This window comes from Myodes glareolus, chromosome X (genome assembly GCF_982192425.1).
Source record: "Myodes glareolus chromosome X, mMyoGla1.1, whole genome shotgun sequence".
Taxonomy (NCBI): Eukaryota; Metazoa; Chordata; class Mammalia; order Rodentia; family Cricetidae; genus Myodes; species Myodes glareolus.
Window position 1 is genome coordinate 14320793 of NC_142053.1, and position 288358 is coordinate 14609150.

The following is a 288358-nucleotide window of genomic DNA, read 5'->3' on the forward strand; positions in this document are numbered from 1 at the left end:
TGTGACTTAGTTGAGCAGTGCACGAGATGTGACTTAGTTGAGCAGCAACCTGAGACTAGATAGTCCAGGGACTTAAGGAGAAATGAAATACTACTCCTCTGCTAAAGAAAAGTAGCAGTAAATGACTCCTAATGACATCCCACTATACTCATAGATCAGTGCCTCGCTCAGCCCTCATCAGAGAAGCTTCTTCCTGCAGTAGATGGGAACAAATACAGAGACCTATAGCTAGACATTATGCAGAGAGTGAGAGACCTTAGAACATCCAGTTCTAAATGGGATGTCTCCATCAAATTCCTCCTCTTGGGGATCTGGGAACTCTGAAGACTGAAAGAGTATAAGAGTCAGATAGGATGGAGAACACCAAGGAATCAAGGTCTTCTAGACACAACAGGGCTGGCATACATATGAAATCACAGAGACTGTGGCAGCAGGCATAGGGCCTGTACAGGTCTGCACCAGATGGGGTCATAAAAGACATGCCCCACCCATCCCAAACCCAAAAGCTGTCTCCAATGGATAGTCACTTGCAAATGAAAAATTAGTTTTCTTCAAGGGAGTCTCACAAAGGAAACAAACCACACACACACACACACACACACACACACACACACACACACACCCCTATTTTTTGCCCATACTGGAACTCACTCTGTAGACCAAGCCAGCTTTGAACTCACAGAGATCTGCCTGCCTCTGCCTCTCAAGCGCTGGGATTAAAGGTGTGCACCACAACTAACTGGCTGAAACAAACCACTCTTAAGGAAAGACCCCATGACCAGAAGTAGATCGCCAACACAAAACAAACTCAACAAAATCTTTGGAGGTTCTTTGTCTTATAATATTTAGTTGGGACAGTTTTTGAAAACTTTACATGTCTTTTGTGCATATTTATGACTTCCGTTTCAGGGACTTATGAGATTCCTGTGCGAACATGTGTGTCTCTGAATCTACATGTATTTTTTATGCTTTTTCTTTTGCTCTTTTTCTTTCTTTTTTTAAAAGATTTATTTATTATAGATACAGTGTTCTGTCTGTATGTATGTCTGCACATAAGACGAGGGCATTACAGACGGTGATGAGTCACCATGTGGTTGCTAGGACTTGAACTCAGGACCTCTGGAAGAACAGTCAGTGTTCTTAACCCCCAGGCATGTCCCCAGCCCTGCTCTTTTTCTTGTTTGGTCGTTTTGTTATAACCCAATTTGTTTCCATCTTATATTTTTCATTATTATTATTCTTTTGATATCTGTTCATTTTCTAATGAGAGAGTATGAATGCAGTTGAGAGGAGAGGTAGGTAGGAAAATGGGTAGGAAATAAAAGGAGTAGGAGGCAGAGAAACTGCAATCAGGGTATATTGTAAGAAAAACAATCTATTTTCAATAAAAGAAAAAAGAACAAACATAAAGCAATCATATATATATATATATACAGATAACATTATACAGACTGTGACGATTATATTTATACATTTAGAAGTGTGGGGGGCAATTAAAGAGAAGGAGCCATGAATTTGAGAGACAGCAAACGGGTACACAGGAGGAGTTAAGGGGGAAAGGAAGTGGGAAAATGGCATTAAAATATTTTAACTTCAAAACATAAGAAATTATCATTAAAAGGAAGAAATGTTGATGACAAGTATAAGAAAAAAAATTATATCAAATCCAAAGCAAGTAACACTCATCAAAAACTATGTTGGAAAAAAGAGATACATCTTCAAAATGTTTGTGAAAGGCAGAGACGAAGAATTCACAGACTGAGAAATTCCACTGCTGGCAGGCCTGTACGTGGACATTTAGCATGCAGATGGAATATGATAACAGGTGGAAATGTGGATCTACATAAAGAAATGAAGAGCAACAGAAATGATAAAATGAGAGTAAATTGAAAAGGCGTTTTATATTTATAAAAAGACAAGTGTAAAAATGAGTATCTAAAGCATGGATTGGCAAATTCCTGCCTGCAAGCAAAAATCCAGCCAGGGACATGTTTATGTATGCTTGTGAGCTAAGATATTTTTAAAGAATTGAAAAAATACAAGAGACACCATATGTACTGTAAAGCCTGAAATACTTACTCTGTGGTCTTTTATGGGAAGATCTTGAGTCTGCAGCAAAATTGCAAACAATGTACTAAGTAATTTATAGCATATGCAGAAGTAAAATACGTGTGACACTAATAGTTCAGAAAAGGAGGAGGAAGCAGCTTATTACTCTTGTGACAGTCTCACACTCTACCTAAAATGACATATTATTCAATATAGAATATGGCGCATAAGTGTTGATACCATAAAAATTAAACTGTCATTATAAATAGATAAGGTATATAATTGATAGTGTGACTAAGACAGAATCAGAATAATCACATTTTAAAATAAATATGCTGAAAAACACTTTAAAAGATGAAATGAACAGAAAACAACTAGAGCATGGTCTGTTTGAAGTCAAGCATATTAATAATTTCACTTAACATATGTAGTCTAGGGTTAAGAAGATGTTAGCCAAATATACTTTGTCTCTCTCAAAACCAAAAGGAATGATAAACCCGAAGAAGGAAGCATGGAGCAGCTGAGGATTCTGGAAATTAAATGTGGTATCCCACATCTGTATATTCTGATAACTTATCTGAGAGGTTCTAGAAGAAATGACATATCAGCCGCACTGATCATACCCAGTATGTCATTTTTCACTTAAAATGAAACAAGGAACCTTTGGCAAATTCTAGAAATAGATCAAGAAAAACATGAGGGAGCCAGAACAAGTTGCCCCAGAGACTACATTCTTAAAATCCAGCAAGGGGCTTGCATGTTCATTTGGAAGCTACCTCTGTAACTGTGGCAGTGGCCAATCAATGTTTGTTTTAAATTGGGGCCTATACCACAAGAGGGTGCCCATGCCCGACACTGCTTGGGTGACTGGGACCTTGCAAACTGGAAAGCTAAGAGACCTAGGGTAGAACCAAATGCAACTGGAAAAAAATCAATGAAATGATTCCTAATGATATTCTGCTATACTCATAGATTTGTGCCTTGTCCAGTCATTATCAAAGAGGTTTCGTCTGAACACAGACAGGAACAGGTAAAGAGACCCACAGCCAGACATTATACAGAGATAGGGTCTAAAGTGGAGGTTTCCATCCCTTCCCTCAGAGATCAGGGAATTTCCCCCAGAAGAGGATGAGGAAAGACCACACTGTAGGAGTTAGAGGGGATGGAGGACATCCAGAGAACACAGCCCACCAAATCAACTAAGCAGGGGTCACATGGACTCAGAGAGACTGAAGCAGCAAGCACAGGGCCTGTGTGGGTCTACACCAGGTCTTTTATGTAGATGCTATGACTGTTAGTTTGGTGTTTATGTGGGACTTCTAACAGTGGGAGTGGGATATTATCTCTGACTCTTTTGCCTGCTCTTAAGACTCTATTTTCCCTATTGGGTTGCATTGTCTAGCCTCGATGAGGACTTTCACCTTGTCTTATTGTATCCTGTTTTGTCCTGTTTGGCTGTTATCTTCTGGAGGCCTGCACTTTTCTGAAGAGGAAATAGAGGTGAGTAGATCTCATGGAGTGGGATGGAGGTGGGAGTGCTCGAAAGAGTGAAGGAGGGGAAACTTGCAAAGCACAATTAATAAAAATTCAGAGACAGAAATCGGGGTTCAACCCGAAGATCTGAGAAGCAAAACAGCCAGCAACTGGTTCTTTCCTCGACCTCTGTTCAAAAGTGGTGATCCTGCCTCCTGGAATCTCAGAATGAGACTGTTTTTGAGAGCTGTCGCCTCCTGTTTTATAATCCTCTCTAGTTCTGGGATTAAATGCATACCCACTACTGCCTGGTTTCTATAGCAAGCTAGTGTGGTTACTGGGATTAAAGGTGTATGTCATTGTGGCTACTGGGATTAAAGGTGTGCCATTGCTGCCTGGTCTGTAAGGCTAGCCAGTGTGGCTGTTTTATTTTCCCAATCCCCTGGCAAGCTTTATTTTTTAAAACACAATTACAATGCCACTACAACCATGGCTGGGATGTATTGTATGAGAGAAATATCTATTTTCAATAATAATAATATAGAAGCTATTTGTGTGAAACCTGGTAAAAGCAATATACCCTATTACTATAAGAGAAAGGGGTGAAGAAGTAAGAAATGCAGGGCAAGGGAGATAGCCCACTAGTTAAAAGCACTGGTTCTTGACCTGGTTTCACTTCCCAGAAACCACATGATGGATGGATCCAATGTCCTATTCTGGCCTTTACAGATACCAAACACACAAGTGGTGCACACACATACATGGAGACAAAACACTCTACACAGAATAAAACAAATCTGATATGGGGTGCATTAGTTGCTCAATGGTAGAAGTCTCCCTTTACACATAAGGCAGTTGAGTTTAATTCCTGACCAATGCAATATCTCTATTATCGACCACAGACAACAACAAATGCTGGAAAAGATGTGGGAGAAGGCAAACTAGTCCAACTACTTTGGAAATTAATGTGAAGAAGTGAAGAATGCTCAAAAACTTAAAAGTAAATCTACCACATGGCCCAGCTATAACACTCATCAGTATATGTCCAAAGGAATCAATATCCTACTTTACAGAGACTTGCTCAGACATGCTGTTACTCAATTCATAATAACTAGGAGATGGAAACAACCTAAATATCCTTCAATAAATGAAAGAAAAATGAAATCATGAACTTTACAGATAAATGGATGGAACTAGGACAGATCATATTGAGATAATCCAGCTCCAAAAAGACAAATGCCACGTGTGCACTCTCAGCTGAGGTTCTGAACGTCAAATCTTCAGATATGACTGTTTAAGCCAGGGTAACAGCAAAATCCATAAAAATAAAAGGAGAATGTGGCAGGGATGGGTAATAAAGAGGTGAATCACATGGTAGAAGTAATTTGGAGGGTGAAATGGAAAAGGGAGAATTTAATTAGGGAGGAGATAAATATAAACAAAGGGCAGAGAGTAAAATAACAAACAATAAGAACGTTTGTAAAAGTCATAAGTAATCATAATAGCTATCTACTTAAAATTCCCACATAATACATGTAATTCTGGGTATACATATACATACATAGTTCAAGTGGAAATTTCTCATTTCGGATGATAATGGTCTCCTTCCTAAAGACCATAGACTAATAAAAATTCAAACACCAGGCATGAGAAGCTCCATTTCGAGTTATTGGTCATGGTTGTCCAGGAATTCCCAAACCATTATAAAGACCATTGTTGTTGACTTTACTTGCCTCCCAGAAGTAGAAGGTAAGTTGTTATTGCTGAAAAAACATGCACTTGGGACACATAGTCCAGGGGACCTCAGTTGGATGCGATCTGCAATTCTCCTCCCTGAGGACCAGAAGGCACCATCCTAGCTTCCAAGGAAGGGAAGCAACAAATTTTCCTACACAATTATGAAGCCTATGGACTACAGTGATCACCAGCATGGCACAATATACCTAAGGGTGCAATTGTGTCACACATACCTTGGCAATAATCAACAGCTCTGTAATTTGACTTCAGATATGCACAACAAGAGGGAAATCTGTCCTGAAAACATACACATGCAAGTAACATTATAGAGACTGAGAAGATCATATATTTTATTAATACACATGCACACACACACATAGCACACACAACACACACATAACAACAATTAAAATATAGTCCATTAATATGAAAGAAAGCAAGGATACATGGGAGGGCTTAAAGGGAAGAAAAGGGAAATAATATAGTTGTATTATAATCTCAAAATAAACTACTAAATCATTTTTCTCCTATTTCTTATGCTGATAATTCATATATTTACCTGATCTTCCATATTTTATCCTATATTTTCCCTGTTCCTATTTCCTACTTTTTGCTTTATGTAAATTTATCCTTTGCTCTATAAAACTATAAACTGCATTTTTTGAAATCAGTTGCACAATCTCTGAACCTTATGGAATGCAGGTTAACACAAGGAATGATGCCAAATAATTCATTATATCTGTTACTGAAGTTGACTTCCTCCATATAGTAGTGGAGAATATAGACAAGACAAGGCACCTAGAAAACACATTAAAAAAAAACAGAAAAAAAGGCATAGGTAAAAATAAAAACCTGGGAGACAAAATATACTCCAACAAATGGACAAACTATAATAAAGTAATAAGCAAAAAAAAAAAAAAACGCCACTATTGTTACCCCTGGTCGCTGTCTAGATTAGATGTTTCCAGATTTTGGTACTTATCTGAAGAACTGAAGTGCAGACAAATAAAAAGAGCTTTTTATTCCAAATCAAAACAAAAGTACAGGCCACATATGCTGTGAGAGTGAAGAGACTACTCAAGCTACAATTCTGAAAAGTAGGAGTTTACTTTGTAGAACCTCCTTTTATAGAATTCAGGTGGAGGGGTTACTTGCTAAGATGTGAGGTGTGAGATTTCTCATTTTGATTGATAGGCTCAGATTATACAAGCTTTTGTTCACTCTGCACATCTTTCTTATGATACATCTATTCTTAATAATATGCACACATAATCCTGTTCCCTAATAGTTATTTCTGAGGGCACAAAATTGCCTTATTGCCAGTACAACTAAAACCAGTACAGGCTGGTTTGCCTTAATTTCAAAGATGACTCAGGATGTATTTGGTCACTGAAGGCAAGTTACCGAGGAGTTTCTAGGGAGGAGAGGCCTGATGAATTGTTTGAAGTGAAATATACATACAGCTGAATGCAGGCAAAGGCTCCAGCTGACTAAGTGCTTTTTTAAGGAAAGGAGTATGTATGTCATGTCAAGCAGGGTTCCAGGCCGCTAAGCAATACTGGCTACCTCACTCCATCATCTCTACAATCTCACAACATCTTTATCACATACCAGAGATAATGAAGAAAGCTGAAGTCCCAGTGAAAGAAGTCAGAGTCCTACATTTAGAAATAAGTGATCACATGAGGGATTAAAATAAATAGATCAATGAAATATGGAAGTGAATTAAGAGCATAAACAGTAAAGTTAACAAAGTGGACAAAAGAGAAATTCAAACACATGAAGAAAAAGGTCAGCAGGGAAAGTGAGAATCCAAAAATAGAAATTCTAGAAACAAGTAAATCAAACAAATGAAAAAACCACAGGGTGGGGCTAGGGGACTGGAGAGATGGGTCAGCAGTTAAGAGTCCTGCCTTCCATAGACCCAGGTTCAGTTCTCATCACCTTCACAGTGTTTCACAGCCATCTGTAACCCCAGTTCCAGGAGCTCTAATACCCTCTTCTAACCTCCATGGGCACCAGGCATATATACAGTACACATGTATACATGTAAGTAACATTCATACACATAAATGAAATAAATTTTTAAAAAGGCAGTAGCAGTCATTCATTAACAGACAAGACCAAGCAGAAGAACAGGGACAGAAGACGAGATTGAAAGAACACATTCAGACCTGCTTATCAAAATTAATATGAGTGACCAAAACTTACAAGATCACTGAGTTAGCAGAGTGTGCAATGGCCAAGTCCTGTCCAGAAAATAGCATTCCACATTCATGAACTCAGAGAAACTGTGGCTGCATACACAACATCTGAAGAATTCTTTATAACTTTATATGATCTTTTATAATTTATCACAATCAAAATACCAAAAATAGAAAGTAAAGCTGGGTGGTGGTACATACCCTTAATTCTAGCACTTAGAAGGCAGAGGCAGGTGGATCTCTGTGAGTTTGAGGTCAGCCTAGAAAGCGTTCCAGGACAGCCAGAGATGTTACACAGAGAAACCCTGTCTAGCAAAACAAAACAAACAACAAAAAGCAAAAACAAAAAAGCAAGGAAATAATATTAAAAGCCAACTCAGAGACAAAAGCAAACATATCACAATAAGTTCAGACAGTATGAGATTATATATTTCAAGGTCTGAATATAAATAATTGTCATATTATACCCAGCAAAAGGTTACCTCTGAAAATTGATGGAGACATGAGAATACTCCAAGACAAGCAAAAACAAAAGGAATGTGTGACAACTAAGACAGTGCAATAGAAAATACCTAATGTAGCCCTGCTGGAGACACAAGGAACTTTGGCTGGTAAGCCACAGCCACATGGCAATACACAGATTAATTGATGTGGGTTAAATTAAGATGTAAAAGCTAGCCAATAAGAAGCTAGAGCTAATGGGCCAAACAGTGATTTAATTAATGTAGTATCTGTATGGTTATTTCAGGGTTAAGTTGGCAGGAACCAATAAGCAGCCTCCTTACTACAAATTGGCTTGCCAACATGGTAAACTAAATCCACATAAAACCTGAGAGGGCTTGGAAAGGAATTCTAGACACTAAAAGACAAAGTTTAGCCACGTTTTTCCAAATGGACTTTGTCTGCTGGCAGCATGCCTCAATTCCTTTAAGAGAGTATTTCCTGATTCAGTGGTAACAGGAAAAATGCTGTGCTGCTTTGAAATGCCAGATCTCTGGGCCATGCCGACAGCATGAAATCTGGCTCTTTCAGGAGGCTGAGCATTTAAATGGGTTTTGTAAGAAGCGTGTTACAAACTGCTTAATGGCTCAACATAGACCTGCTACATACTTGAAACTGGAGCAATGAGCAGGGCTTGTGGAGGTGGGGAATGGACTTCTACCATGTTGAACTGGGCAGAGCAAGCTGAAAGTACTGTAAATACTCTAGCAATTTCACAGCTTAGATTCTTAAGCACTTAGCATTTAAGAAGTGCTTCTGCTCAGAAAACAGTTACAGATATGCAATAAAGACAAATCCAGATTTTAAAAAAAAGACCTCTAAATGGGTCACAGTGTTGGATAATTGTACATAAGTTTGGGAGAGAGAAGAAAAAGAAAAAGAGTATACAGAATTGGAAAAGAAGTAAATTCTTTTAAAAAATCTTTAAAGAGAGAGAGTACAGTCATAGATTAAAAGGAATAAAGAAAATAAGCCATGTAAAGATATAAAATTAACAGAGAGTCTGGATTATGTATATTATTGTGTTTTCTTTGAATTTTTTGACTATGAAGGAACTAAGTACAGAGAGACATTTCATTGTATGGGCTGCTAAGCTAAACCAGCATGTATATTATAAAGGAATCTTGACTTTAGAATTTGGGTTTAAGGATATGTTGTTTTGGCAAAGAGGTTCTTCTGTTGGTTACACAGAGGATGAGAACCTGTGAAATCTTCCCAGACTAATGTAGTTTGATGACCAAGAGCCCCTGAAAGATTGCCTTTAACATTCCTCAAAAATTATTTTGCCCAATAAACAGCAGGAAGCAGTTTGGACAGAATTACACCCATATTCCCAAATATTGTCTATAAATGTTTGTTTACATTTAAAGGGGGATATGCAATAGAGATTTGCATTGGTATGGATCTTAGTTTATTGATAAAAGTTAAGGTCAATTTTGTTATATGTATGTTTCTGTTCTTGACTAAGGTATTGGGTTTATGCAGCTCATTTAAATATAATGCACAATTAAGAAATATAGGTTAATAAATAGTCATCCATAATAGTCAAGCTTGTAGTCATGTTATTTAGGTTTTCTAGATATATAGAAATATATTTCAGTTACATAGGTATTCTTCAAATCTTTCAGAGACCTTCAGAATTTGACATTTAAAATGTTTTAATAACTTAAGACTTTTCATGACAATGACACACTTCTGCTCCTGGCAACACCAATTACTTCAAGAGGAATATGGGCATCAAAGAGGCTCCTTATGGAGTTGGTTAGCCATTTGGGCAAGAAACTGTTCTTGCCTGGACTGCTTGATGAACTGGACATGAAGGACCCATAGAGAAAAGACTGCTGAACTTGCATAAAGGTGAGATCATACTTCAGGGTTCCTGCTTCATGAAAGAGTCTACTAGACATTCTGCAGGACACAGAAGTGACTGATAAACTACCAATATAAGTGGAACTGTCTTTGAAATATCCTGCTTCATGAAACAGTCTGTTGGACACTATGGGCTTGTAGGCTGAAGAGGGATGCCTCAACGGTACAAAAGAACTCTGGATAACTGTCCAGGCAGCAAGATGTCTCTGTCATTTCTACAGTTTTGGAAGTTGCTTACAATGTACTTCCTGTTTACTTAGGTAATACCATATCCTTCTGGAGTCTTTGATGGAGTTAAAGAATAGATAGAAAGTAGATAAAGCTTTTGTTAATTATGATAAAAGATAAAGTAGATATAAATATCGTAATTGCAACTCTTGCAATACAAGATATCTGTTTTGTATTTTACTATGCAATTTTACTATGTTAAAATTAAAGCTTTCCCTTTTTTAAATATAAAAGGGGAGGTGATGTGGGATTTCCCTCTGTATGCTGTGATTACCATTAATGAATAAAGAAACTGCTTTGGACCTATAGCAGGGCAAAACTTAGTTATGTGGGGAAAAACTAAAGTGAATGCTGGGGGGGAAAAAGGGCATAGTCAGAGAGAAGTCATGTAGCCCTGCCAGAGACAGATGGAACTTTAGTCAGTAAGCCACAGCCACCTGGCGATACACAGATTAATAGAAATGGGTTAAATTAATACGCAAGAGTCAGCCAATAAGAAGCTAGACCTAATGGGTCAAGCAGTGATTTAATTAACACAGTTTCTGTGTTGTTATTTCTGTTCTGGGTGGCCGGGATGAATAAGCGGCCTCCATCAACAACTTAATACCATATATACATGGGGACAGAGAAAGTCAACGTCATTCATGGAAGCAGAAGAAAGAACATTTTTTTTTCATGAGAGGAATAGTGCAACAAAGGAGAGTCAGGAATTCTGCCAGTCTCTAGTAAGTGGTTCCACATCCATAGTCCTGTAACAGCTTCTGTTTACTTCAGGGGCTCACAAAAACAATCAAAGGAAGGGAACATGGAGATGAGACTTGCAGGGAGGTAAGAGATTGATACAGGTGAGAAGGAGATAAGAATGTTTGGGTAGCTGAAGTAGCATAGATGCAGTACAGATATGTGTGAAATTATCAAGAATACATTTTATTAATGAAAAATATGTCAGTACCCATGAAAAGCACAAAATTTGGCTTCTATTAATTAAAATAATCAACTGATTAAAACTGATCTAGAAATATTATCATTGATGGAATCAAGCAAAGACATTAAAGCAGCTATTCTAGCTCTATTCTTTGTTTTCTGGTTTTTGTTTTGTTTTGTTTTGTCTTTCAGGACGGGGTTTCTCTGTAGCTTTGGATCCTGTCTGAAACTAGTTCTTATAGACCAGGCTGGCCTAGAACTCACAAAGGTCCGACTGTTTCTGTCTTCCAAGTGCTGGTATTAAAGGCATGTAGCACTACTGCCAAGGTATTCTAACTCTATTCTATATACACCAAACCGTGGCTGTAGTGCAGTGGTGGGACACTTGGTCAGAGATCTGGCTTACAGCATTAGCAGCATAAAAGAGAACAGGTCAGTTTAAACATGCCAGATGTGGTCATGAAAGCAACTACACAGACTCCCAAGTCAACTCTCAGAGGACTATAATGTCTGAGTTTTAACAACCTACAGTTTTAATTAATAATTAATGAGTTTGAATATACAGCAATAGAATCTTTCAGTAATAAATCCTAGAGAGAAAAAAATGAAGCTACTAAATAGACTACAATAAGACTACAAAACATACATTTGGAGATCCCCAGAAGAAAAAGTAAAAGGAGTAATGGAGAAAATTACTTAAAGAGATGGGTATAGATTGCACTGGGCTAATTGCACATGCATGTGAATTCAGCTAAGGTAGAAGGATTTGTCATGAGTTTGAGTCCAGATCAAGGTGGGCTAATGAGTGTGATGCTATCTTAAAAGTAAAAGATGAAAGAAAAAAGCAGATGGGAAATTTGAGGATAAGTATACTTTCAGAGATTCAAGAAATTTGAAAACTCTTTAGGATTTTTTTTTTAAAGAAAACCATTATTTATTTATTTTAAATAAATTATTAATTAATTAAAAAAAGAAAACCATTACTGTAGGTGAAGGTATTTTCAAACTCCTGGCAATTCTGCCTCTGCCTCCTGAATGCTGATATTAGGAACATGTTATGCAACACCTAGCCTCAAGTTTTACTTTCTAATACCATTCTCACTAAAACAGAGCCCCTTAGGAAAATAACTGATTCCAAAGGGAGAGCTCTTTAGGATTCTTGACCATAAAATTGTATCAGGGTGCACAGGAATCATATCCCTTGAAATTACAGAAAAACGACAATCCTAAAATTAGACAGCACTCTCTTTTGCATACTGAAGGATGTATGGAGACAGCAAAGAAAGTCTGTTAAAATCAAGAACACAGAAACCAAATATATTGTGTGATTCAACTTCCATGTAAACTGCAAAATAGATCAATCTATGGAGGCTGGGATTTTAACTTGAAAAAGGAAGAACCACTGTTAAAGGGTGTGGTGCTTGTGTTAGGAGTCATGAAGAAGTTCTGGAACTAGATACTGAATACTACCTAACAATTTAAATACACTTATCTTCACTTTTATTGAAGAAGAAGAATATTGGCTACAAGGATTTCTATACTCAATGAAATTGTATTTCAAGACCAATGTTGAAATGAGGACTTGTGGGTCCTTTTGTTGGTGGTGGTTTTTACTTTTGCAAATAGCGAGCCCTTTCACCACCAACTGGTGATCACAAGAAATGGTAAAGCCTCCAGGCAAAGGAAAAAGTAATAAAAGGTAGAACTATAGATCTACAGAAAGAATGAAAAGCACCAGAAATTATACCTGCCCTGATAAATATAAAGGAAGCTCTCCTTGCTGGAGAAATGTCATCACAGATAATTGACAGGCTACAGTAAAAAGAAGTAAAAATGGACCCAAGATAACAGCATATGCAGAAGTAAAATTGTAACCCTATACTAGACAGAGGCTGAGAAAAAGAGATCTGAACGGGAAGCACCAGTTTTATGTTTCTCACTATCCTGAGCAGAACCTGCTTGTTGTCTTCTAAGACATGGGGCTCTGTTATATTGATCAGATGATCACACAGACACAAAAGGCACTAAGTGAAAAGACATTCATTAGGTAAAGGGTTTATAAGACAGACATTAGAGTTGCTGCCTAAAGCAGACTCACTAGATAAGCAGAGCAATTTTCTGAGTGTTGATGTGTTTGAGCTTCATCTTAGACATCATTGATGCCATGACTAGAGTCTTAAAAACAACCTGCATTGCAGATGTGAGATTGAAAATGTGTGTGTGTGTGTGTGTGTACATACACTCGTGCGTGCGCACACACATGCACCTGTATACAAAGTTAAGAATATAAAGGTAAATACCAATACACATACCTCAGGCAGGGGGTGAGAAGAAAACATGGGGAGAAGAGAGAGACAGATAATTTTAGTGATGTTTTACGAAATCATGGAAGAGTGCATAAACATTCCAGATTCTGAATTAAAGGGGGGAAAGAATTCATTCAAAAGGAGGCACTTTCCTTTCCCTGCTTCTTGGTCCACTAAGGCAAATTCCTGTCACCACAGCTGGAAACCTCACCCGCTGCCCAGCCTTCCCTGCCAGGATGGCCTCCACCCCCTAAATCTTAAGCCACCACAAACTGTCTCTCTCTTACATTGCTTTCTGTTTGGTATCTGGTCAAAGAAACAGAAAAATAACAATACACCAAGAAGTTCCATTTTTTAAATTTATTCTCTCAGATATTACATCCTGACTGCAGTTTCCCCTACCTCCTCTCCTTCTAGTCCCTTCCTCCAACCCCCACTCCCCAACTACTCCTCCTGTTTCTTTTCAGAAAAGGGCGGGCTTCCCAGAGACATTAACTAAACATGGCATATCAAGGTGCAGTAAAACTAGCACATCCTCTCCTATTAAGGCTGGACAAGGTAACCCAGTATGAGGAGTGGGGTTCTCAAAGGAGGCAAAAGCTTCAGAGACAGTTGGGCTCCCACTGTCAGGAGTCCCACAAGAAGACCAAACTCTACAATCATCACATATACAGAGGACCTATGTCAGACCCCTACAGGCTCCTTGGTTGGTGGTTCAGTCTCTGTAAGCTCCCAGAAGCCCAGGCTGATTGATTCTGTGGGTTTTCTTGTGCTGTCCTTGACACCTCCGGCTCCTCCAATCCTTCCTCCCCATCCTCCCCATCTTCAATAGATTCTCCCCAAGCTCCGTCTTATGTTTGGCTGTGGGTCTCTGCATCTGTTTCCATCAGTTGCTGGATGGAGCCTCTCTGATGATTATGCTAGGCTCCTGTCCACAAGTATAGCAGAATATCATAAGGAATCATTTCATTGACCTTTTTTTTTTTTTTTTTTTTTTTTTTTTTTTGCTGGGCGTGATTGGTTCTATCCTAGGTTTCTGCGCTATTGGGCTATCTAGCCACTGGTTCCTGGTCCTCCACGCAGTGTCAGGCATAGGTTCCCAGTCGTGGCAAGGGTCTCAAACTGGACGAGCCACTGAATGGCCACTCGCACAATTTCTGTGCCACCTTTGCCCCAGCACATCTTGCAAACAGGGCAAACTGTAGGTTGAAGGTTTTGCTGTTGGGTTTGTGTTCCAGTCCCATCACTGAAAGCCTTGCCAGGTTATAAGAAAGGACAAGTTCAACTTCCGTACAGCCCCCCCACCCCCATTCCAAGGAGTCACACTCATAGATTCCTGGGAGTTTCCATTGCACTAGGTTTCTATTTTGCCCCTGAAATGCCCTCATTTCCAGTCATCTTTCCCAGTCCTCTCTCCCTCCATCCTTCCTCGACCTCCCCAATCAGCATCTCTGCCTCTCTCACATACACAAACACACACTCACACACATATTAGAGTTCCCAATTTGACTTGAAAAGTACTAATTTTTTTTGTTTTTTTCTAGACAGGGTTTATCTGTGTAGCCCTGGCTGTCCTGGAACTCATTCTGTTGATCAGGCTGGCCTTAATCTCAGAGATTCACCTGTGCCTCTTCCTCACGAGTGCTAGGACTTAAGATGTGCACCACCACCTCCCAGCCTAAAACTTTATTCTTAAGCCTGAAAAAGAATGTCAACCAGCATGTGGGTAGTATTATTTAAAAAAAAAAAGCTTGACTTGACGTAACGAAGCACCTGTAACCCTGCTCAGGATGGAGAAGCAGAATGATGTTACAGACAAGCTAGCGCTACGCTAGGAAACTCTGACTTAAAAAGCCATACCCACACCCAATCAAATAAGCATATGCAATTACAAGCAAGCAAACAATTACAAGAAACATTTGGGGGAAAGACAAGAAGATAAAAACCCAAGTCATATTGAATATGACCTACAAGTTGTTATACAGTATGTTTTCCCAAGCCCTTTACTGTTTTAACACAACCTCATTGCCATCTGGGGACATTTGGGAATGGAGACTAAGGGTCCAGTGATGTAACTCGTAGAGGAGACTGCTTTCCTAGTGAGCACTAGGCCCCGCCTTCAATCCCTAGCAATGTGTAAGACAGCATGGTGGCTCACATCTGCAATGCCAATGCTTGAGAGTTGGAAGCACGGAGATCAGAAACTCAGTCGTCCTCAGCTACATCTGAATTTTGAGGACAGCCTGGCTACATAAGGCCTTATCTATAAAAAGAAAATAAATAGAATGCCAGCTAGGAAGCAAGATGACAATGTGGACCCAGGACGAACTCCTATCCAGCCTTGCCACTCACCAGCCATGTGATCACATGATCTTGAGGGTAACTCCCAAGCACTCCAAAGATGGCTCTCTATGGAGCTAACTTCAACACTAATATCATGTGGGACCATTGTAATATATAGGCTAAGAAACACCTGGCAATGTCTGCATATAATTGTGTATATAATGAATGTCATCTTTATTATTTTGACACAAATATTCAAATTGAGCTTGAATATTAATTTGACCCCACCCATACTCATTCAGAGGGAAAATATGCTCAACAGGAGAATCAATAAATACCAGCCCAAAATGCAGCTTTGAAAATAAGTCATGATACTTTCTCTCTAAAAACTAAACTATTTTGGATGTGAGTCATTCTTCCCAGGCTGAAGAAACTTGAAGAGCCTAGAATTCAAAAAAAAAAAAAAAAAATGGTCCTCCGCTCCCAGCTGCTCATCCTCTGGATATATTTTCTAAACTAATTTTATTGCCACCTTGCCACCAGATCCTAGATCTTGGTTAGATTTGGCCAAACAACAATCCCTTGGCTTTGGCTCTCCCAGGCAAAAAGAAAGAATGGCCGCCTGGTGGTCTCTAGGCAGCAATCAGAAGTATTCTTGCCCTGTTTACCAGGAGACCTCTATGTAAATCTGGTATAGTGGTGCACATCTGTAATCTCAGCACTTTGGAAGTGAAGGAAGAAAGATCAGTTCAAGGCCAGCCTGGTCTAGAGATCCTGTCTCAAAATCCAAGACAAATAAACAAAAATTACTTAATACAGACAATGGAGCAAGGCAGAACCTTCAGGATACCTTCCCACACAAGTGTCAGCCAGGGATTTCTCTCTGCTTCAGCTGGAACCCCCAGAGAACCATTTAATTTGATCCTGTGAATTTTCTCTCTCTCAAAGACTCATTAAGAGTCAGGTCTCTGGCATTGACTCAGGGCATTTGCACTTGAGCTATTTACAAATGAAACCTCACTGCCCAATTTATTTCTTCTTGCTTATGTCTTCCCAGTCATCTCCCCAGACTCTTTCCATCTCTAGGAAGGGAATATGATTATTTATCCCCATACTCCTCCCAATAACCATGTATGCTCAAAAATATCTAACTTGAGACTATAAGATGGCTCAAGTATTAAGAGCATTTGCTGTTTTTTCAAAGAACTAGGTTCAGTTATCAGCACCCACAAACTCCAGATCCAGGAAAGTTGAAGCTCTCTTCTTACCTCTGTGGGTACCAGGGACATGTGTAATAAACATGCATGCATTCAGGCAAAATATTCATACACATAAAAATAAAATAAATACAACTTTAAAAATATATCCAAGTGATGTCTGGCAAATAAATGAATCGATAAGTAGAGATCTTAAAATTTTATTACCATTTTTCCTGTTTGCTTAAATAAACCAATCTGAGTACACATTACAGAGCTGACTAAAAGTATTAAAGAAACTCAAAGATTAACCATTGAATAGTTTCCCTATACTTTCTGAAAATCTGGTACGACAGGAACAGATGTAAGTAATCAAAAACTTGCATTGCAAAGGAAATGTAACACACTTTCAATTACAAAAATGAGCACTGAAAAAAACACCTAAAGAGAAAATAGATGAAACAATTATCATCATCTAGAACCAGAACACAAAGTTGCGCTATACTGTGTTCTCTGCATGCCCAGACTAACCTTGACATTCTCCCCCTTACTTAAAATGTTGACTGTCCCTTTTAAAATCAGTAATTGGGTTGCCCCATGTTGCTACCAAAATGGTACTAATCCTCCAGGGGGGCCTTTCTGGAGCCCTCATCTCTCAATGCCTCATTATATAAAGATGAAAAATACATTGGTTCCCTCCTTGTAAATTTCGTCAAAAATTCAAGAACTTTCATCGTGGTGGTTTCAGAGTAGGCTCTTGGACCCCACAGGAACACATAACGTGGAGGATAACTGTCGGGCACCTGCCTATATTTCAGATAATTTTGCTGCACTAAATCTCTAGTGAGGAACTCCCTGGGCTCCCCATAAATGAAGTGCTCCTTCCCATCATATATTCCTATCATATTCAGGAATTCCCATATGCTTTCTTCAGAGGCACAGTTCCCCTCTATGAATATTACACCCAGAATAACTATCAGGAAGGCATTTCTAGGCAACCTCTTGTTGTAGTCATCATATGTGAGGTTCAGTGTGTTGGTAAAGACATAAGAGTTGCTTGCAGGATCATCTTCCTTTATATCAATGCCAAAAATCATCTCTAAGCACTTAGCAGCTTCCTCAAAGATGGCAGGGAATTGTTTCTTGTGGTCTTCGGTGACAACCCCAAGCATTTCCACTTCCTGGACAGGCTCTTTCATTCTATATTTCAGGAGCAGGAGATTCACCAGTTCAGTGACCTTTCGCTTTTTGAGATTTTGCCATGCGGAAACATCATCTGTCAACTTGGACGGGTTTAGACTCTCTTCTTCCGGGCTGCCATATTCTTTATCTAAGTTGATATATGAAGTGAAGGAGTAAGAGCTCTGGTAACTCTGTGAAATACTCTGCATCCAGGTAACAGACTCTTCTGCCTCATCTGGACTGCTTCCAAACAGAGAACATGATGAGGAAGCAGAAGGTGGGGAAGCACAGAAGGAGGGCAAAATGAATCTTAAAGAAGCAGTTAATGTGGACAAGATGCTGTCACTGTAAGTAGCCGCCCCTGCCTCCTCTTCCTTTTCATCCTCTTCCTCCTCCTCCTCTTCCATTTCTTCCTCCTCCTCCTCTTCCATTTCTTCCTCCTCCACTTCCTCTTCTTCCTCCTCCTTCTCTTCCATTTCTTCCTCCTCCACTTCTTCTTCCTCCTCCTCCTCTTCCATTTCTTCCTCCTCCACTTCCTCCTCTTCCTCCTCTTTCTCTTCCATTTCTTCCTCCTCCTCCTCAGCTAATCTATATATTTCAAAAGCATCCTGGAAAACTTTCCAGAGGCTGAAGTGTGGATAGTATGGCATAGTGAATCTGGCTGGAGATGGTAGGCTGGAGTATAAAGCAGGACACTGGGTGAGTGGGGGGAGGGAAAAGTAGTGTGAGTGGCCCCAGCTAAAAAATCTCACCCCCTCATGATTCTAACAAAAGCATACTTACAAAACTTCTTTGTAGGTGATTGTCTCAGAGCCCTGCTAGCCTGCTGCTTTCCTTGTTGTGTGTCCTACTTGAACCTGAAGAGGGATATGAGAAAGGTCCTCAGCATATAGGCAACTGGGAGATCCTGGGACCCCACAGTGAGGTATGTTTCTAGGTACTTTGGGTAGTGACGTTGGTGCCCACTCAGGGTGTTCTTCTCACCTTGACTATTTGACTCCGTGGGACTTTTCTATGTTGTCATTTGAGGGGAGATGACTCTCATCACGACCCTTAGTTCAATTTCTGATTGACAGCTCTGGAAGATGAGCTGAGAGGACCTCCCACACTGAAGACTGCATGAAACCTGAACTACTCAATGCAGCTGGAAATCCCTAATTCCAGAAGGAGGGCCCCCTTTGAGTTTCCTTTATTCTAGAAAGTTTTAGATCCTACTCAGCTGCTGGACTGAGACAACCCCTAAGGATAACACCTCACATTCCCGAGACAAAGAGGAAGAAATAAGGGAACCCCATCCTAAGTATTATCTGTCAAGGGCCTCTCCCACATGCTAGTCAAGAGCTGACCAAACTCTGTTTCCATCTCCTAAGTGAGAGATGTACTCATTTCTCAATCTGAACCCTCAGAGCCTGGGGTTATACCTCTGCTGGCTGTAACATCTGCTTCTGCGTTAATCTTGGTACAGTTCACACACCACTGTACCTACTGCATGAGGCAAGGACCTGGAGAATGAAAGAACACACAAGAGACCTGGGTCATTCGAAAGGAGATCAGCTGAATGCAGTTTATTCAAACTTAGGAAAACCCTTAAATCCCTAGCTGCTGCACAATGAAATGCCCCCTAGGCAGCTGGGAAATTACCACGCCCAAGGTGGAGTCAATAACGCCCTATAGCTAATCACCAGGCCGGGCAGAAGGAGCACAGGAACAAACAGGATGTTCTAGCTGACTGACTAGAAACTGTCCTCAAAATGAAACCTGGGAGCAGGGGTAGACCCATGGGCCCTACAGTTGGCCACGGTTTGCTCCTCTGAGCAATGCTTTGAGATCACCAAGATAGAGAAGACGATGTACCACATCCCTCAGGGAATCTACAAGCAGACAACATGGGAAAGGTAGCAGCAGTCCTAGGGAGGTTTACCCTCAGTTCTCACTCAGAATCCTTAACTCCTGATGGTCCCGGACTCCTTGCTATGCTAACCTGACCTATCTTCTCACCACACTATTGCCTCTTCAGAACAAGTTCCTCAATCCCCTGAGAATTCAAGGCAACACAGAAAAGGTACTAGACTCCCCTACTCTGCTAAAGTCACAGACTTACACAAATGCTTTCCTTCACCTCCCTGGAACACTTTATAGAAAACTAAAATGGCATCAAATTCAATGACACCTGTCCCAGGTCTGTTGAGGGAGGAGAGTCACCTTTACTGTTTAGCATAACCTGCCTCAGTCCCCTTTGACCTGAAGTGTGTCTCTTTAACCAAGACCTCACCATCCTGAAACACTTCTTGGCTCTTTGGAGAGCTTGTGGCAGAAGTCAGAGTCCATTCCATTAGAACACCATAAGCTATACCTTCCTTGGGCTGGAAAAAAGTTGAGAGTTAGATTCCACAGGATTACTTTCCTGAATCCCATTCTATTCAGAATGGGAGAAAGGAAAAGTAAGGTAGAGAAAAATGAGACTTCTTCTGTCCTCACCAGGGACCTTTAACTTGATACCCAGCAGAGTCAGGGACCCATCACTACACTGACTAGCCCTCACAGAATGTCACCCCCTCAGATCAAAGGCTCTCGCACATCATCCAGAAAGAAAATGAAGAGACACATCCAACAACCCTTGCCTGCAGGATCCTAAGGTTTACAACAGAAGCCTGTTGAGTGTGGGGCCACCTCACTCTGAGCAATATTCATATTGTCACCATGGTTCTTTCTCTTCCTATGCTGACAGCAAGAGAAGGTTTCTTTTTTCCCCTGATGCAACTAAATTGGCCTTGATAAAATCTGGGAACGCTTTTGCAAAGGTTCCCCGGTGATCTTTGACAAATGTCATCTTTACTCCCTGAGAACCTAGTCAAATTTGTGAAGCATGGCCAAGTCTTGTACTTTTGTCTAGGGTCTCCCAGCGTTGACAGCTGACAGACCCCTTGGTTTTAATGAGAGGAGGAGCTGCCCCCTCTGTTCTCCCTCAGGCTATGTATGTTGCTCCCTGATATCAAAGCCTCACTTCCAGGAGACAAATTTCTTCAATTTCCTGTAGAAATGACAAAGCACATCTAGCCACTATTTTCCCATATCTTGAATGCACAATAGGGTTTTTGTAGGGCCTCTTATAGTTCTACAATAGTAAGAACTGTAAGCCATCCTCAAAGGATTTAGGATTTATATTTACTCCTGGTAAAGCCATATACTGCCTCTATTCTGTTCATGTGAGAATGTCTTCCTTAGTCCAAAGTTCCCATCTCTTTCATATACCATTTTCAAAAAAAGAAGAGGTAAGAACTCTGTGCTTGAGCCTGGACCGTCTCCGGACCAACATTACAAGTTGGTTTCTGCAAGGCTCTCACTACCTGTTATGTGTAGTCTCCTCATTCTTGTCTCTGAGCACTCTCAAGCTTGAAGCCTACCCAGCTTCCTGAAATGAGCCTAGCCTCCTCAGGAAAACCCACTGATTCCTGCCAAGATCAAAGTCTAAATACCAAACCCCAAAAGCTTAAGGCTAACAGCAAAGGTCACAAGGCTTTCCGTATTGATATTCTGAAGTCCTGTCACTCCTCCAGATTCTTCATTTTAATGCCCGGGGACACCAGCCCACTTCCCTTTGCTGAGTGAAGCTAAGGACCCTGGGGCAGGAAGTCAAAGAGGCTCCTCTAAATCCGATAACACTCTAACCCCCCCCCCACCCCACACTTCTCAGAACTAACAGCGGCCTGTGGTGAGTTCTATCCCTCCTCCTGACAATGCATGACTCAGCACTGAACCCTCCTCTAGCAGAGCCCCTTCAGGAAAGCCACCCTTCCCTCAACCGTCCTTGGTGAAACCCAGGAAATGATAGGATCCACAAGCCCTGTCCCTCCCTAAAGCATCCTAGGGACAAAACATTTAGAGATGGTACCAGTTATCAGTAGGGAGAGGAAGGCTCTCGGCCTTCCCTCAGTGCTTTCCCATCAAGGCCTGGACATCTTCCCTACTTATCTGAGTCAAGGCATCTCCAAACGCCTCACCTTCCTCGCACTCTTTGTAATGGATTTGCTGTGGGTCCCGGCAGCTTGCTGCGGGATCGAGACCACGCGACAGGTCCACAAACCAAGGTGCCTGGTCCCCGGTTAGCAGTGTAGGCAGGTGGGAGGCACAGATGCTGCAAGTTTCCGGGACTGCTAGGGATCCGAAAGCAGCCAGTCCCAGATACCACGCGGCAGGGAAGGTGACTGGTCCCCAGTAGCGACAAACGGATAAGCAGTGGTTGAGAGGGATGGATAGGCACATCATGTAGAGTAAAGTTGGACTTTTATTAGGTGGGTTATGGAGGGGAATGGAAAGGGGGAGAAGGGGGAGGGAGAGACCGAGAGAGAGACAGAGAGGAGAGAGAGACAGAGAAGTGGGGGAAGCGGAGAAGTAGGGAGAGAGGCAGAAGCTGCCACTTCGAGAGAGGGACCGGAAGAGAGAGAGAGCTCAGGCCGAAAGCTGAAGAGCAGCCTGCCTCAGCGGATGGGGGAGGGAGTGGGCGTGGCTTGTCTCTTAAAGAGACAGAACAATCATTACACTGTTAACAAGGAATTTGGAAATGATTAATTATAAGTCATGAACCTGCCTGGAGACCCTAGTGATAGGCAGAGCTTCTGCATCCCCCACGTCCAGGAAGAAGATGAAAGCCTCAGAATGATACCACCTTACAGAACCTGGAACATCATATGGACATCTCAGCAATATTTCTGGGCAGATGTTTTTATATAAAACCAGGATCCTTCCTCTGCTAACCTATGGACAGCCTCCATCCGTGTTAGCCTCCATCCGAATGCCTCAGTTCGCTTAGGACTTCCAGACAAGGAACTTGGGGACAATTATGATGTGACCCTGCCTGGACCCTATTGGTAGATTGGATGAGGAATCATCAAGTTCTCTGGGGGTGGGGAGAAAAGGAATTCCAGCCATCCCTCAAAGTTCTCCTTCCACGCAACAGACAGCAGCCTTTCTCAAGGCTGGAACTCTCCCTCCCTGTCCAAGTCCAGTCCCCTTTCAAACGGCAGGCCCTCTCCAGAGCAGTCCAACCCTCGTGGAAATCTGGAAACAAACGGTACACACCCAACCAAGCTGGAGCCTCCCACCAACTGTCTGTGCAAATAGAATTAATGGTCCATTTCTCTCAGGAAGGGCAAATCTCCACCCTTGCCTCGGAGTCTTCTCAAGCAAGGTAGGAAACTCTCTCCCAGTTGATAGGAGTACAAAGCCCTCCCATAAAGCTTTGCCTTTCTGGGACTCCTGGCATAAGAATGGGATGGTACGGGGTGGGATCAAAGTAAGGAGTTTCTCCCAGAAGAAACATCCTGGGGAAAAACTGCTGGGACTGATAATACAGCACCCCCAACATGTGTGGGGGAGGAAAGGGTTCCAAGTCCACCCTCTGGAGCCTCCCTTTAATATGCCCAAAGGTAAGACTCCTTGCCTGGAGACCAGAGTTCAGTCCTCACACCAAAACCTCACCTCCCTCGGCAAAGAACAAATTCGACAGGAGCCTTAGGCAGTATGCCCTTGAAGTGGAAAAAGGGTAGTCAGACTATGCCCCCAGTGGGCAGGACTTCCAGGCCAATTTCCTGTCCTCCCTTAAATGATTGGCCAGGCCTAGGGCCCTGCCCTCTGTTGCTGTGAAACCGTGGGCCTCAGAATACACAGAGAAAATTCTAGAAACAGCTGGGCGTCAGGGACCAGAAACTGGGCACTTGTGGAAATTAGGACTGGGCAGTCTGGAAGCCATGGCCAGGCAGGACTACTATTCTGTCTATCTGAAGGGAAAGGGCCCCTTTATCCTTTCGATTCCTCACCTGATAACCCAGGAAACTCAAGACACTATCCTCTACTATACTAGCTAACCTATGCCTTATTCATTCAGACTTCCAACATGGAGATCACAGTTCGCCACACTCCAGTATGTTTACTGTGGGAGGGCATGGCTGCAGGGTTCGCAGTGTGTAGAGTGGAGAAAGCTCATTCTAGTTTGAATCCAGGCTTTTTGCTTTGCAGTTTCTCTCTCCAGGCCTAAATTCACTGGATTTTAAGCAACCTGTCCCATTGTGAAAAGCCAGCAGGGGGCAAGTGAGGAATCAATAAACTGTTAAACCCCAGGGCTTCCCGGAGTTTGCAAATAGATAGGGTGGGGCAGAGTCCAGTGTTCTGTCTGAGTTAGTAGAAATGCCTCTAGCCTTCCCCAGATTATTTATATTTAATCCGGTCAAGGCATAACTCCCATACCTTTTGTTGACTGATGAGTTCTACAGGCCAAGGCCCTCATTTCACTGAAGATTTCCAAATATGAAAATAAAAAAACCTGTACTCAGGGGATTGTTCTGCCTAGACCTCCTCTGGACAATAGGCCCTGGGCCCTCTCACAGGTCAAACCCAGAAAAGGGCAGATGTCAGCTGATTGCTAGTCAGTGAAAAGTCTCATAAGACTCCTCAATTGTAAAATTTAACAACCGTCAAAACCTGTACCTGCTTTCTCTGTTAAAGTAGGCTTGGTGTCTCTAAGCCTTGGCTTTCAGCTCCTTGGAATGTCCTTCCCCGCAAACTGGAAATAAAGAAGCCCACCCATTCTGAAAGCGCCTCCCAAGTCTCCCAGAGCTGACCTCTGCAGGCAGCAGCGTGGCTGAGATTCTGTGGGATGATTCTGTGGGTTGTCCTCTGCTCAGAGTGAACTGGTTCATCTCTTGGTCCTCACTCGTGGAGGTCGTCATTGTGCATCTCTCCCTGTCTGCCATCTCTGAGCATTTTCCTTACCAAAACTTGCAGAGGAGAGTTTTGAGTTCTGCGCCAGATCCTAGAAGTGGTAGAGGCTGCATGGGTGACAGCAATGGACCCCGCCCCCGCACACAGGGTATTTTCACCAGTGGTAGCCTCAGACTTCGGTAACGTTTTCATTTCAGACATTTTTATAAAAGTAATTGAGAATAATTTAGTTTTTAGAGAATCTTAGGTATTAATGATTAAATAATGAGAGGAAGGAATGAGAAAAATGGAAACAAAGGAAAAAAGTATAAATGAGATAGAAAGAGCATAGGTTAACATGTGAGAAATAATAGAGAAAATAAAGTAGGCACAGAAAAAGAAAATGAAGTTACATGAGCCTACTCAGGTGAGACAAGAACTAAAACAATGAAGCAATTAAAGTACAAGAGTGTCAACATAAAAAAATAAATATAATGAAATGGAAGACACAACATTAGTCAGCATTTCCCTAGTGGCTTGGAAAGCAGTTTTTCCTATCCCCTTGCTTGTCTTTTGTCTAAGGCTAGGCAGGTGTGGGAAAGGTTGTTACACTTCATGACTAACTGATCGGTTCTTCAGGCCAAGGCCCTGTAATTCGAGTAAATTACATCCATCAGCCAGGAGGTGGTGGCACACACATTTAATCCCAGAAGTCAGGAGGCAGAGGCAGGAGGATCTCTGTGAGTTCGAAGCCATCTTAGTCTACAGAGTTCTAGGACTGCCTAGGACAGCCAGAGAGCTACACAGGGAAACCCTGCCTCGAAAAACCAAAAAAAAACAAAAAAGTTCCATCCATCATTCCACTAAAAATGTTTCCTGTGGTGTCCTCTACTTTCTGCAGGAATTCCCCAGTTTGAGACTCCACCCATCACACCTCACCCCTGCTTGCCAATTACGACCCAATGTCTTCTCTGGTGTGCTACTGCAGAATCTTAGTTTTCACCAGGGATGTTTTGTGACCCACGCTCTGCGAGGATATAAAAGGCTTGCCCACACTTGTGCTCACCTTTGATTCTGAGTGCTTTTATTTCTAACCAAATTTTTCTTCTTCTCACTATTCCACAGTTTTGACCTGAGATTTCTCATCACTCATTGGTGTAAACTGTACCCATTACAGCCCACTTCTCATGTCCCTGTGTAGACATATGCCAAACCAGTGATAGGGGCAGGACCTTTCTCTCCAGCTTGCTCTTTATAGTATCTACATGTAGGACTGGGCCCTACTACCTTCATGGCAGCTACCATTGACCCAGTCCCGGGACAAGGGGCACAGGTAATTCAAAGAGAAACTTGAATTGTTTCCTTTACGTTCAACACTTTCTCTCCTAGGAGTAGAATCTTGCTTTTGTTTGGTTTGGTTTCTTTGCTTTTCCTCCTCTTCTCATTCACTGTCATACAGGTAGCTTCTAACCTTCCCTCTGACCTAGAACTACTTGGGATATTTGGATATTTGATCAAACATATATAAAAAAACATGTACTATCATTTCTCTTAAAACTATGCAGTTACCCTACAACGGGTTGGCAATGCCCTACTGTGTATCACAGTCTAACAAATAGAAATCCAGTGTAGGGGTTGTGTTATTTCTTTGGGAGTGGTTAGCCAATGAGGTCTCATAGACCCCCTAAACATTATATGCTATTGCTAATGCTGTAGGTTACCCTCTAAAACTTGATAGTAAGGACCTATAGCTGAAGACATCATATGCTGGAATGATAGAAAAGCTGGTGCTGATTTGGAAACTACATTTCTACTGGCCAACTTTCATAGTTTTGGAGATGTTGTGAATGCTAATGGAGAGGGAATGTAATCATCAATCGTGTCCAGCTGTGAACCATGTAAGCTACAATAATGGACCTAGAAAGACATGTCCACTGGTACAATAGTGCCACGATATTATGGGAGTAACCAAGCACTTTCTGGTTGGATATAAGTCCCATTGCACAAGTTGAAACTCATAGCTGATACCATTACTAAGCCAAGAAGCTGTTGCTAGAGAGACCACAAGCCCTGGAGGATTAACCTACTGCTACTGCTCTGCAAAAATGACATGGCATTAACGACTAATGATTTATTGTTGTGCCCAGGAATTAGTGCATCAGTAAACAGTCATCAAAACAGTTTCTTTTTGCAATAAATGGTAATTAACACAAAGACTAAATTAGTCAAGATTCAGAAAAAAGGAAATTAGGGGTTACTGAGCCCTAAATGGGGCATTTGTAAAACTACCCCTTCTTCAAAGCCTCAGGGATCATTGTAGAAGAGGAGGTAGAAAGAGCATAAGAGTCAGATACAGTAGATGACGCTAATGAAATGGTGTTTTCTGGGCGCCACAAGGCTGAACTCACAGCAGTTATGACAGCATGAACAAGAGCTGTAAAAGCTCAAGCCAGATCTATTCCCAGCATGCAAAATAGAGCTGAACACCAAATCCCACACCTACACTAAGAGCTACTGGCCATCATTAGCTGCTAGAAAAAGCCCAAAGGGAGATCGCGCATTTTAGACAAACACTTTGGTTCCATAAAAAGAGAACACAAAGTTCGGTGAGTAAGGAAGATGGGTGGATTTTGGAGAAGTTGGCAAGGGTGCATATGATCAAAGCACATTGTACAAAATTCTCAAAGGATAATAAGAAAGAAGATAAACAAGTTAGCATGTAAATCAAAAAAGTACTGGGAGTTCAAAGATTAAACCATGCACAAATATTTTTTAGTTTTTAAAAATGAAAATATTGTACATTTCCAAATTCATTCTACAAAACCAATATTGCCCTGACACCAAAACTGGACAGAAGCACAACCACTACCAGAAGCAAAACAAAAATAAAACTCTAAGTCAGTATTTCGAAAGAACATACATGCAAAAATCTATAAAATTCTATTAGGTTTAATCTGAGTGTATGAAAATAAGGATATTCACAGTGGTCAGGGATTCAGGAATTGTTCATACAAAGAAATCAATAAATATAATCACATAGATAGAGTGAGGACAAATATATAATCATGTCGATACATGCAGAAAAACATTCAGTAGAATTGAACACCTCTTTATCATAAAAAATTTGAATATTTTAATTATTGAAAGGCTACACTACAACATAATGAAGCACATATATGACAAATTTACATCCAACATACTGAGAAAAATCTGAAATCATTTTCTCTAAAATGATTTCAACTCATAATACTGTAAAGTACTAAAAGTTTGAGCCTCGGCAATTAGACTGGAGAGAGAAATAAAATGCAAAGAATGGGAGGAAAGGAAGTCAAAACATCCCTGTCTGTAGATGATATGACTCTTCACACATAGAAACCTAGATTCCACCAAAGGCAATTAGAAATGATAAGCAAATTCCGTGATGCTGTAGGACACAAGCAATGCTCAGTAATATATTTTGTGCAGGAATGGTGAGCTTACCAAAAATAAATCATGAGTTTTATTCTATCCACAAAAGCTATAAAAGATAAAAGCCTAGTAATAAGGTAGTCAAGGAAGTGAACCAATAAACAAATTTACATAACATTCATGAAAGAAGTTGAAAATATACACCTAATAATAATGGAACTATTTCCGAAATTTTGTATTTAAGCATGTTTAATATATTTTTAATGAATATTTTCTTCCAACATTAGTTTCAAATATTATTTTTCCTGTTGTATCCCCCTTTAAATAAATAGTATGCTGAACTATTAACCTCTTGTGTTTCAGAGTTTGACTCTAATTAGAGGCAAGGTCTTTAAATATCTATGCAAGATACAATGAGCTCACATGAATGGGTCCTAATCTAATATGACTGCTAGAAGAAAGGAATAGGATACAGAAACACATATAAGAGAGACTGTGTGAACACAAAGGAAGAAAACAGCTGTGTGAAGTCAGGGAAAGAGACCTCAGGAGAAAACCAACTCCCCTACAACTACAGGAAAATAAATGTATATTGTTTAATTTACTCAGTCTGAAGTATTTTTTATGAAACTCTAGTAAGATGATAGTCTAAATTATAGAGAAATGTATTTTCTAAAGTTAAATCACTCTTCAGACATGGTCTACTCATTGTTTTGGATTCATTTTGATTTTTATCTAAAATCTTCCTAGATAGTGTGGGCTGCTTGAACATGCTATGTAGTCAACTAGGCCTTACGTGCATGTTTTCCTGCTTCAGCACCAAATCTCCTTTTTCCCTAAAAATGAGTCACTTGGGGTTTGAAATGGCATGGCACTTACAAGCTTTCTTTTATTATTTTGAAAATTCAGAAGCATATACTTTATTAGGAATAGAATAGTCAAAACAGCTGATACTCAGCATTAATAATCATTAATATATGTGGCTAATCTGCCTTTTCACCAACCCCATTCCCTGCTGCTGGAATAATATATAGCAAACCGAAACACAATGTTACTTCATCTCTTAGTATTGCAATGTGCATTCTCAACAGCTAATCTCATAAAATATGAACTTAAAAACAATTACCAATGCTAAAAGGATAGGTTTCATCATTGACTGAAAATGTCACATTTTCATATTTACAAAATGGATTTATACTTTTAAAAATATTTTCTTTAAATTGCTATTCAAACATATTCTATACACTATAAGTTATAGAATAAACTTAAGCATATGTAACTGCTAGTAAAAAAATGATTATTTTCTGAACATGAGAGAATCTATCACTAGAAATGAGTCAATATGACTAGCTACATGGAAAGTCAACTATTTTCTAAACATACTTAAACTGTGGTAAATATCAGACATGATGAAATTTAGTGAAGGAAATTAGCCATGTAATGACTAATGGAGAAGCCAAATGGGGAGATTTGGGAGACTCAACACTTGTGAACATAAGGGACTCACTTCCACCTCTAAACTGGAAACATAAAGAAACTAAATTGTGTTACAGGAGCCTAGGTGCTCCATTGTGCAGGATGGGAAGCCAAACAATATGTCAGCAACTTTTCTCCTGTAACAACCAAATACCTGACACCATCAACTTAAGATGAGTTTGGCTTACAGGTCCATCAAGGCAGGGAAGATATGGCAGCAGAATCCCATAACAGTTGGTCACACTGTATCCAAAGTCACAAAAGAAGGTAATAAGTGCTTATGTGCCCTTTTCCTTGCTTCCACAAACCTGTGTTCTCCTTCTAGACAAACTGTTCATTTCTGCGCTGGGATTTAGACTTTACCTGCTCATCTACTCCATTTTAACTTTGAGCTCTGTGAATGCAAAGACCATGTTGTGTCTCCTACAGTAGACACAGTGTCTGCAAAGTACTTGTAGTGTAGTGCGCACGGTCAATATGTGGTTGTTAAATCACTTGAGTTTTGTTCCTTTTGAGTTGTTAAATAAATTACATAATTATTTTAACTATATTTTTCTGAAGTTGGTAATGACACAAAAGATATGGTTTCAGTGATGTAAACACAAAAATATTATAACAATTGCTTCTATATAATCAGACCATATTTCTACTAGAAGTATGAGCATCAAGCATTTATGACCTAGGAATCCCATTACTTGTCATATTTACATTGCAGTATTTGGGGGGGGCGCCTTGGAATTCTCTTAAGATTACAAAGTGAAGGAACTATGGGAGGAATACATTGGTAGTCTGAGGGAAAGAATCTTGAAAAGTTAATTTTGGTATTTCCCATAAATTATTTTAATACTAGAATTTTCTCCAAACTTGTGAGTAGAAAATAGAACTCTAAATCTCAAAGACTGACAGAATATATTTCTTCCAGGGTTCAATAGAAACATAGACATGAGCACCTAGCCTAGGTGCCCACATGACTTCAGTATTGTACAGCTGTCTAGTTAGAAACAAACTCTCTTGGTAGTCTAGCATTCCCAGCATCAGATTATATAGGCACGGGTCTGCAATACAGGAAAGAACTTGATGAAGCTCGCTCTCTCTCTCTCTCTCTCTCTCTCTCTCTCTCTCTCTCTCTCTCTCTCTTTCTCTCTCTCTCTGGATTTTCAAGACAGGGTTTCTCGGTAGCTTTGGAGCCTGTCCGGGAACTAGCTCTTGTAGACCAGGCTGCCTCGAACTCACAAAGATCCGCCTGCCTCTGCCTCCTGAGTGCTGGAATTAAAGGCGTGCGCCACCACAGCTCGGCAAAGAAGCATCTCTTGTCACCTACCCTACCTCAGACATGCTGCGTCTTAGAAAATTCTTCATATAAACTGAAAAATTGCTCCACGTAACTATTTATTCATTACTTCTATTTCTACTTTATGGAACCACAATGACTTTACTGAGACAACCATTTGACAGCCCTGGATGTCTGGAAATATTTGACACGTCATCCTCAACCCCTTTGCTCACCTCCATTAAAATTTACAACGAAGTTAACTCCAAATAGCAAAACATTAAGCTACTAAAGCCTATCACTTGAAAAGCCCACTTTGGGCTGGGTAGATGGTTCTGTGGGTAAGAGCCCTTGTTACACAAGCAAGAGAAACTAAGTTCAATAGCCCGCACCCATATAAAAAGTCAGACACAACCACACACATGTCTATAACTCCAGAACTAGGGGAGAAGGCAAGAGTCAATACAGAAGACTCTCTGTGGCCTACAAGTAGCTGTACAGCTTAGCTCCAGTTTCAGTGAGAGACTCTCTATCTCAAGTAATAACCCAGAGACTGATAGACCACAACACCAAATTTCTTTCACTGGCCACTATGTACCACACACACACACACACACACACACACACACACACACACACACGCACATACATGCACACATACACCACACACAAATATACAGTTTTTTCCAATAAGAAAACACTCAGAAAATCCACATATATTTTTGTTTGTGAGGTATTTCAGTAGATAATCAATGTTGGATTTGAAATAATGATCCCCCATCTTCCACATGCTAGAATTACAGACACATGTCAATATGCCCTACTTTCTAAATATATTACATTATATTTTCTGCATCTACAGAATCCAAGTAAATGAGAAAGCATATTTAAATATAATATATACTATATAATAATTTATATATCTGTTTTTGGTCTTGGAGGTATTTGCGTATCTGAGAGTCTTCTCTTCTAGATTATATGCTCCAGAATTAAATGCATAGCTTGACAAAGTCAGTACTCTAGGGTAGAAATGAATGAAGATGGGGGTGCCCAATGACTTTCAGTATCAGAGAACCATGTTTTTCTCCTTAGCACACAGATCACTGTGTGAGTGGACTGCATGACAGTGACTAGGAGGTGTTGGTTAGAATGGGAGGAGTTGGAACAAGGCCACTGGATTCCAGCCAACATTGGTTGTTGCATTTTTAAATACTTCCTTTCCATCTATACAAAAATGTGAAGTTCCATATTTCCCTCGTAGCATGCTAGATTTTTTTTTTCAAAAAATTTCTTTTCTCTCCCAAGTTCCACGTCTGCAATTCATTTAAATAATTATACTCAATACATTTTACTTGAATGTTCTTCCTTCTCTTCTTATTTATTTCTGATATTTTTTGGAAAATTGCTTAAGAGATGAAACACTATTGCATAACATATCTGCAGGCAAAAGTGGAAAGGGTGGATTTACAGTGTGTAAACACAGCATTATGAATATCTCCCTAGAACTGATGTTTATAACAAGCAGGCAATTTTTGCCATACTCAAAAGGAGTCATAAAATTCTCTATAATCTATAACATATCACATGGACAACAGAATGGAACTCCAGGCAGATATTTTCCCATAGCAAAAGGACAAAACAACAAACTCAAACCATGCAGGGCTATGAAAGTATTTATAGTGGGACGGGATACTAATTTCAGATATAGTTTCAATGTTCTAACTGTCAGAAGAATAGAAAAATTCTCGAGGTAAAGAATTGCTCTGTGGTCTAAACTACATTTCCTCTTTCATGTTATATCAAATGTTGTTAAATAATCTTTTAAAAATGTATTTGCTATAGAAAACCTGAAAAAGCATGCAAAGAAAATGGCAATAAAACCACTGACGGGAGATAGAGGAAAACGCAGAGCTAAAGTGCATTTTTCCTACACTCACATATGCCTTCGGCACATCAACCTTTTTGTCAGAGTGTGTGGTGCTTTCTCCCTAACAGTCCCACTTCTTCAGTGGACACTAGCCAAGTGTCCTCTACTGCGATTCAGTCCTAACACTATTAAAGTAGAGAGAACCTCAGATCCCACAGGTTGAGGGCTCCACCTCCTGCAAGACAGCTGGACACTTCAGAAGCCAATCACCAGCCCCTAGCTATGGCCTATGCTTCTAACCAACAAGTTATAAACTCAAGCTTAGTCAAATCTCATCTTGCTTTATTTTGATTTAGGTAGAGAATAGTACAAAGGATAAGGATAATGAAACCAAAGAACAAAAAGTTCACAGGAATGGACGAGAACGAGTCAGGAAAAGATGGCCAATGCCTCTTGAGTGCTTCACCCTGCAGGATCACCCAAGTATTCTGATATACACAGGCCAGTTCACGCCTAGGCCTTTTGTGGTTAAGAAAATCGTTATACAGGAGCAACTGATTATCTCTCCAGCCTGTTGGTGATTGGCTCAACCTTCAGCACCCTCTCTCCTAGGAAGCTGGAGAGTAAAGGTGAGAGCCCCAACCTTTTTATCATGCGTGGATATTTCTGATAACCGCCCCCATGGAAAGGTATCTAGAGCCTCATATACACCAGTAGTCATATTGGTACACGTAAGTTGCAAGACCAGCACAAAGTCAAGACAATGAACATTCTAGCATGGAAGATTGAAAGGCTAACAAGTCCCCATCCCTAACTGAGGAGCTGTTCACAGATAATTGATAACTTCTTGGGGAGGAAGTGCCAGTTTTCTTTTATAGTGTGGCCCATAATGGGTGGACCAAGCTCCTTTGAATGACCCTAAACCAAATATGTGTTTTACATATTGCCACAACACATGGATAAGATTCTTTAAAATATTGGTGTATTTCCTCTTTGATGCAAAACCCACAGCTCTCATCTTGAAGGGGAATAAGAGAGTGTTTATTCTGGAACCATTTAAGTGACCATGGCACAGGAACACAGAATTAAGGTACTCTAAACTCCATATCTCAACATGGAATCAGTTTTATAAAGTTTATAGTTCTACAGAAGAGCAAAAATCATAAATCAAGGCAAGTTGATAAATACATCAGAGAGATGGGCACAGTGAGATGGGGGGCTTGTCTATAGGCTTGAGATGCTATCTGATGACATTCTCAGCTTTTGAATTGGAAGTAGTTAGTTGTCTGCTGAATCAATAGATTCTAAAAGTTTTAATCTATTGCACAATATGTTAATGACATATGGGGGACAAGGAATAGTTACTCTGAGGGCCAGAACTTAGCCCAAAATAACTAGCCTCTGGCCTTGCAACATTCCAACCTCTCCACAGTACTGAAATTCTAACCAGCAAATCTGTCTCTGCAGACACAGCTTCCTTTCAGGAATTTTTGCGCACAGCCAGATGCAGCTTCTTTTTAGAGGTTCACATGATGCAAATATATAATATTGCTTACTTACTAGTCAGTGAAAGTCATGCATACTCAAATGCCTTTAATCTCAGCACTCAGAAGCAGAGGCAGGCAGCTCTCTATAAATTCAAGGTTAGTGTGGTCTACATAGTGAGTTTTAAGAAAGCAAGACAGGCAGGGGTACATAGAGAGACTCCATTGAAAAAAGTATAAAAATGGCAGCTAAAATGGAGATCAAATATATATAGCATAATGTATTCTTAGAACAAGATGAATGGACATTTCTCCATACCAGCAACCAGGTATGCAATGAACACCACTAGGTGTCTTGCAATCTAATTCGGCTCTAATAATATCAGTATGAAGATGGCCACATACTAGTTCTTCCACACCTAACTAGCTGCAGAGTTGAGGAGAACTACAAAACACAAAGCATCCAACCCAAAACAATGTGAGAAAGTGTTCAAAATCCTGACTTAAAACCGCTTTGAGGGACTATAGAAATGCTCAGTGGTTAAAACACTAGCTGTTCTTCCAGAGGACCTGGGTTCAATTCCCAGCACCTACACAGCAGTTCACAACTGTCTGTACTCCAGCTCCAAGGGATCTAACACACCACACATACATAAATGCAGACAAAACACCAATGCACATAAATAAGAATTTTGTAAAACTGCTTTGAGATTTCCTCTCACTCCAGTCAGAATAACAAAGAACACCAACAGTAAATTCTGGCAAGAATATGAAGGAAAGAGAAACCTTTTCAGGCTGCTGTGGTTACAAAAACTTGTCCTATCACTATGGAAGTCAGTGTGGAGCTTCATCAAAAAATAATATCCAAAGTAGAACTGTACTATAACCCAGAAATACCTCTCCTGTGTATATTCTTCTCTGTGGAAGTCAAGTCAACATACTACAGAATATTTTTGTTGCACTGTTCACAAGAGTTATGAAGTCTAGCCTAGATGCTGATCAACAGATGAATGGATTAACCGTGAAACATACCAAATTGAATTTTATTTAGTCATAAAGAAGAAAGCAATAATAAAATTTGAAGTTCCAAATGGATGGGTCTCAAAAGTATAATATTAAGAAAGATGACAAACTCAAAAAGTCAAATACAGCCTGTTTTCTCTATATGTAAACTCTACACTCAAATATCTACATGTTTAACTATATGGGTTATAAAATAGAATGGAACCATGTTATGGGAGGAAGCGGTATTAAGGAATGTGAACATGTAATGGAATCCATGTGAAAGGAAAACAGAAGGTGGGGCTATTTAGGGAGAACAGGAACTAGCAAGAGAAGGCAGAGGGAACAGGGGACATCAGGAAAAAAAGGTGGATGAATTAGAACAAAGAATATTAACAAATATGAATGAAAATGTGATAATGAAACTCATTGGTTTATACACAAGAATAAACAATTGAAAACAAATTTTTCAAAGAATCCTTACTGGACTGGGGAGATAACTCAGTTGTTAAAATACTTTGGCAGTTTGTCTGTAATTCCAAAGCTTGGGAGAGAGATGACTAGGACCCGAGACTCAAGCAAGCTCTATTCAAGTGTGAGATTCTGCCTCGGTATACAAATTGGAGTGTGACTGAGGAAGATATCCAGTGTCAATCTCTGTCCTCAACATATATGCATGCATATGCATCCATATACATGCAAACATACATACACATTGCATGAATAACACACACACACATGTACACACAAAACATGTTTATTTTTTGTTTAAAGAGTCCTTTCTATTTCCTTAAATTTAAAATTATTTCCTGTTACTTAAAATTTTTAAATGATGTGCCAGACTTTGTTGACTACCCATGGGAAGAATTACCCTTTCTGAGGAGTGGATGGAGTGGGAGGGAAGGGTGGGTCAGGAGTAGAAGAGGAAGTAGAAATTGGGATAGCTATGTAAAATGAGAAAATATTGTACTAAAAAATTCTTAATAAAAATAAGAAAGAGAAAAAGAAAAAAAGAGTCCTTTCCATACTTGCTATAAAAGAATTCATGAGGTATGCATTTTACAAGTATTTTCTCTTAACCTGTGACTTGTCTTTTTGATTCTTTTGATGGTTTCTCTCGTTAAGCAAAAGATCTTTCCATTTTAATGATGTTTAGCTAGCTTCTCTAGTTTTTTTAAGAATCAAGCTTTTGGTTTCAGCCAAAAGAACAGTCATCTAGATTTTCTTACCTTCTTGGGCTCTTATGGTTTTGAATTTTGCACACAAGTCTGTGGTCTCTTTCAAGTCATGCAGATGCCATTCTGCCCCACACTAGTTTTTAAACAGCAAACTATTTCCATCACATTGTCCTCACAAACAAAAGTTTACTGTAGCTATGTGAGCCTTGTACTGAACTTTGTTCTCTAATCTCCTGGTTTCTACTTGTCTACAATACCTTACTGCCTTAATGACAGTGGCTTCATAGCATTATATTGAACAGCATTATTCCTTCTAACGTAGTTTCCTTCAATATTGTACTAGATTTATCCTTTGCCTTCTAATATAACCTATAGAAGAAATTTGACAGTACCCCCAGAGTGACATATGAGGATTTTGATTAAGATTTCATTAAATCTAAAGATAATTTAAGAAGAGCTAAACTTTGACAGTATTGAGCCTACCTATCTTTCCATGCACATGGATATATCTATTCATTTAACTCTACTTTGATGTTTCATCAGACTTTTGAAATTCCTCTGTAGTTTTAACAAAATATATCAAAGGGTATATTCATTTACTCTTTGAGATAAATCTATAATCTTCTCTTCCAGACATGTTCAGTAATGAGAGTTCAGCTGATCTTTCTTATAAAATACAGTCATAGAAAATAAATATAATTTCAAGTAGCATCTTATCTGAATTAATAACAAAGTTAAAATTAAAAATCCTTTTAATTTTCATAATTTCTTTTACATCTCTCAATTTTCTGGCTCACATAAAATCAACAGTACTTTTTAGAGGTCCACCTTTATTGTGCCTTTTCAAGGTTTTTGATTTTTTATTAATTATATTTACATTTAGTTCATTCATGGAAACAAGAAACTGTCAGAGTACAGAGGTCAGAGTCCAATTTACAGGCTAAATCCTCCTCCTCCACCATGTGTGTCTTGTGTTTAAACTCAGACCCTCAGGTCAATAGCAAAGCACCTTTACATGTTGGATATCTTAGGTGCTCAGATTGCTTCTTTCTGTAGTTATATTTCTCTGATTGCATATTTAATTAAATAAATTTGTTATCAAATTTTAAATTTAAGTGAATTTTTAAAGGGTATGTGTTGATACCAATGATTCTCTGCTAACATTCAACTCAACTAGAGAGGAAATTTGCACAGGCTCACAGAGATACCTAACTGCTTTAGTTAAATATAGGTAGTGCCCTGCGAAACTCCACATGCCAGAGACCTGGTCCTTTGGTGCTACTCAGTCTTCTTAAAGGTCCATAACACCTTAATGAGTTGGATCTTTATGTGCTGTCCTGAGATCTTTGGTGACATGCCCTTGAAGTGATTTAGGGGAACTGGATTTCCTCTTGCTTTATGCTTCCTGGTTCATAATGTAAGTGTTGTTGCTGTTATGTTTTTTCCACTGCCATGAGTTTCCACCATGATGTGCCTCCACACCATCTGCCCGTCAATTTCTGGGCATGAGCTTCAAAAAAACTTTACATATCCTGCAGATATTGCATATTTCACAGAAGGTCAAAAGCCATTCCAATGTCAATTATCAGAATGGTTATTGAACATTGTAATTTTGAAATTAATTAAATTCAGTTTGTTTTAGTAAGCAATGTCATTAAATGACATTTTAAATAGAAAGAGTAAAAAACACACTCAATGTTACTCTTCTGTCAATTTGTTGCTGTGGTTGTGAGTCTCACTCTGTAGCTCAGGCAGGCTTAGAATTTACGGCAGTCTTCCTGCCTCAGCTTCTTCAGTGCTGAGAGTATAGGTGTGAATTAACACACCTGACTTGACTCCTCCTAAATACAGAACAATCACAATACTAAAAGGAACAAAAATCAATTTTAATCACCATACAACTGTCATTACAATAAGTTTTTTTAAGAAAATAAATGTAACTTTAAAGGTTTTGGGGAAGGGGAAGCTCAGGGTGGCTTTGCATTTAATCTCTACTTATAAAGTGTATTATACAAGCATGGAGATTTTTAAAATTGTTTTGTGGTCAAAACCCAGCACGTGAGCTAACTGTAAATGTAAATGAAAGCTGCTGTTTATTATTATTCATTGACCTCCCAACCAAAAAACAAACAAACAAACAAAAACAGTGGTGTACTTAGGACAGAGGTAACATACTTAGCACTTACTACAGGATCATTTCAGGAGAGTCTGTTAAAGGAAGGATTATTTGCAAAGACAACAGCATCAAAAACCACAGTGGAAAATGCAGACACTGCTAACAAATAACTAAGATGCTAACTGGTAGACAGACCCAAAAGCCTAGAAAAGAGAACTCCAAACAGGGTCTTTTACATTATGGTTCCTGGTGGTGTGTTTTATGGGATTCCTCTGTGTGAGAATGTGTGTGTGTGTGTGTGTGTGTGTGTGTGTGCGTGCTCACATCAATATGTGTTTTGCGATTGGGTTTTTCTTTTGTTTTTTCTTGTTCTGTTTTGTTTGTTTTTATTTTCTTTCATTATTTTTAGATGCCTGTTTAAGTTCTAATGAAAGAACAAAAAGGTGTGGGTTTGGGCAGGTGAGGAAATAGGAGGAAATCTGCTAAGAGTTGAAAGGATACAGTAATAAGAATATATTGCATGAAAAAATTTAATTTCAATAAAAAAGAGGCATCTGAAATCCAAAGAACCACTGAGAGTTTGTTTAAGAAAACTTCATAAAAGGAGCCAGGTGAATACTACTCCTTCTCTCACTCCTTCTCTCCATCTCTCTAACCCCATTCTTTCTCTACAGCATTCTGAGTGTTTCCCTGTTATCTGAGCCCTAACCTGTGCTGAAGAGTGTGGGAAGTCATGGATCGAATATAGACAATGCCAGCCTTCCAAACCATTGTACAGAGTGGGGCAAGGTAGGGAGTAAACTGAAGTAGGAGAGGAAGCGTCTCTTCAGCATCTCCATCTCGTTGACTTACTTCTGTACTCTCGCTCACTGCACAGAGACATATTTAATTCTTCATATCTATATACTCCAATACATATATATGCCATTTTATATATATAAAATATATAGTGTGTGTGTGTGTGTGTGTGTGTGGTTTTGCCATATCAAGTATTTAGTTTGTAAATTTTATTGAGTTAATTGTTACATATTTAGGATGTGCACTCTAATTACTCAGTAAAATTAAACTCCCCGGTCCTTTTTTATTTTTAATTCCTGTGTGTGTATATTTTGCCTGCATGCATGTCTATGTACAATGTGTGTGAATTCCCAGGGAGGTCACATAGAATTATCTGAAATTGAGTTACCGACAGTTGCAAACTACCATTTAGGTACCAGAAACTGAAACAATATGCCTGCAAGAATAATAGGTGTTCATAACCCCTGAGTCATTTCTCCAGGTGCTCCTTAGTCTCCTTCAAGTTTAAGTGTGACTGTATGGCCTACTTTGGACAATTAAATTATGAATTTATAAGGTAAAATGCAAGCTACTGTACTTGCTTCCTATTGGTGAAGGGGTCAATGAAACATAGAACAAGATAAAGAATTTTATCAGTTTGAGACACTGAGTAACTGAAAGAAGCTTCCAGATAATCTGTACTGTACCTATAATAGCACAAAGCCACTGAAATATAGGTTTTGCTAAGGTATTATAATTTAGTTTATCTGAATTGATACATTGTGCATGGTTTAAAGCTTCGAATAAATATTACTCTATTTGTTATTCAGCAATGCTTTGCTTGACAGAGATTTTTACAGTGCTTATCGATATACATGAAATTCATTTCATATATAAATATGCCTAATTTATTTATCTATTGTTTCATTGACAGAATACTTAGGATAATTTACAGCTTTTGCTATTTTTAATATGATGAAATGCACATTCTGGTACATGCCTTCTCTGGCAATGTACGAGAATTTCCCCAGGGAATACACTCAGGGGAGGAACAATGAATGAGATTCTTAGCTTTTTCAAAGAAAATAGCATATCAGGAGGAGGCTTTGATCATTGTGAACCATACTTTCCACCAGAAAGGTTTTCAGAACTCTTTGTCCCTCAGGAGTGTTAATCATCCTTCTCTCAGAACACTAAAACATGATATTAAGGAAAAATGTATTTTAAAATTGGTCTGACCTTGAGGAGACTAAAAACATTCTTTAAAATTAAAGAAATATAGACAGGATTGATAATACAGAAATAATACCAACTACCTCATTAAAATATCATTGACGGGGCCTTAGAGATAGCTCAGTGCTTAAAAGCACTTGTTGCTCTTGCAGAGGACCTGGGTTCAATTCCCAACACACACACACACACATACACACACACACACACACACACACACACACACACACAGTAGCACACTACCATCCATAATTCCAGTTCCAAGGGATCCATTGCTCTCTTCTGAACTCCAAGGGAACAGGACAAGCATGTGGTGCTTATACATACACCCATGCAGGCAAAATACTTATTGTGATGGCTATTCTTGGTTGTTAACTTGACTTATCTGAAATGAACTATAATCCAGACATGGAGGGCACACTTGTGATCCAGACCTTAAAGGTAGGAAAACAACATGACTTTGATCTGGTTCTTGAGGCTGGATGACACATGCCTTTGATCCTGATCTTGAGGCTGGAAGGCACACCTTAAATCTGGGTCACACTTTCTGCTGAAAGGACAATGGAGGAAGAAAGGGGGAGTTTGTTCTTTACCTGCTTGCCCTTGACTTGTCAGCACACACATTCCTTCAGTTGCCTTAGAGCCTACTTCTTCAGAATTCCAGCTGAGACACCCAGCCTTGTGGGATTGAGAGAGCAGCTGGATTCTTGTTGGACATTTTACTCACAGCTAGCCATTGTTGGACTACAGCCTATAAACTATAGACATGTGTATATTCATATATATATGAATGAGAGAGATTCATTCTGTAAGTTCTCTAGAGAGCCACTTATACATATAAAATTTCATAAAAATATGAAATAAGCTACCCCATCCCCGCTTTCAGTCGGGAACCCCTTTCCTTCCACTCTCCCCTTTTCGGGGCATAAAATCCTCCAACTCAGCCTGTGTGGGTGCTGCCAGGATGGGGCTGTGAGTGCAAACGGGAGGGAGTTCCTTTGTTTTAATAGCCTGCCTGCAGCAAGGTAGGACTGCAGGCAAAGTGATTCCTGGCCAGCAAGAGGCACTAATCATGTAGCAGAAGACCCAGCAGAGGGAAGAGCCATTGAAGAGCATCTGAAGGAAGAGATGGGCAGGCGCCAAGGCAAGAATTCCTCCAACAATCTGAAAAACAACATGAAAACACCAGATCCCAGCGATCTTACAACAGAAGGACTTGAACACCCTATTCAGGAAGAATTAGAAAACAGTGTCATTATGAAAGCAATAGAGTCTCTTAAACAGGGTATGAATAACTCACTTAAAGAAATAGAAGAGAAATATAACAAAAAGATTGAAGAAATGAGTAAATTCGTAAACGATACCCTGGGAAACCAAGAAAAAACAATCAAACAGGAAATGGAATCAGTTCAAGAATTGAAAACTGAAATGGAGGTAATGAAGAAAACATAAACCGAGGGCCGGCTGGATATGGAAAATCTAGGTAAACAAACAGAGAATTCAGGAACAAGCATAACCAATTGAATACAAGAGATAGAAGAACGAATCTCAGATTATGAAGAAACCATAGAGAAAATAAATGCTCTGACCACAGAAAACAGGAAATCCAACAAATTCTCATCACAAAACATTCAGGAAATCAGGGACATAATAAAAAAAAAACCAAATCTAAGAATAATAGGGGTAGAAGAAGGAGAATTGCAGACCAAAGGTCCAGAAAATATATTCAACAAAATTATAGAAGAAAACTTTCCCAACCTAAAGAATGATATTCCTATGAAGGTTCAAGAAGCATACAGAACACCGTATAGACTGGATCAGAAAAAAACATTCCCTCGCCATATAATAATCAAAACACAAAGCAGTCAGATTAAAGAAAGGATATTAAGAGCTGCAAAGGAAAAAGGTCAAGTAACTTATAAAGGTAAAGCTATCAGACTTACACCAGACTTCTCGATGGAAACCATGAAAGCCAGAAGGTCCTGGATAGAGGTACTGCAGAAACTAAGAGACCATGGATGCAAGCCCAGACTACTATACCCAGCCAAGCTATTGTTCACTATCAACGGAGAAAACAAAATATCCCAGGATAAAAACAAATTTAAACAATACGTAGCTACAAATCCAGCCTTACAGAGAATATTAGTAGGAAAATCACGACCCAAGGAATCCAACATTCCCAACACTGCCTACAATAACTCAGACATCTAGCGACCCTTCCCAAGCACAAGTCAAAAAAGGAAAACACATACACTCTACTACCCCCCCCCCAAAAAAATGACCGGAGTCAACAACCACTGGTCATTAATATCACTTAATATCAATGGACTCAATTCACCTATAAAAAGGCACAGACTTAGAGATTGGATACGAAAACAGGATCCAACATTCTGCTGTCTACAAGAAACACACCTCAACCACAAAGACAGACACCTACTCAGAGTAAAGGGTTGGGAAAAGGTTTTCCAAGCAAATGGACCTAAGAAACAAGCAGGTGTGGCCATTCTAATATCTAACAAAATCGATTTCAAACTAAAATCAATCAGAAGAGGTGGAGATGGACATTTCATACTCATAACAGGAACAATTCATCAGGAAGAAGTCTCAATCCTGAATATCTATGCCCCTAATATAAAAGCACCCACATATGTAAAAGAAACACTTCTAGAACTCAAGGCAGTCATCAAACCACACACACTAATAGTAGGAGACTTCAACACTCCTCTCTCACCAATGGACAGGTCAATCAGACAGAAACCTAACAGAGAAATAAGAGAATTATTGGAGGTATTGAATCAAATGGACTTAACAGACATCTATAGAACACTCCACGCAAATAGGAAAGAATATACCTTCTTCTCTGCAGCTCATGGATCCTTCTCAAAAATTGACCACATTCTCGGTAACAAAGCAAACTTCCACAGATACAAAAAAATATTAGTAACCACCTGTGTCTTGTCAGATCACCATGGATTAAAGTTAGAATTCAACAACAATGCTACCCCCAGGAAGCCAACAAACTCATGGAAGTTGAACAGTCAACTACTAAATCACCCCTGGGTCAAGGAAGAAATAAAGAAAGAAATTAAAGTCTTCCTTGAATTTAATGAAAATAAAGACACAACATACTCAAACCTATGGGACACTATGAAAGCAGTGCTAAGAGGAAAGTTCATAGCACTAAGTGTCCAATTAAAGAAAAAGGAGAAAGCACACATTGGAGACTTAACAGCACACTTGAAAGCTCTAGAAAAAAAGAAGCTGATTCACCCAGGAGGAGTAGAAGACTGCAAATAATCAAACTGAGGGCTGAAATCAACAAAATAGAAACACCAAAAACAATCCAAAGAATCAATGAAACAAAAAGCTGGTTCTTGGAGAAAATCAACAAGATCGACAAACCCCTATCCAAACTAATCAAATGACAGAGAGAGAACATGCAAATTAATTATATCAGAAATGAAAAGGGGGACATAACCACAGACACAGAGGAAATTCAGAGAATCATTAGATCTTACTATAAAAGTTTATATGCCACAAAGTTGGAAAATGTAAAAGAAATGGACATTTTTTAGATAAGTACTATATACCAAAGTTGAACCAAGAACAGGTGAACAATATAAATAGACCTGTTAGTCACGAAGAATTTGAAGCTGTTATCAAAAATCTCCCTACCAGAAAAAGCCCAGGACCAGATGGTTTCAATGCAGAATTCTACCAGAACTTCCAGGAAGAGCTAATACCTATACTCCTTAATGTATTCCACAATATAGAAACAGAAGAGTCATTGCCAAACTCCTTTTATGAAGGTACAGTTACTCTGATATCAAAACCACATAAAGACACAACCAAGAAAGAGAATTACAGGCCAATCTCACTCTTGAACATCGACGCAAAAATTCTCAATAAAATACTGGCAAACTGAATCCAAAAACACTTAGAAAAATTATCCATTATGATCAAGTAGGCTTCATCCCAGAGATGCAGGGCTGGTTCAACATACACAAATCTATCAATGTAATCCATCATATAAATAAACTGAAAGACAAAAATCATATGATCGTTTCATTGGATGCTGAAAAAGCATTTGACAAAATTCAATACTCATTTATGATAAAGGTGTTGGAGCGACTGGGGATACAAGGATCATACCTAAATATAATAAAAGCAATGTAGAGCAAGCCGACAGCTAACATCAAATTGAATGGAGAGAAACCCCAATATGACAACACAAGGAGATCAAGGGGATTCGAATTGGAAAGGATGAAGTTAAACTTTCGTTATTTGCTGACGATATGATAGTGTACATAAGCGACCCCAAAAACTCTACCAAAGAACTCCTACAGCTGATAAACACCTTTAGTAATGTGACAGGATACAAGATCAACTCCAAAAAATCGGTTGCCCTCCTATACACAAAGGATAAAGAAGCAGAGAGGGAAATCAGAGAAACATCACCTTTCACGATAGCCACAAATAGCATAAAATATCTTGGGGTAACTCTAACCAAGGAAGTGAAAGACCTAATAGACAGAACTTTAAGTCTTTGAAGAAAGAAATTGAGGAGATACCAGAAAATGGAAAGACCTCCCCTGCTCTTGGATTGGGAGAATCAACATAGTAAAAATGGCACTTCTACCAAAAGTAATCTATAGATTCAATGCAATTCCCATCAAAATCCCATCAAACTTCTTCACAGAACTTGAGAGAACAATAATCAAGTTTATATGGCAAAACAAAAAACCAAGGATAGCCAAAACAATCTTACATGACAAAGGAACTTCTGGAGGCATTACCATCCCTGACTTCAAACTCTATTACAGAGCTACAGTATTGAAAACAGCTTGGTATTGCCATAAGAACAGGGAAGTCGACCTATGGAATTGAATAGAAGACCCAGATAGTAACCCTCAAACCTATGAACACCTAATTTTCGACAAGGGAGCTAAAGGTATACAATGGAAGAAGGAAAGCATCTTTAACAAATGGTGCTGGCATAACTGGATGTCAACCTGTAAAAAAATGAAGGTAGATCCATATCTTTCACCATGCACAAAACTCAGGTCCAAATGGATTAAAGACATCAACATTAATCTGTCCACTTTGAACCTGATAGAAGAGAAAGTGGGAAGTAGTCTACAAGATATAGGCACAGGAGACCACTTCCTAAGTAGAACCCCAGTAGCACAGACAATAAGAGAATCAATGAATAAATGGGACCTCCTGAAACTGAGAAGCTTCTGTAAAGCAAAGGACACTGTCAGTAAGACCAAAAGGCTACCTTCCGACTGGGAGAAGATCTTCACCAACCCCTCATCAGACAAAGGTCTGATCTCCAAAATATACAAAGAACTCAAGAAACTAGACACTAAAACTCTAATTAACCCAATTAAAAAATGGGGTACTGAACTGAACAGCAAATTCACAACAGATGAACTTCGAATGGCCAAAAGACACTTAAGGTCATGCTCAGCCTCCTTAGGGATCAGGGAAATGCAAATCAAAATCACTTTGAGATACCATCTTACACCTGTCAGAATAGGTAAGCTCAAAAACACCAATGATAGCCTATGCTGGAGAGGATGTGGAGTGAGGGGAACACTCATCCATTGTTGGTGGGAATGCAAACCTGTGCAGCCACTGTGGAAATCAGTGTGGCGGTTTCTTAGGAAACTGGGAGTCAACCTCCCTCAGGACCCAGCAATTCCACTCTTGGGAATATATTCAAGAGATGCCCTATCATACTACAAAAGTATTTGTTCAACTATGTTCATAGCTGCACTATTTGTAATAGCCAGAACATGGAAACAACCTAATTGCCCCTCAATAAAAGAATGGTCAAAAAAGGTGTGGAACATATACACATTAGAGTTTTACTCAGCGGTAAAAAACAATGACATCTTGAATTTTGCATGCAAACGGATGGAAATAGAAAACGCTTTACTGGTGAGGTAACCCAGACCCAAAAAGAGGAATATGGTATGTACTCACTCATAAGTGGATTCTAGCCATAGTTAAAGTTCTTTGAGTCTATAATTCGTGATCCTAGAGAAGCTAAATAAGAAGGTGAACCTGAAGAAAATCATATAGTTATCCTCCTGGATATTAGAAGTAGACAAGATTGCCAGGCAAACTTGGGTGCACGGGGGGTGGGGGGGTGGAAGTAAGGGGAGATGGTTAGGGAGAGGGGATAGGGGGGAGGATTGGGGATGGCTTGGGGGAATGGGAGGGGGGTAGGGAGGAAGGATGGTTATGGGAGCAGGGAAGTATATATCTCAACTAAGGGAGCCATTTTAGGGTTTGCAAGAGACTTGATTCTGGAGGGGTTCCCAGGCCCAAGGAGAGGTCCCCAGATTGTTCCCTGGGCAGCAGAGGAGAGGGTGCCTAAACTGGCCTTGGCCCATAACCATACTGATGAATATTTTGCCTGTCACCACAGAACCTTCATATGGCGAAGGATGGAGATAAAGACAGAGACACATATTGGAACACTGGACTTAGCTACCTAGGTCCAAATGAGCAGAGGGAGGGAGATCGTGAGCAAGGAAAGCAGAACCAGAGGGAAGCTTCATCCGATGACAGATGAAGAAAGAGACAGAGATCCACATTAGAGCACTGGACTGAGCCCCCAAGGTCCAAATGAAGAGCAGAAGGAAGGAGAACATGAAAAAGGAAGTCAGGACCGCGAAGGGGGCGTTCACCCACTGATACAAGGGGACTGATCGAATGAGAGCTCACCAAGGCCAGCTGGACTGGGACTGAAGGAGCATGTGATCAAACCGGAGTCTCTGAATGTGGCTGACATGGGGCTGACTGAGAAGCCATTGACAATGGCACTGGGTCTTGTTTCGTCTGCATGGACTGCCTTTTTGGGATCCTGGACTGTTTGGATGCCCACCTTCCTGGACCTGGAGGGAGGGGGGAGGAACTTGGATTTCCCACAGGGCAGGAAACCCTGACTGCTCTCGGGAATGGTGAGGGAGGAGGAGAGAAAGTGGGGGAAGCAGGAGGGTATTGGGAGGAGGGGACGAAGTGGAAATTCATTAAATAAATAAATAATAAATAAGGAAAAAATATGAAATAACACATTTTCCCCTCAAAAATTCTCCCAGGAAAGAGAACAAATTGAAATAAATGAAGTAATTTATTCTGGAATAGTTTCATGAACAGTCTCCTTTTTCATTATATAATGCTAAACAAGGCTACATGATCAGTCACTAACTCACTAACTGATTCAAATATAGAAACAATTGATGAATTAATATTGAGCTGCCAACTATAGGTCACAAGAAGAGAGCATGAAAATTGCCCTTCTGGATTATGTTCCCTCCATATTTTCAGTTTAGATCACTAATACCTAATGATCACCATTAAAAGAGAAGTAGAATAATGTGGATGAATCACCTCCCTCAAAGGTATTGAGAATCAGAAAGGCATTTTAGAAATATTCACTAAGAAAGGAAAATCCATGCAGGATGTGGTAGCACGACCCAGCATGTGGAAGGCAGAAGCAGTCAGACTTCCAGGAGTTCAAGGACAGCCTTGTCTATATAGTGAATTCCAGGGCAGTGAAGGCTGCACAGTGAAACCTTTTCTCAAATAAAAAGAAGGAAGGAAGGAAGGAAGGAAGGAAGGAAGGAAGGAAGGAAGGAAGGAAGGAAGGAAGATGCCTCAGGATAAGGCACATACATTTATACATTTCTTTGAGACCTACCATAGGAACATGTTGTCATAGGGGCAATAATTAATCGAGATTAAAATATAAGAATGTAGGTAAAGCCATATATTTAGAGCACTCAAGACACTAAAAAAATTGTAGTAGAAAACACTGAAATCAAAAGAGAAGAGGAAGGTGCAGCTTATAAATTTTTATAATAGCCTTGTAAAATACTTTCTTCTGGATAGAATTTGGAAGTCGTATGTTAAAACATTGAGTTTTCTTCTCTAAGCACTGTGATTGCAGGTGTGTGTAACTTTTGCACTTTAATATATATAATATATGTCCTTATATATTAAATATACATTTCAAGATACAATGAAATTATTTACGATGAAAATTTGTTAGAGGCCCATGCCCAAGCCATCTCCATATTTTTTTTGCCTAGTTTAAGATGGTACCCAGCTCCCTCTGCCTCTGCTGAATACATCTGACCATTACCCATCTTGCCATCTCTATACTGGGAAGACTTGCTCAGAACACAAAGATTGTGCACTGACTTTGCCTTGTGAGTTCTCCTGACCCTCAGGAGCTATATTCATACTCTCAGTGAGCAGCTCATGCACCAGCTGGGGCTGGGCAACTTTAGCTGGGAAAAAGGGGAGGGAAATTCAGAGGGTGAGAGAGGAAGAAAGGGTAAATAACACTACGGATATCTGGAAAATCCATAAGGAATCATGCTGGTCTATGTTTCCTTAAAATTACACATATCTAAATGTAAGTCTATATATTCACATACATTTTAAATGAATTTACACAACCTAGGATGGCAATGCCCCCCCCAAAGCCATAGATTATCTAACAAAAACCCCAGTGCTGGGCATGGGAAATTTTCTTTTGAGTCATTGGTCTAGAGAGCCCAAAACAATACAGACTATTGTCATTGCCCTTGGCTGCCTTAGAAATTAAAGGTAAAACGATATTGTTGAAGATGCCACATATTTGAACCCAGGACTTGCAGGAATCCAGCTGGAACTGATCTGGAAGCCTCCTCCATGTGGACTATCTCCCATAATACTAGAGGGGGGCTATGCAAACTGCCGAAGCAGAAAAGCGATTAATAATTGTAACCTTGTTGCAATACCTAAAAATCTCCACAATGACCAGAATGACAAGATAACCCAAAAAGTGAAATAATGGCACTGATATATTGGGGACAGTCAACAGTCATCTAATTGGACTTAAGAACCACTAAATATGCAGAAATCCATGCCTGGTACTGTAAAACTAGACAAGCATTCATGGTTGGAGAGGTTATAAATCCTAGAAGAGAAATTATTATTATCAGTTCCCTAAGTCAATATAATTTTTAACTGTATTCTAAACACAGTTAGAATTGCCTTTGATGAAGGCAATTCCCTTCATCAAAGAGGTTTCTTTGTTCAACAGCTGGAGATCATTATAGAAATTTACAACTGATCAAAATACAGAGAACAGCTGACCATGGAGGGAGGGGAGGTAGGTGCTCAGCCCCAGCTGATACAACTATGGCAAAAGTCCTGTAACTAAGCCTCAGAGAACATTGCAGAAGATGGGCAGAAAGACTGTGAGAGCAAGAAATGCAGGGCATCTGCTGCCAGATCGTGTTTTCTAGATATGACAGCGGAGCTGCACCCGTGAAATCTCAACAATATGGTTGCCCAAATAAGATCTGAAAAATGATACCAGTTGACATGCCCACATGCAGGATGCAGGATGTCTTGCAGGGTTCCATTCCTAGATGGGTGCAAGAACCTAACAACTACTGGGAGAGGAGTACTCTGTCTGCACTAGGGATGTACCACCTGATATGCTTTCCAGTCCCAAGTGGTCAGTCCTAAAAGCATATACAAAATGAGCAACACTAAAAGGACAAATCTGGTTTACTTACATGTAAAACAATAATTAAAGAATATGAGGGCATGATTTGAGAGGGATTAGGAATGGGGACAAGACACAGAAAGAGTTAGGAGGAGGGGATAACCACTGAGCAATCTCGCCAATCTCTTCGTTTTATTTTTATTTTGAGAAACTGTAACCAAAGCTGACCTGGAAACAACTGCATAGGCCAGGCCAGGCTACGTTCAAACTCAGCAACTCTACTGCCTTGGTCTAATGAATGCCAGAAATACAGGTGTGGGCCACCACACCAACCTCCCAATATGTCCTTCACAAGGAAGTGACCACAGTTTAAAGACAGAGACATTTCCAAAGATGCTGTCCAAGGTTCCCTGGAAGGGAATTTAAAAGCTAATTTTAGATCCATATAAGACTGCTACAAGTGGTTAGAAAACCTGACTCTGGAATCGAATAGAAACAGGTTCAAATCCTACCATGTCACTCACCAAGCCATTGTTTGGTGAGCACTAAATGAAACAATCATAAAACATTGAGCTGAAAGTAGATGAGTGAACACAAGTGAATGGAGTAGTGCACAATGCTAGCCACATATTATGCCTGAAACAAGAAAAGCTATCTTACATTATTAAGACCATAGTGACGTGGCCCTTTGTCTCCTGAGTCCTGGGAAGACCAGCTAGCCCTGTTGCCCTGCTGAGCAGTTCTTCCCAGAGAGGTGAGTGGGTGCTAGCCTGGGCAGCCTGCCTGCCTGTCTGGGAAGGGAGCACAGCCCTCCCCCCCTCAGCTTCTGCCGCAGGGTCTTCGGTGTTCCAAGGGACTCCTCCCCTCTCCCCACTGCTGCGGGCCCTTTGTCTCCTGAGTCCTGGGAAGACCAGCTAGCCCTGTTGCCCTGCTGAGCAGTTCTTCCCAGAGAGGTGAGTGGGTGCTAGCCTGGGCAGCCTGCCTGCCTGTCTGGGAAGGGAGCACAGCCCTCCCCCCCTCAGCTTCTGCCGCAGGGTCTTCGGTGTTCCAAGGGACCCCTCCCCTCCCCCCACTGCTGCGGGCCCTTTGTCTCCTGAGTCCTGGGAAGACCAGCTAGCCCTGTTGCCCTGCTGAGCAGTTCTTCCCAGAGAGGTGAGTGGGTGCTCACCACTGCCCAGGAAGAGAGCACAGCCCCCCCCCAGCATCTGCAGCAGGGTCTTTGGTGTTCCAAGGGACCCCTCCCCTCCCCACTGCTGCGGGCCCTTTGTCTCCTGAGTCCTGGGAAGACCAGCTAGCCCTGTTGCCCTGCTGAGCAGTTCTTCCCAGAGAGGGCTGAGGAGCTCTATCCAGAGAGTGCTGTGAAGTCCTACCCAGAGAGTGCTGAGGAGTTCTATCCAGAAAGTGCTGAGGAGTTTCATCCAGAGTGGAAGAGATGGGCAGGCGCCAATGCAAGAATTCCTCCAACAACCTGAAAGGCAACATGACACCGCCAGAATCCAGGGAGCTCGAAACTAGAAGAATTGAACACCCTACGCCAGAAGAAATAGAAGAAATCGACTCTAAGCGCTTCTTTATGAAAATAATAGAGGAAATTAAACAGGAGGTGAAAATCTGCCGTAAAGAAATGGAAGATAAGTATAACAAAAAAATTGAGGAAATGAGTAAAGAAATGGAAGAGAAATATACCAAAAAGTTTGAAGAAATGAGTAAATCCGTAAATGAAATTCTGGGAAACCAAGAAAAAACAATCAAACAGGTAATAGAAACAGTTCAAGATTTGAAAACTGAAATGGAGTCAATGAAGAAATCACAAACCGAGGGCCGGCTGGCTATGGAAAATCTGGGTAAACGAACAGAGACTTCAGAAACAAGCTTAACCAATAGAATACAAGAGATAGAAGAAAGAATCTCAGACTCTGAGGACACCATAGAGAAATTAAACACTCTGTCCAAAGAAAACAGCAAATCCAACAAATTCTCATCACAAAACATTCAGGAACTGTGGGGACACAATAAAAAAAACCAAATCTAAGAATAATAGGAGTAGAAGAAGGAGAAGAATTGCATTTCAAAGGTCCAGAAAATATACTCAACAAAATTATAGAAGAAAACTTTCCCATCCTAAAGAACGATATTCCTATGAAGGTTCAAGAAGCATACAGAACACCGAATAGACTGGATCAGAAAAAAACATCCCCTCGTCATATAGTAATCAAAACACAAAGCATTCAGACTAAAGAAAGGATATTGAAAGCTGCAAAGGAAAAAGGTCAAGTAACTTATAAAGGTAAACCTATCAGACTTACACCAGACTTCTCGATGGAAACCATGAAAGCCAGAAGGTCCTGGATAGAGGTACTGCAGAAACTAAGAGACAATGGATGCAAACCCAGACTACTTTACCCAGCCAAGCTATTGTTCACTATCAACGGAGAAAACAAAATATTCCAGGATAAAAACAAATTTAAACAATACGTAGCTACTAATCCAGCCTTACAGAGAATACTAGAAGGAAAATCACGACCCAAGGAATCCAACATTCCCAACACTGCCTACATTAACTCAGACATTTAGCAACCCTCCACAAGCACAACTCAAAGAAGGAAAACACATACACACTACTACCCAAAAAAAAATGACCGGAGTCATCGATCACTGGTCATTAATATCACTTAATATCAATGGTCTCAACTCACCTATAAAGAGGCACAGACTTAGAGATTGGATACGAAAACAGGATCCAACATTCTGCTGTCTACAAGAAACACACCTCAACCACAAAGACAGACACCTACTCAGAGTAAAGGGTTGGGAAAAGGTTTTCCAAGCAAATGGACCTAAGAAACAAGCGGGTGTGGCCATTCTAATATCTAACAAAATCGACTTCAAACTAAAATCAATCAGAAGAGATGGAGATGGACATTTCATACTCATAACAGGAACAATTCATCAGGAAGAAGTCTCAATCTTGAATATCTATGCCCCTAATATAAAGGCACCCACATATGTAAAAGAAACTCTTCTAGAACTCAAGGCAGTCATCAAACCACACACACTAATAGTAGGAGACTTCAACACTCGAAGTGATTCACTTCAACACTTGAAGTGTTCACTTCAACACTTGAAGTGATTCGAATTGGAAAGGATGAAGTGAAACTTTCGTTATTTGCAGACGATATGATAGTGTACATAAGCGACCCCAAAAACTCTACCAAAGAATTCCTACAGCTGATAAACACCTTTAGTAACGTGGCAGGATACAAGATCAACTCCAAAAAATCAGTGGCACTCCTATACACAAAGGATAAAGAAACGGAGAGGGAAATCAGAGAAACATCACCTTTCACGATAGCCACAAACACCATAAAATATCTTGGGGTTACTCTAACCAAGGATGTGAAAGACCTATTTGACAAGAACTTTAAGCCTTTGAAAAGAGAAATTGAGGAGGATACCAGAAAATGGAAAGACCTCCCCTGCTCTTGGATTGGGAGAATCAACATAGTAAAAATGGCAATTCTACCAAAAGCAATCTACAGATTCAATGCAATCCCCATCAAAATCCCATCAAACTTCTTCACAGACCTTGAGAGAACAATAATTAAGTTTATATGGAAAAACAAAAAACCCAGGATAGCCAAAACAATCTTATACAATAAAGGAACTTCTGGAGGCATTACTATCCCTGACTTCAAACTCTATTACAGAGCTACAGTATTGAAAACAGCTTGGTATTGGCATAAGAACAGAGAAGTCGACCTATGGAATTGAATAGAAGACCCAGATACTAACCCTCAAACCTACGAACACCTAATTTTTGACAAGGGAGCTAAAGGTATACAATGGAAGAAGGAAAGCATCTTTAACAAATGGTGCTGGCATAACTGGATGTCAACCTGTAGAAGAATGAAAATAGATCCATATCTATCACCATGCACAAAACTCAAGTCCAAATGGATTAAAGACATCAACATCAATCTGTCCACTTTGAACCTGATAGAAGAGAAAGTGGGAAGTAGTCTACAAGATATAGGCACAGGAGGCCACTTCCTAAGTAGGACCCCAGCAGCACAGACAATAAGAGAAACAATGAATAAATGGGACCTGCTGAAACTGAGAAGCTTCTGTAAAGCAAAGGACACGGTCAGTAAGACAAAAAGGCTGCCTTCTGACTGGGAGAAGATCTTCACCAACCCCTCATCAGACAAAGGTCTGATCTCCAGAATATACAAAGAACTCAAGAAACTAGACACTAAAACTCTAATTAACCCAATTAAAAAATGGGGTACTGATCTGAACAGAGAATTCACAACAGATGAACTTCGAATGGCCAGAAGACACTTAAGGTCATGCTCAACCTCCTTAGCGATCAGGGAAATGCAAATCAAAACCACTTTGAGATACCATCTTACACCTGTCAGAATAGCTAAAGTTAAAAACACCAATGATAACCTATGCTGGAGGGGATGTGGAATGAGGGGAACACTCATCCATTGTTGGTGGGAATGCAAACTTGTGCAGCCACTTTGGAAATCAGTGTGGAGGTTTCTCAGGAAACTGGGAGTCAACCTCCCTCAGGACCCAGCAATTCCTCTCTTGGGAATATACCCTAGAGATGCCCAAACATACTACAAAAGCGTTTGTTCAACTATGTTCATAGCAGCACTATTTGTAATAGCCAGAACCTGGAAACAGCCTAGGTGCCCCTCAATAGAAGAATGGTTAAAAAAGGTGTGGAACATATACACATTAGAGTTTTACTCAGCGGTAAAAAATAATGACATCTTGAATTTTGCATGCAAATGGATGGACATAGAAAACGCTTTACTGAGTGAGGTAAGCCAGACCCAAAAAGAGGAACACGGTATGTATTCACTCATAAGTGGATTCTAACCATAATTAAAGGTCTTTGAGCCTATTATTCGTGATCCTAGAGAAGCTAAATAAGAAGACGAACCTGATGAAGATTATTTACCTATCCGCCAGTAGATAGGAAATAGTCAAGAGTCCCAGGTAACCTTGGGTGCATGGGGCGGGGTGAGAGGGTTGTTGGAAGGGGAGAGGGTTAGAGAGAAGGGAGTAGGGGAGGAATGGAGAAAGCTCGGTTGACCGGGATGGGGGGAAGGGAGGAAGGATGAATGTGGGATCAGGGAAGAATATATTTCAACTAAGGGAGTCATATTAGAGTTTACAGAAAACTTGATTATATATGGGATCCCAGGTCCAAGGAGAGATCCCCAGATTGTTCTCTGGACAGAGGAGGGGGTGCCTGAACCGGCCTTGGCCCGTGACCATACTGATGAATATTTTGCTTATCACCATAGATCCCTCATCTGGCGTTGGATGACGATACAGATGGAGGCCCGCGTTGGAGCACCGAACTGAGCCCCCCAAGATCCAAACGAGGAGCAAAAGGAGGAAGAAAATGACGAAGGACTGCGAGGGATACTATCACCCACTGATACAAGGGGTCGGATCTAATGAGAGTTTACCAAGGCCAGATGGACCGTGACTGAACGAGCATGTGATCCAACCAGATTCTCTGAATGTGGCCGGATTTTCTGAATGTGGCTGGCCTGCAGTCTTTCCGAGAAGCCATTGACAATGACACTGGGACTGGTTTCCTCTGCATATACTGGATTTTTGGGATCCAGTCTGTTTGGATGCTCACCTTCCTGGACCTGGAGTGAGGGGGGAGGAACTTGGACTTCCCACAGGGCAGGAGACCCTGACTTCCCTAGGGGACAAAGAGGGAGGAGGAGAGGGAGGGGGGGAGTGGGAGGGCGTTGGGAGGAGGGGCGTAAATGGAAACTTTTTATAATTTAATAAAATTACAAAAAAAAATAAAATAAATAAATAAAAAAATAAATAAATAAAATTATCCAAGAAAAAAAAAAAAGACCATAGTGACGTAATTACATTGCTTCTTTACCCCAGATTCCTCCAGACTCATATTTTAAGTAGCTCTTTTCTGAAATACGCTCATATTTTTTTTAGGTTGTCTGGTCACTCTGATCATATGAAAGACCACTCATTAACCTTAAATGCCCTATACAGGGCCTGTCGCTTTCCAGTTGACATCTCGACACTTGCTCTTCTATTAGCCGTGATGCCTCCACTGCGATTCCACTCCTTCATTTCCAGCCACTTGAGTCCATTAGGACACCCTGTGATTTTTAACATCAAATAAATAATTGCTCAATTTCCTCTCAAGCTTTGAGGAAATGTCAAAATCATTATAGAAAATGATGAGAACTCTGCTAGGACCTTGTTAGTGGCCTGCTGCATCACCATTACCCTCATTCCTAAGCAAACCTTGGGTGATTGAAGGAGCATATTCTGACCACAATTCAGATTTTAATCACATTAGTTAGAGTACATTGTTTTGTGCCACTTATTTACTTTTGTTTGGAGCTAATTTAGATCATCCTGTCAGTACTAATTAGAGCCACAGGAATATGGAAAGGAAAAATATCTATAATTAAGAAAAATCTGTTTTATACAACCTCACCATTTTCTCTAGAACATTTTTGCAGGGAAACTAAAAATATTACATTTGGGGATTAAAACCAGTCAAGTCTTCTTCTCACCTTGGATTAAGACTCTAGCACATGAGCAGGGAGTTTACGCCAGTGGTAGAATGCATGCTTAGTTTTTACAAGGCTATAGGTTCAATTCCTGGCATGCAAAACAAACAAACAAACAAATAAAACCCTAGATTCCAGTTCCCAGTGCCATATGTAAAAAGTGAATGACAGCAAGAAAGAAATGAACAAGCCAAAAGAGACTTTGGAAAATCCACAGTCTTACAAATTAAAAATTGGCTGTATTGAAGTAATTCCAAAGCCATGCATCAGTCTGGGAATGTGCCATGTACTAACTACCCTTGCTGTTATAATAAAAGGGAAAATACGATTTTCAAAGGCACAGGTGCAAGCAGCTGTAGAGAATCAATAATGCCACTTCCAGAGGAATTATGTGGTTTTATAATGTCAGATTGCTTCTGTAATGAGAATTGGATGAACTGCCTAAAACATATGTATCTCTCATAGTGCTTAATTTTTTAAAAAATTAAGCCATAGTGAAAAGAGCCTTGAGAGGAAGAAACCTGAAGAGTTCTGTGATAAATCAATCCCACTGACCAAGTCCCCTTCAGAAAGTCATCATGCCTTTCAAAATCTCAGTCCTCCAGCATGTAGAAAAGGACCTAACATGAATGCAAATGTTCTTTTTGAAAACTATGAAACACAACACAAAATGAGAATGCAAAATAGTAAATGTTTTAAATGTTATAAATACACCACTTTAGGAAGATGAAGAAAAAGTTCCAAAGTTGATCTGTGTCTCTACAGTAGGGAGACAAGACTACGAGTGGTTGCAGACTTCAAAATTAAAACAAAACAATCCCAGAAGTCTTTATAGAGGAGACACTCCTGAAACCTCAGATTTCAGTAGGCTGAAATGCCATGAAAAAAAAATCCTTTCTAATTACTGAAGAGAGGGCTTTTCTTTAAGCACACATAGGAGACTCACTAGACTTTAATGTGGTCCCATTCCCATTCGGATTCATTCCTACCCCACCTGAGAATCATTGCACTTATCAAAGTTCCTCTTTAATAAGGGAGGAATTTCTTTCTTGGGTATATCAAGGCAGAAAAACATCAAAGCACCTAATCATAGGCTAGCTCCATTTGTCTATCACCATCACACATTCACCCTTACAAAGTAAATATGTTTGGCTCCTCTTTTCCTGTAGGCCTGGACCTATGCATTTTATAGCAGTAAAACAGCATTATTTGAGTGACAAATATATTAATATAAAAAGAAATAAGTACTCATGATAGAACTTTTCTGAAAAATTATTTATGCAATATTATGTTAATGAAGTTAAATGACCCATTTCTTTCAAATAGCCTTCAATTCTGAAAATTTTGCAACATCTCTTTGCAGATTTATGATAAGTTGAATGGCAACTGAAGGAATGTTAGCAGCACTGCAAAATGCCAATGATCTTGCATTCCCCAACTAAATCATTACACACAGAATAGTTCTCAGTGCAACAACAAAGGCTGTTGTTTTTACTTCCAAGCTCTGTGCCAGAGATATTTAGCTAAAGAGATTATGTCTGCATCTCTTGGATACTGCAGGGAAATTCTCACAATGCATCATTCCTAGGCTTCAGCAGACCACAATCACCAGCTTTACTACCACCCACCTAAATTTGAAGAGGTTTGTGATAAAGCACCATGTCATAGGACCCTGATTTCAGAGATCTGAAGAACCCTTGGGACCTTCTAAGGGCACAGTTGTCGGAGGTGTATTTAATTTTAGAAAGGCATTTTAAACTATATTAAACTATAGTAAAAAAAATATGCTCACTCAAACGTGTCATTTTTAAGTACAGCAGACTCCAGAACACTGGTTTTTAATACCCCCCCATGGAGAACAGAACAAATTTGAGAGCAAACCTTTAAATAAAGCTGGTGATTCAGACCTGGCATGGTTTTAGTTTCTTGGAAATATGCTCTTAATTGGAGAAATTACAATCTTTCATTTTCCTATTTATTTCAGATCTCTGTAGATCTTTTCATAAGATATCGTGTGAAAAGAAGACCACAGAACACATCACTAAGTCTACTAAAATATAAGGCAAGGCACAGCTGTATTAATGCATCGTCCTCTCAATTCTGCAAGGAGTCAGTTGTGCAAGCACAAAAAATACTTTGTGTGTAACACACTACACTGTGAGAACACCAACATAACAGAACATATTGTAGCAGACTCAGGAATTAACAGATGATAATAGAGATTCAAACTGAAAATAAATGTGTGCTCTCCTAATCTTTTCGGATGTTTCAGTGCCAGAAGATAATAATCTGCAGATTACTGGTAATCTATTTAAAATGAAGCACTGTTTGCAACTATCACACTCTTTAGAACCCATTTGGCTTTTTCTCAGAACTAGGTATTTAAAATAAAGGAAATTAATAAATTGGAAAGTGAGGAGCTGGGGAGATGGCTCAGTAGTTAAGAGTCTTGACTGATCTTCCAGAGGACCTGAGTTTAAGTCTCAGGATCCTCATGGTGGCACACAATGGCCTGGAACTCCAGTTCCAGGGGATCTGATGCCCTCTTCTGGCATCAGTGGGCACTGCATCCATCTGGTACATAGGTAAACAGGCAGTAAAAGCACTCATAAACATAACATAAAAATAAAACTTAAAAAATAGACTATAATAACCAGGTTGAATTACTCTGTCACAAATCCATCTCTCCCTCAAGACCACTGTGAGGGTAAAGGATAAAGTAAAGTGATAATTACTAACTACACATGGTCCTACTGCTAAAGTTAAGTCATTATCAGTCTTGTCTCCTCATTATGATTGGAAATTACAAGGCTGTCCAAGTTTCCTTTCTGTTGTCATGATAAAATATTAGGACAAAAGCTACTTAGGAAGAAAAGGGTATACTTTAGCTCACAGTTCTGGATTAGTTCATCATGGCAGGGAAGTCAGAGTGGCAGGAGCTTTCAGCAGCGAGTCCCATCACTTCCACAATGAGGGGTAGAGAGAAAGAAAACCATACTCCTTAGTGCACACGTAGCCTTATCTATTCTAATACAGTCTGGAGCCCCAAACCAAGGAAAGATGCTGCTAACTTTGAGCCTGGTTCTTTCTACATAAATTAAGGCAATCAAGACATTTTCCTATACACCAACCTGATTTAGACAATCCCTCATTGAGATTCTTTTCCCAAGTGGTTTGGGGGTTGTAAAAAGCTGGCAGAATTGACCAACCAGAGATCAACTTGATTAGTTCCCCAACTAAGATTTTTTCTTCATCTCCATACAATACTGACATGAAATAAGCATTTAGAATATTCATTGCTTTGCTATAAATTGACCCTTCCCATCATTCATATATTCTACAATTGTCCCCTTCTGCTCTTGGGTCTCTGGCCAAGGTGTTACCCAAATCTGGGTTTCTGTGTTTTTCTCTCACATGCCATCCTGCCTTCCGGCTCCTTCTCAACCTTTACATTTCTTCATAAATGTTACCTCTTAAATAAGGGCTTTCCTCCCCTCCAATGTAAGCATTTTCCTTAACTCTGCGCAAAGGCTCTCTCCTGGGCTACAATTTTTAAGTCACATTTAATTTTCTTTCTTTCTTTGACCTTTAGCTAGCTTGCCTTGAGTTTTCTCTGCACATGTCTGACTGAGTCCAGAAATGCTGGGATTACCACAGACTGGGAACTCTAATTTTCTTTAGCTTTGAACCAGAAATTGAGTCACATTTCATGTGACAGTCACCCAGGGGATTAAAACCTGGAAATGGAAATCTCAATTTATGCCATCATTTCTTCTAAGTGTCAGCCATTAAACATTTTCTGTGCTCTGGATTTTGTGATGAAGTATCCAGTAGGAACCGCTGAGCCATACTAGAAGTAGAACTCCTGGGGCAATTGCTCATGTAGCCCTTCATACAGAAGACTGGCAGTTTCACCAAATGAGCTTTCAAGAAATGCCAAGTAGCTCTGGCTCTCTGTATTATGCTCCTGCTTCATCTTCTATTGACACATACGTATTCATTCTCATTGATTTGATTGTTCCTTCGTGTTGTCAGGCATATCTCTTGTGTGATTTTCCCCCTCTGCACACAGCAGATGTCCCAGTGTTCAGATATCATACTCTCTTACTTCTTAAAATCTTGCCTCAAATGTCACCTTTATGTTTATGGATGCATGTTCGTGTATGTTCATATATGTGACCCTGTGTGTCTGTGCATGTGCAGGCCACAGGCCAGCCTTGGGCATCTGTTCACCCATTCTCAGGGACTGGTTTGTTCTGTTGTCTCTGTTCCCTTTCTTTTTTGAGATAGTGCCTCTCAGTGAACTGGAACTTGCAGCTTATGCTAGCATGACTCACCAGAATGCCCCAGGGATCTCCTTGTCTCCGTTTCCATAGAACTGGAAATACAAGCATGTCCCACCATCACCACATGCACCTCTTTTTTGTTGTTTAGAGAAAGCCTCATTATGTTGCTCCGGCTGTCCTAACTTTAGACTAGGCTGACATTGAACTCTGTCTGCCTCCCAAGTGTGGGATCAAAGGCATGTGCCACTATGCCCAGATATCCAGTATTAAAAAAAAACACAGAAATTGATCTCAGATTCTTGTAGTACAAGACAGATATTTTATGGAGTGAGCTATATTTCCCAAGTCTAAGTGGAGCCTTAAAATTCTAAATTTTCTATCAACTTCTCTATCTCTGAGCCCCCTTTCCTTTCCCTAGTTTACCCTGGTTCTACTTGTACTACTTGTCAACCTCTCACTTTCTATATATTACTCATTTAGTCTGTTTATTGTTTATTATCTCTCTGCCCACACTCTCTGGGCTATATGGTTCATGGAAGCAGAAAACTGGCTCTTTTTACTTTTTTTTTCCTGCCTCCTCGTCATCCACATTATTGTCTGGATCAGAGGAGGTGCACAGCATGTATTTGACAAATGAATAAGCGGACGATGAAAAAAATATTTCTCATTCCCGGCATAAGAAAACATCAAACTGTTCAAGGAAGTTGTCATTGCCTCATCTCAAGACATCCTCATTAGGCTGCCTTCAGATGGTGGGAAGAATACTTAACCCTCTGGCAATTCCAACTGTTCTCACTTTATAGAATTTGCCTTTTAGAAAATATCCAACATTGTGTGTTTGTGGGACTTTTAACAGTGAAAGCAGGGGCTATCTCTGACTTTTTTGCATGTTTTGGGGACCCTGTTTCTCATACTAGGTTGCCTTGCTCAGCCTTAATATGGAGGGGATGTGCCTAGTCTTATTGAAACTTGGTATGCCATGCTTGGTTGGTGTCCCTGGGAAGCCTGCCCTTTTTGAAAGGGAAACAGAAGAAGTAAAAGGAGAGGTGAGCAGGGGGGACAAGGAAGAGAGGAAGGAGGAGAAACTATAGTCAAGATGTAATATAGGAAAGAAGAAAAAATAAAAAAGAACCAAAAGTCTTCCAGGGGAAACATAGACCAAAGGTAAGTTGTATGTTATAATTTTAGATTATAAAGATGAAATGTAAAATACTATCTAATTCTTTGTACATGAAGAAGTAACATCTAAGGAGTTCCAGAAACCTCGTATGTTTCTGCTGTGTGGTTTGAAAGGTGGATGGTTTTCTAAAGGAGCCACTTTCAAGTGAAAGGCTCTGCACCATCATTTTACATTCATCCTCTGCAACACTGCTCAAAGAGAAGTCTCCACTGAATTTCGATAAGCTTGGAAAATTCTACTCTTGATTCTTACCAGATGTGTGCAAAATAGATTTCTCCTCAGTGTGCCTTTAGAATGCAGAAAGCTATTGATTCTGGTGGCACTGGAAAAAGAAACTGGGGCCGAAGAACTTTGATCTAACTGATAATGCTGGTTAATGGGAGTTTTGCCATATAATTCAGTAACAGGAAACAAAGCTTATTTGGCTTCAAGGAATCATTAGATTTGTCTGTTTTGGTATGTATTACTCTAAATACTGTCTTCTTTACTAAGTTTTTTGTTTCATTATGATGATGTCATTAAAGTACTTTTTAGTCATAGAGAACTATAGATTGATTTTTGCCTACATTGTCTCTTGGTGATGATTTGTTATATAATAGCATTTCTTATTTCTTTATTGGTCATTCTTATCAAATGGAAAAGTAACATATTGATTTAACATTATAGGTGGCCAATAAGCAGTTGAGTTACAAAAGCACTATACTCATGTAATTAATGGTTTACCTCGCTTTCTGCTCTGCTGATACTTATTCATATTTTTTTTGTGTCCTGGCACTAGAATAAATAGATTAAAGTGTCTGTGCTTCTGTAGTTGTTGGCAGTATATTAATAAGCAGGCAATCAAGTAATAATACAGATGACTGCAATTATTTTCCCTCATTACATAGAGTCATTACATCAGAAAAGCTTCAAGTTCTACCCCAAGCAATCATGAATAGCTATGTGGAGCAGTGTGCTGAGAAGTATGTAGCCATTATAGGGCAATGGGGAAGCATGCGATAATTGGTTAGCATGTGATGCATTAGAATACACGCTACCCTTGGATAGGGAATGAACTTTAAGGGGGAAGAAAACCTTTATTGCTTTAACGTGAGTGCTGTTTGTCATGAATTTTTGGAAAGTTACATTTTTTCTCAAAAATAGTATGTGATTCCCTGCACAGTGACGGAAGCTAGGGGACAAAAAGAAGACTAGTCTGGAGTTTATAGTCACTGTCGATGGAGCACTTTTTCTATTTGGAATCCAATTTTTTTTATAGTTCTTGGGAAACAAAGGAACCATAACTCACACATAACCAAGTCAAAGGAGTTTAGGATGTTACTATTGAAATACATTATACTTAATAAGACTTATATTTACATGAAAAAACACATTATTTATAAGAGTTTAAATAAATACCATCTTGTTTTTTTATTTATAAATACTATTGGTATCCAGCAATACTTGAATGGCAATTTTCAATCCTGAGAGGGCTGAGCTCTTAATTGTCGTACCTGTTGCATATGATTCTGTATTCGGTCATGAGCAACTATAGCCTACTCTGTCTCATTCTATCTGCTTTGCCAGTGAGTACTAGGTGTCACACCTCACCTCCAGTCATTGAAGACTTCACTCAGTTGTATGAGCAGAATAATAACTGTCTTGATTTCCTCATATGCTTATATCATAAAGTTTGGTTTCCCTCAATTTTGGACTTATAACATCAGAAAATTCCTTATGGCCAGCTGACTAAAGGGGAAGTTTTAAAAATAATGCAATATTTTAATAATTCTTAAAGAATTTCATAAAACCTATTTTGATCATGTTTGTGCCCCACTTCTCCCTCAAATTCTCCCAGATCCATCCTTTCCTCCTTATTTCCCCAACCAATTTGTGTCCTTTTTATTTAGAAGAGACTATCTTGCAGCAAATGTCCCCTGGATCTGACAATCTTTCTGCACCCTTTTTCTTGATCTCTCAGCTGTGAAAATTGGAAGCCTAGCTGTTGATCATGATACCAAACAGACAGGTCTGCTACAGTATCCCAAAATCCTTCTCTGTCACCATTCTGATGTTATATGCATGCCCCCTTGCCTCTTCTGAACTTTAGCTTCTGGGTTGTTGTTCTCAAGGGTTTCTTGATTCATTTTCTTCTGCTCTGCTTCTGCTTCTCATCCTTTCTGGCTATATTCATTGCATATCATTAAAATCCTATTGCCCCTGGCCTGCTTTAGTCTACTAACATTGAAAGAAAAAGACTCCTTAGCTTGTGTTGGTTCCCCAAATCTGTATCAGGACTGATTAGATGAGCACTTCAGTAACACCATAGTTTACCTTTCACTTTTTGCTCATCACCGATCATTTCAGATGAGATTTCAGGTTACCAAACACAAAATGCCTATAGTGATCTATTGTCAGTGAACAGTTTATCCTCAAAATGAACTCTGGAAGCTCGATATAACTTACATATTAAAACTCTAAATGTTATTTTTGTCCTTCCTTTCAAATACAAAAGTAAACACTCTTGAAATTATGGACATACATTCTAATTAATCAGTCAGAATTGTGTCATATTGTATAGGAATAGCACTACTTTTTACCCCAGAAAAAGTAAGGATGGTAGTTTATAAATAATGATTATATTCTCATCTTCAGTAATTAGAAAAATAGTTTGAATGGAACAGATGAATGGTTTTCCACAGCTGAATACAAATGAAAATAATTAGCATAGTATGATAAAAGTTTGCCTTAGAGACAAGCTATTTTTAGAACTCTATCCTTGCAAATACCCTACGGGATTCTAGACAAAATAAAAAATAAATAAATAAAAGATGAAAGAAGCTGCCACAAACAGCTCTAAGTGCTTTTTCTGAATAACAATGAAAGATGCTTAGACCTGGAAAAACAAAGTAAGAAATAAATCAAAACGCCACTCAAGCAACTGTCTACACACACACACACACACACACACACACACACACACACACACACTTAGAAAATCCCATAAAATGCCAAGGCCCCATCTTGAAGATCAGGGACTCGCAAAGGTAGGACCATGATTAGAAAGTCCTGGCAAATTGAAAACGATGTGGGGATTTGTTTACAACAACTTGAGAAGAAAAAAAATTAGATCTCCTGTCACTGGAAGGATAGAGTTCATTAATTTTCCATCTCCTGAAGGCAGAAGTCAATTGACCAAAAATAGGACACCTAAATTTAAAGATTATTATTTACCTATTGCTTCTAAATAGCCTAACATCATTAAACAGAGTAACAGGGTACAAAATTCAGAACTAAATTAGTCATGTAAACAGTGTTTTATAGATATTGGCTCAAATAAATGTACATCACTCCCCAAAGAAGGGCACAACCCTAAAACATTCAATGAGGTGGATTTTTTAAAATGTATCTGCTACCAATAAGAAATCAGAATGATTAATGTGAAAATAACAATTCTAATGCTGGAAATTATTTTGAGCTCATTGCATACTCCAAATTTCTTTTGATAAATGCACCCATGACAAAGAGCTTTGTAAATAAAAATTACAATACTGCTTTTGTGGGAAATTCTGGATTATGTAGAAGCTTAAATGAATGATCAAGAAGCTCTGGCCAGGCGGTGGTGGTGCACACCTTTAATCCCAGCACTCCAGAGGCAGAGACAGGCAGAACTCTGTGAGTTCGAGGCCAGCCTGGGCTATAGAGCTAGTTCCAGGACCGATTCCAAAGCTAAAGCTACAGAGAAAATCTATCTAGAAAAAAAGAGAAGTTCCTATCAAATATCTCTACATGTGTGCCTTCTTTACATTTTCATTTTGCCCAGTTTTTCTTTTGTCTTTTCTTTATTTCTTTGCTATGACACTACAGGGTAAATATCCCTGGCCAGCCTTGAACTCACTTTGCAGATCCTCAAATTTACAGAGATCTAATTGCTTCTGCTTCCCATTGTGCTAGGGTTAAAGGTGTGTGCCACCATTCTCAGCTTTTCTATGCATTTTCAATTGAGTATGAAAAAAATGGATTCATCCTCTTTCTCATCCTTTTCCAAATCCAAAGGTGTGTGCCACCGTGGCTCCTCCCAAAAATATTTCTGGATGTGTAGCATTCACTGGAATATGGTTGGTTTACCAGTGGCTACATTCTTGAGGAAACTGATTCTCCTGCTCCCAGTAGTAACAACTATTAACAGCTCCTCAGAGTTTCAAATTTAAGTTTGAACTACTGACCTTGTATTTTTATTAGTAGATCTGGCAACCCCAAAACCCAGTAAAGAGTAGAAAATAGTACATAAACTCCAAAAAATATATTAAAAATGATAATTTGTTTAAAGAATACATTTGTTACTACGATCATTTGTATATGTCTTTATGGCACAAGGTATTTGGAACACTTAGTACAAATTAGAGATTCTATAAGGCTGATCAGTGCATCTATTTTACTCTCTGAATATTAGGCAAGCTTTATTTATAAAAATACAAATGAAATATCACTACAGGAGGTGTCAGAGACAGGTAGACTCACGGCAAATACCAGTTGGATAGCAGACCAGTCTAGCTGACATGGTAAGCCCCAGGTTCAGTGACAAACCCTAGCTCAAAAGAATTTTTAAAGGTTGAAAGCAAGAGAGGAAGAGCATCAACATCAGTCTCTGGCCCCTGCATGGGCACAGGAAAAGCTACTCACACACTTAAGTGTATATACCACACATACATAGAGAGAGTACATTAACAGGTTGGGTTTTAATTTGTTAAATATGAATGTGATTGTAGAGATGAAGCTATAGTTCAGTTGGTAGTGTACTTGCCTAGCATGCCTGAAGCCCTGAGCTCCACAATGCACTGCGTAAACTGTTGTGGTAATGCACACCTCTAATCTCATCACTCGGGAGGTAGAGCCAAGAGAATCAGAAGTTCAGGCTCATCGTCAGTTACACTGTGGGTTTGAGACCAGTCCAGATTACATTAGACTCTGTCTGAAAAAAAAAATGATGCTAAAGACATAAAGTCTGTATATATACATGACATACAGAAATCAAGCTAAAACTGAGCTAAAGGTTTGCTCCCTGCAGCCTAACTGTCATATTACTGAAAGATGCTCAGAGAGAAATTCCATCAAGGTCTTTCTTACTCAGCTGTGATCCCTGTGTCAGGGATCTGTCAGGCAAGATGTATCCACTGGTGCAAAAGCTGCATGCCTGATTGGCGAGTAACCAACAGCTTTCTGATTGAACTTGAGTTCTGTTCCATGGGAAGAAATACATGCCTGGAATTGCAAACCCATTCAAAGAACTATAGCTGGAGCAGTCACAAGTCCAAGTGAGGAACTTAGTACTGATGTTTTAAAATACTGCTGCTTCTTAAATATTTAGATTCTACCCATAAACTAGTGCTGTTTTGAGCCCTGGTCAAAGAAGCTTCAGTATGCTCCTGACAGCAAATCCATTCAGAGGCTCCTAACCAGTAGGTGACTGTTGTGTGCTCAACTCTAAATAGGATATCTATATAAACCCTCTAATGCTAGAGCACATCTTGGAATAAGGGGTAGGAAGACTGAAAGAGACAGTGTATGAAGAGAGTACTGTAGAATGCTGTCTTAGGAATATACCATAGTCATCGTAGCCATGAACTCACAGCAGCTGTGGTCACCTACACAGGACCTGCTCTCACACAAAAAAATACATGAAAATAAGGGTGACTCATTGGGAAGAAGAAAGTCAGCAGGAGTGGAACAGACAAAACAAGAATAATAGTGGTGAATATATTCACAACATATATTATGAGATTATATAAAACAAGACTGTATTACAACATCACTCACCTTCATTCTCAATTGGCCTTCTTTCGGGCCTCATTAGATTGTTCCTATCACCCAGGTATTTGTAGCAAGTTGTTCCTTTTCCACTTTGAGACTATATATGCTCCTCTATGTCCCACATTACCATTAAATTATTTTCTTCTTTTCAAAGTTACATCTTTAGAACTTCCTAGGTGGGTCAAAACTCTCGGTATATAGTCCCACAATATAGGAACAACAAACTTTTGGTTAATGTTATTGCTATTGTTCGTAGGCTGGAGAATCTTTAAATCTTGTTCTGCTTCCATTTTGATTAACAAATATTTGGTTAATTTTTTCTTGAATTTTGTTAGAAGCAGTCAGAGAAGCCAAACTGCACTTTCAGCACTTTTCCAGAACATAGTTTTAGCCAACAATCCAATTTTATTGGCTGAAAGTTCAATTTTCCACAAAACACAAGAACATAAATATGATCAGTCAAATCCTCTATCTGTCATAAATTAGAATATCCTTTCACAAGTTTCCAGCATCATTTTTTACTTCCACTATCTCATCAGAATTAATTCACCCATATTTCCATAAAAATACTATTCTTCCCTGGTGGCTGGCTTTCACTGTACAAGAAAATTCCATGCAGACTCCTCAGGAGAAAATCTAACAGTCCAACTCAGCTATAGAAACTGTGTACTACAATACCAACATGTGGACGAAGATGTGCTACTGTTGCAATAGTGATTGGCTATTTGAGGCAACCAACTATTTTCTGATTGGATTTGATACCATTCCCTGGCAGGTAATACATGTCTGGTAGTGTAAACCCAGAAAAGCATTGTGGCTGCAAAAATTAAAGACTATTCACGATGGGGTAAACCCACTATTGTTTTCTTACTAAACAAATAGGTGACAAAACTGAATATTTATGTTTATACTTATAGATGAGTGTTGCTCTCTCTCAGCCATGGCCAAAGAAACTTATTTTTATTACCTTTATTTATTGTCAATAAGTGACTTCTGAATTCTCAACCCTCAATAAGATATCTATACCATGCTCTACAGGGTGTAAGGAACAAAACAAAAGAGGGTATAGCAAGAATGACGGAGCAGAGGACTCATCCTCTGCAATTAAACACTGGATTCTGAATAGGACATGATCCACATGAGTCATGAACTCACAGCAACCGTGGTTACCTGTACAAGACTGGGCCATTCAACATAAAGGTCGAGGCTCATGGTTCCCTAGCAAGTCATGAGGAGTTTTTGACAGCTAACGGTTTCAGGAAGAGAGAATGCTGTTTTTCAGTGTTGTAGTCACTGGTTACATTTTCCAAGACCCACTGGAGAAGGAGAAAAAGGAAGAGGGGAGGAGGAAGAGGGAGGAAAGGAAGTATGGAGAAGAAAATGAAAAAGAAAAAGGAGGAGGAGGAGGATGACGATGAGAAGAAAAAGAATAATTAGATACAACAAAATAGGATTAAACTTGGTTTCAAAGAAAAGGAAGTGAAAACTGAAGAAGGCTAGTTGGGAAGGAGGTGAGCGAGAGTTTGAGGAGGGTAGGGCATGAATTTGGTGACAAAATATTGTATTCATGAATGAAATTTTCAAAAAAAAGCATTTTAAGAAAGAATTTTGATCATCTTTACCTGTGTATTTTCTAAGGACATCAAGACTTTTCTACAGATCATTTATTTTCTTTCTGAAGCCTCAATAGAATTGCTCTTGCACGGAAATGTCAAATGTCCCTACACTGCTACTCTAAATTTGTCTAGCTTCTACCCATTTTAAAGCTCTAAAGTCACCTTCGTCTCATCAAATATGCATGCAACAGTCTAATACATTGCCTATTGTTCACACCAAATAATGTTTCTTTATATGGACTTCTCTAGATTCTGGGAATCACATCATTCATTTAATACTTTCCCAGCTTTCCTATGTCCAGTTGGCTCTTGAACTCCATTCTAAATACCGTTCTTTACACATTACCTGCTACTCTCTCCTGATCAGTGTATCTCTGGAATAGCTATCAGATATTGTAGCAGTTCAGACACCACTAAGGAATTAGAAGTTCTGAGGATAAGTTCTGAAAGATCTGAATTTTACATCTTTATAGCTGATTGTTTGGTTTAATAACGTCCCCGAACATTTTCCCTAGACTAAAACAACTTCCAAAAGACTGGCACTTCATCCTTCTGTGAATTGTTTTCCTTTCTCCATCCCTGTTGCTTTGGCTGCAATAAACACTCAATAAAAGTGTTAAATTTTAATTTAATGTGCCCACAGGGGGATTGTAGAACAGAAGATGTAGCTGCAAATCCCAGGAATTTTATAACACTTTCTACAACTTAGTTTTCAGTGGGTTTTATTATAAAGGCAAGGAAATATACTCAGTGGCTTTAAATATATCAAAATCTGTCGTTTTTTCTTTTCCCACACTTATGATCCACGACTGAAATTTCAACATATACATAATATAATGTACAGCTCCCATTGACATCTACTGCACTAGAAAAGGTCTCTAGCAATTCTTAATCACCATGAGAATAATGTTATTGCTCTTCATTCCTGCAGCTTTTAATATCTGTACACTGTATTTAATCATCTGGACCCCCTAATTTACTGACATTTAAATGATCTCAAATTATATTTCCTGGAGCACAGTTCCAAATAAGGAACTTTAAAAAGATAACACAGGGTCTTATTAGTTACAAATTATGCTGTTGGCTGCCGTGTGCAGCTTCTGTACCTTCCTGAAAAAAGAATTATCTTTTTAAAAGAATTTTATTTTAATTTTACAAGTGTCTGTATCATTATGCAACCATCAGAATTTTTATATTTCATCAGTAATATATACCATAACAAATAAGAAGCTCCTTTCTCATTTCAGTGCTGATCAGATTCAATAGTGGAAACATGTATAATATTTTTGTTTCCATTCTATTTCCATCACATGTGTCACTATATTTTTTCCTTAACACATCCCAGTAAGACTAACAGAGGTACAGCTATTCAGAATATCCCTAGTGAGACTAATAGAGCTACTATTGTACTGTTTTATAGATGACTCAAATAACTTGCACGTAAGCTTAAATTGTGTGATATAGTGATATATAGCCATATAGTGTTGTCATACAACTATATAAAACATTTGCCAAAGGCTTAGCTAGCTACAATTCTGACACATACTGCTTTTATCTAATTACCCATATATCCCCCACCAACATATGGTGGTTATTGATCATGTGCTTGCTAACTGTGGTATTTTCAGTGTAATTGGCCCCCATAAGCTCATGGGGAGTGGCAGTATTGGGAGGAGTGGCTTTGTTGGCATAGAAATGGCCTTGCTGGAAGAAGTGTGTCACTGTGGGAGTGACCTTTGAGGTCTCACGTATACTCAAGCCACACCCAGTGTCTCAGACCACTTCCCATTGCCTGCAGATCATGATGTAGGACTCTCAGCACCTTTTTTATCACCATGGCTGCCTGCGTGCCACCGTGCTGCACCATAATGATAATAGACTAAACCTCTGCAACCATCAGCCAATCCAATTAAATGTTGTCCTTTATAAGAGTTGCCGTGGTCACGGTTTCTCTTCACAGTGATAAAACCCCCTAACTAAGATAGTAGCAATATGCTGACAAACAGATCATTCCAATTTTCTGTTAAGTATTTGTCTGAGACAGTGAGCTTTCATTGTCCATGTGGCACCTATTTTGCACACATGCAGAGCCAGGCCAGTCTATTCTTCTTACTGGAAAAGGGTGGTAGAGTATAATTTATTCTGTCAACCAAATACAAAGTCTACTGTTTATCCATATTTCTACAAAGACAGCATTCACAAGCCCTGACCTACATAGAAGAGTGACACGAAGTGGATATTGCCTGGTTATTTAAATAGTTCAATAAGAATATCTAGCTGAGGAAAGGACATGAAAGTAATGGGGAACCCTTAGGTATGTGGAAATAAAGAGAAAAAGAAAGAGGAAAACGAATATAACCAAAGTACAGCATATGCATATATAGAAATGCCATAATGAAAGTCATTACTTTATACAATTATAATAAGCTAATAAAAATGCGCTTCAGATTACATGATCCCTCAAAACATGGGGCTTTGGGAGTTCATTAAAATTCTATATATTGCTTATGAAAATGCCCACTATTCTACTCTACATAATACTCTAAGTTTACTGATTCATGGGAGAGAGGTAGTAGTTTTCTGGAAACTATCTGGAGTGGGTTTTTTTCCAGTAACTTGGCTTTTATGGAAGTTAAATAACAAAATCAAAAAATAGTCAGCCAATGCAACCCTGTACCAGTAATGTAAGGTACTACCTACGTCTCTCCATTCGTTACACAGGAAGGATTCTAGCAATACCAGAAGTATTATTAATAGGTGGAAGAGGAAGGACGCCAAGAGCTGACAAGTATACAGAGAAGATAGAATCTTCCCCTTCAGTGGACTTCATGATTTGTTCCTCCATTCTTCAATCAGGAATGGAAAACTTACTGTCCCATCCTTTAAGTGTTCTTAGTTGACAATCTTCAGCTACCATCTACTACCAGTCATCTCCCATTGCTATAATGAATTACCTATGCCAATTGGTCTATAAAAAGAGGTTTATTTTGGCTTCTGGTTTCCAGTCTGAGATTGAGTGACCCCATGGCTGAGGACTTATAATGAGAGGGTACATCCTGGTAGAAATGTGAGGTCGAGCAAGACCACTAATACCTGAAGCTGAGGGCAAAAAGGGGGAAGAGGTTATGTTCCCACAATCACCTTCAAGATTATTATTTTACTGAATCCTATCCATTGCACAAACTTCCAATAACCCAACCTTGGGGATCAAATCTTAAATACATGAACCTTCAAGAAACTAGCAAGATCCAAACTACAGGACAGTTCCTTATGGGACAACCTGATAGTCCCCACAGGGGAAAAAGCCACCTGGCCCAATATCGTATCCCCTTTCAAGCCTTTATCTAATGGTTCACAAATGTGAAATGTGAAGAGATATGAAGTCCTGATTCCTGAATTCAACTGTGAATCTCTCCAAGGAGCCATCACCAATTTAGAGCTCTCCAAGTATTATTGGTCAAGACTTGCAACTTGCTTTTTCCACATCAATTCTTCTTTTCTTCCTTTGCATGTAAATCACATGTTTGCTAACCCTCATTACAAATTCTGCCTCTTGCAATTATAGTCTACAATATTTTCACCTTCTTGGCTATATACCTGTGTGTGTGTGTGTGTGTGTGTGTGTGTGTGTGTGTGTGTGGTGTGTGTGTGTGTGTGTGTGTGTGTGGTGTGTGTGTGTGTGTGTGTGTGTGTGGTGTGTGTGTGTGGACATTAGTCCCACAGTTGAAAGGGGGAACAAAAGCTTTATATTAAAATAAACCTAAATTTTGATTGCTATATGACAGGAATTTTAATACACTAGTCACAGACTGTCCATTTAACATTGTAAGCAACTGACAAAACTAAGGAGTCTGTTTGATATTCTGTTCATAAGCAGAAAGGGAGCTCTTATGGAATGAGCTGGAAAGTCACTATTGTAAAAAATTAAAGTGTTTTCCTGATTTCACCTCACTGTGTCCAGCCTGGTCAATAAACTAGTTACAAAGGTCACACTACAGTTTTCCTGGCATCTGAAGTTCATTCTTCTCTGACATTCAATTTTGAAGATGATTGCTGTTGCCTTCAGTTCATCTTCGTGGGAAGTCATGCAATGATTTCTGTGATGCTGCCAGAACTAAAGACATGTTTGTCTGTCATTTGGATGATCCTTCAGAAAGGCTCCTTCATTGGTTCGTTCGTTTCTCCTCAATGGTGGCAGCAAATTTTTCATTTCTGAAAAATTTAAAGTGACTCAACCATATCTGCTGAATTGCCTAATGAGTCTCAGTTGAATATGAATTTGAAAGTAAATAATAATGTGGTCTGTTCAACATGCATTTTAAAGTGAAGTGTGAGAAAAATATCCTCATTTGGTTAGATAACTGTCTGTACAAGCAAGAAAGATTTAGAGCATATTTTGAGTGATGGGAAGGTACTTCGGGTGAGATGGATATTCTCATTTGAATATCCAAGTTACATGCGTTTGAAAGTAAATAATAATGTATGTTTTCTAAGCACTATCTATCCTGAATTGTAAATTGCACTAGTAGTTGACAGATAACTCAAGAAAGCTATCAAGATGAAAGGTGATCCCCTGGTGCAGTATACTGACAGTCATCCCAGAGAAGAACTGCAAAGGCATTTTAGCAGAAAAACAGCCTCATGCTGGCTCTCTATCTGTCAGCCTCCGTTCATTATCAAGTTGCCAAAAGCTAGACATTTTTAAATTTGTCTATTTGTGTTATTGGAATCTACAAAATATTACTCTTGTCTCCACATCCAGCATGTGTCCCTGTGTCACAAAATACAGAGAAACCTTTGTAAGGTACAATGGATGTTTGTTTCAGAATGCCACAGATGGTTTTTTCTATAAACACATTTTTACATACGTAACCAAAAGCAGAACTCAAGCACTCCTGTTCCTCGCACACACCAAACCAGAAGCCTTGGAAATTGTGAACCGGACGGAATTTGGAGAAAATTGACTCGAAACTGATTGCCTGGAATACCTAAGCACCCTCCATCTGACTACTGCTCCTCAACTTCAGCTCAATACAGAGACATGAACAGATAAGAGTATATACAATCATGCCTCTATCCTTTGGGTACAGAGGGCTTTCAATAGGACAGGACTGACAGCTGAAGTCAAGATTATATAGCCACTAGGAAAATATAAGCATGGGAAGATGTTCAATTCTTCAATCTCAATGTGGATCGTGGGATTTAACAAATCTAACATATCTATCTGGAGGTTCTGTGTGAGCTGTCAAGAGAGAAAAGCAATCAATAGTCCTATTCAGCTGTAAGGCCTCCAAACCACAGCAATGACCAGCACAGAAAGATATCTCCTATGGTGCAAAAGTGACATTTATATCTTGTGGGTAATGAACAGCCATCTAATTGGACTCAAGACCTGTTCAGTAGGAGGAAATTTATGCCTGGTACTATAAATCTAGTCAATTATCTGTGGCTAGTGAGGTCATGGAACCTAGAAGAGAACCTACTATGGCTACTGCCTTAAACTAGTATAATTTCTTACCGCCTTCTAAATACTTCACCTTATACCCACAGAGAGGTGTAGTTTTCATTTCAACTAAAAGAAGCTTCATTCTTGCAGTAGATGAAGTGCATTACAGAAAAAGATAACTAGTGAAAATGCTGAGAGAAACTGATCATTGATCCCTATCCCAGTTGATACAGTTATAGCCCAACCCCTATGTCTAAAGCTCAGGGGACACTGCAGAAGAAGGCAGAAAGATTGTAAGAGACAGAGTGCCAAGATTCCTGGCAAAAGACTGTGTCTCTTAAATAGAACATTGAAGCTACCTGCCCATGAAATCTCAACAATACAGCTGCCTAAACAAAACCTGAGCACTGACTGTACCAACTTACATATCCATGTGGATGGGGGAAATCTCACAATGCGCCACCCCTAGATGAAGAATTACAGACAATGAATGACTATGAAAGAGGGAGAATCAAGACTTCCGAAGGGATGAGTCCCCTAGTTAGTTATCCAATACCATGATCAGCCCTAAATACATATACAGAAACAACATTAAATAGACTCGGTAGGAGAAAATTGTGGGGTAGGTAAATTAGTGGAGTTAGAGGAGGGAGGAAGAGATGGTTTAAATACAATATCAAAGTATGAAATTCTCAAAAAATTAAATTAAGAATTATTAATGAAATTTAATTTATCTTTACCTAGAAAACAAGACTTCTTAAAGCAACTACACTGGGCCCAGCACTGAGTTTAACATCACAGGAAATAGAGAAATGAATGAGATATGGACTGTTTTAAGTTAGTGTTCTATTGCTGTGAAGAGATACCATGATCATGGGAACTCATAAAGAAAAACATTTAATTGGGGCTGGTTTACAGTTTCAAAGGTTTTGTCCATTATCATCATAGCGAGGAGCATGGCAGTACACAGACAGACATGGTGCTAGAGAAGTAGCTGAGACGTCTACCTCTGTTATCTGCAGGTAGCATGGAGAGCCACAAGGCCCATCTTTGATTTTTGAAACCTCAAATCCAACCTTTAGTGACATGCTTCCTCCAACAAGGTCACATCTACTTCAACAAGGCCACACCTTCTAATCCTCCTCAAGTAGTGTCACTCTCTAATGGCTTAGCATAGCATCCAAATATATAAGCCTATAGGGATTAATCTTGCTCAAACCATTACATGGATCATGCCTTCAAAACATTTACATTTTACAGAGGAAAATAGACATGAGTACAAAACCCTGTGGCATATGCTCTAGCAGCCCTGTAATAGTAGTATTCACAAGCACAATTACTAAAGAACTGGTATGGCAATGCTAAAGATATAGCATTGAAATCATCACTTAAAAACCACAAATACTTTATCTTCTATCTCACAATTTTTATTCTACAACACTTCTATAGATGAACCATTCCTGGCTTCCTTAAGTGTTTCTACTTCATCAAAATATTATTTTTCAAAGCAAAGTATGATGTCTTCTAAATCTCCATTCTGTGTTTAAAAGGGCCTCAAAGATGATCTCATTTTAACTAAATATGGAAACATGAAACAGAAACCAAAATGAAAGCAAGTAGTTTTCTAGTTTTCAACAAGGAAATAATGGAATAATGGGAGAGATACATTTGTTTCTAAAAAAAAAAAAAAGTGACACTGTACTTCAACTCAGCAAGTCTCCTTGGGTTTCTAAAAAGCAGGCAAGATGTCAGAATATACTATTACTTCCCACTATTTCTGTCTCAAATAAATGAATGTATTGCAATTATATCCTTCCCTGTAGGGAAGCATGATTGGGATATTATTTATTTATAAGGAATTAAAATTAAAAAGTTATAAATTATCTTAATTTTGTCTTATTTTGTATCAATGAATTTATTTTAAATTTCAGAAAGTGAAGCTCATATATCTCTCAACCACTTACCCTTTTTCAGCATTAAGTTTTGAACAAGAGAACATCCATTTGTAAAAGCTGGTGTTTGGAAGTAGGAGTTTCCGATGTCTGATTGCCTATTGTAGTACTTACATGCTCAAGTAGGACCTAATTGTATCTCCCATTAAGTTCATTACATAATATCAATCAGCTGATAAAGATTAGGATTGTATGGGTGCATCCTTGTTAGTTATACAAAACATTTATCAATCTTTATGCACAGATGGTTAATTCCAAGCAAGGTAAACTGGGGCTGGACCCTAACTTTTAAAAAACCCCACTCATTTCTTGGTTCCCTAAGAATGGTGTTGACTCCTATCTTTGGCACAGTGGCCCTAAAAGGTTTTGCTGAGCCGCAGGATACTAATAGCTTCTGCACAGGAGAACAGAGTCCACACTCTTCTGCCACACTCAGGGAGCAACCTGAGTTACACTGGGGTTACAGAAACCAGCTCAGCGCTCAAGAGTACTGACTGTTCTTCGAGAGGTCCTGAGTTCAATTCACATGTTCGCTGACATCCATCTGTAATGGTATTTTGCGCCCTCTTCTGGCCTACAGGCATACATGCAGACAGAACACTGTATACATAATAAATAAATAAATCATTAAATTTTTTTTGAGCAAGATGACTTTTGGGAGAATGCTCAAAATAATAATTTTACTTCATTGCATCATTCTGGAAGAATTTTAAACTTTTAACAAGAGTCATTTCTGACATTCTTAATAGTAATTATGACTAGATAATTCAACAGGAAAATATGAGACGATATTCTAAATAATCCTATAGGTAGCATTACTTTAAACCCGAGTTAATGTGTGTGTGTGTGTGTGTGTGTGTGTGTGTGTCTTTATTGTTTAATATGGCACAAGTAGTTGGGAACATTTTATCATATGCTGTGGGAGAAGAATGGCTGCTTGAATCTGCTATACTCCTCCCATCCAGAGACAACTTCTAGCTTTCCTGGGTGCTGGCCAATAGAGCCTATGACATTTTAGCTCTTGACTATCAAAGGGAAGAAAGAGTATGCTAACATGGAGAGGAGAGTCCCTTTTGCTGCCTAGAGGGTCCACCTATGGTTTGAAGCATGTGTCTGCACTTAACTCTTGTTTATGACTTTAGGCAACAAGACAGAAGGTGAAGACAGTTAGATTTCTGTCTGTCCAGCCACCACTGCCCAGCTTCATGGACAAGAAAAGACCTGGTATCTCAAACTCATTGTAAACTGGCTCCAGAAAGGTATGTCTTTAGTCCTGATACCCACTGGGCCACCCTTTCTTCTTCCACACAAGTGATCTTACCCTCCTTAGTGTCTGAATGGAGACATTGCTAAGAAAGAGGACTGTTCCATTCAGGAACAATGAAGAATCAGCTGATGTGGTGAGGACCTGGATGGACTATGAGTAAGTGACATGAACAGAAGCATTGTAAAGAAGAAGTGAATGGTAGTTCTGGCAAACAGAGATTAAGGAATATTTTATGTGATATCACTACACAAGTTGCAAACTTTATCTTTTGAGCGTCTGCATGGATAGAGATGTGAAGAAGGAAACTTCTCACACAATTCTAGATCCCAGCCTTGGGAAGATGCCAATTTAGAAGCCTCCTAGGCAACAAATCAGAATAACTGCTTCTAACACTGTCATGTAAGCTACTTAGAAGCTTGTTTCTAAGCAGTATCATGTTTAAGTCTACCCAACTCTAAGGAAGTTTGACTTAACCAGAAATCATAAAGGAGTGTCATTCCTTCCAGAATTTCATAGACCATCTGTTGAACATAGGTACTATTTAGCTGTGCACCGCTCCTCTATGAAATCATTTCACAGCACCATCTTGCTATCCTCATCCTACTCATAATATCAGAACATACTAACATTACAGTTAGTATGTACAGCCCTGTATTGGCAATCTATCTTTTCATTCTAACCAGGCTGCAACATCACAACTTTGGCTGTTGTGACTTATTATGACATTTACAACATCACCTCACATAAAGGTCGATAGTATTTTGGGGATTATAATATAATTAAATGTTCCTCCCTTCCTTTTCCTCCATTTAGTTCTCTTAACTGTATTATTCCCAGACTTGAGAAGATCAAAGTAATGAATTCTATCTTCGTAGCAAACATTGCATGTAGAGACTATTAGCAACAGAAAGGAGGGACAAGAAAAACCATGCAATTTTATGCAGCATGCAAACAAAACACATGTGTGTCATTCATGGATCAATTTTTTGTTAAAAAATATGGCTTTATGTAACAAAGAAACTTTTTGAGAAATTAATTCTAAGCCATTGGTATACAAAGTCAAATTAGGCTAAACAAGAGAAAAGTATGGTTGACCTACTCTACTGAGCCCTTTATTCTAATGGAAAAATAACTCAATAGTAATGTAATAAGCTTTATTGTGAGTGAAACAACTTATCTAATTGATAAATAAAATGAAGAAGATCAGATCTGACCTCCTTCTCCTGGCATTCACCTTCTCTGCTCTAACAATGTAGGGAAACTATCCAGGCCTGGTGCTGATAGGGCTGAGTGGGTAAGTCTGGCTTCCTTTGGGATTTTGTGTTAGTAAAGTTCAGTTCATAAAACAGAACCAAAGCCACACACATCTTCCAAGGCAGCCTCCTGGGATAATAAAGGTAATTATTTTTAACTTTATATCCCATATATTTGTTCTCTCCATTTTTCCTGAAATTAATAGGGAAGAAAGATGTCCCTTTAGCAATCTTAGGAAACAACTTTGCATGTGATCACAAAAGACCAAGGGTTTTCATGGGCTTCACTGTTTGATGTGTCCAGTTAATTAACAGATACACTGGCCTCTGAAATATAAGGGGAAGGCTACTGAGACGCTTTCTTTCTGGAAAAGACTTCTTCATCCTTAACGACAGTATACTCTCAAGTTTTGTGTGGTGCCTTGTGAAATTATTATGCTTACAGCCAAAATGAGGGGATAGCACGATCCTAAGGATGATCAAATGGATAGATGAAAAAAAGTGAAATGTTAGTCAGTATTCCTAAAACACTATCATAACAAATTCCTTAGCCACTAATCTCCTGCATTTTCTGCAGTAATAACTGTTTTTAAGTCAGTTTGAATTGGGCCTTCTATTACTTCAACTGTAAATTTCCAAAAACTGGTGAATACACAGTTACTATTTATACTTTCATGAGGAAAAATGATAGTAAACATGCGTACACATAGATTACATAATTTTAGGCATCGATGCACACACACTCTGAAGAGGGTAAAAAGAGGGATGGAAAGGTTGTTTTAGCTCCAGTAGTTGGGGAAGGACTGCTTGACTTGAAACCCATCTAATAAAGGAACCATGAATGTTTCAAAACAAAGAACAAATTATCCAAATAGAAATAACAACAACTAAAAAGACCCAATGGGAGAATTGTATCCACATGTTCAAAAAGAGAAACCAATGTGGCTAGAGCAAAGTGAAGATCAAGAAGAGCAGTATGTTGGCTTTTTGGGATCCTAGTCTGTTTGGATGCTCACCTTCCTAGACCTGGAGGGAGGGGGAGGACCTTGAACTTCCCACAGGGCAAGAAACCCTGACTGCTCTTAGGACTGGAGAGGGAGGAGGAGAGGGAGTGGGAGGAATGGGAGGGTATTGGGAGGAGGGGAGGAAGTGGAAATTTTTTATAAATAAAGGAATAAATAAAAATAAATAAATAAATAAATAGAGTGTTAGAATATAAAAAAAAAGAAGAGCAGTACGTAGTGTCAGCAAAGTAGGTAAAGACCAGATCACAGAAAGTCTCACCAGATATAAGGAAAAGAATGGATACTCTCCTTTCTAATAATGGGAACAGTTCCAAAAGCTTTAAGTATTAGAGTAGTATATCTTATTGAAAATATTCTAAAGCATTGTGATGGCAAACTTTATATGCATCCATGATCTAGCAAAGGAGTGTTCAAATATCTGCTGACATGTTATCTCTGTGTGTCTCTTTCAGGATAGTTCCTAAAGAGAGTGGGGTTTGAACTGAAGACTGAGTAAATAATATGGAGGATCATCAGTAGTTCTTTGAGAGCCAGAATATAACAAAAAGGTGTGAAAATAATGAATTTCCTTTCTTCTTGAATTGGAAGATTTGTTTTCCTTTGTCCTTGGACATTAGAACTATTGTTTCTCAAATCTGAGAACTCAAAGTTACTGTGAGCTCATCAACTTGTTTTGTTCTTGGGCATTTTAGCTACTGGCTTTCCCAGTTCTCTAATTTGTAAAATGGCAGCTTGTGGAACCTGTTGGCCTCTATAATCATGTAAGCCAGCTTTCATAATAAATCTCGGGATTGACTAATTGACTGATTGTTAGTTAGTTCTGTTTCTCTGGATAACCCCACGAATGAACGAACACTCTATTGTAGCTCTTGCCATAGCTCTATCAAAGACTACTATGAGAAACTTACCCTTTAGTGTTGGGGAGGCTGCTTGTTCATTTTCCAGCCACACAGACTCCAAAAAATAATCACAGAGAAACTGTATTTTTTAAATCATTGCTTGACCAATCACTTAAGCATATTGCTAGCTAGCTCTTATATCGTTGGTTAACCCATTTCTATTAATTTGTGTATCACCACATGGCTGTCACTTACCAGGTAATGTTCCATCCAGCATCTGGCATCTCTCACCGGCAGGACTACATGGCTTCTCTTTGACTCTGCCTATTCTCTGGCAGCCTGGCCATATTCTGTTAATCCATTGGCTGAAATCAGGTTTTTTAGTCATTAACCAATAAAAGCAACATATTTACAGAAGGACTCCGCACACCATTTCCACTTTTCTGTTTGAATAAAAAGGATGGTTTTAACTTTAACACAGAAAAATTGCATATAACAAAACAGGTACCAAGCAAGAATTACAGTTACAATATTTATATCTACTTTTTCTTTTATCATTATTAAGGAAAACTATAATTGGAACTATCTGTTCTTAAACTCCATCAAAGACTCCAGACGAATATAATATTACCTAAGTTAACAGGAGTGCATTGTAAACAATTTCCAAAACTCTAGAAATGAGTTCTAGAGTTCCCACTCTCTAGACAGCCACCCAAAGTTCTTCTGTATCATTGGCACACCCAACTTCAGCCTACAGGCCCATAGTATCTGGCAGACTTTTTCATGAAGCAGAAAATTTCAAAGACAGTTCCACCTATATTGGCAGTTTGTCAGTCACTTTCTTCTCTGTCCTATAGAATGTCTGGCTGTCTCTTTCATGAAGCAGGAACTAAAAAAACCTCTCTCACCTTCTTTAGGCAGCTTCAGCAGTCACTTTTCTGTGGATGCTGCAAGTCCAGTTCATACAGCATAACATCAAGCAGTCTAGGCAAGAGCAGTTTCTTGTCCAAATGGCTGGCAAAATCCATAAGGAGCCTCTTTGATGCCCATCATCCTCTTGAAATAGATTAGTGCTGCCAGGAGCAGATGTGTCTCATTGTCATGAAAAGTCCTAAATTCTTAAAACATTTTAAATTCCATATTCTGGAAGTCTTTGAAAGGTTTGAAGAATATCTGTCAATCTGAAATATATTTGTGAATATCTAGAAAACCTAACTAACATGACTAGAAGCTTGACTATTATACATGACTCTATTAACTTTCACTTTTTAATTATATAGTACATTTTTAAATGAGCTGCACAAACACAATACCTTAACCAAGAGCATATATATATATATATATATATATATATATATATATGTGTGTGTGTGTGTGTGTGTGTGTGTGTGTATAACAAATTTATCTTAAATTTGTATCAATAAATCAAGATCAATACCAATGCAAAGTATCCATCTCTGTAGCATATCCCTCTTTAACTGTAAATAAACATTGATAAACAATATTTGGGAATTTGGGCGTAGTTCTAACCAAACTGCTTCCTGCTTTTGGGGGGGCAAAGTAATTTTGGGGGGTGTTATGGTGATCTTTTGGGGTGTCTTGGTTTATCAAATCACATTAATCTGGAATTAATTCACAGGTTCTCATCCTCTGTGGAAACAAAAGCAGAACCTCTTTTCCAAAGCAACAAATCCTTAGACCCAAATTTTAGAATCAAGATACCTTTAAAACATGTAGGTTGGTTTAGCTTAGCAGCCCATACAATTAAATGTCTCTCTGTACTTAACTACTTCAGTCAAAAAATTTAAAGAAAATACAATAATATACATAATCCATACTCTCTGTGTATATCCCATCTTTATGTGGCTTATTTTTCTTTATTCCTTTACTTTTATACAAGTTTTCTCTGTCTCTTTAAAGACTTTGCTTTATTTTTTTAAAAAAAAAATATTTTTTATAACTCTCTATACTCTTTTTCTTCTCTTTCCCAAGAATATCTAACTCTTTAAAAACATATTGTGATCCATTTAGAGTTTTTTTTTTTAAATCTGAATCTGTCTTTATTGTGTATCTGTACTCACTTTCTGACCAGAAGTGCCTTTTTTATGTTAAGTGGGCATGGCTAGGGTCAACATGTCCCTGCCTGCTTGCTCTGCCCAGTCCAACATGACAGAAGCATTTTTGCTGCCTATGAGAGTCATACACATTGCCCCATTTTTAGGCACACAGTGGGTCTATGTTGACATTAAGCAAGTTATCAAGTTATAGCACTCTGCTCACAAACCCCATTTAAATGTTTGGTCTCTTGAAAGAGCCAGAATTTGTTCTGGCAGTATGACCCAGGAAGTCACCATTTTGAAACCACATGTTTTTTTTGTTTGTTTGTTTGTTTTTTTCTGCTACCACTGAATCAGGAAGACCTCTCTTAAAGAAGTTACAGCATGCCGCCAGCAACCAGCAAAATGCTGACTACCAAGAAGCCATGCTTTACTCAATTCTTTTGTGTCTAGAATAACTTTCTAAGATTTCTTGGGTTTTACATGGATATAGTTGACCACATTCTGTTGGCAGAGGTTTCTGTCCACCTGGCCCCACAATAAACAAACAGAAACTATATTATTGGCAATACTATTGGGCTAATAGCTTAAGAATATTTCTGACTAACTCTTATATTTTAAATTAATCCATTTCTATTAATCTGTGTGTCAAAATGTGGTTGTGGCTTACCAGGTAAAGTTCTGGCACATCTGTTCCTTATGGTAGCTACATAGCATCTCGTGACTCTGTCTTTTTTCTCACAGCAATCAGTTTAGATTCCATCTCCCCCCACACACAGCTGAGCTCTACTCTGCCCTATCACTGGCCAAGCCAGCTTCTTTATTCATTAACCAATAAAAGCAAACATATACAGAAGAACTTTCCACACCAATTTAGTTCACAGGTTATATCCTCACTGAAGCCATTCTTAAGTACTTCATCTCCAGCAACTACTCAGCCCTCTGAAGTCCTCTGTAAGTCATGTATCATTGTTTGGACATCTAGTATTTATGTTTCCCAATTTATGAACATTTTCTATCTCCAAAAGCATAATAGTGCCTTAATATTTAAATACCTATATTGCATATCTCATATATACCTACCTCTAAGAAGAAAATAATCTATGTTTGTTTCTGATTATATCAATGGGCATATTATAAGGAAAATTATGTATGTATATTTGTTAATGATAAGACCAAGGACCTAACTTCTGTGTTGAAACTACTTCATAGTCAAGTAATAGCCACATTTTCTATATTTAAAAATATCTTTGTGATACCAAAATTAACACATAAGATATTTCACATACAAGTGAATATACTTGAAGAAAAACAACAGAATGTGAAGTCTGTGTATGAGCTGTGAAAAATTTTTATTAAAGAAAACTGTACAAGTTGTCATGGAAATTGTTCTAATTCAAGACTTTCTGGATACACCATCATTTTATTTCTGAAATCTCCTAAAATTCAAGACATGAAGCCTCATAGCAACTACCAATTTTGTTACACAATGTAATAGATTTGGTCTGGATCTTCCTAATGCTTCGAAAAGATGAAAGAATAAACAGTGCAATATCTCTATTTCATTACAATTAGAACATAAATGTACAAATAGGTTCTATTGTGTCCAAGAAGTGGAAATATAGTGTAGGGTAAAAACACTTCTGTCTTCTGTGTACTTTTATTGTTCCTGGCATTCTTTAAATAGTCCATAAATAACTGGAGTAATATATTAAAGTTCACAAGCTGAACATGGAATTCCACCCCTTTATCTGGCCATGTAGTGAATAAAATGGAAAATACTAAGTACCAAAAAGAAGAAATTAAAAGCCTTTATGGTCTTTTCTAGCTAAGAGAGAAGTTATGATGAGCAATAGGCCTTTTTTTACTGTTGGGGAGTCTAAATTGTAATGATACAAAAGCTGTGAAAGAAGAAAAACACATCACTGTTGACATACTCACCAAGACATATGAAAATGATTTAAAAATGGAAACACAAGAAATTAGCCATGCTGAACAATGATCTAATCCAAGCAACTCAGAAAATCGAACACTGGTGAAAATCCCCTTACTGTAAACTCTATGCTGATTGTATGTGGATATGGAATGTGGGAATTCTACAAACCGGAATTTTTGTCTCTATCAAACATAAGGCATGCACCAATTTTCCTTACAAGTGCCAAATTTCAGAGACCTTTCATCACCATCTTGGTAAGTAAATAGCATATAATAATGGTTGAAGGAAGGACTCTGGGGCCAGATTCCTTTTTTGAATCCAAATTCTTTCACTTATTAGTTATGCGTCCTTAGGCAAATTACCTGGTATCCCTGCACCTAAATGTTGCATCTTTAAAATGGGGATGTTGGAAACTGAGGAGATGACTCAGTGGGTCATCTCACTTACTCCAAAATTGTGATGACTAGAATTAAATTCCTCAAACCCAAATAAAAGTCAAACTTGCATAGTAGCTGCCCATATTACCATTACTCATGAGGCAGAGATAGGGGAACTCTGGAACTAGCTGGCTAAATGAGCCAGGGTCATTGAGGAGGCTTTCCCTTCAATAAATAAAGTGGAGAAGTATTGAGGAAGATACACGATGCCAATTTGGGACACACACACACACACACACACACTGGGATGTAGCTCACAGGTAGAGTTCTTGCTTTGTAAATCATTCACACAAACACACAGCACACACACCACTGCATTGCATACACATGCTTCAAACTAGGGGCATTAAAAAAATAACCTAATGGTGTAACATGAGGGCCAGCTTGTTGGGGTATCTGTTCCCGCCCAGTACCCCACAGCTGGCAAACCCCAAAGAAAATCACACACAGGACTCCATAAGATTATAAACTGATTGGCCCACTAGGTCAGGCTACTTATTAGTTCTTATGACTTATCTTAACCCATTATTCTGATCTATGTTAGCACATGGCTCAGTACCTTTTTCAGCTGGGCCAGTTACATGCTGCCTCTTCGGTGGTCTGAGCACGAGTGGCTGAGGGACCTTCCTCCTCCATAGCCTTATTCTATTCTCATTGCCCTGCCTCTACTTCCTGTCTGGTTGACCCGCCTATACTGCCTGCCTGGCCAATCAGCGTTTTATTAAAATATGATTGACAGAATACAGACAATTCTCCCGCATCATAATGGGTTAAAGTGTGGTTCAATGATACAGTGTTAGTCTTATATGCATGAAATTTAAGTTTCAATACCCAACACTGTGAAAAACAAATTCAAATACCGGGCTATTGCTCATAAGTAGTGTTCTTGCCTTGTAAATCACACACACACACACACACACACACACACACACACATATTACAAAGTATGTACATATATTGGTGTGTGTATATGTATATAGAGAGATATACACATATATAATTATTGTCTTTATCATTGTACATCAGTGTGTCAAAATATCTGAATCTTTAGGAGCACATTTTAGATTCAAATCACAACAATCATTTGCATACAAGATCTTTTTTTTCTGTGTGTGTGATTTATAATTTTTTTTAGAATATTGCCCAGTATAAAGCATTCTACATGACTACAAAGAAAATATGGACTTTTCTAGGTAAATAAAAAATGGGAGTCTTTATAAATTCCTTTATAATCCATCAGGTAAAAAATGTTTGCTCATCAGTAGACCTGGGCCCATATATGAGAAACTATTATAAAGGCCTGTGATCTAATCTACAAAGTTGCAAATGAGGAGACTGAGGATCAGGGTAGATAAGGGATTAAGGGGTTTCCCCCCACCTCTGTTTCTCTCTCACTCTCTCCCATTCACTTGCTCGCTCTCATTAAATCACAAGATTAATATCCATTATACATTCCAATGTCCTGTCTTTAGTAGTCAAATAAGCTACAAGTATTAAAAGAACAACCCTAAGGCAATTTTATTTCTTGCACTAACACTTTAAAAGATATTGCTCTAATGACTGACTCAAATGAAAGTTTAATTGTAATTGTGATTTCCCATATCAGAAAGTCTGTCTCATTTAGCTTTATACTTTAAATGTTAAATTATTATAAATTTATCCAGCACATGAATTAACATGAAAACCTAGTTTTAAGGCAATGAAGTGTAAAACTAGAAATTGCTTCTTAATTCATTTGTCAATTAAAGAAAAATAAAAATAAGTGAAGACCATGGCCTTGCCATTTTTCAGCGTATTTCTGAAAATAAGGGTTGCAGAACAAGAAGATATTTTCCGTACCTTCAGGGAGTCCTTAGAACATTCATCTACTGAAATGAAAGGCAGAAAGTATGAGTATTTCTTTTAAAATTACCACTTTTCCAATTCATATTTAATTTTTACATTTATCATAAATGAGAAATGTGGAATTAACATTTTTAAAGGTGAAACATTCAAGAGCAAATTCATCAGTTCAAGTCTATTTTGGAATTCCATCTAACAATATGATTATCTGCTTGCAATAAAGCAACCATTAGTGCTTCCCAGAAAAAATACAATTGAGCAAATAATACATTTTTCCTATAACTTTAGTTTATCTCAATATTTGACATGAGAGTAATGAATAATTGTAATTCACCAGATAGCAATGGGGGCAGTATTAATAAGTATTAGAATTCTGAAGAAATAACCAGAAAAAAAAAACAGTTAATGCATCGCAACACATTATGTAAATCTTAGGTTCAGTGTATCAGAATTTAAATACCCTCAGGCTATGGAATCAAAGACCCATAGCTCAAAAGCAAAGAAACAGCAGCTGAGAATCGTAAGTTAAGTCTTAGAAGCCAGTCTACTGGATCCCTGGCAGCTGCTTGTTTGCATTTGATCTTCATTAAAAATATTCCCACAAAAATTGGTTAATTCCAAAGATTTCTCTGAAACAAATAATAATCTAGAATGGGTTTCACTGAGGAAATGCTCCATCCATGAATATTAACATTTGTAGTCATTAATTCGTACCAGCTCTTCAGCCAGAGAGAAGTGTAATCTGGGAGAACTTCCATATTATGGAAATTTTCAACTATTTATAAACACAGTTTTTCAATATATTCTTAAATTTATCTTGAACTACAACTATATAGTCATTCCCATGGTCTTCTAAAGGTAATTATAAAAACTAATCTAGTCTGGGAAAACTAAGGTACTAGTTAGGCAAATCAAGAAAAAATATCTTTAAAAATATGACTGCATAGCAATGGAAATCACATTGACCTCCTCAGTGACTCCAGAGTTTACCACAATATATCCTTCTAAACTTTCTAGAACAGGTAATACAATCATAGAATGACCATTTAAACAGTCATTCTCCTGGATTTAGCAGCAATTCTGGCGCAGGGATTTCTTTGAAGGCTGCCTCAGCTGTCTGTAATCTTTTGTGAACATGTTACATGGTGCTCAGTAAATTGAGACCAAACACTTCACTTATATTATCAAGGCCTATCACGTAACTCTGCAACTTACTGCTATTTCTCTACTTCTCTTGCCTGTTTGCTTAAATAGGCTACTCATTGTCAGTTCAGTAGGTTGTATCTTCGAGCAATGGTGTACAGGACTGTTCTATGTTGGTTCCATTAAGGGAAAACTGTAAAGCTGCTTAGCCTTGATGTATAGCTGGCTTTTTCACAATATAGGACCTACCACTCATATGGCCTATCATCCTTTCCTGATTGTTTGGGTATCCTGGGGGGATAAGCAAACTGGAGAGTTCATACTATATTGATTTTCCTTTGGCTACTCATGCAATACATTGCCATGGCAATGCATTGTGAAAAAATATGCCTCATATTCCAAGAGACAGGAACTTTTGCTGGACCTCACTGCCAGCCAGAGTTTATAAAACACTCTAAGTTTGCTTAAATAAGACTGTTTTCCTACTTGATACTCAGCCTGTTTGTTTAACCTGTTTTTAAGAGAACAATGTAGCAACCGAAATTACTTGCTTTGAATTTCCCATGTGATCGATTTTTACAACTAAGCTAATGTATAGTTGTAATCCTCTGTCACTCCCTACTTGAGAGTAATGTATGTGTGTTATGCCAATCATTTGCTGTGACTGCATGTTGGTTATGCCAATCATTTTCTAGAAACATGAAATAGTCTGAAAGCAGCCTTATAAAATGACTATCTACCATAATCGCTAGAAGCACCATTCAGAGGCTACTTGATAGCATATGCTTGTTATCTGGGTCAGCTGAGGTCAAGTAGAGTCAGTGTTCTACCCTTTATAAAAATCTGTTTAAGATTTCTATAAAGTACCTCCCATTCCATCTCCCATATAATTTTTTTTTATCGGTTCAATAAAGGAGAGGGCAACGCCCCTTATTTGGGACACACATGCACAAAGTCACAGGTACTGATAGATTCAGAAGACAACATTCAGGCAGATACAAATTCAGACTCATACAACAAACAAACAGAGACCAAGGAAAATAAAGAGCAAAGTAGAGAATTAAATTCAAATCTGGGCTAGCACTTGATAACGTGACACCAAGGGGGAATGCTTGGTTTCCTGTCCTTAATGTGACACCAATACATCATTGGTGACTCAGAATTTACCATTACTGTAATCAAACTGATGAGAATTGGCTGAATCTCCTTAGGGCAATAGAGTTTTGGATTTTTTTTTGTTTTATTTTTTACCAGCCAAATCTGTCAGGCTACTTGTGATTTAAGAAAATAGTGGTAAACATGCCAGGATCTGGTGTGGGAGGTCCTCCTGACTATGTGTTGCTTTTATTGGTTAATGAATAAAGAGCTGCTTTGAACCTATGGCAGGGAAGAACAGAACTAGGTGGGGAAAGCTAGGCTGTATGGTGGGAGAAAGGAGGCAGAGTCAGAGAGAAGCAATGGAGCTGCTGAAGACAGATGCTGGGAACTTTAGCTGGTAAGCAACAACCATGTGGCGAAACACAGATTTATAAAAATGGGTTAAATTAATATGTAAGAGTTAGCCAATAAGAAGCTAGAGCTAATGGGCCAAGCAGTGATTTAATTAATACAGTTTCTGTGTGATTATTTCGGGTCTAAGCTAACCAGGTGGCCAGAAACCAACAAGCAACGTCCTCCTCCAACAAGGCTCCAGAACCAAACAACCTGAGTTCATACTCCATCTGCCATGCTTTAAAACCCTTTCCTCCGAAGCACATGTTCAGAGTCAAGTGTGCTGGATCCACATTGAGGGCTGATGAAAACAAAAGGGTAATCTACTTCCTGTCTTGACCCTTTTCCCTTCTGTTACTAGTGAACTGTCTGAGATCCCGTGTCTCTACCTAGATAGAAATCACAGGTAGACAAGAACCTCTTCAAATGTCAGTCATGGACAGCTTTGGTACTACAGCATTTGGCATAAGTGAGCAGAGTAAACAGGCAATCTGGGTCGGTAGCAGGTGGGACTCTGAGTGTTGCTGTATTGCAGCACTTAGATAGGCCTCAAAGTGAGATACGTAGATCTACACTTGTGTCATCTACAGTTATCTAGGTATAGACCAGCTTTTGTCATCTAAGTAGAGCCCTTAGCAATAATCAATGTCAAGGATAATAGGCATAGGTGATCTGAGACCCTTATCCCTAAAGAACTGACAACCCCCTGGAGCTATCCCAGAAACCAAGAACTGCTGTTATTTTTCTCTAGTTCTTTATATCTTCTATCCTTCTATGCTGGTAGACCACCAGAAGTGGCCCCCTCAGTCCTAGCTGTAAATGAATATAGAATTATCTAAAGTTCACGGGGACTTGTGATAAGAAAATATCAATTAAAAACTGAAACACCTGTAGCTGCAGCTTCAACTTCAGGAGCTGAAGCAAGCAACTGTACTCATTGTGCAGTTTGTTCAATGTGGAGTCTTCAAAATAGGCAGTGTTGTCATACAGGTAGTTTACTGGCCATCTGGCTAATAGCCTTTTTACTTAACTAGGGTAGCAAATGAGATCTAATAGCAGTCAATTATGAAGTCGAATTGTCCGATCCCCCAATATTTTTGCTTATTTACAAGAAAATGAACATCAGAAGGAATAGTTAAAAAGAGATCTTTTGTTTGTTTGTTTGTTTTGTTTTGTTTTGTAATTTTATTAAATTATAAAAGTTTCCATTTCCGCCCCTCCTCCCACCACCCTCCCACTCCCCCCACTCCCTCTCCTCCTCCCTCTCAATCCCTAAGAGCAGTCAGGGTTTCCTGCCCAGTGGGAAGTTCAAGTTCCTCCCGCCTCCCTCCAGGTCCAGGAAGGTGAGTGTCCAGACGGACTGGATCCGCAAAATCCAGTATATGCAGAGGAAACAAGTCCTAGTGCCATTGTCAATGGCTTTTCAGAAAGACTCCGGGCCAGCCACATTCAGAGAATCCGGCCACATTCAGAGAATCTGGTTGGATCGCGTCCTCGTTCAGTCCCAGTCCAACTGGCCTTGGTAAACTCTCATTAGATCCGTCCCCTTGTATCCGTGGGTGATAGCATCCCTCGCAGTCCTGATTTCCTTATTCATTTTCTTCCTCCTTCTGCTCCTTATTTGGACCTTGGAGGGCTCAGTCCGGTGCTCCAATGTGGGTCTCCGTCTGTATCGCCATCCATCGTCGGATGAAGGTTCTCTCTGCTCTTGCCTTCTTTGCTCACGTTCTCTTTCGTTCTGCTTCTCCTTTGGACCTAGGGAGTTAAGTCCAGTGTTCCGATGTGGGTCTCTGTCTCTATCTCCATCCATCGCCAGATGAAGGTTCTATGGTGATAAGCAAAATATTCATCAGTATGGTTATGGGCCTAGGCCGTTTCAGGCACCCTCTCTTCTGTCCAGAGAACAATCTGGGGATCTCCTTGGACCTGGGATCCCATTTATACTGAAGTCTCTAGTAAACCCTAAAATAACTCCCTTAGTTGAGATATATACTTCCCTGATCTCATATCCATCCTTCCTCCCTCCCCCCATCCCAGTCCACCTAGCTTTCCCCATTCCTCCCCTACTCCCTTCTCTCTAACCCTCTCCCCTTCCAACAACCCTCCCACCCCCCCCCATGCACCCGAGGTTACCTGGGACTGTTGTCTATTTCCAATCTCCAGGCAGATAGCTACATGATTTTCATCAGGTTCACCTTCTTATTTAGCTTTTCTAGGATCACGAATAATAGGCTCAAAGACCTTTAATTATGGTTAGAATCCACATATGAGTGAATACATACCATAATCCTCTTTTTGGATCTGGGTTACCTCACTCAGTAAAGCGTTTTCTATTTCCATCCATTTGCATGCAAAATTCAAGATGTCATTGTTTTTTACTGCTGAGTAGAACTCTAATGTGTATATGTTCCACACCTTTATTAACCATTCTTCTATTGAGGGGCACCTAGGTTGTTTCCAGGTTCTGGCTATTACAAATAGTGCTGCTATGAACATAGTTGAACAAAAGCTTTTGTAGTATGATAGGGCATCTCTTGGGTATATTCCCAAGAGTGGAATTGCTGGGTCCTGAGGGAGGTTGACTCCCAGTTTCCTGAGAAACCGCCACACTCATTTCCACAGTGGCTGCACAAGTTTGCATTCCCACCAACAATGGATGAGTGTTCCCCTCACTCCACATCCTCTCCAGCATAGGCTATCATTGGTGTTTTTGAGTTTGGCTATTCTGACAAGTGTAAGATGATATCTCAACGTTGTTTTGATTTGCATTTCCCTGATCGCTAAGGAGGTTGAGCATGACCTTAAGTGCCTTTTGGCCATTCGGAGTTCATCTGTTGTGAATTCTCTGTTCAGTTCAGTACCCCATTTTTTAATTAGGTTAATTAGAGTTTTAGTGTCTAGTTTCTTGAGTTCTTTGTATATTTTGGAGATCAGACCTTTGTCTGATGAGGGATTTGTGAAGATCTTCTCCCAGTCGGAAGGTAGCCTTTTGGTCTTACTGACAGTGTCCTTTGCTTTACAGAAGCTTCTCAGTTTCAGTAGATCCCATTTATTCATTGTTTCTCTTATTGTCTGTGCTGCTGGGGTTCTGCTTAGGAAGTGGTCTCCTGTGCCTATATCTTGTAGACTACTTCCCACTTTCTCTTCTATCAGGTTCAAAGTGATCGAATTAATGTTGATGTCTTTAATCCATTTGGACCTGAGTTTTGTGCATGGTGATAGGTATGGATCTTCTTTCATCCTTCTACAGGTTGAGATCCAGTTATGCCAGCACCATTTGTTAAAGATGCTTTCCTTCTTCCATTGTATACCTTTAGCTCCCTTGTCAAAAATTAGGTGCTCATAGGTTTGTGGGTTAATATCCGGGTCTTCTATTCGATTCCAAAGGTCGATTTCTCTGTTCTTATGCCAATACCAAGCTGTTTTCAATACTGTAGCTCTGTAATAGAGTTTGAAGTCAGGGATGGTAATGCCTCCAGAAGTTCCTTTATTGTATAAGATTGTTTTGGCTATCCTGGGTTTTTTGTTTTTCCATATAAACTTGATTATTGTTCTCTCAAGGTCTGTGAAGAAGTTTGATGGAATTTTGATGGGAATTGCGTTGAATCTATAGAATGCTTTTGGTAGAATTGCCATTTTTACTATGTTGATTCTCCCAATCCAAGAGCAGGGGAGGTCTTTCCATTTTCTGGTATCCTCCTCAATTTCTCTTTTCAAAGGCTTAAAGTTCTTATCAAATAGGTCTTTCACTTCCTTGGTTAGAGTTACCCCAAGATATTTTATGCTATTTGTGGCTATCATGAAAGGTGATGTTTCTCTGATTTCACTCTCTGCTTCTTTATCCTTTGTGTATAGGAGGGCAACCGATTTTTTGGAGTTGATCTTGTATCCTGCCACATTACTAAAGGTGTTTATCAATTGTAGAAGTTCTTTGGTAGAGTTTTTGGGGTCGCTTATGTACACTATCATATCGACTGCAAATAACGAAAGTTTAACTTCATCTTTTCCAATTCGAATTCCCTTGATCTCCTTATGTTGTCTTATTGCTATTGCTAGAACTTCAAGCACTATATTGAAGAGGTATGGAGAGAGTGGACAGCCTTGTCGTGTTCCTGATTTTAGTGGAATGGCTTTGAGTTTCTCTCCGTTCAATTTGATGTTAGCTGTCGGCTTACTATATATGGCTTTTATTATATTTAGGTATGATCCTCGTATACCCAATCTCTCCAACACCTTTATCATAAATGGGTGTTGAATTTTGTCAAATACTTTTTCAGCATCCAATGAAATGATCATATGGTTTTTTTCTTTCAGTTTATTTATATGATGGATTACATTGATAGATTTGCGTATGTTGAACCAGCCCTGCATCTCTGGGATGAAGCCCACTTGATCATAATGGATAATTTTTCTAATGTATTCTTGGATTCGGTTTGCCAGTATTTTATTGAGTATTTTAGCGTCGTTGTTCACAAGTGAGATTGGTCTGTAATTCTCTTTCTTGGTTGTGTCTTTGTGTGGTTTTGGTATCAGGGTAACTGTAGCTTCATAAAAAGAGTTTGGCAATGATTCTTCTGTTTCTATATTGTGAAATACCTTAAGGAGTATAGGTATTAGCTCTTTCTGGAAGTTCTGGTAGAATAAAATGAGAACTTAAAGGACTTACCATTTACATTAGCATCAAATTTAAGCAAGATTTTAGTAATGCGCTCCTGAGTCCTGGGAAGACCAGCTAGCCCTGTTGCCCTGCTGAGCAGTTCTTCCCAGAGAGGCCCTTTGTCTCCTGAGTCCTGGGAAGACCAGCTAGCCCTGTTGCCCTGCTGAGCAGTTCTTCCCAGAGAGGTGAGTGGGTGCTCACCGGGGCAGCCTGCCTGCCCAGGAAGAGAGCACAGCCCCCCCCCCCAGCTTCTGCAGCAGGGTCTTCGGTGTTCCAAGGGACCCCTCCCCTCCCCCCACTGCTGCGGGCCCTTTGTCTCCTGAGTCCTGGGAAGACCAGCTAGCCCTGTTGCTCTGCTGAGCAGTTCTTCCCAGAGAGGTGAGTGGGTGCTAGCCTGGGCAGCCTGCCTGCCTGTCCGGGAAGGGAGCACAGCCCTTCCCCCCTCAGCTTCTGCAGCAGGGTCTTCGGTGTTCCAAGGGACCCCTCCCCTCCCCCCACTGCTGCGGGCCCTTTGTCTCCTGGGTCCTGGGAAGACCAGCTAGCCCTGTTGCCCTGCTGAGGAGTTCTTCCCAGAGAGGGCTGAGGAGCTCTATCCAGAGAGTGCTGTGAAGTCCTACCCAGAGAGTGCTGAGGAGTTCTATCCAGAAAGTGCTGAGGAGTTTCATCCAGAGTGGGGGAGATGGGCAGGCACCAATGAAAGATTTCCTCCAACAACCTGAAAGGCAACATGACATCGCCAGAATCCAGGGAGCTCGAAACTAGAAGAATTGAACACCCTACTCCAGAAGAAATAGAAGAAATCGACTCTAAGCGCTTCTTTATGAAAATAATAGAGGAACTTAAACAGGAGGTGAAAATCTGCCGTAAAGAAATGGAAGATAAGTATAACAAAAAAAAATTGAGGAAATGAGTAAAGAAATGGAAGAGAAATATACCAAAAAGTTTGAAGAAATGAGTAAATCCGTAAATGAAATTCTGGGAAACCAAGAAAAAACAATCAAACAGGTAATAGAAACAGTTCAAGATTTGAAAACTGAAATGGAGTCAATGAAGAAATCACAAACCGAGGGCCGGCTGGCTATGGAAAATCTGGGTAAACGAACAGAGACTTCAGAAACAAGCTTAACCAATAGAATACAAGAGATAGAAGAAAGAATCTCAGACTCTGAGGACACCATAGAGAAATTAAACACTCTGTCCAAAGAAAACAGCAAATCCAACAAATTCTCATCACAAAACATTCAGGAACTGTGGGACACAATAAAAAAACCAAATCTAAGAATAATTGGAGTAGAAGAAGGAGAAGAATTGCATTTCAAAGGTCCAGAAAATATACTCAACAAAATTATAGAAGAAAACTTTCCCATCCTAAAGAATGATATTCCTATGAAGGTTCAAGAAGCATACAGAACACCGAATAGACTGGATCAGAAAAAAACATCCCCTCGTCATATAATAATCAAAACACAAAGCATTCAGACTAAAGAAAGAATATTGAGAGCTGCAAAGGAAAAAGGTCAAGTAACTTATAAAGGTAAACCTATCAGACTTACACCAGACTTCTCGATGGAAACCATGAAAGCCAGAAGGTCCTGGATAGAGGTACTACAGAAACTAAGAGACAATGGATGCAAACCCAGACTACTTTACCCAGCCAAGCTATTGTTCACTATCAACGGAGAAAACAAAATATTCCAGGATAAAAACAAATTTAAACAATACGTAGCTACTAATCCAGCCTTACAGAGAATACTAGAAGGAAAATCACAACCCAAGGAATCCAACATTCCCAACACTGCCTACATTAACTCAGACATCTAGCGACCCTTCACAAGCACAACTCAAAGAAGGAAAATACATACACGCTACTACCCAAAAAAATAACCGGAGTCATCGATCACTGGTCATTAATATCACTTAATATCAATGGTCTCAACTCACCTATAAAGAGGCACAGACTTAGAAATTGGATACGAAAACAGGATCCAACATTCTGCTGTCTACAAGAAACACACCTCAACCACAAAGACAGACACCTACTCAGAGTAAAGGGTTGGGAAAAGGTTTTCCAAGCAAATGGACCTAAGAAACAAGCGGGTGTGGCCATTCTAATATCTAACAAAATCGACTTCAAACTAAAATCAATCAGAAGAGATGGAGATGGACATTTCATACTCATAACAGGAACAATTCATCAGGAAGAAGTCTCAATCTTGAATATCTATGCCCCTAATATAAAGGCACCCACATATGTAAAAGAAACTCTTCTAGAACTCAAGGCAGTCATCAAACCACACAAACTAATAGTAGGAGACTTCAACACTCCTCTCTCACCAATGGACAGGTCAATCACACAGAAACCTAACAGAGAAATAAGAGATTTACTGGAGGTACTGAATCAAATGGACTTAACAGACATCTATAGAACACTCCACCCAAATAGGAAAGAGTATACCTTCTTCTCTGCAGCCCATGGAACCTTCTCGAAAATTGACCACATACTTGGTAACAAAGCAAACTTCCACAGATACAAAAAAATATTAGTGACCACCTGTGTCTTGTCAGATCACCATGGATTAAAATTAGAATTCAACAACAAAGGTACACCCAGGAAGCCAACAAACTCATGGAAGTTGAACAGTCAACTACTAAATCACCCCTGGGTCAAGGAAGAAATAAAGAAAGAAATTAAAGTCTTCCTTGAATATAATGAAAACAAAGACACAACGTATTCAAACCTATGGGACACAATGAAAGCAGTGCTAAGAGGAAAGTTCATAGCACTAAGTGCCCACCTAAAGAAAACAGAGAAAGCACACATTGGAGACTTAACAACACACTTGAAAGCTCTAGAAAAAAAAGAAGCTGATTTACCCAGGAGGAGTAGAAGACTGGAAACAATCAAACTGAGGGCTGAAATCAACAAAATAGAAACACAGAAAACAATTCAAAGAATCAATGAAGCAAAAAGCTGGTTCTTGGAGAAAATTAACAAGATTGACAAACCCCTATCCAAACTAATCAAATGGCAGAGAGAGAACTTGCAAATTAATAGGATCAGAAATGAAAAGGGGGACATAATTACAGACACGGAGGAAATTCAGAGAATCATTAGATCTTACTACGAAAGTTTATATGCCACAAAGTTGGAAAATGTAAAAGAAATGAACATTTTTTTAGATAAGTACCATATACCAAAGTTGAACCAAGACCAGGTGAACAATCTAAATAGACCTGTTAGTCGTGAAGAACTAGAAGCTGTTATCAAAAATCTCCCTACCAAAAAAAGCCCAGGACCAGATGGTTTCAATGCAGAATTTTACCAGAACTTCCAGGAAGAGCTAATACCTATACTCCTTAATGTATTCCACAATATAGAAAAAGAAAAGTCACTGCCAAACTCCTTTTATGAAGCTACAATCACCCTAATACCAAAACCACACAAAGACACAACCAAGAAAGAGAATTACAGGCCAATCTCACTCATGAACATCGATGCGAAAATTCTCAATAAAATACTGGCAAACAGAATCCAAGAACACATTAGAAAAATCATCCATTATGATCAAGTCGGCTTCATCCCAGAGATCCAGGGATGGTTCAACATACGCAAATCTATCAATGTAATCCATCATATAAATAAATTGAAAGAAAAAAACCATATGATCATTTCATTGGATGCTGAAAAAGCGTTTGACAAAATTCAACACCCATTTATGATAAAGGTGTTGGAGAGACTGGGGATACAAGGATCATACCTAAATATAATAAAAGCAATATACAGCAAGCCGACGGCTAACATCAAATTGAACGGAGAGAAACTCAAAGCCTTTCCACTAAAATCAGGAACACGACAAGGCTGTCCACTCTCTCCATACCTCTTCAATATAGTGCTTGAAGTTCTAGCAATAGCAATAAGACAACATAAGGGGATCAAGGGGATTCGAATTGGAAAGGATGAAGTTAAACTTTCGTTATTTGCTGGCGATATGATAGTGTATATAAGCGACCCCAAAAACTCTACCAAAGAACTCCTACAGCTGATAAACACCTTTAGTAACGTGGCAGGATACAAGATCAACTCCAAAAAATCAGTGGCACTCCTATACACAAAGGATAAAGAAACAGAGAGGGAAATCAGAGAAACATCACCTTTCACGATAGCCACAAACACCATAAAATATCTTGGGGTTACTCTAACCAAGGAAGTGAAAGACCTATTTGACAAGAACTTTAAGCCTTTGAAAAGAGAAATTGAGGAGGATACCAGAAAATGGAAAGACCTCCCCTGCTCTTGGATTGGGAGAATCAACATAGTAAAAATGGCAATTCTACCAAAAGCAATCTACAGATTCAATGCAATCCCCATCAAAATCCCATCAAACTTCTTCACAGACCTTGAGAGAACATTAATCAAGTTTATATGGAAAAACAAAAAACCCAGGATAGCCAAAACAATCTTATACAATAAAAGAACTTCTGGAGGCATTACCATCCCTGACTTCAAACTCTATTATAGAGCTACAGTATTGAAAACAGCTTGGTATTGGCATAAGAACAGAGAAGTCGACCTTTGGAATCGAATAGAAGACACAGATACTAACCCACAAACCTATGAACACCTAATTTTCGACAAGGGAGCTAAAGGTATACAATGGAAGAAGGAAAGCATCTTTAACAAATGGTGCTGGCATAACTGGATGTCAACCTGTAAAAAAATGAAAGTAGATCCATATCTATCACCATGCACAAAAATCAAGTCCAAATGGATTAAAGACATCAACATTAATCCGTCCACTTTGAACCTGATAGAAGAGAAAGTGGGAAGTAGTCTACAAGATTTAGGCACAGGAGGCCTCTTCCTAAGTAGGACCCCAGCAGCACAGACAATAAGAGAAACAATGAATAAATGGGATCTACTGAAACTGGGAAGCTTCTGTAAAGCAAAGGATACTGTCAGTAGGACAAAAAGGCTGCCTTCTGACTGGGAGAAGATCTTCACCAACCCCTCATCAGACAAAGGTCTGATCTCCAGAATATACAAAGAACTCAAGAAACTAGACACTAAAACTCTAATTAACCTAATTAAAAAATGGGGTACTGATCTGAACAGAGAATTCACAACAGATGAACTTCGAATGGCCAGAAGACACTTAAGGTCATGCTCAACCTCCTTAGCGATCAGGGAAATGCAAATCAAAACCACTTTGAGATACCATCTTACACCTGTCAGAATAGCTAAAGTTAAAAACACCAATGATAGCCTATGCTGGAGAGGATGTGGAATGAGGGGAACACTCATCCATTGTTGGTGGGAATGCAAACTTGTGCAGCCACTTTGGAAATCAGTGTGGTGGTTTCTCAGGAAACTGGGAGTCAACCTCCCTCAGGACCCAGCAATTCCTCTCTTGGGAATATACCCTAGAGATTCCCAAACATACTACAAAAGTGTTTGTTCAACTATGTTCATAGCAACACTATTTGTAATAGCCAGAACCTGGAAACAGCCTAGGTGCCCCTCAATAGAAGAATGGTTAAAAAGGGTGTGGAACATATACACATTAGAGTTTTACTCAGCGGTAAAAAATAATGACATCTTGAATTTTGCATGCAAATGGATGGACATAGAAAACGCTTTACTGAGTGAGGTAAGCCAGACCCAAAAAGAGGAACACGGTATGTATTCACTCATAAGTGGATTCTAACCATAATTTAAAGGTCTTTGAGCCTATTATTCGTGATCCTAGAGAAGCTAAATAAGAAGACGAACCTGATGAAGATTATTTAGCTCTCCGCCAGGAGGTAGGAAATAGTCAAGAGTCCCAGGTAACCTTGGGTGCATGGGGGGGGGTGGGAGGGTTGTTGGAAGGGGAGAGGGTTAGAGAGAAGGGAGTAGGGGAGGAATGGAGAAAGCTCGGCTGACCGAGATGGGGGGAAGGGAGGAAGGATGAATGTGGGATCAGGGAAGAATATATTTCAACTAAGGGAGTCATTTTAGGGTTTATAGGAAACTTGATTATATATGGGATCCCAGGTCCAAGGAGAGATCCTCAGGTTGTTCTCTGGACAGAGGAGAGGGTGACTGAACTGGCCTTGGCCCATAACCATAGTGATGAATATTTTGCTTATCACCATAGATCCTTCATCTGGAGTTGGAAGGCGATACAGATGGAGGCCCGCGTTGGAGCACCGAACTGAGCCCCCCAAGATCCAAATGAGGAGCAGAAGGAGGAAGAAAATGATGAAGGACTGCGAGGAATACTATCACCCACTGATACAAGGGGTCGGATCTAATGAGAGTTTACCAAGGTCAGATGGACCGTGACTGAACGAGCATGTGATCCAACCAGATTCTCTGAATGTGGCCGGATTTTCTGAATGTGGCTGGCCTGCAGTCTTTCTGAGAAACCATTGACAATGACACTGGGACTGGTTTCCTCTGCATATACTGGATTTTTGGGATCCAGTCTGTTTGGATGCTCACCTTCCTGGACCTGGAGGGAGGGGGGAGGAACTTGGACTTCCCACAGGGCAGGAGACCCTGACTGCCCTTGGGAACAAAGAGGGAGGAGGAGAGGGAGGGGGGGAGTGGGAGGGCGTTGGGAGGAGGGGCGTAAATGGAAACTTTTTATAATTTAATAAAATTACTTTCAAAAAAAAAGAAAAATAAAAAAAAATAAAAATAAAAAGATTTTAGTAATGCTTAAATACCTACCCAGTGTCCCAGGTAGCAGTGGGATCCCTTCATCTATTTTACTTCCACCTTGCACTTTATGATGATTCTGCTTGATGCCGGAACCTTGATCTGGGACATCTTGGTTTCTAGAACTACGAGACAATAAGTTTCTATTGACTATAAACCACTTTTCACTGTGTCAAGATATTCCACTGTATCACAAAAAACAGTTTAAGACACTAACTCTCTAACTTGCAAGCTGTGTGATTTGGGGCAAGGTATAGATAAACTTTCTAAATATTGATTTCTTCATATTATCCAATATTGACTAAGCCTCCATGATGAATAGTACAGAAAGTTTGCTTGGTCAAAGAACAATTCAATTAATATCATGAGATAAACTATACATATTTATTGACTATTTTATACTAGAAACTACAGATAATACAGAACTTGAAAATATAAATTTTCCCCCACCAAACTACCTAGCTAGAAGTACTGAATTGAAGGACACAAGTTCAAAGAATCATATTCTTTTCAATATCTAATTTAATCTGTAGTCAGAATGTGAACACATCTTGTGTGTCTTCTCTATTTAATCTGCAATATTACAACAGAATAATAGCTGTTCCCTGTTGCATGGAGAGTGTTCCCTTGTTCCATCCCAGCCGCCCAGCTAGCTTACATCCGAAATAACCACACAGAAATAGTATTAATTAAATCATTGCCTGGCCCGTTATCTCTAGCCTCTTATTGGCTAACTCTTACATCTTGATTTAACCTATTTCTATTAACCTGTATATCACCACAAGGTCATGGCTTATGGGGAAAGATTCAGCATGTCTGACCTGGTAGCTCTATGCCAGTTCTCTATCTCTCTGTTTTCTTTCTCCCAGAATTCAGTTCCATCTTCTCCGCCTACCTAAGTTCTGCCCTATCAACTAGGCCAAGGCAGTTTCTTTATTCATTATCCAATGAAAGCAACACACAAACAGGAGGAACTCCTACGCCCATTACCTGTCTCAAAAACACATCCACCATCCCATATTTAAAAGGAAAAATATTTTAGTACTCAATATATTAAAATGGTATGTGATTCCAGAAATGAATTAACTCTCCCTTATTAAAAGTGAAAAACTAACGATGTGCGATACCAATACTATCATGGTAACCATAAATTACATAACATAGTTTGTAAGCTTTGTGTCTTCTGCTTAGGAAATATGTTCTCATAAAAAAATTAATAATATAGAAAAGATTTTTAAATACTAGTCTAGATTAATTTATGTTGCTGTGATAAAATACCGTGAACAAAAGCAACTAGGAGAACAAAGAGTTTATTTGGTTTATGCATTCTAATCATAGATAATCATTAGGGAAGCCAATGTAAGAACTGAAGGTTGGGACATGGAGGCAGACACTGAAGCAGAGACCATGGAGGGATATTGCTTTCTGGCTTGCTTCCCATGACTTACTCAGCTTGCTTTTTAACACAACACAAGACCTTGTTCTCAGAGGTAGCACCACAAACAATGGGCTGAGCCCTCTTATATCAATCATTAATCAAGGAAATGTTCCACACCCTTGCCTACAAACAATCTAATAGAAAAAATTCTTCAATTGTCTTCTTCCAAGATGACTCTAGCTTGTGTCAAGTTGATTTTTTTAATAAAGCAAAATAAAAAATAGTACAAAAACTAACTATATAACCAAGACTACCATTAAAGATTTGGTACTTTATTCCAGCACTCATGAAACAGAGGCAGGTGGTATAATATGTGCTCTATATCCTCTGTACTTTTTCAAAATAATTCCAAATAGACTTTAAATTTTCCCAAATCATAAATATTGTTGTGTCAATATTTATTAATATCAAATGAAAATAGTGAGATATACTTTTCATCAAACTTGTGAAGCATGTTTGAATAGCTGATCTCAAAATGTAGGTGCCATAAAGTACATGAGATTAGCCTCGTGGTTCAGAAAGGAAACACTTGGAAAACTACACTTCAAAGCAGCTGCAGCTGATAGCAAACAGGACCTCTGCACAGCTTCAAAGTGTCATCATAGCCATTAACAAGCCATGAAGAAAAACAACAACAAACAAGCAAGCAGTACTTACACAGGTCAGACTCTACAAATTGTAAAAGTACTGCCTTTCTGTTTAATTTATTTCTGTAACAGATAGCTTGGTCTTGCGTAATAACAGTATGGATAATATTTATATTCAGGTCATTGGCAATTGACTTCAGCAAAGCAAAATGAGTAACCTAAAAAATAATTGCCAATCGCCTGAAGGCAATGAGCAAGATGAAAAGTAGCACAAAACTGAGCAGAAGAAACAATCCCAGGGGACAAAGGCAGAAAACAAAGCCAAAGCCACTTTTAGAAAAGAAATCCTCAGAAAGATTCAAGAGAATACTGTTTCCATGAAAGAATAGAATGGGTTACCATAAGAAAAGATGAAATTGTGAAAAAAATAGTTTATAGATAGCATAACATATAATACAATCATAAATATAGTTGCCATGTTACAAAAATAAGTTTCCTCCAAATAATATCTAAGTAGCAAAAGAGACACAGCTGGAAATCAAAAGAGAAATTCAGAGGATCTCATTAAGGTATAACTTTAGAATGTTTTGCAAGAAATGAGAAGAAAATTCCTAAAGAAACTTTAGTGAAGTATAGTGAACTATGAGCAGTCAATATCTGTCTAATACAAAATCTACATGATGGAAATAAAAAGTTGTAACCTCTGCTAAAACCAAGGCTCCACCTTCACAGCTTTACATAATGGTCTTTCCGGACCTCTTGGCCTCTTAGATTTGTCATTCAGAAGCTCCTCTGCCACATGCTACCTGCCCTCATCAACTCTTTGAAACCATAGAGGAAGAACCCACAACCCTTTCATTCTTGCATCCTTCGTTCCCCTGAAGTCAGTGCCACAAGAATTGTACTGCTAGCCTGTAATAAACTCTCATCCCTTTGAACCACACTAGCAGGAGCTTTTGTTTGCAGTTACCTAGGAGGAGAAAGCTTCATAAGTTGAGAGCTTAGCTGTCATATGAAGACATAGACCATCACCAGAAATCCAGAGGTCATGCTTGAAAAGAGTTTCTTAAATCAAAGTGTATAGATCAATACTGTACAGCTGTATTAGTTGTCAGGACTTCCATAACAAAATGCTGCTGCTGATATATCTGAAGTAGTAACATTTTACTTACCCACAGTTTTAGAGAGTCGATGTCTGTGTCTCATGTTAGAGGGTTTGGTTTCTTTTAAGAATTTGTCCTTGGCTCTCCTGGCATCTTTCTTCTTTTTCTTTTCTTAGGCAGGCTCTTGCTTTACAGGTAAGACTGACCTAAAACTTTCTTCTTGTATCCTGCCTCATCTTCCTAATGCTTCAGATTGCAGGTATGTATCAATACACCTTAGTTAGGATGCCCCTTTTGCCTGGGCCTTCAATGTACATTGTGTTCAAAATGTGTTCTTTGTGTGTATGTGCATGCCCAGTGTCTCCCTGTGCATACTTATTGCTTCTTTTAAGAACACTGGTCACATTGGGTATAGGTCCATCTAATGGTCTCATTTTAACTTAATTACATCTTTAAAGTCCTTATTTTCAAATAAAGCAATGTTCAGAAGCACTGTAGTTAAAGGCTTTAAAATGTGAATTGGTGAGACACAATTTATATCATAACAATATTCTTCCTGAATGATGATATGATGCTTGTGGATAAAAGGAAGATAATTCAGAATACTTGAGCATCTCAGGTCTTACACAATTCTCTCCAGTACAAACAATGCTAATGGCAACTAATCCTAAAAGGAACCCTACAGCCAATAGATGAATGTGTGAGCCTGATTAGATTGAGTATCTTTTATATATTAAGGGCTCGTCTTCTTATATAAATTAATTATGGCCATAACTAGTTCTAACATAATTTGAATGTGTCCTACAAAAGTTCACCTTTCTTGGAGCTTAGTTGGTTCCCAATGGAATGGTTTGAAACTGGTGTGGCCTTCATGCAGTACAGCATAAGGAAAGATAATTAAGACATTGGGGTCTCTCCTTCAATGAAAGAATTGATGCTATGCTTCTGGGATGATATAAATCTTTCAGAAATGATTTAGTTTCCACAAGAATAGTTTATTATAAAAAATAAGTCAGATTCCTGCTTGGTATCTTGATTCTTGTCCTTCTTTTTGCTTGCACCTCCATTACAATGCCATGCATGTTGTTGAGAAAAAATTCCCAGAAAGCCTTCACCAGAGCCAAGCAAATACTGTCAGCATGTCCTTGGACCTCTTTTCTCTATAGTGTCCAGTTTCCAGTTATTTTATATAGTGACAGAAAACAGACTACTATATTTAATTCTACTGCATATGTGTACATGGGTGCTTTGTATGTTATCTCTTTCCACCATTCTAATTTTGAAATCAACATTCAATATGGATCTGGACTACAGAAACATACCACTACCACTATCAGATTTGGGGGGAAGTTAGTGAAATTAAAGAATTATTGGTGATCTGAGATAAACTGTGTAGAAGTTCAATAATCCATGGCATGGGACTGTTAAATAATTCTGGAATTTTCTTTGGAGGAAGAGACTATGCAATCATGGATTTAATCAACTGTTCCCTTAAATGGAATCAATTGGCTCCAAAGAGTAAAATGTGTATAAGATTTGGTAGAGAGTAAAGATGAGAGTGTTGCAAAAAAATATTTTAATTGAAAGGGGAAGATCAAATTTTGTGTTTTTAGAACTATAGATATTATGTTTTGATTCACAGAACAGTTGTTTTGGCAGCACTAATCTGAAAGAGACTTATAGACATGGAGTACAGTGGTGTGGGACAATGGCCTGTATTTTGTCAATTATATTTTAAATAAATGCTGATTAGCCAGTAGCCAAGCAGAAAGTATAGGTGGAACAACCAGACAGGAAGTAGAGGCAGGTTAATGAGAATAGGAGAATGCTGGGAAGAAGGAACCCCATTCCTATGCAGTCCTGACCCAGCTACAGAAGAAGCAAGATGTGATTGCCTGGCTGAAAAATGTATCGAGCCACATGGCTAGCAAAGACAAGAATAATGGACTAAAATGAGTTATAAGAGCTAATAAGAAGCCTGACCTAATGGGCCAATCAGTTTATAAGTAATGTAGACCTCTGTGTGATTTCTTTGGGACTTGACAATTGTGGGAACCAGGCAGGACAGAAACCCCGACAACAGTACAGTAATTTGTACAAATAGATTGTAAGTGATTGTTATTTTTTGTATTTAAAGAATGAGGAATAATATGTTTTATATATGCAAAAATAATTATCTTGAAACAATTTGGATAAAATATTAGTTAGCCTGCTATTGTGTCTCTGACATTTTTTTAACAAATAAGGCCACTATGAAGGTCGACAGTTGTTTCAAATAAAATACAGCTGGAAAGATGCCCAGAATCTTTTTCAGATTTTCAGTCCATGACTAGAAGTCTTTGGAGGGTTTCCCTTTTCACTTTTGTGTCATGTTAAAATGTTGGCCTTAAGTCTTGGCATCTGTGGCAACCTAGACAAGAACAAGATACGCAGGTGGCAGTACCATGCTGAAAAGCACTCTGCCCTTCTTTAAACAAAAATGCTTTTTAAGGGCCCAGAAGTTAAAAGCAAAAGTGCTTTTCTGAGTTGAAGAAATTTCCCAACAGGTATTGTGAATTGGCTTTTACATAAAGGTATTTGTTGGAAAGGCAATCAAAAATAGAAGAGAAGGTCAGCTGAAAGGAGGTGACTTGCCCTTAAAGCTTCCTCTCTTACAGGTATAATAGTGCATATAGAGAACAGTAGGGAGGGGAAGATTTGGGCTAAAATGAAAAACTTTGCAGAAAATCAAGTTTTGGAAAGATAGTTACCCAGTAAAGCCACACTGGAAGGCAGATTGAAATTGGGGTCAAAATCTGACCTGCTCTAGGGGACTGGTAGCAGTGGAAGGGGGTCACTCTAAATGGAAAGTTAAGAACAAATTGCTGACCTTTCCCATGTCCTAGTACAAAGACCAGAGTCTGACAAGCCTGTCTGGATGTTCAGTTAAATCATACACAGTAGTACTTTATGAATTTTCTTGACTGCCTTTCTGGCCCCTGTTAATGTACATGCCTTAAAATGTGACATTTTAGGTCCTCCCATCAGAAAGTGACGTTTGATTCTTCAACCTTGAATAAGAATTGACCTTGTAAATTGTTTTAGTCCCTCGAGTGTGGAGAAGTGATGGTGTTGTAGCTCCATCTGTAGGCATTACGAGAACTCGTTCATTTCTAAATCCTCTGGGAAGTCATAAGGATAAGCCTAAGCCAGCACAAAACATGTGGGACAAAACTCAGTTGTCCCAGATGAGAACAGCTAAGGTCAACCTAGAGACAGATAACATTCTTTTACTCTCTCTCTCTCTCTCTCTCTCTCTCTCTCTCTCTCTCTCTCTCTTCTCACTCTCCTTTCTTCCCCCTTCCATGTGTGTGTCTGTGTGTTAGAGATATGTACAGTGAGGCTCTTCTGATTGACAGGATAGAGGCAGCGGCCCAGGTTAGTTAAGATCATAAAATGTTCCCCACCAATCTCCATACCTGCTTGCAGCAATAATTGGTTACTTAATGATGGTAAGTTCTAAGATAAATTCACAACAATTGACAAGTGATACCAAGTTTTTCGATTATGAGGGGTGCTGCCAAGAAAAAATCTGAATTATGTGACAACCCACTGCTGCATAGTCTAATTCTTAAGTTTCATTGTGAGAGTTCATGCGGATAATATATATATATATATATATATAAGGGTATTTTTTAAGTTCCCACTGCTATTGTTCTAAATATATGTCTCCCTTTATATTCAATATTTATTTTATAAAGTTGAATACTCTAGTAATAAGTGTACTTAGTACATTTTCAATTGCCATATCTTCCAGTTGAATTTGTGCATTGAAAATTGTGTAACAACTGTGTCTCTTTTCAGAGTTTTTTTGTCTCTAAATCAGTCTAAGAATAACTATTTCTGCTCAGTTCTGATTTGTTTGCATAATATCGTTTTGTATCCATTCAATTTCTGTTCATGTGTATCTTTATTGCCAAAGTTAAATTATTGTAGGCCATAAACAATTAACCACTTCATCCACAGTAAGAAGGACTGAACTAAGTGGAGAACATTATGCGAAGTGAACTAACTCACACAAAACGCAGTTATCATGTTTCTCTCTTTTAGGTGGAAGTTAAGGGCTAACCAAGTCTTCCTCGGTGTAAAAAGTGATGACTTTTCAAAATCTGTACAGAAGTCAATGAAGACTGGGTTTGATTGGTACACAGTGCATGCATGTATTGAAATGTCATGCTGAATTCTAATAGCATGGTACATTTAATGCGTGCTAATCAAGGCTAAAATTACTGTGAAGCATTATCTGTGGGGCATGAGAGCGGGAAGTAACTAGAAAACTAATGGCAGAGTCTAAAATGTTGCGGGGCAAAGATTAGTATGGATGCAGCGGCCTCTAGTGCACTGGACTGAAAGGACTGAGAGGGCTGCTGTTTGAGGACAGTTTAGAAGATGGAAAACTTGTCTAATGAAATTCTCAGTTTGCCTCAGGAGATCTTCATTCAGCACTTTGCAAATTTCTCTTGAACACTCCCAGCTGTGTGAGATAAAGTACAAGTTAAATATGAGCTGAAGAAACAACTGGCCAGTTTACAAGCAAAATTTAGAGATGATATAAAAGATCCAAAGCTTTGTAAGTTGAAAAATAAGGGGCTGACCCTAGATAACACTTCTAGTAATAGTGGAGAGGGTGCCTGAACTGGCCTTTCCCTATATTCAGGTTGGGGACTACCATAATTGTCACCATAGAATCTTCATCCAGCAACTGATGGAAGCAGATGCAGAGATCCACAGCCAAGCAATAGGCCGAGCTCCGAGACTCCAGTTGAAGAGAGAAAGGAGAAATTATATGAGTGGGGGATGGTGTAATGATCATGATGGGGAAACCCACAAAAACAGCTGACCAGAGCTAGTGGGAGCTCGTGGAGACTGGACTGACAGCTGGGGAGCCTGCATGGGACCGAACTAAGCCTTCTGCATGTGGGTGACAGTTGTGTGGCTTGGTCTGTTTGTTTGGTCCCTGGCAGTGGAACCAGGATTTATCCCTAGTGCATGAATAGAGTCTGTTCCCTATGGAGGGATACCTTGCTCAGCCCAGATACAGTGGGGAGGGCATTGGTCCTGCTTCAACTTGATATCAGGCTTTATTGACTCCACATGGGAGGTCTTACCATTTCTGAGAAATGAATGTGGGGTTGAGGGGAGGTGGGGGATGCAAAAGATGGGAAGAGAGAATGAACTGTGATTGGTATGTAAAATGAATAAAAATTAACAAAGTATTTAAAAAGAAGATAGTTATAAAACAAAAGCATCATATTAAAGTAAAATAACTCAAAAGAAAAAAGGTGCTGGAGAGATGGTTCATCAGTTAAGAGCAGTGGCTGCTTCTGCAAAATGGTGGCTCACAGCAGTCTCTAACTTGAGTTCCAGAGGATCTGAGACCCTCTTCTGACATTTTTGGGCTCTTGGCATATATGTGGTGCACAGGCATATGTGCAGACAAAACACTCTAATTATAAGACATTGTAATAATGTCTCAAAGTGAATTAAGATAGTAGGTAGACAAAAGAATTTCCAGTAAACTTATTGGTGCTGGACCTAAATCAACTGAAATGGTGGACAGAAACATAATGGTAACTTCAAAACCTTAAAATGGTTGTGATTGAAGATTTTTTCCAGTGAAGAGTCATATTCATAAAGCTCATTTAGATTGATTATATTGGTAAAAAAGTATATACTTTTACCAATATACTTATATAAGAACTTATATAAACACTATACTTATATAAGAAAGTATAGTGTTTCTTAGACACTATACTTAGACCAAGGAGGAGGAAGGAATTATAAAGCAAAAGCACATCCGGGTTCTCAACTTTGTATGAGCAGAATGCAGGCTGAGAAACATGCTTTAGAAATGGCCAAAGACAATGGTGAGAAATGTCTTTGATGTTCTCAGATGGCAAAGCCAAGGTTCAAGAATGAACAACAGTGCCCCTTACAGTGATTAGAACTGCACTGCAATCATGGTCCATCTGTCCCTCACGATCTTCATTTTGAATTATTAATAACCACTGACTGTTATCTGACTTGCATTCTTCTTTTTGAATGTTTTTGTGGTTGTCTACTCCCATTTCATTCTTGTTTGTCCACCATATGAAGACCCGATGAGGTTCCTGGGAAGGGAACAGGGAATTCTGCATGTGGAACAACAGACAGACAAGATCCACTCGAAAAAGGGAGAGAGAAAAGTGGCAGATTGTGATGTTGGCACCCTTTATGAACTCCCTAGATTTATTCCTGTTGCTATGTGACCTTCCAGACAGGCCAGTTCCATCCTATTGACCTTAAGAAGTCTTAAAAATGCCTCCTGTCCATGTTAGAATTCTGTCAACCCTGGAGAACAAGCCTAGGCAAGCATGAATAAGGAATCCTGATTATCATTGAAGCAAGTTCCCAAAGTTTGGAGTTTCCTGTCTCAGCAAAGCTTCTCTTGGTGCCTAAGATCCTGGGGGGTATGTAGTTATAATTGTTTAGGAGAGTTGTGCTTCAAACTATACCTACAACTCCCATGTTGTAGGAAATCGTAGAGGGAGGAGTACAAGCCTAAATATGCTGGAGAATTTGTTCTATAGGAGTAAGGGCAAGTAAAACTAATTCATGGTATTTGTCAGAAAATGTTTGTGTTTTTAAGGCCCTGAGTGAGTCCTTGGCTTCATTCCATGAGAAGACAGGTGACATGGACTGAAATCAAATCAGAGGCTCTGGAGAAGTCTTGAGCTTAAAGTGGCTGACAGAAACTTTGGAAAGAACTTATGGTCCAGGATAAATGCTGGCATGACCCAGGCACCTCTAATGGAAGTGGTGGATGGAGATTCTTGTGCCTATGGAGCCCTAGCAGAGTAGAGAAACTGAGAAATTGAGGAAAGGTGTCGATGGAAGTAAAGAAAGTCAGCACTGTTTCTCAGAGTGGAATGAAACCTTTGTTTTAAGGTGAAGGGCTATTTTAAGATATGGTCAAAATGTCTTTTTTTCGATATACATCAAATGTTTGACTGTTTCAGGGTCAAAAAAATGATGTTTCTTCCAACCATTTTGTGATCAAAACATTCCAGCTTCCCTGAAAACTTAAACATCCACTTTCAGAAAACTAGCAAAAAAATAAAAACAAAAATTCCCTAATTATTGCCGAACACACACACACACACACACACACACACACACACACACACACCAGCTTCAGAAAAAAAGTAGAGAACAAATGAATTAAATCAAACAAGGAACAAATACTGATGTTTGAGATAGGAAAAAAAAAAACAAGGCGCATAGATGATGCATAGGTGTAGGTATCCAGGTCTTTTTCCCTTTTCCTCCTGGTGATTTGCAGGGCCTTTGACCTCTGGCTCCCTGGAGATTCTGCACTAGCACTGGCTTGAGGGTATAGTTTAGAAAGAACTTGGCTCTCTTTTGTTATGGTAATTCCACCTGTAAACAAGGTTCCAGCTGAGGGCCCTATACACCTGCCACGCCTGGCTCCCCCAGCTGCTTCTGGTCTGAGGCGCTGGGCACCTGTAATCTTCTTCTACTGCTCCTGATGGGATGGGGCCGTGCCCTTTTGCCCCCTTTGCCCACTAATATAAATACCCGACTTGAGTTTAATAAAGTTGCCATTTACTCTTTGGTAAGTGAGCAGGTCTCTGTGTGTGTCTGTTTAAACCCTTAGGACAATCGTCCATTCTCGTGGACTCGAGTTCAGGAAAGCGTGCGCCTGAATCGGGCCTGGGTATCCACAGAAAAGTGCGGAGGCAACACATAGGCAAGGTTAAAACAGACATGGGTATATTAAAAGGGTTACAGAGGACATGGATGCTCAGATTTTATTAGGAAACGGGTATTTTAAGGTGCTTAACATTACCCTTGTGGAGAGTAATGTGCAGTAGTGAAGAGACTAGACAGGAGCAGTGAGAACTAGACAAAGGCTGATGAGATGAGTTGTCCTCTGAGCTCCGCACATGTGCTGTGTTACATGTTCTACTCTGTGCAATAAACAATTGTCAAAAACAAAACTTGTATGATGAGAATCCACAAAGGAATGAAAAAGAACCAACACTTGACACATTTAAGATACTTTCTCCATTTTTATTTTAAAAACTTCACCTCGAAAGTTACAATATAAAAGTATATAAAAATACATATATATCAATACAATTATATTAGAATAAAAGTGATACTTCAAACTTTTAAGTAATTATAGATAAAAAATCCATTGACATGTAGTCAGCCCTAAAACCGAACATACAAGTAGCATTATACAGAGTGAACAGGTTGTATTTAGGGATATCTATGTATATATATATATATATATATATATATATATATATATATATATATATATATATGCAAATTACAGCAATTAATAAACAAAGAGTTCATGACTTTGAAGAAGAAGGACTGGAATATGGGAGGGTTTGGAGGGAGGAAGGGAACAATTCAACAATTTATTGTAATTGCAAAACAGAAAATTAAAAAGGAGTCATACACTGACAAATGCAGAAAGGAAAAACTGACAAAACTCCAAAATAAAAGAATAAATCAGTATCAAATGTAACTAATGTGAACTTTAAAACTATGAATCAAAAGGTAAACATTCTCAGAAGAAATACAATTGCAGAATTTCCTTTTGTTTTTCCAGTTGCAGCACTGTGAGGAAAAGCTGAAGATGTGGACTATCATTAGACAGCCCACATGGTGCTAAAGAAGCTCAATGCTTCAATTATCTATTAAAAGAAGCTGACTTTATTAGAAGGTAAAAATACTGTATTATGTGTTATTTCAAAAGGGGGGCACTACATACAAAGTAGCAGAGAAGGTTGGAAGTCTGAAAACAGAAAATGATCATGCTACCAAAAAAAAAAAAAATACCAAAGTAGAAGAAAAAAAAACATTAAGTAAGACTATCATATATCATGGAACTGAATACACTAAAAGCATTTAAATATGGCAAATAAAAATGGTTAGAAATAGGAAATTTTGATAAAATAATGAAAAAGGGGAGTTTAGATTTATGAGAAATTTTATATTTTAAAGCAAGCAAACAAAAATAGAAAACTGGACTAATAATGAATGTGCTTGTTTTACTGCAGAGCAATTACATAAAAGAAAGAAATTATCCACAGTATATTATATACAATTAAGATATTTTTCCCCAAATGTAAGATTGTATGAGTAGAAATTAAAGAATAAAAAAGGACAGAAGAACAAAACCCAAGCTGAAACCTAGCCATGATCAAATAGGTATCTTTCTAAAATAAATCAGGGGAATGAGTTTGTGACTCAGTCAGTACTGGGCTCAATTCCAGTACTGCATAGAACGTGGTGGCATACACATATAATCCTAGCACAAAGGAATTGGAAGCAGAAGGGTCAGACAATTAAGGTCATCTTTAGTTACACAGAGGCCAGCCTGCTATATGTGAGATCCAGTTTCAAAAATTAAATATACTATAGTAACTTCTGAATTAATTGTAAATAAAATTTTATACATGGCGTGGTGAAATAGTATGAAATCATTGCATATAGATGACCTGTATATATTCTGTGAGCTTAACTCCAAAGACAGCAATACAGTATCTAGGAAACCAGTTCTCTCATCCCTGAGCAATCTCCTCTCTCCCAATGTGTTGTTATGGAAAAGATAAAGAGGCACTCACTTCCTATAAGCTACTGTTAATATACAGTTTTATCTCTTAAATTAAAAAGTGACAGATCAAAAATCCCACTATCACATGAGTTCTAGTTCTGGAATGCTAAAGTAGCTCACTTAATTACATGAATGAATTAAAGAGAATAACAGTACTTCATCTTGATACTTATTTTCAAAGATACCAGAAAAAATTGATAGCATTCTGTACATATTCCTGATAAATTTTTTAATCAAAGAAATGAAAGGACGTTTATATATCTTTGAAAAGAAACATGCATTAGAAAAATGGCAAATTACATCTGTAAAAGAAACAGTAAGGAATTTGTGTTAAAGTAAAAATAGAAGATTATTTTATCTTTATTGAAAATGTACATATGCTTTATCCTAAAGATAAAAAAAAATATTTACCGATGTAATAGGGAAAATCAAAGACAAATATCAGAGGAAAAGGCAAATGTCTCATTATTTAAAATGGACATGACAGTTTACCTCAGCATGTAAAATCATTAACTGAAAAAATACAATATTAGAAGTAGAAGTAGCTAAATGTGATGGCTGGATACAAGATACATGCTTTAAAAATCAGTGACTTTTCTATACACTATTGACAAAAAAAATTCAAAATGCAATTGCAATACTTCCAACAACACTTAAGATACAGAATCAATCAATATGCCCCAAAATAAGTATACAGAGAACAGAACCAGTATGCTCAACACAGAAGACAGAACTATTTGAAGAGATGGAGATACTAAATACCCTAATTTGATCATTGCAAATTATATATAGGCATCAAATTACTATATGGTGTGTTAAATTTAAAAATAAACTATTTATTAAAATATGGCATCCTTTATTAGAGTAATAGTCACATATGCATAAACAAAGAAAAAGGCCTAACAATTGTTTAATGACTACAACAAAATGAAACAAACTGAGAAAGACGGCACGTTTATGAATGCAAAACTCATTATGTGGATTTAGTTGGCAATGTGGGCACCAATTTGTTGGGGGGAGTGAGGCCGCTTGTTTGTCCCAGTCACCCAGAACCAAAATAACCACATAGAAACTATATTAATTAAAACACTGCTTGGCCCCATTAGCTCTAGCTTCTTATTGGCTAACTCCTACATCTTAATTTAACCCATTTCTGTTAATCTTTATAGCATCACGAGGTCGTGGCCTACCAGCAAAGTTTCAGTACATCTACCTCCGATTGCAGATTCATGGCATCTCCCCCTCTGCCTTCTTCCTCCCACTATTCAGTTCCGTTTTCCCCGCCCTATCAATAGGCCAAGGCAGTTTCTTTATTCATTAATGGAATCACAACACACAGAGGAAACTCCCACATCATATAAATGTGCCAATTTGTGTTATAATTTCTGAGACATTTTGAAGACATGTTTCAATGGAAGTTGTTGCAAAAATTCATTTACAATCCACAAATGCACAAAAAGGGTAAAATTAGGGGAAATGTATATTAAAGGAAAAACAGCTGTCATACTTTTCATACTTATCATACATATCAGGTAAAGCACTGAGGTGCTAACCTCAGTATAATCAAATACTACCCACAGAACAGAAAGAAATCTCACCTAAATATTTTCTGATAGGAGAATCCTAGGTCAGTGTGGAAATAACAACATTTGAGATTTTAGCTCTTCTGAGAAGGAGCTTAGTTTTGTAGTTCTCAAGAAACAGACACACAAAAGGAAACAAATTAGAGAGTCTAATGCATCAAGCAAAAGAGAGAAATATTAGAAAGAAATAAGAGACTAATCTTATAGTCCTATGGTACAAGAGCCTGCTGAAGAAATAAGAGACAAAGTCAAGAAATTAGAAAAATAAAGAAACTGTCTTTTTATATAATCAAATTTGCCTTTCTGGAAAGTAGTACCACAAATAAATTTACCAAATGATAAACATTTTCAATCTGTACAAAAGAAAAGGAAATCAATTCTACTATCTAGAAATCTCTTAAAATTAATTTTTACAAAGACAAATGACACAACAAAAGTGTAGCATGTAAAAAATGGCCAAGAGAGGACAAATGAATAGATAGATGGAAAGATGTTTAACTTTATTAGTTATTGCAGGAAAATTGTTTCCATGAAAAATGTTGACAGAAACTAAGAAGAATGATAGTGGCCAGCATGCTAAATAGGCAATTCAAATCAAACACTTTGATGTAGAACTTTTATTTCTAAGTTATTAGCTTATAAAAGATACTTGTAAAAGTGGACAAGATAGAGTCCTCAAGACACTCTTTATAGTATTATCAATAATTATAATAAAATGCTATAAGCCTAAAGACACACCACGTGGAAAAATGGAATAGGAATACAATATGCAATATGCAATGCACTATAGTTGTTTAAAAAACGAATTTCAGGCCAGCAGAATGGCTCAACAGGTAGAGGTTCCTCCTGCAAGGCCTGACAACCTGTGCTCGATCCCCACATGATCTAAAGAGAAAACAGATTTCTTGAGGTGCTTTCCTCTGCCCTCTCATGTACACACACAAAAAGAACCTAATTATAATTAATGCAGCAAAATGACTTTCTAATGAGCAGGAAGTTTTACAATATTTATTCTATTTATATGATATATAACTATATATAATAATTCTATTCTATGAAATACTCAACAATAGATTGACATTAATAGACAAACATCTCTATGCAGTAGTGTGAGGAAAGGAATGTTTCTGCTTTTACTCTATGTATTATTGCCTATGCTTACCATTTATTATAAGCATCATGTGAGTATGTGCACATGTGCGTGCAGATATACATGCTTTGTGAACACTTGCATTTCAAGCATCTTCTATGATCAGGCTTCATGTTACTTGTTAAGACAGGGTCTCTTAATGAATTTGGAACTTATCAAATCTGCTACAGTGGCTTGCAAGCTCTAAGGATCTACCTATCTCTACCAATATCCTTCAACAATTGGTTTACAGATTGATACTGCCATTTTTATGTGGATCCTGGGTATCTAAACTCAAGATATCATGCTTGTGTGACAGCTACTTTGCTGACTGAGGCATTATTTCTTTAATAAAAATAAGCTGAACTTAGTCTCCTTTTGAAATTATTTCTGCTAAAATTTTAGGAGATATATTCTGGTTTCTTTTCTGAAGATACATATACCATTTCCCATCTACGATCCATGAATATTTTATATATATTTGTATGTGACTGTTCATTTTACCGATACCACCTTGTGAACGTGGTAGCCTTTCAGTAAACTGGAAGTAACTACCATATAATTTTTTTTTCTTAATCGTCTCCCAATTTTTGACATCTGGATTGGTTGTAATTTTTTTCTGTAAAAAAACACATTGAAGTTAGCAACCTTTGAATCAGTGCCTTCTCACTTTAATTATTTATTTCAAATAATATGTAAGCAAGTTTTCACACATTACAAACTGAACTATAGTGTAATGTGATGTACAGTGTGGGTGCTGTATGCGCACTCATCACAACAGGTTTTAATAATCCTAAAATGGTCAAGGAATATAATGTCTACTAAAAGAAAATGAAATAAATATACCTTATATTAAAATCGTAACATAAAATCACAGTTTACTTTTGTGGAAATTAACAATTTATTAAGTAAAATAGTAGGTTACATAGTGAACTCATTCCATTTTTGAAAAAAATATGCTGAAAATTCTAAAAGAGCATGTCAAAATCTTTATAATGATTTTCTGTGAGAATTGAGATACTTTGAGAATAAGCTTTTTAATTTTATATCTTTATATTTTGAAGTTTTGAAATAAAAAAGTTACATATACATTTTAAAAGGCAAATAAATAATAAACTGTATACAACTGATTAAATGTTGTTCTTCAACATAATTTTTGCATGGTTATACTATGGGGGAAAAACAGTAGAAATATAAAGAAAAAGATCCCACACATAATTCTTACCCTGTAATAACCAGTTCACATTCTCTGATCATATATTTGAAAAATAATTACAATCACACTTTATATCATCGAGCTAATTTTGAAACTAACATTACAACATTATGTAACATTATGTAACATTATGTACAAGCCATAAATATTTTAATGACAAATAGCATATATAAGCAACATATTTACATTTACTTATTTATTCCCTTAAAGCTAGAGCTAGTGACTGGGAATATAACCTGTATAGTAAAGCATATGCTTCACAAACATGAGGAGCTATATTTTTAAAAGGATAGATGTAGTGTTGTGCCCTTCTAATTCCAGCACTGGAAAGGCAGAGACATATGGACACGTGGGGCCAGTTGGCCTAATTGGAAAGCTCTAGATCAGTGAGAGACCTTGGGTCAAAACAAACAACAACAAAAGACACAAATAAACAAGGCAAATTACTTCTAAAGAATGACACTATACATATATATATATATATATATACACATATATATGTGTGTGTGTGTGTATATACATATATATGACTTCTCTACTCCTGCACATGTGCATATACACTCACAAACAATGATATAACTGGACATAAATCTGTACACACACACACAATCTAGAGAAAATTTTTTCCATTTTTGTTATAGCCAGTAACTATAAGGAATACCATTATGTATGAATTATCTATATTTTTTTTCTGAGTCTAATGCCTTAACTACCTGGCCATCACAGTCTTATAAAACTTATCTACCTTTTCTTGAGACAAGCTCTCCTTAGGTAGGCCAAACTGGCCTTTAACTCTCAATCTGCCTGCTTTAGTCCATAGAATGCTGAGACTGCAGACACCACACACAGCTTGCATTATTCACGTTGAAAATAATTAGGAAAGGGTTTTGGATGAAATGTTTAAAATTACAAATTATCAATGTTTCTGATAAAGGCAGAATGGAAGCGAAGGAAAAAAGAAGCTCAAACAACATCTTAAACCCATACCCATTGTTCTAATTAGATAAAACTGATATAAATTCACCTATATTATCTAAATCGCAAGCTTACTATAACACCCCAAAATGAAAGATTCTTTAGCATCAGCATGAATTTGACTTCTTGACTTTCAAAACTCTCACAGCATCCTATACTTACTTTTTCTCCATGCCTTTACCACAACTGAAAATTACCAGTACTTTGTATGCAACCCCCAAATAATTTTAAGGTTCATTAAAAATGCCTGGCACAAATTTGGCACTCAATAAATATTTATTGAATGAATAGATGGATGAATAAATGAGGTGATAGCACTTTGTCAACTCTATGTAAAAATGTATTGATATTTCAATTTTTATTGTTGTTACTTTTTGTTATCACACAGATGACTGTAAATCTTTGGACATTACTTGCCTAACTATAAATTTATTTATGTCGTTTATGTTTTCATATCAATCAGAGGCATGAGTAGCAACATTGCTAGCTGTGCCTGGGGAGAGTTGAGACTTAGAGAACCAAAAAAAGACAGCTCTCTAGCTCAACAGCTTGGGATTTAAGTTGTAGTTACCATTATGTGGATACAAGGCAGTGAATGGTCAGGAACCCAGGAAGTCAGTGATATCTGAAGAAGCATGAAGATCCTGGAGGTCAAAAACAAACTAATAGTAAGTGATCCAGATAGCATGTTTAAGACTGGAGAATGATAAGTGACAAGGTATTAAACTAGAAAGGAAAGTTAAATTTCCAAGCATTAAAATTCCAAGCATGAAGCTATGACTGTAATTCTAAGTAAGGTGTATTTGAAGTCAGTATCTCACTGTATCCTTCTTTTAACATGGTATCAGGAAATATTTGCACCTACTTTCACATACATGAGCAAGGGGTGGTATAGTAGTTGGTTTTAGGATGATTCGATTCAAATAAGGCTCAGACAGTGACAGGTTAAAATATGACTTACATGAGATTTTATAATATTCTACATACAATATGGGAACCATAAAACTTTAGTTCCCCTCACTCTCATCCTGATTTTCATCATCAGTTACAAAGAAAAAGAGAGCATAGTGGTAGAATCATGGATTCTAGAAGCAGGCTAGCTGGGTTCATTCCTAGCTCTTTTATTTACTATTTCTGTCTTTTGGACAAGTTACTTCACTACTATATACCACTTTCCTCATCTGCAAAACAGAGATAATAATAACTTGTATCTCAATGAGTTGTGAAGATTAAATGAGTTGATGCATGTAAGGATCTTAGAAAGGTGCCTGGACACAGCAAATGCTTTGCATTATTGTTATTATTATTATTATTATTATTTTATTACCACATAGAGACACATATTAAAAACAGACAAAATAAATCAATATATGCCACTATCTTTACATATATTATAAAATTAGTCTTTACGCATGAAATCTTCCCATTAAAAATTTTCATTTGTGTTTGAACATGGTTGACAATCAAAACCATAACCATTACCTAAATTGTAAAATTATTGCATCAATTCTATAGAGCCTCTTTCTTAACTCAACTTTTTAAAAGTTATAAAGAATATACATTTCGTAATTTCAAAAAAATCACAAATACTACTGTTGCCCCCTAAAACTTGATCTGTAAGAGGCAATATGCTTTTAAATAATCTGAAGCTAGTTCTACTAAAAGCAATAATAGTTAATTTGAGAAGTTAGTCTAAAAATATCTGCACCTAGAAAAACTTATATGGAAAGACTAGATTTGAAAAATGTCAAAACTGGGGAAATATTGGGAAAAATAACTATAAAAGAACTTTCAATACCTGAATATGGATGACACTGGAAAACCTGAATATCAGAAATCAATACACTGGAGACACTGGAAGGTGCAGATATTGAGCCTGCTGATGGAAGACTGGGTAATTACAGGAAGACCTGAAGGTACTGGAAGACACAGATGTTGGAAGATGTGGCGATGTTGGAAGACAGGCAGATGCTGGAAGCCCTGGAGATGCTGGAAGACCTGGAGGTGTAGGAAGACATGTACTCCTTGGAAGACATGGATTTTTCTGGAAGAAGTGGATTTTTGGGAAGACGTGGATTTTTCAGGAAGACGTGGATTTCCAGGAAGATGTGGATTTTCAGGAAGACATGGATTTTGGGGAAGACGTGGATTTTCAGGAAGATGTGGATTTTCAGGAAGACATGGATTTTCAGGAAGACGTAGATTTTCAGGAAGACATGGATTTTCAGGAAGACGTAGATTTTCAGGAAGCTGTGGATTTTCAGGAAGCTATGGATTTTCGGGAAGACGTGAATTTTCAGGAAGCTGTGGATTTTCGGGAAGACGTGGATTTTCAGGAAGACATGGATTTCGGGAAGACGTAGATTTTCAGGAAGACGTGGATTTTCAGGAAGCTATGGATTTTCGGGAAGATATGGATTTTTAGGAAGCTATGGATTTTCGGGAAGACGTGGATTTTCAGGAAGCTGTGGATTTTCTGGAAGCTGTGGATTTTCTGGAAGCTGTGGATTTTCAGGAAGACGTGGATTTTTAGGAAGCTGTGGATTTTTGGGAAGACATGGATTTTCAGGAAGCTGTGGATTCTCAGGAAGATGCAGATTTTCAGGAAGACGTGGATTTTCGGGAAGACACGGATTTTCAGGAAGACTGGATTTTCAGGAAGCCGTGGATTTTTGGGAAGCCGTGGATTTTGGGGAAGACCTGGATTTTCAGGAAGCTGTGGATTTTCAGGAAGCCGTGGATTTTCAGGAAGCCGTGGATTTTGGGGAAGACGTGGATTTTCAGAAAGACGTGGATTTTCAGGAAGCTGTGGATTTTCAGGAAGACATGGATTTTCAGGAAGCTGTGGATTTTCAGGAAGCTGTGGATTTTCTGGAAGACGTGGATTTTCAGGAAGCTGTGGATTTTCAGGAAGACATGGATTTTCAGGAAGACGTAGATTTTCAGGAAGACATGGATTTTCAGGAAGACGTAGATTTTCAGGAAGCTGTGGATTTTCAGGAAGCTATGGATTTTCGGGAAGACGTGGATTTTCAGGAAGCTGTGGATTTTCGGGAAGACATGGATTTTCAGGAAGCTGCAGATTTTCAGGAAGACATGGATTTCGGGAAGACGTAGATTTTCAGGAAGACGTGGATTTTCAGGAAGCTATGGATTTTCGGGAAGATGTGGATTTTTAGGAAGCTATGGATTTTCGGGAAGACGTGGATTTTCAGGAAGCTGTGGATTTTCTGGAAGCTGTGGATTTTTAGGAAGACGTGGATTTTTGGGAAGACGTGGATTTTTCAGGAAGATGTGGATTTCCAGGAAGACATGGATTTTCAGGAAGACATGGATTATTCAGGAAGACTTGGATTTCTGGGAAGACGTGGATTTCCAGGAAGACCTGGATTTTTTGGGAAGACTTGGATTTCTGGGAAGACGTGGATTTCTTGGAAGACATGGATTTTCAGGAAGACATAGATTTTCAGGAAGACATGGATTTTTAGGAAGACATTGATTTTTCAGGAAGACTTGGATTTCTGGGAAGACGTGGATTTCCAGGAAGACCTGGATTTCCGGGAAGACATGGATTTTCAGGAAGACATGGATTTCCATGAAGACGTGGATTTTCAGGAAGACGTAGATTTTCGGGAAGACATGGATTTTTGGAAGATGTGGATTTTGGGGAAGACCTCGATTTTCAGGAAGACGTAGATTTTTGGGAAGATGTGGATTTTTGGGAAGACCTGGATTTTGGGAAGACCTGGATTTTGGGGAAGACACAGATTTTTGGGAAGACATGGATTACCTGGAAGGCTTGAACTTCCTGGAAGCTATGGATTTGATGGAAGACATGATTTTCTGGAAGATATGGATTGATGGAAGACCAGAAGATTACTAGAAGACATAGATATTGGGAAGACATAAATTTTCTGGAAGACATGGATTTTCTGGAAGATCTGAATTATCTGGAAGACCAAGATTATTTGGAAGACATGGATATGTGGAAGACTGAGAAGTTTCTGGAAGACATTGATCTTCAGGAAGACATACTTTGGCTGGAAGACCTGGAAGTTATTGGAAGACATGGATCTATTGGAAGACCTGGATTTAGTGGAAGACTTGAGTTTCTGGAAGACTTGAACTGGTGGAAGACATAGATTATCTGGAAGACCTGGATTTTTTGGAAGACCTGTATTGACTGGAAGACACTGATTTTTCTGGAAGACATGGACTGGCTGGAAGACATGGAATGTTTCTGGAAGGCTTGGATTGATGGGAAGACTTGGATTTTATGGAAGACACATTTTTCTGGAAGACGTAGATTGAACTGGAAGACGTGGATTCTTCTGGAAGACGTGGATTTTCCTGGAAGACATGGATTTTCCTGGAAGGTCTGGATTCTATGGAAGACTAGATTTGCTGGAAGACTTGGAGGTTATTGGACGACATGGATTGTCTGGAAGACATGCATTTTCTGGAAGTTCAGGATTGTCTGGAAGATCTTGACATTGTTGGAAGACTTGCAGTTGCTGGAAGACCTGGGATGTTGGAAGACCTTGATACTGGCACCACTGGAAACCCTAGATATTGGAAACATCATAAGCACAGGATTTTTGGAAATACTGAATTTTTGAAAACATTGGTTACATTGGACATTAAAGATTCTGGAGGCCCTGAATACTTGCATATTTGATAGTTAAAGCCCTATACTAGAAGTCTTGGATAATCAAGGCATTACATTTCTTATATTTTTGAACCCCTAATCAGTAGTTTTATGGATAACAAAAAACATGAACATTTACAAATCACAAATTCGAAAACCCCACCTCAACATTATCGTAGTCCTGTCAAAATACTGACATAATTTATAAAAATTAAGCTTAAATGATACTGGTAACCCTAGATTTTAAGAGCTCTAGAAGCTAGAAGATCTTGTTATTTATGAGTTCAGAGTAATAGAACCCTGAGTGTTAGAAAATGAGTGTTCCTGTCAGGGAAGAACTGGCAATAAAAAGACATTATAAGAGTTGAAAGAATTCAAGAGTGGGATGACAGAGAAAAGGACAATGAAATGCTATATTCTGGGCATGACAAAGCCATTGCTATCACGAGCTCACAATATATGCAGTTACCTTTTCTGAGCCTGTTACAAGATGGGGCTTGTCAATTACAGATGAAGAAAAGACTAATGGGGTCCTGTTCTTCCTTGTGGAACTACTGGCTACTTACTTATACTAGGAAAAGGGGAGTCACTGTCTTCAGATGTGACTCTGGTGAGCCTCCCATACTCCAAAGGATAGTTCCATACTCATGGTCATATGGATGGCCCTTGTTAAATTCAGTGTATCACAAAACAAAAAAGATGAGTGTAGTAAACAGATTTATAGTGAAGATGACAATTGACAGGGAAAAGGAGGAGTTTAGAAAGGATAGAGATGAGTAATCTTAATGCATTATATATACATGTATGAAATAATCAACTAATAAATTTTATTTTTAAAAAGACTGTTAAATGAAGATTTAGAAGACATTAATACATAATAATAATCATAATAATAATCTGATAACTGAACAATACACTTCAGTATACTGGAAAAGCTACACTTGGGTGCTATGAAATAAATTGATTCCAGAAACCCTACAAATAGGAAATATTGAGTGATTGGGATCACATAAGATCTGAAATGTATTACTTTGGACTGTGAAAGACAAGGTTTAACTTTAAGTATTGATAAAAACATTGGAAGATGGGAGGCTTTTAACAACTCTAATATACTGGATAGATTAGACAACACAAGAATTGGAAATGCTTCAGGCCAGAGACTAGAAAATAAGGATGTTGTGATGTGAGGAAAATCGAGTTATCCAAGCTATTTTCCTATGTGGAACTTAGAAGTCCTGAGTTAGAGATACTGAAATATAGAAAGGCCTGATCTTAGAAATCAGAAGACCATGTTTGTATTCTGATGTAGATATTAGGTTCAAAGGTAGTTAAATCATAGCACAGACTTTTATGATCACAACATCTCTTCTACTAAAAATAAAACAAGGGCAAGGGCATTTTAAGTAGACAACAAAGAGGAAGCTGGAAGTTCAAGTAAAAAAAAGTAACTTGAATGTGCTAGAACCTAACTCCACAATCTCAATGAACTGACCTTTTACCATTTATGGATTGACAGAATAAATGCCAGTAGAATGAAAATTATCTAAGAATACATATTACCTTCAAATAGAAAAATTACTTGGTCTAGATCAGGGTTCAGCAAATACGTTCTATAAAAGACTAGTTTGTTAAAATTTAATAGTCTGTATTGAAACTACTCAATTATGCTATTAGTGTAAACATAAACAAGGATAATTACAGTTAGAGCTATATTCCACTAAAACAATTTACTTTTAAAATGTGTAGGTGAGTGGATTTGTCCTAAAGACTGTAGTTTGCCAAGCCAGCTCTAGATATCAAACCTAGAGTATAGTAAACTTAAGCACATCCAAGGCTAGCATTCACATGCAAGAGTACAGATGCAACATTTTGGAGCCTAGTGGCACAAAAGATATTGTATAACATTCTGAAAATCAGGAGTTAAGGCTGGCAGTTTTTTAGGTGCCCTTATATTCAGAGACAAAATTAGTAGCCTGGGCCTATGTCCCAGTCATGGAAGATGATGGTCAGAAGCTAGAGCTAGAGAATTACTTACTTGTACACATATTCAGAGAGAGAGAGAGAGAGAGAGAGAGAGAGAGAGAGAGAGAGAGAGAGAGAGAGAGAAAGAGAGAGAGAGAAAGAGTCAGTCCACCCCTGTAGACAGGGAAAATAAAGACAATTATAGTTTGGTAGGGTCATCTCACGGATAAAAAAAAAAATATATGTAAAGTTCTGATCTCACTCCCTAGAACTTACATAACAGCCATATGAGATGAAAGCTGAGGTATAGCCTCAAGTCTCTCATTATTTATACTATAAAATGCTTACAAGGACAGGAATTGGCACATGTATTTCACACAAAGAACTCATAAGTCAAAACTAGTAAGGTGCACTGGGAATGGCCCATGACTTAAAAATCAAACAACTATCAAAGAGACAGTGGGCATTCATGTGAGTCTTCTTACAAGGCAATGTGTGGATCAGAACCAAAGATGATGATAGCCATGGAGAGAGGTATCAAGTACCAACAAGTACTAGGCACATACAGTCACACATATAGTCCCTAGCATACCAAATATTCAAAGTTGAAAGAAAAGTTTTGTAATGGAAGTCCACTGCAATAATACTAGAAGGCAGTAGTCTGAAATTGAATGAGGCAATGAAAGATGTGTAGTTTAAATAACAGTACCAAAGTCTTGATGAATACCCTATTTTCTAAACACCAATCCTTAAAAATTCCTAAATTCCATGATAAATGTATGAAATATCAAAAAGTTCAAAAGTCAGTTGTAAAGAATTTCCCCTGCCTGGCAAGAATACTTTGCCTTGCATAGTTATTTGTAAGGAAACTAAGCTAAAAATTTAGTGGTCAAGAAGGCATTCTATACAGATTTATCATCACTACCTATATCAGAGTGCCTTAATTATATTTAAGGTGGGACTAAGTAGATGGAATTTCAAGAGTACTAAAATACATTTATGTCAAAAAGTCATTACCTCTAATCACTAGGTAAATCAACATCATGCAATAGTAATCACATTATAAATACAGTATAAAAGAATTACTGCAGGAACAATGGAACTGTTTCAGGTGTTCCTTATTAGCAAACAAGGAAGAATATTAAAATTCTCTTATTATTATTTCTTTTAAAACCATCATGTATACTATATTTTGAACAGAATAAATATTAAAATTTGCCAAAAATAATCATGTTCTAATACACAATTCTTACAGTATTATAATAATAATAATAGCAATATTTTATTGAGCGCTTACTATGTGCCAGGCACTGTACTAAGCATCTTGTGTCATCTCGAGTTGCCAGCTAATAATGCAGGCATAGTCAACCCCATTTTATAGATTAGAAAATTAAATTTACAATAGTTAACAAACATGCCCACTGTCACACAGCTAGTAATTGGCATGAGAAAATTTGAATACAGGTCTGTCTAATTCTAAGACCTATCTCTGTGCTGACTTCTCATACCCTAAAAAGCCAAAGATGACCTTGCCAGAACTAAGTACCGTTAACCCAAACACAGAACATCCCCAGCTCAGAGAAGACAAGAAGTCAATGTCCAAATCCTCACTTGAAGTCACTTGTATTTCTCAAGAGTAGATCAAGCACCTACTCTGAATACTTGTGATGATGGGTTAACTAGCAATGCAAGGAAAAATCCATTGTCTCAGATACACTAAATTTATATTTAATTTTGTCATATATGTAACTTATGCTAAGGAAATTTTCCATTATCTCTTCACTTAACTTTATATTCCATAAAATACATATTTTCTATTCACAACACAATTATTTTACAATACTGGCATCAAAAATCACTAAAAGATAAGGATCCTACGTAAAGATCAGTGATCAGTATATTTCATGACAATGGCACTGTTCACAGATTCTTAAAAATGATGCCGCTGAAGTCCTTTATTAACTTTCATGTGGTGGCAGACATATGATCTAAACGTGCAAATTAAATAGGTTTCTCCCATGTTTTCGACTTAAGATTGTCAAGAGAAAGATCTTCTAAAATCAACTGCCAGCTTTCTAATTCATTCTATTTCAGCCGTTAAACTATACTTTCTCTCCACCTTTCTTTTTATTTTTCTCTGTGATTAAATATGTCTATCAAGAAGGAAATTTCTGTCTGTATACTTCTTTATATTCAGCTCAAGAACTTGCCCAAACCGTTATATGACAGAAACTGTATAAAACCAACTAAAATAAATGTCAAGCCGGGGAGATGGCTCAGCGGAGAAGAATGCTTGCTCTACAAGCATGGGAGCCCAAATTTGAATCACAAGAACCCACATTTAATAAAATAGGCTAGACTGTAACCCCAAAGATGGATTATGAAGTAGAAATAGGAGGATTGGTAGGTCTTTCTGGCTGCCAGCATAACTTCAGGTTAAGTTAGAGATTTCAGGTTAAGATTCGGTTAGAGATTTCAGGTTAAGTTTCAAGGGAATAAGTTGGAGGGTGATAGAGCAAGTTGTCCAATGTCCCACTGTGTCCTCCACGTCCACACACTGGTGTATAAATCTATACACATGTACAAATGACACACACACACACATCATACAGCAACATACATATTCATTTATATACCCCCAAAAGAAGTTTAATAGACATACACCTTTTAATTTGTGCAGAATATTCATAGTTTAAAGAAGAATAAGGATACCTACTTATTTGACAGGGTTGCCATTAAATTCTGCTTCTAACACTTAGCCTATACCAAATTATTCCACCTTCCTATAAGTTTGGCTGACTTTCAAACTGAACCAAATTAAAGTGTTCTAGAATTAATCACACTAAAATATATCACTTATTCTCACCCATGATACTTCTGAAAATTTAACTGAACATTGTCTTAAACAAGGATTAGATTTATCTCAGCATTTTAATCAAATGATCGGAGTCCTATATCATTGTTTTCTGTCATCCAAAGTCTGGATCAGTGGTTCTCAATCTGTGGGTCATAATGCTTTTGGCAAAACTCTATCTCCAAAAATATTTAAATAAATAGGATTAATAACAGTAGAAAAATAACAGCTATGAAGTAGCAATGAAAGTAGTTTTATGGTTGGGGGTCACCACAGCATGAGAAACTATAATAAATGGTCGCAGAATTAGGAAGGTTGGGAACTACCAGTCTAGATAGTCCTACGCCATTAAAATAATGGTCAATATTTTACTTTATTACTTTGAGTTTTTAGTTGATGAAATTTTATTTAAAAATTAGTTTCTTTAAATCTGATCAAATTAAGGAAAATAATAGCCAAGGTGGTAATATCAATGCATGGGAAAGTTATCAGATTCTAATACATACACACACACACACACACACACACACACACACACACACACACACACTCCTCATGGAAGCTGTTTTCTTCATTAAACAGTTGACTATGTTTGCTTTTTATTATATATCACTTAAACCTAACTTTCTTTTCTGGGAGTCTAAAAAATATAAAGCTTGAATTACAAGCACATTTTTACAATGCTGGGGAGTGAACCCTGTGCCTCTCACTTTCCAAGCAATGGTACTATTGCTGGAGTGTATCCACAGTCCAAACAACCACAATTTTCAAATAATATGAACATAATTTAACACTACTATTTACCCTGGCCTCTTTATAAAGGCTAAGATACTCACAAAGTCAACCAGTAAGTTGGATGCAATTTCTCTAAACGTGACAATGTCAGACTTAGAAGGACCTTAAAGACCAAGAGAGTGTATTCTCATTTGGAAGCTATGAGAAGTATGGAGTGACTTTGAATAAGACTATCCATTGGACTAGTGACAGAAGAAATACTAAATTGGTCATATTTGCTCTGTTTCCTGGGCCCACTGCTATTTCTCTTCTATTTTCATAGCCTAATTTCATTTCACCTTAGAGCAGCACTTTGCAGCTAGGGCTGTAGACAGAACCACAAGTTGTTTTCCAAATATATAAGTGCTGGCCCTACTGCCAGGAACACATTCCAGAAATTCCCTTTCCTAACTCCAAAACACAGTCCATGCTAAGAATATCTGTGAATTAGAGCAATACTCAAAAACACTGTGACAATACTAGGTAGGTCCACAATACCCAACAACGGCCTTTCAATCCATATTTGCTTCTTCTAAGGGTGTTGAGATCGTGGGCCATCTCATTCACAACTGGGTGAACAAGGCCTTTAATACCGTGGCTCAAATGCAGCACTTAGTTCAATTACTGAACACATTTTGTGCATCTTAGGCTATACTAAACTTCTCTCTTTGGCAACTTCATGCCAAGATTTATTCTTCTTCCCTTCTCTATTCAGACACTTTCACATCATTATCATCTACAATCAGGGTGGGGTGCTCAAGCTATTTAGAAGAGATTAAGCAATGCTAGTCAAACTTCCTGTCTATTTCCAGAAAAACTATCCAACTGACTTTAAAATAGACAGCAGGTGAGAATGTGTGTTAGTAGCTAAAAGACCAGGCAGGGTCATCATATGCCTGTGACAAAATAATACCTGGGCGTCTTACCTCTAGTTTTGTGATATTTTCCCCTCGAGTAAATCTGCATAGGAAATTTGAAACATTCAAAATTCACTTTAATACATTTTAGTCAAATAATGAGATTCTGAAGGTGGATTAAACACTCAAAGTAGAATTCTGCAATACCTTCTGGGAAGAGGAACTATCAGAATCCCTTTTTTGGAGAATGCTCACTATCTCAGAACAGTAGAGGTAGAATAAACATGAGAACAGGAAGGAACTATGAAAATGAACTATACTATGAACTATACTAATTCTTCCTCCTTGATTAGGTACCAATACAAACATAAGAATTCATTATAAATGCACTGCCTCTCAGGATAAGCCAATACTTATCTTGCAAACTGCCACACAACAAGTGAACTTATGCCAAAGTTTTCCCTCTGGCAAGATATCAAGTTAGATATACTCACAATTTAAAGAATTTCAGGATGAAGAGGACAATGCACAGATAACAGGCCCAGCCCCTCCCACTTTGCTAGGTTTTAAAATGTGTTCCAGAAACCCTCACACTATGCATGCCAGAGGAATTTAAGACCTTTGTGGTAGAGTAAGAGACAGAAAGGAGCAGTGTAAAAGTCCACGACAAACTTGTTTGGTGACAGAAACAAAACACCAAAGAGCATTTCAGTGATATTTAACAAACTTGACATGAGCAGTTGTGGTTACTTTGCAATTAACTTTCTTTTCTTCTCTGTCCTCATGGTGAGGATAACAATGCACCTATGAAAATGCTGCTCATGACAACAGAGGTAAGGGAAGAACAGAGAAAATCAGAGTCTGCTGCGGAGTATTCGTCGTGGTCTTCTCCACTTTCTTTCTCCGGCACATGGATCACCAAGCGTATCATCAGGACCACCACGGAGGATACAAATCCCAGGTTTCACCTACTGGTGTGTGGCGTTGTTTAGAGGACTGAGTAGATTGTCGACATTCTTTCTCCCCTGTTAAATAGAGAGAACAGACTTACTGACCTTGGTTGATACAGATTCATAGGGCTGTGTGTTTTCACATAAGCCTCTCTGAAGGGCAGTATGTATTCTACTGAAGGAACTCTTCCTGCCTGGTGACTTGATATGCACAATTCACACTTTCATTTTCCTTTGAGTTTTTGGATGCTAGACTAATTTTTAATCAACATTTGACGTAAACCTACCTGTAAAATATTTCTCAAGTTTATTCTCAGGATGAGAGTCAACAAATCAGAAATATCACTTAACTCCATCTCTTCAAACCGTCCATGACATAAACATTTTATCCAATGGTACATTTGTCAATTTCTTCTATAACTGGAGGAAGACACTCAGAATCAGCAATAAACTCAGTCTGAAACTTCTGCCAGATTCCACTGGCGGCTGAAATTTTTAACTTCTCTTACTTATTCTCCTCCTGTTGTTGGGACGAGTGAAGAAAACTCTCTGAGCTACTTTCATAGAGCTGAGTAGAGCACATCATGAACAATGTGGGGACTGAAGGAAAAGAGCTGTTGTTCGGAAGATGAACATGATTTGCATCCAAGGACCAATAGTCACTATCATACTTTTTCCAGTGGTGACATTTCCCCAAGTCAACTATACTCAAGTCAGTATCATTCTCATGTAAGTACTGATTAACCTCAGTAGACTATGCACTGAAGGGCAATTCACAAAGAGTTTCTCAGTTCCCCTTCCTTGGTGGTTCTCATTCATGTAGACATAAACGAGTGACTGATAGTCTCTTTTAAAAGAGCAAGTATTTTGGAATTTGAAGTGACCAGAGTTTAAGAAGGATATTACCAGAAACATTGGAACAAAGTGTAATTTTGACAGTACCCTTTCTAGACTTGAGGATACTGATCGTTTTCTTCTTCTTGGCGATAAACACTCAAGTTGGCATTGGCTTATAGATGAAGAGCAGCACTTCATCTGTATTGTTCAGGCAAACTGCCATCTCTTATATCCATGTTGTCACTTTCAGGGTGCTTGGCAACAACTTCATGACCTGCTTTCTCTGTCTGCCACCTTTTCCCATGCAGTCCTAATGTTTCTTAGTTTTATCTGACCACCCATTCCTTGAAATGAATAGTCTAAAATTTTATCTAGATATGAAGGTAAATTTGGATTCAGGGATGTTCATCAACAGTTTATGCGAATGGAAAGAGGACCGTTCAACCTCCATTTTAGAAGTTACAAACATAAATAAATTTCTATTTTTTCTGTTTCAGGATTTCATGTTATTTGTAATTTTTCTAGGGATTCCAGTCTGTCGTTCAATACACTTGCCCTGACCTTACCCATTTTTCTTTACTTCACAAGCCTGAGATTCAAAAACAACAAATATTGCCATACAGAGGTTTCGCTTTTGTCATTATCAAACATTTTAAAACACTCATTTAGTTTGCTCTCAACATCATCTTTCTTGCCCTGTTTAATCTTCGTGCTTTTCCGTCATCCATATTTTTGGGGTTTTTGCTTGGAAGTCACCTCATCCTGACTTATACAAATTTACAGTGATACAAGAGTGAAACTGCGGTGCCATAGGCTAACAGCCATTTCTTGGAAGAATACTGCAGAAATAATATATATGTATATATATGTTGTCAATAGTTTATGAGAAAATGTAAAATTCATGCAGCTGGTGGGTGGTTATTCACTGCACTACTACATTTCCTTGTACGTTTGAAAATATGTTTGTGAAATAATTTTATGTTTCTTGACTACATTTTTGGTAATAACACATATTAGTGGCTTATCATCTTAAATGAAAAAGTATAATCAGATAATCATTGGAGAGAAATCACTATGAAATCTTCACACAGTAATTAGATGGCTAATGCTACAGAAATCATTAGCCTGAACTGACAGTATAGCCCAATAGTAGAATACTCATACTCACTCATTTAGCCTGAATTCTACCTCCAACACTTCTCTCTCTCTCTCTCTCTCTCTCTCTCTCTCTCTCTCTCTCTCTCTCTCTCTCTCTCTCCCAACCTTCCCACCTCCTCTCTCTTATCAAAGGTAAAAGATTCAATACTCAAGCCTTAACCAGAAACTTGCTTGTTTGAACATGAGAAGAGTTCAACTTCTTTTCATGTAATAACAGTACAGTAATAACAACTGCTTTCTATGTTCCATGGCAGAGACTTATAAAAGAAGGTAAGCTGAGTGTGTAGGATGAAGGATTAGTAGATATTGAACTATATCACTGGGTAAGACTCCATTCAACCAGTTTTTAAATGATACAATATACTTTTATACATCAAAAGATTCACTTCCTATTGGAGTTTCATCTCTGTCCTGGCAAAGAAAATCTAAGTATTGTTAAGATGCTGAAGTTGTCAGCATGAAGACTAAGTGCTTTGAAATAAACTTCATGTTACCATATTTCTGTACTAAAAGCGCCACTACAAAGAGCCTGGAAGTTGTTAGGATGCTAAGAAATAAGGGTGTAATCAAGTACACTTGTTCTCAAGGCAAGTTCCCCAAGCTCATTGAAATTGACAAGGCTAAAAGCTTAAAGCCATTCTTATGAGAACAAGAACCCTGGCGCCCTGGGAAGGAGGACTCTTGACTGGCTGTTTTCTTTTGACAGGAGTTAGAGCTCAGACAGGCAAGAGAATAGCAGGGTTTTTTTCTCTAGAGACTTGAAGAAAGAACAAGGACTACTTTTTAAATACCACACCCTGTGAGGATTTGCATGAACAAATAGGACCAAGTTAATTGCTGCTGCTGTAATGAAAGAACATTGGCGGTTAAGGAATTTGCTTTTCTATAACTACTCAGCTCTCAATTTCCCTTTCAGAAGTCTTAAAACCCTACAAACATTTAATTAGTGGATTTAAAAACCATAAGCCTTCGTGGTTTTTTAACATTTTAAACTATAATACCCAGAAGTATAACTCACTATGAGGCTTCCATAAGGGATCTTATTTTTCTCAAAATTAGTGATGTATTAGTAGTTAGTGCACTACTAATAATAAAGATACCATCCAGCTGAGTTTTGAAACCAGAGTAGCCCCTTTAAAATGGGGTTTAAAACCCATATTTCATTTTAAAAAACCTCTCTGCACCTCTATGTCATACTGAGCCTCATCCTATACTCCCTGTCTGATAGTTCCTGGCCATTTCCAAGACTCAACATTAATGAACTCTTCCTTTTTTCCTTTATCAACATTTCTGCTAGGAAAAGAAGATTGCTACTACTCCTCAGAAGCCTTGTTGCTACCACCTAGCAGACCTCCTGCAAACAGGCAAAGGAGGAGATGGGACAACTAGATGTTGACCATGAAGGTGAAAGAGGAGGAGTAGGAGCAGCAGCAGCAGCAGCAGCAGCAGCAGCAAGCACTGCTGAAGCAGCTGGAGCAGCAGCCGCAGCAGGAGAAGCAGCAGGGATGCTGAGGAGAGCTATACACATTTTCTATAGCAAATGCTATTACTTGTTTATGCTCTCCTGTTCTTGTCACTGCTTTTGTTAGCTAAGCTAACACCACTTGAACAACACCTTCTCTACAGAGGCCCCTGACCACATGGCCGCTGGTCAACAAATAGCAATCCCAAACTTAACGGGTATAAGCACTCTACAACAACACTAGCTGTTCCTGAACCAGTTAGTTGGGGAGAGGGTCCCAGAAGACCACTGTTGTTGAAATGATATTCGTCCTGGGCAGAGGGAAAGCCTTTAAAAGAGAAAGATGAAGTGTGAAGAATGTCAGAAGTACAGGCACACTACATTCTAAAGGAAGTCTCTATTTGCCTGTCAAGATGCCATAGCATGCCCATTTTTATTCTATAATGCCATTGCCTCAAAAAGCAGGTGAAGCCGAGCATTGGTGGCACACGCCTTTAATTCCAGCACTTGGGAGGCAGAGGCAGGCAGATCTCTGTGAGTTCAAGGCCAGCCTGGTCTACAAGAACTAGTTCCAGGACAGGCTCCAAAGTTACAGAGAAACCCTGTCTCAAAAAATGAAACAAAACAAAGCAAAACAAAAGCTCACGAAATAATAACAAGAGCTCTGAAAAATAGACACCACGGCTGCCTCCTATAGCTGTCAGCTGCCTAACAGTGAAACTGTCAGATGACATAGACACACTCTTAGGAGAGCCCCTTTAAATCCTGGCATAATGCCACACATATGTAATCCCAGCACTCAGGAGGCAAAGATAGCAGGAGAGTAAGTCTACATGAAGTCTGGATTGCATGGACTAAGTAAGCAGCCCGGACTATGCAGCGTACCCAGCAAGATCTTGTAATTCTCAACTGCTATAAACTAGTCTAATGCATTAAGCTCTTGGTTAAACTTTAAAGAATCTAGAGATGTGGCTCAGTGGTAAGAAGGACATACTGTTCTTGCACAGGACCCAGGTTCAAATACCAGCACCTATGTCAGGTGGGTCACAATTGCCTGTAACTCTAGATCCAGGGTGGTCTGATACCTCTGGTTTCTGGGCACACCTGTACTCAATGCATATACCACACACACACACACACACACACACACACACACACATACACACACACATATTAAAGCCTTAAAAATAATAAAAACAAAATCAAACAAAAAAGAACATACCTTGGCTGTTTAAAAATATTTACAAGATGGGTATGGTCACACATACCTGTAGTCTCAGCACAAGGGAAGAAAAGTCAGGAGTTCAAAGTTCAAGGCCATCTTCACCTACAATGTAATTTTGAGACCAGCCTGGGATACGTAATACCTGGTGTCAAACAAACAAACAAACAAAACCCACCACCACCACCACCACCAACAACAAAACAAAAAAGAAAAGAAAAATGTGTACCACCAATGTTATAACAATAAATGAAGTCATGCCAAAATAGAAAATGCAGAATAATGCCTGGATCCAATGCAGTCTATGGGTCTTTTCCATATGTTTCATGAAAATTGTACAAGTCATTTAGTATTGGAATAACATTCTACTAAATTTTCACATACTAACTAATTGTAATAAACAGATTTCAAAGTAACACTGTTCAGAACACCATATACCCTATGATTTTATTTACAGGATTGTACTCTAATTTTCAGTTTCACATTTTTAGTACTCAAGTCAGAGTGCATTTAATATTATCCTTTCCTGGGGTGCCTGTGTGGTAATTCTCAGTCGTAAAGTATAAAAGTCACATGACTATTTACAGTCTACTCTTCATTCTTCCAAATAAATTAATAGAAATCTACACATTAAAGTGTAAATGTCATTCTTATAGGCATGACTCCTATTCATATTCAAAATAAATTAGAGGCATAAAGATAATATTGATTCCCACACTGCTTGGTTGCTCCTGCTATTTCAAAATTTGATAATAAAGACAGTTAAGAGACATCTTAGCTTTCCTACAATGGATCATTAAGAAAACAGACATCTGTAAGTTGTTACTAATAATTTACTTTTTAAATTAAAATGCCATGCAACGCCAACTCATATGTTCTTGTTTCTCTGAAATATCTCTTTAAAAAAGCAAGAGTCAGGGAGGGGAGCAGAGAAAAATGTAGAGCTCAATTTAAAAAAAAAATCAATTAAAAAAATCCATGAAGCAACAGTGCCCTCTGCTGTCCACACAGCGAAGAGCTGAACTTGGGCTGTAAAGCAGAAGCTGTGGTATACTGTGAGCCCTAGAAACACCCATAACAAATATTCATCAACTTACTTCCCCTTTAAGTCTAAGTAGAATATTGACTTAAAAGCTCCTCCAGCAAAGGAAGACAAGGTCATTCTGGCATGCCAAAACTTGGACAAGTGATCCAGAAAATTCCATTCTCTTCCTTTTAGAGGGCTGGCCACACCCAAAGCTTCTTCCAGAAATTTCTTTTTAAAAGATAAACTACACATTGATTTCCACATCTTTTCCATTTCTGCTTCCTAGTTTTACGACTTTTTGCTGGCCACACAAGACAAAAGCTCACCTAAAATGCCACTATGTCATAGCCCAGTCATGGGCTACTTAACAATCACGACTTCACAACAAATAAAACTTGCATACAATGGCTCCCTTGCATATTAAGAATCGAAAGCCTTCTTTTCATAAGACCTAGCTTAGTGTCACAGCATGTACTGGGAGAATTAAATGTAGTATGATGAGTAAGATGCAGTGTAAATTAATATACGATACATCAGAAGGTGCTTGGATAGCAAATTCAGATGGTGTTAGCCTTAGTAATTGCTTGTTTTATTGTGGACTACACAGATGCCATGCTTCCTAAACAGAGGCATGGTATTTTTCTCAGAAACTCTAAAGGGATTCTTGACTATTTGCAGCTCCTTTAAATCAGTGGCTCTCAACTTTCCTATGCTGCAACCCTTGAAATGCAGTTCCTCAAGCTGTAGTGAACCCAACCATGAAATTATTTTGTTGCTACTTCATAACTAATTTTGCTACTGTTATGAAATATAAATTATGAAATATAAATACCTAATATGTAACTCCCGTGAAAGAGTCAGTTGACCCTCTCCATACGATCTCAACCCACAGGTTGAGAACCACGGCTTTAAAGTTTCTGCATTCTCTCCAAATTTAGAATGGCTCCCTAAACCCTGACTAAGGGAGCACAATTCCCCCACCCCGCACCCATTTCTGTGAGATGTGGGAAGTGGCAAAGATGAACTTTGATTGCACAAGCTCCTGCAATCTCCATATTGTCCCTTGTTCACTCCCAGAAAGCAAAGCTGTCCTTGAGACACAAAACCTTCAGCTGTTGAGGGAAAACACCACGAAAATCAGACTCCTAGCAAAGGAAGATAAAAGACACATCTGCCATCTACCGACGACACCGCACATATGGGTTAGGGCTCCCTTTGAATTTGGATCACAAAACCCATCATTAGAGTGACACCAGATCATAAAATGCAGGATCAGACTCTTTCCATAATACTTCATGTAATTTTTGTCATTGATTTTGAATTTTAAAGAATTGGTATGGAGAAATCTGATTCCTTAAATTTTGTGCCTGAAGTTAAGTGCCTCACTATATTTGCCCCAAGTCAGGCTCTCCAGGGATTTAAATGAAACTAATTTAAAATTAGGTTCAAGATTTTGCAACTAGAAAACCAATAGACATCTGCGCAGCTGAAGCCAGATACGGAGACCAGCTCTGAAGAGAGGAGGAAGCTCACATCCCAGGCTCCTAATCTGTATCAAGCCTCCAAGGAAACCAGTCGCTAAAGAGGCATCTCAAAGAAATGTATGCTTCCCTAGTTGGACTGTTAACACGGGGTCCTACTTTAACCACCCTGGGAAAGATCTGTTCCCCTCAGGAAGGTACATGATGCTGACGCAGTACCTCAGTACCGTTCACTGCCACCTTCATCAGCTCTCTGCTTCTGGAAACAATTGCCCTCAGGCTTGGCACCCCCCTCCCCACCCTCCCGAGCCTCCACCAGCACTCCTGTCTGTCTGCTGCAGCTCAGCTCACCTCTCTCTGTTCTAGACAGGTTGGACCAGCTCACTTCCTGCTAGGGTGAAGGGACCACTATGTGTTGTCACTTCCCACTTATGATCCAGTTTGGAGTATGCGCAGACATTTTCACCACTATCTTCATCAGCACCATCTTCACCTCCTGGAAAAGTCCCAGGCAATCATTCCGGATTAACTCTATCAGGGCTGATGAGATAGGCAATCCCCAGAGGATTTGTTCATTTGTCAAAGATGGTAACAGACTATAGGGGAATGGCAGGGAATATATCAGATTAAAATAGGATTAAGCATGCAATGCCTTTAGTAAAGTGACATGGTAGCTTAAATAGGGGTCAAGATTCAGTGTCCGTGGTGAATCCTAATGGGTGCACATATAAAGAAACACACTAACTCAGGTCCGGCCAATCACTGCCATGCAACTTATAACTTTCATCAAGAGGTGTGAAGAGAGTTTAGAGAAAGGCAGTTTTTCTAAGACGAAGTGGCCTGAGCACACTGCCCTATGCAACACTGGTTTGACAGGTCTGGATTTGCTGTCACCACCCAATCTCCTTGTAAGACCTCCGATTTCTCAGAAATTCTTTACAAGGAAAAAAAGAACAAATGCCTGCCACAGGCAATTTTGAGTTTATTAAACAGTATTTAATAAGACTTGTCCAACCAAGCATAACAGCCCATAATACTCACTCCTAGAAAATAGATCTGAAACACCAATGCTTATGTCATACATGTAAAAGTGCATGATCGTGCCCAGGAATAGAGTTCAAATGAGACTTGTGTATGCAAGTTTGAGGCGCTGTGTGCCATCTCGAACAGAAAAAAAATAAAAAAATAAAAACTCTGACCTGAAAGCAATCATGGCATGAATGATGCATATTTCCTCCACATTCTCAACACATATTTTGCTTGAGGAGTCTGCCTTCAGACCTTCTGATATTTGAAGGCTTTAATAACAGAGGATTAAGCAAAGCCCATAAGCACAAGAACAAATGTCAGACTTAGCAAAGAAAAATTCAGGTCACCCAGTTAAAATTGCATCTCAGGTAAACAGCTAATGCTTTAAAAAATTGCAGTAGTGCTCCGTAATCTGCAAGGTTTTAGTTACCCACAAGAACCATGGCTTGACATTATTAAGCAGAAAAATTCCAGAAATAAGCAAATCAGAAATTTTTAAATTTTGTACTGTTCTCAATAACATGGCAAGACCCCATGCCTTCCTGTTCCAACCCACCCAGAGCACGGAGGAGCCATCCCTCTGTTAATTCATTCCATTTCATTCCATTGCCAGACTGACTGTCCCAGTATAGCAGTGCTGAAGAAAAACAACAACAACAACAACAACAAAAAAAAAAACCTTCCAACACCAAACCAAAGGTATGAAAAGGACCTTTCAAGGGAGAGTTAAAGTTGGGTGTGTTGAGGAGGTTGCTAATATTCCCAGTTAGAATAAGTTCATAAATGAAATTGTGAAATCAAAAGCAATTTATTTATGATGATTTTAGGGAAATAGATGGAATTGGACTCAGTCACTTTAAGTGAAACAGGCCAGTTCCACAAAGATCAACATCATCTGTTTCCTCTCACCTGTGGAACCTAGGGGAAATGACATGAATGTGAATCAAGGACCATTAGGGTTGTGGACAGGGGCGAGATACTGGGGTTGTAGAAGGGATGAACGTGATCGAAATTCACAAAATGCATATAGGAAATGTATAATGCAACAATACAACTCAAAATTACTTACAATACAGAATCTTTGCTAGTTCTGTTGACATACCATGAATTGTAAAAAGGACAGCCGCCATGTACGATAATTGCTTAAATAAACAATTATTTTGTGTACATATGGGAAAAATCCTAGCACTCACAGAAGCCCCTCCTGTTTGTGGTTTCAAACATCCAATAGGGGAACTCTTAGAATAGGGGATCTCTTAGAATGTATCCCCTACGGTGAGGAGGGACTAATGGATCAGAACAATCTAAGCAAGCTCTTAAACTATTTTTTCTCATTTAACAGAAATTCAAAATTAATTGGGTATAGTTTCTTCTATCAACTCAATGAACTACAAAAATTACTTGAGATTATTTTTTGTAGTCTTAAACTAGGCAATAATAGAAATAGACAAAAAATGCCAAGTGGACATTTAGTAATTTATATGTGTAAAACATATCAATGCAGTAATATATTTATTATGAAAGTTGTAAATATATGTACAGGAATATTAATGAAAGGGACTAAGAATCTGATAGCTAAAATTTTTGAGTCTTTAACATTAATCTACAGGTCTGAAAAATGCTGTCCATTAAACAGCCTTGGACACAGTTTTGTGATTTTTCGCAAATAATAATTTTACACTTTAAAATGAACATTTAAAAAAACAGTATTTTGTGACCAGTGAAAATTATGCAAAATTTAACTTTGGTGTCAACAAATAAACAGTGGGAATTCAACCACGCCTATTTTCTTATTACTTCTGATTAGGGGTGGGATGGGCAGGGATATGGGTGCGGGATATGGCGGCGGAGTTGAATTGCTTAACCAGAGACTGTGACCTGTACAGCCACAAATACTTACCAGCTGACCTTTATCAGAAGTGGTTTCTCAACCCCAGACACTGATAAAGTCATTTCCTGTGAAATGGTGTTACAAATAATCCTTAAATGTGTGTGTCAGCTTCAATTCTGTGTGAACTACATCCTTCCTTATTTGCAGTAAGTATTTGCTTAACTCTCAGTCACAATCTGATGAAAAAGATATGCTCTCATAGATACAGATTTTTTGCCAACTGCACACCAGCCGTGTTTGAACAAGATTTGTGCTCAACATTACCAGCTGTCTTTGCTTTCCCATGACTTCACTCTTTGTCCTTTGCTCCACGCACAAAGTAGAATGTTGCTGTGGTCTTTAGATCCCATACCCAGTCTGCATTTTACTAAGTGTCTCACCTGTCATCTAGTGGAGAGAGATGAGAGTATGCTATTTTCTTTATTCTGACAAACCAGAGGAGCTAGCTAGAAACTGTACGGCCTTCCACAATGTTGCTACTAACAGTGGCATCTTATGCTTGAGAGCTGCACTTCGTCATGGAAAAGAACATTTCCTAAAGCACAGTGTTTCCCTGACAACTACCTCAGCACAATGCTGTCAGCCAAACAGATCGTTCCCATATTAGCTAAGGAGGACACTGGGTCTGGACTAGTCGAGGTCATAAGGTCAGGCTCTAACCCAAGTGCCACGACTATACCCCCTCTCAGATTAGACTCTCTCCTTTCTTCTCCTTTGATTTTATGCTACGGAGGATTCTGAAAGTATTTGTGACAAATGCATCTATTCCAGAAAATCTCCACGGACAGTTTTTCTTAAGTAAACATGAACCATCAAAGCATTCCCTCCCGAGGGGGACAAAATCTAAAGGGGCAAACATTATTTTTCCTATGTAAGAATTTAATTAGTACTCATCAAAACAAGGTTAGTTTCAGTCATTTTTCTGATAGAAGATGTGTAACTTGGACAACGGATACTCAATGCTTAGCCCTTAGAGTATTGGAGACAACAGGGCGAACATCGGCCATATGTTATTTTTAAAGTCTTTTTGATTAAGAAAAATAATTTTTAAAAATAGAAAAATATTTTTTAAAAACAATATGATTCTGTACTTTGATTTTGTAAATACGATTTACAAAAAAGAAGTTTGTACAGAGCTTTGAGAGTATAAGACAAGGAGGACAAAAAGAAATCCATTTTTATGACTTAGAGTCTCAGAAAATTCCAGGGGCTTGTAGCAAATCTGCAAGGGGACTCCAGACCATGCTGTGATAAAGGCTCATTCGGGAAAGAAGGCTTGAGGCTCCTCCCTCTCTTCCTATGGCGCCTCTGCACCAGAAGATCACCTGTGTGCCTAGGCACTGACCGAGAATCAGAGTCAATTAAACAAATGGTGGGGAACATTACAGAAAGATGTGCATTTGTGATGTCATCCATTTGCTGGCCCCACAGTTTGGAACAGAATGTGCACCAAAGTGGAGGGCAGCTGCTACATGCAGTTGTATTTGAGTGTGTTCAAAAAAATCCACAGAGGTCAAATCAACAAAAGACAGTCATCAGAGCTCTGCAGATCATTGTTCCCAGGTTGCTCCTATTTCTTGTAAACAAGTTCTCTGCATGAATACTTCAAAATTACTTGCAAAAAAATTCCATTTCGTATGACATTTTCAGTTTGGAGACTGGAGAGATGACTCAGTAGGTAAAAGTGCTTTTTATGCCAGCCTAACAACCTGAGTTGGAGCCTCGAGATCACATTTAAAACTACTAAATAGGTAAATAAATACAATGAATGCCGTGTCATGCATCTGAAGTGCTACCACTCCCACAAGATGGGAGAGGAAAATAGCATTTTCCAGAAGTTGGTGGGCCAGCTACCTTGAAGCATGTAGTAGTGGAAGCAAGAGAGGCCCCACCTAAAACACAAAGTTAACAGGACAGAAGTGACACCTGAAAAGTGATTCATGGAACACACACATGTGTGTGCACACACACAGGGTGGGAATACACATATACACAGGAACCCACACACAAACTAAAATACAAACAAAGCTCTTATATCAACTTGAGAGTCGGAGTGAGTACCAGTATAAACTAATTTAATCCTGGACTTTGCACACAACCTTAATTTAAGCACAAATGAACCCTACTATTTATAAAGAGTGTTGACACAATTTGTGTCATGGGTGAAGAACGACCCTGGAACTTTCTAGCTTGGACTTGACCCTGGGCCCACCCCCCTATGCCCCATGTCTTGACTGCAAACACTCTTGATGAGTCGTTTCTTGATGTTAATGCTTGCATATTTATGTGGCTGTTGTATGCTCAGCTTTGGTATACCACATCAATTATACAGAGGATAGTATTGCTCATTTTTATAGTTTCCCAAGGCTCAGTCTTTGATCAGGCATATCAGGCCATCCCAAGTATATCCCTATAGGTTCACAGCATGGGAATTTCTTTAAATTTGTGGCATTTATAACAAGACGAATCCTGTTATTAATAATAACTACGTGTACTTTCAGAATATTCTCGTTAGGCAGCATTCTAAGGTATTTGTATATGTGGACTACACTACTATTGTTTCACACACACACACCCCAGTTTGACACAAAGCCTAAGGGTTTCTCAAGTTCTCACAGCTAGTATATGGTAAAGCAGCATATGAAGCCAGGTAATGCAGTACTGGAACAATGGATTTTAATTACTTCTGCCTCAAACACACAGCACTGACAGAAAAATAAACGATACATTTGTCCACACAGTCATTTATTCAGTGATACCCAGTTATCTGATCATCCTGGTATTTGTAATTTCTGTATCACAGATTTCTCAGCCTGTGTCATTGCCAAGTTGGCTCCATTCTACCTTCTCTGTAGCACTTGGCTCCATTCTACCTTCTCTGTAGCACTCTTCAGTAACCTAGAAGGTTTTCATTTATGAGTTCCTTCTGCTTTACTCATCCCCGTTGAATTTCAACTCAACTTATAAGGCACATCTCTAGCTTGATCTCTTCTCTAGTAAGTCTGTACCCGAGACCACAGTTGAAAAGCGATACACTTTCCCACATGACTATCTTAAGAATTTCTCTTAGGGCACTTAGCATACTTTATCTGTTATGGTAAATACTTATGTACACTGTAGTCTATAAACTCTGTTTCAACAATGACTCCTTTCTGGGTTTCCCAAAAAACAGTAACCCAAACCCTCTCAACACTTATCTCAGTTACATGCAATACTTAGTTAGTAGCATGAGGCTATGCCTTAACTAATGAAATGAATGCCCTTAAGGTGTTTTGTCTTTGACCCTTCAGCCTGGCATAGTCTTTTTCTTACAAGCTTAGAGAATGAGCAAGTGAATGAATGAATGAAAGAAAGAATGAATGAGTAATGTCATTCTTGAATGCCTCCAACTAGAAGTAATCCTTCTTTCTCTGAAAGCCAATAGCAATATACTCCTCCTTGTGATCCTTGTTTTCAAACATGTCTTAATTATCTGTAGACAAGTCGTAGACCTCCTGTCAAATAAGCTCCATAGTACTGACACCTGCCAGTATTCAAGGCTCACAAGTGAGTTCCACAAATATTTTATAAATAAAAGATTTGTCACAATGAATGTGGCTGCTTACTGGTTAAGGAGAGTGGTTAAGCTTCTCTGGCTAAGGAGAGTGCCGTGTGGTCAAAGGGATGTGGGCTCCAGAGTCTGCTGCGCTCTCCCACCCTGAGAAGCAGACGTCATTTGCCTCTGTCACACTTGTGACATGACAGGCAGTTCTTTATTTTTTTTTTGCTATACCACAGTGGAAATTAGAAGAAACAGCAATTTCTAACAAATTAGAAAAGTGATAATCTAAATTACAAAACAAAAATTATTTTCAAGCAACATGTCAGTCTCATAAAATAGCTACATATATCCTAGAAAAATAAACTATATTATTTTGCTAGTATGGTTGTACCCCAACCACACCATTCTTTTCACATCAGGTTTGAATTATTAAAGATAATTACTTAATCACCTTACCACCTGGTTTGAAAACAAAAAGGAATAAATTATGAGGTGTGTGTTATAATAGAATGACAGAAAGGTTAAAAACATAAAAATTGCATGGGTCTACTAATTAATTGTGAATTAATTCATAATACCAATTAATTGCGACTTAATTGGTAATACCAATTAAATATGAATTAATTGGTATTACCAATTAAATGTGAATTCTTCCCATATCATTAACTGATAAATTAAGATAAAATTTTTCAGGAAGAAGTAATCATCAACTCTGAGGATTTTACAGAACACAAACCTAAGGTTTGCAAGAAGCAACAAGATATTTCTATATCTACTACATGTTAAATAATGTCCATGATCTGGTGTGTTCCTCCAATAAAAGCATGCAAACAGAAGTGACATTGCTAAAAGCACCTGAGTTAGAATTTGAGCCTACCTCTTTTGTTCTTCCCTTAACTTTACCATTAAAAAAAATCATTGTACGTATACTATGTCCTGGAATTCCTCATCAATACTATTTGGCTTTATCCTTCTTCCCCTCAAACAACATTGTGGATTCTCTCCGGGCCATTTCTTCATATTCGCGAACGTTCACTCAATACGGCATACATCCAGCTAGTGTATCTCTGTCATTCGGCGACTATACTGTTAATAATCACTGTGCATTTCACTTCACTTTACAGTTTAAACTTGTTAAACTATACAAATTAGCCTTTGGATGATTCTCATCTCCCCACAAATGCACAGCTTTAATAGCCTGGTGACAGAAACGCAGTAGTGACAATCCAAATTGGAGTACATTCCACTAGATCAATAACTCACTTGGTGGCCTGCTGCCAAATCCTGAGTCACCATCAGAAAATATGGAGCTCAATTCTTCTCTTGTTCTCGGTGATTAATTGGCCTTGTCGTCACATTGTCAGAAACACTATTCCTTGGCCGTGGTGATAATCCTTTCCAAAGAATCAGCTATGACAGTTAATGTGCAACCAGCATGTGTGTGCACAGAGAGTCGCTGCAAACATCTGAAGACATTTGCAAACTTGGGACAGATTGTTAAACTGCATGAAATAGTGAAGTAAAAGAGTATTCACTACCAGTTTTAAAAACACTAAGCACTTGTCAAAATGTCACAGTTAAAGTCTTTTAGATTAAATAAGAATGAAGGAACAATAATTAGGCACGCAATTATGCTTTAAAATGTTTTTAAAATTTGTAATTAGAGTTAACTACTACAAAATACCACGTTGATTTGGAAAAGCTGTTAACTAAAATAGAAAATAAAGCAATGGCATTATCAATGTGCATTTCCTATGTTAGCCAGGCACGTGGGTTAGGAGAAAACCCCACTTGATTTAGTGACCCAGCTCACAGTAGCACCTGCTGGGACAGCTGTGCATCCAGCCACCCATATTCTTGTTGCACCTGTTTTTCTTTTGCACATTGTCCCTACACATGTGAGAGGTCCTATTATTCCCAGTGCCCTCCATTTCATAGAGATTCTATGATGGAGATGCCTAAAGAAAACTATTCATGGGATTAAAAATCAATGAAATGAAGCTGTGGAGGTGATCCGGCTCTCTAATTGGAATTCCATTGACACATGCCGGGGTGAATCACTCTACACTTGACCTAACTTAAAAGCATGTCACTTTTATTCACGATAGCCATAACTATGTCTAAATACAAGAGCTTTCCTATTTTATTGTCTCCAGAACTTCATTGAAATGCAGTGTAGGTTATGACTATTGTATGATAAATAAGTTTCGGAATATCAGTCCTTCAATCCTTAGTATAAAGGGATATTATCTTTTGGAAGCTTCACATTACAGAAAGATAAAAGCAACCTCAGCCATAGTTCATGTAATGTTTCTTGTGTTGATATTATTACTCACTTTTAGCTTTACTTTGAAAGGAAAAGTTAGCTTCTTATTCACATTTATTGTATTTGGCAGGAGAGGCCATATAACCCATTCAGAGAATACTTTTTTCATACTCAAATGTATACGCATCATTCATATGTGATAAGTTGCCAACATAGCATATATTTGTTCATTTAGTAGACATTTCATTACTATAAATTATATTTAATGTAATTATATATATTTATCACTTTTCAGGTTTGAGTGAAATTTGATTCTCTCAAGTATCTCTAATGTAAGACATAAAGTGTAAGCAATGTTACGACTCAATGACAGTTGGTATAGGATAAGTTCTCTCTCTCTATTTCTCCTCTTTTATGTGAAAATGCCAAGGAACTGAATAAGTCATCTAACTATTTGAAAGAAAATTATGCAGTGGCAATAACATACCAGACTAAAGCCTGATACTTTTGGACATATCTGAAATGAGGACGCCTCTGTAAGCTTGTGCCTTCCTTGGCAGAATTAATGTATTTACTCATTCGTTCATTCCACGGACATTTCTTCAGCTGCAATTCTCAGAACTTCACTGCAAGTGTGAGAAATATGTGATGTGTGAATTCCTCAGAAGCATAATATGCAATCCATACTATTCATGATTGCTATTTAACAGGGGACCTTAACAAAGTGATTTACCCCGTGCGACATAGCAAGAAAATGGCAGAGTCCGTTCTGAAATAATTTAGACAGCAGATCTCCTCAGTTAATATTTAGCTCAGAGAAGAGTTTTATCGGAATTCTTGGGCAAAGGTTAAGTCTTGAGACACTGCAGACACACAAGCTTACTTCCTGGAACTCAAATTTGACAAGTCAAACCACTGCTATAGGTGACACTACCTGTAGGCATCCATAGTCTTGCTGTTCTTCAGCAACTTTTCTTCAAGGACATATAAAGGCAGAAAATTGTAGGATGACTGGAATTCCCAAGAAATCATTTTTAAAGTCTGATTTTTGACAGACCAGAGGTTTTAGTTACTTTTAATATTAATTCTAAATTCATCACCAGGACTCCAACATTAGTTATCCACACGGGATGGGCAAACGCCACAGCTCAGAGAACTATCAGGAGACAGCATCAGGTCGGGTTTCTACCTGAGGCCTAGGGTGAGGCCTAAGCTCAAGAAACTGAAATCTAGTGAGAATAAAGGGATGACAGATCTCAGAGAAGGGTGGTCTTGGGGATGTGAGGATAAAAGTGATGGCTGCTTAACTTTTTACATCAGTCCAGTTCCAAATAAACTGTACTTTCTGTCTTTACCTCCTTAATTCTCTTATGGATACAAAAAGCCCTCCACTGAAACAAACAAACCAACAAAGCCCAATCAGGAAAAATCTTATTTTAAAAAAGAAAATTCTCCTTAAGCATGGAGATGGTAACAATCCTTGAGTCCTATTCTCCTTCCTGAAAACATTAAGAAACGCCATTTATCTCTCAGCAATCCAGATGAAATACTATAAACTGATCTTCAATCACTCAAACAAGAAACAGCAACTAAAAAGGAATTGATTCAAGTTCCTGTATACTGACTGCTTGATTTTTAAAAAATCAGGAGCTAGAGAGAAGCCTCTTTTGCTCCTGAGACATGGTTAAGGTCAGGGCTAGTTCAGTATTGTGTTTTCCATTGGGTTTAGACACACCTCTGGCATTCATGTAACAGAATATTATTTCTTTAATGTGACCATCACCATATGAAAAATTTCAGGGTCTTTAAATTTTAATAGAAGAATAGATAAAGAAAATATGGTATTTGTGCACAATGGAGTTTTATTTAGCCATAAAGAAAAGTAATAAGCCAGGGGTGGTGGAGTACACCTTTAATCCCAGCACTCAGGAGGCAAAGGCAGGTGGATCTTTGAGTCTGAGGCCAAGCTGGTTTACATAGTGAGTTTCAGCACAGTCAAAGCTACACAGAGAAAATTTGTCTTGAAAAATCAAAAGGAAAATAAAGAAAAGTAGCACTGTGTCATTTGCAGGAAAATGGGTGATTTTGAAATCACTATGTTAGCCAGACTCAGACAGATATATGTGTAACCTAGATCTTAATTTATAAAACATACATGCAGGACATTTTTGCGAACTCAGCAAATCTTCTACACTGGAGAACAAGTCCTTGTTGACTACCCCTCTGAGATGGGCACTGCCTACAGCAATAAAGATAAAAATGTTTCAGAGTGTTGCAGATCCCAATAGCATTTAGCCAAACTCCTTTATCTCCCTTCAAGGTGGCAGAGGCCCTAGGGTGGCAGTCGTGGCCCAGACTAGATTGATTATTAGTGACAGCCAGCACAAAGACTCTTGGAATCTCAAGCTGGTCTCACCATCCTGAAAGGGATTGGCTGTTGAAAAGGTGTTATCCCTCCTAACTTTCTCTTTTCCTTATTAGCAAAAGTTATTTTCTCCATGATGAATAAAGCAAAGAAATTGACCTTCTGTGTAGTAAACAAAAAATGTCAGTAGCAATTCACATTTCTACCATTTAGTCAAATTTCTCAGAGCAGCTTTTCATTTTCTATTGAAGTAATTTTCACCTTGTTGGGATGGACAGATTTTTTGGCACCTCTTCAACCATCAGTTTCAGCACACAAAGAATGAGATGGCTAAAGGACTAAATTAACTCAGGGGGTTTCTAATTGAATGGAGTGAATGATTTCAGGAACAATCCACACATCTGGTAGGAACAATCAGATGCCTCATTAACAGTCTTATATTAAACAAAAGAGTATCTGGGGTGTTACAGCCCACTGGTTGGTTATACAACTTCTTTAGTCTAGCGTCTGTTTTCAGAGGGAAGAGTCAGTAAAGGTCACTTCAATACAAACAGCCACCTGCCTGATACTCAGGAATGCATGGGAACTAAAAAGTCTTTATTTCAAAGACTCTCGTAACTATCCACATGTGCTTCCCGAACATGCATTTGTCTATACTGGGGAGAGAGCTCTGGGTCAATGTGTTTGAGGCCCTTTTTTGTTTCTTTAATTATTTCCTCAGTAGTTTGTGGTGTTGACCTGAAGATAATTCTGTTTCACTCAATATTGGTTTATCTATTGCTTGCCATTGTCACATCACAGAACTGAGCAAAGAGCCAACACATAGATACCTAATACACACACACTCATACACACACACACACACACACACACACACACACAATTTTATTCATTTACCAACTGACAAACCACCCCCAGATAAGTCACTGTGCTAAGACTTGCAAGAAGGTACAACTTCTATCTTCAAAATATTTAGATGATTATGGAAGAGAACATATACATCACTGAAAGAGAAATCAAACTTTTAGTGTTCAAAGGCATAATTTATCTAATAGTACAGGAAACCACATATCTTGTTATAGATTTCTGTCTGTATAATTAATTACTAGAACACTCCAATTTGAATCGTAGTGGAAATGGACACACAGGTTACAGAGAAAAACAAACTGTCCTGATGTGCTTCAACATTTAGAATCGGGATTTAAGGGTCTCACCTAAGGTTTGTTTATATTTTGAGAAAAGGCCTCATTCTGTACCCTAGCCTCACTTGGAACCTACTGTGAACACCCAACCTATTTTCAAACTCAGAAATCCTCCTAACTCAATTTTCTGAGTGCTGAGATTATAGGCATGAACCACCATATCTAGCTAAAGGTTTAACTTCCATAAAAAGTTTTATTTATTCTACTTTAATTTCAAAGGAGTCAGAAAAATCCCCAATTACCCAGCATAGTGATGCATTTGGTTTATTATACACTATACACTACCAGTATGATTTGGGGTGAAGGTCTATAAAAGTGCAAAACATCCTTCTGAATCTATGATACACTTTAAAATTTTAAGTATTTGACACAGCAATAAAGGATACTACACAGAGCACAGAAACCCTTGAACTATCCATACACCATATAAGGAAAATAACAAGCAAATGTCCGCTCCCAGCAGTTGGACAAACAAGCCCCAGATTACTGATGTCAGAGACAGAGAAGTTATTTCCCATAACAAACTCCGGGGGGCTTCTTTCCCTCCCTATCTTCTTCTTGACCTTGGAACTGACGACCTTTTGAGGTGTGGCTCTTAATCACAAGGAGCTGAAAACCGAAGAAATTGCTGACAATGTGCTTTCTTGCTTATGGATGAGAGCATGACAGGGAAGTCCTGTGAGTGCTGGATGGAAGAGGCATGTTTTGAGCAGCGGGAGTGAGGGAAAAGAGCACAGTGGACAAAGACAGCAACACATGAAGTGAGAGGGAGAGAAAAACCTAGGGAGCCAAGAGGAACCTGAGCAACAGAAGCCCATACTTCCACACCAGGATCCCTGGCAGGCCCTGAAGAGGAGCTGGCTGAGTGTTTTCCTCTGGCGGTTGCTTTAGTGCCCCTCTCTAAAGTCATCCTCAGGAAGGGACTCAAGAAGGGAGATAAGAGAGGGCGATGTGCAAAGGTGAAGGAACACTGGCAAACATGTCTCCTCCTATTGACCAACGTTATTTCAACTCCACTTTGTCTTAACACCCCAATCACAACCCAGGCTCCCGATGTGGGCGGATATTCTGCATGCCCACAGAGAAGCAGATCCTGGGCTTTTTCAAGCCAAGGCACTCTCCAAGTTCTTAATCACTACAAGCTTTCTAAGGGTCACAAACACAGGTTTCAGTAAAAAAGCCAGAAAAGTCAAAAATGTCAGTGACAATGAATCAAAAGCATTAGCAGACTGTAATAAGTTTGGGGTTAATCTTTTAGGCAACTCTTAATACCCTGCAGTAAATACACAGCTAATCTTCTCGTTTCCTCTAAAATTCTCATCCAGTCCTAGAAAGACATTGAAGCACCTTCCAAATGGAGTCTCTACTAGCAAACTAGGAGAGGCTGACAGGTCTCACAGCACAGAATAAATATTCTCCACTCAAGTCATTTTAAGACTTTTTAAAATGACAAAAAATTAAACATAGTTCTTGTTTACAACATGACATTTTGTAGATGTATACCCTGTGGAATGACTATCAAAGCAATTTAACGAACATACTTGTCAATGTGTAGTCTCTTAGCAATTTTCAAATACACAATAGATTATTAACTGTAGTAGCGCTTATAGTTCTTAGTTAAAAAAATTTTACCCTTTGACCTTCTGTTCTGACCCCCACACTTTAGTAACCATCATCCTTTTCCATATGTGCATGAGTTCAATATTTTTAGCTTCCACTTGTGAGATTATGCAATTTTTGTCTATCGCTTAATGATAGATCCTCCATGTTGTTACAAATGATAAAATTTGCCTCCTAAAAGAGGTAGTATTCCATTGTATGTGTGATGGGGGATTTCCTTATTCAGTCAATTATTGGACAGTTAGGATAGGTTTTTTTTTATTTTTAGTACATTTTATTTATTTACTTATTTGTTTATTTATTATTTATTTATTTTGTGTGTGTGCGTGTGTGTGTGTGTGTACATGCACATGCGTGCGGAGGACAGAGGTCAACTTGCAGGACTCAGTACTCTCCTACCACCATGCGATTTCCAGGGATTGAGCTTAGTTCATCCCCACTGACCCATTTTGCCTGCCCTAGGACATTGATTTTTAAAGTAGCAAAACTTACAATATCCTCCCCATAGTTTCAGATCCTGTCTCTTGTTTGCTTTCCACCACCACTCTCGCTTCACTTGCCTTAGTGTTCCTATGATTTCTGGAATTCCCATCTTCTCCACTAGCAGGGTATTGTGTGCTTTCCTCATCTTCGGTGACTGGGCCATTTACTGAGCTTCAAATTGCTCCTCTCTTCTGGCTGTTTCTTGAGGGATCAATATCAAAGTCATTAAACCAACACCTGTGTGCTCCAGGTCCATTCTATTTTGCACTGCAGGTGAGGCTGTGATGCCTCTTCCTCCATTCTTCGGTATTTCACAGACTGGGACAATTGACTTAGCTTACAACCAGGGAAAAAGAAAATGTATCACGAAAACCTTCCCAGTTCCATGTTATCCAGGATGATTAAAGGGTGATTTTAGAACAGTTTTCTGTCCCTTTAACAGAGGCTAATAGGGGTGTAATAGCTCAACAACTGCTTGTTTGAAGTGTGAGGTTATCATACAAACACTAATTCAGAACTAAAAAAGCACCATTTTATGTTCATGAAAAGTGAGCCCCCACCATGAATTAGACTGGACTTCCGCTCAAAGCTTCTACTATTTTAGAGTGTAAAGAAAAGCTAAATAAAATGTATCATAGATTACGGAAGCAGATGCAGAGATCCACAGCCAAGCACTGGGCATTCTCCCAGAGAAGGAGGAGGGATTATATGGGCAAAGGTGTCAAGATCATGATGGGAAAACCCCCAGAGACATCTGACCTGAGCTACTGGGAGCTCAGTGATTCTGGACTGGGGAATCTGCATAGCACTGAACTAGGCCCTCTGAATGTGTATGACAGTTATGTGGCTGAGGTAGCCTGTGGGGCCACTGGCAATGGGGCCAGGATTTATCTCTTCTGCTTGAACTGTTTTTTTTTGGAGCCCATTCTCTTTGGAGGGATACCTTGCTCAGTCTAGATATAGGGGGGAGGGCTTCGGTTCTGCCTCAGTGTGATGTGTCAGACTTTGTTGACTCTCCTTGGGAAGTCTTACTCTCTCTGAGGAATGGATGGAGGTAGGGTGATGGGAGGTTGTGGAGGGGGGACAGGAGGAAGGAAGGGAGAGGGAACTGTGATTGGTATGTAAAATGAGAAAAGATTATTTTTAAAAGTTAAAAATAATCAACTCGTCACAGCTAAGTTGCATCCCCAATTTCTGCCTTCCTGGTTGATGTTTGCACTGACAGTGGGGCGCAGAGTGCTGACCCATGAATCAAAAGTCAGCTATTCCGTTTTCTGAATAGAAGTACAGACGTTATGTTGGAGAATAGGTTGACTGAGTTAGGGGGGAAAAGAATTTGAGTATAAGCAGAAAGAGCGCTGTTCTACTCTCAGATAAAGTAGTTATTGATGCCGTTAAAAGAAAGCTCAATGTTTTTTTTAGTTGGGTCTCACTTCACTTTATCTACAAAAAGAAACACATTTTTCTGAATACACTAAAATTTAAATTCAAAATATCAATAACATTTCACTAAAACCAAAATAAATTGTTTCCTTCTAAGGCAACGGTTAATACTGTACATTCTATCCCAGTTCTTCATCCAAAAAATTGTGCCAGCCCCTTTAACTACATAAGGCGAGGCTGTCCATAAGAGATCATTGTCCTAAGCAGAGGCAGGATGTGACCTATCAGGCTGGAGCACTTAGGGCTTAGTCTGAGGAATTTTGTTCATTAATTCTACTTCTTCAGCAAGAAGGAAGCTCTTAGTGACGCTGGCTGAGAATAGCCATTCTGTGCCACAACCAATCAAGACAGAACAAACATCAGATCTATTTTCTCTTACTTTCCATGCTCACAAGGACTGTGCATGAAAACAAAGGTCAGGAGGGTTCAATGTATGCCAGCCTAATTACCAGTTCAAATGATCCAGATTCTCAGAGTAGAAAGTTCTGCTCAAGAACTTTATAAAGATTGAAGTTTTTGTCACATTTGTTATATTTCCTACCAGGAAACTCCTATGTATTTATTATGGAAAATCTTAAAGACACGTTTTTCTTTCCTTGTTAAGAAGAATTTGGTTTTATAGTATAAATTTATATGCCCTCTCTTTTTTATTTAAGACTTATTTTTTATTTCTATTCATGCATATGTGTGTGTGCACCCATGCCCATGCTCCATGATATGCAAGTGCCATGTTGGCCAGAAGAGGGCACCAGGTTCCCTGGAGCTGGAGTTACAGATGGTTGTGATATCACAGGTCCTTTTGAAGAATAGTATGTATTCCTAACTACTGAGCCTTCTCTCCATCTCCTATAGTCTCTGTCTTTACAGGACACCAAATAAAGGGCAAATGGAAGGAACTACACTGAAAACGGCCTGCGTAAATGGAAACTTTTTATAATTTAATAAAATTACTTTCAAAAAAAAAAGAAACTGGCTTTGGAGTAAGGAGAGATGTATGTGAGAACAAATGTATTTGCAATATAGGTACTATGGGGGATATCAGGCCCCAAAGAGAGGGAAACTTAGCAATCAGTGTATACAAGGAAGTGTCTGAGGCAAAAGAGTAGAATATTAATCATGAATATGGCACAATGCAAGAGAAATATTGTTTGTAGCTCTCAGCAACTACATGATTCATTTAGTAGAGCATCCTCAGTAGTAAATAGCCTCCACAGATACATTTCCATCATCATATTTACTTGGCAGCATTTCTATCATCATATTTAATTGAACCCTTGTGTAGATGGCTGATTGTACAATTCTAGGTAAATAGCCATTGTGACAAGTGCTGGTTGTACAAATCCACCAGGAATGTGACCAGACTCAAAAAGTCATCTCACATGCTGAATTCTGCACTCATCCAGCTAGATGCAACACAAGAATGCCAAATTATAGCTCTACATTGTACAATGGATGAACTAGTATTTATTAGACACACAATATATCACATTCTAGTTCATTATACTAAACAAATTTAATGTGATCTAGAAGAAATGGAAAAGGAAGATGTTGGTCAAAGGGAAGAAAGCTTCAGGGTAAACAGAAAAAGCTTTAAGGATGTGTTACACTACATGGAGACCACAATTAGTAACAGCCTGCTGTGTTATAAAACTGCTTCTGAGAGATTGCAAATGTTTTCACCTCAAAGTATAATTACGTGAGATAGGAGATTTGCTAACGAGCTTAATATAATCATTTCACAATGTGAAGGTATACCAAAAATCATACTGTATCCTATATGTGTGTGTGTATGTATCCAATAGCAATTTTTCAAAAGATTAAAAATCTAGAAACCAAACAAAATGCTATATTCGTGACTAATCTGTTTGCCAGCTCGTGATGTTCGCTCTTAACAGTGTGGTGATGAGGGAGGCTTCATGGTCACTCCCACTAAGGAACAAATAAGGGGAATGTAGAGAAACAGATTTTAAAGTTCTCAACACAACTACTACAGCAGATACTTTATGTACCACTTGGCCCTTTCCAGGACATCACAATCTAATTTTCTATGTGTTTTGGTGTAGAGGAGAGAATAATCTATTTAATCATTTGCATTTGAAACAGGCTCATGTTTCAACAAATAAGCAAGTGGTACAGAGAAAGAAAAATAAGCAGTCTGTATCTATTTGATCAGGTGCACGATAAAGACTTATTTCCTTTCCTGTCTTTTGATACATTAGATTTACTACACAAATCTAAGAGCAAGTCTCAAATGACTGAAATACTTATCCTTACTTTGGCAACAGGAAATTAACTTACCTTAATACTAAGATCATTGTCTCTCACAGGAACCCCACAAGTATGCCTTATATTAATCAAGCTAAGTGCCCTACATACTAAAATAAATATGGTGTAATTGGTGGCTTTTAAATATTCAACAAAGGATGTTTTCATAAGTTCTATTAAATAATTAAAATCGTAACACACACATTTTTTTCCAGCAGACTTTCATAGAGCGCAGTTCCACTGGGAAAGCCTTCCGAATGCAAGCTTACTCCTCACAGAAGAGTTCAGGAATTTCCTACTGACATAAAGTTTTAGAAAGATGAATTTTCCAAGCTGAATGGTGCTAAGGAGCAGAGAGGGGGCCATCGACCCTTTGGTCAGCAATGTAGAAGGTATAATGTGAGATACAATAAACAATCACTGTCTCCATCAGAAACATAAAGTACTGCCAAGGTGACCTAGAAATCATCTTTTCGATAGTATATGGATGCTTCAGTTGAGGTGCTATTTTACCTCTCTTATGAATGTTACTGAAAAAGCTCTATTTTCCCTGACAATGATGTTATTTTTAATGTTTCTATACCTATGAAATCAGAATATAACTCTGAAATCAAAATAAAACTCTAAACTCAGAATATAACTGCTAACTAATGGTATTCTACACTGAGGACACTAGGCCAAGTTACAGAACACTAGGAGTTATCACTCCGTGTGTGTGTGTGTGTGTGTGTGTGTGTGTGTGTGTGTGCAAAATCATGATGGATGCAGTTACACTATGACTTATCCTAAAGATTGGCTCCCAAGTAAGTGTTATAAAGCTCCTTCAGCAGGTATAAAGTTCAAATCTGTGGATAAGGAAACATTTCATGAATTTCCAACGAATGGATTTATCCCTAACATTACATCTTTACTATACTGGAAACATTCCAGGTACAATGAGACACTCAAAACTTCAGCATAATGTAACAGCCACTTCTACGAGTTAGAAAGTTTGAGATACTTCACGTGCAACCTCTGAGAGGCCTTCTCAATTCCACACTAGGAAACTTTCTAGGCGCTACCTAAAGATTACTCTTCAAATACTCTTCATCGTGTTGGGGTCTGATTTGTTTTGCTTTAATTTTACCTACATACAACTGAAAATTCCCCAGGAAGGAATCACAAATACTAGAATAAGGTACTTATAACATCAGAATAGCAATATACAACATGTGACTAGGCTGGGACCCTAATTGTCCTTCCTTACGCTTTGAGAGGTTAGAAGGTCCAGAGCAACAATACATATAATGTGACTCCCGGGTTAAATTTAAACGTTCATGTTGCAACACTTGAAAAGGTTTAAAAATCAAACGAAATTAATTTTCATTGTATTTATTTAGCTGAGCAGAGGAAAATATCACCATGCAGAATATCACATGTTTTAAGTGTCAATACATGTTCTTATATCTCCTATACTGACTGAGGTTGGCTTAATCAGTACAAGTATTTATAAACCAAACAAAATTATTGCACTCCATAGATCAAACATAGAAGCATTTTCAGAAATTCAACCATGGCAACTAGCTCGTCTTGTAAACGAATTGTTTCATTAGTGACAAGAACATATTGCTCTAGACTAAGCCTGCTGGGAGACAGTCTTGATTCCTGATGCATGAATTCTTCATGAGTCGGGATGGTATCAGAGAACCTACTCTCAGATTTTAAACTTCATATCAATTCTCTCCCCAGAATGGCCCACATTAGAATAATTTCACCCCAAAATGCTAAAATTAAGAATTATATTTCCATCTATCAATAATATTAACCACTAATTTGTTTTTAATAGAAAAGAATAAACCAAATGAGCAGCAATATCTATCACTAGTGAATTCTTTTAACTGTAACTGGATGCTCTCCAGCACTAAAAATGTTTATTCTGGCAAAATTTATGCTTAGAAAATATGCTATTTTTTTAAATCAAATAGTCTAGAACTTTTCTGAGCATATTGCGTAATATTTTTTCCAATGAAAATCAACTTTTATTTCATCTTAAAATTGCCTCATAATATAAAATTTATCTATATTACATTATAAAATAAAGTGTTACTTAGTTTTTAACAACATATAATATAACATTTTATATAATAACATATTGTTGAAAGTTTAATTCTCTAGTCCAGTAAAGTTCACCATGTACAATCAACAATTCCCATAAACTCAGCATCAATGTTCTAAAAGCAAAGGCATATGTATTTGCCAGAGGAAGCTATCCATAGGAACAGATTTATTGGCTCATCTATCACAGTGTCAGCTATGTATTACATTAATTTAAAACTACACACCAGAACTAAAATAATTTATTAATTCAAGTGGATAAAATTCATCACTATATTTTAATCTAATATTTGCCTTATTATCATTCAGGAAGTAGTCCTTAATTGATTTCTCTGTGGCTTTGATAACCACTTAAAATATAGATTAATGCTTTTTTCATTTAAAAAATTAAGGTTGATATTCTCAAAAGTAAATCTGATTTGGCTGATTATCTTGATGTGAACTGTGCTTTTACCAATTAAATTATAATTGAATATTTTCTGTGAAATTATTGCTTTAAATCTGTAGTTTCAAATTTTTATATTTTAAGTACGCAGCAAATTGAAAGCCGCTTATTCAAAGTATTGCTTTGGCGTGCACATACTGATCTAGATATTTCAATTCTCCCAGTCTTTACTAAGGATGGTGGGCTAAAATGAGTGCCCACACACCAAAGTATAATAAATCTAATAGTCATTTGATAAGTATTCATAAAGCTATTCTAATGAGTTTCCTAAAAATTAAAAACATTAATTGCTCCATCACATCCTTTCATAAATCATGGGGTCCTTTGTTTTCATGAAATTAAAGATAGTACTCAAGTTGTCTATTAAAATTTTATTTATTATTTTTAAAAATCATCGAAAAACATTTTTAGTTCATTCATTTTTGGTTCTGTCTTCTATTTTTCATTAGTATACATTATACACAATAGCTTTCATGGACACATAAATGTATAAATTGTGTTTTGATCATATTTTACCCACTATCCTCTCACCTCCCTCACTTCCGTAGAATTTCTTACTCTTCTCAAATAGTTCTATTTCTATATTCACATCTTAAAAACCTTTCTTAAAAGAGGATCTTACTACATAGCTGACGTTGGCCTGAAGTCGATGTTGGCCTAAACCTTAAAATCCTCCTGCCTCTGTCTTCCAAGTACTGTAACTAACTACAAGTGTGCACCACCACCACTTCAGACTAAAAAACAGGTTTTGATAACAAGTCATTGTGTGTGGTTTTACTTGTGGTATAAATATGCATACTATTCATTTTTAATTATTTACATGAACAAAACTACCTGCATTCTCACATTAGTAAAAATGAAAAATAAGGGCTAGGGATGTAGCTCAGTGGCAGGGCAGGTTCCTAGTCTATGCAAGACATTTGACTCTTCCCCAGCGGAATAGAAGAAAAGGGGGGGGGGGCATTAAAAACAATAGTCACCCTTGGAGCTGTGGCTTTTTCAAAGTTCTGTTAGGTGGTACATTATTAGCAGGTATGAAGACCATTACTAGAGAATGGCCTTGGAAAACCCAGAAAGAAACGAAATGGGGCTAGGCTTTTGTGAAAGGTGAAATTTTATTTGATTACTACTTGCATTTCAGGATACAGCAGAAACCACTAAAATGCAGTGTGTGCTAACTCATGTGCACAGTTTTTCAGGGTGTTAAGTAGTTAGGAAAGTGTGGTTATGCGCAAATACTGTACTTACTCACTGTGGTCACTAGGTGGCAAATGCACACCATCCATGAAGCCCTTTCTCCATCTTGCACTGTGAACTGTCTCAATCTTTTCAGGTCCTGTAGAAAGGAAAATTATATTTACAGATGGGACAATGAAGATTCAACGACATGGAATGGTGTGGTTTAATTGTATATGTATACCAATAGCAGCAATAGCAGGAAACAAATCTGGAGTCTCTTTGCCAAGCACAGCAGCCAATTCTTACCATCTCTGAGAATTTCAGGAATGACCTTGTTCATGACTGTAGTCTATTTTTGTTAACAAACTAATCTTTATTGGCACATTTACAAATACAAAACGTCTATGACAAAATAAAAATTCACTATAAAAATCTAATCCTATGCAGCTAAATAGTTTGTATCTAACACAACAAAAATAATGGCAGTGCTAACTAAATGCATGATATTCTAAGCTCAATGTAAAGTGTTCCATTATACAAATTCTTCAAAAATCCTGAAAGGTAAGTGCTATGGATACTCCTATGTTACAGGTTGGGAAGGCAGGGGAAAAAAAGCCACACATCACTCAGCAAGTAAGTGTCAGAACTTGGATGAAGATGAAGAATTCATTTTGTATTACATTTCAATACCTAACATTTAAGTATTAAAGTATGATATTTTGGTGATGGATAGGTATGTCTATGTGTGTATTTTTCTTTATATGTCTACATATATTTCTATTTCTATGATTTTATGTGAATTATATCTATGACTCTGTACATATGAAAGTGTGTGTGCACAATCATGTGTCCTAAAGATGTTTCTAGTAATTTCCCCACCTACATTTAATGGTATAGTCAACTTAGAGGGGTTGATAATTGTTGTTCTCTCAAAGAGACTAAAAACAATGGCAAAAAACACATTAAAACCCATAAGTTAGTTTTAAAAGTGTTTGTATGTGTATTTATAAGTGGTCAGAAATATATGTTTTCAGCCAGGTGGTGGTGGCTAACATCTTTAATCCCAGGATTCAGAAAGCAGAGGCTGGAGGATCTCTGTGATTTCAAGGCCAGCCTGTTCTACAAGAACTAGTTCCAGGACAGGCACCAAAGCTACAGAGAAACCTTGTCCAAAAGAAAGAAAGAAAGAAAGAAATTTATGTTTTCACAATATAAATCCACATGTGTCTTGTGTATGCAGATTTGTTTCAATTTGTAGCATGAAATACTAAGGCATGCATCTATACACTCATTTTAGCATAGATTTATCTATGTGTGTATTCGTCTGTTTGTTGTACATCATTAAAAGCTTAGGAGACCGTATGTAGACCACTGGAATGAGTATGTGCAACAACACATGTATTCATTAACATGTAAGGAACTATATGTACATGTGTGCAATTACAAGACTGTACATGTTTGCAAATGTATTTTATGTGTTTTGTTATTTTTAAATATGTATGTACATCTCTTTATGTTTAAGATATTGTCTACCTAGCCATTTTGTGAGAATATATGATATCTAAGTGTCTATTTGCATTTGCAATTATGTCTATGTAAACAAGCGCATTTAGAGAGTACTGTGTGCACAAGTTTGTAAAATTCTCGTTGCATCTCCATCCAAGTGGGTACAAAAGCCACAGAACTGTGTCTGCATTCCTTATATTTATCTCTCTTTATGTCTAAGCATTCAATGTAGTATTTGTGTTTGTGTGGACCTGTTTTGCTGACTATATAAGCTTCCATGCCTGCATCTGTGTAAACACAGGATATGTATTCATAAGTGTGCTTTTACTTTCTTGCCATGAATTCTCTTGACTTGCATCTAATAACTTGTTTCATATGCATGTTTCAGTGTTTATTTACATATTTATCCTCATCGTGTACATATATGTCCATGTGAATATCTGCAAGTCTATGTAAGCTTGTTGTGTGCTAGTACTAATGTGTTTACATGGAAATTAATGAATCTGTGGAATGCTGACTAAATTAGTGCATATACATATCAATGTTTATGTCTCTATGTAGGCCCATAAAATGTGAGAACAAAGTATGTATAGGAATTGTGGATGCTTATAAAAATGTATTTCTTGGTCTGTTAATTTGTTTTGTGCATGCCTCTATGATATAACTGTCCATCAATATCTGCATTACACATATAACTATGCATGAAAGTGCCCATGTTGTGCACTCTTGATGTGGTTGCACATATTTCTTTGTCTGTGAACAGAGGCTTCATAGATAAATCTGCTTCTGAGTGTATCTGTATATCTGTGTTTATATAGATATATGATTATAGAGCACTGTGTTTGCAAACCGGTGCATTTCTTTCTGCAAGTTTATGAGATTGTTTATACATCTCTGTACATATTTCTGTGCCATTTCTATATATAGATATAGGGTGTACAACAATGACTCTTTTTGTTCATACCTGGGTTTATGTAAATCCGTTTCTGGACATCCATGCATCTTAGCACACTTATTAGTCTGAATGAGTTGCTATAAAATATAAACATAAATATACTTGTCTACATACATTTTGAGAGCATCCCTTTGTCTGTGTGTCTATTTGTGCAGTTCAATGTTTCTGTAGATGTGTATATCAATATGTAAATCCTTGCTCAATATAAATGTATATATAACTCCATAAAGATATGTATTACGATGCATGTAGAAATCTCTTCATGAATCCATTATTGCTTTGTTGGTGTGTGTAGAAATCTGCTTATGCATCTCTGTCACAGATATGTGCTTATTCATTTCTGTATGTATACCCAAATGTCTTGATTTGTGAGCATTTATGTGTACATGCATATTCATGTGTTTTAATGATGAGCAGAACTTTTTGTATATGTAGGCATGAGCATGTTCCTGTAGTTTTTTATCACAATTATGCCTCTGTGCGTGTTTGTGTCTCAAAGCATGTGAATAACATTATATAAAGATCTAGACATTGGGTCAATTCTGTCTATTATGAGGCGTGTCATTATGTAATTGAATGTGGGCCTTTTTGTTAGGTGTTTGGTGATTGAGTTTTTATGGTATGATATTTTTGCCCATTATGATGTATGTGTATAGGTATTGTGAAATAAATATGACTTATGGACTAGTACTAAAGGAGAAAAATTCATGTTATATTGGGTTAATTTTAATGTATTTCTGAGTACAGGTGTTCAGTAAAAATTTGGGAATCATATGAAAGGAGCATGTTGGGGCAACTCTTTCTTCTGTGTAATAGACTTATGACTTGTTGTTTGTGAATGTAGATTACAGTAAAAGCCTATGGGGCTAATCCATACTGTGCAGAGTGAATATATGTTTAAGCATGTTCATGTGGTATGATATTTGAGTTTAATCTGTATATTCCAAGGTCATGGTGAGTGTTTTCAAAGAAACATATTTTATCAAAGGTAAGTATGGATGTAATATAGAAAGTCTGGGTGTTTTCATGTTTATCTGTGTCTTGTATGTCACTGCCTCATGTGCAGAATCTTTCCACTTCATGGGACAAGTGTTACTGTTGTATAAAGTCCATGAGTTGTGGATTGCACTCCATATTGTAACACATATATTGGAAGATGCCTTCACATTTTGATTCATTTCTTTATGTGGTAATCAGTGTTGTTGAATGAATCTGAGTGTCACTATATAGGTCTGGATGTTGTAAGGCAATTCTGGGTTTCATGGATAATCTCTTTGTTGTGAGACTTGTGCATGCAGTTCACCGTTTGTGGTTTAAAAGGTAGGCATTGGTTTAGTTAAACGTAATGGCTTGTTTTGAGGTCATACCATCATGTGGGATCCATGTCAGAGTGATGCTAACTTAATCTTTTTCAAAACATTTAATTATTTTAGTGAAAGGGGCACACACATACCACACTGTATATGTTGGATGTCAGAGGGCAACTTATGGGAGTCAGTTGTCTCCTTTCTCCCTGCAGGTTCAAGAGACCAAACTCAGGCCATGAGGCTCTGCAGTGACTTTACCCATTGATCTCTCACCAGCTGTGCCAATTTAGTCTTTATGACTTAGGGTAAGCTACAGGTTCATGCCTAAATTCTGAATGACATGAGAAAGTCCTCATAATTTACAACAAGCCTACCAATAGTGAAGCATATCTGGGCAGTGTAGGATTTGTTTGTATGTTTCAGTATTTATGCATTCTGGTAGTCATCTATATGCTATATTGGTCCAAACATATTTTTAAAGTCAAAATACATTATGGAGATATATGTCTTTGAGGCATATAAATGTGTAGTTGTTATGTCTACATACTGTAGGACAAGCATGGGTCTTGCTTCCTGTGGGAGTTTCTGTAATGTGGAGTACCGGTGTCGAGCTTCATACTGTAAGATTCCTCGGCTTGGTTTCAACCCTTTCTGTTTATTATGAGGCAAACTTTTGTGTTAAAGTGTCAAATTTCTCATTGTCTGATAAGTGTCTGAATTTGGAATAAAGTTTGTTGAATGTAGACATCTTAGGGGGGCTGGTTTGCTGCATTCCTTGTAGGACATGAGCAATGAAAGTCTGGCTTGTGGGGCAGTATGAGTCTCATTGGGTTAGATTCAATGTACAAGGTATCTCAATTGGTAGTGTGTAAAGGGTGTCATGGGCAAATACAAATATTACAGGGTAAATAAACACTATTGCTGCATATGTTTAAGTCTTATACAGGGGATGGCAATATTACACAGTGTATGTATATAAAGATTATTGAAGTCTTTTTTGATATGTTGTCCACAAGATTTTCTAAGCAAGACTTGAGAGGTATTAACGATAGCAATTGTGGAAAATACAACTGCATAATTGTGCTGTGAGAGCTGTCTGAACAGGCTAGGCCTCAACAGTTGGGGGAGTCCAGGTCCTGTGTGGTAAGCCAAGGTATGTGATGAATTGAGGTGATATATATGTTAAGAGCTTCATCTCAATGTTTTTCAGCATTTCAGACTTCTGCTCTAAAAGCAATCTGGATAATGTAGGATATATTTCGGAGCTAGTCTGGCACTGCAGAGTAGATCTGTGTCTTGTTGTTGTTGTTATTTTTGCCATCATCATCATTAACATCATCATCATTATCATCACTACTTAGAGTGAGTGACCTTACTTAATTGCTGTCACTATGCACATGTTCTGTGGAGCTCATATTTTTATTGGTGAGACAATCTGTATATTGTGCTATTAACCTGGCAATCTGGGAGCACATCTGCTCATTTTGGGTATTATGAAGGGAGTCAAGACATTATGGACATTATATACTAGTGTATATACTACACTAGTGTATATACATTCTACCTACTAAGCTACAGCCCCAACCATTGTCAGCTACATCATCATGAGACTACCTTTTAAGACTAGTGGATGTTGTCTGGAGATCATGTATATTATAGGACAAATCCAGGAAATATAAGAAAAAGCCTGGGTTTCACGGAATGATTCTATTTGCATGGGGGCATGTATAACCGTGTTACAGCAACTCTTAATATGGTGAAGCGCACTTGCAACTGTAGAAAGTGTCCATGAATTATACAGACTTCTAATTGCTTGGAGGTGTTTGCATTGTTAATAAGGTATTTTCAGAGATAAGCTATTAGTTTTAGGAATAACTAAAGGCTATGCCTGTTAGGGTTTTCTGGGGTGAACCTAGTGAGTCAGGTGATAGTGGGCAATGCTGGGTGTGACAGGATCAGCCTGTGTGCTTCACATGAGTCTGGATTTTACAAGTTTCAGTGTTGTGTGTGTTGTCCGGTTTCTTTATGTGTTGTGAGGATATTTTCTGGTTGAAGGGGCATATGTTTGTGCCTTGTTGTCCCTTTGCACATTCTCCATTGTTTCTTCTGATGCTGACCTAGATTTTGTAGAGGTAAGGGGGCATTGTGTGGATACAGCCTGTGTGTTGATAGTAAAAATTTCTCTGTGTACATATATTGCAAAGCATGTCTCTGTATTGTGAACTTTATTCGTTGATTCGCAGGCTAATCTGGTATTTGGGATGTGACTCTGTACAATGTGAATATTTGATCATTACATGACATATCTTGAACTTCTGCATTACATTTACGCACTACAGAGCATATCTGTGCATTATGTCTTGTGTAGAATGTGCTTCTATGACAAAAGTTACAGTAAAAAGAATGTATTCTATGCTGCCAATCTGTGTGCTATAGGGAGATACTATTGACTCTGGGGCACTTACTCCATTTTTTTTTGATACGTCTGGCAGCTGAAACTCAGTTATTATGATATAAGGAATGTCTGGGTGAGGTGAAATAGTTCTATGTATGGATTGTGTATAAATGCATTATGAAATAGTTAATGTATTTTGGTAAATATACTGGTGTTCATGATGCACCCTATTGTATAGACAAGCCAGTATTTCACTAGAACAGTATATCTGAATATTAGGAAGAATTTGTGTGTTGTAGGACAGGCCCTAATTTTCTGAGTTATGAAGCTAGTCTGTTCATTGTGGTAAGGTTTATATTGTGCCATGACTTCTGTACTTTGGAGAAATCTGTGTGCTGTGGATTATTTTAAACTGAATTATCTGTGTTACAGAGCTAATATGGCATACTGGTTTGGGAGTGCATAGAATACATAACAAACGTGTGTGTGTGTGTATGTATGTATGTATAGGAGCATGTGTAAGAGCATTTGGTAAAAATTAGATGACAGTTTATATGGATGAATTTCTGTATTTCTGTACTGTATTGTGTGTACTACACAGTGTATCTAAGTGTCATGTGGTGAGTATAAATGCTGTGTAGACACCATGTATAGGTGCATCTAAATGTGAGCTAAATGCAGTCAACACAGATGTAGTGGTCAAAGCATAGGTTGTGATTAGACTGTGTGCTTCATGGAGGACAGTGTATGTGTAGAAGGGTTAGTTTTGGTTGAATCTTACCTTTTTATTGTCCAGTTTAGGGCATGTTAACAACAGCAATATCAGCAGACCAGGTACTATTGTAGAGACTTTAGAAGCACTAACCCATTTGCTCCTCTTAACAGCTGTAGGTACAGGAATCATTATTATTCTAAATTTATAGGTCAGAAAAGGCCTATACCTTTCTGTGGTCCAAAAACCTTTCTTAAGTCATAAACTTACATTGATGTGTTAGGGATTCCAGTCTAGGCAGTTGGGGCTCTGAGTTCACGCTTTGTAATTGGGAGTTGATCTAACTGCAGCTAACCAAATTTTTTGTGCACTCTGTTTTGCGCTTATTTGAGCTGAGGTTCGTCTTTGATTTATGCCACATTGAGAAGAGTGGGTTGAGTTTTTGTAAGCATGACTTTGCTTTTTATGAGTCTAGTTGCTTACATGCAAGCCTGAAAGTGTAAAATGACTTCGTGTTGATGCTGCCTTGCCATACAGATGTAAGGTATTTAAGAACATAATTGCTTAGGGGGATAACTCTGCATGATTGGGGTTAAATAAGCCTTAAAAAGCTACCCTTGGGGGAGGGGGCTGGAGAAAAGACTTAGTAGTTAAGAACACTTGACACTCTTGTAGAGGACCTAGGGTCAATTCTCAGCACCAAAAGGGAAGCTCAGAAATGTCTGTAGCTCAGGTTCCAGGGGACCTTAAACTCTCGTCTGCCCTGTGTGGGTAGCAGACACATATATAGTATGTGGACATGCTTGCAGGCAGAATCCCCATACATGTGTATTTTAAGTTTTTAAAAAAGTTAATTTGTGAGGTATGGGATATGTGATCATATGTGTGGGGATGCTTTCATATAAATCAGATTTATGTGTAAGCAATGAGGTATGAAGCATACAATTGTTTATGACTCAAACAAAATAAAGTAAATGTGCTATAGGAAGAATCTATGCATTCAAATATGATCCTCTAAACTTAGGAGTGTGAATTTAAGAACATGTTTGTGAATAGCAAGGAAATCCACATGCTTTGGAATAAATATTTGTGTATAATGAGATGAATGTCAGACAGTACATAAGTTTATGGTTATATAAGTTTATGGTTATACCAGATATATGGTATAATGTGGATCTTTGCTATATGGGGTGAATCTGGGTATTGTAGATCCAGTCTGTGTGTTGTGATAGGAAATGTGTACATATGAAGTGAGCATATGCATTATAGACCACATTTCTTAATTTCATTGTAAATGTTTACATTGTGAGTGGCATCTAGTTTAGTGTGCTATCTGTACTCTGTAGGGTATAAGGTATTATGGAGTGTTGTCTGTATGCAGCATAGTATTTCTGTATGTTCCAGAACTAATCTATGTACTGTGGGAAAATCTATATTGTTAGATGATTTTAGATACTTTAAATGAGCACCTTAGCTTCATTAAAAATGGAGGGTTGGAAGGAGGTAGGTGATGGTAATGTAAATGAATAAATCTAACAGTTTCTAGCAGGTACTTTATTATACTAAACATAGCTTAGGTTGTTTTTTTATTCATGATAATCCTTCAAAGTAGTTACTACTGTCACCTTTGTCTTGCAGATGAGTAAACCAAAGAACATAGAAATATACTTACCCGTGGTGATATAATTAGGAAAGGGTGGACTCTGGAGGCAAGGCCAGGAAGCCTGGGTCCAGAGGCCTTGCTCTTAAAGGATACCAAGCTGTATCTCTGCTGTAGGCCAGAATTTTAGCTCAATGATATGGTAAAGCATGTCTGTCCTCTACAATGGAAATCTATGCAAAGTGGAGTTAATATATGTGTTACACATGTCCATAATGTATTATAGTACATATCTGTAACATGGTTTATGTATATATGTCCACATGATAGGAGGCTTTTACTTGCATTATAAAGTGTTGTGATGTAACTGCACAATGTAGAACAAATCTATGCATTCATGGGTAAGTCTATAACTTAAAGACACACATATTATGATTGAGTGTATTACAGGGCAAGTCTGTGGCCTGAAAGGCTTGTCTGTACATTTAGGGTGAGTGTCACTGTTTGAAAGAATGTATATGAGTTATGAGGCAAGTATGTATACTAATAATTGATTTTGTGCATTCTGGTAAAGTTCTGTGCATATGCTAGGTATATTTTGCTTTGTAGATAAGAGTGAAACAGTCTGTGTGCTTTGTAGTAAATCTGAGAGTCACTGAAACATGGGCTTCGTGTGCCTGGGGGCATGTGTCTAGACGATAGAACCACTGGAAGAAGTGGTTGCATGAGAGGAAATAGAAACTACATTATTGTTACAGAAGTCTCAGCATTGTGGCAATGGAGTGTGGGCTTCTGAGGTGTGTGTTCACATCTTACAGTTTCACACCTGTATTGTGGGATAAATGTGGATACTGTGGACCACCTTTGTGATGGAGGTGGGGAGGGGCCTTAAGTACCTTAGAAGGTAATTCTGCAAACATGGAAATTTTGGGTAATGTGTGGCAAATAAGTGCTTATGAGGCAGGTATTTGCACTGCAGCTTTGCACTGTATGTTTATCAAGAGATGAATTGGCACACTGGAGTACAACTGTGTTATTAAATTAAAATTCTGTTTAACAAGGAATGATCTATGTGGTTCAGGGTATACTACTGTATTGATATGTGGTGGAAGAGTGAGCATGGTCCAGGGCTATTGGGAATGTCTCTATACCATAAGTTTAACACGTTTCATGGGGTAAATGTGCACAGAATAAGGAGGGTGTGTAATGAGAGATAAGCCTGTGTCCTGTTAGATAAATACCATATAACAAAGATCATTCCATTTTCAGAGGGAAAGTTTGTCCTTTGAGTGAATTTTGGTGTCATGGCAAGGGAGCTGTGTTGTATGTCTGTGTTCAAGGAGAAACTATGTACATTATGGGATGCTGCTGTGGTATGGACAGTCTGTGTTCCATGATGAAGGTTTCCATGATGTGACAAGAGTCTGTGTGTTGTGGACAAGGCTACATGGTCTTGCAAGTGTTAATGTGATGTGAGGGAGGTCTGTTTCCCATGAACTTCACCAGCCAGGAGTTCAGTTGGTGGAGCACACATGGGGCGATTTGCTGTAGGGAGAGGCTTGCTGTGTGGAGTACTTATGTGTTCTGGGGAGAATCTGTGTGCTTTGGGAAGCAATCTGTGTTGGACAAATAAAGTCTGTATACACGATGTATTCTTGACAGGATCCGTGTGATGTAAAGGTGAGCTACAGTGTTGAGATTTGCTATGTGTTACAAGCACTGTGTCCATGGTGAGACAAGAATCATCGTGTGGGGCTGATAAAGGTCCATTAGCTTGGTCTCTGTGTGGAAGAGAGCCTGCTTTCATCTAAAAGAGCCCAGTGACATGGAAGGTATGTACTAAGGGGCAAATCTATTTACTGTAGTATGTATTAATGAGCCTCAAGGGTAGTACAACATTCTGTTGCAGGTCATCTGTGTGCTACACGAGAGGTGTCTGCCTTCTGTCTGGGTAAATGTGTCTCTCATTTGGTCAGTATGGGCATTAGGATAAGCTAGTTGTACCACGCAGGCACAAGTCTGGTTCCAGCAGTTTTCCTTTAACATCTACAAATAACAATAAAGAGCACCTTTAATAGTTAATATGTACCACTTTTCTTAAATGTGTTGTTATTATTCCCATTTCACAACTGAAGAACCTGAGGCCCAGGAAGTCTACAATTGTGCTGTGGTCATGCAACTGGCAAGAAAGAGATGAAGGTTTGATTCCAGGCTGTCTCTTTCCTATAGCCACACAAGGATATCTGGGACCTTAATAATTGGAAAAATGTCATGGTCACTGGTGAAACTACTGACTGCAGTTGTTCTGGGAGAGAAAAGAGAGAATTTCAAAGTCTTCTGAGGATTTGTTTTAAATGTAATACTCTGTGTACAATAACAGTCTCAGCTTAGGGAGAAAAACCTGATGTCATGTCTGTGGAATACCTCTCCAGCCTCTGTGGACCCCAAGACTCCTCCCTAGGCCCCACAGCTGCATTCTGCCACAGCAGATGAGGCAATGCGCATGCTCTGGTGAGGTCCTGTTGCCAGGGAAACCAGCCTCAGTCATAAACAAATCATAGCCTAATATCGCAAGTCAGGAAATGACTGGAGCTGTGTCTATGAGTCAAAAGAGTCCCTTGCAGTAACAGCAGGTAAAGAAAGCAGCTGCTACTTACCTCCCTTTCCTTCTAAAGTCAGAGAAGACGAGTGCTTTGAAGTCACTGGGTGGGGGAAAACGCTGTGCTGGAGAGTAAAGGGTACAACAGAGAACAGCAGGTGATTTTTTAACTGTCAAATACTTCTGTTACTATTTAACTTACCTCCTACTAAAAGCCTCCATGTTTTGTGTCTTGACCCTTCCACTTGCAGTAAAAAGAAATGGACCATAGCCATGTTTTCCTGTCTCAAGAGATAATGACAGTGGTAGCAAGTACCAAAACTTACCTCCATCCTTTAAATTCTGAGATCATTGTACTGCCAGCAACATAATTGAAAACGTTTCTTCATCTCATACATTTCTTACATTTCCCTCTTATTTCTCTATAGAAAATTGCAGGAACTGAATCCACACAGCTTTAACTCTCTAAATACCTGAAGAACAGAAAAACCTTAGAACAAGTATTAATCCCTAAAGTACTTTTTAAACGCACAACTGGAATGTCAAGAGCATCCAAAAGGAATACCATCTGGAACAGTATTCTATGTCATTGGACTCCCCAATTTCTAATTTGTAAAAAAATAATTATTAAGATTTTAACTATTTAACATATAAATATACACACAAACACACATAACATATATGCATTATATACATAACCTGTTTATAATGTTTAGAAAATACCTGTTCTAAACTATATACAACTAGGATTCTTGAAAAGCAAAAATATAAACACAGTGCTTTAGCAATTTGCTGGATGTAGCAAGAAGGTAAAAGCACTATCATGGAATGTAACCATCTTGAGTAGAGAGAAAATGGCCGACCTTTGGAAAGCTACACCTTATCTAATGGGAGAACAGCTGTTGACACATGACGTCAGTGGAAGAAGGTTGTGTTATTCAGTTCACAATGCTGAAACCATTGGCAACCTATCTGGAAAAGACACAAAATTAGATCCTATTTTATATTACACATTTAAAATTAATTCTATACAGACTGCAGAGTTAATTGTAAAAGAAATTAATTGATTAAATTTCCAGAGAAAATACACGTGAATGGTTATGTGGAGGAAAACCTTAAAAAAGAAAGAAAACGTAAAAATAAACTGACGGGCATAGATATTTTAAAAGATAAAGCAGTAACGTGTCCCCAAAATTGCCATCATAAGTGACAAAACTAAATATGCAAATAATGACTTGAAAGTGTTTTAATCACATATGTTAAACAAATTAAGCAAGATGTTTTGACAAGAGAAGAAACCTGAGACTGATTCATACCCATTTGATCCATGAAATCCACGTCTGAATTTTTTCCTGGAGGGGAAAGAACAGAAGGGTGCACAAAGATTTATGTGGAAATATATTCCTTAAATCATTATAGCAAAAAGCACATTTATACATTTATTATTTGGAATGTGATCACTCCCATGTGATCAAAAATATGTATTCCTGAAACACATTCCTGTGAGACACTTTAAAATATGAGAAATTGTTTATAAAATATGTTTAATGAATAAAGCAGAATAAAGACTTCACATCTGATCATTATTTTGTATTAAATATGCATTTCTATGCATATATTTGTATATATGGAGAGAAAAGAGACTGACGACAATATGCTAAGCTTATAGCATTGTGCATAATCTTTATAGTCATCTTTTAATTTTTCCAAGTTCTGTACAATACTGTCTTTTTATAATAAAGGGAGAGCCAACATTATAATGAGATATTTTAATAAACATAGGAAAGCTCTGAAATTGCAGAAAAGAAAGTCTAGGAACAAAGACAATAAAAAGCAAGGATTAAATAAATAGCAATGAAACATTGCACAAAATTAACTCATGATCCACCACAGCATGATTCCAGCATTATTTGCATGTTAGGATGTATAGAATTTCTTATACAAGATGGAGTCCTGAAAATTTTTCTTCACTACACCAGAGAATGGTCACATGTCCCTGGATGCGTCAGTCACCCTTTGCCGCAGTGCTCTCCAGATGCCCCCCCTCCCCCTGCACCTTCATCATGCGGGTTCCCTTTCCCTGAAAACTATGACCCCAGCAGACATGTTCAGTTTGGGGAATGGCTTATCTTCAAAGACTTTCAAATAAGCTTTTTCATTCTCATATTCCTCTCTGATCTTCGTTTTGTCATCTAACTCCAAAGCCCATCTCCCCTTCCCTTTGGGTCATGTGTCAAAAACAATCTGAATTTAAAAAAAAAAAAAAAAAAGGAAAGAAAATACACGACTTCACCTCTTTTTCTGTTTTCTTGCAGTAACCAGCCTAAAAGAGTACACACAATTTCAGAGATATTGAAAAACAAACAAAATGTTGTATCCATAGGAATCTTTGCTACATTCTCACATTCCTTTTCAAAAAAAAAGTACCGAGAACATTCTATCTTTACTGTACAGCATGACATGCAAAAAGCAAATGGATTTTACAAATGAAGGTACAGTCATAACATTTGTTATTTCTTTTTCATTATTTTCATCCTACAACCAAATTTTCCCCATTCAATACACATTCATCTCTCCTACAAAGCAACCAACCAGTCGTAATATTATTACAGTCTGCCCTCTTCATTTCCTTTCCTACGCAGACATGTCACCGCACCATCTTCTTAATTAAAAACAAGTAGAGTACGCTATCTTATCCTAAAATGCAAAATATTCTCCTCACAGCAAGAAAATAAACCAAATCCAAAAAAATGCCTGAATAATGAATCAAAACTATCATTTAATCATGCCTAATTCAAACATCATAAAGCTGAGACAACGTTTTAATACCTTCAAAAAATCTTATTTTGGGGAGCATCTTACGAAATTTGCTATTTTTATGTGTTCTTATTTTCTTCTATCGAGTCATTCATCATTTAGAAAGCAAGCCTTAAACTAGGAAAGTGACCATGTAATCTTTAGAATGCAACCTATTTTCTTGGTGCTACGGACTAGACAAATTCCTCCACAGTTCTATGCTATCTTGTTTCATCAAAATGCGTCACTTGCTTTAGAAAGCGGAGCTTTAACAACTATTTTATGAGAGCTTTCTCAGCTACTTACCAGTTGCGTGCTCTCTGTCTCTCCATCAGCTCCGAGGCTGTCGCACTGGAGGAGTGGGAGGGGAAAGCAGCGGCGCAACAGCCTCTTGAAAATAAACTGCGCTGTGAAGAAGGGATTAGACCAATGATAAGAAATGAAATGCCTTAAGATTCTCCTCGCAAATCCTCGTAAAACATCAGGTCATGCTAAACACTGCGTGCTAAAATTCATATGCTCACCAAGGACAGATTTTAATGGTTCAACTTCGGATACAGAACACACTTAAATTAGCTTCATTTCCAGTGGAACCCCCACAGTAGCCTGGGCTTTTGGCTCTCCCGTCTCCTAGCAACATTCTCGCATTAATACACTTTTCCGCAGTAGTCCTATTAGACATCAGAGAACACTGACAAGGTCTAGCTTCTTCGGAGGACCACTACTATTCTGTTACTCGATATACATTCTCCTGTAGCGAAGAAATATGAAAAGTGAGTGAAGAATTCAGTAAGAACTCATCCACGGGGGGGGGGGGGGGATACAAATCGCATTTCAAAGCAAAAAGCAGATCAACTCGTCCTGACTCGACTATTTGGGAACAGAAACTTTAAAAAGGAATAGAATATAATTCACTTTCCCTCTAAAACTTTCTATTCTAAAACTCCACATACAGTATAAAATAGGTATTTTGTTTAACTTTTCTAGAATTAGCCTTGGGTAACATTTGTAAGTAAATTTGTCATAAGATTTCTGCCCAAATAATTAATTACCAATAGATGGAGAAAGGGTAGGTATATTTAACCTTTTAACATAAAAATACAAAATTGTACATCCCAATAAAGCACCACTTACCTCTATAATGTAGCTTTAATTTTCCGCTTTTGCTTTAAAAAATCTGTATATTTAAGAATGATAATGTAATTCTGCTATACTCATAGACATAATTGTCATCAAAGAGGCTTCATCCAGCAACTGCTGGGAGCAGATACAAGAGACCCACAGCCAAACATTTGGGGAATCCCGAGGGAGAGAGAAAGGATTGTAGGAGCAAGAGTGGTCAAGAGAACTCACAGGATCAACTAACCTGGGCCATGTTATGTTGATAACTATGGGAACCTTTCCTTTTCTGAAGAGAAATGGAAGAGTGGGTGGGTGGGGGAGGCAAAAGGAAGAGGGAGGGGAAATATGAGAGCAGAATAAAAAAGGAGTATGAAATAGCACTATTAAAATTGAAGAGGTATTTTCTTCCTACTGGGTTGCCTCATGCAGCCTTGCTGTGATGCTATGTACCTGGTCTTATTATAGCATATTATTATGGATTGTTGTGCCATGTCCAGTTAATATCCCTGGGAGGCCTGTTCTTTTCTGAAGGGAGATGGGGGGAGTGTGAATCTGTGGGAGAAGGGAGGAACGAGACACAGGAGGGAGAGGGAGGGGAAACTGGTCGGGATACAATGTGAGAGAAGACTTTATAAAAACTGAAACTCAAAAATATTGAAGAGGCATACCCTTTTCTGTACAAAAAATAGGAATGAGTATAAAATAATACACAAACTGCTTCTTGATTTATTTTTTTCCAGGCAGGAAACACCTGACAAGCCAATTTAAAATTGTATACTAAAAGAAAAAAATCAGTTCCATTTCTTATTAACATCCACTAGGGAGTTTTCAAGTACCATGTGATGAAGTATGTGGCATATTACCATGGTATGAAGCATATACCATCACCATTGCATAAATGAAGAAAAAATGAAGTAACAGAACAAGGATACTTACCATCCTAACCTAAACTCCATGCTCTTAATTACAACAACATTGTATCTAAAATAGAAGCAGTCTATGGAATCACCTGGAGTGCTATTTTTCAAGATAGCAACCTACTCCAAAATACACTCTATAAATAGGCTTGGAGAAAGACCAGACACCTGTTGTTTGTTGGGGCTTTTTTTTTCACTTCTTTACTCTTTTAGGGGGCCCAACACTCAGCTATTCTTAGTTATGAGTGTCTAGCTGTAGCCTGGCTTCTTTCCTGCCAACTTTTCTTAACTAATTATCCTGTCTATCTTTGGCCTTGAGGCTTTCCTGCATACCTTTTCTTTCCTTCTTACTCCATATCTGGTTGTGTAGCTGGATGGCTGGGTGGCTGGCCCCTGAAGTTCTTCTCCTCCTTCCTTTTTTGTTCCCAGTTCTTTTTCTTCCAGATTTCTCCTCATATTAATCTTCTCTGGTTGTCAGCCCCACCTCTTTCTCTCTCCTGTCTTGCTATTGACTGTTCAGCTCTTTATTAGACCATCAGGTGTTTTAGACTGGTACAGTAACACAGCTTCACATAATTAAATAAATAGAACATAAACAAAAGAAACACACTGTGAAATAATAATCCCCAACAGATACTTCCATTTTAAACAAATACCACCAAGTAGTTCTGCCCCCAAACACAAATACAGTATTTCATATTGGTAATGCTATTAAGATAAGCAAATAGTAAACCTGTACTATAGGATATACACACATATATACATGTGGTATGTGCACTTTATAAGTGGAGCAAACAAATTAACTTTTTTGAAAGCTGAAAATTCACTTTTGTAGAAAAGATGCACAAATATCGAGCCTGGAAAATTGAAGAGAATTCTGAAAGCATCTGTGAACACAGGTTAGGATTGAAATTTCTTGTATGCTCTCCTGAAATTCTGAAACATCTCAGACCATCTGCACATAGACAGCAAGCAATGGCATTCTAATAGCTCTGAGTTTAACTGACGTGAAAATGAGTGCATCTATTTTTCAGACACTGGGTTCTAAATACCACGCTTCACCAAAATAAACCAGTTTACTAGAGAAATTGTTGATTCTATATCTGGTACAGGAAAAGCACAAAGCATGCTTATGTGCAAAATAAGAGTTATTCAAACTGTGGCAGACATAGCAATATGATACAAGACATGGGGTTAAGACATTTCACTGGCCAAATTCAGTTCCAGTGGGGCAGGAAGCATCCCAAGGTCTCACTATATAATCCAGACTGGAATCAAAGCCACCAACCACCTGGCTCTATCTCCTGAGTGCTAGGATTAACAACTGCATCCTACCATTCTGGGCAATTCATTTCAATTTTATCATCAAACATAAGGATGATGGCAATAATTCATAAAACAGTGAATAAAAGATTTCTTGAGTTCATAGTTATTTGTAAAACCTACAGAAGAACATGTGAATCGCTTCTTTATGGAATAATAATAACAAATGACAGCATTAGTATATAACCCCACTCAGAAAACACCACTGTATTGATTGGCTTAGACAAGCGTCATTAGTACGTAACACAGTGCTGGATGAAATAAATGGTAGACAAAACTCACCAAGTTGCAAAGTATCACAGGTAATCTGATTAAATGCAAATCAGGGAAACATAGATATAGGGAAACAATAGAGAGATATGGTATACATTAAATTTGTAATTAAACTTTATGACACCAATAATCATACAAGATGAAGTGTGCCTCCTAATGGGGTAAAATTGGAAGCATACATCTCCTACATGTGTCTTTACCAAAATATTTAATCGAGATGTAAATAAACACGAAGGAGCAATCAGAAAAATGCACAGTGTGGAACATTCTAGAAGACAACCAGTGTGAACCTTTCAAAATATTATTGTTGTTGTTAAAGAGGGAAGGTAGAAAAGCTGTTTTAGATTAAAGATTAAAGAGACATGATAAGTGAATATGATTTGTGAGTGTAATTGAACAATAGCTGGAAAATCAAACCGCTCTAACAGATATTCTTGAAATAGTGAAAGACAGACATTATATACAGATAATGTTGGATTAATGTAAAGATTCATTGATAAGATAATATATGATGGTAGATTTGTTCTAATAAGATATGTGATGAATACTGAGAGATAAGAAACTCTGATTTTTCCAGCATACTCTGTGTTTTAGAAAAAATCAGGAAGACAGTAAAAAGCTGTTAAATCGAAGTCAAGTTGGCATATGAGGATATTCATTTGTTACTCTTTCAATTTTTCGGTGACCTTGAAATATTTTAAAAGAAAACAATTATTAAAGGGTAAATCGTAGAAGCACAGAAGAAAATTATTTCATAAAATAGCTGAAATAATTATAAAGTTAGATTTCATACACTTAAAGGAATGAGTTAGTAATCCATAAGAGAAAGCTTTTCATATTCAGACGATGAATACTTATCATGCGCCATCTAGTGGTAAAATCCTGTTTCAACGACTGGAAGATTTGGAAAAAAATGTTAAATTTGACAAATGGCCATTAAATATTACTGCAATTTTTTCATTTAGCGTCTAAATGGGAAATTTATTTCCTGGATATTCTATTAATGTTTTAATAAGGCAAATGAATTTCTTTCACGGTTGCATTTTCATAATGCAGATTTAGTGCATTACTTACATCCACTTTCTCTCCTACCCTCAAATGCCCTTTTCTCTCTCCTTCCGTCCAGAGGCCCCTTTATTAATCTCTAATAGCCCCTCTTCTAATTTTATGGGAGAAAACATGATATGCTCTTTCTACATCTGACATGTCTTACTTAACATGATGTCCTTCAAGCCCTTTTATTCCTATGAGAAAGATAGTATTTCATTCTTCTCTTTGGTTGACTAGTATTTCATTGTATGTATTCTCAATATATTCCTCAATCATTTTTCTCCTAATTGGCAGCGAGGGTTATTCTATATCTCAACTATTGGTGATTACACCACAAGAAACATAGCTATGCTGACAAGTCTTTTGTATTTTGGTGGTAGAGCATGTTTGTACAGACTAAAGCACTTGTAAGTAACACAGCTCTCTTTAAAGCTGTCCTGTGTTTGAGCTTCCAGTTTGAACACCAGTGTGAAGTCTGTGTATCTCAAAATGTAATCATTAAATACAGAAAAGAGAGCTTTGTTAGAAATGTGCTTTATACAAAACAATTCAGATTCACAAATGGGAAACAGAAAGGTGACAAACATAACTAAAATCCCAGAGTTGGGGAGGCAGAGCCAAGAGTTATCAGCATAATTTCAAAGCCAGTCTGGTCTACATAGTGAGGTCAGGTCAGCCTGGACTCCAAGGCAAGACGATATCTCTAGAAAATAAAATGGAAAATAAAAGGAATACAAACAAAGCATTTATTTTACTCTTGGCTCCCTCCTTAATCCTGAATTTCTCATCATCTAATGAAAATTCAGGCTTTCCTTCAAGTTCTAAGCCCAGAAAATAGATTTCCTATCTATATCAATCAAGAAAAGATAAAAAGCAAAATACCAACAATTATGAATTATATTAATAATGAAAACATGTCATGTCAGCCAGTGGCATAGTTCAGCAGGTAGAAGCACTTGCTATGTGACATTGACATCTGAATTTGCTTCTCCACACCCACAGTGAAAAGATAGCTCCAATGCCCAAAGGCTGTCTTCTGACCTCCAACCTGCATGCTGTGGTAACCATGGGCAAGCACACACACATGCATATGCACTTGTTCACGCAGAAAACAAGAAATAAAACAAACCTTCAATTGAAATATAAAACATTAGCATAAAAAGTCCAATAATATAAAAGATTTAATGTGAATAATCTGCCATGATTTTCCAAGTACAACACAATTATTTTACTGAAGACTGGAATATAAAACATTAATTTTACTAGCATTTAATATTCATGCTGTTTTAGACTCCATGTATAAGACCAAGCTTTTTCCTCACTTCCTTAAATCTATCTTTCACATGTCTCTACTCCTCCATTCTGTGGACTGGAATAGCCTTTTAACTGGGTTCTTTACATCTAATCATCCAAAATGTTCTTAGACAATTACAGGAAGTTAAAAACCTTAGGAGACAAGGTGGGAACCCACATCCATTGCCAGGAGCATTATGACACATGACTCCAGCAGGCATCAACATAGCCATCACTATCATACCCAAAACCTTTGTGCCATTTAGTGGAAAGGATACTTTCTAAGCGCAAACTATCTCTTTGGTTCAACAAAATACTCCATGTTCTGGGACACATTCAAAATGAGAATTATGTGTGACCTTAAACGGACCTGTGGATTCATGTTACAGGAAAGAGAATGCAGTCTGAATTCCAGGACCTGCAGCCCATTCTTATGCATCAGGTTCCTTTGTTCTGCTTGCAAATTGAGTATGCACAGCAGTACTAAGATGGGCATGAGGGAACTCACATTATCACAGCATTCAGAAGGCAAAGTCAGGAGGGTGATCAGTTTGATAGCAGCCTGGGATAGCAACAGCAACTTATAGGCCAGTCTGCACTACGTGGTCACTATCTTAAAACAATAAAAAACAAATAAATAAGTTAAACCACTTGGGGCTGTTTTCTTCTGTCTTTTGTTCCCTCTACTGGAATTCAATCAAACCAAACCACTGTTCTCAAGTTTTATAAGCCAGAAAAACATCAAGACTTCAGGCCTACCTGATCCTTAAGAAATGATTCTCTTCCCTCCCCTTTAATGTGTTCACTAGATACGTGCTCTGAAGAAGCCACTGCTTGTCACTCATCCTCATCCATCATAAACCCATGGTCTTCTTCCTCTTTCTAATGCTTATATATGAATGCTGCATCACTTACTTGATTCAAAACCTTTGTTGTACTCAAGATCTAGGCACAGAGCTAGAGTTGTGGGAAGAATAGCCTTCTTGGGTTATGACACTCAAAATGTTTCTGGAGTGCCTATGTTAGATCTGAAACATGAAATTTCTCCTTGTATTTCCCATAAGCACACCCACCTTCAATATGATTTCAGGTGCTGCTATACAGTATAGGCTTAGTCATTGAGATAAAAATGCAATTGTTTGCCTCATCAGACTGATAGTTCCCCAGTTCCAATTTTATTTTGTAGCCTTTGGCTATTAATCATAATAAAGTATGCTTATCAGAAAAGGAGTGGATCTGGGGGAGGACTGGGAGAATTGGAAAGAAAGGAAACCATGGTCAGTATGTAATATATAAGAATAGAATAGATAAAATTTAGAAAAAAGAAAATATGCTTATTTCATGTATGATAAGAAACATAAACTAAAACTGCACCAAAATACTGGTTCTCAGCTATATTGGAAAAGACAAAAAAAAATGAGGGTTCAGGAGATGATTAAGTGGGTAAATGTGCTTGCCACCCAGTCATGAGTTCAAATACTAGAACCTATATAAAAATTAGACATGTAGCATGAATGTCTGTAACCTAAGTGCCCCCATGGAAGGATGGAAAACCTAGACAGGAGACATCCCAGAAGCCCATGGGCCAACTAGTCAACAAAAAACCAAATGAGGTACCTCAAGATGGATGGCAAGGAATAACACTTGTTGGCATATTAGTTCAAGCATTTTACTAACTAGCTCTTAAAACATAGATTAACCCATAATTCGTGTCTTTGTTAGCCACTTGGCTTGGTATCTTTTATCATTGAGGCATTCACATCTTGCTTCCTCTGGGTCTGGGTGATGACTATAGACTGAGCCTTTCGGATTCCCAGAATTCTCCTGTTCTGGTCACCCCACCTATACTTCCTGACTGGCTACTGGCCAATCAGCATTTTATTAAACCAATACAAATGGCAAATCTTTACAGAGTACAAGACCATTGTCCCACAGCACTTCCCCCATTATTTTCCAAAACAAGAACTCTGAATCTAAGCTTCTTCATTTAGCTTCTTTTCCTGACCATTACCCATAACAACATGTAGCCAACATGTTAAACCAAGACAAATATCCATAATCCATTTTTTGGGAATGTGGCTACTTCCTGCTGATTGGAGGTGCTGATAGTATTATGGGGACCCAAAGAAAATTTATGATTACGGTTAAGTCCTTACTGGAGTATTCTGTGTGGCTGGATCATTTCAGCCAGCAATCTTGAAGCTGTTCTAGGTTTAGAACTCAGAGGAAACTGTAACAAATGTACTCTGAAATGTTGGATTATCTGGGTCATCTGTTTTTTTAGTGGGTTTTCCTCGATCAAACCTTATTTTTCTTAACCCAGAATGAATCCATAGCCAATCAAACCTTATTTTTCTTAACCAACAATGAATCCACAGACTTTCATTTCCTGTCGAAACAAAAGCAAAATCTCTTTCCAAAGTGACATATCATTTGACTTTAAATTTGAAGTCAAGGCATTTTCAAGATACTTAGGTTGGATTAAACTGGCAGTATTTATAATCAAATGTCTTTTAGCAGCTGTTGTTCCTTCCTCAGTAGTCAAACAAGTCAAAGACAACACAATAATACACAGTATCCTGATTCTCTGTATATTTTCCATCTTTACATGGAAACTAAGCCAGGGCAGATGGGATCTGGGAGTGCTAGTTTTTCTCCTGAACCAAGGTGGCTAGATTTGGGTTACAATTTTAGAGTTGGAATTCCAATCTCAACTCTGACCTGAACTGGTAGCTAAAAAGCCTCAGAAAAATAGCATTTTCATAAATTTGTGCTCCAAAAAGTTTGATGCCAAATGATTTGTTTATAAATGTTATTTAAAGGGACATATGATATAGATATTAATACTTTGCATTGGTATGGATCTTGGTCTATGGATACAAATTTTAGGTCAATTTTGATATATATTATATATATTATATATATATATATTATAATCTTGATTAAGGTATTGTGTTTGTGCAGCTCATTCAAAAATGTAATGTATAATTAAGAAATGCACATTAATAGATAGTCATCTATAATAGTCAAGCTTGTAGTTATGTTTGTTAGGTTTTCTAGATATATAGAGATAAATTTCAGCTAGATAGGTATTTTTCAAATCTTTCAGAGACCTTCAGAATATGGCATTTAAAATGTTTAAGAACTTAGAACTTTTCATGACAATGAGACACATCTGTTCCTGGCAGCACCAATGTACTTCAAGAGGATGATGGGCATCGAAGAGGCATCTTATGGAGTTTGTTAGCCATTTGGGCAAAAAACTGTCTTGCCTGGACTGCTTGATGTTATGCTGTATGAACTGGACATGCAGAGCTCACAGGAAAATGACTGTTGAAGCTGACTAAAGAAGGTGAGACAGTCCTTCAGGGTTCCTGTTTCATGAAAGAGTCTGCCAGACATTCTGCAGGACACAGAAGAAAGTAACTGACAAACTGCCAATATAGGTGGAATTGTCTTTGAAATTTCCTGCATTGTGGAAAAGTCTGCTGGATACGAGCCTGTAGACTGAAGATGGGTGCCCCATGTTACAGAAGAACTTTGGGTGACTGTCCAGGCAGAAAGATGTCTCTGCCAATTCTAGAGTTTTGGAAATTACTTACAATGCACTTCCTGTTTACTTAGGTAATATATACTTCTGGAGTCTTTGATGAAGTTGAAGAGTAGATAGTTATAATTATAGTTTTCCTTAGTTATGATAAAAGATAAAGTAGATATAAATGTTGTAACTATAATTTTTGCTTGATACCTGTTTTGTTATATGTAATTTTGCTATACTTAAGTTAAAACCTTCCTTTTTATTTAAACAGAAAAGGGGAAATGGTGTTGGAAGTTCTTCTGCATATGTGTTGCTTTTATTGATTAATGAATAAAGAAGCTGTTTTGACCTGTGATAGGGTGGAATAGAACTAGGTGGGGAAAACTAAACTGAATTCTCGGAGAAAAAAGGCGAAGTTAGGGAGAAGCCATGGACCCACCAGAGGAGAAAGACATGCGAGTTGTCAGCTGGAAACTTGCTAGGTAGGCCACAAGCCTGGTGGTAAAATATAAATTAATAGAAATGGGTTAACAAATGATATAAGAGCTAGCTAACAATACACTTAAGTGATTGGCCAAGCACTGATTTAATTAATATAGATTCTGTGTGATTATTTTGTGTCAGGGTGGTTGGAAAATGAACAAGCAGCCTCCCCCTACAAAAGTGTGCTTTGGTGTGTGCACCCCTGCACATACACACACACACACACACACACACTTATATAAACATGCACAAGCACACACACATACATACACAGTTTAATATATCGTTCCAGAACAGGAATAGGAAAATATTAGCTAATATATTATTTGTAGTACTATGAATGGCTCTGCCACTTATAGGGGCATATTGTCAGTATCTATGAGAAAAATGCACACACTATTTTTGACAGCAAATTTTATAATTTTTCCTTTTAAAAACACTGTTGCATTTCTCTAGTCTAGCTACTCTTCACCTTCCCATTTTTTTTCTTTTCTCAAGTTCCTAATTTTGCACAACTTCACTCTTGGGGATGGTCTTGCTTTAATTTTCACTTAGAAAATAGAAAAGAATGAATAGCCTCTCCCACCACAGCCTGCTTGGTCTTGCATCTGAACTCATATTCTCTCCAGGTATTATCTGAAGACTCACATCAATAGTTCCTGTCTTCTTACTCTCTCTACCTTTGCACCGAATTCTGCCTGCCAGCACTGGACCAGAGACCTACCTTTTATTTCATTTCCTACATCACTCTGCTTTTATTCATGGTCTGGATCACTACCATTTGCACACAAGCATCTTTTTCCCTTTGACTCCCTGGTTACTTTTGTATTTATAGTAAATGTCTTCTCACTTTACAATTTGGTAAACATTACCTTTTATTTTTTTTTATTTTTTTTTATTAAATTATAAAAGTTTCCATTTCAGCCCCTCCTCCCAACACCCTCCCACTCCCCCCACTCCCTCTCCTCCTCCCTCTCCATCTCCTAGAGCAGTCAGGGTTTCCTGCCCTGTGGGAAGTTCAAGTTCCTCCCCCCTCCCTCCAGGTCCAGGAAAGGTGAGAGTCCAAACAGACTGGAGCACCAAAATCCAGTATATGCAGAGGAAGCAAGTCCCAGTGTCATTGTCAATGGCTTTTCAAAAAGGCTCCGGGCCAGCCACATTCAGAGAATCTGGTTGGATCACGACCTCGTTCAGTCCCAGTAAAGTATAAAAAAAAAATAAAAGAAAAAAAAATAAAATCAAAACAAGGTATACTTAAGATTTATATGTTTTAGTTGTTTAAGAATATTTTCAAATAATAAATACAATTTTTTTCTAAAAAAAAAAAGATCATATTTCTTCTTTACCTGCTCACATCTCATTTTTCAGCCACATGAACCTGTGCTTATTAGCCTTCTTCATCCCCATAAAATCATAATATGTGCACATAAAATTGTATATATGTATACAAAATCTATTAAAAACAAGGAGGAAAAAAAAACAATTTGGTAAACAAAGGTTCTCCAAAAAAAAAAAGCTGCTAAAACTTGCTGTCTTCATTTATTTTCTTAATGTGTCTCCTGAATATACTTACTAACAAGGCTTGTCTCCCCACAGCTCCACCAAATCTTCCCTTAGCAACATCTCCCAATTACCTACACATAGTCAATTCATGATCAGTACTCATTCCTGGTCTTATCTGAACCATGTTTGATTGTGGTATTTTTTTCACTATTATTTTATGTGTATGGGTATTTTGCCTTCCTGTGCACCATGTGCATGCCTGATGCCTAAAGAGATCAGAAGAGGGTGTCAGACTTCCTGGAACTGGAGTTACAGATAGTTGTGAGCCACCATGTAGGTGTTAGAAATTGAATCCATGTCCTTTGAAAGAATAGCCAGTGCTCTTAACTGCTTAACCATCTCTCTAGTCCCAGGTTGTTGGAGAGGGTTTAATATTATAAAAGAAGTTGTTCAAATATACTGAAAAACTGAGAGGATTGTACTATTGAACCCACTTATCACCTCAATAATAGAATAACTATTTCTGTACTCATTTTATAAGCCTGTGTTATTTTTGCCATGTCCTTCTCTCTCAATCAAGAGCATAAACCTCAGAGCCTTTTTTATTTCTAATAGCTACAGCCATCGCCACTGGTATGGGTGAAGAGGCAGAAAGGAAAACAAAGGAAGGTCAACCCAAACTGTGAGATGAAAGGAATGAAAGAGAAATATAGCTGAATAGCCTCTTGTTTTTCTATTGAGTTCACACTATCTATAATGTGTTTTAGTTTTTAATTCTGGGCACAACAATTAAAGATTATTATCCCAGAGACAAAAACTGAGACAGATGGTAATAGATCACATACTATATACTAAAAGACAGATTAAATGTGCGTTATTTTAGAAAAAAAAAAGACAAAGTGGGGAGGAAGTAGAGAAGTTGGAGATGGATCCGGGAGAGGTTAGAGAGAGAAGCTGTGGTGAATATAATCAAAATACATTGTATGGCTATATGAAATCTCAAATAATTTATTAAATATTATATTTTATAAAGAATGTAGATTTTTAAAATTCAGTCCAGAATTGTCTTATGATTCCTCTTCTTTATAGAAATTGAGGCAAGTGCATCTTCACTCATGAAGCACAATTTTGTTTACTAACTAGATTGTCAGTATATTCGTGCTGTGTTGAGAAGTCAAATTTTTTTCACTGTAGGAGAAAGGCAGTACTTTGACTTGAAGCAGAAGACAGATGATAAGAAAAAAAGAGGCATCCTGTGGGCATTGAATTTGTTTGCTTATATAAGGCTGCAAAAAACTATTCTCTGTTCTTCTCTAATTAGTTAAAATTATTTTTCTAATTGCATTCATTAGCTATGCCTGATTTCTTTTCTATCTTCCTATGGGAACTGTCAAGTAATGAATGAATATGTTACAGATAGACAAATTTAAAATTATAATAACTTTGATTTTCATTTAAGCAGTGATTCTACATACATGATTTCTTCCTTAAAAAGAACTGTGTACGTAGTCAGCCACTTCATTTTCCTGACAGATAAAAGATAAAAGTTTAACAGTGCATACATATATATTAAAGACCACACTCTAACAAATAAGCAGCTACACACTAAGGTGTTATTTATTACCTTTGAACAATTATCATGATGATACCAAGTTTGTAGTTAAATATTTTTGCAGTATTGTTCAAAATGTGGAACGGGTTATTGGTGTGGTTCTTGATATCTTTTTTAAAAATGTATCAGAATCTCCAGAAATATAGCTCAATAAGTAGCATGCTTTCCACATAAGCATGAAGACCTCAGTGTGATTCTTAGTACACATTTAAAAAAAAACTCTAGGCCTAGGTTGTGCAGTGGTGCACACACCTTTAATCCCAGCACTCAGGAGGCAGAGGCAGGTGGAGCTCTGTGAGTTCGAGGCCAGCCTGGTCTACAACAGGCTCCAAAGCTCCAGAGAAACCCTGTCTCGAAAAACAAAACAGAAAAAAAAAATCCTAGGCCTGGAATCACACTTAGAGTCCCCCTTCCAAAAACGTGGAAATAGGAATAGCTTTACTGCTCAATTGTCAGCCATCCTCCCTAAATCACTGATATTCAGACCAGTGAGAAACTGTCTCAAAATCCAAGATGGACAGCTCCTCAAGAACAAGAGCAGAGGCCTTTTAGCCTCCGCACACATGTGAACATGTGTATACATGCATATGCATACAAACAATCCAAATAAAATACAATTTATTACAATAGAAAACATATTTCATCACATGTAATTAATGCTTTGTGAGACATTTTTACCATGTGCACACACATTTATGAACATAAATAAGTAAATACAAATACACTGACTTGATGGACATCACTATAAAACTTCTTTGGTTAAAAAAATATTAAAAGTCACTATTATCACATATTGACCTTTTTCCTACCGCTCCACCTGAAATGTGGCACCATGAACACGCTGCTCTGGTTGAAATTCTAGTTGAGAGAACCCAAATATGGCGTCTCCCTATCAGAAACAAATGTGGAAACATTACTTTGCGGACAGTAGCTGTATCTTTTGTTTATCAACCTTATAGCCACATTTGTTTCATGCAAGGCATATTATCAAGTTGAGCATATTAGACAGAGTGAATCATGATGCAGCAGCTTGCGAGGAGGAAGAAGAGAAAGAACAGAAGCTATGAATGATGAGCGCACTCCAGCACTCAGACATTTCTTAAAGAAGCACACTGATTTCTTCTCCTAGAACGTTGTAGAAACAAAAAGAATATATTGCCATGTTCATTAGTCAGTGTGGCAAGTTGACATTAAAACCAACCAAAACACCATATAAAGATACTGCTCGTGTAGGCACTTCAGAATCACTTTCAAGTAAACAAGTTTAGACAGACTGAGATGAGAAAGAAACACAAGGAAGTTCACTACTGCGAAAATGTTGCTATTTTTTTATTTCTAGATTATCTATACATGTGGGCTATTTAGAATTGCACTGATTACATTTACTCAAAAACACATTTTATGTGTTTAGTAATGAAACATGAAACTAAGGCTAAAATTACAAAACAATCTTAAATTTTAAATAAACTGGGTCTTGAGAAATGAGGAGGCTCAGTAGTTCATAGCATTTGTTCTAGCAGAGAGCCTGGGTACGATTTCCAGCACCCATGTGGTGGTTCATAACCATCTGTAACTCCAGTTCCATGGAATCTGATATCCCCTTCTACCCACCACAGGCACCAGGGACAGACATAAAATGAAATAAATCTAAAACAATTTTAGTTAAAAATTATAATAAATTTAAAAATTTAAGTACAGTATGCTCTGTTCATCCAATACTAAAATAGCTGAGATGATGTAACATCTCAATGTTTTACTATTTGGCCTAGACAATTTCTTAAGTTTCTTTAACAATATTTGATACAGGACAAATTCTTTATACCAGCCAGCGTGCCCCTGGAATGTCCTCTTTTCTTCTCCTCCCTGGCTCTTAGAACACAAGTAAGTTATGCCAAAAATTACATTTAATTAAACAAATCAAATATAATTAAGGAATTCAGCATGTCAGGAAAACTTACAGTGTTCCATTATACATTTCTACATTTGAAAAAATGATTATTGGATCATACCCTTTATAAGATTACTTATTGACACAGAAATTTGAGAACTGACTATGATTTTTGCCTCCTTCTTCCAGGAAACTTAACTCATAGGATACTCACATAAAAATTCTTATCTGTTTAGTAAAATGGTGATATAATTAAAGCACAATGGTTCACATTTAAAATTTATTCCTACATCTGTCTTTATCCATGTATAGATATATACTAATATATCTGATAGAATAGTCTGAGTGAAGTCCCCCACTCTATCAAAATGCTACGTTCTGTATTATTAACAGTGGGCATTATTAGCAGGAAGACAAGGTTGTGTTCACAAGATGTAGAAATATTCTTTCACATCAACATTTCGCTAGTTAAAAGTGTCAGAGATAGGGTTACATTAGCACTAAATGAAAATTAACAAACTTAAATATAATGAGGATTATTATTAGGATCAATGCCTATAGAAATAGGCTAAGTTTTCATCAAATTAAACAACAGGATAAACTGAGTCTTTAGCTGCATGCTTCACTTGTAACCTGTATGATTAAAACACAGTTCTACAAATAAATTATTTTTTAAACAAAATGTTTCAAATAATCACACACATTGATGTGTTCTTCCTGCCAGGAAATTACAGATAACACCTCTTCCACCTACGTTAACAGCCTCCATCTGATGGAGAAACATGAGCTACACCTACACAGGTATATCCATGCACCCAAACAACCTTAGGGAACATTAGAAATTAAAAAAAAACTATGGTTTTGTCTATTTTAAGAATATAACTATATGTAAGTATTCTTCTTACATAAAGAAAACAGATTTGGTCATATAAACCTACTTTTGTAAAACATTCTTGATTTTTAGATATTTATTTCAGAAAATATAAAGTAAAATATTTATATAGAAGAGCACACTTCTAAGACACATTAAGACATACACTGGTTACCTTTTGTTCAATTCAAGGTATATAGAGAAAAGCATACAGAAAGATGAAGAAAGAGTCCAAAAGACAGAAAATGAAGTTTTCTACAATAGATAGTCCTTGTCATACCTGATGAAAAATACTTTAAATATTTCTATCATAGGTTAAAATCTTCTACATTCTCACTAAATATGAAAGTGGTGATCTCACCTTAAAATTTAATTTCTAACATCTTTTTTAGACAATTGGCAAATATTATTCCACCAAAACTCCACTTTTCACATTTCTACCTTTCTATACTTTTCTTGCCATTTCTCTTCAACAATTAGTACTAGATAAATAACATGTTATTTAATGTTTAATTATGAAATAAACAAGAAAGACTAGGATTAAATGTGTTAAATCAAATAAAAAGTTGGTAAATCTATTAAAGGGAATAAAAATAAAATTTGGGGGTAACTAAACTATATATCTCTTCAAACCTAAAGTACAATGAATGTATTTCACTGATAATGTATTTCATTTTGAACCCTGCAACTGTATCCGCCTTGAAGCCATGCTTTTCATAAGCTGTTTTATGGAAGTAAATGAACCAGATGGCTACTAATGCAGACCCCTTCTGAGATGATAGCCAGGGTTTTACTTCAAGAACCGATTATTGAACTTCTTAGAACTAAATTGAATTGAAGATTTCTATGTTTAATCCTTTTACTTTGTCTCTCTCACACAGCGACCAATGTGCATTTTGACCTTTAATATCCTCTGGTGACCTGCACATTTTTGTTCATCTGTCGTCTCTCTAAAAATGCTATTGCTGGACCTGCCTGTTTGCCTGCAAGCTCAGTGGAACCTTGAAACACAGATTGCTCCAATACTGAGGGGAGCTGGGAGGTAAATCAGCAGTCACAGAACCTAATAGCCAAACACCTGACTCTCTGGGACATTCCCAGTGGAATAAAACCCAGGGGCCCCTCCCCAACTCCCTCAGCTTTTCTAACCAGACAGCAGGGAGTATTCCTGTGTCTGGGCTATATCCCAACCCAACCCTCCCCCCACACTCACCTGTTCACTTGTGAGCTCAGTGGAACCATGGAACACAGATTGCTCCAATACTGAGGGGAGCTTTGAGGTAAATCAACAGCCACAGGTCCCGACAGCCAGATGCCCCACTCTCTGGGACCTCCCCAGTGGGACAAAACCCAGGGGCCCCTCCCCAACTTCCTCTGCTTTCCTAACCAGCCAGCAGGGTGTATTCCTGTGGCTGGGCTATCACACAACCCAAACCGCCCCCACACCCACCTGCTTGCCTGCGAGCTCAGTGGGACCCTGGAACATAGACTGATCCAATACTGAGAGGACCTGGGAGCTTGTTCCAATACTGAAGGAACCAAAGAGACAACCGCAGCAAGGATTGGACCAAGACACCAAGACACTGTCTACCTCATTTGAAGGAAGAGATGTGTAGGTGCTAATGAAAGAATTCCTTCAGCATCCTAAAAAGCAATATGATAACACCAGAACCCAGCAGACACATAAAAGGAAGACTTGATCGTCCTTACAAAGAAGTAGAAGAAAATGACTTTAAACATAACTTTATGAAAATGATTGATAGCTTTAAAGAGAAAGTAAAAAAAAAAACTTCCTTAGAGAAATGGAAGAGAAGACAAACAAAAAGTTGGCAGAAATTAATAAATCCCTCAAAGAAACCTAAGAAAATAAGAAAAAAACAACCAAACAGGTGAAAGAGACAGTACAAGTCTTGAAGACTAAAATAGAGGTAATAAAGAAAACAAAAACCAAGGGAATTCTGAATATAGACAATCTGGGTAAATGAACAGAAACTACAGAAACAAATATAACCAACAGAATATAAGAGATAGAAGAAATCTCAGACACTGAAGATACTATAGAGTAAATAGACTCATTGGTTAAAGAAAACATTAAATCCAACAAATTCTTAACAGAAAACATTCAGGAAATCTGGGACATAATGAAGAGATCGAATCTAAGAATAATAGGGTAGAAGAAGGAGAAAAACTCCAGCTCAAAGGCACAGAAAATATGTTCAACAAAATTATAGAAGAAAACTTTCCCAACCTAAAGAAGGATATCCCTATGAAGGTACAAGAAGCTTACAGAACACCAAATACACTGGATCAAAAAAAACCCATTCCCTCACCATATAATAATAAAAAAAAACATACAGAACAAAGAAAGAATATTAAGAGCTGTAAGGAAAGGGGTCAAGTAACATATAAAGGTAAACCTATCAGAATTACACATGATTTCTCAATGGATACCATGAAAGCCAGGAGGTCCTGGATAGATATACTGAAGACACTAAGAGATCAGGGATGCAAGCCCAGACTACCATACCCAGCAAAGCTTTCATTCACCATCGATGTAGAAAACAAGATAGTCCATGACAGAAACAGATTTAAACAATACGTATCCACAAACCCAGTCTTATAGAAAGTACTAGAAGGAAAACCTCAACCCAAGGAAGCTAACTACACCCACAATTACACAGACATCTGATAAGCCCCATTAACATAACCCAAAGAAGGAAAACTCACAAACACTACTACCGAAAAATAACCAGAGTTAACAACCACTGGTCATTACTATTGCTTAATATCAATGAACTCAATTCACCTATAAAAAGACACAGGATAAGAGAATATATATGAAAACAGGATCCAGCTTTCTGCTGTTTACAAGAAACATACCTCAACCTCAAAGACAGACACTGCCTCAGAGTAAAGGGTTAGAAAGGGGGTTTTCAATCAAATGGACCTAAGAAACAAGCAGATGTGGCTATCCTAATATCTAACAAAATTAATTTCAAACTTAAATCAATCAGATGTGATGGAGAAGGACACTCTATTTTTTCCCCTCCCTGAGAAGGACACTTTATATTCATGACAGGAACAATTCATCAAGATTAAGTCTCAATCCTGAGTATCTGTGCCCCTGATACAAGAGCACCCACATATGTCAAAGAAACATTAATAAAACTTAAATCACACATCAAACCCCACACACTAATAGTAAGATATCTCAACACTCTTCTCTCACCAATGGACAGGTGAACCTGACAGAAACTTAAGATATAAGTTTAAGAAAAATAAGAAAACTAACAGATGTCATGAATCAAATGGACTTAACAAATATCTATAGAACATTCCAGCCAAACAAAAAAGAATATATCTTCTTCTCAGCACCTCAGGGAACGTTCTCTAAAATGATCACATACTCAATAACAAAGCAAACCTCCATAGATACAAAAAATTGTAGTAACCCCCTGTGTCTTATCAGATCACCATGGAGTAAAGTTAGAATTTAGCAATAATGCTACCCCCAGAAAGCCTAGAAACTCATGGAAACTGAACAGTCAACTACTGAACCACTCCTTGGTCAAGGAAGAAATAAAGAAATTAAAATCTTCCTTGAATTCAATGAAAATGAAGACACAACATATCCAAATGTTATGAAAACACTATGAAAGCAGTGCTAAGAGGAAAGTTCATAGCATTAAGTGCCCACAAAAAGAAAATGGAGAAAGCTCACATTAGCGACTTAACAGCACACCTGAGAGCTCTAGAAAAAAGAAGCAGACTCACCCAGGAGGAGTAGAAGACAGAAAATAATCAAATTGAGGGCTGAATCCAACAAAATAGAAACACAGAAAACAATACGAAGAATCAATGAAACAAAGAGCTGGTTCTTTGAGAAAATTAACAAGACTGACAAACCCTTATTCAAACTAATCAAAAGGCAGAGAAAGAACATCCAAATTAACAAAAACAGAAATGAAAAGGGGGACATAACAACGGACAACATGGAAATTCAGAGAATCATTAGGTCTTACTACAATAATTTGTACACCACAAAATTGGAAAATGTAAAAGAAATGGACAATTTTTTAGATAGATAACATATACAAAAATTAAATCAAGACCAGGTGAACAATTTGAATAGACCTATAAGCCACAAGGAAATAGAAGCTATAATCAAAAAAAAAACTCCTAAACAAAAAAAGCCCAGGACTGGATGGTTTTACTGCAGAATTCTATCAGAACTTTCAAGAAGAACTAATACCTATACTCCTCAAAGTGCTCTACATAATAGAAACAAATGGGTCATTGCCAAACTCTTTTTATAGGGTTCCAGTCACCCTGATAGCAAAATTGCCCAAAGACTTAACCAAGAAAGAGAATTACAGACCAATCTCACTCATGAACATTGATGAAAAAAATTTCAATAAAATACTGTCAAACCAAATTCAAGAACACATCAAAAAAATCATCCATCATGATCAAGTAGGATTCATCCCAGAGATGCAGGGCTGGTTCAACATATGAAAATCTATCAATGCAATCCATTATATAAATGAACTGAAAGAAAAAAAACATATAACTATTTCATTAGATGCTGAAAAGCATTTGACAAAATCCTATACCCCTTCATGACAAAAGTCTTAGAGACTAGGGATACACAGATCATATCTAAATACAATAAAAACAATGTACAGCGCCCGCCTGCCATCCCGGCTTCCATCCACAGGACCATTGGAGGGGTTAGTTTGCTTCTGGCCCACAGCAGGGGCCTGGCGAGGAGGAGCTCGGACTTTCCCTGACCCCATAGACTCCCAGGTCACCCTGCAATGCTGGATCCACCCTGCTAAGCTCTCCCGCCTGCCATCCCGGCTTACATCCAGCAGAGGGCCATCGGAGGGCTTCCATCCAGGGCACCTGAACCAGTACCAGAAGATCCAATAGAGAGAATTTGAAGGAAGAGATGGGCAGATGCCAAGGAAAGACCTCGTCCAACAAACTGAAAAACAGAATGAAAACACCATATCCCAACGAACCTACAATAGAAGGACTGGAACACCTTACTCAAGAAGAAGTGGAAAAAAGTGCCATTATGAAAGCAATAGAGTTCCTTAAACAGGATATGAATAACTCCCTTAAAGAATTGTATGAGAAGTATAACAAAAAGCTTGAAGAATTGAGTATAGAAATGGATGAGAAGTATAACAAAAAGTTTGAAGAAATAAGTAAATCCATGAATGATACCCTGAGAAACCAAGAAAAAACAATCAAACAGGTAAAGGAAACAGTTCAAGAATTAAAAACTGAAATGGAGGCAATGAAGAAAACACAAACCGAGAACCGGCTGGATATGGAAAACATAGGTAAATGAACGGATACTACAGAATCAAGCATAACCAATAGAATACAAGAGATAGAAGAACGAATCTCAGATTCTGAATATACCATAGAGAAAATAAATGCTCTGATCAAAGAAAACGGCAAATCTAACAAATTCTCTTCACAAAACATTCAAGAAATCTGGGACACAATAAAAAAACCAAATCTAAGAATAATAGCAATTGAAGAAGAATTGCAGATCAAAGGCCCAGAAAATATATTCAACAAAATTATAGAAGAAAACTTTCCAAACCTAAAGAACGATATTCCTATGAAGGTTCAAGAAGAATACAGAACACCGAATAGACTGGATCAAAAAAAAAAACACCCCCTCGCCATATAATAATCAAAACACAAAACATACAGATTAAAGAAAAAATAATAAGAACTGCAAAGGAAAAAGGTCAAGTAACTTATAAAGGTAAACCTAGCAGGCTTACACGGGACTTCTCTATGGAAAACATGAAAGCAAGAAGATCCTGGATAGAGGTACGGCAGAAATTAAGAGACCATGGATGCAAACACAGACTACTATACCCAGCCAAGCTATCATTCACTGTCAATGGAGAAAACAAAATATTCCAGGATAAAAATAAATTTAAACAATTCGTTGCCACAAATCCAGCCTTACAGAAAGTAATAGAAGGAAAATCACAACCCAAAGAATCCAACATTGCCATCACTGCCTACAATAACCCAGACATCTAGCGACCATTCACAACCACAACGCAAAGAAGAGAAACACACAAAATCTACTACTACTACTACTAATACTACTACTACTACTACTACACACACACACACACACACACACACACACACACACACACACACACACAAATAATAACTGGAATCAACAACCACTGGTTATTAATATCGCTTAATATTAATGGACTCAACTCATCTATAAAAAGGCACAGACTAAGAGATTGGATACGAAAACAGGATCCAACATTCGGCTGTTTAGAAGAAACACACCTCAACCACAAAGATAGACATCTACTCAGAGTAAAGGGTTGGGAAAAGGTTTTCTAAGCAAATGGACCTAAGAAACAAGTGGGTGTGGCCATTCTAATATCTAACAAAATTGACTTCAAACTAAAATCAATCAGAAGAGATGGAGATGGACATTTCATACTCATAACAGGAACAATTCATCAGAAGGAAGTCTCAATCCTGAATATCTATGCCCCTAATATAAAAGGACCCACTTATGTAAAAGAAAAACTGTTAGAACTCAAGGCAGTCATCAAACCACACATACTAATAATAGGAGACTTCAACACATCTCTCTCACCAATGGACAGGTCAATCAAACAGAAACTCAACAGAAAATAAGAGAATTACTAGAGGTAATGAATCAAATGGACTTAACAGATATCTATAGAACATTCCACCCAAAAAGGAAAGAATATACCTTCTTCTCTACAGCTCATGCAACCTTCTCGAAAATTGACCACATACTCGATAACAAAGCATACTTCTACAGATACAAAAAAATATTAGTAATCACCTGTGTCTTGTCGGATCACCACGGAATAAAGTTAGAATTCAATAACATTTCGAACACCAGAAAGCCTACAAACGCGTGGAAGTTGAACAGTCAACTACTGAATCATCCTTGGGTCAAGGAAGAAATAAAGAAAGAAATTAAAGTCTTCCTTAAATTTAATGAAAATAAAGACACAACATACTCAAACCTATGGGACACAATGAAAGCATTGCTAAGAGTAAAGTTCATTACACTAAGTGCCCAATTAAAGAAAAACGGAGAAAGCACATATTGGAGATTTAACAGCACACCTGAAAGCTCTGGAAAAAAAAAGAAGCAGACTTTCCCAGGAGAAGTAGAAGACTGGAAATAATCAAACTGAGGGCTGAAATCAACAAAATAGAAACACAGAAAACAATCCAAAAAATCAACTAAACAAAAAGTTGGTTCTTGGAGAAAATCAACAAGATTGACAAACCCCTAGCCAAACTAATCAAACGGCAGAGAGAGAACACTCAAATTAATAAGATCAAAAATAAAAAGGGGGACATAGCAACAGACACAGAGGAAATTCAGAGAATCATTAGATCTTACTACAAAAGTTTATATGCCTCAAAGTTGGAAAATGTACAAGAAATGGGTTGGTTTTTAGATAAATACCATTTACCAAAGTTAAATCAAGACCAGGTGAACAATCTAAATAGACCTGTTAGTCGCAAAGTATTAGAAGCTGTTATCAAAAACCTCCCGACCAAAAGAAGCCCAGGACCAGATGGTTTCAATGCAGAATTCTACCAGAACTTCCAAGAAGAGCTGATACCTATACTCCTTAAGGTATTTCACAATATAGAAACAGAAGAGTCATTGCCAAACTCTTTTTATGAAGCTACAGTTACCCTGATACCAAAACCACACAAAGACACAACCAAGAAAGAGAATTACAGGCCAATTTCACTCATGAACATTGACGCTAAAATACTCAATAAAATACTGGCAAACCGAATCCCAGAATACATTAGAAATATTATCCATTATGATCAAGTGGGCTTCATCCCAGAGATGCAGGGCTGGTTCAACATACACAAATCTATCAATGTAATCCATCATATAAATAAACTAAAAGAAAAAAACCATATGATCATTTCATTGGATACTGAAAAAGCATTTGACAAAATTCAACACCCCTTTATGATAAAGGTGTTGGAGAGACTGGGGATACAAGGATCATACCTAAATATAATAAAAGCAATATATAGTAAGCCGATAGCTAACATCAAATTGAACGGAGAGAAACTCAAAGTCATTCCACTAAAATCAGGAACATGACAAGGCTGTCCACTCTCTCCATACCTCTTCAATATAGTGCTCGAAGTTCTAGCAATAGCAATAAGACAACATAAGGGGACCAAGGGGATACGAATTGGAAAGGATGAAGTTAAACTTTCGTTATTTGCAGACGATATGACAGTGTACATAAGCGACCCCAAAAACTCTACCAAAGAACTTCTACAATTGATAAACACCTTTAGTAATGTGGCAGGATACAAGATCAACTCCAAAAAATTGGTTGCCCTCCTATACACAAAGGATAAAGAAGCAGAGAGGGAAATCAGAGAAACATCACCTTTCATGATAGCCACAAATAGCATAAAATATCTTGGGGTAACTCTAACCAAGGAAGTGAAAGACCTATTTGAAAAGAACTTTAAGTCCTTGAAGAAAGAAATTGAGGAGGATACCAAAAAATGGAAAGACCTCCCCTGCTCTTGGATTGGGAGAATCAACATAGTAAAAATGGCAATTCTACCAAAAGCAATCTATAGATTCAACGCAATTCCCATCAAAATTCCATCAAACTTCTTCACAGACCTTGAGAGAACAATAATCAAGTTTATATGGAAAAACAAAAAACCCAGGATAGCCAAAACAATCTTATACAATAAAGGAACTTCTGGAGGCATTACCATCCCTGACTTCAAACTCTATTACAGAGCAACAGTATTGAAAACAGCTTGGTATTGGCATAACAACAGAGAAGTCGACCTATGGAATCGAATAGAAGACCTGGGTATTAACCCACAAACGTATGAACACCTGATATTTGACAAGGGAGCTAGAAGTATACAATGGAAGAAGGAAAGCATCTTTAACAAATGGTGCTGGCATAACTGGATGTCAACCTGTAGAAGAATGAAAATAGATCCATATCTTTCACCATGCACAAAACTCAGGTCCAAATGGATTAAAGACATCAACATTAATCCGACCACTTTGAACCTGATAGAAGAGAAAGTGGGAAGTAGTCTACAAGATATAGGCACAGGAGACCAATTCCTAAGCAGAACCCCAGGAGCGCAGACAATAACAGAAGCAATGAATAAATGGGACCTACTGAAACTGAGAAGCTTCTGTAAAGCAAAGGACACTGTCAGTAAGACAAAAAGGCTACCTTCCGACTGGGAGAAGATCTTCACAAACCCCTCATCAGACAAAGGTCTGATCTCCAAAATATACAAAGAACTCAAGAAACTAGACACTAAAACTCTAATTAACCCAATTAAAAAATGGGGTACTGATCTGAACAGAGAATTCACAACAGATGAACTCCGAATGGCCAAAAGGCACTTAAGGTCATGCTCAACCTCCTTAGCGATCAGGGAAATGCAAATCAAAACAACTTTGAGATATCATCTTACACCTGTCAGAATAGCCAAACTCAAAAACACCAATGATAGCCTATACTGGAGAGGATGTGGAGTGAGGGGAACACTCATCCATTGTTGGTGGGAATGCAAACTTGTGCAGCCACTGTGGAAATCAGTGTGGCGGTTTCTCAGGAAACTGGGAGTCAACCTCCCTCAGGACCCAGCAATTCCACTCTTGGGAATATACCCAAGAGATGCCCTATCATACTACAAAAGCATTTGTTCAATTATGTTCATAGCAGCACTATTTGTAATAGCCAGAACCTGGAAACAACCTAGGTGCCCCTCAATAGAAGAATGGTTAATAAAGGTGTGGAACATATACACATTAGAGTTCTACTCAGCGGTAAAAAACAATGACATCTTGAATTTTGCATGCAAATGGATGGAAATAGAAAACGTTTTACTGAGTGAGGTAAGCCAGACCCAAAAAGAGGAATATGGTATGTATTCACTCATATGTGGATTCTAACCATAATTAAAGGTCTTTGAGCCTATTATTCGTGATCCTAGAGAAGCTAAATAAGAAGGTGAACCTATTGAAAATCATGTAGCTATCTGCCTGGAGATTAGAAATAGACAAGAGTCCCAGGTAACCTCGGGTGCATGGGGGGGTGGGAGGGCTGTTGGAAGGGGAGAGGGTTAGAGAGAAGGGAGTAGGGGAGGAATGGGGAAAGCTAGGTGGACTGGAATGGGGGGAGGGAGGAAGGATGGATATGAGATCAGGGAAGAATATATTTCAACTAAGGGAGTCATTTTAGGGTTTACAGGAGACTTGATTATAAATGGGATCCCAGGTCCAAGGAAAGATCCCCAGACTGTTCTCTAGACAGAGGAGAGGGTGCCTGAACCGGCCTTGGCCTATAACCATACTGATGAATATTTTGCTTATCACCATAGATCCTTCATCTGACGATGGATGGCGATACAGACGGAGACCCACATTGGAGCACCGGACTGAGCCCCCCATGGTCCAAATGTGGGGCAGAAGGAGGAAGAACATGAAAAAAACTCAGGACTGCGAGGGGTGCGATCACCCACTGATACAAGGGGACTGATCTAATGAGAGTTCACCAAGGCCAGTTGGACTGGGACTGAACGAGCATGTGATCCATCCAGATTTTCTGAATGTGGCCGGATTTACTGAATGTGGCTGGCCCGGAGCCTTTCTGAAAAGCCACTGACAATGACACTGGGACTTGTTTCCTCTGCATATACTGGATTTTTGGGATCCAGTCTGTTCGGATACTCACCTTCTGGGACCTGGAAGGAGGGGGGAGGAACTTGAACTTCCCACAGGGCTGGAAGCCCTGACTACTCTTAGGGATGGAGAGGGAGGAGGAGGGGGAGGGAAGAGTGGGAAGGTGTTGGGAGGAGGGGCAGAAATGGAAACTTTCATAATTTAATAAACTTTGAAAAAAAATCATTTAAAAAAACTGAAAGAGCTATTTGACAAGACCTTTAAGTCTTTGAAGAAACAAATTGAAGAAGACATCAGAAAATGAAAATATCTCCCATGCTCTTGGATAGGAATGATTAGCATACTAAAAATGGAAATCCTACCAAAAGCAATCTATAGATTCAATGCAATCCCCATCAAAATCCCAACACAATTCTTCACAGACCTTGAAAGAACAATAATCAACTTTATATGGAAAAACAAAAAACCCAGGATAGCCAAAATGATCCTATACAATGAAGGAACTTCCAGAGGCATTACCATCCCTGACATTAAGCTCTCTTACATAGCTGCAGTAATCAAAACAGCCTGGTATTGGCATAAAAACAGATGTTGACCAGTGGAATCAAATTGAAGACACGGATATTAATCCATACTCCTATGAACACCTGATATTTGACAAAGAAGCTAAAGTTATAAATGGAAAAAAGAAAACATCTTCAACAAATGGTGCTGGGATAACTGGATATCAATCTGTAGAAGAATGAAAGTAGATCCATATCTATTACCATGCACAAAACTCAAGTCCAAATGGATTAGAGTCCTCAATATAAATCTGACCACACTGAACCTGATAGAATAGAAAGTGGAAAGTAGCCTTCAATGTATTGGCACAGGAGAACACTTCTCAGATATAACCCCAGTAGTACAGATATTAAGAGCAATAATAAATAAATGGGACCTTCTGAAACAGGTGTACTGAACTAAACAGAGAATTCTCAACAGAAGAATTTCAAATGGCCAAAAGGTACGTAAGGACACGTTCAACTTCCTTAGCTATCAGGGAAATGCATATCAAAACAACTCTGAGATACCATCTTATACCTGTGAGAATGGCTAAGATCAAAACACCAATGATTGCTTATGCTGGAGAGAAAGTGGAGTAAGGAGAACACTCATTCATTTCTGGTGGGAATGCAAACTTGTGCAACCTCTTTGGAAATCGGTATGGTGGTTTCTCAGAAAATTGCTAATCAACCTACCTCAGTGCTGCGAGAGTATCTTCCGCTGCTTGAGCCAATAGTCACTGAAGCACAAGCCCACGGTGCTGCAGAAGGGCCTTCCGCTCCGTCAGCCAATAGCCGCTGAAATACCAGCCCACTGGGGCATGGTATATTTCTCTTTTAAAAAGAGCCACAGATCTCGGCTCAGGCCCCTCTTGGTTCCGGCACTTGTTCCTGGCTCCTGCTCCCGACTCCTGCTCCAGCGACTAGGCTCCCTTCCTGACAGTTTGTGGTGTATGTAAGTTTTACCCCCCAAAATAAATAACCCCTTAAAACATAACTGGTGTGGGATTGATTCGCCATTATTTGGCGCCCAGCGTTTGGTTAACATCTTGTACAACATTCTGGCCAGACCTCCACAAAATACTCAGAGACTGTTTGCAATTTTAAGACATTGACCTTGAAATTTAACCATCATTTTAGTTTCACAGGATCCTCCAGAAAGAATCATACCCCCATGACAGCTGGAAGTAATTCTAGAGGATTATGTCCCCTCTCTCAGCAAAGTTTGTCCTCAGGTTTAGGGAACAATATTTAGGGATTGATTATAATTAGTATACGGTTGAGAGTTGGGAAAGGAATTTTATAAGCTCAGGGATCTTTTGGGAAAAAGGGGGGGATAATTGGATAGATAATAATGGTATTTGTGAGTTATTGTTTATAGACAATTACATCGGCATATATTGAATATTGTATGTATGTATGCTTCTATCTGTTTAAAACATTTTTATGTATTGATATATATTGTATTGATAAATGTATACCATATTGCAGTGTACATTTCTACCTCTGATTAAGATACTTATATATTGTTCATGTATTGATATTTATTGTTTACATTTGGAGGTCATTGTCCTCATTTATTGCACAGTTGTTTATTCTCTCAGTCTTTAAGTTAGATACATGTTAAGAATTGTAGATCAATAGTCATCTATGTCTGTCATATTTATGGTTAGACTAATCAGGTTCTTTAGATACATAGAGATTATATATAAATAGTCTTCAACCTCTTCGAAGAGCTGCAGAAAATGGCATTTAATTTAATCTTAGAGTTCTGTGTAGTGAGACACAATCACTCCTGGCAACACCGACCTATTCCCGAGATTGTTGAGCACCAAAGACACTCCACTTGGAGCTTGTCTTCTTGACAAAACTGGCCTCTGGATAAGGAACTACCCATACCTCAACTACTGACAAATACATGGTATCTGAAAATGGATAAACAGAACTGTCAAATCTTGCCAAGACAGGGTAAGACGGTTTTGAAAAATCTCTTGCCTGTTAAAATCCGGAAATGGATAAAATCCAGAAATGGATAAACAGAACTGTTAAATCTTGCCAAGACAGGGTAAGATGGTTTTGAAAAATCTCTTGCCTGTTAAAAATAATCTGTCAGTTATTCTAAGCCTTAGTCAAAGTTGGTTGCTTCAATGCTGCAAACAGGTCTTTGGTGATTGCCCAGGTAGCCAGTTGTCTCTGTGATTTGTTGCATGTTTTAGAAGTTCTTTGATTGCACTTCCTAATTACTCAGATAACATTATTTCCCTTCTCGGATCTTCTATGGGGTTGAAGACTAGATAAATGTAGCTACTTTCCTCTCATGACTTGGCCAAGTTATTTATTATACAAGACTTTAGCTAGTTAGAAAAGGATATTTGTACTTATTGTATATAATTTTGTAGGTTTGTACTTACGATATATAATGTCATAGTAGGCTTAGAACTCTCTTACGTAAACAAAAGGGGGAGGTACTGCGGGAGTATCTTCTGCTGCTTGAGCCAATAGTCGCTGAAGCACAAGCCCACGGTGCTTCGGAAGGGCCTTCCGCTCCATCAGCCAATAGCCGCTGAAATACCAGCCCACTGGGGCGTGGTATATTTCTCTTTTAAAAAGAGCCACAGATCTTGGCTCAGGCCCCTCTTGGTTCCGGCGCTTGGTCCCAGCGCCTGCTCCCGGCTCCTGCTCCAGCGACTAGGCTCCCTTCTGGACAGTTTATGGTGTATGTAAGTTTTACCCCCCAAAATAAATAACCCCTTAAAACATAACTGGTGTGGGATTGATTCGCCGTTACCTCAGGATCCAGCAATACCACTCTTGGGAATATACCCAAAAGATATTCAATCATACTATAAATCATTTGCTCAACTATGTTCATAGCAGCATTATTTGTAATAGCCAGAACCTGGAAACAACCTAGATGCCCCTCAACTGAAGAATGGATAAAGAAAGTGTGGCACAGCTACACATTAAAGTACTACTCAGTGATTAAAAATACACAATGACATCTTGAATTTTGCATGCAAGTTAGAAATTAGAAAACACTATCCTGAGTGAGGTAACCCAGACCCCAAAAAATAAATATGGTATGTACTCAGTCATAAGTGGATACTAGCCATAAACAAAGGACATTAAGCCTATAGTTCATGATCCTAGAGAAGCTAAGTAATAAGATGAACCCAACAATAAACATATATGGTCCTACCTGGAAATTGGAAACAGACAAGATTGCCTGACAAAAATGGAGGGAGGGGGTAGGAGTAAGGGTAGAGGGGGAGGGTTGAGAATTTGAGGGAATGGGATAGTCAAGATGGAGGAAGGACAGATATGAGAGCAAGGAAAGAGATATCTTGATTCAGAGAGCCATTATGGGGTTAGCAAGAAACTTGACTATAGAAAAATTCCCTAGAATTCACAAGGATGACCCCAGCTCACAGCCTAAGCAATAGAGGAGAGGATGACTGAACTGACCTTGCCCTGTATTCAGACTGATGATTATCTTAAATATCACCATATATCCTTTGTTCAACAACGAATGGAAACAGAGGCAGAGAACCACATCAGAGCACTGGACTGAGCTCCCATGGTCTAGTTGAAGAAATGAGATTATGAGCAAGGAGGTAAAGACAAAGAGGGGTTCACCCACTGAGACATTTTGCCTGAGCTAATGAGAGCTCACCAACTGGATAGGGAGTGAACAAGCACGGGATCAAACTTGTCAATCTAAATGTGGTTGACAGTTGGGACAGACTGAGGGGCTATTGACAGTGGCACTGGAATTTGTTTCTATTGCATGTACTGGCTTTTTGGGACCCTATTCTCTTTGGATGTATACCTTGCTCAGCCTAGATGTAGTCGGGAGGGCCTTGGACTTGCCACAGGGCAGGGTGCCTTGCTCTCTCTTAGAATTGGAGGGGGAGGGTGAGAGGGTGTGTGGAGGGAGTGGGAGCAGGGTAGGGAGCTGGAATTTGGATTGGTATTTTTAAAGTAATAAAATAATAATAAAATAATAAAAATGCTGTCCAGAGCAATACAAGAGGCTCCCAAAATATGCATCCTATTGCTTCTTCTCTTGATTACTCCCCAAAGATGGAAGGAGGGTCCCTATTGCTGAAGACATCATGAACTTTGGAAGCAGGGCCCAGAGGCTCCATGAGATGGAACTGACCTGAATTTCCCCTCCTAGAAAGATAGTTTCCATGCTACCAAAAGATGACATGCAAACTTCTAAAAGATGAAAATAGCCAATAGCACTATCCAGCTACAACACAGATGAATCATTATGATCAGCTTGGTATAATAGCCTTGTGAATGCAGTAGTGGTGCACATACCTTGGCAGTAACCAATAGCTTCCTAATTAGACTTAAAACCTGATAAATAGGAGAGAAACCATGCCAGGTACTGGAAACCTAGCCAAACACCAAGGACTAGTGAAGTCATGGAACTTGGAGAAAAACCTATAACCACCACTTTTCTAAACCAACATTATTCCTGACAATTTAAACATTTACCCTTATAACCAAAGAATATGCTTTTCACCCCTCATCAAGGAAACTTCAGTTTGCAACAGACAGAGATCATTGCAGAAAACCACAGTCAATCAAAACACAGAGTTGTAGAGTCCAGCCCAAATGAATAAATCTACAAAATAATTCCTGCACTTAAGTCTCAGGGAACACTGGAAGAGAAAGTGGAAAAACTGGGGGATTTTCTATTTGTTTGTTTTGTGTTTGGTTTGGTTTGGTTTGGTTTGGTTTGGTTTTGAGAGACAGGGTTTCTCTGTGAAGCAGTCCTGGCTGTCCTAGAACTCACTCTGTAGACAAGGCTGGCCTCAAACTCACAGAGATTCACCTGCATGTGCCTCCAGAGTGTTGGGATTAAAGGTTTGTGCCACCATTGCCTGGTGAAGTTGGAAAGATTTTAAGAACCAGAGAATCAGGAAGTTTGCTGTGAGATTTTTAATCTCCTAGAAACATCAGAAGCTATATCTAAAAAAAACATAAGTCTCACCAACACATGACCTAAATAATGGTGACACCATCAATGAATATGCCAAATTGGAAGAGGTAAGGCTCATGAGAGCCCAACCCTTCATGAAGAACTACAGGCAGCTGAATAAATTCCTTCCCAGGAAAGAGCATACCAACTAATTATCTGGTGTCAAATGGTCATCCTTGAAAATAAAGTAACAATACATGGACTTAACAAACACGCTATATTTGGAGATATACCTATATACAAATACACATATTCATGCAGTAACAGTTTATCTTAAAAGATGCCATGACAGGTGACTGATGGGGAAACCTTGTTAGCCAATTATCTTTAAGAGATGGATCCAAGTTAAGGAGTGTTTCTTTGGGATAGGGAGTAAAATGGGTGCATGTCCCAGGTGTTCTCTCTCTCTCTCTCTCTCTCTCTCTCTCTCTCTCTCTCTCTCTCTCTCTTTCTTTCTCTCTCTGTCTCTGTGATTCTTGCCGGGCACAACTGTGCTTGGACTTCTTGTTCCTGTTTTGTTAGTTTTCCCCTTAAAATAAATAAAAAGATAATTGTTTCATCCTTTAGCTAGCCTAATTATTTCCCAAATCAAGCTAACTTCTACAGTTGGTTCTCTGTCATTCATTTTGGGTATAGAATTCCGGTGAAGCAGCCCTGAGTATGAGTTTCTTCATATTTCCTCATTAAATACCTCAGAGCCATGCAGTCATTAAGGGCCAAGGTGCCTGAGGACTTGGAGTCACTCTGGGTCCAGCTTTTCTGCCATGCAAAAACTCGGACGAGAAGCTGACTCCCCAGGGTTTCCCTGGATGCCTCTGTTCAGCATTGCTACCTTGCTATTCCAGTGCTTGTGTGGACACCGACCAGTCAGGGACCTCCGCCAAGCAAACAGTCTGTGATTTACACTAAATAACTGTTTTTAATCTGAGCTTATCTTTTAACATTTAATGCTAAAATGAGGTTCAAACAAGTCACGCAGCTCCAAGTGCACTGTGACACATACTGGCAGGTAATGGTTGTTGCACCTACTCCAGCTCTAATTCAATCACAGGTAAGGTTTATAATTTTAAATATAAATTATAAAGTTATAATTTATAAGGGGAAATTATAAACAATTTAACCATTCAGGAATTCAATAACCTTTTTACTTACACCATGAACTATGGTATGCTAGGTTTATAAGATTTCCCTGTTACACCCCTCTATTTGATTCTATGGATTACCTTTGTCCTTCATATTTTATCCTTAAAACATGGTTTGATAATAGGGCCAAGAATGAGGCACTTTTAGAAATGATACAGTCTTTATAGACTGATAATGATCAATTAAAAGGAAAATTCAGCTTTCTGGAGAAGGATTCAGCCAATTTGAGAAACGAAACCCAGTCAATGACAGAAGGTGTTGAGACACTGTCTGAGAATTTGTACTGTTGAATGCAATCAGACTCTGTCAAAGGGTTATGATAGATTGACTGATAGAATGTCTTTCCAGGAAGGTAATATGCATGCTATAAAAATCATGTCCAAGGATGAGACATTATCTCCACTGGACAAACTTCACACCTTGGAATCCTCAATGACGGCATTAAAACAGAGCACTGGACAGGAGATTCAGACTTTACAAAAGACAGTGGTAAAAAGATTTGAAAAGATTAAGGAATTTATCAAATTTGATGACCAGAGACAAAAGGTACAAAGATAAAATTATTAAAATTAGCCTCATCAGTACGTATGAAATTCTGGGATAGCTTACCCAGAGTTATACCTGCTTTTCCAGTGATAACATCAAAAAGAGCATCTGTCACCAAATACCCTAAGGTAGTCAAGGAATATACATGGGAGCCTATATATATATATTGTTAGGGAAATGGTGAAAAACGTGGGCTTCCAGCAACAAACAAAGCCAAAAGATTGGATTCAGTTAATTGCAGCAGTAGTAGAAAATGGACCACAATTGCTTTGGTGGTGCTACTAGAGGAAAGAGGGAAAAATTTTAGAGCATCAGAGAAAAGCAAAAGGACTTTAAATTTCCCAATATCAAATTTTGGGCAAGGGACTTTACTCTGATCATCAGGATCAAGCTCTTTACGATGAACACACATTGTTTCTAAGTAGCAGAGCAGTTTTAAATGCTTGGGACAGGATTCAGGAACTAGAAAAGAAAATTGAATGATATATTAGGGTTAAACAAGGTCAGAGAGAACCTTTTAGTGACTTTTTACAAAGATTAACTAAGGCTGTACAAATAGGGGTAACAGTCCCAGAAGTTAGATGTGTAATATTTGAATCTTTGGCTCTTGAGATGCCAACTTCGAATGGAAAAAGGTCCTTGGACCCTTAAAGGTTAGATCAGCACCAATGGATGAATGCATCCTGCATACAATGAATGTTGAGACGTGTGACTATAGTACTGAAGCTTGGATAGGAGAAATAATTCCCAATGGTATGAGGAGACATCAAAATACCAAATGTTTTAATTGTGGTGGGATAGGACATCTGAGAAGAGATTGTAGACAAGGAATTATAAGGAATAATGTCTCCTCTGGGAATGGCTAGAGTAGGAGTCAGCCTTTAGGTATATGTAGGAGATGTGGCAAAAGTTGATATTGGACCAATAAATGTAGGTCAACAAAAGACAAACAAGGCATCTTGATATCATCTGGAAACTCCTTGAGAGGCTCTTGCAGGACCTCATGATGAACGTGGTCTAATCATTCCCAGTTACTGTGGAGAATGTATCTCACCAGGAAAATTTAAAAATCTAGAGCCTTCTTTAAAAGACCATGTTGAGGACGAATCAAACACTCCGATAGAACATAAGAAACACATATTCTTGCAGACTTCTATAAATGATCAAAGACCAAAGCTAAGAGTATGTTTAAATGGCATTTTTATTGAAGACTTACTAGACACGGGTGTGGATGTAAGTATCATTACTCCAGAATCTTGGCATCAGAATTGGCCTCTTCCAGAGGTAAATGTTCAGTTCCTAGGAATTGGAACCCTGTATCAAGTGAAACAAAGCATGAGATTCGTTGAATGCATAGGGCCAATAGGGCTGAGAGGAAGACTGAGGTCATTTGTAGCTAATATTGCAGTGAATTTGTGGGATCATGACCTATTGCAGCAATGGAATACCCAGACTGATGCCCCAAAAACTTATGTTTCTAGGGAAGATATTACAGACAAAAGACACCACCCATTTAGGCTATACAAGAACACAAAGCAATTGACAAACCTTCAGAGGTACTAATGGCCCTGCCTTTAAATGGTTAACTGAGAAACCAATGTGGGTTAAATAGTGGCTTCTAACTGAAGAAAAGCTACAGAGTTTAGAACAGCTGGTATAAGAGCAACTAGATGCTCACCATATTGAAGAATCTACCAGCCCTTGGAATTCTCTTTTATTTGTTGTTTCGAAAAATCTGGAAAATGGAGAATGGTGACAGATCTTAGAGCTATCAACAAGGTTATTCAACCTATGGGCCCTCTACAGTCTGGAATTCCTCTGCCTTCTCTGTTATCAAAGGGATGGACTCTCATAGTTATTAATTTAAAGGATTGTTTCTTGACTATACAAGAAAAGGATAGAGAAAAAATTTGCCCTCACAGTGCCTACTTATAATAATTCTCAGCCTACTAGGAGAAATCAATAGACTATTCTTCCACAGGGAATCTCAATAGCCCCACCCTGTGCCAATACTTTGTCAGTCAGTCACTGGAAATAAAACATAAGTAATTTCCTGCGTCTATACTCCACTATTACATGGATGATATTTTATCTGATTCAAATGCAGATACTTTAGAAAGAATGTTTGAATAAGTAAAAAAAAAAGTTTTACCTAAATGGGGATTATAAATTGCTCCTGAAAAGATTCAAAGAGGAGATTTTGTTAATTACTTTCGTTATAGAATAGGTTTACAGAAAATTAAAACACAAAAGGCACAAATTAGGAGAGACCGATTGTGGACACTTAATGACTTACAAAGATTATTAGGAGACATTTACAGTCTATGACTGGTTGTTGGGATAACACCTGATTTAATAATTCATTTAAATAAAATCTTAGATGGTGATAAAGACTTAAACAGTCCCAGAGAATTAACAGTTGAAGTAGAAAAGGAATCGATAATTGTTGAGGAGAAATTACAGAAGGTACACGTGGATAGGATGAATCCAAATCTTAATTGCATTCTAGTCATATTGCCTTCCAGAATTTCTCCTATAGGAATTTTAATGAAGAGGGACAATATTGTCTTAGAATGGATCTTTTAACCACATAAATCAAGTAAAAAATTAAAAACTTACGTGGAAAAAGTCTCTGAATTAATTATAAAAGGTAAATTGAGACTTTGTCAATTAGCAGGTATAGATAGACCCAGCAGAGATTATAGTGACTTTTACTACTGACAAAATAAAGAAGTTATGGGAAGACAATGAACCATGGCAAAGGGCTTGTGCTAAATTCTTGGGAGAAATTAATAGCAATTATCCCAAAAGCAATAGACCTAACCTTATAAAGAGAACTTCTTAAATATCACCATAGAATCTTCATCCAACAACAAATGGGAACAGAGACAATGAGCCACAGCAGAGCACTGGACTGAACTCCCAAGATCCAGTTGAAGAGTGGAAGGAGTGAGAATATGAGCAAGGAATTCAAGACCATGAGGGATTCATCTACTGAGACAGTTTGTTTGAGCTAATGGTATCTCACCAATTCCAACAGGACCGAGAGTGAATGAGCATGGGAATAACCAAGCCCCTCTGAATGTGGTTGACAGTTGGGACAGACTGAGGAACCACTGATAGTGATACAGGGATTTGTCTCTATTGCATGTACTAGCTTCTTGTGATCCTATTCCCTATGGATGTAAACCTTGCTCAACCTAGATGTAGTAGGGAGGGCCTTGGACTTTCCACAGGGTGGGGTACATCACTCTCTCTTAGGATTGGAGGGATTAGGTTGGGTGTGTCTGTGGAGGGAGAGGGAAGGGACTGGGAAGAGGGAGGGAATTGGGATTGGTATATTTTTAAGTAAAATAAACCTCAATCAGTATATATTGGTTACCTTTTTGTATATATCTTTTCATGTAAAAACATAAGTTTTGGCAATAAAGTTTAATGTGAGACAAAGAAAAAGAAAGGAACAATGGCAGCAGAGAGACACTGGATAATGGAAAAATTCTGAAATAAATCAACTAGTGTATTTCAAGGATGTATTGATCTCACAATGGAAACCAGCAGATGTGCTACATTGGGAAAGGGATTTCACTCTTGTTTATCCAGGAGAAGAAAAACTATAGATACCATCAAAATTAATAAAGATTCGCTTTGAAAAAGAAAAACCTCTGTAGAAAGAGAAATGACAGCTCATCCACAATGGTGACAACCATACAGGTGGTAAGGAAAGCATATAGGGTTGGGGCAGGGTTCTGCTCTTGTCTTTACAGGAAAATATTCATCTTCAAAAATTCAAGAGATCCTAGATGTTTAAATGCTGACAGAAGGAAAAATAACTATGCAATAAGGATCATCAAGAAAAAGGAATATGAATTATGAGGCCTGCTCATCAATACTACATATACATATATATGAATATATAGAGCTGGTTTTGGAGTTGGAAAATGGCTCTGTACTTCTCTAAATCCAAGCATGTTGTTAAAAGAAACATTCAAAGTCTCATATCAGGAGCCATCTGATATGGGAGAGAAGGAAGACTTTAAGAAACATTTTACTTTCTCCATGTCTATTTTGTCTATATCATATTCTTTATTGAATGTATGTCTATATGAATAATGTTTAAGTTTTCCACAATAGAGTTTTTCTACAGATCCTTTTCCTGCAATAATCATTGAAGTTTTCAGGAAGAAGATGGGACCCCACAGCAACAACTCCACCTGGTTGAGATGATATCATGATGCTGATAGCACTACTATAAGACAGGTGGTTTTTTTTTTTTTTTTGGTTCCAGCTGCTGAAATGGTGTACCTTCTCATGACCTTCTGGCCAGACCTTCAAATAAGAACTTTGGAAAAAACCCTATAGACTGCTCGGAATTTGTTTGCAACTATACTAGACAGTAATCTTGAAACTTAACCATTACCTTACTTTTGCAGGACCCCATAAAGAGAACATCACCCCCAGGACATCAGGAAGCAATTCTAGAGGATGACACCCCCTCTCCCAAAACAGTTTGTCCTCAGGAATGGGAACACCATTTAGGAGTTGTTGATTATTACTTGTATAATGTAGAGGGTTGGGGTGGAAACTATATAGGTTCTGAGATTAAGAAAGTTATCATAATATAAGGTAATAGAGTGAATACTTGTGAGCTATTATTTATGGATAATTTACATTGGTATAGCTTTTGTATATTGATACAAGTTCAAATTATATTTGTTATTTCTGTTAACATTATTTGTACACCTATGCAAACTTATTTTATCAGATTGTATTTATACATATTTCTACCTCTGTTTTAGGACATTTTGCATATTGATACAACTTTCAGGATATAGTTTTTGTATTGAATTATATATTATTCTTACCTCTGAACGAGATACTTATACATTGTTTACACTTTGATGTCATTGTCCTCATTTGCTGCACATTTGTTTACATATTATTTAATATTTTGGCATGAAGTCTTAGTCCTTAGGTTATACAGGTATTAAATATTATTGGTTAATATTTGATCATGTTTGTTATACATATAGTCAGATTAATTAGATACTTTAGATACATAGAGATTTTATTCTGCCTAGATAGGTAACCTTTAACCACTCAAGGATCTGTAGAAAATGGCATTTAAATAACTTAGGGTTCTGTTGAGATGAGACACAATTGCTCCTGACAGCACCAATCTATTCCTGAGAGAATGTTGAGCATCAAAGACACTCCACTCAGAGTTTGTTTTCTTCTTGGCATGATTGGCCTTTGCACAAGGAACTGCTCATGCCTTGACCACTGACAAAGTACACAGTATCTGGATTGGATAAGCAGGACACAAGGAAAAGGACTGCCAAACTTTGCCAAGACAGGGTAAGATGGTTCTGAAAATTTTCCCGCCTCTGAAAATGGTCTGTCAGTTATGCTAGGCCTTAGTGAAAGTTGGTTGTTTCAACATTACAAATGAGACTTTGGGTGATTGCTCAGGTAGCCACCCTGAAGAGACCTCCATCATATACTGCTTGCTTTGGAAGATGCACTTCCTGTCTACTCAAGTAATATTATCTCCCTTCTCAGGCCTTTGATGGGGTTGAAGATTAGATAGTTGTAGATACCTTTCTTTCATGATTTAGCCAAGCTTATTTCTGATGCAAGATTTAGACTCTTTGAAATAAAATGTTTATTAAAACATTTAACATGTGTTCCTTGCTTAATATTGCTTATGTTGTTTGTAATTTTATGCTGCAGGAAGGTTACGGCTAATACCTACCCACCTACTGGGGCGGGGCCTCATGGACTATTCACCTCGATGTGGAAGTGCATCCGGTCCACTTCCTTCCTCTCTCTGTTTGTCCCTGGACCCCATTTTGGCTATTCGGTTTGCTTTGAATCTTTGTCCATCGTTCAAGAAGAACATCCTGACTTTGTAAATCTACCCCTTAATAAATACCAATTTGTTTTCTTAGTTCTGAGCTAGTGTGAGATTCCTTTTTGTTAAGTGTCTGATCATTCTTCCTTCACTTGGCACCACATGGGTTTCAACTTCCCACCCTCTGGCTTGGAGGTTGAGTCTTCCAACAGCCCAAACAGATTTGCTTTTGTCTGAATGGTATTTTTTTTTATATAAAATACCCTTCGCAAGGGAGTTTGCAGCATGAGAGTTGGAGCGCAGATAGAAGCGCTGTTTGCCAGCCACTGAAAACTCCCTGGAATGACCTTTTGTCCCAGGGGACACAGCATAGGGACACAGGGCATGCAGTCAGCTGAGCAGTGCAGGAACCTCCGCAACAGCTGTGTCACCACCCCTCGCATCAGGTCGGAGCCATGATCTCCAGCGGAGCAGCAGGGTGGGCGCCCGTGGCAAGTGGCACTGTTTGTCAGCAGCTGGAAGCTCCCTGGATTGCTGTTCTCTGTGCCTGGACTCTGGGTTTTCTTAATTGATTTAACTACATCTAACCTGTTGAGTGACTCATTTTTCACCAGTTTTTTCTTTCTTTTTTAACAAGTATCAGGGCAGATTTTACCGCAAGATCTGTCATGACAAGATACAACATCACCACCTGCTGTCAGAACTGATTCACCCAGGATTTTAGTAACATACCCTCTAATTTACTCTGGCAAAGCATCAGCTTCTAAAGGCTCAAAGGGAGGCAAAAAAAATAGATGGATGCCAATAGTAATAAATGATCTAAAAGGAATTAAGCATGCCGTTGTTATGTACAGCTTGCACTCTGCATTTGTTAAGGAAATGGTAAGGACTTGGGCTTCTAATGACAGGGCAAACCCCATGATTTCTCTCAGTTAGCATCAGCAGTGTTAGATAATGGACCTTCCTTGATGTTTGGAATTTATTTCAGAGAGGAATCCAAACATATGAAACAGCAAGGAAGAGCAAAAGGTATGGAGGTTTCCCAGGATCAAATTCTTGGCATAGGAGTGTATGCTGATCCACAGTTACAAGCTCTTTATGACAAAGAAGTATTGTCCCGATGCCACAAAGCAGCCTTGAGTGCTTGTGATAGAATAACAAAACTAGAAAAAAAGCATAAAATCATATACCAAGGTTAGGCAGGGACAGTGGAGCCCTATACTGACTTTTTGCAAAAATTAATTAAGGCTCTGGGCATAGGAGTAACAGACCCAGAAGCTAGATGAATAATTTTTGAGTATCTGGCTTTTGAAAATGCAAACTTACAATGAAAAAAGATAATTGGTCCTTTAAGATCTAGATCAACACCTATGGATGAATGGATTCAGCATACGATAAATTTTCAGCTGTTTACCTACGATGATGAATCTTGGGTAGGAGAAGCAATCTCCAAACCAATGAGGGACTATCAAACTGCCAAATGTTTTAATTGTGGTAAATTAGGACATCTGAAAAGAGATTGCAGGCAAGGAATTTCTAGGAACAATACCTCCTCTGGGAATGGCAAGAATAGAAAACCTTAGCCTTCAGGTATATGTAGGAGGTGTGGTAAAGGACAACATTGGACCAATGAATACAGATCAACAACAGACAAACAAGGCAACCCGATACCATAGGGAAGCTCCTTGAGGGGCATCTTGCAGGCCCCCAAGCCAAAAGTGGCCCAGTCATTCCCAGTAACCGTGGAGGACATGTCACACTAGGAAAATTAAAAACTTTAGAACCTTCTGTGCAAGACCATAAGGTTCTAAATAATGGCTCAGATTTGGAGGATAAGTCAGAAATTCAAATAGGAAATAAGAAGCATATATTTTGGCAAACTTCTATAAATGAACAGAGACCAAAGCTAAGAGTACATATAAATGTAATTGTGATTGTTGGCTTAATAGACACAGGAGTGGATGTGAGTATCATCACTCCAGAATCTTGGCATCCAAATGGGCCTCTTCAAGAGGCAGATGTTCAATTACTAGGAATTGGAACCTTATCTTGAGTTAAACAAAGCACAAGATAGGTTGACTGAATTGGATCAGAAGGTCAAAGAGGAAAGCTAAGGCCATATATAGCTGATATTGCAATAAATTTATGGGGCTGTGACATACTACAGCAATGGAATACCAAGATTAACATTCCTGCAGTCCCAGGAACTCATAATTCTGGGAAGGATGTAATAAGGTACTATGCACAAAGGTCACCAGTCATTCAGGATGTACAAGAACATAAAGCAACTAACAAACCTTTAGAGGTACCAACAGCCCCACCTTTAAAATGAGAAGCCAATATGGGTTAAGCAATGACCTCTAGCTGAAGATAAATTGCAGGCTTTAGAACAATTGGTACAGGAACAATTAGATTCTCGACATATTTAGCAGTCAACTAGCCCTTGGAATTCTCCCGTGTTTGTTGTAAAAAAGAAATCTGGTAAATGGAGAATGGTGACAGATCTAAGGGCTGTCAACAAGGTAATTCAACCTATGGGTCCTCTACAGTCTGGAATTTCTCTGCCTTCTCTGTTCATCCAAAAGGATGGCCTCTTATAGTTATTGATTTGAAGGATTGCTTCTTCACTGTACCTTTACAAGAAAAGAATACTGGGAAATTTGTCTTCACAGTGCCTACTTATAACAATTTTCAGCCTGCTAGGAGATACCAGTGGACTATCCTCCCACAGGGAATGTTCAATAGCCCCACCCTGTGTCAATACTTTGTGAGTCAGTCATTGGAAATAATACATAGGCAACTCCCTAAGTATATAATTTACCATTACATGGATGACATTTTCATTCTGATTCAAACATAGATACTTTAGAAAGAATGTTTGAGGAAGTAAAGATAGTTTTACCTAAATGGGGTTTGCAAATTGCTCCTGAAAAAATACATAGAGGAGATTCTGTCAATTACCTAGGTAATAAAATAGGTTTGCAAAAAAATTAGGACACAAAAGGCACAAATTAGGAAAGATCGATTACAGACTATTAATGACTTTCAAGGATTATTAGGAGACATTTCCAGTCTATAATCGGCTGTTGGGATAACACCTGATCTAATAATTCATTTAAACAAAACCTTAGATGATGATAAAGACTTGAATAGTCCTAGAGAATTAACAGTTAAATCAGAAAAAAAAACTGACAATGGTTGAGGAAAAATTACAGGAGACACATGTGGATAGGATGAATACAAATCTTAGTTGTATTCTAGTCATATTGCCTTCCAGAATTTCTCCTATAGGAATTTTAATGCAGAGGGAAGATATTATTTTAGAATGGTTCTTTCTAGCACATAAGCCAAGTAAAAAATTTAAAAACGTATGTGGAAATTGAGACTTTGTCAACTAGCAGGTATAGACTCTGCAGAAATTATAGTGCCTCTCACTACTGGTGAAATAAAAGAGTTATACGAAGATAATAAACCATGGCAAAGAGCTTATGCTAATTTTGGGGGGAAAATTAATAGCAATTATCCCAAAAGTGATAGACTTAACCTTATAAAGAAAACTTCTTGGATTCTTCCTCGAATTGCACATGATGTTCCAATAACTGGAGCCAGTACATTTTATACTGATGCTAATAAATCAGGGAAGGTAGGTCACAAATCAGATGAATTGAGTAAGGTTGAACAAATCCCTTATAGTTCTGTCCAGAAGGCAGAATTATATGCCATTCTTATGGTTCTAAGGAATTCTAAAGAACCTCTTAATATAGTTACTGATTCATAACATGCAGAAAAAGTTATCTTGCATATTGAAACTGCTGAATTTATACCAGATGATACAGAATTGATGTCATTCTTTATCCAGGTATAAGATATAATCAGGAATAGGCTTAGTCCTATGTACATAACACACATCTGTTTCCATACAGGTCTGTCAGGTCCTCTAGCACAAGGTAATGCAAAAATTAATCAATTATTGATTGGAAGTGTGCTGCAGGCCTCAGAGTTTCATAAAAAACATCACATCAGAAGCAAAGGTTTAAAAAAAGAGTTATCTATTACATGGCAACAAGCTAAGGAGGTTATAAAGAGTTGCCCTACTTGCTCTTTGTATAACCAAACACCGCTACCTGCAGGGACAACCCAAAGGTTACTCAAAGGAATGAGATCTGGCAGATGAATGTGTTCCACTTTGTAGAATTTGGAAAATTAAAATATGTAGATCATACCATTGACACTTATTCAGGCTTTCAATGGGTAACTGCTTTAAGCTCAAAAAAAGCTGATTCGGTAATAATACATTTATTAGAAGTTATGACCATCATGGGTATACCTGAACAAATAAAGAAAGAAAATGGTCCATCTTATGTCTCTAGGAAAATGAAACTGATTTTTGCTTATTATAATATTAAGCATGTTACAGGTATACCTCAGAATCCTACAGGTCAAATTGAACTATAAAGTATATGTTAAACAAACAGAAAGGGGTGGACAATGCCCCCAGAAATAGATTACATAATGCCTTAATAACCTTGAATTTTCTTAACACTAATGAGAAAGGGACAACAGCAGCAGAAAGACATTGGATAATGGAAAAGTCTGCTGAATTAAATCAACTGCTTTATTTCAAGGATGTGCTGACCTCACAATGGAAGCCAGGAGATGTGCTGCATTGGGGAAGGGGTTTTGCTCTTGTTTCCACAGGAGAGGGAAAATTGTGGATACCATCAAAATTAATAAAGGTTTGGCTTGAAGCGGAGAAACCTCTTGGAAAGAAGAAATGACAGCTCATCCACAATGATGATAATCATACAGGTGGTAAGAAAGACATACAGGATAGGGGCAGAGTTCTGTTCTTATCTCCACAGGAAAATGCTCATCTTCAAAAAATTCAAGGGACCCTGGATGTTTGAATACTGACAGATGGAAATAATTACTTCCCAATATGGATCAGCAAGAAATTGAATAGATTTCATAAGTAACAATATTCAAAATATATGTATATATATATATATGTGTGTGTGTGTGTGTGTGTGTGTGTGTATTTATATTCATAAATATAGAGAGCTGGTTTTGGAGTTGGACTCTGGCTCAGTCCCTCTCTAATTCCAAGCCTGTTGTTAAGAGAAAAACCCAGAGTTTCTGTCTTATGTCAGGAGCCATGATATGGGATATAAGGAAAAAAGATTCTAGAAAACATCTTTGCTTTTCTTCATATCTATCATAACTTTGATTGAATATATATGTCTGTATATGTCTATATAATTAATGCTTAAGTTTTCCACAATGAACAATGAATTTTCCTACAGTAATCTTTGAAGTTTCCAGGAAGAAGATGGGGCCCCATAGCAACAACTCCACCTAGTTTATATGACATCATGATGCTGGTAATGCTTATACAAGACCTGTTTTGGGTATCAGCTGCACAATACAGTTCCAACTTTGTTAGCTGAAATTGTGCACATCTTTTACAACATTCTTGTCAACCTCCACAAAATACTCAGATATTATTTGCAATCTTACCAGACAATGATCTTGAAATTTAACCATCATTTTACTTTCACAGGATCCCCTAGAAAGAACATTGTCCCCATGACAGCTGGAAGTAATTCTAGAAGACAACATTCCCTCTCTCAGCTAAGTTTGTTGTTAGGCTTGGGGACATCATTTAGGGGTTAATTATAATTGTTATATGGTTGAGGGTTGAGGGAGTAATTCTATAAGCTCAGGGATCCTTTTGAAAAAAAAGGGAAATTTGGATTATGGGATAATAGATTGGTATTTGTGAGTTATGGTTTATGGACAATCACATTGGTATAGATTCTTATATATGGATACAAAGTTAAATTATATTGAATATTATGTGCATGCATGCTTCTACCTCTGTTTAAAACATTTTTATGTATTGATATATATATATATATATTTACCATATTGCAGTGTTTATTTCTACCTCTGTTTAAGATACTTACTTATTGTTTATATATTGATATATATATATATGTATTTACCATATTGCAGTATATATTTCTACCTCTGATTAAGATATTTATTGTTTATATATTGATATATATATTTACCATATTGCAGTGTACATTTCTACCTCTGATCAAGATACTTATACATTGTTTACATTTGGAGATTATTGTCCTCATTTATTGCATAGTTGTTTGTTGTCTTAGTCTTTAAGTTAGATAGGTATTAAGAATTATAGATTGATAGTCATCTATGTTTGTCATATTTATAGTTAGGCTAATCAGGTTCTTTAGATATATAGAGAATATATTTTGTATAGATAGATAATCTTCAACCTCTTCAAAGAGCTGTAGAAAATGGCATTCAATTTAACTTATAGTTCTGTGGTAGTGAGACATGATCGCTCCTGGTAACGATCTATTCCCAAGAGAATGTTGAGCACCAAAGACACTTCACTGGGAGCTTGCTTTTTTCTTGGCTTAAACAGGCCTTTGGGCGAGGAATTGCCCATACCTCAACCACTGACAAAATAGATAGTATCCGGAATGGATAAGCAGAACTGTTAAATCTTGTCAAGACAGGGTAAGATGGGTTTGAAAAACTTCTTGACTTTAAAAATACTCTGTCAGTTATTCTAGGCCTTAGCCAAAGTTGATTGCTTCAGCATTGCAAATGTGACTTTGGGCCCAGATATCCAGTTGTCTTTGTGATTTGTTGCATGTTTTGGAAGTTGTTTGATTGCACTTCCTAATTACTCAGGTAACATTATTTCCCTTTGTAGATCTTTGATGGAGTTGAAGACTAGATAAATGTAGTTACTTACTTCTCATGACTTGGCCAAATTATTTATTATACAAGACTTAAGCTAGTTAGAATAGGATATTTGTTCTTATTGTATATAATTTTATAGTGAGTTTAGAACTCTCTTATTTAAATAAAAGGGGAAGGTGCTGCAGGAAGGTTACAGCTAATACCTACCCACCTACTGGGGCATGGCCTCATGGTCTATTTACCTGGATGTGGAAGTGCATCCGGCCCACTTCCTTCCTCTCTCTGTTTGCCCCTGGGCCCTGTTTTGGCTGTTCGGTTTGCTTTAGATCTGATCTTCGTCCATCGTTCAAGAAGAACACCCTGACTTTGTAAGTCTACCCCTTAATAAACACCGATCTGTTTTCTTAGTTCTGAGCTAGTGTGAGATTCCTTTTTTGTTAAGCGTCTGATCATTCCGCCTTCGATTTTATACTTGATATCTGTTCCTAATGTACATAGTTTTGTACTGTGTTTGTATTGCTCTTGTTTAAACAAAAGGGGGAAGAGATCGGGCAGCCTTGTTAGCTAATTATCTTTAAGAGGTGGATTCTAGTTAAGGCATGATTTTCTGGGACTGGAAGTAAAACAGCCCAGGTGCGCTCTCCCCCCCCCCCCCCCCGTTTCTTTCTCTTTCTCTCTTTCTGTGGTTCCCATGAGGCACAGCTGAGCTTGGACTTCTTATTCCTGTTTTGCGTGTTTTCCCCTTATAATAAATAAAAATATAATTGTTTTATCCTTTAGCTAGCCTGGTTATTTCCCAAATTGAGATAATTTCTACAGGTAACCAACCCAGTTGACCACCCAGGCACAGAACTAGAACTACCAGATAGTGCAACCCAACACCCACCTCATCTATGAATTGCTGGAGCATGTGAAAGGGCCAGACCTGAAGATTCGAAGCAGCAGGATCTCCATGACTCAAGGCAACAATAGGATATCCAAAAGAAGGTCCAGTGATGGCCCAGTATTGAGGGTGTAGCAGAAGCTAGAGACCTCAAGCCAGACCAATGACTCATTGCAATGAACACTTATAAGTAAAGATGTGCAGACTGAGGGGTATACTGTGTGACTCAGTGTGCCACACTATAACTTCCATACCAAGATTTTGTTCATTTGCTTTGTTTTATTTGGGGGTTTTTGAATTCACTTTCAAATTTTGTTTTGGGGGGAGGTTGCAAGGACAGAGGGCAGAAGCAAGGGGATGGGCAGATGAGTGAGATTGGGATGCATGGTGCAAAATCCACAAAGAATCAATAAAAATGTTTTTAAAAAGAGGCCATAATTTGAAAGAGAGCACAGAGCATACGTGGGAAGGTTTGGAGAGAAGACGGGAAAGGGATAAAACACTGCAATTAAACTACAATCTCAAAAAAATTAGAAAGATCAAATAAATCAAAAATATTCTTGCATGGTCACTTCCATCTTAGCATCCACTCATTGAGGACCTGTACTATTAACAGAATACCTGGTACAAAGAAGCCAGAAAAAACAGTATTAAGCTGATTGGAATTTTGAACTAGCTCACTAATTCTTCCAGTGTAGGAAGAGGTTAGCACGTTGGGTATTAGGTGAAACACAGTCTTTTGCAGAAGGCAATGACTCAATAGCTAGGGATTTCCTTAGTGCTAACATGGGAATATTCTTGCAGAAGAAAACCTTGTTGTCAGTGGGATGGTTTAAGTATTTGTAAAACAGGTGTAATGATTAAAGAAGACGAAGGGGCGGAGGGTTAGTTGTTATTGGCAAGTTATTTTGACACCTCAAAGAGAGATAAAGAGAGAGAGACTGTGGACCTCTAACAAGTAATCAATGGCTATATGTGAGAACAAATTGGTGGTAGTTCACAAAAGAAACCATTACTTCCTGCAGTGAGAAACAAAAACCATTGAAGTGCCATCAAGGTGGGGAAGATTCACTATTTGAAGGTCAGAGCTCTTGTGGAGGAAGTTTGACACATTGAATTATACACTGGCAATGCCTGAATGTCCCAGAAGATCATGACTCTAAAGTAGCTATCAGTCTCAGACACAACTGGATTACATAGGTGAGTCAGCTTTTCCTAAAAGGAAAAATGTATCTGCTGTACTTAAAGGACATTATACAGTCTTCTCCCTTATAAGAAAGCATTTGTTCCACTAATGGTTTGCTCTCACCTTCTCGACACACTACCAATAACTTAACTCCCAGTATAAGTCAGAGAACAATGTACTGCACCTGAAAAGTAAACAATAACAGCAAAAAGATTTCTAAAGTAATTACCCAAAAACAGTATTGGAAAGCTGTGTAATCAAGAATTCATTGTCAGGTGAGTACATTTATAAAACACAGATTTAATACCCTAGCTAAAATACATGTGTACAAGCACATTCACTCTGTTGGGATCTCAGAAATCTGGAAAAACTTGTGGGAAACATCTGATATGGAAGAAACATTTCAGTTGCCCTAGTGAATGGCAGAGGAAGAAATAAAAGCAATCTGAAAGGGAGTAGAAATGGGGAAATATCTTATAGAGTAGGAAGCTAAGACAATCTTCTGCATGAGGACGATGATGAAGCTGGACTGAGTTGTCCAAAACAACTGTATTGGGATACATACTAATCAACTAGAGGCACACCCCAGATTGATAAGCACAAGTACTGGACACTGAAAAGGACACTGGCAGATTCTAAAACTGATCTCTCTACACACCCTCACCCACCTCCCCTCACAACATCTCTACTAATAAAGCAGGGAGAACTTTGACAAGCAGCATCTCTGTTGCCAGTGGGTACAGACTGGATGTGGGCTATATTGTGAAAAGGCCCTAACCTGTAAAGTATAGTCAAAAACATCGTAACATCAAAACTAAGTGGTCAGGGGAAGACCAGTATCATAGCTGTTTGAGACTGTAATGCTACTGGAGTCAGCAACACACTATCTTAAATTTGAGGGGAAACAAAACTACCATTGTAGGCCTGGATAAGCTATCAGTATGTACAAGTCAGACTTTACTCAGAGAAACTGGAGATTATGGAGATTATGGAGATTTACTGTTAAGCCCAATTACATAAGGATCTGAAGCTCTCTTCTGGCTTCTGCATGCACACCAAAGGGCACTTGCATAAACAGATACACACACACACACACATACTTTTCTTAAATAATATTTTTATTCATTTTTGAGAATTTCATAAAATTATTTTCATCACATTCACCTGTCTCCAACTCTCCCAGATCCACCTGGATATCTCCCTACCTCCCCCAACTTCACATTCTCTCCCTCTCTCTTTCTCTCTCCTCCCTTTCTTTCTTCTTCTCTCCCTCTCTCATGCAAAGTCCGGTTTGTGTTTCCCAACTACTCTTTATTTAAGGCCTGACCCAGAACATGGTCAACCTACCAGACATCACGCCTTTAAAGAAAATTGACTCTCCTCCTCAAAGCTGTTATCAAATGCTAATACCTCCTCAGCTAGAAGGGGGCATTAACCTAGAAAATAAAAGTAGGCCTGTAGTCCTGTCTAAAGGTAAAATCCACTTTCTGCAAGCCTTAAATCCAGTTAGGGATTTAAATTTGCTCTTAATGTAACTAAAAGCTAAAAGGAACCAAAGGATGATTATAGGCATCCCTAACCATTCTGAGGCCAAACTCTCTCAGAAGAGCACTAGTAGCTACCATCATGGAGAACACTGGGCTTTGCCAGAACCTTGGCCCAATGACAGTATAGCTGAACAGAAGGCAGCCGCTCCAGCATTTAGCAACTTCAGCACCTGCAATGGCCAGGACCATGAGACCTGCCCTGGCTTGTCTGTAGAATAGGAAGAAAGAGCTTCAAGGAAGATCCCCCTAACCCACAATTGCAGAGCTGGAACTAGCAGTGTAAAATATAAGTTCATCCTGTGTATGAGAAGCTGAAAAAGTCCTGGACAGGACCCTCAGCTCCAAGGTGATCTGGTGTAGGAGGTCCTTCTGTCTATGTGTTGCTTTCTTTAGTTAATAAAGGAACTACTTTGGGCCTATAGCAGAGCTATAGGGGAACAGAGCTAGGTGGGGAAAACTAAATGGCATGCTGGGAGAAAGGAGGCAGAGTCAGGAGGAAGTCATGGATCCACTGCCAGAGATAGACATGCTGAAACTTTGCTGGTAGGCCACAACTTTGTCATGATATACAGATTACTAGAAATGGGTTAAACTAAGATGTAAGAGTTAGCCAATAAGAAGTTAGAGCTAATGGGTCAAGCAGTGATTTAATGAATACAGTTTCTGTGTGGTTATTTTGGGGTTAAGCTAGCTGGGTGGCCAGGAGGAACAAGCGGGCCCTCCTCCTACAATGATTGAGGGGAGGTCTTCTCCCCAACTCCTCAGGCTGGTATACATTACCTCAAGGTCCCATTTTCACCTGTGCCATTGCATCAAGAATGAGAAGGGTGGCTATTCCAGCCCTGACACTCCAGGAAAACAGCTGAGTTCCACAGATCCAGAATGCAGCTGCAAAGCCTGGTGACACTCACACTCTCTCAGTGTGACTGAAGGCAGATCACCTCCTGACTCTTCAGCCATCAACTATGAAACAGAGCTTCAAGTTCCTCCGTGTCAACCATGGCTATGTATGAAGATTTGGGGAGGCTCCTATGCAAGCTCAGAAGTACTTGAGGGGTAGGAATTTGTAGCAACAGCCCCTACCAATTCTTGCACTGGCTGGAGGAGTGTAGGAAAGGGTCTAGCAACTGCAGATGCTGGTGCAAAATGTCTCAGCATCATTCAAGTTTGCCTATGGATATGGGAAAATGGCTCATATTTTTTCATTTCAGTACTCCAGTTCCTAAAACTGAAAAAAATCACAGCAGAAGCACAGGCATCAAGTCAACACCTACAAAGAACAGTAATTTTTCTGAAATAGGAGTTTGAAGGAAATCTAAAAATGTCAAGAAAGGATTTTAAAATGATGTTTCCAAGGAAACTCAGAGACATAAAGACAACACAGATAAAGAATACAAAGATGAGAAAAACAACTCAGAATATGAATGAGTAATTCAGCAAAAGGTGAAAATTCATTGAAAAGAACCAATCAAGCATCTTGGAACCTTGAATAAATGAAATAAAAAATACAACAGCTTCTTCAGCTAAATAGAACACTGAACAATGGCGGCAAAGAATTTCAGAACTTGAGGACCACCTCAAATCAACCAAGTTAGATGATGAAATGATGGAGTAGGATGAGAAAGAAAAAGAAAAATTTTAAGAATAAAGTAAGTCTTTTTACTTATGGAACAAAATCAGGCAACCAAATACATGGTTTGAAAGGACCACAAGAAGGTAAGGAAAGGAGGAAGACATTGAAAACCTATTTTATTGTGGCTAAAAACTTCCCAAATCTTCAAACATCAAGTTTCAAGAAGCTAGAAGGACCCTAGCAAAATTCAATTTAAAAACCTTGCCAAGGTGTGGCATGGTCAAAATACAAGACAGGAAAGGTCAAACCTGTAGAATGTTTGCCTACCATGCATATCTAGCACCATATAACCTTAGTATGGTGGTATTCCCCTGTAGTCCCAGAACTCAAGAGGTAGAGGCAGAAGAACAGAAATTCAAGGTTATTGGACCAGTTGGATGGCTCAGCAGGTAAAGGAGCTTGCTGACAAGTAGAGAGACTAGCGTTTGATCCTAAGAATACACTTGGTAGAAGGAGATAATCAACTATGATAAGTTGTTTCCTGAACATCATATGCATGCTGCCTACACATGTGCAACACACACATTAATTAAATATAAGAAAAGTTCAAGGTTATTCTCAGCTAGAGAAAAGCATTAAGTAACACACACAAGAGACAACAGAGAGATTATTCAAATTATTGAAAGAAAAATTTCCAACAAGGAATATAATATCCAGACTAAGAATCCTTTAAAACTGAGGGAGAGGGTGCCTGGCAAGATGGCTCAATGGGTAAAAGTGCTTGCCACCAAGCCCGATGATCTCAGTTCCATATCCAGAACCCATATGGTAGAAGGAGAGAACCAACCCCCTCCCACAGGTTATTCTTTGTTCTCCACATGCATGCTGTGTACACATGTGCACAGACATACACATGCAATGAATCAATACATAAATGGAATCTGAAAAATTAAAAATAAATTGGAAAAATAAAGTCTGTCCCAAAGAAGCAGAAAAATAAGACAACTTATCGTGACTAAACTTCCCTGACTAGAAATACTTGATGGGGATAATCACGACCACTCTTTGGTATTCCCAGTCCCTGCCTGGCTGGTTAGTCCTGGATCATTCTCAAAGGCTAACCCAAAAATTCTGCCCTCTTTGGCCTCTGAAGGTATTGCACACACACACACACACACACACACACACACACACACACACACATATATATATATGATGACATGTCTCTAAAGAATAAATTTAAAAAATACAAATTGAAATATCACCAGAAAAGAGATCAAATTAATAATTTTAAATCACACAAAAAAGGTAATGCCCAGATTAGTTCATTTGGAAATTTCACCGAACATTTTTAGAATTAGTTCTGTCCAAACTCTTCCCCAAAACATACAAGAAAAAACATTCTAATATACTGATAGACTTCAGATCAGTCTCACTCAGACACCAAAGCCAAAACCATTTTAAGAATAAAATAGATCAACATGATATAAAAGTCCTCAGAAACTATGAAACAGAAGCTATAGCAGCTGACAGGATCATATTCCACAGCCACTGGGATTTGTTTCAGAAAAGTAAAGTGGGTTTTAAATGAAAAACATTCAGTCTGATAATGCCCTGTGTTGTGTGTGTAAGTAAATACTGACAGAATCTCAGTAGACACACAGAAATCTTGAGAACCCTTACATGATTTCATTATTATAAAAGAGCACTCATGTATATAAATTTAAGATATAAAAGTTTAAAACAAAACAATACTGAGACAAATTATAGATTCAAGCCAGTGATCTATGTTCAGGAAGGCAGTATGTATTTCATAGAAATTATCCTCAGGATGGCTGATTTTTGTAATCCTATCTAAATTCTCAGCAGACTTATTTTTTGGCAGAATTTGATAAACTGACTCTTAAAAGTTATATAAAAATTTAGTAGAGTTTGAAGTCAGGGATCATTTTATGGTTGACAAGAGGCTTGGCTCTAGAGGGGATCCCAGGTTTCCACGGGGATGTCCCCAGCTAGGTTCTTGGTCAGCAGAGGAGAGGGTGCCTGAACTGTCCTTGCCCCGCTATCATGCTGATGATTATCTCGAATATCATCATAGAATCTTCATCAGGCGACGGATGGAGATAGAGACAGAGACCATCATCAGAGCAATGGACTGAGCTCCCAAGGCCCAGTTGAAAGACAGAAGGAGGGAGAAGACAAGCATGGAAGTCAGGACCACGAAGGGTTGGTCCACCAACTGAGGCAGTGTGCCTGTTGTAATGGGAGCTCACCAAATCCAACTGGACCGGGTCTAAATGAGCATGTGATCAAACTGGACTCTCTGAATGTGGCTGACAATGGGGGCTGACTGAGAAGCCATTGATAAAGGCACTGGGACTGGCTTTTACTGCATGTTCTGGTTTTTTGGGACCCTAGTCTATATGCATGCACAGCTAGCTCCCTAGACCTGGATGTCGGGAAGAGGGTCTTGGACTTCCCACAGGGCAGGGTTCCCTGTTCTCTCTCAAGCAGTGTGGGAGAGGGAGGAGAGAGTGTGGGGGAGCGGGAGGGAATTGGGAGAAGGGAAAGAAGTGTAAATAATTGAATGGAAAAATAAAATAAAATAAAAATTAGTAGATACGCAAAATAATCTTGAAAAAGAACAGCAAATTGGACAATATGCTTATATAAAATGTAAGTGAGAAGGCACACTTAGCAAGTAAGACACAACTTGGACCACTGATAATAGTTATCCATTGTCAATGACCAGAGTAAAACTGTCAAAATGGATTCATAACTAGGATGGCCACACTAGCAAAGACAGCAGTGGCCAATGTTTCAATGTGCATGAATTCACACCAACCAATGCCAAAAATCTTTCTTTCTTCTGTATCCTTTTATCTGACCTGTTGTCAAAGATGCTGCCCATATTTAGGGTAGGTCTTTCCAAATCTATTACGGCAATCAAGACATCTGCCATACACACATACATACCCACATACATACTCACAGTCCAACCTGATGTAGACAATCATCCATTGAGGCTATCTTCCCAGAAGACTCTATATTGTGTCAAGTTTACAGATGGAGTACCACCATGATAAATACAGTACATATAATAAAGATATCAATACAGTTCAGGACTTTCAACTTTGGTCCATCCTGTACACCCTTGTGCCATTGTAACTGAATGAGGAAGAATAGCAACTCTTGATTGAGAAGGTCTCAGACCACTCAAAAATGAAAGTTTAAGTAACCACAAGGCTCTGTGAAGGAGATGGAGTGCAGTTTGAAAAGACAGTAGGGATCCTAGAGGAAAGAGAATATGAGGACCAACTACATAGTAAAGGTGTAGGGCATCCCGTTTCTCTTCCTCATCTGAGCTCTTTTCAGAAGGACAAAAACACATGAGGGCTGGCCAGATGACTCAGATGTGCAAGTCTGATGATTTGAGTTAGATCCCCAGGAACCATGTAAAATATAGGGCAGAAAAGACTCCCCAAAGAATACATGCCATGGTATGTGTGCACGCACATACACACACACACACACACACACACACACACACACACACACATTAGGCACATCCAACAATAAAAAATAATAATAACAATAAACAAAATGAATAACTTTCAAGTACCTTGACATTGTAAAGAACAGCTGTCCCCTAAACCTGTGTGTAAAGTTGATCTGTAAAAAGCCTGTGACGATCGTAAGAAAGCACCTCTCTTAAACTCACACATACATGCACACATAAACACAACTTTTAATGAAGTCTTTAAAGGGGGCTGAAGATATGGCTCAGTAGTTGAGAACTCACTGTTCTGTAGAAGACTGGAGCTCAATTCCCAGTACCCACAATGGTCAGTTCACAACCATCTGTAACTCCAGGTCCAGGGGATCTGACACCCTCTTCTGAACTCCACCGGCACCTGTACTCACATGTGCACACATCCATATACACACACTCACAAATATATACAAGGATTGAAAAGATAAATAAAGAAACTATACCTGTTTGTTCCTTATCTGCAGAGCAAAATAGACTGCTGACCCACCCCAGGTTATTTCTTTGGAGTCTGTCACTGCTTCGAGGCACACTTCCAAAAACTGCAACATGCATACTAAGGTATATCCATTCATGAATGACTTCGATTTTCTTACACTATTAAGAAAATTCTGCAAAAACTTCAACAATATCTAAAGTCCTGAATGCTCAGTTAATGACACAGATTCCCTCACTAAAGCAGAATACCCAAATCTAATAGGTATCCTAAGCTGGCCAACATAGGAGCACCCAGAAAGCAGCCTGCTGATTCCTCCCTCCCAAACCACAAACACCACCTGTCTCACACACATATATGAATGATTTAAATGCCTTAGAAATTACATAAAATTATGCACAGATGATCTAAAATTATAACAACAGAAAGAAGAGATTGGAAGAGCAGATTCCAGATCGGTTGCTAAACATCTTTGTGAGCTTCGACAAGGTCAGTTTTCTGTCTGGATCTCAGTTTCACCATCTGTAAAACAAAGTGGCTGCCTTATATTACCCTTGACATAACATTCATTTGAATCTGTGCCCAATTCCTGTACTTTCTTTTCAACCGATGAAATTATGTCGCACATACCCTGAAATGACCACAAGGTGGCAGAATGCGTTCATCTAACTCATGGTTCCCAATTACTAAATTCTACTTTGTTAGATCGAAAGACTCATTTTAATATTTCACACATTTCAAGAACCATCATCACAGCCCTATGTAAACAGTAAGACTTGTGTTATCAGAAAAATATCAGCGATAAATATATAACTTCTTTGACCAATAATTAACCCATAGATTCCCCCTCAGCAGTACAATTTTTGTCTTCAACAAGTCTTCACTTGTGTCATATTCGTTCCCTAGATACAAATTTTATCCATCGTTGAAGAACTAGCTCAACACTTCCACAATACCAATTACAATGACAGAACTATCACATGGTGCCCCATTGTGCTAAGCAGTCTTCCCTTATTATAATAAATGCCAGAGACAGTGAATGTGTGCTGTCTGAAGGTTTCAGTCCGTGCTCAATCGGCCTTGATGCTTATGCAATTGTGATAAAGCAGGACATCGTGGAGCAGCATGTGGTGGAGCAGGCACTTACTCGGGGGCCAGGACCTAAAAACAGAGAAAGTTCAAGGGCCAGGTCCCACTCTCTCCTTCAAAGGCTTTCCTCCAGCAACCAAAAGACCTCCTACCAGGCTCCATCTTTTTTAAAGATTCTATGTCCTCCCAGTAGTTTGGAGTTGGGCACCGAGCTTTTAACACATGGGCCTTTGGAGATTACTCCAAATCCAAATATTAAATATACACAATCAATACATGTTAGTAAAACACAAGGTTTGCAAAATGATAATTTCTAGAAAGAAACTTATCTGGAAATACATAAGGCTTACTTGAATGTAACTATATTACAGGAAAGAAGGATATGAAAGATGATACAGATAATTGAAAAGCTAGACCGTGTTTTGGAAAAGTTAGTTCTCTACAACTTCATCATAATCTAATGCCATTTCCTCCTGAAATTGGAAAACATCAATCTAATTGTTCACTGAGACAAGTGCATGGGCAAGACTAGCCTTTAGAAGAGTAGTAAGGTGCCCTAAAAACTGCAGTCATTGGGCCAGTGAAGCAACAAGCAAGCAGCAACAGAGTAGTCATAAAGATCAGTGGCCCCAAATACAGTCCCCAATCACATGCAGCTTACACTGAGATTCTGTGTGTAATGAAGATTTCAATTAAGATATGTGGAGAAAGAATTCAGTAAATAGTAATAGGAGAACTACCTCTACTTAGATCAAATTTTCTGACTTCAGATTCCTAACTGCATGCCATGATAATTCTAGGTGAAGTAAAAATTGTGTATGATTGTGTGTGTGTGTGTGTGTGTGTGTGCGTGCATGTGTTATATAGCTTTCTGTGCATGAGTGGGTGCATGTGCATGCATATGTGTGCAAAGGCCAGAAGTTGATGCTATTTGATTGTTTTCCTTATTACTTTCCATCCTATATTTTGAGACAGGGTCTCTCACTTAAACTGGAGCTCTGGTCAGCAAGCCACAGGGATCCTTCTGTGTCTACCCTGACACCAGCACTAGGATCACAAACAAACAGCACCAGGACTAACTTTTTATGTGTGTCCTAGGAATCCAAACTCAGATACATTTCCTTGCACAGCATGCACTTTAATGAGCAAATTATCTTCGCAGATCTTAAATAGTGTTTTTAAATGTAAAAATTCTATGAGAATAATGAAAAATACTTTTCTTCTATGCTCCCTCTATGTACTGCAGTTTCCTTTTTTTCTAAAGAAAAAAATATAACTGAATCCCTGACCACTACAAATGTTTATTGATGATTAGCTTAAGGTCTGACACATTAAGCTATATTTACTATTATAATGGAATCTCAATAAGTGTTTTGAAAAAAATGTTAGACTAAGAAAACATAAAACTAGGAAAAAATTCACTTTTCTCCAAATCATGCAGTATATACTGGATCCAGATTAACTAAGCTGTCACTAGAACCTGAGACATCTGAGACCCTGTCTCAAGAGAGGGGAGGTTAAATGAGGGATGTGAGAAAGCAAAAAAAAAAAAAAAAAAAAAAAAACCTACAAAGACATTGGCTGTAGGTTTCAGAGGCAGAGGCTGGAAGGCAGGCTGGGAGGACGAGAGCGACCAAGAAAAGAGATGCTGGTACATGTGATTGGTACCTCAGAAGGACTTCTGACTTCAGATGCCTTCAAGGGCTAAATGATTTCTTGGAGCCTTTTAATCTGTGATTTTGGATATATTTGATCCCTCTCATGTGTTCAATGGCATTTATGGTATCATTGTATCATGCATACGAGACAAGCGAATAACTGTTGTCTCCACGTCACAGTTTAGGGGACTTCTGTGCACCTAGACATCCACACATGCATAAAGCAATTCAAGGTATCTGTCCAGGCTGGGTTAGGCAGACAATGGGGAAAGACGTCAGTCCTTGCTTGGTGATAGGATTGTTTTCAAGTAGCCAAGATAAACAACAAAACTTCTGTTTTTTTGTTTTTGCTTTTATTTTTTGAGACGGAGTTTCTCTAGGTAGCCCTGGTTGTCCTGGAACTCTCTCTGTAGACCAGCCTGACCTCAAAATCACAGAGATCCGCCTGCTTCTACCTCCCAAGTGCTAGGATTAAAAGCATGGGCCATTATATCCAGCAAGATCAAAGTTTCTTTTCCTTATACTTTGGGAAGTAGAAATGCAAGGGTGTCAAGATTGAGATGCTAAGATAATTCACACAGGACTGGTCCTGACTTTACACTATCTTGACTTAAGTTGTTTCTGAGGTTCACAGGCAGATAGACTATAGCCAGAGAAAATGGGATTTAGGAGATAAAGCAGGCTGTGCTTCCCTGGGTCTCTCAAGTTCAAGTTTCCCATTCACTCAGCTGTTCTGTCCCAAAAACAAACTCTTACAATTTAAAATTCTATTTCTACCCTTAGCTTTGCACCTCAAACTTTTACTCCAATGATTTTCTCATCATAAAATGATCACAGTACAAATATCACTATAAACCTCCGGAATTTTGTGAAATTTTGTAACAAAAGTTTTTTATTATTATTATTACAACAAAAGAATGATTTGAAAACCCCTGATACCCTACTGTGAATTGTGCCTTTGAAAAGTCTGACTCTTGAGATCTCGGGAAAAACAGGCACAGACCATGTTTTCTTGGTACTACCTATGTGCACTTGCTATCCTAATTGGAATGTCATCACTTCTGTTGCTCAAAAAGTATGGTCAAGACCAGGGATATCGCTCAGCTGGCAGAGTGCTCACCTAGCCAACATGAGGCTCTGCATCCTATCCCCAGTACCACAGAAAACTTAGCATGATAGTGTACACCCACAAATAATCCCAGCACCTGCGAACTGAAGGCAGGATCAGAAATTCAAAGTCATCCTCGGCTGTGAGTGCAAATCCATCCTGGGATACATGTGATCTTGCCTCAAAAAAAAATAAACTATTATGATCACCTCTTCAGTAGAATGTGACATTCAAGGATTTTTCCAGACACCTGTGCCTCCAGTAAAATCACTACTTCCTTTTAAAGCAGACAGTAGAGGTCAGCAAAGTCCATTCCACTTTTCATCCCCGTGAGGCCTCACAGACTTTGCCTCTCACACCACCAATTTCAGGCCCTTGGCAGCCCAGCTTTCCTCTTAAGGCTCTACATGATAATTGAAAGATGGGTTCTCCTGAATATAGAGAATGAATTCTAATCAGTCAGTATTAGTAAATGAGGAGAAACAAAGCCATGGCTTTGAAGATGGTGCAGTAAACATAAACAACACAACAGGCATCAAGAGACATTATTTTGAAATGAATACAGTCCTCTCAGACTTGATCAGAAACAGGTGATATAATATACAAATAAACACAAAGCATATATACGATATGTATCACACTTGAATAAGAAGACTGCAATTAACGGCAGCTATTTAAAACTATAATTGATTATTTTTAAGTAAATATACCCTTGGAACCAAATGCAGATGGCAAACCTACTATACAGCTGACCCCTGGGCGATAAGAAGAAATAAACAGGAGGTACATTCCATGCTGTTAATTATTTTCTCTGCTACAGTTGTTTGCTATATAATACAGGTCAAGGGGTTAGCCTGAAGCTTCTCCTAATATATTAGTAAATAAATTTGAACAGATTTTAATTTGCTAATGGAAAGGTCTGGGCCAGTTGCAAATAAGAGGCTACTTTGTCTCGCTCATTAACATGCAACCAGGCCTATCCTACCCATTCATACAAAATGTTACATTTCCATAAAGTGTAGTGTAATTTGTCAGAAAAAAATTCTGGGAACTATATTAGAATAAAGATAAATTTGTATCATGTGGTCATCCTCCACATAGAGTCTTTATGATAATTGCATGCCTAACACCTGCCTCTAAATAATACTGCCTGCCAAATAATGCCACTCAGAATCTTCATAGTGTGTAAAAATGACAGGGAATAAAGCAGCTATTCCTCTGGCCGTGTTTCTCTGTTTCTATACTTAGAGCTATAGCCTTTATTGCTATTCACTAGCGTGTCCCAGGTTTTGTTTAGCTGTGGGTTGGTTTTTTTTTCTTTTTTTTTTCTTTTTTTGCACAGATGACCATGAGTCCCTCTCTTTGACAATTTTAAATACTTAGTTTACATTGAGGAATTAGAATGTTTCTGAAAGCTGGCATTCAAATTACAGAACAAATCACTGCAAGCTATGTAATAAAAGCCCCAGCTTGAGATAAAATGGCTATTGGAAGTATTGTCCATCATTTAACCAAGGTGCAATTTGTAATTTTGGTGCCTCCCTCCACTCCTGTTCCCCAGAATCATTTACTTAATACACTAAAAATAATTACCAAAATTTGTAGAATTAGCCTCTCTAATTAAATTTGGTAAAGGGAAGATACCAAACCCAAAACTTTGGAATTGATCTATTTTTTTTTCTTTTTGTCTTTTTTTGTTATGGATTGTGGTCCTATGTATCACAGGCTGGCTTGAACTCACAGGGGAGGCTGACCCTGAGCTACTGATTTCTTTTCCTTCCACCTTCCCAATGCTGAAACAACAAGCTGTACCACCATATTTAGTTTCTGAGCTTCTGTGGTTCTGGAGGATGAATTATAAGGGGCTGGGGATTCAGGCCAGGACTTCTTGCATGACAGGTAAGCATTCTCCCACCTGAGCTCATCCCCTGCCTTGGGCGTGATCTACAATCACCCGTCTCATCACTCTTCCTCTGCAAGTCATTCATCATTAACAGACACCTGTGAGAATGGGCTACTCCATCACTTTCTCATCGGTCAAGTACCCCTCAGGGCCAGAGTAAAGAAAGCCAGCTAGAGTGCCTGGCTCCTCAGACTAACTTTTGGGGACTCAGGAAGAGATTTGTCATACAGGAACCTGACAGTAGGGAATGGCAGAGCGACAACAGTCTCTTTAAAGGAGACCGTTTAACTAAAGTGAGGGAGAATGTCTCCCTCTTAGATGATGACTTCGCAAGTCCGAAAGTTGCCACCAAGAGATGAGCCACCTCTCATGGAGAAGCAACAGCAGGAAAAAATATAGTTGCTGCAAGAAGGTGTGGGATTATAATATTCAGTCATTGAAGCATTGGCAAAAAAGCCTCTTGGGCTTCTCTTCGGCTTTCATTCTCACATCGAGTTAATAACTTAAATATACATTTCCTGACCTGAACTCTCAAACACAGACATCAACTATGTTAATATTCTATAGTTTTAGAAAACCCTTTGCATTTCTTGCTGGATTAGATGTTTATCAGAGCCCTGGGCAATTGGAAGGCTCAGAGAGGTGCAATGACTTGTTTGCCTCACACAGCAGGAACTTGGGTACTAATCCAATGATCCCAAATTCCAAGCTCTTCGCTATCCTATTAGGACTCTGTCTCCAAAATGAAGTATCTGAGAGCCAGCCCTGTCACATTCCTTGAAGGCAGGTTGAAACCACTCACTTTTCTTCACACCTTCCTCCTCCTCCTCTTTGACTGTATATGATGCTTGGGTTGTCTAATTCTCCCAAATAAATCCCCCCAAGCCTCTTCTCAGCAAGTGACATGCCTCCTATGCAGAGGATGCTAACAGGAGTTTTTAACTCTGCTGTTGATGAGCTGTTTGGAGGCGGGAATGGAGCTGTAACTCTCCTATAGAGGGCAGAATCTCCACAATCACTAGCTATGATGCTTAAGTGAATTCAACTGAATTCCCAGTGTGGCTGGCACAGCAGAACTCACAATGCCCTGCTGTTTACCAAAGTCTAACTCGACACCCCTACCCCATCAAAAAGAAAAGAAAGAAAGAAATCACAAGAAAAGTGCCTGTCTAGATTCTCCTAAAGACGACAAGGCATCTTGCCCCCATCACTCAGCAGTTTCAGTGTCCCACTAAAAGACAAACTCACAACAGAGCAAATTTAAAAAGACAAGAAAGAGAATACGATAATGATTGTGCTACTTAATAACTGCAACAGAGACAGAATAATTAGAGAGCTCTAGGTAACAAAACGCTATTCTACTCCACAAGTACAGGGCCCATTCATCACTGAGTGCTCATCCATTCACCTGTTATTCTATGCAAAAAGAGAGGACCTTATTTTTAATACTCTCAATCAATACATTTCTGGAGCACTGTCATCTTGATATTGAAGAAGTGCGGTCCTTTTTCAAAGGAAATAATTGCAGTCCACAATAGCAGAAGATACCTCTGTTTGGAGTACTGGAATCTCCTTAGCAGTAGCCCCTCCAACCATTTCATAATAAAATGTCACGAGGAAATTAACTGCTGGGCTAATGTGCACTGAGAGCTGTCCTTCAAAACCTGCTGATCTATTAAGTAGCCTAGCTATTGCCTACTGAACAGACTCATTACTATATTAACTTGAACATTCGTTTCTCTGTAGCGATCCCTTCCTTCAGCATTCACTATACAGCTTAGGTGACTAGGCAGAAGAAATGGACAGGAAAGAATACATTTGCTAATCCTTATGAATTTCCAAAACTTTAAACCCTACTTGGAAAATAGAGGAATGGAGCAGCATGCAGGGGCAGGCCTCCTTGATTCCAATAGTCCCTCAAGGATTAGTTGAATATACATCCAAGTCAGGTATTTTTAACTCTAAATATCTTTCATTCTTTTTATGGTAGGAAATAACTCCCAAAACTCCAACAGAAACCTTAGCAACTTTAAATCTCCATCCTCTGCCTCATCTGTCCAAGTGCTTCACAATTATTTTCTACTGCCCATTTTTATATATACATGCCAAAGGATTCCTTGTATGGGTTATTCAAAGGTCGCGAAAGGACAATTTTCCTTAGGAAAGTAGCCAGCTAGTATGTGTTATTGGTATTTCTTTATACTGAAAAATAGTTGAAAGAAAGCAGGGGAAGATACCGAATTCATAGAGCATGGGTGACTACTTCACTTTACTGTTCTAAAAATACTAATTTGACCTTCAACAAGAAAATCTTGAAAAACTGACATTTAAAAAAGGAAGGAAGCAAGCTTGTAAACTCAATAATTGAAGTACACAACAGGACATTTCCCCTCTTAGTTACCTCAACCTTCTGCTTAAATGCAAAGATAAGACCTTAGTGAGCACTTTAAAAATAGGACCCTTTTAAAGTTGGCACACTCCTTTAATGTCAGCACTAAAGAGGCAGAGGCTTCTGTGAGTTTTAGACTAGCCTGGTTGACATCTAGTTCCAGGCTAGACAGAGCTATATGGAAAGACACTGTCTCCAAAAGTAAATTAATTAGAAGCTAGGTGTGATGGCATACACACACGTGTAGCCCAGGACTGGAGAGTCACATTACAGTATGATCAATACAACCCTGAGATCAGTCTAGTCTGTGTGGTAAGTTCCAAGCCATCCCAGGGCTTCTTAGTGAGCACTCTCTTCCTTCCCCCTTCCCTCCCTTTGTCTCTCTCTCTCTCTCTTTCTCTCTCTCTCTCTCTCTCTCTCTCTCTCTCTCTCTCTCTCCCACTCCCCCCTTCTCTCTCTCTCTCTCACACACACACACATATTCACTTACACTCTGCACACTTAATTAACTCTTTTGCAAATCCCAGAAAACTTACAGCCTGGCAAGAAAAGAAAAACAGAACATCAATATCATAAGATTATTAGACTTCTTAGTTGGTAATTCTGTTTAAAAGCCTGAAAGATTTATTTTCAAATCCCACAACATCAATACAATTAAAAACTTATCAGGTTTTTGCCAGTGTGCTTGCTTAAACATACAAGTGAATGTTGTACAGAACATACAGAGGGTTGAAATTAAAGCTATCATCACATGTAGCCACACTATATTCCAGCTACTGTTTTTGTTGTTTTGTTTTGTTTTGTCTTGTTTGAGACAAGGTCTCATTATGTAGTTCTGGCTGTCCTGGAAGTCACTATATAGACCAAGCTGGCTTTAAACTCAGAGATCCTCCTGCCTCTGCCTCCAGAGTAATAGGATTAAAGGTATATGGTAGCTATTTTCTATAGGAGGGAAATAAGAGGCCATTCCTATTTAAATAGAAAGAGTCATTGCTGGGAAATGTGATAGAATAACCCTCCTTGAGTTATTTTATAAGTGAATCGGTGTGCCCACTTTTCATTTCAACATTGTCATTTCAAACTAGTAGGGGCTTATTTGGTAACTGCTTTTTTCCTAATCCAACTACTATCTGCCCAAAACGGAAATTGATAGACATTAATATAGATGACCTAGGAAAATTGAAGTTTACTTCAGTTTCACCGTAGAATTAGAAACTATGAGTAGCATGTATTCCTAGAACAATAGTCACTACCTCCTTCCTTTTTGTTGTTTTTTGTTTTTTTGTTTGTTTGCTTGCTTGCTTGTTTCTCGAGACAGGGCTTCTCTGTGGCTTTGGAGCATATCCTGGAACTAGCTCTTGTAAACCAGGCTGGCTTTGAACTCACAGAGATCCACCTGCCTCTGGCTACCAAGTGCCAGGACTAAGGCATGTGCCACCACTGTCTGGCTCCTCCTTATGTTTCCTACTTTGTTATTGGTGAAATTTGAGAGAATTTCACAAGGGAGCCTAGAACTCACTATATGCCTCAGTCTGACTTCAAAGTGGCAGTGACACTATGGTTTCTGCCTCCCAAGGGTTAGGATTACAAGCTCATGTCATCATGCCCATCTATTGCCTCACTTCTTTCTTCCTCAAGGGAGCAATACTCCTGTTGCAAATTGCTACATGTGATTATAGTCAGTATATTTACAGTGTTTAGCCCTATCTCAGTTCTTGAAAGAAAAGTATCGGAATTGGCTAATGTCCCCAGTGACATGGGTTGAAGTAGCATTTCCATGTACCTCACATTGTGGATAAAGGTCCTGAAAACCTCCACAGCATTGGTCACAATGGGCAGGATTTTCTCCTTAGACATTAATGGAGTAATTCAAATAGTCATAATAATAATAATACACCATAGTCACAATAAAAACAATTATGTCAACAATTTTATTATTCATTGAGAACAGCTAAAGCTTATTGGTTGCTAATCAACTGCCAAGTGATGTTCTAAGAACTACACACATGCCCCTTTGTAACATTAGGGCCTGCTCTTGGGGTTTCTGTCCTGCCCAGTTCCCACAGCCAGCAAGTCCCAAAGAAAATCACACAGAGATCTCCATAAGATTATAAACTGATTGGCCCATTAGCTCAAGCTTCTTATTAGCTATTATCACTTATATTAACCCATTATTCTTATCTATGACAGCCACATGGCTTGGTACCTCTTTCAGCTGGGCAGGTCACATCTTGCTTCCCCTGTGGTCTGGGCAGGAGTGGGAGGAATGGGCTTCCTCCCTCCTAGAATTCTCTTGTTCTCATCGCCCCACCTTTACTTCCTGCCTGGTTGACATGCCTATACTTCCTGCCTGGCCAATCAGCATTTATTTAAAACACGATTGACAAAATACAAACAATTCTCCCACACTACCACCTCATTTTAGTCTCTCGCTATGCACTAGGTATTAGTATTATTAGTTATTATTATTTTACAGATAAAGAAACTATGACTTTAAAGAAGTCATATAACTTGTACAAGCTATATGTCCAAAATGGGAATCAATGCTGAATTTATCACCCCAGTCATTTACCTAATATACCCAGAAACTTCTTTGATAAGAAACATGCATACAGTATTTGATGACTTGTAAAACATTTCCTACATATATCAACTATTTTACATCATCCTCTCAATGCCCATAACACCTGCTAAGAGATTACACAAACCATGTGATCATGTAGGACATAGAAGTCACAGCGGTATAATGTAGACCCATTAACATCTGGAGTCAGACATACTTGAACTCATATACTAGCTTTACCATTATCATTGACTGTTTGACCTTGGACAAATTATTTAATTTCTCTGACCTTGATTTTCTTCACATGAAAAATTTATAATCAGTTATATTCTTATGTAAGTATATAGCTATCTAGTTTTTGCTGTGTGGGCTATGGAATCCAGGGGCTGGCACATGCTAGGCAAGTATGCCACTAAAATAAACACCCAGTCCATGGATGTCATCATATGCTCACTACTATATGCTATGAATTTAATCTTTAATATGTGAAGCTGCAGCAAATTATTGGGCAATCATATATTACATTCTTATTTCATAGATGATGAAGTATATGCACTTTAAAATGTGGGACTTAATTCATAAATGATTAAGAGTATGTACTTTTTTTTCAAAGTTTATTAAATTATAAAAGTTTCTATTTCTGCCCCCCTCCCAACATCCTCCCACTCCCCCTCCTCCCTCTCCATCCCTAAGAGCAGTCAGGGTTTCCTGCCCTGTGGGTAGTTCAAGTTCCTCCCCCCTCTGTCCAGGTCCAGGAAGGTGAGTATCCAAACAGACTGGATCCCAAAAAACCAGTATATGCAGAGGAAACAAGTCCCAGTGTCATTGTCAATGGCTTTTCAGCGATACAGACGGAGACCCACATTGGAGCACCGGACTGAGCCCCCCAAGGTACAGATGAGGAGCAGAAGGAGGAAGAACATGAAAAAGGAAATCAGGACCGCGAGGGATGCAATCACCCACTGATACAAGGGGACTGATCTAAGGAGAGTTCACCAAGGCCAGTTGGACTGGGACTGAACGAGCACGTGATCCAACCAGATTCTCTGAATGTGGCCGGATTCTCTGAATGTGGCTGGCCCGGAGTATGTACTTTAAAATGTGGGACAGTGTTCCTAATTAAACACTGAACCTCAGACAGACTATGGAACAGACTCAATTCTTTTTGTATACTGACTTGGGTGGGCCCTGTCTGTCAGGCTTTTCAAATTGCCAAAGGATAGCTGCAGGTTTCTAATAACTGTGCATTAGTATATCTTTTTTCAGCTAAACTGTCATCTCCAGGCACAACCAAAACTCACTCTGTTCTCTATCCCCAGACTAACTAGCTTCCCACACATAAAAGGCCCTGCTAGAGTTCTAATGCAGGCATTGCATTTAATGCATTGATGTAAAAATCACCAAAATCCTGATTCTGCTTCTCACATGGGTTGCTTCTAAGCTAATCTCTCCTACCTTATACTTGTAAAACCAGTTTCAAGTTTTTGTGGCGATTTCTCCAAAGCCTTCTCCAACTATCCCAGCTGGAAAGGACCTCTCTTGTGTCTGAATTCACTTTGACATTTCCCGTGGGATTTCAGCAACAGTTCCAAGACTAGCAAAATCCTGTTTTGCTAGAGGAGTCTTTCAGCTGCTCTATGAACAACACACTGCAACAACATACTTGAGATGAAAAGATTCACAACATCTCCAGGAAGGTAAGTGATAAAGATCTTATAACCACTATTTCTCTACATTCAGAAACCCAGAAAAATTACTGCATACCCAACATGGCTCTGTAAGTAAACAATTTACTATTCCCCTAGCCCATGCTCTCCAAAATGCTCTCTAAACAAACTACTTAAATGTGCCACTGATAGCATGGTTTTTCTCGCTGCTCACCTAAAATGATGTTTTTTTTTCTCTTCTACTTACAGCCAGTGGTATGTAATTTTTTACCCTTAGTGGTGGTTTGAACAAGAATTGCCTCTGTAGGCTCATATATTTAAAATCTTAATCATGAGCTCTTTGAAAGGATTAGAAGGATTACGTGTGGAGTAGGAGTGGCTTTGTCGGAGGAAATGTGTCACTGGGGTGAGGCTTTGAGGTTTCAAAAGCCCATGCCAAGACTAGGCTTGCTCTCTCTGCCTATGGAACAGGATGTACGTAGTTTTGAGCTACTACTCCAGTGCCTGCGTGCACACTGTCATGCTGCCTGCCATGATGATAATAGACTCAATCTATGAACCTCTAAGAAAAACCCAATTAAATGCTTTCTTTAAAAGAATTTCCTTGGTCATGGCATCTCTTCACAGCAATAAAACAGTGACTAAGACACCAATCCATCTAATACTTTACCTGGTATACCTTTCAGAGCAGGGTTGAGTTTGAATCACTGGACAATTAAATGGCATATTAATGGCAATGGTGTGAGGTGATTAATATTTCAAAAATTATTGTCATAATTACTTCAATATACATGTATCTAAATGCTGCATTGTATACCTTAAATGTACACAATTCTGTCAATTATACCTTAATAAAATTATTTAAGGTAAAGAAAAGAGGGCTAACAAGATGGCTTACAGGTAAGCGAGTTTTCTGAGAAAGTCTGATTACCTGAATTAAATTTCTAGAGCCTATATAAAGGTGAAAGGAAAGATAACCAACTCCACAAAGTTATATTCTTTCCTCTACAGTGGTGTGTATCCACTTATATGTACCATACATGTAGATAAGTTGCTTCTTTTTTAAGAAAAAGTCACATATTGATCCTGTACTTTTAAGTTGATGAGCTTACAGTAGCATAGTATTGACCTCAACAGTTTGGAACATAGGCCCTAATCCTATGTTTGAATATGCACCTCAAAGCTTCCAAGGTATATGCACATATACTAAAATATCTTATAACTGAACAGTCTTATAACTCTGAGATAAATCCATGTTCTGGGTACTCATATGGTAAAATCAAAATCAAAATGCTACAGTAGTACAAGAGAGCTGATTTAGTCTCTCTGATCCAGAAAAACAATGGTGGGCTCCTCATTTGTAAAGTAGCATAAATTTGTATGGCCTCCCTAGTTAGGGGAAGCCATGAGTCTATGACAGAGGTTCAATACATTCATAACTAGGTGAGATGATTAAAAACATTGATTAAAACTTGTTTTATGAGAATTTTACAAATGGAGGATTCATTCAAGACCAGTTTAGCCTAGCTAGTCAAGCTTTATGAAAGATTCACAGACTCAGCTGATAGGTGAAGAAATCACCTCTTCAATAACAAGGAAATCAATGCTTTTCCATGGCTAGAAGGGAACAGGAAGCCCGAAATAGATCAGTAGAAATCCTATTTACAGTGAACAGAGAACTGAGTTTGGGCAGGCTGCATTAAGAAAAATGAGCTAAAAATTATCAAAAGGTATCCATGAAATCAGTAGCTATAAGTAGGAGTACAGAGAGCAGAAATAAGTCTCTAGAATATTGAAACACAAAACCACCTGTTCATATCCTCAGACAAATGTCAAACATTAGCTGAAAAATCTCAGCATATAAAGGCCGAGGAGAGAGCTCAGTGGCAAGAGTGCATATTGAGTTTGGATTTCCAACATCCACATTACAAAAAGCTGGGCATGGCTGCATGCACCTGTAATCCCAATAATGGCAGTGGATGAGGGCTGCAGAGACAAGCATATCTTGGGAGCTTGTTGGCCATGCAGTCTAGCTGAAAATGTGTGAGCTACAGGTTCGCTGAAAGATCCTGTGTCAGGGGATAAAACAGAAAGCAATAAAGATACCCAGTGTCCTCTAGGTCTCTATGTCTCCTTGCATGGACACATGCAGTGCACACACACACACACACACACACACACACACACACATGCATGAACATGCATATAAATTTAGGTTATAGTCATACTTGTATAAAACTAAAATTTTTAAAAATGGAATCTTATGTAGTTTTGCTTGTTTGTTTTGTTTTGTTTTGTTTTGTTTTTTGAGACAGGGTTTCTCTGTAGTTTTGGAGCCTGTCCTGGAACTAGCTCTTATAGACCAGGCTGGGCTCCAACTCACAGAGATCCACCTGCCTCTGCCTCTGCCTCCCGAGTGCTCAGATTAAAGGCATACACCACCACTGCCTGGCTGGGATCTTACATTTTAATCCAAGAAAAATATACTGGTTTTGGAAAATAACGGAGAATGACTGATCTTAGCTATTCATGTCTGAAAATAGTTCTGGAACAATAATCAAGGTGATTTCTGAATAAAAACCTACATGCTAGGGTAGAAGAAGAGAGTGCACAACAAAATATCTAAGCCACGAATGAGGAAGGCACAGGCATTAGTGTTTTCTTTTTTAAAATTATAAAATGATTGGCCTATTAGCTCAGGCTTCTTATTAATTGATTTTTGTTGAGCTCTACATTTTTCTCTGCTCCCCACCCTGCTTCTCCCCTCCCCTTTAACCATCTCCCAAGGTCCCCATGTTCCCAATTATTCAGGAGATCCTCACTTTTTCTACTACCCATGTAGATTAGATCTATGTAAGCCTCTCTTAGGGTCCTTATTGTTGTCTAGGTTCTCTGGGATTGTAATTTGTGGGCTGGTTTTCTTTGCTTTATGTTAAAAAATCACTTATGAATCAGTACATGTGATAATTGTGTTTCTGTATCTGGGTTACCTCACTCAAAATAATGTTTTATAGCTCTATCCATTAGCCTGCAAAATTCAAGATATTGGTTTTTTTTTCTCTGTAAGTACTCCATTGTGTAAATGTACCACATTTTCCATATCCATTCTTCGGTCGAGGGGTATTTAGGTTTTTTCCAGGTTCTGGCTATGATAAACAATGCTGCTATGAACATAGTTGAATACATGTTTTTGTGGCATGAGTGAGCATCCTTTGTCTATGTACACAAAAGTGGTATTATTGGGTCTTGAGGAAGGTTATTTTCTAGGTTTTTTATTATTATTATTTTATTAATTTATAAAAATTTCCACTTCCGCTCCTCCTCCCAATACCCTCCCACTCCCCCCATTCCCTTTCCTCCTCTTTCTCCAGTCCTAAGAGCAGTCAGGGTTTCCTGCCCTGTGGGAAGTTCAAGTTCCTCCCCCCTCCCTCCATGTCTAGGAAGGTGAGCAACCAAACAGACTAGGATCACAAAAAGCCAGTAAATGCAGACGAAACAAGTCCAAGTGCCATTATCAATGGCTTCTCAGACAGCCCCCATGTCAGCCACATTCAGAGAATCCAGTTGATCACATGCTCATTCAGTCTCAGTCCAGCTGGCCTTAGGAACGCTCATTAGATCAGTCCCCTTGTATCAGTGGGTGAACACCCCCCTCGCGGTCCTGACTTCCTTGTTCATGTTCTTCATTTGGACCTTGGGGGTTCAGTCCAGTGCTTCAATGTGGATCTCTGTCTCTATCTCCATACATTGTCAGATGAAGGTTCCCTCTGATCCTGCCTTCCTTGCTCATGTTCTCCCTCCTTCTGCTTCTCATTTGGACCTAGAGAGTTAAGTCCAGTGTTCCAATGTGGGTCTCTGTCTCTAGCTCCATCCATCGCCAGATTAAGGTTCTATGGTGATATGCAAAATATTCATCAGTATGGTTATGGGCCAAGGCCAGTTCAGGCACCCTCTCCTCTCCTGCCCAGGTAACAATCTGGGGACCTCTCCTTGGGCCTGGGAACCCCTCTAGAATCAAATCTCTTGCAAACCCTAAAATGGCTCCCTTAGTTGAGATACATACTTCCCTACTCCCATAACCATCCTTACTCCCTACCCGCATCCCATTCCCCCAAGCCATCACCAATCCTCCCCCTCTCCCTTCTCTCTAACCATCTCCCCTTACTTCCATCCCACCCCCATCCCGTGCACCCAAGGTTTCCTGGCAAACTTGTCTACTCCCAATATCCAGGAGGATAATTATATGATTTTCTTCAGGCACCCCTTCTTATTTAGCTTCTCTAAGATCACGAATTATAGGCTCAAAGACCTTTAACTATGGCTAGAATCCACTTATGAGTGAGTACATACCATATTCCTATTTTGGGGTCTGGGTTACCTTACTCAGTAAAGCGTTTTCTATTTTCATCCATTTGCATGCAAAATTCAAGATGTCATTGTTTTTTGCCGCTGAGTAAAACTCTAATGTGTCTATGTTCCACACCTTATTTAACCATTTTTCTATTGAGGGGCACCTAGGTTGTTTCCAGGTTCTGGCAATTACAAATAGTGCAGCTATGAACATAGTTGAACAAATGCTTTTCTGTAGTATGATAGGGCATCTCTTGGGTATATTCCCAAGAGTGGAATTGCTGGGTCCTGAGGAGGTTGACTCCCAGTTTCCTGAGAAACCGCCACACTGATTTCCACAGTGGCTGCACAAGTTTGCATTCCCACCAACAATAGATGAGTGTTCCCCTCAATCCACATTCTCTCCAGCATAGGCTATCATTGGTGGTTTTGAGTTTAGCTATTCTGACAGGTGTAAGATGGTATCTCAAAGTTGTTTTGATTTGCATTTCCCTGATCGCTAAGGAGGTTGAGCATGACCTTAAGTGTCTTTTGGCCATTCAAAGTTCTTCTGTTGAGAATTCTCTGTTCAGATCAGCACCCCACTTTTTAATTGGGTTAATTAGAGTTTTAGGGTCTATTTTCTTGAGTTCTTTGCATATGTTGGAGATCAGACCTTTGTCTGATGATGGGTTGGTGAAGATCTTCTCCCTGTCCGAAGGTAAACTTTTTGTCTTACTGACAGTGTCCTTTGCTTTACAGAAGCTTTTCAGTTTCAGGAGGTCCTATTTATTCATTGATTTTCTTATTGTCTATGCTACTGGGGTTCTACCTAGGAAGTGGTCTCCTGGGCCTATGTCTTGTTGAGTACTTCCCACTTTCTCTACTATCAGATTCAAAGTAGACAGACTAATGTTGATGTCTTTAATCCATTTGGACTTGAGTTTTGTGCATGGTGATAGATATGGATCTACTTTCATTCTTCTACAGGTTGACATTCAGTTATGCCAGCACCATTTGTTAAAGATGCTTTCCTTCTTCCATTGTATACCAGGCTATCCTGGGTTTTTTGTTTTGTCATATAAACTTGATTATTGTTCTCTCAAGGTCTGTGAAGAAGTTTGATGGGATTTTGATGGGAATTCCACTGAATCTATAGATTGCTTTTGGTAGAATTGCCATTTTAACTATGTTGATCCTCTCAATCCAAGAGCAAGGAGATTTTCCATTTTCTGGTATCCTCCTCAGTTTCTTTCTTAAAAGACTTAAAGTTCTTGTCAAATAGGTTTTTCACTTCTTTGGTTAGAGTTATCCTGAGATATTTTATGCTACTTGTGGCTATCGTGAAAGGTGATGTTTCTCTGATTTCCCTCCCTGCTTCATTATCCTTTGTGTATAGGAGGGCAACTGAGTTTTTGGAGTTGATCTTGTATCCTGCCACATTACTAAAGGTGTTTATCAGCTGTAGGAGTTCTTTGGTAGAGAGAGTTTTGGGGGTCGCTTATCATATCATCTGCAAATAACGAGAGTTTAACTTTTTCCTTTCCAATTCGAATCCCCTTGATCCCCTTATGTTGTCTTATTGCTATTGCTAGAACTTCAAGCACTATATTGAAGAGTTATGGGGAGAGTGGATAGCCGTCATGTTTCTGATTTTAGTGGAATGGCTTTGAGTTTCTCTCCATTCAATTTGATGTTAGCTGTCGGCTTGCTGTATATTGCGTTTATTATATTTAGGTATGATCCTTGTATCCCCAATCTCTTCAACATCTTTATTGTAAAGGGGTGTTGAATTTTGTCAAATGCTTTTTCAGCATCTAATGAAATGATCATATGGTTTTTTTCTTTCAGTTTATTTATATGATAGATTACATTGACAGATATGCCTATGGTGAACCAGCCCTGCATCTCTGGGATGAAGCCTACTTGATCATAATGGATAATTTTTCTAATGTGTTCTTGGATTCGGTTTCCCAGGATTTTGTTGAGAATTTTTGCGTCAATGTTCATGAGTAAGATTGGCCTGGAATTCCCTTTCTTGGTTGTGTCTTTGTGTGGTTTTGGTATCAGGGTAACTGTAGCTTCATAAAAAGAATTTGGCAGAGACTGTTCTGTTTCTATATTGTGAAATACATTAAGAAGTATAGAAGCTCTTCTTGGAAGTTCTGGTAGAATTCTGCATTGAAACCATGTGGTCCTGAGCTTTTTTTCGTTGGGAGGTTTTTGATAACAGCTTCTAATACTTTGCGAGTAAATGGTCTATTAAGATTGTTCACCTGGTCTTGATTTAACTTTGGTAAATGGTACTTATCTAAAAAGAAGTCCATTTCTTGTACATTTTCCAACTTTGAGGCATATAAACTTTTGTAGTAAGATCTAATAATTCTCTGAATTTCCTCTGTGTCTGTGGTTATGTCCCCCTTTTCATTTCTGATCTTATTAATTTGCATGTTCTTTCTCTGCCATTTGATTAGTTTGGCTAGGGGTTTGTCAATCTTGTTGATTTTCTCCAAGAACCAACTTTTTGTTTCATTGATTCTTTGAATTGTTTTCTGTGTTTCTATTTTGTTGATTTCAGCCCTCAGTTTGATTATTTCCAGTCTTCTACTTCTCCTGGGTGAGTCTGCTTCTTTTTTCCCAGAGCTTTCAGGTGTGCTGTTAAGTTCCAATGTGTACTTTCTCTGTTTTCTTTAAATGAGCACTTATGAAATGAACTTTCCACTTAGCACTGCTTTCATTGTGTCCCATAGGTTTGAGTATGTTGTGTTTTTATTTTCATTAAATTCAAGGAAGACTTTAATTTCTTTCTTTATTTCTTCTTTGACCCAGGGGTGATTCAGTAGTTGACTGTTCAGCTTCCATGAGTTTGTAGGTTTTCTGGGGTTAGAATTTGATAGGGGAGTTCAGCCAATCATATTCTGTTTTCGGGGCGTGCCACCCTCAGGCAAAAGCCTGCCTATAAACCTTGCAAATGCGCTCCACTAGCCCTCTTTTCGCCTGGCTCCTGTGTCTGGACAGATCGGTTGGATTCTGGTGTAAGCTGTTGTAAGTCCTACTTCTGTTTATTAAAGCTATATATTTTGTATCAAGATAGTCTGGGGACTTTTCTTTACCAATCGTCCTGCAGCTTCAAGAATTGTTGCTGAATTCTAACTTTATTCCATGGTGATCCAATAAGACACAGGTGGTTACTAATATTTTTTTGTATCTGTGGAAGTTTGCTTTGTTACCGAGTATGTGGTCAATTTTTGAGAAGGTTCCATGAGCTGCAGAGAAGAAGGTATATTCTTTCCTTTTTGGGTGGAATGTTCCATAGATATCTGTTAAGTCCATTTGATTCAATACCTCCAATAAGTCTCTTAATTCTCTGTTGGGTTTCTGTCTGATTGACCTGTCCATTGGTGAGAGAGGTGTGTTGAAGTCTCCTACTATTAGTGTGTGTGGTTTGATGACTGCCTTGAGTTCTAGAAGTTTTCCTTTTACATAAGTGGGTGCTTTTATATTAGGGGCATAGATATTCAGGATTGAGACTTCCTCCTGATGAATTGTTCCTGTTATGAGTATAAAATGTCCATCTCCATCTCTTCTGATTGATTTTAGTTTGAAGTCAATTTTGTTGGAAATTAGAATGGCCACACCTGCTTGTTTCTTAGGTCGGTTTCCTTGAAAAACCTTTTCCAAACTCTTTACTCTGAGTAGATGCCTGTCTTTGTGGTTTAGGTGTGTTTCTTGTAAACAGCAGAATGTTGGATCCTGTTTTCGTATCCAATCTCTTAGTCTGTGCCTTTTTATAGGTGAGTTGTGTCCATTAATATTAAGTGATATTAATGACCAGTGGTTGTTGACTCTGGGTTTTTTTTGATTTTTTTGTGTAGTAGAGTTTGTGTGTTTCTCTTCTTTAAGTTGTGCTTGTGAAGGGTTGCTAGATCTCTGAGTCATTGTAGGCAGTATTGGCAGTGTTAGATTCCTTGGGTTGCGATTTTCCTTCTAATATTCTCTGTAAGGCTGGATTTGTGGCTTCGAATTTTTTAAATTTGTTCTTATCCTGGAATATTTTGTTTTCTCCATTGATAGTGAATGATAGCTTGGCTGGGTATAGTAGTCTGGGCTTGCATCCATGGTCTCTTAGTTTCTGCAGTACCTCTATCCAGGACCTTCTGGCTTTCATGGTTTCCATAGAGAAGTCTGGTGTAAGTCTGATAGGTTTACCTTTATAAGTTACTTTACCTTTTTCCTTTGCAGCTCTTAATATTCTTTCTTTAATCTGAATGCTTTGTGTTTTGATTATAATATGGTGAGGGGATTTTTTTTGATGCAGTCTATTCGGTTTTCTGTATGCTTCTTGAACATTCATAGGAATATCGTTCTTTAGGTTTGGAAAGTTTTCTTCTATAATTTTGTTGCATATATTTTCTGGGCCTTTGATCTGCAATTCTTCTCCTTCTTCAATCCCTATTATTCTTAGATTTGGTTTTTTTATTGTGTCCCAGATTTCATGAATGTTTTATGAAGAGAATTTGTTGGATTTGCCATTTTCTTTGATCAGAGCGTTTATTTTCTCTATGGTATCTTCAGAATTTCAGATTCGTTCTTCTATCTCTTGTATTCTGTTGGTTATGCTTGATTCTGTAGTCTCCGTTCATTTACCTAGGTTTTCCATATCCAGCCGGTTCTCATTTTGTGTTTTCTTCATTGCCTCCATTTCAGTTTTCAATTCTTGAACTGTTTCCTTTACCTGTTTTATTGTTTTTTCTTGGTTTCCCAGGGTATCATTCACAGATTTACTCATCTTCAAACTTTTTGTTATACTTCTCAGCCATTTCTTTACTCATTTCTTCAAGCTTTTTGTTATACTTCTCATCCAATTCTTTAAGGGAGTTATTCATATCCTGTTTAAGGAACTCTATTGCTTTCATAATGGCACTTTTTTCCACTTCTTCTGGATTTGGGTGTTCAAGTCCTTCTGTTGTGGGGTCGCTGGGATCTCATGCTTTCATGCTATTTTTCAGATTGTTGGAGGAATTCTTGCCTTGGCGTCTGTCCATCTCTTCCTTCAAATGCTCTCTATTGGATCTTCTGGTACCAAGTCAGGTTCCCTTGTTGGGCAGGGACCTCATAGATAGAAGGCCTACCTTTCCACAGGCATGCTATTGAAACACAGGAACTCCCTTCTGCTGGGATGCACTTACAGCCCAGTCCCAGCATGCAAGGCAGCTGAACTGGGGGATTTTATGACCCCGAGGAGGAAGGGAGGAATAAAGGAAGGGGTTCCTGGGTGAAAGCTGGGATGGGATAGGAGGCAAGAGAGCTTAGCAGGATGAAGCTGCCCCTGCAGAGTGACCAGGGAGTCAAGGGGGTCGGGGAATGTCTGAGTTCCTCCTTGCCGGGCTTCTGTCACGGGTCAGGAGCAAACTCACCCCTTTGATGGATCGTCTGCTAGAGGATCAGTCTTCTAGTTTTTTGAGAAATCACCACATTGACATCCAAAGGGGCTGTACCAGCTAGCATTCCCACCAGCAATGCAAAAGTGTTCCCTTTCCCCCATAACCTCTCCAGCATAAGTTGTTATCAGTGTTTTTGACCTTGGCCATTCTTACAGGTGTAAGATGGAATTTCAGAGTTGTTTTGATTTGCCTTTCTTTGATGACTAAGGATGTTGAACATTTCCTTAAGTGTCTTTCAGTCATTTTAAATTCCTCTGTGGAGAGTTCTCTGTTTAGTTCTGTACTCCATTTTTTATTGGATTATTTGTTCTTTTGATGACCAATTTCTTGAGTTCTTTGTATATATCAGAGATCAGACCTCTGTCTGATGTGGAGTTAATGAAAATCTTTTTCCATTCTGTAGGTTGTTGTTTTGTCTTGTTGACCATGTCCTATGCTTTATAGAAGCTTTTCAGTTTCAGGAGGTCCCATTTGTTAATTGTTTTTCTCAGTGTCTGTGCTATTGGGCTTATATTTAGGAAGTGGTCTCCTGTGTCAATTCATTCAAATGTACTTCCCACTTTCTCTTCTATAAGGTTCAGTGTGGCTGGCTTTATGTTGAGGTCTTTGATCTATTTGGACCTGAGTTTTATGCATGGTGATAGATATGGGTCTGTTTTCATTATTCTACATTTTGATGTCCAGTTATGCCAGCACCATTTGTTAAATATGCTTTCTTTTTTCCATTTGATTTTTTTTTTTACTTCTTTGTCAAAAATCAGGTATTCGAAGGTGTGTGGATTAATATCCAGATCTTCTATTTGGTTCCATTCTTCCTCCTGTCTGCTTTTATGCCAATCCCAGACTGTTTTCAGTACTTTAGTTCTGCAGTAGAATTTGAAGTCAGGGATTGTGATGCCTCCAGAAGTTTTTGTATTGTACAGGATTGTTTTGGCTATCCTGGGTTTTTTTGCTGACAGATATGATTTCATACTCAACCCAGCCCTCCAATGTGGTGATATAAGTTCTTCCAGGAGCTGTATGAAAATCAACCCTTCCTCTGAACTAGGAGGATTTTTTACAAGACTAGGTCCTTATGAGAAAAGCATCAGCATTCTTCGAAAGGCACAGAAAATATTTTTAACAAAATTATACAAGAAAATTTCTTCAATCTAAAGAAAGCAATACTACCGATACATAATAGACAAAGAAAATACCAATAGACAGGACCAGAAAAGAAACTCTCAATGATACATAATAATGAAAACATTTAATGTGCAAAAATTAAAGGATATTAAAAGCTACAAGGGAAGAAAGATCAAGTCAAGCATAAAGGAAGGCCTATTAGAATAATATCTGACTTTTCTTTCTTTTTAGTTTTATATATTTATTTATTTTTAATGTATGAATGTTTTGCCTTCATGAATGTCTATTTGACATATGTGTGTCTTGTGCCTGTGGAAGCCAGAAGAAAGCATCAGATCCTCTGGAACAGGAGTTACAGGTGGCTGTGAGCCACTGTGGAGGTGCTGGGAATTGAACGCAGGTCATCTGCAAGAGTGACTACTACTCTTAACCACCAAGCCATCTCTCCAACATCAACATCTGACTTTTCAATGGTGACTCAGAAAGTTAGAAAAGCCTGGACATATATTCTACAAACTCTGAGAGATCACAGATGCAAGACCACACTACTGTACCCAGCAAAACTATCAATCATAATAGATGGAAAAGGAAAAAAAAGTTTGAAGCAGGGAGATGGTGGTACAGGCCTTTAATCCCAGCACTCAGGAGGCAGAGGCAGACGAATCTCTGCGAGTTCCAGGTCATACTGGCCTATAAGAGCTAGTTCCAGGACAGGCTCCAAAGCTACAGAGAAACCCTGTCTTGGGGAAAAAAAAACACTTTTTGTTGACTAATCCAGCCCTAAAAGGAAACTATGAGTAAATAATCCAAGAACAATCAAAAGAAGGGAAATAAACACACCACCACAATAGGAATAAACACTGCTCATTAATAACTCTCAATATTAATGGTCTCAATTCTCTAATTAAAAGGCACAGACAAACAGATCGGACTAAAATACAGGATCTATCCTTCTGTTGCATCCAAGAAACACACCTCATCACCATGGACAGGCATCATTTTAGGGAAAAAGGATGGTCCACATATTCCAAGAAAATGGATCCAAGAAGTAAGGAGGTGTAGCTATCTTAATATCTGACAAAATAGACTTCAAAGCAAAACTTATCAGAAAAGACAAGAAAGGAAACTACGTACTCATCAATGGAAAAATTTACCAAGAGGATATTACAATCCTTAGACTCTACGCAATAGTCCTAGAAAACATCTATAGAGCATTCCACCCAAATACTAAAGATTATTCCATCATCTAACCATGGAACTTGCTTTAAAATTAACAACATATTAGGACACAAAGAAAGTCTTAATGTAAGAAAATTGAAATAGCATCTTATATCCTTTCTGACCACCATGGATTAAAGCTGTATATCCACAACAACAAACAAATGAAGCATACAAACTCAACAAGTCACTGCTGGATGAAAAATGTGTCAAGGCAGAAATCAAGTAGGGAACTGAACAAAAACATTTTAGAATTGAATGAAAATGTAAACAACATACCCAAACCAATAGGACGCATTGAAGGCAATTCTAAGAGGTAAGTTCATAGGATTAAGTAAATATCTCAGAGACAGAGAGAGCACACTCCTGTTAATAACTTAATGATGTATTGGAAAGCTCCAGAAAAACAAGAAGAAATAATACTCAAAAGGAGAAGATGGGAAGGAATAAGCACACAGAGAGCTGAAATCAATGAATGAAAAACAATACAAAGAATTGATAAAAACAGACAATTGGTTCTTTTGGAAAGTCAGCAAGATTGAGAAACCTTTAGACAAATTAATCAAAAGACTGGAGGAGGTCTTAATTTCTCAAATCAGAGATGAAAATGGAGACCTTACAACAGACATTAAAGAAAGCTAGATAATTGTGAGGACATACTTTAAAATCTGTATTGCACCAAACTGGAAAACCTAAAATACATGGATTAGTTTCTTAATATATGCATCTTAACAAAGTTAAATCAAGATGATATAAACAATTTAAATAGACTAATAAACCCTAGTGAAATAGAAGCAGTAATTTACAATTTCCCAACTAGAAAAGGCCCAGGGTCAGATGGATTCAGCACAGAATTCTACCAAACCTTCAAAAAAGAACTAAAAGTAATATAAAATTATTTCACAGTCTAGAAACTGAAGGAATATTTCCAAATTCTTTATATTAAGCCCCTGTTGTGTAGTTACTTACAATCTAGCAAAGTAGTCAGTCAATTTACTCAGATAGCTTCTCTCTGACATGGATTGTGTGGGCTAAGAAAAATACAAGTAAACCCCAAAGTCCTGTACCTAGCTACTAAAGGGTTTGAAAAACAAAATTATATCACTTTTCATTTTAAGTTATCTTTTAAGCACCAATAATGTCATGGGTGAAGATAAGTTAAATGTCAAAAATAATATTTCTCCAAATAACAACTGGGATACAATAATGCATGGGATGAATATATGTGGATATGCATATAACATATATATAATATGCACCCCAACTTTATGAAAACATTGTCTCCAAATCATATGGTACATGAATTAGAGAACTGTACTTCAGAAAAGGGGTAGTTGGTTTATTGTCTGGAGCTTTTGATCATAACTTTAGGTAATTCATTTAAGATGTGGCTTTTATCTTTCTCATATCCCTGGCACCCATTCTCTTTCTCAAATATAACTGGGCAGTCACTAATTTATTTTAAGCAAATGAAGCATTCTGAGTCCCATTTACCACCTCATCATAGAGATAATTTCTAAGTACTGGGAAATTTAGAGGATTTAAAAGAAAAAGTCCAAATAAGTCTCTACTCTGGCTTAAAAATAAACTGCAATATGATTTATGAAATGTTCTTATTTCTGCAAGGTATTGTGATTTCTGAAATAATGAAGTGTAGTACTTGAAAATCACATTTAATTTACTCAGAGGGAAGCAAGCTAATGCTGTGCAAGGTTGCTGGGGAGACAGAAAAGCTTCTTTAGGCCAGCGTTGCAGCAGAGAAGTAAGCTGATATTTCACAATTTATTCATGGCCATAGCTCCAAATTCTTCCTGATTTTTAGCAACATACCTCATTTTGCATTAAATATTCACATACTCTTTTAATCTAGTCTTATTTTTGGTAGCTGATTGAGATTTCTGAAACATAGCATAAAATAAAATAAAATAGCAGAACGTAAACTGCTCTTTATCACAATCTCTGGACATTCTAAACAATTCTCCTAAATCCCAATCCAAAAAATCTTGTTTTGTCCCCCAGGAGAAGCCCATTTTGGGCAACAGAAAACCATTTGTCATTAAACTTTTAGATGAAATAAAATAAGAGTCCCATGCTTACAATGACACTAATTATTCAAATAATTCACAAAAGCCCTGATTTATGCTAAATACTCAGCTTTAATTAGCCAGCAGCTACATAAAGGAAGGGGTGGTCTTAAGATGGGTGTTAGAAAAAAGACATATGTGGCAGGCATTATTAGTTGCTTTCCCAATATCCATTTCCCTCCCCCTTCTCCCACTCAGGCAAAAGCACCTCCTACTATAGAAGCTGGATATGCCAGCTACACACATTTTAATGTACTCCTGTAGCTAAGAAGGGACTATGTAACATCTCCTATTTGGCCAACAGACATTGGCTGGGGAAGGTTTTCCTCAGTAACAACAAAAAAAGAGGGGATAGAGAGAATGTCATTTCTCGCCCTCTATCTGACATTCTTTTTTTTTTCTCTCACACATGACCTGTGGCCTGGCGATGCCACAACCAAGAGGAAACATACTGTCAACATTCTATGGCTAACACTAGAGACTTTTATTTTATAGTTCTGATGGCAATATTGAGTCACTAAATTAAGTAATAGTCAAAGTACCCTATCTCTGGATGTGACTAATAAAGTGCCCTTATTTCCTTCAGTGCCCTTATTTCCATACACCTACTTGAGTATGTTGGTACTTGCAACCAAAATGATCACAACAGCAAAAAAAAAAAAATCTATAATTTTTTTCTAAACTCCACAGGTTTTTAAGAACTATACCTACCTATAAATCAGAATGTCAGAACTCTTAAAGTCTTTTAGAAATCAAATATAATTCTTTAAAGTTGCTAGGAGAATGATCTACAGAATGTGCTTGCCCAGTTCCACACAGGTAGATAATCACTGCTGTGAGACTTTTTGGGGATGAGATTATGCCATCCGTGGGTGTGTTTAGAGAGGGAAAGAGAAAGAAATATGAATATGATTATCTCGAGGAACCATTCTAGTGTCATGACTTCATTTTTCAGACGAGGGAACCATAGGCCAAGTGGGACTTTTTTTTCCCATACTACCGAAAGCAGTCCATAATGGGGAACAAAGTACCAAGTGGGTTTTTCAAAAAGGAAAAAAAAATCACATAGTTACAAAAGTATGTAGAAAACCAACCTACCTGGCAAGCTTTGAATGTGACCCTATTATTTAATGCTCAGCTGGAAACATCTATCTATACATAGGAGACAGGAAGTCCTGATAAATCCCTTACTGTCTGCTTGTCAAGTTTAAATCCCCCTGCCACCATTTAAGAACATCACACCACAATCAGGCTCCAAAAGTCTTGCTGTATTTCTCCAAACTCCCCACTGTTTCCTTGCTCCTTATTATTTCATACACATTCTAGGTTTATCCAGCCAGCTTCCAGCCTCCTCCCAATGTGGAGTGGCCTCCATTTTTTTATATTGGCCTTCTGAATATTGTCAGCCATTCATGGCACCATGTAAACACCCATGCAAAATTCACTCAACTGCAACAACAAAAGATATTACAGTTATCTTTGCATTCCACGTGTACAGCATGGTCTTTCTTTAAATGTAAAAATAACATTTTTTAAACAAAAATGAGCGCCAAGTATGGTGATGTACACCTTTAATCCCAGTACTCGGGAAGCAGGGACAGGCAGATATCTGTGAGTTTGAGGCCAGCCTGATCTACAAAACATATTCCAGGACATCCAGAGCTACATAATAGAGAGATGTTTTCTTAAAACAAACCAAAATAATTAATTAAATAAAATAGGGATACCTTATAAAATTGAAAAACAGTGATACTGTAATCAATCTACCCACTTCTCTCTGAAATTGAGGACATCAAAAATAGTTCTAAGCAAACTGTATCTTCTTTGGTTATATTGCATTTCAGTCAAATATTGAAGACAAATTCCAGGAGGAAAGTGGGAAATAACATGAAAGGGGGTTAAAAGTGAAATTTTGGCCTGAGTGAAAGGGCTCAGTGGGTAAAGGTGTTTGTTATAGAAGCCTGGCAACCTGAGTCCAATCCCCAGAACCCACACAAAAATGGAATCAAGAACCAACTTTAGAGTTGTCCTCTACCCTCCAGAAACACTCCATGGCACCTGTACATCTCCTGTCCCCATATCAGCATATACAAGTGTGCCCACATGTGTGCGCGCACACACACACACACACACACACACATCACCATCGTCAGCAAGAACAACAATATCAACAACAACAAAGAACTGAAAATCCAGAGATGATTTCACCCACTGTTTCAACTTACACATGAGGAAAATGAGGATTTCCTATCCTCTAAATTGGAATTTGATCAGTAATGATTACTAACTACCTATGAATTTGAAATCAATTCAATAATGTTAAAATAAAATTATTTCTAGATACCTATCAATCTGAGAAGTCATTGTTCTTACAACTACCTAAACTTTTCCCTGCCGTACTTCCTCCAGAAACTTCCATACCAATTCCTATTCCTGGTAAATTAATACTATGATAGCAGCATAAAATAAAACAAGGTACAGAAAACAAAGTTTCAAATATAATGATAGCTGATAGACAAAACTTCCCAGGTCCTAAGAGATATAAAACTTCAATTGTTATAGGACAGAGCACGATATAGTATTATTCTATTTTCGTTTTGGGTGGAATAAATATAAATTATACAAAAAAAAAGCAGTGTGACTTTCTAGAAAACTTACTGAATTGAAGAATAAGAAACGTGCTCTGGATTTTGGTTCCTATTCTACTTTTTCATTGTTAATAATTTGAATGCTTTTCCTTTTCCAAAACGAGACCATTGGTCTAAGTTCACATTTCTCAAACATGAGCCTACAGATATGTTGGAAAGATGATTTTGCCTATTGCTATTAGAAATACTCTTAATTTTATCTTTTAACTTTTACGGTAATTTATTTAAAATTTCCCAAAGGTATATTCCTCTGATCAAATACTCCCATTCTGTTTATTTCTGGATATGTTTGTGCTTGTTTTAATAGCTGAATGAAAACTAACATGAGTGTTATAAATATAAATTCTCAGAACAAAAAAAAAAGAAAAAGAAGAAAACCCCTTAAAGACAGGAGTTCTAAGACAAAGAGTATGTTCCTACTAAGCTAAGTCTCTGCATAAAAGGTTTAAGACAAGGAGAAGGGATACATCACATGTTCTAAATATAAAGAGCTTATATATACTATATATATATATATATATGTGTGTGTGTGTGTGTGTCTTTAAAATGCATGCATTATATTTTACAATCCATATTTTCATGTTATGTTTTCTATTATAATATTTTTACAGTCTTATTTTAATGGCACCATCATGTAATTTAAGTGGACACCATGGATCATTAAGATTTCTTCTGCCTCAAAAAAATGGTACCTAAGCTACTCAAGAAAAACTAGAAGAGATGATCTCTTGGCCCCTTGTGGTAGTGACATTCCATGACTATAATAGGGGAACTACCTCAAAAGATGCTACATTTAGAGTCCAAGGGAACTGAATGGGAGAATAAACAATATGCAATGAACGATTCCCTCTTTTTTAAGATATCATCCAAAAATGCATATCAGTTTTGTGAGTTTTCAATGTAGAGACAATATTCCAAAGTACCAACAAAATTGGGAAAGTAACATATAATATATAACCAGGCTAGTTTCATGAGATTCATGAAATTTCTTTGGAAGTCATCTCTGTCATTTTTCATGAAGGGCAAATATATGACACACTGAACCTGGCACAGAAGGCATCAGAGGGACAGAGAAGGAAGCAGAAGATTTTCCTTTCTCATTTCAAAAATATGCTGTCTCACAACATTTTTAAAAAAAATAAAATAAAATCAATGAAAACCTGAGTATCAGAAACCACAGAAGAAATATTTTTGTTTGTAAATTGTTTGGTCATTCACATTGATTAAATATGTCTAACCTTTTTCCTCCTCATTCGTCACACACAGACCCCCCATCTGGCTACATCCCTGACGAGGAATTTTTTTTATAATGTTCTTATAAGTGATTGCTTTCAGCATCTTATAGTCTTATCTCAGCTTGTGCAGCTTCTCATTAATATTCTGTACATATCGAAGAGTTTTCTATATCATTGTCTATTAACAAGGGGAATAATCACTCATTCAGTTATCAAGCAGTCAGCAAAGACTTGGCCTTGTGCCCTTAGTGCAAAGAATCATGGGATATCAAGAAGGTTAAATGTGGTTGACATTATGATAGCTACATTTTTTATATAATTAGAGTCCTATAACTAACTTGATCAAAGATAAGCAAAGAAGTATTAAAGTCTTTCAGGGCTAAGAGAACATATTAGTAAGTCTTCACCTCTTAGTAAAATGATAAAAGCCCACATACCAGCTGATACATACCAATGAGTATTCTTCTATGGCAAACAGGAAAAGGTCATAAGTTTACATATTATTACAAAATAGCTTCTAAATGGAAGTGAGTCAAGTGATACCAAGGAAATCCAAAACCGAAATGCAACTGGGTATAAAGGAGGAGAAATAAAATGATTGACCGAATCAATATCAGGGGCCAAAAGTTCAGAATAACTTTTAAATGCATTCCTTTTTACAAGTTTTTCTTTCCCTTGTTTAGAAATTCATTTCTCTAGCCATAGTTCAGAATCTCTATGTGGACATCTGGTGAAATGTACATTAAATATCGGCAATGCAAGTTAAGGGCCAGATAATGGGTTTGTACTCCTTTAAATGTATAATATACTCCATCCCTGATATAGCAAATACCTCCTATCTAAAGCAGGATGACAACAACTCAGTTGCCAAAGCTCTTCCTCAGAGGCCACCAAGACTGAGGTAAGCCAGGAATAGAGTAGCAATGAGGCATGAATAGAAAGGAACAACAAGATTTACAGCAAAACAAGAAATGATGAATTGGAGAGTGGTTAGCCATGGACATGAAGACACAGAATATGTAACAGTGGAGGAGGGGGTGGAATCTCAGAGCTTGCAGGTGAAAGGTGTGAGTGAGTTCTCTTTCTACTAGTATTAACTTATATTAATGAGTATTAGCAGCTCATTTTATGTGTCTGTCAGGAAAGTGCATGCTCGTACACAAAATTGAGATAAGGCTACTAATTTTGGGGGAGGACACAGATGAGAACACAAATGAAAACACTTGTACAAGTTCACAGTCATAAATGGTAATGGAAAATTACAGGTACCTCATAGAGAACAGAATAAACTGTTAAGATAACAGATCTGTATATGGATACAGTGATGGTTACAGGATGGTGATGGGGAGAAGCATTCTCTATCACCCATTCTTCCATTCAGAATAAAAGTCTGACACTTCACATAAGGGTTGGAAGCTAGAAAGGGATCTTTCATGTAGTAACATTCTCATTTGCTGTCCTCAAACTTGACACACTCATTCCTTAATGGAGGAAGAGAGGCAATGACTTGTAATATTATCAGACATCCCTGAAATCATCCCACCTGCCTCATACTTGAACAAAGCTACAGATCTTGTTTCCCAATAATCTTGTCTCCAGAATCCTTTGGTGCTAACAAAGTGGAGTTTAGTGTCCTATTTCAGTCTTCCCCACAAGTAAATTTGTGAACTGAGAAAGGAGGGTTTGGAAATTCTTGAATTTTAAGTGTGAGGCTAATCGCCATGAAATGTGTTCTATGACAAGAGGACATAACAGAAACAGTTCATATCGATCCACTAAAGCAATTAGCTTTCAAGAACCATTTATCTTGGGGTATTCCAAAGGGGCACTTCCCCCAGCTAAACCCTCTCTCCTCCTACCCCATTTCTGCTTTCAGCCAGGAACACCTTCCCTTCCTCTCTCTCTTTATTGGGGCATAAAATCCTCTAACTCAGCCTGTGTGGGTGCTGCCTGGACGGGGCGGTGAGTGCAAACGGGCGGGGGGAGGTTCTTTGTTTTAACAGCCTGCCTGCAACAAGGTAAGGCTGCAGGCAGGGAGATTTCTGACCAGCAAGAGGCACTGATCCTGTAGGAGAAGATACAACGGAGGGGTAAGTGTGCTCCTGACTTGCCAAACAAGCCCGGTAAGGGAACACACAATTTTCCCACCATCCTTATCTCCCTGGGTATTCCGAAGGGGCAGTTTCCCCCAGCTAAACCCTCTCTCCTCCTACCTCATTCCCGTTTTCAGCCAGGAACCCTTTCCCTTCCTCTCTCTCTTTTTCGGGGCATAAAATCCTCCAACGCAGCCTCTGTGAGCGCCACCGGGACTGGGTGGTGAGTGCAAACGGGAGGGAGTTCCTTTGTTTTAATAGCCTGCCTGCAGCAAGGTAGGACTGCAGGCAAAGTGACTCCTGGCCAGCAAGGGGCACTGATCCTGTAGCAGAAGACCCAGCAGAGTGAAGAGCCATTGGAGAGTATCTGAAGGAAGAGATGGGCAGGTGCCAAGGCAAGAATCCCTCAAACAATCTGAAAAACAACATGAAAACACCAGATCCCAGAGATCTTACGACAGAAGGACTTGAACAGCCTATTACGGAAGAAGTGGAAAACAGTGTCATTATGAAAGCAATAGAGTCTCTTAAACAGGGTATGAATAACTCACTTACAAAAATAGAAGAGAAATATAACAAAATGATTGAAGAAATGAGTAAAGAAATGGAAGAGAAGTATAACAAAAAGTTTGAAGACATGAGTAAATTCATAAACGATACCCTGGGAAACCAAGACAAAACAATCAAACAGGTAATGGAATCAGTTCAAGAATTGAAAACTGAAATAGAGGCAATGAAGAAAACACAAACTGAGGGCCGGCTGGATATGGAAAATCTAGGTAAACAAACAGGAACAAGCGTAATCAATAGAATACAAGAGATAGAAGAACAAATCTCAGATTATGAAGACACCATAGAGAAAATAAACGCTCTGACAAAAGAAAACAGCAAATCCAACAAATTCACATCACAAAACATTCAGAAAATCTGGGACACAATAAAAAAAACCAAATCTAAGAATAATAGGGGTAGAAGAAGGAGAAGAATTGCAGATGAAAGCCCCAGAAAATATATTCAACAAAATTATAGAAGAAAACTTTCCCAACCTAAATAACGATATTCCTATGAAGGTTCAAGAAGCATACAGAACACCGAATAGAATAGGTCAAGTAATAATAAGGTCAAGTAACTTATAAAGGTAAACCTATCAGACTTACACCAGACTTCTCTATGGAAACCATGAAAGCCAGAAGATCCTGGATAGAGGTACTGCAGAAACTAAGAGACCATGGATGCAAGCCCAGACTACTATAGCCAGCCAAGCTATTGTTAACTATCAACGGAGAAAACAAAATATTTCAGGATAAAAACAAATTTAAACAATACGTAGCTACAAATCCAGCCTTACAGAGAATATTAGAAGGAAAATCACAACCCTAGGAATCCAACATTCCCTACACTGCCTACAATAACTCAGACATCTAGAGACCTTTAACAAGCACAACTCAAAGAAGGAAAACACATATACTCTACTACTCCCCCAAAAAAATGACCAGAGTCAACAACCACTGATCATTAATATCACTTAATATCAATGGACTCAATTCACCTATAAAAAGGCACAGACTTAGAGATTGGATACGAAAACAGTATCCAACATTCGGCTGTTTACAAGAAACACACCTCAACCACAAAGACAGACACCTACTCAGAGTAAAGGGTTGGGAAAAGGTTTTCCAAGCAAATGAACCTAAGAAACAAGCGGGTGTGGCCATTCTAATATCTAACAAAATCGACTTCAAACTAAAATCAATCAGAAGAGATGGAGACGGACATTTTATACTCATAACAGGAACAGTTCATCAAGAGGAAGTCTCAATCCTGAATATCTATGCCCCTAATATAAAAGCACCCACATATGTAAAAGAAACTCTTCTAGAACTCAAGGCAGTCATCAAACCACACACAATTAATAGTAGGAGACTTCAACACACCTCTCTCACCAATGGACAGTTCAATCAGACAGAAACCTAACAGAGAAATAAGAGAATTATTGGAGGTATTGAATCAAATGGACTTAACAGACATCTATAGAACACTCCACCCAAATAGGAAAGAATATACATTCTTCTCTGCAACTCATGAAATCTTCTCGAAAACTGAACACATACTCGTTAACAAAGCAAACTTCCAGAGATACAAAAAAAAAATATTAGTAACCACCTGTGTCTTCTCAGATCACCATTGATTAAAGTTATAATCCAACAACAATGCTACTCCCAGGAAGCCAACAAACTCATGGAAGTTGAACAGTAAACTACTAAATCACCCCTGGGTCAAGGAAGAAATAAAGAAAGAAATTAAAGTCTTCCTTGAATTTAATGAAAATAAAGACACCACATACTCAAACCTATGGGACACTATGAAAGCAGTGCTAAGAGGAAAGTTCATATCACTAAGTGCCCAATTAAAGAAAACGGAGAAAGCAAACATTGGAGACTTAAGAGCACACTTGAAAGCTCAAGAAAAAAAAGAAGCTGATTCTAACAGGATGAGTAGAAAACTGGAAATAATCAAACTGAGGGCTGAAATCAACAAAATAGAAATACAGAAAACAATCCAAAGAATCAAAGAAACAAAAAGCTGGTTCTTGGAGAAAATCAACAAAATCGACAAACCGCTATCCAAACTAATCAAACGGCAGAGAGAGAACATGTAAATTAATAAGATCAGAAATGAAAAGGGTGACATAACCACAGACACAGAGGAAAGTCAGAGAATCATTAGATCTTACTACGAAAGTTTATATGCCACAAAGTTGAAAAATGTAAAAGAAACAGACATTTTTTTAGATAAGTAAAATATACCAAAGTTGAACAAAGAACAGGTAAACAATCTAAATAGACCTGTTAGTCACAAAGAATTAGAAGCTGTTATCAAAAATCTCTCTACCAAAAAAAGCCCAGGACCAGATGGTTTCAATGCAGAATTCTACCAGACCTTACAGGAAGAGGTAATAACTATACTCCTTAATGTATTCCACAATATAGAAACAGAGGAGTCATTGCCAAACTCTTTTTATGAAGCTACAGTTACTCTGATATCAAAACCACACAGAGACACAGCCAAGAAAGAGAATTGCAGGCCGATCTCACTCATGAACATCAACGCGAAAATTCTCAATAAAATACTGGCAAACCAAATCCAAGAACACATTAGAAAAATTATCCATTATGATCAAGTAGGCTTCATCCCAAAGAAGCAGGGCTGGTTCAACATACGCAAATCTATCAATGTAATCCATCATATAAATAAACTGAAAGACAAAAACCATATGATCATTTCATTGGATGCTGGAAAAGCATTTGACAAAATTCAACACCCATTTATGATAAAGGTGTTGGAGAGACTGGGGATACAAGGATCATACCTAAATATAATAAAAGCAATATACAGCAAGCCAACAGCTAACATCAAATTGAATGGAGAGAAACTCAAAGCCTTTCCACTAAAATCAGAAACACGACAAGGCTGTCCACTCTCTCCATTCCTCTTCAATATAGTGCTTGAAGTTCTAGCAATAGCAATAAGACAACATAAGGGGATCAAGGGGATTCAAATTGGAAAGGATGAAGTTAAACTCTCATTATTTGCAGACAATATGATAGTGTACATAAGCGACCCCAAAAACTCTACCAAAGAACACCTACAGCTGATAAACACCTTTAGTAATGTGGCAGGATACAAGATCAACTCCAAAAAATCAGTTGCCCTCCTATACACAAAGGATAAAGAAGCAGAGAGGGAAATCAGAGAAACATCACCTTACATGATAGCCACAAATAGCATAAAATATCTTGGGGTTACTCTAACCAAGGAAATGAAAGACCTATTTGACAAGAACTTTAAGTCCTTAAAGAAAGAAATTGAGGAGGATACCAGAAAATGGAAAGACCTCCCCTGCTCTTGGATTGGGAGGATCAACATAGTAAAAACGGCAATTCTACCAAAAGCAATCTATAGATTCAATGGAATTCCCATCAAAATCCCATCAAACTTCTTCACAGACCTTGAGAGAACAATAATCAAGTTTATATGACAAAACAAAAAACCCAGGATAGCCAAAACAATCTTATACAATAAAGGAACTTCTGGAGGCATTACCATCCCTGACTTCAAACTCTATTACAGAGCTACAGTATTCAAAACAGCTTGGTATTGGCATAAGAACAGAGAAGTCGACCTATGCAATCGAATAGAAGACCCGGATATTAACCCACAAATCTATGAACACCTAATTTTTGACAAGGGAGCTAAAGGTATACAATGGTAGAAGAAAAGCATCTTTAACAAATGGTGCTGGCATAACTGGATGTCAACCTGTAGAAGAATGAAAGTAGACCCATATCTATGACCATGCACAAAACTCAAGTCCAAATGGATTAAAGACATCAACATTAGTCTGTCCACTTTGAATCTGATAGTAGAGAAAGTGGGAAGTAGTCTACAAGACATAGGCACAGGAGACCACTTCCTAAGCAGAACCCCAGTAGCACAGGCAATAAGAGAATCAATGAATAAATGGGACCTACTGAAACTGAGAAGCTTCTGTAAAGCAAAGGACACCGTCAGTAAGACAAAAAGGTTACCTTCGGACTGGGAGAAGATCTTCACCAACCCATCATCAGACAAAGGTCTGATCTCCAAAATATACAAAGAACTCAAGAAACTAGACCCTAAAACTCTAATTAACCCAATTTTAAAAAATTGGGTACTGAACTGAACAGAGAATTCTCAAGAGATGAACTTCCAGTGGCCAGAAGACACTTAAGGACATCCTCAACCTCCTTAGCGATCAGGGAAATGCAAATCAAAACCACTTTGAGATACCTTCTTACACCTGTCAGAATAGCTAAACTCAAAAACACCAATGATAGCCTATGCTGTAGAGGATGTGGATTGAGGGGAACACTCATCCATTGTTGGTGGGAATGCAAACTTGTACAGCCACTGTGGAAATCATTGTGGTGGTGTCTCAGGAAACTGGGAGTCAACCTCCCTCAGGACGCAGCAATTCCACTCTTGGGAATATACCCAAGAGATGCCCTATCATACCACAAAAGTATTTGTTCAACTATGTTCATAGTTGCACTATTTGTAATTGCCAGAACCTGGAAACAACCTAGGTGCCCCTCAATAGAAGAATGGTTAAAAAAGGTGTGGAACATTTACACATTAGAGTTTTACTCAGCGGCAAAAAACAATGCATCTTGAATTTTGCATGCAAATGGATGGAAATAGAAAATGCTTTACTGAGTGTGGTAATCCAGACCCCAAAAGAGGAATATGGCATGTACTCACTCATAAGTGGATTTTAGCCATAGTTAAAGGTCTTTGAGCCTATAATTCGTGATCCTAGAGAAGCTAAATAAGAAGATGAACCTGAAGAAAATCATATAGTTACCCTCCTGGATATTAGAAGTAGGCAAGATCGCCAGGCAAACTTGGGTGCACGGGGGAGGGGGGTGGAAGTAAGGGAAGATGGTTAGGGAGGTGGGAGAGGGGAAGGATTGGGGATGGCTTGGGGGAATGGGATGGGGGGAGGGAGGAAGGATGGTTATGGGAGCAGGGAAGTTTATATCTCAACTAAGGGAGCCATTTTAGGGTTTGCAAGAGACTTGATTCTGGATGGGTTCCCAGGCCTAAGGAGAGGTCCCCAGATTGTACTCTGGGCAGCAGAGGAGAGGGTGCCTGAACTGGCCTTGGCCCATAACCATACTGATGAATATTTTGCATGTCACCACAGAACCTTCATATGGCGACGGATGGAGATAGAGACAGAGACACATATTGAAACACTGGACTTAACTCCCTAGGTCCAGATGAGAAGTAGAGGGAGGGAGAACATGAGCAAGGAAGGCAGAACCAGAGGGAACCTTCATCCGACGATGGATGGAGATAGAGAAGGAGACCCACATTGGAGCACTGGACTGAGCCCCCAAGGTCCAAATGAAGAGCAGAAGGAAGGAGAACGTGAACAAGGAAGTCAGGACTGCGAAGGGTGCGTTCACCCACTGATACAACGGGACTGATCTAATGAGAGCTCACCAAGGCCAGCTGGACTGGGACTGAACAAGCATGTGATCAAACCGGATTCTCTGAATGTTGCTGACATGGGGGCTGACTGAGAAGCCATTGACAATGGCACTGGGTCTTGTTTTGTCTGCATGAACTGGCTTTTTGGGATCCTGGTCTGTTTGGATGCTCACCTTCCTGGACCTGGAGGGAGGGGGGAGGAACTTGGATTCCCCACAGGACAGGAAACCCTGACTGCTCTTGGGAATGGTGAAGAAGGAAGAGAGGGAGTGGGGAGAGCGGGAGGTTATTGGGAGGAGGGGAGTAAGTGGAAATTCTTTAAATAAATAAATAAATAAATAAATAAGGAAAAAAATATTTTTAAAAAAAGAATCTCATTTAATTTTAACTTAGCAATTTGCAAATTTACGTGTGCCTCTCTGGAATAAACAATGATGTTCAAGTGCAAAGGGTTTGCTGCTGGGTAACTGGGAGGGTAACTTTTTCCTAAGAATATTGAGACTTGTTTTAGAAACATTGGTTGTGAAAGGTTTGTTGGAGAAAAGGAATTTCTGGGATTGACGCAAGACCATATAACACCTATGGTCTCATTCTCTGACTTCTCCTGGGGGCCAGAGAAAAGACAAGCTAGCAGGCAGGAGCAGGCTGAATGGGGATAGGAGACTAGGAAAGAGATGAAGTGTTGGCTAGCTCTGGTGCAGGGCAGGTCCCAGAAGACTATTACTGAGCAGGAAGCTAGGGAGCTCTAGATTCTGTACAGACAGCTCGGAAGGGGATCTTGGGCCTCAGCAAGGGGGAAAGGGTGCTTTGGGAGGTTCGAAAATAGCTTAGAAGGGATTTACTTTGAATTTTAGGAATCTTGTTTGCTTTCAGAATGCAGTCTCAAGATTAACCTTCAAATATGGATTATCATTTAATTTTCTGACTTCATTTTGCTGGGTGTTCAAAAATAGTTCATGTTATAACAACTGCTGACCAGAAGTTAAATTAAAATGGAAATTTAAAAGATTATTTTCAATGTCTGTAGAACATTGTTTCAAATCTACTTACTTATTAAAGATGTTTTAATACAAAAAAAGAACCATTTACCTTCTATAAATGTAATTAACATAAGTTAGGCTTAATACACAAGTAACAGTCCCAATCCTGGGGATAAAGACATGTAACAGAAAATTCATAAATAATAATCCCTTAAAGTCAAACTAGCCAATCACAAGATGTACCTAACCCCTGAAGAGAGTTACATACAAGCAGAAGAAACCAGAGAGTAGGTGTATCATTTACTTTTCTGTTATGATAAAGCATCATGACTGAAAGTGGTTTATGGAAGAAAGAATTTATTTGAACTTAGGATTCCAGAGAGCTAAAAATGTATCATGGTGACAGTAGACATGGCAAAAAGAGGAGGAAGCTGGATAATAATATATTTAACATGCAGCAAAAAGAGCAGACTGCAAATAGAGGTAGGCATGAATGTCCAATGGCTGCTCTGCTTCCTAAAGGTTTCATAACTTTCCCAAGCAGCACCATCAACTGGACAGCAAGTATACAAATAGCCATGTGAGGTATTTCTCCATTCAAACCTCCACAGAAGAAGGCTAGAAGGTAGAGAGAGACATGTAGAAAACACCTATGACATAATCATGCACTCAAACAGTAAGAGATGGTGCAGTTCAGGTGCTCTAAGAACTTCTAGCACATTCATGAGACGTTAAGTACTAGCTGGAGTGAAGAAAAAATGCCACAGTGCCCAGTTGTAAGTGGAGACCCAATGCCACTCGTCTTCTTTCACAGGGGAATCTCTCAACCACTTATGTCTCTTACAATCAGTTGACATATTCTGTGACATGCATCAGAAAACCCTGAAAATATTAGATGCAGCTCAGTGGCAAAGGACTTCAATAGCATATTTAAGGGTTTGGACTCCATGAACAAAAACAAAAGCCCATGGTGTACACAAATAGACAAAAGCAAGAGCAGAGACAGACAGAGCCACATAAAGAGACACATAAAAGATTCAGAAACATGAGGCACTATGGAAATGCAGCTGTTATTCCTAGTTTAGAAATTGGTTTACTCAGTAATCTCTGAAAACTATGCTCTCTTGACCTGAGTGTGTTTACAATGATGGGTAGGGGTGTAAGGGTGATGTGTGTAGTGATATTTCATTTGTATTTTAATAAATAAAGCTTGCCTGAAGATCAGAAGCAAACAGCTGCACTACTCAGCCATACAGGCCAGGCAGTGGTGGCACACACCTCTAATCCCAGCAGCCACACTAGTTAGCTGTAGAGGCCTGGTGGTGGTGGTGGTGCGTGCCTTTAGTCACAGCACTAGAGAGGAATATAAGGCAGGATGAGACAGGAACTTGCTCTCTTTCAGTCCGAAGAGTTTATATAGGTAAGAGCTCTCTAGTAGCTTTACTGGTTTGCCCTTCTGATCTTTAGCCTAAACCCCAATATATGTCTCTGGGTTTTTATTATTCATGCTACAGATATGTATGAGTTTAGGTCATTTGAATGATTGCTTTCCATTCCTGCAGTTATTTTCCTCTATAAATGCTAGGAGTTACTAAGCAAATTAACTCTTGTTAACAGCTTTTATTTAAAGATTATAGAGCTGTCCTGATGTCTCATCAGATTAAGATACTAGGCATGCAATCTAGTGACTTGAGTTTAATCTCCCAAACCCATGGAAGAGTGGAAGGAAAGAACTAACTCCATAAAGTTGTCCTGACTTCCACATGTGCACCATCTAAACACAATCCCCTCCACACACATCAGGTACACACATGCACAAAAGAAAGATACATAATGTATTTTAAAAGTAAATTTTACTTTTTTATATAATCTGTATAGATTTTTTTCAAGTGTACCTAATTCCAAATAGTATTATTATTGTTAATTGGAATAGACAGCTGAAAAGCAATTATCTAACATACAGAACTTTCAGAATGTGACTACCAGAAGTTGGGGAGAGTAAGAGGAAGGAGAGATGGGAGAAAGTTGCTGACCAAAGACTAAATTATAGTTATATAGAACTAAGAAGATCCAGTGTACTATTGCATGCTATGCAATGGCTATCGTAAATAGTAAGACTGTATCCTGTATTTCCAAAATCTTGAAGAGTTAACTATCTTTACCATATAAGTGAAAATGTTTGAAGAGACATCCGTGCGACTATTTTAGACATTACATGACATATATAAGTATTAATACATAAGAAAGTACCTTATACATATGTGTAATTTTTATGTGTCGATTTAATGTTTTCAAGAAAAAAACAAAAGGATAGTTAAAAGACAAGCTACAGTGTTCTCCATGGAACGTTCAGCAAAAGGCAAAAGAGTTTTATGGGAAAACAGAATATGACAAGGCCCTTTTGTAAAAAAATTTTAATTTAATTTTTATTATATTTCTGAATGTATATGGATGTGTATATGTGGGTGCCACAGTAAGCATGTGGCTATCAGAGGACAACCTGAAGGAATTAATTACCTTCTTTCATCAGGTGGGTCTCAGGCATCAAACTCAGGTCAGTGGCTTGGTGGATAGCACCTTTGCCTACTGAGTCATTGCACTGGTCCCAATCTTATGTTGTGTATTATCTGATGTGAGTATGTGGGTACATAAGCCAGAGCACATCGTGCAGGTTAAAGGGAAACTTCATGAGATCAGTCTTCTCCATTCACCTTTGCGTGGGGTCTAGTGATCAAACTCAGTTTGCCAGGTTTGCACAGAAAACACATTTTATTCACTATCTATCTTACAAAGCCAAGAAAAAAAAGGTTTTTAAGTCACGTATTTGACAATAAATTTGAACTAAGAATGCATAGAAATGTTTACATCTCAGTAACAAGGAAGAAATACAAAAAAATCAGTGGAAGCATGGAAATGATTTGCACACAGATGGTCATCTCAGTTGATGCAAAACAATCATTTGACAAAATGTAACACTCTTAGTAATTTAATTTTTAAGTACATGTATTAAAATCCTCCCTCTCTCTTTCTTTCTTTCTCTCTCTCTCTCTCTCTCTCTCTCTCTCTCTCTCTCTCTGTGTGTGTGTGTGTGTATGTGTGTGTGTGTGTGTTGTGGGTATGTTCATGCAACCATGAATATGTGGATGTGGGAGGACAACTTACAGGGATCAGTTCTCAGTTCCCTCCTTCTACTATGTAGGATCTCAGGGAATTGAACTCAGGTCATCATGTTTGGTGGCAAGTACCTTTACCTGTTCCGCAGTCTTTACCGTCCTGATTTTTTTCAAGTTGGTAACTATGAATTAAAAGGAACTTTTTCAATGACATGCTCAATGTCAAGAAATTCCTTCATGCAATGACAGATTTAATGGTGAAATATCAAACATTGATCTCTTATTACCAGCAGTAAGATAAGGATATGCCCCTGTCATTGTCGTTCAATACTTTTTAGTAGTCACTGAAATAAAACAAGTAGAAGAAATAATAGATGGACAAAAGCCACTTACATCGAAATACAGACAAAATAACTTTAGAAGCAACATGTTTCTGGATTGGAGAAGTTAATAAGTAAATAAAATAATTCTCTCCAAATTAATATTTCTTTAATGAAATCTAGCACGCACACACAGAAAGTGGGATAAACATGTACATAGCAGCTTTATTTATACATCAAAACTAAATACAACCTAGACTTCCTTCATCAGGTCAATGTTTAAACAAACAATGGTAGATTTAGACCATGGAATGATCCTCAGCAATGAAAATAATAGAATATTGATAAATACAGCAACCTGGATAAATCTCTACACTGAATGGAATAAAAAACTAGTCTTAAAAAGTTACATTCTATATGATTCTATTACACAGAATTTTTGAAATGACAAAAAATACAGAAATGTAGACTAGATTACTGTTTACTGGTGGCTAAGGAAGCAGTAAGGAGAGAGTGAGCAGAGAAGGCTACCAAGAGCAATATGAAGGACCTTTTGAGTGCATAAACATTGTGTATTGTTTGCAGCAGCATTCACATCCGGTTTTCGTTCTTTGTTCGTGTGTTATACTACTGGGTAGAACTAGGTAAAGGGCTGTATTATTTCTTACAGCTGCATATGAAACCACACTGATCTAAATTAGTATCTCTTTTTAAAAAGAGGTAAATTAATTTGAGATGACAATTCACTCAAAAGTACAGACTGGGGGCTGGAGAGATGTCTCAGTGTGTAAAGGCACTTGGTACCAAGCCTGATAACCTGAGATCCATTCCCAGGACCCATATGTTAGAGGGGAACTATCCTCTGACAGTAGAGTGTGCAATCAAATGCATGTATACATACATACATGTGTGAATGTGCACATGTGCACACATGTACACACACAGATAGAATAAATGCAATTTTAAATTTAGATGAAATAAATATATTATTAACAAGGGAAAGGCTAGGACTATGATGAGATATCAAAAAAGACCATGGTTAGTATGGACTTCACCTCACTGGTGGTGGAGGTGAATGTTCATAATCAGCTTGGAAATAATCTGGCCCTTTACTTAAGTTAAACAAATCAATACCATAAAACTTAATTCTATTCTCAATTATTGTATCAAATAAAATAAAATTACATAGCAAAAGACTTGTATAATAGTCTTTAGAAAATCATGATTCATAACATCCAAAAGGTAGAGAATAATCCAAATGCCCATCAACACATAAATGCATCAATTCCATTTTACAGCCGTAGAGTTGACTGGCACTCAACAATAAGAGGGATGGAATATTGATACACAACAGTACTGTGCTAACAACTAGAATCTAGACATAGAAAAACACAAACTCTACAGTTCCTTTTATATAAAAAGTTTGCCAGTCCCTGACACATTGAACCCATCAATATATAAAAGATAAATATGATCTATACTATGGAAAAGGAGTCAGTGGTTCACTTGAGGCGTCAAGTGGAGAGGCAGAAATAGAGGGAGATAAGGAAGCCTTTCCAGTGATAAGCATGTCTTGTGATTGCAGTGCTGGTTATAAGAACACATGTATTTGGTCATGATGTTTCTTTACGGCAATAGAAAAGTAACTAAGTCTGTTAGACAATAGTAGAGCAGAGCAGTGCTTATCAAACTTTGGAGCACACCTGCAATGTTGATGTCCTGAATGGTAGCACAGGAATTAATTGTACCACAACCTAAATCTACATCGAGACAGTGATCCATCTAGACAGGGGGCAGACTCTATGAAACTCTTTACAAATATTCCTACAAATTATTTTTGTACTGTGCCATGAAAATTTGACACTTCTAGAAGTCAAAACTACTAGGACCCACAGATATCTTCAGCTTCCAAAGTTTACCCCCATTGTATTTCCTTTCTGCAGAAATTACAAGTTCCTCTCCTAGCAAAGCCAAAGACTGGGGCCATAAATTGCCAATAAAAACACGGTTTTTAGAGGCCCCAAAACAAAACTTTCAAACAGTACAAAAGCAAAGTGAGTTGTACTTGTGAGTTTGGCGCTATTAAGACTATATAAAGTTTGAAGCAATGCCTACAACAATATGAAATGTAACAATAAAAAGAGTTATATGAGGGTGGAGAAAAGGCTCAGTAGTTGAGAGTCCTTGTTGCAGGAGATCTGGGGTTGGTTCTCAGCACCATCTGGAACTGTGGATCCTTCTTCTGGCCTCCACAGTCACTGCATGCACATGGTATGCTGACATGTAGGCAATAATGTAAAATACGCAAAAAGAGAAAAATAAATAATAGATTTTTTATCTTCCTGCCTCCACCTCCTTCAGTAAATCCTACTGTCATGCATCACCACAACAGGCAAATAATAAATCTTTTAAGCTATCTTTTTTTAACAAAAAAAAGAATTGTATTATGACTGGGGCTTAATAGCTTCAGTCTCAAATTTATACATTGAAGTCATTGCCTTATTATGTAACTGTAATTGAACACAAGGTAAAAGACACAGATGGCAAGTACTAATGCAGTATGGCTGGTGTCTTAGTTAAGTGATAAAACATCAAAACACCATGACCAAAACAACTTAAGAAGTCAAGGGTTTATTTGGCTTATACACTTCCATATCATTGTTCCTCACTGAGTGATATAAGGGCAGGAACTTAAACAGGGCAGAGATCTGGAGGTGGAAGGTGATACAAAGGCCATGGAGGGATGCTGCATACTGACTTGCTCATCATGGCATACTCAGCCTGCTTTCTTACAGAACCCAGGACCACAGGCCCAGGGGTGGCACCATTCACAACTGACTAGGCCCTCCCACACCAATGACCAATTAGAAAAATGCTCAACAGACATGCCTACAGCCTGATCTTGTGGAGACATTTTTCTCCATTGAGAATCCCTTTTCTCATATGATTCTTGCCTGTGTCAAATTGTTATAAAACTAGCCAGCAAAGCTGCTAACCAAAGGAGGAAATTCAGACCTAGGCATATACTTCTATAGACCAGTGAATGACCATCCAAGGACAATAGGACCTCAAATCAACTATGTCCACATTTTTTACCTTAATTTGCAGAGTACCTTCACATACCAAAGAGACTGGAACATAGGGGTAAAGGCTCCAATGCAGGCACCAGCTTGACTTTTCCATATTCAATGAGTTGTGTGGGTGTTGTACTTGGTAATGGGGCCCTGCTGTCAGTTTCTGGAGAGCAACCCTTTGTCTTAGCAGTAGCCTGGTTGGTTTGGAAATTTCCATGGAACCCCCTTGCTTAGCAATTCAATTGAATGCAACCCAGTCCCTCCAACGAAAACCTCAACTGGCTACAGGAAATGTTCAGCTGAGTCTCTGCATCTGCCATTACTAGGCATTCTCATAGGATCACCTTCATAGATTCCAGGAAGTTTCCACTGCACTAAGCTTCCACACCATCCCCCAAATGTCCCCAATTCTAGCCATCTCTCCTTACGTTTTCTCCCTCTACTCCATCCCCTCCATGATCTCCCTCCAGTTCCTAGCCAATCCTAGTTTGCCCATAAAATCTACTCTATTTTCCCCTCCCAGTGAGATCCATTCATTCCTTTCTTGCTCCCCACCCTGGACTCCTCCTCTCTTCACTTAATCTCTTTGGGTATGTGGACTGTAGCTTGAATATCATTTACTTAATAGCTAATATCTACTTGTAGGTGAATACATACCATATTTGTCGTTCCGGGTTTGGATTACCTCACTCAGGATGACTTTTTCTAGCTACATCCATTTGCCTGCAAATTTCATGATGTCAGCCATAAAACCTTTGACCCACAATCTTTCCTGCCTACAAGATATGTCAGGGCTATGATGGTACAGAACCAGTGGGAGTAGCCAACCCATGTCTGATTTGACTTAAGACCCACTCCATGAGAAGCAATTCATGCTGGACACTGCTTGGGTAACCAAGAACCAGAGACTAGATAGACCAGAGACCTAGACTAAAGTCAAACAGTACTGGTCTAAAAAAATCAATAAAGTGATTCCAAATGACATTCTTCTATTCTCATAAACCAGTGCCTTATTCAGTTATCAGAGAGGCTTCCTATGTCAGCAGATGGGAACAGATGCAAAGACCAAAGCCAGAGCAACCATCAGACATTATGCAGAAATAAAATTTAAAGAGGGGGTCTCCATCAAATCTCCCCAACTGGGAGCTCAAGGAATCCTGGGGAAGCAGAGGTGAAAAGATTGTAAGAGCCAAAAGGGTTGGAGGATACCAGGAAAACAAGGCTCTCTGAATGAATTAAGCAAGGTACAGGTGAACTGACAGAGAAGAAGCGCAAACACAGGGCTTACATGGATCTATTGTGGGAACTCCGTCAGCCCATAGCCTTTAAGATATGGACCCACTTTGAGCATGGTTTTATGTACTATAAATGCAGACGTAAAAGTGTTCATGTGCTCCTTGGCTGCTGGATTCGGTTTCAGTTCTCCATGCACACAGCAGACTGCAGATCACTACTCATTCTTTGAGTTTACCCCCTAATAAATAAACCTTTGTTATACTACATTCTGGGCTAGTATGGAACCCTTTTGTATGGTGACAGTTTAGCGCCCACATGGCCAGAGTGTACACTATTGCTGGACCCAAGGCCTACAGCCTTCTCCCACCCTAAACAGCTGAACTGCCCCTCTGATGCACAGCTGTGCACCATTTGGCTGACCTGCTGCATGTTTGACTTGGCAATTTCCTACCAGCCCATGTGGCTTGGCCATGCCTACTAAGAGGGTTTTTTTTTGTTGTTGTTTGTTTGTTTTGTTTTTTTTGCAAACCTCCTCAGCAGCTTCTCTGGCTCCTACCAGGCCTCCTTTAATCAGGTGTAGCTATGTCTCTGGAGGCAGGGGCTGCTCCAGCTTGCATTCCCAGTACAGATCCGTGAACAACTGGCCCAAACTCTGGTCAGTAACCTCATGGCTCATGACTGCCTGCAAGCTCTGGTTGCTTGATTTTCTGCCCAACTCGAACCTTCTCCATATATGAATGCATTGCTCTTAAATAATTAACTAACTTTATTAATAATTAAGTCTCAAGTAATTCAGGTAGATGTTGGATCTGCATTACTGCTGCAGCTGTGACACCTGCTGACTAATCAAGATTATTACACTTATAATAATTTTCTAAAAATTATAAAGGAGGTAAGTTAATTACAATAATAAATAGGTAAATAAATTTGAAAATTGTAAACCACCCCCAAGATAATGTCAGACAATATCACCATCCAGGGATTTAACAGTCTTTTTGTTTCTACTATGGGTAGAATTATGCACGAGTTATATATATGAGTTATATGAGGTACATATATTTTTGTGATCATGGTGCTTAGCTTTGTTCTTCTTATTATATCCTTAAAGAAATGGTTTAATAACAGAGTCAAGAATGAGAAACTTTTAGAAAAGATACAGTCTTTAGCTGAAAGGATTCACACTATTGGAAATGATAACCTTAATTTGACAGGCAAAATCCAATCCATGTGAATAGATTATGAAACCTTACAAAAGGGTACTGAGATATTATCTGAAAAGATTCATACTGTTGAAAATCACAATAAAAATCTGTTAAAAAGTTATGATAAGTTAGCAGATAGAATTTTTCTCAAGGAAGGCAATCTGCACACCATCCAAATAATATCCAAGGATGAAAAGATATCATTAATAGAAATTTTAATACCTTAGAATCACATGCGCAGAATGAGAACCAGAAATTATTTGATTTGATGAAATCATTAGAAAAATTCACAAGTCAAGAGATTCAGGCTTTACAAAAGACAATGATAAAAATATTTGAATCAATTGAGGAATTTGTCAGAACTGATAAGCAAGGAGAAGAGGTACAGGTAAAGGATTTAACATGACCAGTACCTCTCAGAGTCAGAGATGACTTACCAAGAGTTTTATCTACTTATTCTGTTATTTTCTCTGAAAAACCAGCAAATAGTTAATACCCAAATGGATACAAAGAATGTAAATGGAAACCTATAGGTATGAAAGATCTAAAAGAAATTAAGCAAGCAGTAGCATCTTATGGTGTGCAATCACCATTTCTTGGGAACATGATAAAGACATGGACTTCAAGCAATAGGTTACTCCACATGATTGACTTCAATTAGTCTCAGTGATACTTGAAGATGGACCACAGTTACAGTGGAAGTGTTATTGGAGAGAGGAGGCTAAAGAACAACAAGGAAGGGTCAAAGGATTTGAGGCTTCCCAAGATCAAATTCTTAGTGAGGGCTGTTATGTTGATCCACAGAGTCAAGTTATATAGAATGAACAGATCTTGTCCCTTTGCCATACAGCAGCCTTAAATGCTTGAGACAGGATTTAAGAACTAAATAGAAGAATTGAATCATATACTAAGGTTAAACAAGACCCAAGAGAACCCTTTAGTGACTTTTTACAAAGATTGACTACAGCTGTACAAATAGGGGTAACAAATCCAGAAGCTAGATGAGTATTTATTGAATCTCTGGCTTTGAAAATGCCAACTTAGAATGTAAAAAGATAAAGATACGTGGGTGGGCCTTTAAAGGTCAGGTCAGCAACAATGGATGAATGTATCTTGCACACAGTCAATGTTGAGTCATTCAACTATAATACTGAGGCTTGGATAGGAGAACCAATTTCCAAAGTTATGAAGAGACATCAAAATATCAAATGTTTTAATTGTGGTAAAATAAGACATCTGAGAAGGGATTATAAACAATGCTTTCCTGTAAATAATGTTTTCTCTGAAAATGGCAAAAATAGAAAGTCTCAATATTGTGGATTATGTAGAAGATGCAGCAAAGGCTGACAATGGACCAATGAAAGTAGATCAACAAGAGACAAACAAGACAACCCGCTACCATTGGGAAACTCCTTGGGGGGCCTCTCACAGGTCCCCAGGTCAAACTGCTTCAGTCATTCCCAGTCATTGTAGAGGACATGTTTCCCCAGAAAATTAAAAAATCCGGTGCCTCTTGAAAAAAAAAAACATACTGATCTGGGTGAAAGAATAAACATGGAGAATGAATCAAAATTTCCAATAGAAAACAGGAAATGTATATTTTGGCAGATTTCTATAAATGATCAAAGACCAAAGCCGAAAGTACGAATAAATAACATTGTAATTGAAGGACTACTGGACGTGAATGTGGATGTGACTTATCACTCCAGAATATTGACATCTGAACTGGCCTCTTAAGGAGGCAAATGTCCAATTCCTAGGTCCTCTGAACATATATTATAGATATTAGCTTAATATTTTTATGGGACTCCTGAAAGTAAAAGTGAGTGGGTCATTAACTCTTGTGCCTGCTCTTGGAACTCCTTTCCTTCTGTTGGGTTGCCATGCCCAACTTTGCTGTGATGGTTTTTGCTGTGATGGTCATTATCCTCATTTGTTGCATATTTGTTTACAGATTTATTTAATTTTCTGACATTTAGTCTTAGTTCTTAAGTTATACAGGTATTAAATATTATAGGTCAATAGTTGTTCATATTTGTTATACATGTAGTCAGATCGGTTATGTTCTTTAGATACATAGAGATTGTATTCTGCCTAGATAAGTAATCTTCAGTCATTTCAAGGATCTGAAGAACATGGTATTTAAATAATTTAAATAACTTAGGGATCTGTTGACATGAGACATGATTGATCCTGACAGCACCAATCTATTCCTGAGAGAATTTTGAGCACCAAAGACACTCCACTCAGAGTTTGTTTTCTTCTTGGCATAATCGGTCTTTGGGCAAGGAACTGTCCGTGCCTCAAGAACAGACAAAGTACATGGTATCCAGAATGGATAAGCAGAACACAAGGTAAAAGACAGTCAAATCTTGCCAAGACAGGGTAAGACGGTTCTGAAAAATTTCAAGCCTCTGAAAATGGTCTGTCAGTTATGCTAGGCCTTAGTGAAAGTTGGTTGCTTCAATGTTGCAAATGAGACTTTGGGTGATTGCTCAGGTAGCAAATTGTCTCCATCATATTCTACTCACTTTGGAAGCTGCTTGATTGTACTTACTGTCTACTCAAGTAGTACTATCCCCTTTTCAAGTCTTCAATGAAGTTGAAGATTAGGTAATTGTAGTTACCTTCCTCTTATGATTTAGCCAAGTCTATTTCCAATGCAAGTCTTAGACTCTTTGGAATAGAATGTCGATTAAAACATTTGTCATGTGTTCCTTGCTTAATATTGCTTATGTTGTTTGTAATTTTATACTTGATATCTGTTCCTATTGTATATAGTTTTGTATTGGGTTTGGATGGCTCTTGTTTAGACAAAAGGGGGAGATGATGAGGAAAACCTTGTTAGTCAATTATCTTTAAGAGGTGGAGCCCAGGTAAGGCATGGTTTTCTGGGACTAAGGGAAAAAGTGTGCACTCTCCAGGTGCTCTCTTTCTGGGTGATTCCCCAGGACACGGTAGAAGTTGGACTTCTTGTTTCCTATTATGTGAGTTTTTCCCCTTATAATAAATAAAAATATAATTATTTTATCCTTTAACTAGCCTGGTTATTTCTACATTGTGCTTCACATATATACATATAATATGGAATAGTCCCAGTCAGATTTCTTAGATTCAAGTAAACAACGTGACTGTGACTGATTTAAACAAAACTAATACCTATTGAAAAGATCTGAAGAATTAAACAAAATTAGCCAACAGCTAGAATCCGTATCTACAATGTTATCCCATATATAAATTTTTAGGTTTTAAAGAATCCATTTAAAACAATTTTAATTTAAAAAATCGTAGCACAAAGTCCATATGTATAGTCCAGACACTGCAATAGTCTAGACACTGCTGCTTCATGAAATTCTGACATAAGCAAAAGCCTGCTTGCCCAGAGTCCTGCTGGAGGCCTCAGGGTTCCTGTCCTGAGGAAAACAGTGCCTATCATTCAGTGTTCTTAGCCTCTGGCAGGATCTTAAAATGTGTTAGTAAATGTACCTTAACTTCCAAAGGGTGGGTAGTATCATGCTTTATTCCTGCTTATCAGATCATACCACAGTCCTAAAGAAAACCCCTGGAGGGACTAGAGCTGGTGACACTAATGAGGCTGCTGAGGGAGGAGAGATTTCAGGCTGCAGAGAGAGCCACTTTCTTGAAAAAGAAAACAAAGAGACAAAGCAGAAAGAGAGACAGAGACAGAGACAGACAGAGACAGAGACAGACAGAAAGAGAGGGTTAGGGGAAATCCCTGTATTAGAAGAACTACAAGAGGTATCTGAAGAGAAAGTAGTCTATTCCATATGGCTACAGGGGGAAGAACCTGGGACCACGTCTAATTGAAATGGATTTCAACTTTAAATAATGGGCCATATGATGCTACCTTGTAAAGGCCTTCTTTGAAGAGCTTTTGTAGAGGTCAGCCAGTGAAATTCATGCTACAGGGTTCCTACTTTCTGGTAGTTATTGAGTCATATTATCTCAAACTCGAGTCTGAAGGATCTTTCAAAACAGAATTCACAACCAACTACAAAAAGCATTCAACACTAAAATTTTGGGAGTTCAAATTGTTAATATGCAACAAAGAAGTTACAGAGCAATTAATATATTAGGAATTCTTTTACAGACTAATTAATCTCCAAGTCAAAAAAATATTTTCTAGTATAAGTCAAAACAATTAATTTTTGCAAAGTACAATATCTTTCCATATTTTTAATTCTGAGGTAGAAATGCTAGCCAGTTTCACTCCCTCACCTTCATGCACACATGCTTAACCCCATATTTAGTTTGTTGGCTAAACTGACTAACTCTCAAAATAACAGGTACTTTTTTATGGCATGAATAATGCTGTTTTCAGAAGAGGGAAAGTATATGAGGAGGGTACTACTTAGCAAATGATCCAAGAATGATCTCTTACCCTGTAGGCAAGAAATAATAAGATATTGAAACATTAAAAAGAAACACAAGATAGAATTCATATCTTCTTAGTTCTTACCACCTGAAACTCACCCCAGAAATGCACAAGAAAGCACACACACTAAGAAGAAAATGTCCTTCAGGCAGTGAGCCAGTGGCCAAGTCTCCAACTTTGGAGACATTTCAGGACTCCTGAGAGAGCCAAAGGCACAGAAGAATTTTGTGCCCATGCTAATGATGTTTTATGGCTTGAGTAGTTTCTTGAAAAAGAAACCCTGTGTTAGAAAGGGACCTGTGATCCTTTGGTTCCAAGATTAGCTGGTCATCTTGAAAAAAGAGAGAGAACAGTATTCTAAGAATATCTCTTTCTTTCAGAGTATTGAGAGACCTAGAGCAACGGAACCACCGTAAGAGAAAAAATAGGAGAAAAATGAAAAAGGAAGGAGGGAGAGAGGGAAAGACACAGGGAGGAATAGAGAGAGACAGGGAGGGAGAGAGGCAGAGAAGCAGGGAGGGAGGAAGAGAGACAGGGAGGGAGGGAGGAAGGAAGGAATAAGAGGGATACCCCAGAGGCTCAGAAAGCAGAACAGAACAGTCGTGTAATAGAAAAGTTGGTTGGCCTCACTAATGACTTAGCTATATTGACCTGGTGGAGTACTGAGACCACTTCAACTGTTGAAATCACTGCAGTCCAGGTCCAGGTAAGACTTTAACACACAAAATGAGATTTTAGGACTCTTTCACACACATGCTAAAATCTCCTTGATACTTCCTGGAGCACAGTAGTGAGACTTCAGTGGGATCTATGATAAAAATTGATGACACCTGAAACAAGTGAATCCCTTACTCTTTTAAAAAGTTTTTAGTCTCAGGCATCATGATTATATATATATATATATATATATATATATATATATATATGCCAGAAAGTAAATTCTATATTTATAAGTCAGAAAGGTCACAAGTCTGTCCATCCCCAGGAAACAAATTATACCAAGTGCACAGTCAAAGACTTCAGCGGAAAAGAGAAGAAAGCAAAAGTTGCCATCCATTTTAGCATCTTAGCAGCACACTGTTAAGTGATCTATCTCCCCAGTTCCTCTGAAGACAGAGCTCAGTAAGTGCAAGGCTTATGGAGTGGCCAGAGAGAGTGTGGTGTCACCATGGTATCAGACCACAGGAGGCAGAGCTGACTGAATGGTGGTCCAGCGTAGTTAATGATGTTGCTAGGAAACTCACATCTACTATAATCTACCCACTCTGCTTTCTGTGCATCATTTACTCACCACAAATAACATGGCAATATCACCCATAAAGTTGGAAGGATGCCCACCATAAAACAGATGAGGAAAATTTCTGCAACCGAGGCAAGAGGCCTTGCACTCTACACACTGGTCATATAGCCAGGTGTACGTACCTCAAGGGAGATTATCAATCCCACAGAGATACATACCACCCACATGGCGTGCCGGAGCTTTCCGTTAAATCTGTTGTGCTTCACATGGGAGAGATTACACAGCATGCAGAGTAGCCATCTGCAAATACTTGCATTAAGAGCCCGGCTGCAAGCACAGGAAGAACAGCCATGAGGAAAATCTCAGGAAGAAACCGGAAATTGTAGGTTGGAGCTTGTGGGAGTAGCAGACCCTAGGAATGCAGCTTGAGAGTCATTTGTATGGATCTGCAATACTCAACAAGCACTCAGTGTTTGCTAGGTACTGAATGATTACTGGTAAGCAGAGACAAATTAGAAATAGCGTGGGCTACCTTGGCATTCACAGCAGAGTAGTGGAGGGAGAACTATAAATATTCTAACTAGAGACCAATGTGTACAAAGCTAAAACACAGGGAAAACAAAAAATAATGAGGATAGCAAGGAAGAAAATCCACTAATGGCAGAATCATGGCCATAGGCCTCCTTCACTGCCCATATTATGCAAAAAATGGGGAGATCTGTGGAAGTCAGCACAACTTCCAGGTCTGCTGTCATAGCAGACTATAAAGGGTGACTCTCTCCACTCCTAAGAAAGAGAAGGAAAAAAGGAAGAGGTATCTGCAGTAGGAATAAGGAAAATCTCCATAGATCCTAAAGGGAGGAATATAGAGCAAAGGCTACTGTTGGGGCAATGCTGTCTATCAAACCTGATGTGAGTTAGAAATGTACATATGTATCTCAAAATCTTTCCGTTGTTGAACTGAAGCAATCAGACAAATGAAATTAAGAGGATTTTTAGCTTTATATATTAAAATATCATTTCACCCTGCAGTCAATATAAAACTATCAGTACTTTTGTATGTATATGTGTACATGTTTGTGTTCATGTGAGAATATTTGTGCACATCAATGTGGAAGCCGGAGGATAACCTCTAGTGTTGTTCCTCAGATGCTAGCCACCTTTTAAAAAAAGGATTAATTTTTTTTAGATATTTTACATCCTTTTTATTGCCATATTAAGTTCCTCTATTAGACGGTATTATTTCAGGGAGCTGTTCAACATCACAGTTCTGAAGAGAAGAGCAGAAAGGAAAGATCCAATGCTAAGAATACCTATAAAGAGCTACACAAAAGCTCTATTACACCTGTACCAGTGAAGAAGGATCAAATGTGATACGATGTCTTCTCCAGGTAATAGTAGCTACCATTCATCAGTGTCTTATTGTGTGTTCTTCTTTTATATGTGTTATGTCATTTAATCTGTTCTCATACTTTATTGACATATAATTATTATACTGTGGGATACTGGTTTTGTACTCTGTAAAGATTTGTCACTTGTATTGGTTTAATTAAATGCTGATTGGTCAATAACCAGAGAGGAAGTAGAGGTGGGGCAATGAGAACAGGAGAATTCTGGGAAGAGGGAAGCTCAGTCTCCAGTTGTGACCCAGCTGCAGAGAAAGCAAGATGTGACTGCCTCACCAAAAAAAAGTACCAAGCCATGTGGCTAATAAAGTGAGAGTTAGTAATAAGAAGCCTGAACTAATAGGCAAATGAATTTGTAATTAATGTAGGCCTCTGTGTGTTTCTTTGGAACTGAACGGTTGCGGGACCAGGAGGGACAGAAACCTCTGTCAACATTATTATACACAGTAAGGGACTTCATAAAGACGTTTCATTCAAGTATTTCATATACTTTGCTATATCCACTTAATAGTTAAAAAGATAACCCTCATAAAATAGATACTGCTATCATCTCTATTTTACAGTAGGAAAATTAAGGCTCAGAGATGAGAACCTGTCCAAAGTAGTAACAAAGAGTTGTGGGATTAATTTGTCTGAGTCTTCTTCCTGTATATATTTTTTCTCCCTCCCTCCTAATATACATCTAGATGGCACATTAGACCAAGAAGAAGATGCTTACTTCATGAATGTGCCTTATTTGACTTTGAATCTCTCCCAACAGAGACAGTAACCATCCCTATATCCAGTACTTTTGAAAAAAATGAATGAACAAATGAATGGTCACACTGAATGGTTGGTCTTACTTTTGTTCACTTGTTCATCTAACTATACACTAAACAGCATAATCCTTATCTATATCTATTATCTATAAGGCTTGATGTTGAGTGACTTTAAAACACCTTTGTGTTTACCACTACCACCACCAGAATCTTGTGCATCCTAAAAGGAAGATAATAAATGCCACTTCTGATGACATAATTTACAGTGCCAATGCATTTGACTAGGGAACTTTTAAAGGCTTATGTTCACTCTGGAAGCATGGAAGATTTCCAAAGGGGAGCCCAATAAACAGAAAATAAACTGAAGGCTTCTTTTTGAAGGGGAAGAAGTATGGCCAGAAGGCCTAAATGACACACCAACAATATTTCAGGACTTTTAATGACAACACCTGATCCTGCAGATATCAGGAAAGGGAAAGACAGTCAGTATTTAAAGTCAAATACTGACTGGAATAAAATAGAGTATACAAAGCCAGGTGAATGTGTTGGTGCAAACATGTAATCCCAGCACTTGGGAGGTGGTGGCAGGAGAATCAGAACTTCAAGGTCATCATCCCCTAAATAGTGGGCTACATAAAAATCTGTCCCAAAAAAGTAAATAAAAATAATACTGTATACAAATGATGGGTATAGTGTAGCCTAATGTATTGGAGCCAGAACCAGACATTAAAAAGGAGCAGTCGGTGAGGGTGGAGTCAAACTGGAAAATCATGAAATGCTACTTTGTTGTTCATTCTATAAAGGGTGTTCTAAAAACAAAACAGAAAAAGGATCTAGTTGTATGAAAGCTACTGATGAGCCTGATCACATTATTTTAAATAGAGTGTAGGGGTAAAAGCATTCTTGATAGGTGAGAAGGAAGGAAGGAAGGAAGGAAGGAAGGAAGGAAGGAAGGAGGGAGGGAGGGAGGGAGGGAGGGAGGGAGGGAGGGAGGGAGGGAGGGAGGGAGGGAGGGAGGGAGGAAGGAAAGGAAAGGAAAAAAGGAAAGGAAAAAAGGAAAGGAAAGGAAGGGAAGGGAAGGGAAGGGAAGGGAAGGGAAGGGAAGGGAAGGGAAGGGAAGGGAAGGGAAGGGAAGGGAAGGGAAGGGAAGGGAAGGGAAGGGAAGGGAAGGGAAGGGAAGGGAAGGGAAGGGAAGGGAAGGGAAGGGAAGAATTTAGAGTTGTTAATTGCACAAAGTGTTACAAAGGATAATGGACATAATGTTGAAGCCCTAGAAGGGGAGGGACAGACACATTAATATGGATTCTGTTTTAAGATTAGGAATGGAAGCAAGTTTTATCTGAATGTTCATTGTTAAGGAAGCATGTGAAATTTATCACAAAAATGACCAAAATAGAAGATTGAAAATCCAGTTGCTATTTGTGACTTATACCATTTTTAGGTCAAACCAAGATAATATAATTATATCACATTACATTATGATGTATTTATTATCATGTTTGTGTTTACTATTCACATGTATGTACATGATACGTGTGGGTATGTATGCCATGGTGCTTATGTGGAGGTCAGAGAGTTCTCTGTATCAAACTCAGGTCACCAGGCTTATGCAGCAAGTATCTTTACCTTCTGAACTATTTTACTCACTGGCCCTATAATCTGTACTTTTATGAGATGGTGAAGGCAATGATTGATAACAATGATATTCATTATTTAGCATAGCACCCAGCATCAAGGAAACCACTATCTTACTCATCAAACTCTATGTTAAATATTGCATTATCTCGTTGATTTTTCACAGCTGCATGGGCTACATACTATTTATGCTTTCATCTGGGAGATAAGTTAGAGGCACAGAAAGATTGAGGATGAACACGATCTTCCTCCAGTCCTTCTAGTCCAGTCCTTCTGATTCCTTTCTGATTCCGGAGCTCTTGTGAGCATTAACATAGAAAGTGTTAGCACTGGGGAAGGAAATAATGCTTGCCATCTGTAGAAGTTAATATTGTCAGCTTGGCAGGGTTTAGAATTGTCTTTGGGCATGCCTATGAGGGAGTTACTAGATTGGATACACTGAGAAAACCCATCCTAACTGCAGTTAACACCATTCCATGGTCTGGGACCCCAAAGTGTCTAAAAAGGATAAAGGGAGATGAACACCAATATTGATGACTCTCTTGCCTGACTGTGGATATAATGTGACCAGTACTTCAATCCCCTGTCACCATGATGGATTGTGCCTTCTAACTATACATTTCCCCTTCAGCTGAATATGTCAGTTATTGTGATACAGCATGAGGCAA

The 288358-nt window shown here is 38.3% G+C and overlaps 1 protein-coding gene, 1 long non-coding RNA gene and 1 pseudogene across 3 annotated transcripts; 1 reads left to right on the forward strand and 2 right to left on the reverse strand.

Moving 5' to 3' along the window:
• Nucleotides 1-17014: 17014 nt before the first annotated feature.
• LOC125415440 (melanoma-associated antigen 1-like) lies at nt 17015-19481 on the reverse strand. The gene is made up of 3 exons (XM_048457679.3): nt 19374-19481; nt 18736-18809; nt 17015-18627 (listed from the first exon to the last, which is right to left on the reverse strand). The coding sequence occupies exon 3, from the start codon at nt 18600-18602 to the stop codon at nt 17388-17390; it is 1215 nt and encodes a 404-aa protein (XP_048313636.3). The 5' UTR covers nt 18603-18627; nt 18736-18809; nt 19374-19481; the 3' UTR covers nt 17015-17387.
• Nucleotides 19482-25939: 6458 nt separating this feature from the next.
• LOC125415436 (uncharacterized) lies at nt 25940-123067 on the forward strand (annotated as a pseudogene).
• A 687-nt stretch (nt 123068-123754) lies between these two features.
• On the reverse strand, nt 123755-172540 carry LOC125415450 (uncharacterized). 2 transcript variants are annotated; one of them, XR_007236614.3, is made up of 3 exons: nt 171372-172540; nt 160309-160396; nt 123755-131304 (listed from the first exon to the last, which is right to left on the reverse strand). It is a non-coding gene; the product is annotated as an uncharacterized LOC125415450 (long non-coding RNA). The 2 variants fall into 2 exon arrangements; XR_007236613.3 differs by lacking the exon at nt 171372-172540 and adding an exon at nt 167184-171361.
• Nucleotides 172541-288358: the final 115818 nt, after the last annotated feature.

Coding starts and splice junctions, on each gene's coding strand:
- LOC125415440 (XM_048457679.3), bottom strand. CDS start 18,602: ATGCCATACTATCCACACTTCAGCCTCTGGAAAGTTTTCCAGGATGCT.